The sequence below is a fragment of the Xenopus tropicalis genome, chromosome 9 (genome assembly GCF_000004195.4).
Source record: "Xenopus tropicalis strain Nigerian chromosome 9, UCB_Xtro_10.0, whole genome shotgun sequence".
Lineage (NCBI taxonomy): Eukaryota > Metazoa > Chordata > Amphibia > Anura > Pipidae > Xenopus > Xenopus tropicalis.
The window spans coordinates 7,672,993-7,953,835 of NC_030685.2; the positions used below are offsets into that span (position 1 = coordinate 7,672,993).

General features: G+C 45.5%; 12 protein-coding genes and 2 long non-coding RNA genes across 18 annotated transcripts; 8 read left to right on the plus strand and 6 right to left on the minus strand.

Moving 5' to 3' along the window:
• The first annotated feature begins 11,322 nt into the window (after positions 1-11,322).
• LOC100495222 (transmembrane protease serine 9-like) lies at positions 11,323-40,254 on the plus strand. The gene is made up of 11 exons (XM_031893376.1): positions 11,323-11,684; positions 14,629-14,839; positions 15,953-16,224; positions 18,395-18,564; positions 21,567-21,830; positions 33,606-33,794; positions 35,108-35,171; positions 35,935-36,145; positions 37,410-37,681; positions 37,834-38,003; positions 38,502-40,254. Exons 1-11 carry the CDS (start codon positions 11,642-11,644, stop codon positions 38,901-38,903), a joined length of 2,268 nt encoding a protein of 755 aa, XP_031749236.1. The 5' UTR covers positions 11,323-11,641; the 3' UTR covers positions 38,904-40,254.
• On the plus strand, positions 11,697-14,555 carry LOC116407684. Its single transcript, XR_004220499.1, has 2 exons — positions 11,697-14,048; positions 14,226-14,555. It is a non-coding gene; the product is annotated as an uncharacterized LOC116407684 (long non-coding RNA).
• A 5,893-nt stretch (positions 40,255-46,147) lies between the features above and the next one.
• Positions 46,148-58,268, plus strand: LOC100495541 (transmembrane protease serine 9). Its single transcript, XM_031893377.1, is given in 9 exon segments — positions 46,148-46,282; positions 46,284-46,466; positions 47,602-47,873; positions 48,072-48,241; positions 48,973-49,279; positions 54,256-54,460; positions 55,288-55,556; positions 56,387-56,547; positions 57,856-58,268. Coding segments are annotated over 9 exon segments (1,977 nt in total). The 5' UTR covers positions 46,148-46,205; the 3' UTR covers positions 58,189-58,268.
• Positions 58,269-61,187: 2,919 nt separating this feature from the next.
• prss36 (serine protease 36) lies at positions 61,188-73,286 on the plus strand. The gene is made up of 9 exons (NM_001005710.1): positions 61,188-61,282; positions 66,744-66,951; positions 67,538-67,809; positions 67,967-68,136; positions 68,486-68,879; positions 69,298-69,505; positions 70,776-71,047; positions 71,375-71,544; positions 72,680-73,286. Exons 1-9 carry the CDS (start codon positions 61,249-61,251, stop codon positions 73,109-73,111), a joined length of 2,160 nt encoding a protein of 719 aa, NP_001005710.1. The 5' UTR covers positions 61,188-61,248; the 3' UTR covers positions 73,112-73,286.
• A 3,744-nt stretch (positions 73,287-77,030) lies between these two features.
• Positions 77,031-84,332, plus strand: LOC116407647 (serine protease 27-like). Its single transcript, XM_031893378.1, has 5 exons — positions 77,031-77,064; positions 81,564-81,771; positions 82,840-83,111; positions 83,598-83,767; positions 84,249-84,332. Exons 1-5 carry the CDS (start codon positions 77,031-77,033, stop codon positions 84,330-84,332), a joined length of 768 nt encoding a protein of 255 aa, XP_031749238.1.
• A 102-nt stretch (positions 84,333-84,434) lies between these two features.
• Positions 84,435-88,075, plus strand: LOC116407648 (prostasin-like). Its single transcript, XM_031893379.1, has 4 exons — positions 84,435-84,544; positions 85,916-86,187; positions 87,026-87,130; positions 87,654-88,075. Exons 1-4 carry the CDS (start codon positions 84,435-84,437, stop codon positions 88,022-88,024), a joined length of 858 nt encoding a protein of 285 aa, XP_031749239.1. The 3' UTR covers positions 88,025-88,075.
• Positions 88,076-96,132: 8,057 nt separating this feature from the next.
• LOC548809 (uncharacterized) lies at positions 96,133-113,426 on the plus strand. The gene is given in 6 exon segments (NM_001016055.3): positions 96,133-96,357; positions 103,873-104,043; positions 107,995-108,205; positions 108,600-108,871; positions 112,231-112,400; positions 113,073-113,426. Coding segments are annotated over 5 exon segments (1,005 nt in total). The 5' UTR covers positions 96,133-96,357; positions 103,873-103,949; the 3' UTR covers positions 113,331-113,426.
• Positions 113,427-135,984: 22,558 nt separating this feature from the next.
• LOC595077 (uncharacterized) lies at positions 135,985-169,627 on the minus strand. Of its 2 annotated transcripts, XM_031892711.1 has the most exons (14): positions 169,527-169,627; positions 168,912-168,938; positions 168,406-168,568; positions 164,719-164,987; positions 163,610-163,779; positions 162,820-163,289; positions 150,287-150,303; positions 143,964-144,017; positions 143,688-143,714; positions 143,442-143,459; positions 143,070-143,232; positions 139,712-139,983; positions 139,164-139,333; positions 137,441-137,833 (listed from the first exon to the last, which is right to left on the minus strand). In XM_031892711.1, the coding sequence occupies exons 1-14, from the start codon at positions 169,570-169,572 to the stop codon at positions 137,441-137,443; spliced, it is 2,259 nt and encodes a 752-aa protein (XP_031748571.1). In that variant the 5' UTR covers positions 169,573-169,627.
• A 15,150-nt stretch (positions 169,628-184,777) lies between these two features.
• On the plus strand, positions 184,778-192,173 carry prss29 (protease, serine, 29). Its single transcript, NM_001001228.1, is given in 5 exon segments — positions 184,778-184,854; positions 186,697-186,859; positions 188,012-188,277; positions 189,610-189,779; positions 191,052-192,173. Coding segments are annotated over 5 exon segments (993 nt in total). The 5' UTR covers positions 184,778-184,808; the 3' UTR covers positions 191,400-192,173.
• Positions 192,174-196,836: 4,663 nt separating this feature from the next.
• LOC108648874 lies at positions 196,837-202,936 on the minus strand. The gene is made up of 4 exons (XR_004220472.1): positions 202,838-202,936; positions 199,068-199,137; positions 198,399-198,497; positions 196,837-197,108 (listed from the first exon to the last, which is right to left on the minus strand). It is a non-coding gene; the product is annotated as an uncharacterized LOC108648874 (long non-coding RNA).
• A 9,143-nt stretch (positions 202,937-212,079) lies between these two features.
• LOC116407649 (xenoxin-1-like) lies at positions 212,080-216,456 on the minus strand. Its single transcript, XM_031893380.1, has 4 exons — positions 216,355-216,456; positions 214,065-214,144; positions 212,393-212,494; positions 212,080-212,186 (listed from the first exon to the last, which is right to left on the minus strand). Exons 2-4 carry the CDS (start codon positions 214,108-214,110, stop codon positions 212,080-212,082), a joined length of 255 nt encoding a protein of 84 aa, XP_031749240.1. The 5' UTR covers positions 214,111-214,144; positions 216,355-216,456.
• Positions 216,457-219,332: 2,876 nt separating this feature from the next.
• LOC101732696 (xenoxin-1) lies at positions 219,333-241,697 on the minus strand. Of its 3 annotated transcripts, none has more exons than XM_031893726.1 (4): positions 241,603-241,663; positions 220,929-221,008; positions 219,790-219,888; positions 219,333-219,596 (listed from the first exon to the last, which is right to left on the minus strand). In XM_031893726.1, exons 2-4 carry the CDS (start codon positions 220,972-220,974, stop codon positions 219,490-219,492), a joined length of 252 nt encoding a protein of 83 aa, XP_031749586.1. In that variant the 5' UTR covers positions 220,975-221,008; positions 241,603-241,663; the 3' UTR covers positions 219,333-219,489. The 3 variants fall into 3 exon arrangements, with proteins under 3 accessions (XP_031749586.1, XP_031749585.1, XP_031749584.1); XM_031893725.1 differs by lacking the exon at positions 241,603-241,663 and adding an exon at positions 222,148-222,279; XM_031893724.1 differs by lacking the exons at positions 219,333-219,596; positions 219,790-219,888; positions 220,929-221,008 and adding exons at positions 234,398-234,667; positions 236,787-236,885; positions 238,343-238,421 and having other exon boundaries at positions 241,603-241,697.
• LOC116407754 (xenoxin-1-like) lies at positions 225,369-229,081 on the minus strand. 2 transcript variants are annotated; one of them, XM_031893727.1, is made up of 4 exons: positions 228,975-229,081; positions 227,687-227,766; positions 225,740-225,838; positions 225,369-225,620 (listed from the first exon to the last, which is right to left on the minus strand). In XM_031893727.1, the coding sequence occupies exons 2-4, from the start codon at positions 227,730-227,732 to the stop codon at positions 225,514-225,516; spliced, it is 252 nt and encodes an 83-aa protein (XP_031749587.1). In that variant the 5' UTR covers positions 227,733-227,766; positions 228,975-229,081; the 3' UTR covers positions 225,369-225,513. The 2 variants fall into 2 exon arrangements, with proteins under 2 accessions (XP_031749587.1, XP_031749588.1); XM_031893728.1 differs by having other exon boundaries at positions 227,687-227,795; positions 228,975-229,072.
• Positions 241,698-268,612: 26,915 nt separating the features above from the next.
• On the minus strand, positions 268,613-273,582 carry LOC116407719 (xenoxin-1-like). The gene is made up of 4 exons (XM_031893607.1): positions 273,504-273,582; positions 271,521-271,601; positions 269,017-269,115; positions 268,613-268,862 (listed from the first exon to the last, which is right to left on the minus strand). Exons 2-4 carry the CDS (start codon positions 271,561-271,563, stop codon positions 268,756-268,758), a joined length of 249 nt encoding a protein of 82 aa, XP_031749467.1. The 5' UTR covers positions 271,564-271,601; positions 273,504-273,582; the 3' UTR covers positions 268,613-268,755.
• Positions 273,583-280,843: the final 7,261 nt, after the last annotated feature.

A 280,843-nucleotide genomic window follows, 5' to 3' on the forward strand; every position in this document is an offset into this window, starting at 1 on the left:
GAAATGGATGGGGAGTAGGTTTTGCCTGGTTTTGACCCGGACAGCCCAAGCGAAAGCCGGGCTGTCCAATTTGGAAACCCAGGCACGATTCTCTAAGACTGACGCAGCGACTGGTCAATCACTGACAGGGGCGGGCCAAGCCGACCGGGCGCCCTAGGCAACCCGGTCGGCCAACTCCGCCCACCTCCCCCCCCCCGAATGGCGCATGCGTGCCAAAGAACAGGAGGCGGTGCGGGGGGGGGGCGGGGTGATTAGATTGGTCATTGCCTCCGCCGCTAATGACAAGCAGCAGAGGCACTGATCACTGACGTTGGGTAGGGGGCCCTGTGGGGGGGGTTAGGGGATGTGGCCGGCAAGGGCACACCCCTGTGGCGGGAGCCCCGGTGGACCCTTCACCCCCCAAGTCCGACCCTGGCACTGCCCCTGTGATGTCGTGGTCAGTCGATGGGATGTCGTGCCCCGCCTCCCTGCCCAGAGTTCCCAGGCGGGAGAGGTGGCAACCCGAATGGAGAGTTTCAAAAGGAACAGCCAACCCACTTAAAGAAGCCCAGTCAGGAAACATCAAGTCAATACAGAAAGGACCTACCCTAGGGAAACTGCAGCAATAACTTACAATGAATGTAAAAAATTGAGAAAAACTTCAAACTGACAGTCAGGAAACATGAAGCCAATACAGAAAGGGCCAACCCTAGGGAAACTGCAGCAATAACTTACAGTGAATGTAAAAAAATCGAGACAAACTGACAGTCAGGAAACATAAAGTCAATACAGGACACAGATAGTATCACTAAAGCAATTACACTGGTTACACAATACAATGAATGTAAAAAATCAAGTAAAACATCAAACTGACAGTCAGGAAACAAAGCGACAGTTCCCTTGTCAGCCAATAAATATCCGTGGCCCCAGGCTGCACTTGCCAATGCTTTGTAAATACATTTCCCTGTGTGACAATAATATGAAAATACTGACAGGGGACAGTTTGCCTGGAACCTTTATCCTTTCTGTTCAGTTCTGCAGGCAAATTCCCTATTGGCTATTTACTAAAGAGCAAAACTGCCTCGGCCAATCAGATGGACCTGCTTTTATATTCATATCATGTAGGGCCCCTACCAGTAGTCATTGGACCCTCTCCCCAGGGGGCCCAATTATTATCCCAGTGGCTGTCTGGGCCCTCTGGGTGGTGGGTAATAATGAGTGAATGTCCCGTTTCACTTCGCCGAAAAATTTGCAAAATGGCGAAAATCTCTCGAAATGCAACTTTTTTTTGACGCAGCCTTGACATCACTCTGTGAATTTTTGTTGCACCAAATTTTTTTTCAATCGTTTCATGGAACAATTTGCCAATGGCGAAATGTGGTATCCACGCCTGGGGCCCTGTAAACTAGGGCCCCAATGACAAGAAAACGCTCCAGCATACACACTCTACCGTTGGTCCAGGGTTGGACTGGGCCCCGTCCTAGTGGGCCCCGGCGGCCCAGACCCGACTATTGCCGGCGCTCCCGCTGCCCGACGCGTTAAATTTATGCGTGCTTGGGGAGGACGTCGGGTGGGGGACCCTGCAGGCCCCCTGGGACGGGAGCCCCAGTGGGCCCTAGAACCCCCAGTCTGGCCCTACCTTGGTCCACCCACTCCTGGCAGGCCCCACCCCTCCGTGACCTTTGAATCCCATCTTTACATCCCTGACTGCAGTACCACCTGTACCCCCTTGGTGGCAGCACTGGTATCACAGTACATTACTGAAATTGTTCACCAACAACACCGGTCCCTGCCCCAATAGGCCCTATAATCTAAGCTCCCACTTACATGGTCAGTTTCATAAAAATAAAACAATTACATTGCCTGTTTGGGGGGCAGTAGGTGGTGGAAGGGGTAATTTACCCCTTTAGTCTTTTCTAGGAGGAGGTTGGCTGGGATGCATTAGAGTTCAGCTGAAGGCTATTTTTATGGGTTTGACTTGCTCTGTAGGTAGAAGCCATAACTGAACTCCCCATTTGGGGGATGGAATAAAAACTAATGGGTACCCTCAACCCTATTCTGACTAATATTGGCGAAAGCCCCCTAGGGGCAGATAGTCAATACTACATCGCCTAGAGATATGCACTTACACCAACAGGGTTTGGGTGCCACTTAGGCTGGTTGAACATTCACCCAGTTTGTGCAGAGGTTTCTAGTTGTACTATATACTCTAGTACAGGGATCCCCAACCAGTAGTTCAGGGGTAACACATCGCTCCCCAACCCCTTGGATGTTGTTCCCAGTGGCCTCAAAGCTGGGGTATATTTTTGAATTACTTTCTTTGAGTTTAGGTTGCATAAAAACCCAGTGTTCTGCCAATTAGAACCCTCCTGTAGGCTCCCAGTTCCCATAGGGGCTACCAAATAGCCAATCATAGCTCTTATGTGGCACCCCCTTTTTTTAATGCTTGTGTTGCTCCCCAACACTTTTCCCATTTGAATGTGACGCTTTTTAAAGGTTGGGGACCCCCTGGTCTAGTACATGGGATAGGATCGCTGGCAATGGATCTATTGGTTCCATTTACTTAAGGTAAATTCTGCCTGCATGGTTGGACTGCGGGGTGCAGGGCCCACTGGGGCTTCTTCCTTAGGGGCCCATGGGACCTCGCCATGGTATTTACACCCCACGCAAGGGCCACCACCCATCCAACCCCCTCCCTACCTTTAGCAGAGGGAGGAAGACCGGCCAAGTGGGGATTGGGTCTGGGCCACCAGTACCCCAAATAGGGCAGCCATCAAGGGGGCACAGGGGGGACAGTCGTCCTGGACCCAGGCAATCTTCATTTTTAAAGGGCCCAGCCATGCTACAGTTTTCTGATGTCAGTACTCACGGGGTGCAACTTTATAAAAGGGCCTGTCTCGCGGAGGAGCCCGAAGTCTTAAGGGGGCAATTTGGGGACTGTGTATGGGGGCACTGTCTTTGGGGAGCACTGTGTATGGGGGGGGGCCTTGGCGAGCATAGCGTTAGGAGGGCACTGTGTTAGGGGGGCCCTGATACTTTTTATGTCTGTGTGTCCTTTGTATGGATGGGAGGAGCCATTGGGGGGAGGGGCCCTGTTGGAGGGGGGTCCAGGAAATTTTGTTGTGAGGGGCCCCGTGATTTCTGATCACGGCCCTGACCTTAAAGGCCCAGTCCGACCCTGGCTGTATGTTGAGACTGCTCAGTAAGGGGAGGCAGGTAGGTGGCGCTTTATCTCTGTATGGGCAATGAGCCCTACAATATATAATGGCCATCTATGTTGCTTTTGTTTTTGAAGTGGAGATAATACAGTAAATCCCCACCTTGCGTAGGGTAGGGGTGACATTACACGTGGACTCAATGAATCTGCAATAAAATCAGAAATTAAACCAACAGACCTGGACTGAGAGACTGGTTATTCAGGCCGGTTTGCCTGACACGGGAAGTGACTATGTACCGGTGTATCTGATTCGACGTCAGCAGTCACCTGAATGTGTGTCACACAGTAAGATATGGGATATGTGTGCGAGGGCGGGGTCGGCTCTGCCTGGTTAAATCAAGTCCATTTATTTTCCTGCAGGTAGAGCTAATGTCATTCTGTGCTGTATAAACCCTGCTGCACGGCTCAACCAAACGTTACTCAGCTGTTGCTGGACTACAAATCCCAGAATAATGTAACATATAATGAAGGGTGAGGCATGCTGGGAGCTGTAGTCCAGCAACATCAGGGTTGTATTCTTAAAGCAATATTGCACAATAAAACTTTCCCAGCTCTCTAGGGCCCGCATTGGCAGCATTGAAATGCAAAAGAATCCTCCAATGAGAATCCCAGCTGATCTGTATAAATCCGGCTCCCTGTTCTCTGTTCCTGCAATTGGAGTTGGGAGCATTAAGCACAGTTTCCCAGCACTGAACAAGTCTGTCCCTTTATCCCCATGTCTGATTCCTGTGCCATATAATGACGGGAAAATGACATCATTATCTCTATATGTAAGGTACCAGCAAGGGGCCTGACACAGTGCTGGGAATCAGCATTCTCATTGGTCAGTTCTTTTACATTTATAATGAGGTTTTTCATCAGTAGAATTCTCATTGGTGAATTTTCCTGCATCTATAATTATGTTTTCCAGCAACTTCTATAGCAAAACTAGGGGGCTCCTACAGTGAAAAACACCCCAGGAGGGCCATGAAATTCCTCATTCTGTGCTACCAACAATGTGTTTCTGCCCCTGGACACAACTGCCACCTCCTCATAGTACAGAAGGGAGTAGAATAAAAGTCATGTGATCACCAGGAATTTACATAGCATCTCCAGTCAATCAAAAACATTTCTCCAACTAACTAGATATTACACAGAGGTTATAAGCCCATAAAGCTTCATGTTTTTATTATATTGCCCTATAAAGTTTTTATTTTAATAGCATTTTACAGTATATTTTGTCAAGTGCTCAGTCTATTTCCCAGAACAAATACACATTTCCGTAATCTTATTGGCTGAACAGCTCAATGCAGTGCCAGGAAATTACAGAGAACAGGGAGCCAGATTTATACAGATCAGCTGGGATTCTCATTGGAGGATTCTTTTGCATTTCAATGCTGCCAATGCGGGCCCTAGAGAGCTGGGAAAGTTTTATTGTGCAATATTGCTTTAAGAATACAACCCTGATGTTGCTGGACTACAGCTCCCAGCATGCCTCACCCTTCATTATATGTTACATTATTCTGGAATTTTGTTTGACCTATATAAATGTACTCAGCCTGCAGTCATGTTCAGGTATTAGACCCCTTAATCCAGAAAGTTCAGAATTACAGAAAGTCCATCTCCCATAGACTCCATTGTAATCAAATCATTTCCTTTTTCCCTGTAATAATAAAACAGTACCTGTACTTGATCCCAACTAAGATATAATTACCCCTTATTGGGGCAGAACAGCCCTATTGGGTTTATTTCATGGTTAAATGATTCCCTTTTCTCTGTAATAATAAAACAGTACCTGTACTTGATCCCAACTAAGATATAATTACCCCTTATTGGGGCAGAACAGCCCTATTGGGTTTATTTCATGGTTAAATGATTCCCTTTTCTCTGTAATAATAAAACAGTACCTGTACTTGATCCGAACTAAGATATAATTACCCCTTATTGGGGGCAGAACAGCCCTATTGGGTTTATTTAATGGTTAAATGATTCCCTTTTCTCTGTAATAATAAAACAGTACCTGTACTTGATCCCAACTAAGATATAATTACCCCTTATTGGGGGCAGAACAGCCCTATTGGGTTTATTTCATGGTTAAATGATTCCCTTTTCTCTGTAATAATAAAACAGTACCTGTACTTGATCCCAACTAAGATATAATTACCCCTTATTGGGGGCAGAACAGCCCTATTGGGTTTATTTCATGGTTAAATGATTCCCTTTTCTCTGTAATAATAAAACAGTACCTGTACTTGATCCCAACTAAGATATAATTACCCCTTATTGGGGGCAGAACAGCCCTATTGGGTTTATTTCATGGTTAAATGATTCCCTTTTCTCTGTAATAATAAAACAGTACCTGTACTTGATCCCAACTAAGATATAATTACCCCTTATTGGGGGCAGAACAGCCCTATTGGGTTTATTTAATGGTTAAATGATTCCCTTTTCTCTGTAATAATAAAACAGTACCTGTACTTGATCCCAACTAAGATATAATTACCCCTTATTGGGGCAGAACAGTCCTATTGGGTTTATTTAATGGTTAAATGATTCCCTTTTCTCTGTAATAATAAAACAGTACCTGTACTTGATCCCAACTAAGATATAATTACCCCTTATTGGGGGCAGAACAGCCCTATTGGGTTTATTTAATGGTTAAATGATTCCCTTTTCTCTGTAATAATAAAACAGTACCTGTACTTGATCCCAACTAAGATATAATTACCCCTTATTGGGGGCAGAACAGCCCTATTGGGTTTATTTAATGGTTAAATGATTCCCTTTTCTCTGTAATAATAAAACAGTACCTGTACTTGATCCCAACTAAGATATAATTACCCCTTATTGGGGGCAGAACAGCCCTATTGGGTTTATTTCGTGGTTAAATGATTCCCTTTTCTCTGTAATAATAAAACAGTACCTGTACTTGATCCCAACTAAGATATAATTACCCCTTATTGGGGGCAGAACAGCCCTATTGGGTTTATTTAATGGTTAAATGATTCCCTTTTCTCTGTAATAATAAAACAGTACCTGTACTTGATCCCAACTAAGATATAATTACCCCTTATTGGGGGCAGAACAGCCCTATTGGGTTTAATTACTGTTTATATCATTTTTTTTAGTAGACTTAAGGTTGGAGATCCGAATTACGGAAAGACTCCTTATCCGGAAAACCCCAGGTCCCAAGCATTCTAAATAAGGGGTCCCATACCTGTATATTTATATGGTAATTAAATGCCTCAGTGATTCTAAAACCCACATCAGTTACAGTCGGAGGCTGTGTTATTGTTTCTGCACATTTACACGTAAATATTCCTGTTTATGTTTTTTGGGTGTCGTCACTTTCACCCCAGGGTGCCCGTCCCCACATCGCTTTGTATTGTGATTCATAACAAAGGAACTGGGTCGGCAGGTACCAGCCTTGTACATTGTGTGTTTCCTTTTGTACTGGAGCAAGAAGACACTGCGCTGGGTACAGTCTGTCCTTTATGGCAGCAAAACCAGTTTAGAACATTACATTCTACTGGTTAGAGAATGATTATAATAACAGTATAATAATAATAATAATAGTATACAGAATGCTCTGTACCTGGGGTGTTCTGGATAAGGGGTTTTCCCTGATTTGGATCTCCATGCCTTAAGTTTATTAAAAATCTTAATTAAACCCAATAGGGCTGTTCTGCCCCAATAAGGGGTAATTATATCTTAGTTGGGATCAAGTACAGGTACTGTTTTATTATTACAGAGAAAAGGGAATCATTTAACCATGAAATAAACCCAATAGGGCTGTTCTGCCCCAATAAGGGGTAATTATATCTTAGTTGGGATCAAGTACAGGTACTGTTTTATTATTACAGAGAAAAGGGAATCATTTAACCATTAAATAAACCCAATAGGGCTGTTCTGCCCCCAATAAGGGGTAATTATATCTTAGTTGGGATCAAGTACAGGTACTGTTTTATTATTACAGAGAAAAGGGGATCATTTAACCATTAAATAAACCCAATAGGGCTGTTCTGCCCCCAATAAGGGGTAATTATATCTTAGTTGGGATCAAGTACAGGTACTGTTTTATTATTACAGAGAAAAGGGAATCATTTAACCATGAAATAAACCCAATAGGGCTGTTCTGCCCCAATAAGGGGTAATTATATCTTAGTTGGGATCAAGTACAGGTACTGTTTTATTATTACAGAGAAAAGGGAATCATTTAACCATTAAATAAACCCAATAGGGCTGTTCTGCCCCAATAAGGGGTAATTATATCTTAGTTGGGATCAAGTACAGGTACTGTTTTATTATTACAGAGAAAGGGGAATCATTTAACCATGAAATAAACCCAATAGGGCTGTTCTGCCCCAATAAGGGGTAATTATATCTTAGTTGGGATCAAGTACAGGTACTGTTTTATTTAGGTGCTTTTGAAAGTGCTGCTTCATTTATAATTTGCTGCTGATAATTTCCCGGTTACTCATCCTCCGGCGCAAGGTATTTATTGAGCGAAACGCGTGCTGATGAGTTCCTAAGTCATTTCTCTTACAGTCTATTGTTAAGAAACTCTCTGGCAAATGAGCCATTAGCAGAATGAATAGAGACACTTATTAGTCATCAATGCTCCTCACGTTCATTATAATGTAATCTTTTACCAATATAATCATTTGTCATCATGTTTGGAACTTAACCTTTGTTTGTAATAAGTGTTTATAAAAGCCTTTATGACTTCACTGACTTCCTCTGTATCAGAGGTTATATGTGATCATGACTGTTTGCCTTTGGAAATCCTTCCTGTTATTTCTTTTGTTGGAGCCAATGGAATATATGGAAGTGGGGTATGGAGTCGGTGTTGGTTCATCAGCAGGTAAAGGGCCCAGTTTGGACAGATCTTGGGAGGTCTGACAGTGGGGCAGTATGCCAAGGTGCATGACCAAATCTAGGATCCCCAACCTTTCTTACTTGTGAGCCAAAGTCAAATGTAAAAAGACTTAGAGAGCAACACAAGCACCATAAAAGTTCATGGAGGAGTCAAATAAGGGCTGTGATTGGCTATTAGGCAGCCTCTATGCACCCTATCAGCTTATAGGGGCTTTATTTGGTAGGAAATCTTGTTTTTATTCAACTTAAACTTGCCCCCAAGTCAGGAATTCAACAACAACTCCCTGGTTTGGGGGCACTGAGAGCAACATCCAAGGGGTTGGGGAGCAACATGTTGCCCTGAGCCACTGGTTGGGGATCACTGGTCTAGACCATACTATTTCCAAGTCAGATTGTTTCATGGATCTCAAAGGTTTTCTTCTGTTGCTCAGTAGATTTCTAGTTTTGCTATAGAAGTTGTCAAAAAATATAATTATAGATTTACCACTGAGAATTCTACTGCCAAAAAACTCATTATAAATGCAAGAGAATTGACCAATGAGAATGCTGATTCCCACCACTGTGTCAGGCCCCTTGCTGGTACCTTACATATAGAAATAATTATGTCATTTTCCCCGTCATTATATGGCACAGGAATCAGACATGGGGATAAAGGGACAGACTTGTTCAGTGCTGGGAAACTGTGCTTAATGCTCCCAACTCCAAGGGAGGAAGGAAGGAAGGAAGGTTAGTTGGTTGGTTGGTTACATCAGACAAAAGGTTATTCTTGTGAGATTGCACAAAGCTATTCCTGGAGGACCCACTCAGTTTACTGAAAACCATACTGCAACTTGCATTGACAGCTTCATGTCTTGTCTCTAAGTGTTGTCCTGTACATACACAATAAGTTCATTATCATACATATATATAAAACTACCTCCCATTTACAGACCCCCCAGATGATACTCTAGTCATTAGGGTGTTTCCATTGCTAAATCTCCATCTGAATCCCTGAGGGGCTTTGGGGCTATTCAGGCCAGTTGATTTTCAAATCCACACCTAGACTTGTTGAAACCAGTCCATTGTTCTTAAGAGGCCCATTCATATGAGATTTTATCTTGAGACTTTGGACTTTGGTCTGTTTTGCAATTTATTTCAGCCATATTTGGACCTGAGATTATTGAGAACCTTCCACAGGACTCAATCATGAAGATTCCCCTTCAGGATAATTTATATAGACCTGAGATTTTTGAGAACCTTCCACAGGGCTCTATCATGAAGATTCCCCTTCGGGATAATTTATATAGACCTGAGATTATTGAGAACCTTCCACAGGACTCTATCATGAAGATTCCCCTTCAGGATTATTTATATAGACCTGAGATTATTGAGAACCTTCCACAGGACTCTATCATGAAGATTCCCCATTAGGATAATTTATATAGACCTGAGATTATTGAGAACCTTCCACAGGACTCTATCATGAAGATTCCCCTTCAGGACAATATCCACCTACCCTACTTTTAGCTAAACTGGACTCCTAAAACACATTATTACATTACTTTCTGGGCTTATGTTGAAGAAGGTCTAAAGGCTTATCTTAATGTAGGCGTCTAGTATGGCAATTTGAGAATATATTAATAGTAACAAGTGCTGACTCAGTAGGCTGAGCTAAGGATAAACAAACTGGTACTGTAGGGATATTAATAGGAAATAATTACATAAAGAGTCCGTAAGGTTCATCATTTGAAATGGATTCATGAAGAAGGAAATACATGGTCATTATATCTTGCTCACAAACACAAAGCGTTGGGTAAGTCTAAGAGAAATTTCCCGTTCAGTCATGGAAACAGTCCGGGAACTTGTTTAATTCCCCTGCAGGTCGGGACACGCTGTACCAAAGGAGCGTGCAACTGCTCAGAGACTGCAGCGAGACTGCTTGCTAAATTGTATTGGGTAAAATGGAAACTTCAAGTTTCTCTTAGTCTAGGAGGCTTCTCCGTCTACTGTGCACTGCTGCCCGGGGGTATTTGTAAATGGCCCCTAGAGGATTTCAGTCCTGGCGAGTTACACCTAAAAACTGAAACAAAATGAGGTGGGACATGGATGATATAACGTAGGGCCCTCAATGCCACCACAGGTTGGAGCTATCAAGCCATATCTACCAATACTTTATGTTCCCTACACACAGAGAAAGAATAAAAAGTTGCACAGTGCTGGTATGACATAGCCCCCACTAGTGATGAGCGAATCTGTCCCGAAAAATTCCCGAATCTTTCAAAAGATTTGCGAAACGGCGCAAAATTCACGAAATGTCGAAAATGTTGCCAGGAAAAAGAATTGTCGCCCACAAATGTTTTTTTGATGCAAGGCTATTCTTTTTATGCCCGCGGCTATTCTTGCGACAATTTTTGGACGCGCGACTATTCTTTTGACGCGCTACTATTTTTGGACTCGCTGCAAATTTTTCTGCGACTAATTTTTTCATCCGTTTTGCGAAACAGCGTAAAATTCGCGAAACGGCTAAAATGCTGCGCAAAAAAAAATTGTCGCCCGCAGCTATTCTTGTGACAATTTTTGGATGCGCGACTATTCTTTTGACGCCCGCGACTATTCTTTTGACGCCCGCGACTATTCTTGCAACAATTTTTGGATGCACAGCGAATTTTTCCGCGTTGCATTTTTTCATCCATTTTGCAAAACGGCATAAAATTTGCGAAACGGCGAAAATGTTGCGCAGGAAAAAAAATGACTATTCTTTTGACACTCGCAACTATTCTTGAGACAATTTTTGGATGCGCGACTATTCTTTTGACGGCCGCCACTATTCTTGCAACAATTTTTGGTGCACAGCAAATTTTTCCGTGTTGCATTTTTTTCATCCATTTCGCGAAACTGCATAAAATTAGCGAAACGGCGAAAATGTCACGAAGGAAAAAAAATGTCGGCTGCGACTATTCTTTTGGCACCCGCAGCTATACTTGCGACAATTTTTGGAGGCACGACTATTCTTTAGACGCACGACTATTCTTGCGACAATTTTTGGACACGCGGCAAATTTTTTCATCCCCCACTATCTCTGACCATAAATGGAAAAACATGGGGTGGGGAAACATCATACTACATCGGAGAGCCCCACTTTATATTAATTGCTGACTTGCCAAGTTGCTAAATCTTGTATTTTACATTCTCTGAGTCACAGTATCCGCCCCCCTTTTTTCTCCAAAAATACTTTTCCTGGCTCAGCCCACGCAATTGGTTGACCTGATTCCTTTTAACTCCAAAAACAAAACTAACACGAGGTTAAGGTTTCTATGAGTCTTCTACGTTGTCCCATTGTTTTGTTCCTGTGGGCCAATGAGGGAGACGTTGGAAGAGACACAGGAAAGGAATGCCCCGAGGGAAATGAGGCAGCAGGAACAGGCTGGACCACATTCCCAGGGGAAGCTGTAAGCTGATAGTTCCATCCTATAACAAGCCACATCAAGCCCAGCACTGGGGACCAGAACATACAGCTGCTCTGCACAGCAGCACATTGAGAGCTCTGCTGCTTCTGCACCAGGAACCCAACTGGTTTAGAAGGAACTTCAAAAGTCATAGAAGAACAAAATGAGACAAGGGCTTCTTTATGTGATGGGTCTACTGCTCTTGGGTAAGTCATACGTATTATATATTATTTTTTCAGAACATACATTGCATTTGGGTAACCAGTTTCTGTTGTTACTATGCTACAGCTCCCAGTATCCCCTAAGAGCAGTCACATGGGTTGGGATTCTGGGAGTTGTAGTTTAGTAGCACTACAATTCTAGTAATTGTGGTTATTTGATCAGCATTGGATCTTCTGCCTGTTCTTATGGTTTCAATTATATTGAATTTAGTGTTGAATTTGATTGGTCCTTATTAGCCTCAGCTACCTTGTTACTAATATGTATGCTACTGTATTTCTATGGTATGATGAAGGCACGGCTATGACAGCTAAGGCTATTATGTACTCAGGAACCATAAGATCGAGGAGATATTTGGGGTGATTAATCTCCGGCAGCCATGTTGCTAATGAATCATATCATTATTTATTATGTAACTGAATTATGTAACGGCTTCGGCCAGCCGGGGGAATGTACTGGTATTTACGAATTGATAGGCATCAAATCCATATGGATTTCTTAATTTAAACTTTTACTAATAAGCAAGTGAATTCATCTGAAACAGGAACCATACTGGGAATCTAAGTGCCACCCATGGTTTGTAGGAGGCGATACCCAGGCAAGCTCAGACAAGACCAAACGCTCACCTAAATATCAGTGCGACGCACAGCTGGGAGGGGCATATGTAATGCCTACACACTTCCACTTATGGAAATGTAATCATCTTCTGGGATATTGCCCAACCACGGCTATTTGTCTTAGTCCCACCGGTTTGGTTGACCATCATAGTTACGTTGTTGAGGTTCATAATCTTTTGAAGTCCTGTAGACTAATAGTAAATAAAGCATCAGAGAGTTTATGGTAGTATCAGGGGCGTAACGATAGGAGACCCCTCTGTCACGGGAGGTCCTAGGGAACAGGGGGCCCAGACCATGGGCTTTTGCTTGCTCTTGGGCAAGTGGGTGGAGGGAGGCCCAGATAGGGGCTACTGTGCAAACCTGGCCCCTCCAAATATTTTTTTGCAAGGGGGGACCGGCACATCATTCTTTCACCACTATATAGCATCCCATTATGTATTAATCATTTGCAACTATTGGCCAGCCTTTCTCCCAGCTATGTCTTCCTTCTCTGGACTACAGTGGCACCATATGATTGTAGACATAGACCAGGACTAAAAAATCCCTAGATAATCCAAAATGACTTGAGTTCTATTCCCATCTGGTCCTGATGTCCCTCTCTTCCCATAGGATTATACCCCCAAATCAGTGAAATTTGCTCTCCCCATGATGCCAAATTACACAATGGCTAAAAACACAATGACTGAAACCCTCACGTGTCTAATTTTAATGACTAAGGATTTGCAAATGAAAGTAGGCACCTGATTGGCTGCTGGAAATTACAGCTCCAGTAGGCTGATGTGGTCCTTGTCTGACGCATTAGCTCCTATGACAATATTTATACCTACAAATAAGTATCATGCTGCAACCTGTGGCAATGTTTGGTAGAACATCAGTTGTGTGCATTCCATCTGACGGTGAGTTCCAGGCTATTTACTATGGCGTAACTCACATACAATATAAAAGCTTAACAAAGCAGTTTTAATTAGTTATTAGCTCCTGCTTTATAAGGAATGCCACTCCGATACATCACTATCACTAAAAGATGGTACATATGTATAGATAGGTAGATACAATGATTATGGCCAGAATTACGATTGAGCACGTGGCTAGTTGATTAATACGCCCTGCGCTAGTACAGCTGGGTGCCTATGGGCATGTCTTGTTTATATTTTTGATATTTTTGATATTGGTTCATCTCTACTTTGGATTTAAGCTGGTTAGTAGATCTGGTCATTTAGCAAAGTGAGGCAAATCTGTCGCCATCTTATCCCTTGCCCACACATGTGATCACCTTGGGGACTGTTGGGTGAGGAGTTGAAAAGCTCCTAACCCAACAGCATTTTTTCATCTTTCCTGATCAATGTAGGACCAAACCCTGATCAGATATCAATCATGGAGGTCAATGTGTTGGGCCAATAAATGGACCATTAAGCTGCTATGATCATTCCATAATGAAATAATAGGAGACAGGAATTCAGTATTTGATTGGTTTTCTGAATATGGTTGTGTTGGCCAACCTAGTTTTTATCCCTGCTTTAAAGAGAGGTTGCAATAAGATGTTGACTCAAGTCAAGAGTGGCCATGTTGGTAGGCAATATTAGCCCATGAAGGAACAGTGTAGGCTTGAACTAAAGGTGGCCATGTTGGTAGGCAATATTAGCCCATGAATGGACAGTGTAGGCTTGAACTAAAGGTGGCCATGTTGGTAGGCAATATTAGCCCATGAATGGACAGTGTAGGCTTGAACTAAAGGTGGCCATGCTGGTAGGCAATATTAGCCCATGAATGGATAGTTTTGGCTTAAACTAAAGGTGGCCATGTTGGTAGGCAATATTAGCTCATGAATGGACAGTGTAGGCTTGAACTAAAGGTGGCCATGTTGGTAGGCAATATTAGCCCATGAATGGACAGTGTAGGCTTGAACTAAAGGTGGCCATGTTGGTAGGCAATATTAGCCTTGGGATGGTCACTGTAGGCTTACTGTAAGTCAGTAGGCCAGCTGCACTGCAGGTATTCCACTGATATGGCCCTTGGGGCATATACCTGTGTAACTCAGTATCTAGTAGAATTAAGTCTAAAACAACTGGACGTAACTCAGTCTGTTAGCCATGACAATTTTTTTTAAAATATATTCTTTATTTGCATCAACATGTGACCATCAAGCATATTCCTGGTAACATCAGGACGACATAATGAGAATTCTTATGTACACAGACCTATCTTCTCTTGTTCTAGGCTATTGTCTAGTAGATGACCACATCTTTTCTCCTGTGTGTGTTGCCAACCAGTCTGTGTTACCCCCAACAGCCTTTTTTCCTTATTGTCTCCCCAGTTTCACCCAACACATCCCAGCCCAGCATCATCACAGCTGCCCCTCCTCTATGCGGGAATCCAGTGTTTTCCAGTAGGATTGTTGGAGGAACCGACACTAGGCAAGGAGCATGGCCTTGGCAGATCAGCTTAGAGTTTAATGGCAGCCATATTTGTGGAGGGTCCATAGTCTCTGACCAGTGGATTCTGACAGCGGCCCACTGCATTGAACAGTAAGTGTATATTCTGATCTGCATTCTTCCAAAGGAAGGTCATTTACCAACACGGGGCAAGTTTGTCTGTGGGCAGTAACCCCTGGTAACCAATCAAATTGCTTCATTCATTGTCCTACCTGCACCTGACTCAATAATGTCAATCATATATTGGTTGCTATGGGTTACTGCCCATGGGCAAATTTGCCCAGTGGTGTTTTTTTTATCCTCTCTATGTTGCTGGACCCCAAGAATGTCATTCTAAGCAACTTCCTAATATATATACAATACATTTGCTGCCATTTTTGTTGATTTGATCGCTATTGAAAGCAGTTAATTGTCTGGCTGTAGCGATGAGCGATTTTTTTCACCAGGCAGGAATTCGAAGCAAAATTCCGAATTTCGCTGCAAAAAAATTGCAGTCATATCAAAAAAAGATGTGGTCATGGCAAAAAAAAGGCACCGTCACATAAAAAGGACGTGACCACGTAAAAAAAAGACGTGGCCACTTTAAAAAAGGCGTGGTCACATTAAAAATAGTTGCGTGGTACTGCATTTTGCTAATTTTTTGCCATTTTGCCTTTTTTTTTTTACAGTTTCGCAAAGTGAAATGGGACAGATTCGCTCATCACTATCGGGCTGTTTTCAGAAAATTCTTGGCTGCCAGGATCAGCAATTCTTTATTTGAAAGGCTAATGGTGATGAGCGAATCAGTCCCATTTCGCTAGGTCGGAAAATTGATGAAACGCTGAAAAATTTAGCGAAATGGTGGAAAATTTGCAAAATAGAAAAATGACGGCCATGAAAAAATTGTGACGTGGTTGCCATGCCAATGACCAATGGCAAAACTCAGAAATTCACCACGAATACATACCCGATGAAAACATTTTGCTCATCGCTAATAGTGACCTGTCACTTTAAATAAGCCCATAAAAACTCAACGGCCTTCTATGGGGAAATAAAGAAGTGAATTAGGATTCACTTTGATGCAGAAAACGTATTTCCCGATTTAATTCTCTATTTCCCCTTATACTTGGATGGTGTTTTCATATGATAAATGATCAGTTCTTCTCATCAAACTGGACTTTTTTCCATTGTTCCATTGCCTGATACAGAACCTACTTTCTCTTCCAGCCCCGACATGCCATCTGGTTATGGAGTCCGTCTTGGCGCGTACCAACTGTATGTGAAGAACCCACATGAGATCACAATCAAGGTTACCGCCATCTACGTGAACTCCCAGTTTGATGGCCCCGGCGCGAGTGGAGATATTGCTTTATTGAAGCTGTCTAGCCCCATTAAATATACCGAATACATTCTCCCAATATGCATGCCGACTGCTACGGCCACATTCCCCCCTGGGACTCAATGCTGGGTAACAGGATGGGGAGAGATTGGCTCTGGGGGTAAGTGTTGAAGTGCTAATGACCAACGATTCAAGAACAATGAATGACTATATATCTATAGAGCCACGGTTCTCAACCTGTGGGTTGGGACCCCTTTGGGGGCCCCAGGGGTCGCCTAAGACCATTGGAAAACACATATTTCCGATGGTCTTAGGAATAATTTTATGGTTGGGGTCACCACAACATGAGGAACTGTATTAAAGGGTCGCGGCATTAGGAAGGTTGAGAACCGCTGACATTGAGCATGGGGTGATAAAGTAGGGCTAAGGTTTGAAGTCAGACAGCCTGATATATGAGGTAGTAGAGCCTCTGAAGGTTTAAACGTGAAGGAAAGGCACTATGGTATTTTACTGCCAATAGATTAGCCACATTAGTACAAGCTAGAACCATATATTTATCCTGCAGAAAGCTTTACCATATCTGAGTAAACAGCCCTAGAAGTTCCCTGTGTTTGCTTAAGATAGCAGCTGCCATTTTAGCCCGGTCTTAGTAGCTTCCTGCTGCAGCTCTGGCTGCTGGTAGCTCAGATTACACAGAGTTGGGAGGGGGAGTGAATTCTGATGGGAGGGGGAGAAGGGAAAGAGGAGCAAACTGAGCAGACTCCTGTCTATGCCCTGAAGGAAGGAAGTCCAAGAAAGTGGATTGATAAAGTAGTAAGACCAGGGGTGGGCACACTTTTTGCGGTCGCGATCGACCGGACCGATGTGGAAGTGTGGTGTGACTCCGTACGTACACAACACAGCATACGTACGCATTCACGCAGCACTTCCGCATCCCCGGCTTGATCGCCAGAAATCCATGGGGGATCTGGTGGACCGCGATCAACATATTGCCCACCCCTGAGTTATACGCTAAGCCAGGGATCTCCAACCTTTTTTACTCGCGCAATACACCCAGAAGTAAAAAGTGTTGGGGAGCCACACAAGCATGAAAAGGGTTCCTTGGGGATGCCAAATACAGACTATGATTGGCTATTTGGTATCCCCATGGGGACTGCTGGCCTGCAGGAGGCTCTGGAGTAAAACTGTTTCTCTATGCTTCCAAAACTTGTCTCCAAGCCAGAAATGGGCACGTACTTGGGAGCAACTTCAAAGGGGTTGGTGAGCCACTAGTTGAGGATCCCTGCCCTAAGCAGTAGGGTACACAAGTAGCTGATATCTGGGGAGTTGAAATAATATGGTCATACAAAGCTTTGTAGAAAACTTTAGGTAGTTAAGTTATTAAATAGTCCCGACATGGGGGAAGATTTATCAAAGATCAAATTCAGGTAATATTTTCCATTCTTCCTTTAGGCAGAATTTTATTTTCACATTGTTGAAGCATTTTCATTTCTCATTAGTAATAAGCAATCTTGCAGCAATTTGCTTCGCATAAAAGTTGCGGAAAATTTTGTGAAACATTCGCCATAATGCATTGGGATGGTCAAATTACATTGTGGTTGAGGCGTTTATACATTGCCCTACGTTGTTAGCCAAGCTCCTTTCTATTATGCTACATCTGTACTTTATGGGAAAAAAGGCTCCAAAGTTGCCAATTTCTTCCAAATATGGGGGAGACTTCTCTATGATGCCACCAGTCCTTATATAGGGCCAGACTGGGGGGTGAAGTTGCCCCTGCCAGCTGCGTCCCCTAACCCCCCTGCAGGGGCCCCCCTAACCCCCGACAGGGTCTCCTACCCCACCCTAGTGGGCCCCAGTGGCCCAGACCCGACCCTTGTCGGCTCTCCCCCTGCCCAACACATTAAACTTACGCTCGCTCAGGGGAGGAACGGTTGGGCAGGGGGAGCACCTACAAGGGTCGGGTCTGGGCCACCGGGGCCCACTAGGGCTGGGGCCCACCAGGATTTTTTCCGTTGTCCCGGCGCCCCATCCGACCCTGTCCTTATATAGACAGGGGGAGGGCTAAGCGGGCTTAGATACCATTAGTTGATGTGGAAGGTAAGGTAGATAATACTGCAATGACATCTGATTTTTTTTTTTCTTTAGGGGCTCTTGGTATCTTGATATTTTGGTATCAAATATATGGTGCCAGAGTTAGAGAGGCATTAGATGGGGGAGTAGAATCAGGGAGTGAATGGCCCTTGGTCACATTCAGGCAGGTGTCCCCATGGCTGTATCTAGAGGCTTTCATAAGTATTTACAAACTAATCATCAACTTTGTTCCTCCCCAGTTTCACTGCAATATCCAGCAACTCTTCAGAAGGTGATGGTGCCACTCATCGGCAGGGATGTATGTGACAAGATGTACCATATCAACTCCATCATCAGTAACAGTGAAGTTCTGATCCAAAATGACCAGATCTGTGCCGGCTACCAAGTTGGACAAAAAGATGGTTGTCAAGTGAGTGTTGTATCTTCTGAAGGCCATTCCTGGTCCCAGTGTGTATCTCATCTACATATGTCATAGCTTTTTTTGCCTTACAAACGTCATGTCTTCTTCTTACAAAGCCCATATTATATTCTCCACTATCTTTATTACTAGACTCCTCCCATAATTCCCATAGGCCTGTCTCACTCCCCTGTGGCTCATTATCCTTAGCAGGTTGCACGAGTGGTGCTAATCATTTCTGTGATGGGAACAGTTAATGTAATGTAATGGCAAGTACTGACAAAGTCAATAGGATGAGAAGAAACGCACCTATTCATGGAAGCATTTACACTATGGGGGTCATTTACTAACTGTCAGATGTTTTTCTTTTCTTATTCTGATTCGGATTAGCGATAAAACTTGCAGAAAAATGATGTTGAGACTTTTACAAGATTTAGGGGCACATTCATCAATGTACGATTGAGTCCGAATACAAAAAGTTCATATTTTTTCGACGTTTTAGAACTGTGCGTATTTTCTGCAATTTTTCTATTAATTTGTACGACTTTTTCCTACTTTGCGACAATTTGTGCAACAAAATCGTTTTTGTTGAAACGAGTAAGAACGTTTTGATTCATTCAAGCTTCGGAGGCTTCCAAAATCATGCACTGAAGGTTCAAAAGTCAGAAAGGTTTTCCCGCCGTTCACAAATGATCGTTTCAATACTAAAATTTTGGAACTTTTGGATCGTAAATAAGTAATTTTCGTATTCAAACGAAAAGAATTTTCGTTAAATTTACGATCATCAGAAATGATCGAATTTCGTGATTCGGATTCGTACTTGGTGAATTGGCCCCTTACTTTGCGTCCACACGGCTATAAATCCGAACCCAACAATTCACCAGCTAAAATTTCCCGAAATCATGTAGAGATTTTGGATTTTTCCCAAAAAATTAGCAATTTCTGCAACTTTTCTGCTTCTGTGGGGATTTTTTCATTTCAGATTTTTTAATAAATGCCGGACATTCGTGGAAACACGTTTATTCGAATTTTAAAATGAGTAAATCTAGTAAATCTGCCCCATGAGTGCGCATTTGTTTCTTTTCATGCTATGGACTTACCAGTAGATGGCAATGGGTGAATGGAACAATATTAGTTAACTCTACGGAGATTTGGAATTTTTTTTATCTCTGTGGAAACAGAATTCACCAATTAGTTGGTTGCTAGGAGGACTTGTAATGCTCTTCAGGGAAAAGAATTCTCTTCTTTCTTAGACAATAATACAGTATAAAGCTAAAAGCACCAATATCCCCACGTTAGTGCCTTTGCAGCTGCCCAACATATCTTTACTTTGCCTTTATTTTTCTGTTTCCAAAAGAACAATGTAGGAAATATATTGTATCTGTTATTTCTAGAAAAATGTCTCTTATTATAGGCAACGTTGAACAGTGCAGCTAAGGATCAATCTGCTTTATACTTACCCTCTCTACAAGGGCTATTTCCCCTTATGGGCGGGGAATATGTTTAATCACATGCTCCAACCCATCTTATAAGAACCTTATTCTTATTTATTAGCCTGAGACACTGGCAGCTATAAGTGGAGGTCTCTATTAGTGATGAGCAAAATTTTGGGGTTCACAGCGAAATTCCCCATTTCACCTTTGGCAGATTTTTTGCGCAAAACAGTACCTGTACTTGATCCCAACTAAGATATAATTACCCCTTATTGGGGCAGAACAGCCCTATTGGGTTTATTTAATGGTTAAATGATTCCCTTTTCTCTGTAATAATAAAACAGTATCTGTACTTGATCCCAACTAAGATATAATTACCCCTTATTGGGGGCAGAACAGCCCTATTGGGTTTATTTCATGGTTAAATGATTCCCTTTTCTCTGTAATAATAAAACAGTACCTGTACTTGATCCCAACTAAGATATAATTACCCCTTATTGGGGGCAGAACAGTCCTATTGGGTTTATTTCATGGTTAAATGATTCCCTTTTCTCTGTAATAATAAAACAGTACCTGTACTTGATCCCAACTAAGATATAATTACCCCTTATTGGGGGCAGAACAGTCCTATTGGGTTTATTTCATGGTTAAATGATTCCCTTTTCTCTGTAATAATAAAACAGTACCTGTACTTGATCCCAACTAAGATATAATTACCCCTTATTGGGGGCAGAACAGTCCTATTGGGTTTATTTCATGGTTAAATGATTCCCTTTTCTCTGTAATAATAAAACAGTACCTGTACTTGATCCCAACTAAGATATAATTACCCCTTATTGGGGGCAGAACAGTCCTATTGGGTTTATTTCATGGTTAAATGATTCCCTTTTCTCTGTAATAATAAAACAGTACCTGTACTTGATCCCAACTAAGATATAATTACCCCTTATTGGGGGCAGAACAGCCCTATTGGGTTTATTTAATGGTTAAATGATTCCCTTTTCTCTGTAATAATAAAACAGTATCTGTACTTGATCCCAACTAAGATATAATTACCCCTTATTGGGGGCAGAACAGCCCTATTGGGTTTATTTCATGGTTAAATGATTCCCTTTTCTCTGTAATAATAAAACAGTACCTGTACTTGATCCCAACTAAGATATAATTACCCCTTATTGGGGGCAGAACAGTCCTATTGGGTTTATTTCATGGTTAAATGATTCCCTTTTCTCTGTAATAATAAAACAGTATCTGTACTTGATCCCAACTAAGATATAATTACCCCTTATTGGGGGCAGAACAGCCCTATTGGGTTTATTTAATGGTTAAATGATTCCCTTTTCTCTGTAATAATAAAACAGTACCTGTACTTCATCCCAACTAAGATATAATTACCCCTTATTGGGGGCAGAACAGTCCTATTGGGTTTATTTCATGGTTAAATGATTCCCTTTTCTCTGTAATAATAAAACAGTACCTGTACTTGATCCCAACTAAGATATAATTACCCCTTATTGGGGGCAGAACAGCCCTATTGGGTTTATTTCATGGTTACTTACATTCTCTTTGTTTCCATTACAGGGAGACTCCGGGGGGCCACTAGTCTGTCAGATACAAGGGATCTGGTATCAGGCCGGTATTGTGAGTTGGGGAGAAGGATGTGCCGCTAAAAACCGACCCGGTGTTTATACTTTTGTACCAGCTTATGAATCGTGGATCTCGGCGCGTAGTGATATCCGTTTTACATCTTTCTCATCATCAACATCATCATCATCACCATCATCGTCATCCGTTCTAAAGGCATCCGCCATCTTGCTTGGAGTTTGTTTGCTTTTGAATGTCTGGTGAAACATCCCGTCTGGGACAACTATGCGTTGGACTATTTTGGATACAAAAATATGAATTTCTCAGCAATCCTCCCTCTGAGATGTATAGACTTGGATATGTCTATATACATGTGAAAACAAAAGATGATTTTAGGTCTTAATGATCAGCAAAACTCAGGCAGATCCCTATGTTTGGATTTCTTTTCGATAATGGTGTAATGAAGAGTAAAATCTGGCATATACAGGTATGGGACTTTTTATCCAGAATGCTTGGGCCTAGGGGTTTTTCAGATAAGGGATCTTTCCATATCTTAGTTGGGATCAAGTACAGGTACTGTTTTATTATTATAGAGAAAAGGGAATCATTTAACCATTAAATAAACCCAATAGGGCTGTTCTGCCCCCAATAAGGGGTAATTATATCTTAGTTGGGATCAAGTACAGGTACTGTTTTATTATTACAGAGAAAAGGGAATCATTTAACCATTAAATAAACCCAATAGGGCTGTTCTTCCCCCAATAAGGGGTAATTATATCTTAGTTGGGATCAAGTACAGGTACTGTTTTATTATTACAGAGAAAAGGGAATCATTTAACCATGAAATAAACCCAATAGGGCTGTTCTGCCCCCAATAAGGGGTAATTATATCTTAGTTGGGATCAAGTACAGGTACTGTTTTATTATTACAGAGAAAAGGGAATCATTTAACCATTAAATAAACCCAATAGGACTGTTCTGCCCCCAATAAGGGGTAATTATATCTTAGTTGGGATCAAGTACAGGTACTGTTTTATTATTACAGAGAAAAGGGAATCATTTAACCATTAAATAAACCCAATAGAGCTGTTCTGCCCCAATAAGGGGTAATTATATCTTAGTTTGGATCAAGTACAGGTACTGTTTTATTATTACAGATAAAAGGGAATCATTTAACCATGAAATAAACCCAATAGGGCTGTTCTGCCCCCAATAAGGGGTAATTATATCTTAGTTGGGATCAAGTACAGGTACTGTTTTATTATTACAGAGAAAAGGGAATCATTTAACCATGAAATAAACCCAATAGGGCTGTTCTGCCCCCAATAAGGGGTAATTATATCTTAGTTGGGATCAAGTACAGGTACTGTTTTATTATTACAGAGAAAAGGGAATCATTTAACCATGAAATAAACCCAATAGGGCTGTTCTGCCCCCAATAAGGGGTAATTATATCTTAGTTGGGATCAAGTACAGGTACTGTTTTATTATTACAGAGAAAAGGGAATCATTTAACCATTAAATATACCCAATAGGGCTGTTCTGCCCCTAATAAGGGGTAATTATATCTTAGTTTGGATCAAGAATTATTCCCTGAAATTGGAGTCTATGGGAGACAGGCTATCCTTAATTCTGAGCTGTTTGGATAATGGTTTCCGGATAAGGGATCCCATACCTGTACTGGTAGTTACATCGATATACCAAGAGTTCCAGTATCAATTAGTGATGAGCAAAGTTTTTCGCCAGGCATGGATTGGCAGTGAAATTCTGTATTTCGACATTGGTGGATTTTTTCACGAAGCAAGCACAAATATTTGCCATGGAAAAAATTTTCAGAGTGAGGAAAAAGTTGTCGTCGTGCCAGAAAAAGTTGCACCTGTCAAAAAACCTTTTGGCAATTTTTTCCGTTTCACAAATTTTTCTGCAGTTTCATGAATTTTTGTCGAAGCAAATTTATTTTTTTTATGGGCAGTATATTATAAATACTTTATATTTTTTAATAATGTCTGTAGTTGTTTTATAATGCGCCATGGTTTCCCACAATGCTGTGCATTTGTGGCATAAATAATAACAATGTGTGCAAACATGGGGAAAAATGTCATTCGAGGGCAGCAGTTGTCTGAGTTGGTAGGATTCTGGCTGAAGTGCAACATCCGTAAGAGCCGGCACAGCATTTAGCACAATATAATGTAAAGAAAATCATTGAATATTTATCAAGCTGAAAAATTGAATTTTGTGATCACAAAATGAATTTGGTCGGCACAAAATCAAAATAGTGAGCAAAAAAAACAATAATGATTTTAGCAGAGATTCAGTATTAATTCCGTATTAATTATGGCAGCAAAACATTTTTATATTAAAAATGTATATTCAGAGACTGCATTTTTGTTCAAAACTGTTTATTTCGAATTTATAGTTTTTCTACAATTGTTTTTATGAAATGTGTTTTGTTTTTAAAAAATTTTTTTGGTACAAAATGCAGTGCATGAATTTTATCTTTAGGAAATATATTTAACGCATAGAAAGTAGTGATGAGCGAATTTTCTTGCCAGGCATGGATTTGCAGCGAATTTCAGCATTTCAACATTGGCGAATTGTTTAGCGGAAATCCTCTGCAAAAAAAATTTTTGTGCATCAAAAAAAGTCACGGTCGCATCAAAATAGGCACGGTTGCATCAAAAATAGCCGTGGTCGCGTCAACATGGGACTGGTTGCGTCAAAAAAAGACATGGTCACGTCAAAATGGGAGTGGTCACGTCTATTTTTCACGTGACCACTCCCATTTTGACGTGACCATGTCTATTTTTGATGCGACCACTCCTATTTTGACACGACCACGTTCATTTTTGACGCAACTGTGCCTATTTTGAAGCGTGAAAAAAAGACACACACGACAAAAAAAATATTTGACAAAAGTGTTTCATGTATTTCATTGTTTTGCAAATTTCCTACTGTTCCACAAATTTTTCGCCAAAGTGAAACGGGACAGATTCGCTCATCACTAATACTGGGTGAGTTTTTTTTGTGGTGAACTCCAATCTCATATTTTGATAAATCTGCCCCTTAATATTACATAATAAGTTGTAAATGATGAATTCTCATTCCCACCAGCCACTGGCAAAAAAAATTAGGGATGCACCGAACCCTGTTTTTCAGATTCGGCCGAACCCCCGAATCGATCGTAAGGGATTCAGCCAAATAACGAACTGAATCAGAATCCTAATTGATAAAATAAAATTCAAGAATTGTTTAAGCTGGAACATATCATTTTATTATTACTAAATGAATTAAGTGAGCACAAAATTTTCTGAAAACAAATAGTGTTTGTGTTCAGGGAATGTAGTTTTATGTTTAAAACATTTTTTTTTTGTTTACAGTTTTTATTTTGTGCTTGTGAAATGGATTTTGTCATCAAAATAATATTTTGCAAGCAGAGAATTCGGAGCATGGGTTTTGCTTTTAAGAAATGCATTTGATGTTACAAAATGTGGTGCAAATGTCACTAATGCCAACGGCAAAAGACATTTTGAAGCATGAAAATGAATTAATGGTTAATTGAGCCTGAAAACACCATTTTGTGATGACAAAATTCATTTTTGTTAAAGAAAGATTTTTTTCATATATTTTTTGTGTTTATAGAATGCAGTTTTTTACTTGTTTAATGCAGCAAATGCATTTGGTTTACATGCATTTTACTTTACAAAATGTGGCATAAATGGTGCCTTTTGTTGCAAGCATTACTTCTACAAAATTCCTGACAGAAGAACTTTCAAATGATCTACTTGACTATAGGTGGCCATACACGCTAAGATCCGCTCATTTGGTGAGGTCGGCAAGCGAGTGGATCTTATCCTGATATCCCCACTAGTGATGAGCAAATCTGTCTCGTTTCGCCTTAAAGTTCGCATTTGTCGCACAATTTTTTGTCATCTGCGTCTATATTTTGTCGCCCGCATCTATTTTTGTGGCCCACGTATATTTTTTTTTGCCCGCGTTTTTTTACGCGACCACGACTGATTTGACGCGACCACAGGCCTTTTTTCTGCGACGGCACCCAATTTGCCGCGACGGGGACCTTTTTTGACGCAACAGCGCCCAATTTGACGCGAACGCATCCTTTTTTTGACGCAACAAGAAAATTTGCAAAATGGCGAAAAATTCACGAAACTCAGTTTTTGCACAATTTTTTCGCCCTTGTATATTTTTGTCGCCCATGTTTTTTTAACCCGACAGTGCCCCTTTTTCCGCAATGGCGCTCAATTTGACGTGATGGCGCCCAGTTTGCCATGACGGCGCCCAATTTGACGCAACCGTGCCCGATTTGACACGACAGCACCCAATTTGACGAGGCGGCCCCAAATTTGACATGCAACAACAACAAAAAAAAACAATTTGGCGCAACTAATTTTTCCGCTGCAAATTTTCCCGGAAGTTTTGCAAAACAATTCGTCAATGGAGAAATGTGGAAATTCGCTGCAAATCCATGCCTGCCGAAAAAATTTGCTCATCACTAATCCCCACCTATGGGCGGGTGATATTGGGCTCCGTGTATGGCCACCTGACAACTGACTGTCCAATTCTAACCCGGACAACCCAGTTTTCGGAAGGGCTGCCCTGGTCAAAACCTCTTGCCCGGTATCCCTAGGAAAACCGGGCAGGATTCAGTAACATTGACGTGGCGATCGGCGATTCATAGCCCCGCCCCTTGATGGCACAGCCACGCCTCCTCCCCGCCCCCCCAACCTCATCCCCGCCTTATCTGCTTGTGCTTTTACCCATGTCGGGTCTACAGCTGTGGTGTATCATCACTGTGTGTGTGAGATATTGTGCTACACAATGTGACTTTATTTATACATTTCGTAAAAAATGACTGAATATTTTTGATACATTTACGTGTGACGATGTTTGTAAAATATATTTTTTTGTTATATTTGTTTAGGTAAATATTTGTGTTTAACAAGCTGTACAGTATTAATCCTTTTGTGTAATAACAAAAGACACTTTTTGTAGTCTTTTGTCAATAATACCCGTTTCTTTAGGGATCAATCAGTCCTTTTTTAGAACATAAAGGATAAGTAAACCTTTAAAAAAAAATGTAAAATTACTCAGGGCAGTTTCCAATTCACTTTTGCAATTTACATAAATTATTATTTTTTTCTGTTTCGGAGCTATTTACATTTTTATTAACTGACAAATTAATTAATTTTGTAACAACAGCGCCACCTGCTGGTTAGTTCTTGTAATTGTATAGTCTGAGAGATATCCCTTCAGAAGGAAAACAGAGAAGGGTTCTGATGTTGCTCAGGGATTAGATCAGAAGCTGTTTTTTTCCCTGCAGTCTTGTTGTTGTTGTTTTTTTATTAGGTGGTAAAATGTGAATATTTCAGAAATAAACAACCACTAATAAAAAATTGCAATTGTGTTTATCCACAAATTATGGCACGATCACAACTCGAAAATGAATAGATCATAGACATAAATTAAGTTCTCAGGTATGTCCGGAGCGGACCATTATCACCCTAACGGCAGGGGGTTAGTTATGGTCTCTGTTACTGGCATAGTACGCCAGCTTGCAGTATATTAAAGAGCCACTAGATGTCCCCATACAGTGTCATCTCACCAATATAAAAAGATATTCTTAAAGCCTCCGTTTCAAATCAAAGTAACCCAATAACAGGGTTGCCAGGTCGGCGGGTTTTCCGCCATATTGGGCTACTAGTTTAACGCCCAGGTGGGTTTCCAAAGTACAAACCCGCCAAGGTACAGATTTGGGCTATTTTTTTGGAGCCTTGGCGGGTTTGTAGTTTGGAAACTAGTCCAAGTTTTTTTTCCCTCTGACATGCCTATCCCAGTGCATGCTGGGTACTGTAGTTTGTATCTTACAAACAATATAAAACTACAATACCCAGCATGCAATGATAGACAGAAGACCCCTTTTCTATTCCTTTTTGCTGAACCTGAAGCATGGACTGGGCACAGAGGGAATTATCAGCCATCCCAGTAACAGGAGAGGGGGCACAGGGCTCGGGTAGTGATTATACGCTTTAAAAAGGTAGGTTTTCCCATATATACTTTTTAGAATTTTTTTTCATTGCGCATATTGGGCTTATTTTACAGCTTGTAAATGGGGGCCAGCCAAAAAAAACTATTGCTCTGTGAGGCTCCAGTTTTATTGTTATTGTTACTTTTTATTACTTATTTTTCTATTCAGTCCCTCTCCTATTCGTATAACAATCATTCAAATCACTCCCTGGTTGCTAAGGTAATTTGGACCCTGGCAACCAGATACCTGCTGAAACTCCAAGCTGGAGAGCTGCTGAAAAAAAGTTAAATAATTAAACTAAAAGTAATAAAAAATGAAGATCAATTGTACAACATCTCGGAATACAGAGAAAAGGGAATAATTTAACCATGAAATAAACCCAATATGGCTGTTCTGCCCCCAATAAGGGGTAATTATATCTTAGTTGGGATCAAGTACAGGTACTGTTTTATTATTACAGAGAAAAGGGAATCATTTAACCATTAAATAAACCCAATAGGGCTGTTCTGCCCCCAATAAGGGGTAATTATATCTTAGTTGGGATCAAGTACAGCTACTGTTTTATTATTACAGAGAAAAGGGAATCATTTAACCATGAAATAAACCCAATAGGGCTGTTCTGCCCCCAATAAGGGGTAATTATATCTTAGTTGGGATCAAGTACAGGTACTGTTTTATTATTACAGAGAAAAGGGAATCATTTAACCATGAAATAAACCCAATAGGGCTGTTCTGCCCCCAATAAGGGGTAATTATATCTTAGTTGGGATCAAGTACAGGTACTGTTTTATTATTACAGAGAAAAGGGAATCATTTAACCATGAAATAAACCCAATAGGGCTGTTCTGCCCCCAATAAGGGGTAATTATATCTTAGTTGGGATCAAGTACAGGTACTGTTTTATTATTACAGAGAAAAGGGAATCATTTAACCATGAAATAAACCCAATAGGGCTGTTCTGCCCCAATAAGGGGTAATTATATCTTAGTTGGGATCAAGTACAGGTACTGTTTTATTATTACAGAGAAAAGGGAATCATTTAACCATTAAATAAACCCAATAGGGCTGTTCTGCCCCCAATAAGGGGTAATTATATCTTAGTTGGGATCAAGTACAGGTACTGTTTTATTATTACAGAGAAAAGGAAATCATTTAACCATTAAATAAACCCAATAGGGCTGTTCTGCCCCCAATAAGGGGTAATTATATCTTAGTTGGGATCAAGTACAGGTACTGTTTTATTATTACAGAGAAAAGGGAATCATTTAACCATGAAATAAACCCAATAGGGCTGTTCTGCCCCAATAAGAGGTAACTATATCTTAGTTGGGATCAAGTACAGGTACTGTTTTATTATTACAGAAAAAAGGGAATCATTTAACCATGAAATAAACCCAATAGGGCTGTTCTGCCCCCAATAAGGGGTAATTATATCTTAGTTGGGATCAAGTACAGGTACTGTTTTATTATTACAGAGAAAAGGGAATTATTTAACCATTAAATAAACCCAATAGGGCTGTTCTGCCCCAATAAGGGGTAATTATATCTTAGTTGGGATCAAGTACAGGTACTGTTTTATTATTACAGAGAAAAGGGAATCATTTAACCATGAAATAAACCCAATAGGGCTGTTCTGCCCCAATAAGGGGTAATTATATCTTAGTTGGGATCAAGTACAGGGACTGTTTTATTATTACAGAGAAAAGGGAATCATTTAACCATGAAATAAACCCAATAGGGCTGTTCTGCCCCCAATAAGGGGTAATTATATCTTAGTTGGGATCAAGTACAGGTACTGTTTTATTATTACAGAGAATGTAATTATTTAAGTGATACACAGGGTAAAAGTGAATGTTGATGAGAGTAAAAGACAGGGTCAAGGGGAACACTTTACTGCTTCAGAAATAAAAGTGGAAATTCCATTGTTAGTAGACCAAATGATTGCATAAGAACCTCCGGAACAAAGCATAGCGTGCTAAAGAGCATTATGCAACCATCTTCATGTATTTTTTTAGCAGCTTTTGACAAACATTAGATGTCAATGGGAGGAGATCAGCACACAGATATGGCCTTTCTAAAGGTTTATTTGAGCATTAAAGTAGTTGCCTGCCCTTGCAGACGTGCTTCAGATTTGCCTACATAGATAACATCATAAAGGCGATTTTCTGGCACCATTTACAATATAATGTGGCTCATAAATCTCGAAATAAAAAAGTAAGAGACTTAAAGAAGAGATTTCAAAATCTTGAAATGCAAGAGAGGGGGAGTCCATGACTGGGAAGCCTACTGGGGTCTATGGGGCAGTCCCACCGATTAGAAAATCCCACCAGATGAGAAATATATCAGCGTGTTGATGTTTTCCCAGAAGGTCCTACTTTGGCCCAGCATATTGGTGGCCACATCAGGTAAAGAGAAGTTCTTCAGAACAAGGACGCTGATTTAATAATGGAGAATATAAAGTAGTTATGGAAGTTACAATAGGCCTGGCTTCTGACAGTTGTTTATTTCACTCCATAACATTCTTAAGATGGCCATAAACAGACCGCCAAAACCTGCGGATGGGCCAAATCAGCAGCTCATTGCCCCATATGTGGGGACCTCCAACGTATTCTTCCCGACCAATATCTGGTTTAAAATGTAGACGTCACTTGGGCAGGTTTGATTTTCCAATCAAATTGAGGACTGGATCTGCTTATTTATTTCAATTTATACCCAACTTTAGCTTGGGACGCCCAATCAGGTCTCATGTTGCATGGAGATTCTACCCTACAACCAACCTCATGTGGACACCAATTTTATATACGCCTACTGAGAAAGCAGCCAATCAAAATGGTAAAAAGGAGAGGCAGGAACCAGGATATTTGCATTTCTCACTTATTTGCAATATTTGCTTCAGGAGCACATCCTCCATTGTCCAATCAGGGAAGTAGACCCCCATAGCCCGGACCACAGGATCTGCTTCCTCTATAGTTAAGAGAATCCCCCTCCTTGGCCTGCACTCCTACTTGGGCCCAAGTGGTGGGGAGTGGGGACGTGAGGGGACAGCGGGGCCCCTCAGAATATTTTCTCGCTGGGGGGCCCAACGGCTTATTGTTAAGCCACCGTATCATATGTTTGCTTTTAAACCCAGTAAATGCTCCTTTCTGATTGGATACTTCAGATTCCCAACTTAGTGCTTAGTAAAGTAACAATACATTTCCTCAATTTCTCAACTTGCCCTAGGGGCTTGGTTTCTATTTATAAATGAGATATGAGATATGAGTAGCAATTTCCTTCCTTGACTCACTGACTGACTATTGTATTTACTGTACATACAGAGAGCAGGTTGGTTGGTTTCGCAAAACTTCCGTGAAAATTTGCAGCGGAAAAAAACATCGGGGGAAATTTTTGTTGTTGTGAGTCAAATTGGGTGCGGTCGTATCAAAAAAGTGTGGGTGACAAAAAAATTGACTTAGGTGACAAAAAAAATTGCACGACAAATGCGCTTTGCTGATTTTTTGGCGTTCGCAAATTTTATGGTGGAGCGAAATGGGACAGATTCGCTCATCGCTAGTTACATATCTGTTCCGCCTATTGTAGCAACCTGCAATGAGGACCCCTGGGGTAGGTCCATGGTTCCCCTGTGTCAGTAGGGGGGGCACTTCCTCACGTTTCATTAGTACAAACCAGACAATACAATATATGTGTGTGTGCAAGGAGCGAGTTTAGTATTAGTTTTAGTATCTTTAAAGAGTAGCGTCAATATGAGCATCAGTTTTGTCCATTTTTGCTGAACCCAAGTCAGTAGATGAACCCTAAGGGCAGTCAGAAGCATTTGTGTAGAAACTAAAGCAAAAGAGAGATTTAATTAAGAATATCCAGAAGGAATAATGCTGGGCTCCCCAACTTTCAGTCAAATGTAAAAAAGACTTGGGGAACAACACAAGCACCATAAAAGTTCATGGAGGAGCCAAATAAGGGCTGTGATTGGCTATTAGGGGCCTCTATGCACCCTATCAGCTTACAGGGGGCTTTATTTGGTAGGAAATCTTGTTTTTATTCAACCAAAACTTGCCCCCAAGTCTGGAATTCAAACATAACTCCCTGGTTTGGGGGCACTGAGAGCAACACCCAAGGGGTTGGGGAGCAACATGTTACCCCCGAGCCACTGGTTGGGGATCACAGGAATAATGGGTGTAGAGAGGGACTTAAATGTCACATTGTCAATTTGCCCCGCAGTTCCATTAAAGCTGCATCAACCCTTACAGTTCAAAGAGGCAACTATTAACTCAGTAGGATCTCTCCAGTTAACACCACACCTACTTAATAATAGGTGTCCACCCTCTTTAGCCTGGGGAGAGCTTAACTACCTTCTAGGTGGAGCTCAAAACGGCCCATTGTATCTTCTCTTAGGGGGACATTTATTGGCATTTGATTTTTTTTTCACAATTGATTTTTTTTTCCCACCAAAATCCGAACCCCCCCCCGCCCGATTTATTATGTGACAAACTGCGACAAATCCAAAAGAAAAACAAATGTCATCTATAAGTCGGGATCATGTAGAAGTCAATGGCAATTGTCCTTTTTTGCAACTGGAAGATCTTTCTTTGCGTCGTTGTTTTAGAGGTTTTTGGGGATTTTTTGACACTTGCATTTGTGCGACAATATGATTTTTTGTGCTTTTTCAATTCGGATCTTTTATTTATTTTATTTATTAACATTCTGATTTTCGTGGTTTTAGACTTATTTTGAAACTACGACTAAACTCAATTCTCTAGTCATCTGTTAAAGGGGATATAAACCCTGCTGCACAGCGCGGCTCAACCAAACGTTACTCAGCTGTTGCTGGACTACAAATCCCAGAATAATGTAACATATAATGAAGGGTGAGGCATGCTGGGAGCTGTAGTCCAGCAACATCAGGGCTGTATTCTTAAAGCAACATTGCACAATAAAACTTTCCCAGCTCTCTAGGGCCCGCATTGGCAGCATTGAAATGCAAAAGAATCCTCCAATGAGAATCCCAGCTGATCTGTATAAATCTGGCTCCCTGTTCTCTGTTCCTGCAATTGGAGTTGGGAGCATTAAGCACAGTTTCCCAGCACTGAACAAGTCTGTCCCTTTATCCCCATGTCTGATTCCTGTGCCATATAATGACGGGAAAATGACATCATTATCTCTATATGTAAGGTACCAGCAAGGGGCCTGACACAGTGCTGGGAATCAGCATTCTCATTGGACAATTCTTTTGCATTTATAATGAGGTTTCCCACTGGTGATTTTTCTCGCATCTATAATTATGGTTTCTGGCAACTTCTATAGCAAAACTAGGGGGCACAGTGGGACAAGATACGAATTAAAAAAAGCACAAATGAAAAAAGACCCAGAAAAATCCAAAACCACAACTTTTTCATACTGTCGCACTAATGTAAATGTCATAAAAAGCTTGAAAACCACGAAGCAAAGAAAAAAAATCTTCAGTTTGTAAACGGGACATCTGCAATGACTTCTACCATATCTTGATGCCACATGTTTTCTTTTGGGTTTGTCGCATAATAAATTGTAGAAAATAAAAACGCACACACACACACAAAATCGTATTTTGGCAAAAAAAAAAAAATTCCCCCTGAATACATGACATTCATGTTTTTTTTTTAGAAATTAGATTATTTTTATTATTACTTTTTATTTTTAATAAATCTCTCATCTATTCATATTCCAGTCTCTCATTCACACCCCTGCCCGGTTGCTATGGTAAACAAGACCCTAGCAACCAGATAGCTGCTGAAATTCCAAACTCGTGAGCTGCTGAGCAAAAAAAAAAAAAGCTAAATAACAAAAAAAAAAACTACAAAAATTAAAAAAAGAAAACCAATCACAGTCTCAGAATAGCAATGTCTATATCAGGGGTGCCCAGGCTTTTCCCCCCCGACTTTTGGCCCCTCCCCGTGTAAGTACGCGAAGCAGCGTAGGTACGCATACCCTATAAAAGCATAGCACTCTGGTCTACGCAGTCCACCAGAAGTCCACCAGAAGTCCACCAGAAGTCCACAGTGGGTCGACTGGTGGACCATGATCCCCGTTTCGGCCATAGCACTCTAGTCAATGCGGTCCACCAGAAGTCCACCGTGGGTCGACTGGTGGACCATGATGCCCGTTTCGGCCATAGCACTCTGGTCAACACGGTCCACCAGAAGTCCACAGTGAGTCGACTGGTGGACCATGACCCCCGTTTCGGCCCCCCTGGTCTATATCATATATAAAGTTAATTTCAAAGGGGAACAACCCGTTTAGGTCCCTATACAATAAGTGGCTGGATCTGTGTCATAGACCGACTCAGTGGGATGGGACTCCCTAGACCAGTGATCCCCAACCAGTGGCTCGTGAGCAACATGTTGCTCCCTAACCCCTTGGATGTTGCTCCCAGTGGCCTCAAAGCAGGTGCTTATTTTTGAATTCCTGACTTGGGGGCAAGTTTTGGTTGCACAAAAACCCAATATAATGCCAAACAGAGCCTCCTGTAGGCTGACGGTCCACATAGGGGCAATTAAATAGCCAATTATAGCTCTTATTGGCACCATCAGGAACCATTTTTATGCTTGTGTTGCTCCCCAACACTTTTTCCATTTGAATGTTGCTCACGGGTTAAAAAGGTTGGGGATCCCTGCCCTAGTCATTCCAACCATATGGACACCACTAGGAAGCCATTCACAATTGCATTAACCCCGCAATGGGCTGCACAATAGGAAGATGAAGTAGGTTAAAACAAACAGAAATTCGGTGTGTCTGTCTGACTGGGGTCATTGGGTGCTTCTAACTGCTCGACACAAACAGGTTTGTTCACATTCCCAAAGCAGAGGAAGGGGTATATCCACTCACACACATATATATATACTGTATATTCCAACCCGGCTTGCAATGTGAACACACAAAGGAATAAAGCCGGCACATTGGATTAGGAGGAAACAACGTTGTTGCAGCAACATTGGATTATCATTTAGCAAACCCCTACTATGGCATTCTGGGAGTATCCGGGGGTCTTCTTATTTCTTCTAGGTAAGTCTCTCTATAGCCATAACATACTGAGAAGCTCTACTTGTTTTAACTTGTACAATAGAATGAAAGCCCACCTTGACTATCATGGCTCCAATGGCAGCCTGTTATGGGGGTCATGATTGTTGGCCATGGTGGATGGACGTTTGACCCTTTATACCCGGAGAGAGCATTTTTTTAATAAGTATAGAAAGAAATATTGCAAAGGGGCCAATAAGCAGAGTAGTATATATCATTGTCATGATAGTTCCCCTTTAATGCATTTAGGTTGCAGGTATCAGGGAGAGGAATGACCCAATGTCAATACTGGGGGGGGGGGCATAACATGACCGCCATTGTAAATTGTGCAGGGTCCTTTTTAAACAGGGGGCCAGTTCACAGCCCCTCAGACTGTTGGGGGGCCCCCACTGCGACCTCACCCCTGGCTACTACCTGCCTGCCTCACCTTCATCCTTGGCCCCAGAACGTCATTAACGTCACCCAGTGGGACATGGTGGTGTGGCCAAGTACCACGCTGAGGCAGACAAGTAGTTGCCAGGGGTGAGAATGCATTGGGGGCCAGGTAAATGACCATGGGGGGGGGAGTGTATCCGGCCCACGGGCCATAGTATGAGGACTCCTGGTCTAGTGTATGTAAAGTGTCTTCATAGTAAAGACACCATAAAGTCAATGTGTTTTTTTCATTTAATTAAAGCGATTGTAAACCCAACCCCAACGCTTGTCCCTCTGTGCCCCCCCAATTTCGCTATAGAATTCACCAATGAGAATTCTACTGATAAAAAACTTAACTATAGATGCAAGAGAAGTGACCAATGAGAATGCTGATTCCCAGCACTGTGTCAGGCCCCTTGCTGGTACCTTACATATAGAGATAATGATGTCATTTTCCCGTCACTTCTCTTGCATCTGTAATTAAGTTTTGAATCAGTAGAATTCTCATTGGGGAATTTTCTTGAATAGGGCCCTATGTCTCTTTCAGACTTTGCATTCCAACCCAACCCAACCGTATAACAGGCATTGGGAGACCTAGAAGAGTTTGTTTATTGGCATCTTTTTGTTTATTTATATGGGTGGGAGCTGCCTTATTGTTCTTTGTCATTGCAGCCAGTAAAATTATAACCCTAATAAAGCTGTGGCCAATAAAACATAATAAAAAATATGGCAGATTATTTGCAAGAAAAAAAAAGGAGTTAATCGTAGGGGCCACAGATTTGGGTTAGAGTTTGGGTTGCTGATTGTATTAATGGAGGAATGATCATTAACTCTTTCACTCTTCTCTCTCTCCCTCAGTTACTTCAGCTCCCATTCTGTCAGCAGCCACAGTCTACTCTGCTCCAGCCTGTGGGTCTCCTGTGGTCTCAAGTAGGATAGTTGGAGGCACTGCTGCCATGAATGGCGCGTGGCCCTGGCAGGCCAGTCTGCAGTACCAATACTCACACATATGTGGGGGTTCAGTCATCTCTAATAAGTGGATTATGACAGCTGCTCATTGCTTTGAAAAGTAAGTCATTTATTAAGTGGGGTAATGTTTTGTGGGTAGCAAACTGGGTGTGGTGCACTAAGGAGATTGTTTGTGGATACTTAACCCTTGTCACAGGGGGTAGTTAAATAATAAAGAGCCTAGATAATGTAGGTTACACAGTTTCAGGGTTCTGCACGGCCAATCACCCCCAAAACATACACAAGTTACTCTTCAGGCTGAGTCTCCTTAGCTCAGATATATAAAAACATTGGGGTAACAGTCACCCTGCTATAGTTCCAGGGGTACCCAGGGCACAAATAAGCACTCACCCCAAATCCCCCCCTAACTGGCCTTCAGGCTGGGCCCCCTTAGCCCATAACAAGGTTACAGATATATAGAAACATTGGGGTAACAGTCACCCTGCTATAGTTCCAGGGGTACCCAGGGTACAAATAAGCACTCACCCCAAATCCCCCCCTAACTGGCCTTCAGGCTGGGCCCCCTTAGCCCATAACAAGGTTACAGATATATTGAAACATTGGGGTAACAGTCACCCTGCTATAGTTCCAGGGGTACCCAGGGCACAAATAAGCACTCACCCCAAATCCCCCCTAACTGACCTTCAGGCTGGTCCCCCTTAGCCCATAACAAGGTTACAGATATATAGAAACATTGGGGTAACAGTCACCCCGCTATAGTTCCAGGGGTACCCAGGGCACAAATAAGCACTCACCCCAAATCCCCCCCTAACTGGCCTTCAGGCTGGCCCCCCTTAGCCCATAACAAGGTTACAGATATATAGAAACATTGGGGTAACAGTCACCCTGCTATAGTTCCAGGGGTACCCAGGGCACAAATAAGCACTCACCCCAAATCTCCCCCTAACTGGCCTTCAGGCTGGACCCCCTTAGCCCATAACAAGGTTACAGATATATAGAAACATTGGGGTAACAGTCACCCTGCTATAGTTCCAGGGGTACCCAGGGCACAAATAAGCACTCACCCCAAATCCCCCCCTAACTGGCCTTCAGGCTGGGCCCCCTTAGCCCATAACAAGGTTACAGATATATAGAAACATTGGGGTAACAGTCACCCTGCTATAATTCCAGGGGTACCCAGGGCACAAATAAGCACTCACCCCAAATCCCCCCCTAACTGGCCTTCAGGCTGGGCCCCCTTAGCCCATAACAAGGTTACAGATATATAGAAACATTGGGGTAACAGTCACCCTGCTATAGTTCCAGGGGTACCCAGGGCAAGGGTAGTAATTCACTCTGTGCTGCTTTGTTATTTGCCCCCCCAGCTCGCTGACCACATCCCTGTATCGGGTTCGCCTGGGCGCCTACCAGTTGTCTCTCTCAAGCCCCAATGAGTTCATATCCAGTGTGAAGAGTATCACTGTGAACTCCCAGTACAACAGCCAAACTAACTTTGGAGACATCGCTCTAGTGGAACTATCAAGCACCATTACCTACACCACGTTCATCCTCCCTGTCTGTGTGCCTTCATCTTCTGCCAATTTCACTGCCGGCATGGAATGCTGGGTAACCGGATGGGGCAATATTGGCTGGGGAGGTGAGGATCTGTTTAGACACAAATGCAATTTATTGTATGTAATATAATGTAATGTTATGGGAGGAGCTGTAGGAACATTGATCTTCTCATGCCATTCAAAATCATTTCCATGTCCTACAGTCAAAGTGTTGACTTGTCCTTTATCATTGCAGCAAAACTTCCGTATCCCCAAACTCTCCAGCAGGTGATGACCCCTCTCATTAGCAGGGACTCATGTGAGCAGATGTACCATACCAGCACTGGGGTCAGTTCCAGTGTTACCATAGTTCGAGTAGACCAGATCTGTGCTGGGTATGCTGCTGGACAGAAGGACTCTTGCCAGGTATGTAGGTCAACCAACCTTGTATTGTGCAAGCTATGGAACACAGGTAAAGCCCCTCCAAACATGGAGTCCCTAGTCTGAGCTCTTGTGTTTGCTCCTTGTTGGGTCAGTTGATTTCCTTTGGAAGTTCTTAGTTACTATAGAGATACTGCAACTGCTACAAAGTCTTTGACTGGTGTTGGAGTGGAGTTAGGATGTCTATTTTCCATGAGATAACCAAACATGGGACCTAGTGTTGGACTGGCCCACCAGGATAACTCCCGGTGGGCCCAGGTGTCTGTGGGCCCTCCTGCTCCTGACCATTTGGCCTATTTCATGGTTATTCTGAATGGGAAGAAAGAGGAGAAATAGATGGATAGGAGAGATGCTAGCATATCAATAAAAGAGACTAGGAGAATAAAGAGGTTGGGTGAGGAAAGGAGGAAAAATAGTTTGGAGTGGGTCCCTGAGTTCCCAGTCTGACACTGATGGAACCTAATCCTTTTCACTCTCTTCCAGGGAGACTCCGGGGGACCACTGGTCTGTAATGTACAAGGAGTCTGGTATCAAGTTGGCATTGTGAGTTGGGGAGAAGGTTGTGCCCTTGCAAACAGTCCTGGAGTTTATACCCTGGTGCCCAATTATCGGTCATGGCTCTCATCATATAACGCAACAACTGATGTTTTAACCAGGGCGAATACTGCGGCCAGCACAGTTGGTGCCGTCACAACAGCCACCGTAGCCTCCACAGATGGTGCGACCACCATACTTAATGCAGCTTCAATTAATATTCAAGAGCATAAAGTGACTGCAGTTAATACAGATACTGTAAATGAATCCTCCTCCTCTGCTTTAAGTATACCCGTACTATTACTTGGTGCCTGTGTTCTTCTGTGTAGGTGGATCCCAACTGGCCATTGACCACCGAAGGCGTCCTTGTCTTTCTTGTATATGGTCACATTCAGTATGGTGCTCACCCTATATAAAACATGGAAGCTGCTCTAGGTTTTCAGTTTTGTGTATGGGGTAAGATATAGGCATGAAGCACACAGCCATAAGGGAGAAATGCCATGAATGGCAGGGAAGACTGGACACAATGAGGTATAAGAAGTAACTCAAGGAGACCTTGTAAGGTTCTTAAGGAGTGATGGAGAAACATGGACAAAAATAACCCTAAAGAACTGAACTGGACTAGTTGTGTTATATTATTGTTATAATTATAGTATTTGACCTCTGGCTCAAGATAATCCTGTGACGACATTGGGAAAAAACAATCTTGGTTCCTTTAGTGCCTCTGTTCATGCACTTTACAAGGTGATACCCTTCTATTAAGTTCCAGGAAGCATATCAAAACAGATCCTGGGTTAAACGTCATCGATGTATCTGCTCAGTGCAGGCTGGTTTGAAAGATACTGTAGATGGCAGTGGTTCTCAACCTTCCTAATGCCGTGACTCTTTAATACAGTTCCTCATGTTGTGGTGACTCCCAACCATAAAATTATTCCTAAGACCAACGGAAATATGTGTTTTCCGACGGTCTTAGGTGACCCCTGTTAAAAGGGTAGTTCGACCCCCAAAGGGGTCCCGACCCACAGGTTGAGAACCTAAAATAAATATTGTTGTCTACAGAAGATAACAATGAAATCTACATGTAATGGAATAAGCCCTAAACAAATGTTCTCAAACTGTGGAGCTTGATCCCCTAAGAGGTCCATGAAATGGGTGGTTAAATGACCTTAGACCTCAGGCTGACCACCACTTCTTATTACATTTGAGAGTGAACTATTATTTTTTATCCAACATAATCCAAGATGACCATCAGTGAACCAGATATCAGCAACCTTGGTGCGGTCTTGTTTTGCTGATCGAGTTGGAAAAAGCTGGCTTCAACCCAAAAAGTCTAAAAAGCTCCAGGGTTAGTGGTTTAGTGTTGGGTCAGGATTACCTTTTTTATAATAAGAAGCTGCCTAGTTAATTTGAGTTGAAAAAATGCACTTGTCCATCAAGTAAAATGGATTGACTTTGGCTGGGACAATTCTCATTGACTTCTATAGAAACTCGAGGGAGGAAGGATTCTAATGGGTGCTACTGCTCAACAGCACTGAGCACTAACACCCCAGGAACCAGTAAAAGAGACTCTTGTGCTAATATGGACATGGGGGGAACGACTGACTGTAAGATAAATGGGGTTGAATTAGAAACGAACATGAAATTTTGGCAAACCAAAAATCTATTTATGTTGTTGTTTGTGAAATAAATGTATTTATAAAAACTGCCTGAGTCTGTATAAATGAATAGGTTTAGTATTAATGGGACACTAAACCCAACCGTAAAGCTGCCCCACTGCGCCCCCTAGTTCTCTATTGAAGTTGATGAAAAACGTAATTACACATGGAAACCAATTCACCAATGAGAATTCTACTGACCCAAAACTTAATTATAGATGCAAGAGAAGTGACCAATGAGAATGCTGATTCCCAGCACTGTGTCAGGCCCCTTGCTGGTACCTTACATATAGAGATAATGATGTCATTTTCCCGTCATTATATGGCACAGGAATCAGACATGGGGATAAAGGGACAGACTTGTTCAGTGCTGGGAAACTGTGCTTAATGCTCCCAACTCCAATTGCAGGAACAGAGAACAGGGAGCCAGATTTATACAGATCAGCTGGGATTCTCATTGGAGGATTCTTTTGCATTTCAATGCTGCCAATGCGGGCCCTAGAGAGCTGGGAAAGTTTTATTGGGCAATATTGCTTTAAGAATACAGCCCTGATGTTGCTGGACTACAGCTCCCAGCATGCCTCACCCTTCATTATATGATACATTATTCTGGGATTTGTAGTCCAGCAACAGCTGAGTAACGATTGGTTGAGCCGCGCTGTGCAGCAGGGTTTAGTGTCCCTTTAAAAACCCAGGAAAGACATTCTGACCCAATATATAATACATAAAGCATTTAATGCAGAATGTCATGTTTTCTCTTTGAGGACCCGTCCCTCCATCATTACCAGGCGGAGTCACTAAAGAATGTAGAACAGATTTAGCTCCTTAATCCCTGAGCCCAATTATAAAGCTTTGAGGTTTTGTAAGTGTTTCTAATAACGATATCTTCCCACGGTCGGTATTATCTGTAGCGTTATTATGGACTCCTCCTTCCCAAAAGCTCCTCATAAAGGTAAATTTCCAGTCTCTTCTTCTGCAACAGACTATCGACTAGATCATATCTGAATGCAAAAGTCACTAAGGTTCTATGGCGGGAATAGAAACATTTATAGCTCTTATCTCGGTAAGGAAAAGTTTGCTAGAAGTATTTTAGCTAATAAAATCATAAGGAAGGGTTCTATAGAAACTCAAGTTACAGCAACAATCATCGGTGGAAAATAGAATAGACTATAAGGAAAAGAATAAAATAAAACAACTTCCTTGCTGAAAATAAGGGTAAAAGTGTTTCGGGCGGATCTCGAGGAAGGGAAGAAAAGTAAGCGAAAGCTCTCGCGATTCATTAGGTCTTATGGGTCTTATTGTTGAGTGAATAAAGGATATTCTTGTACCTGAGAGATGTTTCTCTATATTCATTTGGCTACTGGGGCACCAATAGATAAATCATAGATGGTTGGATAGATAGAAAGATAAACAGATAGACGGAAGAAAGACAGATAGATAGATAGATAATATATTATAGATAGATAGATAGAAAGATAATAGATTATAGATAGATAGATAGATAGATAGATAGATAGATAATTGATAGACAGACAGAGAGGCAGACAGACAGACAGAGAGGCAGACAGACAGACAGACAGACAGAGAGGCAGGCAGGCAGACAGGCAGTCAGAGAGACAGATAGACAGGTAGACAGACAGATAGACAGGCAGGCAGACATAGAGAGAGGCAGGCAGGAGGACAGACAGATAGACAGACAGGCAGTCAGACAGAGGGGCAGGTAGACAGAAAGAGAGGCAGGCAGACAGATAGAGAGGCAGGCAGGAGGACAGACAAATAGACAGACAGGCAGTCAGACAGAGAGGCAGGCAGTCAGACAGAGGGGCAGAAAGACGGAGAGGCAGGCAGGCAGACAGACAGAGAAGCAGGCAGACAGACAGGCAGGCAGGCAGTCAGATAGAGAGGCAGGCAGTCAGACAGAGGGGCAGAAAGACGGATAGGCAGGCAGGCAGACAGACAGAGAAGCAGGCAGACAGACTAAGAGGCAGGCAGACAGTCAGACAGAGAGGCAGGCAGGCAGACAGATTGACAGGCAGGCAGGCAGTCAGACAGAGAGGCAGGCAGACAGACTAAGAGGCAGGCAGACAGACTAAGAGGCAGGCAGACAGACAGACAGATAGACTGGCAGGCAGTCAGACAGAGAGGCAGGCAGGCAGTCAGAAAGAAAGGCAGACAGACAGATAGACAGGCAGGCAGTCAGACAGAGATGCAGGCAGGCAGGCAGTCAGAAAGAGAGGCAGACAGACAGATAAGCCTACACACCTATATCTGGCATAGATTGTCTATAATAAACAAAGGGACAAAAAAAATCCTTTGTGACCGGGCCGAGATGCGCCATTGTGCCTCAGCCTCCATAGAGCCCCATGGGAAACGGCTGAACTTGACATTTCCAGCGTCCGTCATGCGAGAGAAAATGAACAACTTTAACTGACAAGCGAAATGTTGCCTTTTACATTCAAATGCCTTTGTATCATTTGTATAGTTTATCGGCAGATCGTCTGCATGGACTGGTTCTGTTACATTCCCATAATAGCGGAATAAATAGTGCCTGTCTCACAATAGGGACATCAAGGTGTCTCATCTCATGTGTAGGAGCTGGTGGAACAGTCTCTCCAGAGATGCCCAGCGAAGCCTCCATACGCTCCATCTCTCCATCAGCTGAAACACAATGACATACGAGGGGCTGGCCGGGGCCCTCCTGCTTCTGCAAGGTAAGGAACCTCATATTGGGAAAAACCTAATTACACATGGAAACCAATTCACCAATGAGAATTCTACTGACCCAAAACTTAATTATAGATGCAAGAGAAGTGACCAATGAGAATGCTGATTCCCAGCACTGTGTCAGGCCCCTTGCTGGTACCTTACATATAGAGATAATGATGTCATTTTCCCGTCATTATATGGCACAGGAATCAGACATGGGGATAAAGGGACAGACTTGTTCAGAAGATGTGAAATGTTATAGATGGTTTTCTTAGAGTGGGCAACCAACAAATGTATTTGTAGCTGTAATATTGGTGTGTAGGCGCCATCTCAGTGCATTGTGCCTGAGTCTGAGCTTTCAGCCAGCGCTACACATTAGAACTGCTTTCAGCTAACCTATTGTTTCTCCTACTCCCATGTAACTGGAGGAGTCCCAAGCCGGACTTGGATTTCTTACTATTGAGTGCTATTCTGATACCTACTGGGAGCTGCTATCTTGCTCCCTTCCCATTGTTCTGCTGATCGGCTGCTGGGGGTGAGGGGGGGGGATATCACTCCAACTTGCAGCGCAGCAGTAAAGTGTGCCTGAGTCTGAGCTTTCAGCCAGCGCTACACATTAGAACTGCTTTCAGCTAACCTATTGTTTCTCCTACTCCCATGTAACTGGAGGAGTCCCAAGCCGGACTTGGATTTCTTACTATTGAGTGCTATTCTGATACCTACTGGGAGCTGCTATCTTGCTCCCTTCCCATTGTTCTGCTGATCGGCTGCTGGGGGTGAGGGGGGGGATATCACTCCAACTTGCAGCGCAGCAGTAAAGTGTGCCTGAGTCTGAGCTTTCAGAAGGAGCCAGCGCTACACATTAGAACTGCTTTCAGCCAACCTATTGTTTCTCCTACTCCCATGTAACTGGGGGAGTCCCAAGCCGGACTTGGATTTCTTACTATTGAGTGCTATTCTGATACCTACTGGGAGCTGCTATCTTGCTCCCTTCCCATTGTTCTGCTGATCGGCTGCTGGGGGTGAGGGGGGGGGATATCACTCCAACTTGCAGCGCAGCAGTAAAGTGAGACTGAAGTTTATCAGAGCACAGGTCAAATGGCTGTGGCACCCTGGGAAATGAAGAATATAGCTAGCCCCATGGGAAAAACAGATTACAATGCAGGATTCTGCCGGAGAAGCTCTATTAACTGATGGGTTTACACTGAATACCTCTTCATGACAACTTTGACAGAAAAAATACACTTCCTCTTGTTTTGTTCAAACAGATTTTTGTCTCTATTTGTTCAAACAGATTTTTGTCTCTGTGCTATATATAAGCCCGTACCACCCATTCACTGTAATGTTCTGCTTGACTTGCTTTACCGAACAGACGACTAGGGATCTTAAAGGGATACTGTCGTGATTTTTATTTCTAAATGACACTGTTTAGTAGGGATGCACCCAACCCCCTTTTTTGGGTTTGGCCGAACCCCAGAACCCACCCCTAAATAGTTAAGATTGGGAAGGGTAAACATTTGAGTACATACAGAGTAACACAGTGCTGTCCAACTGGCGGCCCGCGACCCCCCTCTGTGTGGCCCCCCACCTGTCTGGCTGCTTTGATGGCTTACTCTTGTGTAAGCTCTAAATGGTATCAGTACTGTGATTAACTGCCCCCCTGCATGGTTCTCACCTCAGATTCAGGCTGTAATCAGGCTGTATTGTTTAAATATGTAATCCCTTGTGTTGTTCACACCTTTTAATCTCTGCATTGTTCCCCCCTGTAGTGTTCACACCTCAGGCTCAGGCTGTAATCACCCCCATTGTTCCCCTGTTCACACCTCAGGAGCAGTAGAAACCCACAAATAATCCCTGCACACTACAAAAAGAACATATACTGAGGTGGTACTTCGATTAAAAAGTTTTTTAATATATAGTTATTGTGCAGACTGTAGGAGCAGTGCCAGCATTGTGTCACTGTAGGCTGCCTGTGTGTGCCATACACACAGGCATCATAGGGCAAGCAGAGTATGGCACACACAAGCAGGGTAGGGAAGGCAGAGTATGGCACACACAGGCCAAGTATGGCACAAACCAGTCAAGAATGGCACACACAGTGAAAGCATGGCACACAGGCAGGGTAGGGAAGGCAGAGTATGGCACACACAGGCAGGGTAGGGAAGGTAGAGTATGGCACACACAGACAGGGTAGGGCAGGCAGAGTATGGCACACACAGGCAGGGTAGTGAAGGCAGAGTATGGCACACACAGGCAGGGTAGTGAAGGCAGAGTATGGCACACACAGGCAGGGTAGGGCAGGCAGAGTATGGCAGGTTTTTGCTGTACTACAACCATTAATATGGGTATGGTCATGTGATAACATGGGTGTGGTTTCAAGTGGGTGCGGTTTCAAAAAGGGGAGTGGTCAAAACTGGCTTCCATTATCGGCCCTCCACCACGTAGGTCGGAAAAATTCCGGCCCTTGGTACAACAGAAGTTGGACAGCACTGGAGTAACATATAAAGCAACCAATAACCGATACAAGAGGTGAAGAGAGCCCTGCCCAAAAGAGCTTACAATCTACAGGGAGAAAGGGTTGAGACACAAGGTGTGGGAATACATAACAGAATCGGTGCATCCCTACTGTTTACATAGCAAATAATTCACTCTGCCATTTAAAGGGAAACTAAACCCTGCTGCACAGCGCGGCTCAACCAAACGTTACTCAGCTGTTGCTGAACTACAAATCCCAGAATAATGTAACATATAATGAAGGGTGAGGCATGCTGGGAGCTGTAGTCTAGCAACATCAGGGCTGTATTCTTAAAGCAATATTGCACAATAAAACTTTCCCAGCTCTCTAGGGCCCGCATTGGCAGCATTGAAATGCAAAAGAATCCTCCAATGAGAATCCCAGCTGATCTGTATAAATCTGGCTCCCTGTTCTCTGTTCCTGCAATTGGAGTTGGGAGCATTAAGCACAGTTTCCCAGCACTGAACAAGTCTGTCCCTTTATCCCCATGTCTGATTCCTGTGCCATATAATGACGGGAAAATGACATCATTATCTCTATATGTAAGGTACCAGCAAGGGGCCTGACACAGTGCTGGGAATCAGCATTCTCATTGGTCACTTCTCTTGCATCTATAATTAAGTTTTGGGTCAGTAGAATTCTCATTGGTGAATTGGTTTCCATGTGTAATTACGTTTTTCATCAACTTCTATAGAGAACTAGGGGGCGCAGTGGGACAGCTTTACGGTTGGGTTAAAAGACCAATCCCACAGGCCGTATAGTCTTCCTGTTATATCGATGACATTTTTGGTGCTGAGCTTTGTAACGCTGACCTTTCTCCTCCTTAGCTTCTCTCCTCACCTCAGTCTTTGCCGACACAACTGCCGCCCCACTGGTTTGCGGTTCCCCGTTGCTCCCAAATAGGATAGTTGGAGGTTCTGCTGCCACCGAGGGGGCATGGCCTTGGCAGGTCAGTCTGCGCTATAAAGGGATACACATCTGCGGGGGGTCTGTGATTGGCACTCATTGGATTCTGACTGCCGCCCACTGCTTCTTAATGTAAGTATCAGTTCAGACTGAACCAATTCTCTTATTTTACTACACAGACCACAAAGGTTCAGAACAGCCCTATTGGGTTTATTTCATGGTTAAATGATTCCCTTTTCTCTGTAATAATAAAACAGTACCTGTACTTGATCCCAACTAAGATATAATTACCCCTTATTGGGGCAGAACAGCCCTATTGGGTTTATTTCATGGTTAAATGATTCCCTTTTCTCTGTAATAATAAAACAGTACCTGTACTTGATCCCAACTAAGATATAATTACCCCTTATTGGGGCAGAACAGCCCTATTGGGTTTATTTAATGGTTAAATGATTCCCTTTTCTCTGTAATAATAAAACAGTACCTGCACTTGATCCCAACTAAGATATAATTACCCCTTATTGGGGCAGAACAGCCCTATTGGGTTTATTTAATGGTTAAATGATTCCCTTTTCTCTGTAATAATAAAACAGTACCTGTACTTGATCCCAACTAAGATATAATTACCCCTTATTGGGGCAGAACAGCCCTATTGGGTTTATTTAATGGTTAAATGATTCCCTTTTCTCTGTAATAATAAAACAGTACCTGTACTTGATCCCAACTAAGATATAATTACCCCTTATTGGGGGCAGAACAGCCCTATTGGGTTTATTTCATGGTTAAATGATTCCCTTTTCTCTGTAATAATAAAACAGTACCTGTACTTGATCCCAACAAAGATATAATTTCCCCTTATTGGGGCAGAACAGCCCTATTGGGTTTATTTAATGGTTAAATGATTCCCTTTTCTCTATAATAATAAAACAGTACCTGTACTTGATCCCAACTAAGATATAATTACCACTTATTGGGGGCAGAACAGCCCTATTGGGTTTATTTAATGGTTAAATGATTCCCTTTGCTCTGTAATAATAAAACAGTACCTGTACTTGATCCCAACTAAGATATAATTACCCCTTATTGGGGCAGAACAGCCCTATTGGGTTTATTTCATGGTTAAATGATTCCCTTTTCTCTGTAATAATAAAACAGTACCTGTACTTGATCCCAACTAAGATATAATTACCCCTTATTGGGGCAGAACAGCCCTATTGGGTTTATATTGAATGAGCATGTTCATTTTTCCTTGTTATTCTCCTACCAGTTCCCAGTCCCCATCAGACTTTGAGGTTCGGCTGGGCGCCTACCAGTTGTCTCTGACAAGCCCCAATGAGATCACATACAAGGTGGACAGAATTATTGTGAACTCCCAGTTTGACAGCTCATCTCATTATGGAGACATTGCCTTAATCAGACCGACAAGTCCCATCACCTACACCCCGTACATCCTACCTGTCTGCTTGCCTTCAACATCTAACAGCTTTCCTGAAGGCATGGAATGCTGGGTAACTGGATGGGGCACAACTGCGTTTCAAGGTGAGGGTCTTTTTAAGCCAGTTAGGGAACCTCTCATTTAATACAAACTAGGTAAAGATATCTTTTATTCCCAACTATCAGCTTATGCCTCCTTAGAGACACTTGTCCTGCCTCATCTTGGTAGCTTGTAGAAGGAGTAGTGTTCATTTACTACACTAAGTATCTGCCTGGTAATGACATATCTTTGTCTCTTTTCAGTGAACCTACCATATCCCCAGACCTTGCAGCAAGTGATGACCCCACTTATTAGTAGGACAAGTTGTGACCAGATGTACCACATCGGAACGAATGTGCCTTCTAGTACTGCCATAATCCCATCAGATCAGATCTGTGCCGGCTATGCAGCAGGGCAGAAGGACTCCTGTCAGGTAGGTCTGATATCTTCTATTCCACCAATACATTTCTAAATTCTGAAACCCAAGCCAAGCGAGCGGATCTTCTCCCAATATCCCCCACCTACGGGTGGACGATATCGGAAGAATCCAGGCTAATTTGATCCTTTGGCCCTGGGGCCAAACAATCGAATTATAATGACCGGTATAGGCAAAGTCGGTATGGGGACCGCATTAACGAGCTGATGAGTTCCCCGATACAACTAGATTTTTTAACCTGCCCAATCGAGATCTGTCCGATTTCAGGCCAGATGTCGGTCGGGCAGGCCCGTCGGTAGTGCCCATACACGGGCCGATGAGCTGCCGAATCTGTCTAAGGGACCAATATCGGCAGCTACTATCGGCCCGTGTATGGGGACCTTAATTCTCCAGTTTTATCTTGGTTCCTGGAATAGATGTTCTAGAATAGATGGGTGGGTCCAGAGGGGGCCATATCACTAGTGAAGAAGAGCCGAGGCTACGGTTTAATAACCAGGCTCTTAAAGTTACCCGGAATGGCTTTTTGGCCCCCCTGATAACTCTGAAGGAGCTTCCGTTTGAGGCAAGTTTCCCTTATGGTAGCAGCACCCCTAGATACAAACCTTTCTGCCCAGTAACTAAGGGAAGCCATTTTGTAGGCAGTTAACTGGATGACTAGCTTGTATCCTTCTCTAACCGTATAATGTGCAATAACAGCCATTGCTGATTTTTGCCTTTTTGTTTTGCAGGGAGACTCCGGGGGACCCCTTGTCTGTAAATTACAAGGAATCTGGTATCAGATTGGCTTTGTGACTTGGGGAGATGGATGTGCCATTGCCAACCGACCTGGCGTTTATACTCTGGTGCCGGCCTACCAATCATGGCTCTCCTCATACAATGCAACAGAAAATACAGTCAATGTAGACAGTGTACCCACAACAGCACCCCCCACTCTAATATCAAATGTATCCTCCTTATTTTCCTTAAGTAAATCAGCCCCCCTGCCCGGTGCCTGTTCCTTACTCTGCATCTGGCTCATTGCCATGGCTAAGGACTAAGCTACATCTAGAAAATACAAAATCATGTGATGGCGGCATATCCTGAAGTACATGTACTGGGGTTCAAAATAGGCCCAGGCAAGCTGATATTTAATATATATTTAATATATATTGTTGAGTAAAGGCAAATATTTATTATATACTAAAGTTGATAGTGATCCGATGAATACGTTATATATTCCTTTTTATTATAGTGTTTCATTGTTTAGTTCATTTCAAATAATAAAATGATGGAATTCTATCCCATTCCTCATTGCGAAACTGCTTCAACTTGGATGTTGTTGGGCTTCCATGCCTGCATCAGGGTTTTTCACAATATTTTTATGGGTCAGGACTTGGACTCATTCCAAAACATTCACTTTGTTCTGCTTTAACCATTATATGGTAGATGGACTTGTGTGATTAGGGTCATTGTCTTGGTGCTTAACCAACTTTCTTTAGAGATTCAGTTGGATACCTGGACATTTTCCAGCAGAATTTACTGGAACAATTCATAGTTTCATCAGTGATGGTAGGCTGTCCTGGTCCAGAGGCAGCAAAACAAGTCCAAACCATAATACCGCCACAGATGGGATAAGGTCTCATCGTTCTTCCAGTAGAGTTCTCCACATGGCCTTTAGAAAACTGTAGTTGGACAGCAATGTTCAATGTTCTCCTAATGTTCTCCTGATGGTGGACTCATGAACACTGACATTTCACAATGCAACAGAAGCCTGGGGTTCTTCGAGATCTTAGGAAGTATTACACATCTTGATCTTGGTGCAATCTTTGTTGCTCAACCGTTCCTTGGGGAGGGAAACTATGGTGTTGAAGGCCAGTGAACTCTACTGGCCACACCTTCCTAACAATACAGAAATATACAATGCAACAATACAGATGTATCAGTATCTTAATACCAGTGATGTAAATGATGTGACGAGCATAATATCTTACACAGAACATGGAATTGTCCTCCAGAATTCTTGTAAGTTCTCTCCACCATAGACTGAGCAGCAATATCCTCTAGCTGTGAGCTGCGTAGCCCATAGGAAATGCCCCAATTGACTCTCATTTGCAACTAGTCCAGAGCTATCAAGTTCCAGGGCTCACTGTTACAATGCCATTAAAGCAATTTCCATTCTTCTTCCACACAGCCTTATGGACCCATACCAGAACTGACCCCCCTGGCAGGCTGACAAGGGCCCACCTCCCAGTTGTGGCAAACATTACCCCCTGGCAGTCTAGCTATGTACCTAAAACACTCTCCAAAGGAAGACCAACCTAGTGTACCCACTGCTCTCAAAACCATAAGTGGCAACAAACTGAATAATTACCCACCTCCCAATCTAAGGAGGGCAACTGGGGACCTTGAATTTTGCAGGTCACTAAAATGGTGACCCACTGTACCTTGTTTATGTACTTAACCCAGCTTTAACCCTGACCTTTAGCAAAAAATACCCTATGCCTGGGGTGAGGTTGGGCCTGGGTCATACAGCCCCTCCTCCAAGCTAGCGCCTATTAGCAGCGCACATTTCTCATCAACAATGTATGGCACACACAGGCAGCATAGGGCAGGCAGAGTATGGCACACACAGGCAGCATAGGGCAAGCAGAGTATGGCACACACAGGCAGCATAGGGCAAGCAGAGTATGGCACACACAGGCAGCATAGGGCAAGCAGAGTATGGCACACACAGCCAGGGTAGGGCAGACAGGGTATGGAACACACAGGCAGCATAGGGCAGGCAGAGTATGGCACACACAGGAAGTATAGGGCAGGCAGAGTATGGCACACACAGGCAGCATAGGGCAGGCAGAGTATGGCACACACAGGAAGCATAGGGCAGGCAGAGTATGGCACACACAGGCAGCATAGGGCAGGCAGAGTATGGCATACACGGGCAGCATAGGGCAGGCAGAGTATGGCACACACAGGCAGCATAGGGCAGGCAGAGTATGGCACACACAGGCAGCATATGGCAGGCAGAGTATGGCACACACAGGAAGCATAGGGCAGGCAGAGTATGCACACACAGGCAGTATAGGGCAGGCAGAGTATGGCACACACAGGCAGCATAGGGCAAGCAGAGTATGGCACACACAGCCAGGGTAGGGCAGACAGAGTATGGCACACACAGGCAGCATAGGGAAGGCAGAGTATGGCACACACAGGAAGCATAGGGCAGGCAGAGTATGGCACACACAGGCAGCATAGGGCAGGCAGAGTATGGCACACACAGGCAGCATAGGGCAGGCAGAGTATGGCATACACGGGCAGCATAGGGTAGGCAGAGTATGGCACACACAGGCAGCATAGGGCAGGCAGAGTATGGCACACACAGGCAGCATAGGGCAGGCAGAGTATGGCATACACGGGCAGCATAGGGAAGGCAGAGTATGGCACACACAGGCAGGGTAGGGCAGGCAGAGTATGGCACACACAGGCAGTATAGGGCAGGCAGAGTATGGCACACACAGGCAGCATAGGGCAGGCAGAGTATGGCACACACAGGCAGCATATGGCAGGCAGAGTATGGCACACACAGGAAGCATAGGGCAGGCAGAGTATGGCACACACAGGCAGTATAGGGCAGGCAGAGTATGGCACACATAGGCAGCATAGGGCAGGCAGAGTATGGCACACACAGGCAGGGTAGGGCAGGCAGAGTATGGCACACACAGGCAGCATAGGGCAGGCAGAGTATGGCACACACAGGCAGCATAGGGCAGGCAGAGTATGGCACACACGGGAAGCATAGGCAGGCTTGAGGGTCCAATTCACAGACCACAAAAGTCTAAGGGCTTTCAGTGGGATTTTGGGCAAGTCATGAATGTGTTTGAGAGTAATGGGCATGGCCAGGGTGGATTGAAGGAGTAGTTATCCTGCATTCTAGGTGAATATTATTTTTATTTCCGTTTAGTCCCTATTTTGCTTATTTGGCAGCGTCCACCACAGATTTAAAGGGGATGTACACCCTGCTCCATAGCACGGCTCAACCAAACGTTACTCAGCTGTTGCTGGACTACAAATCCCAGAATAATGTAACATATAATGAAGGGTGAGGCATGCTGGGAGCTGTAGTCCAGCAACATCAGGGCTGTATTCTTAAAGCAATATTGCACAATAAAACTTTCCCAGCTCTCTAGGGCCCGCATTGGCAGCATTGAAATGCAAAAGAATCCTCCAATGAGAATCCCAGCTGATCTGTATAAATCTGGCTCCCTGTTCTCTGTTCCTGCAATTGGAGTTGGGAGCATTAAGCACAGTTTCCCAGCACTGAACAAGTCTGTCCCTTTATCCCCATGTCTGATTCCTGTGCCATATAATGACGGGGAAATGACATAATTATCTCTATATGTAAGGTACCAGCAAGGGGCCTGACACAGTGCTGGGAATCAACATTCTCATTGGTCACTTCTCTTGCATCTATAATTAAGTTTTGGGTCAGTAGAATTCTCATTGGTGAATTGGTTTCCATGTGTAATTACGTTTTTCATCAACTTCAATAGAGAACTAGGGGGCGCAGTGGGACAGCTTTACGGTTGGGTTTAGTGTCCCTTTAAAGATGAGCCCCAGGATATCCCAGTAGAGGGGCAGATAAGCAACACGGAGACCAGTAGACTTGACCTTTCCTGTGTCTGTTACACAAGAGCAATGGAGCGACGTTACGCACCGGGGAGAAACCATTGCGCACGCTGTATAGTGTATCTCCAGGCACCAGAACAACCTACAGTTCCGACAGGTTTTTTCGCATTCTCATAAAGCACAAAGGCTGCTGCGTATCTATGATTTGGGCAGATCTGGACGCACTCGGTGACACAGCGAGACACAAAGAGATGTTATAGGTGCAGTTGGTAGAACGGTTTTGCCCAGAGGTGCAGAGCTCGCCATCATGCACACAATCTGTCCCACCATCGGCATCAACAGAAAGTCCTAACGCAGACAGGACGATGATATACGTGGCTTTAACTGAGGCCCTTCTGCTCCTGCTCGGTAAGTAGCTACATAACGTGTTGGGGTTGTGTGTCTAAAGTTACATTCTTTTCCAAAACCCATCAGTTAATAGAGCTTCTCCGGCAGAATCCTGCATTGTAATCTGTAAGAAGATTTTTTTTATATTTAATTTTGACATTTCACATGGGGCGAGCCATATTCTTCATTTCCCAGGGTGCCACAGCCAAATTTGACTCGTTGCTGGACTACAAATCCCAGAATAATGTAACATATAATGAAGGGTGAGGCATGCTGGGAGCTGTAGTCCAGCAACATCAGGGCTGTATTCTTAAAGCAATATTGCACAATAAAACTTTCCCAGCTCTCTAGGGCCCGCATTGGCAGCATTGAAATGCAAAAGAATCCTCCAATGAGAATCCCAGCTGATCTGTATAAATCTGGCTCCCTGTTCTCTGTTCCTGCAATTGGAGTTGGGAGCATTAAGCACAGTTTCCCAGCACTGAACAAGTCTGTCCCTTTATCCCCATGTCTGATTCCTGTGCCATATAATGATGGGAAAATGACATCATTATCTCTATATGTAAGGTACCAGCAAGGGGCCTGACACAGTGCTGGGAATCAGCATTCTCATTGGTCACTTCTCTTGCATCTATAATTAAGTTTTGGGTCAGTAGAATTCTCATTGGTGAATTGGTTTCCATGTGTAATTATGTTTTTCATCAACTTCTATAGAGAACTAGGGGGCGCAGTGGGGCAGCTTTACGGTTGAGTTTACTGTCTCTTTAAAAATACAACCCTGATGTTGCTGGACTACAGCTCCCAGCATGCCTCACCCTTCATTATATGTTACATTATTCTGGGATTTGTAGTCTGGAAACAGCTGAGTAACGTTTGGTTGAGCCGCGCTGTGCAGCAGGGTTTACAACTCTCCGTGGAGTAATAATAAAAATCTGAAAGACTAATTCCTCAGACAGTAGGTTCTCCCTGTGAAATGGATAATATTTTTGGTGATTAGTAATTCTAACACTTTTCTCCTTCAGCTTCTGTCTCCCCCTCAGTCTCTGACACAACTTCTACCCTGTCTTGCGGTTCCCCATTGGTCTCCAACAGGATAGTGGGCGGTACTGATGCCACAGATGGGGCGTGGCCCTGGCAGGTCAGTCTGGACTATCACGGGTCACACATCTGTGGGGGGTCCTTGATCGCCACCCAGTGGATCATGACAGCCGCCCACTGCTTTGAATAGTAAGTAACTCAATGTCAGTAGAACTTTATTGTTTTCTGTGCAATTGAAGACTCAACAACATAATTATAGATGCAAGAAAATCCACCAATGAGAATTCTACTGACCAAAAATCTCATTATAAATGCAAAATAATCTGCCAATGAGACTGCTGATTCCCAGCACTGTGTCAGGCCCCTTGCTGGTACCTTACATATAGAGATAATGATGTCATTTTCCCGTCATTATATGGCACAGGAATCAGACATGGGGATAAAGGGACAGACTTGTTCAGTGCTGGGAAACTGTGCTTAGATAATTGTTCTAAACTTTAGACCGAACCATTTAGAATTTGGATTTGGGGGCATATCAGCTGATTCTACTTAAATGGATTTGCCTTACAGACCAGGAGCACATACAGTAGTTAGATGATCAACCATTGTGGATGTAGTGCTATTGGCTGTGTAAGGCAGGGAGTCTGATAGAGGCATTACGATGATCATTATAGAAACTGACAACACTCCTTTAGATTGACCAATCACCAATCACATGTCATAACCCCACCCCTGATGTCATCGACCACACCCCTGACATCTCCCGCCCCAATGATGTCACCAATCCCACTTCCCACCTGGGTTTTCTACACTCCGGAGGTGGCAACCCTAGTCATGATATGTGTAAGTGTAGCTTGAGGAGCTTGTGGGACCTCATGGTCTTCCTTTATGTCTCTGTCAAGGCAGGTTTGTTGCTCCTTGTACAAGGAGAGGTTTGTAAATGGTATATCCCCTTGGATCCCAGCATCATGCGGCATCTTGTGGGATAAAAACATAATACATTATTCTCTCGCCAGTTCCAAGTCTCCATCAGACTATAAAATCCGCTTGGGCGCCTACCAGCTGTCTCTGATTAGTCCACATGAGATCACATCCACCGTTGACAGTATCATTGTGAACTCACCGAACAGCAGCTCAACCAACACAGATATTGCCTTAATCAGACTAACGAGCCCCATCACTTACACCAAGTACATCTTGCCTATCTGCCTACCTTCAACATCTGACGGCTTCACCGAAGGCATGGAATGCTGGGTAACTGGATGGGGCACAATTGCTTCTCAAGGTGAGGGTCTATTACGTATTATGTAGTGTCTCATTTGATTATAAACTATGTAAAAGTATTGTCCCCTTTAATTTCTTCTCATTCGTCCAAAAATCTGGGAGAGGCCTAGAAGAAGGAGATGGTCTAACAGATGAGCTATGATCAGGCTCAGTTTAGTCTTACCCAACTTGAGGCAGAATGAATCTCTGAATTTTCCCAGCCAAAGTAGCGTGTGATTGGGGAACAAGGATCCCCAACCTTTTTTTACACACAAGCATGAAAAAAGTCCTTTGGGGATGCCAAATAAGGACTATGATTGGCTATTTGGTGGCCCTATGTGGACCGTTGACCTAAAGGAGGCTCAGCTTGGAGTAAAATTTTCTCCAAGCCAGAAATTTAATAATGGGATCCTACTTTGGGGCCACTAGGAGCAACATCAAATGGGGCGGTGAGTAATATGTTGCCCCCAAGCCACTGGTTGGGGATCACCGGTCCAGCTAAGTCTTACTTTCATCTAGAGCAGTGGTTCTCAACCTTCCTAATACCGCGAGCCTTTAATACAGTTCCTCATGTTGTGGTGACCCCCAACCATAAAATTATTCATATGACCATCGGAAATATGTGTTTTCCACAGGTCTTAGGCGACCCCTGTGAAAGGGTCATTCGACCCCCAAAGGGGTCCCGACCCACAGGTTGAGAACCACTGCTCTAAACAGTGAGACCACTAGAGTCTAAATCTAAAAAACATCACATTGGTACAGGGAACAGCCGTGCTGAACAACACTCAGCTCATATTTACAGAATGTTTCTTGTGTTTCTGAATTTCATTTGACTATTTTGCCCGTTTTCAGTGAACCTACCTTATCCAATGACCCTGCAGCAAGTGATGACTCCACTTATTAGCAGGGCAACATGTAACCAAATGTACAACACTGATTCCCTGTTGAGTGTGGTGGTTCCATTAGACCAGATCTGTGCTGGATATGCAGCAGGGCAGAAGGACTCCTGTCAGGTAGGTCTGATATCTTCTGCTCTACTAACATTCCACCATTTCACATCGAAAGTCTCCCCAAGCAGTAAGACCCTGACCCATTCACTTTTCCAAATTTAGCCTCATTATGACTCCAGTTGGATGGTATGGTTTGAGACTCAATGACTCTTTAAAGGTATTGTAAACCCAGCCATGATGCTGTCCCACTGCGCCCCCTAGTGTTGCTATAGAAAAGCCATAATTATAGATGCAAGAAAATTCACCAATGAGAATTCTACTGACAAAAAACTTCATTATAAATGCAATTGGGGCAGAACAGCCCTATTGAGTTTATTTCATGGTTAAATGATTCCCTTTTCTCTGTAATAATAAAACAGTACCTGTACTTGATCCCAACTAAGATATAATTACCCCTTATTGGGGCAGAACAGCCCTATTGGGTTTATTTCATGGTTAAATGATTCCCTTTTCTCTGTAATAATAAAACAGTACCTGTACTTGATCCCAACTAAGATATAATTACCCCTTATTGGGGGCAGAACAGCCCTATTGGGTTTATTTCATGGTTAAATGATTCCCTTTTCTCTGTAATAATAAAACAGTACCTGTACTTGATCCCAACTAAGATATAATTACCCCTTATTGGGGGCAGAACAGCCCTATTGGGTTTATTTAATGGTTAAATGATTCCCTTTTCTCTGTAATAATAAAACAGTACCTGTACTTGATCCCAACTAAGATATAATTACCCCTTATTGGGGCAGAACAGCCCTATTGGGTTTATTTAATGGTTAAATGATTCCCCTTTCTCTGTAATAATAAAACAGTACCTGTACTTGATCCCAACTAAGATATAATTACCCCTTATTGGGGGCAGAACAGTCCTATTGGGTTTATTTCATGGTTAAATGATTCCCTTTTCCCTGTAATAATAAAACAGTACCTGTACTTGATCCCAACTAAGATATAATTACCCCTTATTGGGGGCAGAACAGCCCTATTGGGTTTATTTAATGGTTAAATGATTCCCTTTTCTCTGTAATAATAAAACAGTACCTGTACTTGATCCCAACTAAGATATAATTACCCCTTATTGGGGGCAGAACAGCCCTATTGGGTTTATTTCATGGTTAAATGATTCCCTTTTCTCTGTAATAATAAAACAGTACCTGTACTTGATCCCAACTAAGATATAATTACCCCTTATTCACTTGCCTTATCATCAGATGGACTTGCCCATCCTGCAGGGCAATGTTGGAAGGTTCTGTAAGAGGTATAAACCATATCAGGGCCAGGAATGTACCATCTTAAAAACCTTTATTTTTGCAGGGAGACTCCGGAGGACCCCTTGTCTGTCAATTACAGGGCATTTGGTATCAGATTGGCATTGTGAGTTGGGGAGAAGGATGTGCCGTACGCAACCGACCCGGCGTTTATACCCTGGTACCTGCTTACTACTCATGGGTCATTGCAGAAGAAAATACAAATAATGTAGTTAGTGTGGGCACAACCAATAGTCTACCCACAACGACCGCCGCTGGCACCACCACCACACAGGGAAATATTAGGTCCTCCTCATCTTCCTTAGATAAATCAGCCCACCTGATTGGTGCCTTTACCCTTGTGTTCATCTGGCTCATTGCAGGGGCTGAGGGCCAATGAAAGTTTGGGATTTCTTATCATTGTAGCCACTCCTACATGGAACATAAGGAATATCTCAAGTCTAGATTCAAGATGGCGGCACTTCTTCTGTTTTCTGGAGCACATATTTGTATCCAGTCTTACAGACATGATTGTGCTTTCTGTGTAATTTAATAAACTGGTTTATTTACCTTGATCTCCACAGCAAGAGTTATTCTTACACTGAATTTCTTTAAACATAGAAAGACGTCAACTGAGTTTTCTTGTAGTACCCCATGGAATTAATTTAGTCATTGATCTGAATGTATCTATAGTACCATATCCTAATATATCTCTATAATCACCATCTCTCCCTACTATACCTGCTATCCCACAGCCCCAGTCCCTTCCCAGAGGCTATTATCCCCCCACTGCTACTATAGGCACCATCTCTCCCTACTATACCTGCTATCCCACAGCCCCAGTCCCTTCCCAGAGGTTATTATCCCCCCACTGCTACTATAGGCACCATCTCACCCTACTATACCTGCTATCCCACAGCCCCAGTCCCTTCCCAGAGGCTATTATCCCCCCACTGCTACTATAGGCACCATCTCTCCCTACTATACCTGCTATCCCACAGCCCCAGTCCCTTCCCAGAGGCTATTATCCCACTGCTACTATAGGCACCATCTCTCCCTACTATACCTGCTATCCCACAGCCCCAGTCCCTTCCCAGAGGTTATTATCCCCCCACTGCTACTATAGGCACCATCTCTCCCTACTATACCTGCTATCCCACAGCCCCAGTCCCTTCCCAGAGGCTATTATCCCCCCACTGCTACTATAGACACCATCTCTCCCTACTATACCTGCTATCCCACAGCCCCAGTCCCTTCCCAGAGGCTATTATCCCCCCACTGCTACTATAGGCACCATCTCTCCCTACTATACCTGCTATCCCACAGCCCCAGTCCCTTCCCAGAGGGCTATTATCCCACTGCTACTATAGGCACCATCTCTCCTACTATACCTGCTATCCCACAGCCCCAGTCCCTTCCCAGAGGCTATTATCCCACTGCTACTATAGCCACCATCGCTCCCTACTATACCTGCTATCCCACAGCCCCAGTCCCTTCCCAGAGGCTATTATCCCCCCACTGCTACTATAGGCACCATCTCTCCCTACTATACCTGCTATCCCACAGCCCCAGTCCCTTCCCAGAGGCTATTATCCCACTGCTACTATAGGCACCATCGCTCCCTACTATACCTGCTATCCCACAGCCCCAGTCCCTTCCCAGAGGCTATTATCCCCCCACTGCTACTATAGGCACCATCTCTCCCTACTATACCTGCTATCCCACAGCCCCAGTCCCTTCCCAGAGGCTATTATCCCCCCACTGCTACTATAGGCACCATCTCTCCCTACTATACCTGCTATCCCACAGCCCCAGTCCCTTCCCAGAGGCTATTATCCCCCCACTGCTACTATAGGCACCATCTCTCCCTACTATACCTGCTATCCCACAGCCCCAGTCCCTTCCCAGAGGCTATTATCCCCCCACTGCTACTATAGGCACCATCTCTCCCTACTATACCTGCTATCCCACAGCCCCAGTCCCTTCCCAGAGGCTATTATCCCCCCACTGCTACTATAGGCACCATCTCTCCCTACTATACCTGCTATCCCACAGCCCCAGTCCCTTCCCAGAGGCTATTATCCCCCCACTGCTACTATAGGCACCATCTCTCCCTACTATACCTGCTATCCCACAGCCCCAGTCCCTTCCCAGAGGCTATTATCCCCCCACTGCTACTATAGGCACCATCTCTCCCTACTATACCTGCTATCCCACAGCCCCAGTCCCTTCCCAGAGGCTATTATCCCCCCACTGCTACTATAGGCACCATCTCTCCCTACTATACCTGCTATCCCACAGCCCCAGTCCCTTCCCAGAGGCTATTATCCCCCCACTGCTACTATAGGCACCATCTCTCCCTACTATACCTGCTATCCCACAGCCCCAGTCCCTTCCCAGAGGCTATTATCCCCCACTGCTACTATAGGCACCATCTCTCCCTACTATACCTGCTATCCCACAGCCCCAGTCCCTTCCCAGAGGCTATTATCCCCCACTGCTACTATAGGCACCATCTCTCCCTACTATACCTGCTATCCCACAGCCCCAGTCCCTTCCCAGAGGCTATTATCACCCCACTGCTACTATAGGCACCATCTCTCCCTACTATACCTGCTAACCCACAGCCCCAGTCCCTTCCCAGAGGCTATTATCCCCCACTGCTACTATAGGCACCATCTCTCCCTACTATACCTGCTATCCCACAGCCCCAGTCCTTCCCAGAGGCTATTATCCCCCCACTGCTACTATAGGCACCATCTCTCCCTACTATACCTGCTATCCCACAGCCCCAGTCCCTTCCCAGAGGCTATTATCCCCCCACTGCTACTATAGGCACCATCTCTCCCTACTATACCTGCTATCCCACAGCCACAGTCCCTTCCCAGAGGCTATTATCCCCCCCCCCACTGCTACTATAGGCACCATCTCTCCCTACTATACCTGCTATCCCACAGCCACAGTCCCTTCCCAGAGGCTATTATCCCCCCCCCCACTGCTACTATAGGCACCATCTCTCCCTACTATACCTGCTATCCCACAGTCCCTTCCCAGAGGCTATTATCCCCCCACTGCTACTATAGGCACCATCTCTCCCTACTATACTATGACAATTCCGATGCCAGTCATTGAAAAGCTGTGGAATAACCCTACTGTGCCACACATACCATAGTGTAAGGCTCAGATACCTTTGTACACACTGGAAGGTTTATAGCCAAAGTAGAAGAACAATTTGCACGCACAGGTTTTCTTTTATTTCCATTCCTATATAAAACAGAAAGGGTCATTGGCATCTTTACGATTTGTTTATATCTGGATATAACCTGTTACACAATAGGACACAACAAGGTGCCTGATATATATGGGAGTGAGTGAGATATTAAATCCATAAAGGCTGAGCGCCCATGTGTTGCTCCATCTCTCCTACTGACATTAGTGACACAGGAAGACAGTGACAAACATGGAGCTCACTGAGACCTTTCTGCTCCTGCTGGGTAAGTAGGAATATACTGGGCCCGGATTATGTGTTTAAAGGTCCATGTTGGGGACAATAGTTCAGTTTTGATGACACGGACTCAGCGCTGAGTAGCGACGGCTATTAGTGATGGTCAGACCAACCCGAAATCTTTGGGACCCGCACAGAGATAATGATGTCATTTTCCCGTCATTATATGGCACAGGAATCAGACATGGGGATAAAGGGACAGACTTGTTCAGTGCTGGGAAACTGTGCTTAAACTAGTTGTAAACTCTGCTGAAATGCACTTCTCAACCAAACTTTACAAATCCCAGAATAATGTAACATATAATGAAGGGTGAGGCATGCTGGGAGCTGTAGTCCAGCAACATCAGGGTTGTATTCTTAAAGCAATATTGCACAATAAAACTTTCCCAGCTCTCTAGGGCCCGCATTGGCAGCATTGAAATGCAAAAGAATCCTCCAATGAGAATCCCAGCTGATCTGTATAAATCTGGCTCCCTGTTCTCTGTTCCTGCAAGAATTATCAATAAGACTGGAAATAACTCAAACCAGTTTAAGTGTAACCGGTTAAACCAGCTGATCGTGTTATTCCACCTGAATACACCAAGTGCAGTATCTCGGTCCGCGGGGCAGATTTGATCGTGACTTTTTCCATTTTTATTCCTATCAATGCGATTTTGTGCCAAGATTTATATCATCATATTTTTAATTGGCCTTCATTATTTATTTCTTATAGATTTTACATTATTTTCTTTCATTTTATACATCTTTCCGACTTGGGGGGTCGCTGACCCCGGCAGCCAAACCCTATTGCTCTGTGAGACTCCAGTATTATTGTTATTGTTACTTTTCATCACTTATTTCTCTTTTCTGCTCCGCTCCTATTCATATACCAGTCTCTCATTCAAAGCAATGCCCGGTTGCTAAGGTCATTTGGACCCTAGCAACCTGCTAAAACTCCAAACAGAAAAGCTGCTGAACAAAAATTGAAATAGCTAAAATACTGCAAATAATAAAAAACGAAGACCAATTGCAAATTGTCTCAGAATATTACTCTCTACAATGGTTTGAATAGGAATAAATTGGTTCTTATTAGTTAGACAGGCAATAGACAGCCCCCAACAAGACCAGGAAGAACAGTTACTATGCCTGGGAAGAACCTGCCACTCACTGCCCATGTATGGAGCACTTCTGCCCCGGGGTATCCAGGTTGAGGTGTAATTAGGTTTTTCGTCAACTTTTATAGCAAAACAGGGTGGGGGGGCAGTGGGACAGCATCATGGCTGGGTTTACTTCCCCTTTAAACAAGAACGGCAGTGAGCAAAGTGCAACAAACATGATTTACTAACCCAGCTTGAGAATTTACAAGTCTATAAAAGATATGTTGGTGAGTCCCTATTCAGAGAGAATGGGTCTCAGTACCCTTTAGCCCCCATTGTTTAGGTGTGAAATGCTGGTGAAAATACGTGGAAAAGCAGATAAATCTAAGGGTGAAGACACACTGGGCTACTAGTAGCAGCTACTTGTCACGGCTACTAAACATCAGAAAATCTCCTGCCATAGACAATACTGAGAATTGCCTCTGCTAAACACACGTAGAGACAGTTATCAGTAAATGATCAGCATTGTCTGTTTTAGTAGCCGTGACAAGTAGCTGCTACTAGTAGCTCCGTGTGTCTTCACCCTTAGGGCTACTAGTAGCAGCTACTGTACTTGTCACGGCTACTAAACACCAGAAAATCCCCTGCCATAGACAAAACTGAGAATTGCCTCTGCTAAACACACGTAGGGACAGTTATCAGTAAATGATCAGCATTGTCTATATTAGTAGCCACGACAAGTAGCTGCTACTAGTAGCTCCGTGTGTCTTTGCCCTTAGGGCTACTAGTCATGGCTACAAAAATAGACAATACTGAAATACTGCAGCTGAAATCTGCCCTATGGCCACCTAAGGGCTCTGGTACACGGGGAGATTAGTCGCCCGCGGCAAAACTCCCTGCTCGCGGGCGACTAATCTCCCCGAGTTGCCTTCCCTCTGCCATCCCACCGGCGAACATGTAAGTCGCCGGCGGGATGGCAGACGCGGCAGCGCAATTTCGGGAAATCGCCGAAAAAGCCTCGCGAGTCTTTTTCGGCGATTTGCGCGAAATTGCGCTGCCGCGTCTGCCATCCCGCCGGCGACTTACATGTTCGCCGGTGGGATGGCAGAGGGAAGGCAACTCGGGGAGATTAGTCGCCCGCGAGCAGGGAGTTTTGCCGCGGGCGACTAATCTCCCCGTGTACCAGAGCCCTAAGGGTGAAGACACACTAAGCTACTTGTAGCAGCTACCTTCAGCAGTAAACTTCAGAAAATACCCTGCCATAGACAATACTCTGTAGAGACAATTATCAGTAAATGATCAGCATTGTCTATTTTAGTAGCCACAACAAGTAGCTGCTACTAGAAGCTCTGTGTGTCTTCACACTTAAGGGCGTGACACACGGGGAGATTAGTTGCGCCGTAACAAATCTCCGTTGTCGTGGGCGACTAATCTCCCCGCAATGCCATCCCACCGGCTAGAATGTAAATTGCTGGTGGGAGGGCATATGCGGTGCCGAAGTTGCCTTGAGAGGGAACTTCGGCAAATCGTGGCGTATGCCCTCCCACATTCTAGCCAGTGGTATTTGTCACGGCGCAACTTATCTCCCCGTGTGTCACAGCCCTTAAAGGAGAACTAAACCCTAAAATAGAAAATCATTAGAAATGCTGTATTTTGTATACTGACCATAGATATAAACATTCTGAACTTACTGCACAAGCCCAGAGGTTGAGAAGCCTAATTAAAGTAATGATTTATGCTTTCAAAGTTGTCCACAGGGGGCTGCCATCTTGTTACTTTGTTATACCATCTTCTGTAAGATCTGGCTCCTGCACATGCTCAGTTTGCTCTGGGAGGCTAAGCTTAGGGAACGTAGTAAATTATCAAAACAACAGCACAAAGCCAGTGGCTGCATTAATATGCAAAAGAATCCTCCAATGAGAATCCCAGCTGATCTGTATAAATCTGGCTCCCTGTTCTCTGTTCCTGCAATTGGAGTTGGGAGCATTAAGCACAGTTTCCCAGCACTGAACAAGTCTGTCCCTTTATCCCCATGTCTGATTCCTGTGCCATATAATGACGGGAAAATGACATCATTATCTCTATATGTAAGATAATATCAAAATGGCTGATATAGTGCTGGGAATCTAATCAGCATTCTCATTGGTCAATGCTCTTGTGTATATATTTTTTCCTTCAACCTCCATAGAGAACTAGGTGGAACCTACAAATGATCCCATTGGCACAGAGACACAGGTGCATCATGGGTACAGGTACATATAAACTAGCGCTGCCCTATTATACACATTTTATTACAGGATATCAATAAAAACAAGCTTTAGCTCAGTATTTAGACATAACTTGTTTACAACAGACTCCCAAATATTCCCATATCCCCACCCCCCAAAATATCAGCTCAGAAGATAATTGTGGCTTTTTCTAATCAAAACACATTCTGAATTCTATCCTTCTACAAATGACTCTCTCTAACACTTGCATTACACTGACCAAAGCAAAGGGTTGCTGAGCAGCCTGGGGGTTCCATACACAGCCTGTTTATAATAGTGAGAGCCCAAACTCTGAGCTCAGTGTCAGTCACTTTGCATCCTGGGAAGGAACATAGTGTTTGTGCAGAGGTTCCCCTGTACATATCATGTTGTTCTGCCTATACACCTACTGGCACAGTTTGGCCTCTCCCCGTGTGTAATGCACACAAACCCCCATGCAACTGCTTCATAAACACTTTGAGGGAAGTTATTGGTCTGTTGTGTGGTTGTATACAAAAACAAAAAAATTAGAATAAAGGAAAACAAAAGCAAGCAAGCCCCAGTGCTAAAGCCAGTAATATTCTGTACCTTAGCCATGGGGGGGAGTGTAAGGTGCATATACAGTCACTGTATTACATACAGACAAACCTTTCCAATGGGAAAGTTTATTCCCAGAGGGGCTGTTGGGTAATAGCAAAGTGACTGAAACTTTTGTCACAGCTTCTGCCTCTGTTTCCAACCTTTGTAACTTATATTTGTTACACAGCTCAGTATTTGGAATCATTACAAGGTGGAAAGAAAAGCCACACTAAGGATTCAGCTAAAGTCTCGCCCCAAGCTCAAAGGGCCTTTAGTTTTTAAGAGAGCGGCCAGACAGGACTGTGATTGGTTGGCTAGTATGCATGTTTAATAGTGACCAGACCAAGCAGGCAGGGAAAGAAGAATATTGTGAGTCGATCCCTAAGCTCAGGTCAGTGACATCAGCCAAGAGCAGACTGAGCATGTGCAGTAGTTGGGCAAGGCAAAAGATGGAGAGCTACTGTGGACATCTTCAGGGGCATGAATCTTTATTTCTATAGAGCTTTGGGGATATTGGGCTGATGCAAGGGCCCAAAACACATAGATAATCATTTCTAGCCATATTCATTTTTAGGCTTTAGTTGTCCTTTAATGTGTTATAGCAGAGGCAATTCTCAGTATTGCCTATGGCAGGGTATTTTCTGGAGTTTAGTAGCCATGAAAAGTAGCTGCTACTAAGTAGCTCTGTGTGTTTTATCACTAAAGGTGCCCCGTCCACCCATGTATGGGCACCCCCGACAGGCCTATCTGACCAATATCTGGCCTAAAAATTATCCAGATCTCAATCGGGCAGGTTTGAATTTCTGGTAGATCAGGGGCCGCATCGGCTCATCAATGGGGTCATCAGACCAGAAGCGCCTCTGCCCTAGGGCCAAAACGATCGAATTAGCCCGATATCGCCCACCTTAGGCTGGAGAAGGTCTCACCAAACAAGCAGATCTTACAGTGTACAACCACCTTTAGGGTGACACTGGGAGTGGGCAGTTGCTGCACCCTGAGGCAACTTTTGAAGATGTCACCGATGATGTCAGCCCCATTGTTTACAAACAAGGAAATAATCTTCTGATCAGAACCCACTTTCCAACCACATTCACCTGCAACGACCTGGGGAGAGAAGAGGAAATCTGCCCCATTGCTTCCCGCTCTACTGGAGAAATGAATCACCGTGACTAACAAGCCCGTGTTATACTGGTCGGATTAGCAGCGAATCAGAGTTCTCTCTATAAGCAGAGAATTTGCTGTTTGTATATTTTCCCATCTGGCCGTGCTCATAGAGCTGGGAAAGTTTTATTGTGCAATATTGCTTTAAAAATACAGCCCTGATGTTGCTGGACTACAGCTCCCAGCATGCCTCACCCTTCATTATATGTTACATTATTCTGGGATTTGTAGTCCAGCAACAGCTGAGTAACGTTTGGTTGAGCCGCGCTGTGCCGCAGGGTTTATATAAATATATATCAGACTAAGTGGTTAGACAGCAGGTTCTGTTGGGCCTATGGATGATATTTTTGCTGCTAAACTCTGTAACCCCGACGTTTCTCTCCCCCAGCCTTTGTCTCCCCCACAATTGTAAGTACAACTCCTGCGCCTCCGTCTTGTGGTTCCCCATTGGTCTCAAGTAGGATAGTGGGCGGGACTGATGCCAGAGAGGGGGCGTGGCCCTGGCAGGTCAGTCTGCGCTACAGAGGGTCCCACATCTGCGGGGGGTCCGTGATTGGCACTCAGTGGATTCTGACTGCCGCCCACTGCTTTGGAAAGTAAGAAATGTATTATTATTTCTCATATTATTATGTTGGGTTGAAAAACCTTATTCTTCCACTTCTTATTCTTAGCGCCCCCATTTTCTAAACGCTACTCCTCCTACAGTTTTAGGGGTACAACACCCAAACTCTCCACACTTCTTCGCCCTATAGCGGAGCAGGTTGCTAGTGATTTTCCAAGCGATCCCGCCCCCCCCCCCATGCGACATTTGTTGGGTGACCCCAATGTGGGAGGAGCCAACAACAGCCAATCAGATGTCACCCATTGACTTTAATGGGGAAATTGAAACTGCTGCCAATCTTACAGCTTTGAGGCTGCACTTCCCAAACCTGAATCACATAGTCATGGGGTCAGCCTGAATGAAAATATTGTATTTGTTGGATGCCCAAAAGCCAATCAGCCAATCAGTGGGTGGAGCCACCAACAGCCAATCTGTTTCCGCCCATTAGAAAAAGTGGGTGGAGACAACAACGATCAATGCATGGAAAATGGCTTTGTGCCTCATCATGTAGCATGTGGTTGGCTTCCTGGGACTGGATAGTGCTTCGTTGAATGATCCATGCTGAATGTTTTATTTTACAGTTCCCAGTCCCCATCAGACTATGAAGTTCGGCTGGGCGCCTACCGGTTGGCTGAGACAAGTCCCAATGAGATCACAGCCAAGGTGGATAGAATTATCATGCACCCCCAGTACGATGAATTAACTTATTTTGGAGATATTGCCTTAATCAGACTAACGAGCCCCATCGATTACACCGCGTACATCCTACCTGTCTGCCTGCCTTCAGCATCTAACAGCTTTACTGACGGAATGGAATGCTGGGTAACTGGATGGGGCAAAACTGCCTTTAATGGTGAGTGTCTAAGCCATCAAGTGACCTCCCATTTTATAACCAACCACTTTCTTCCCCCAGTGTCATTGTTGGTCATTGGCAATAAGTAGTCCTTGATTTATTATATCAGTTCTGAACTGTAAACTCTCTGAAAATGAGATTTCTTGTATCTCTTCAGTGAATCTACCATTTCCTGGCACCCTGCAAGAAGTGATGACCCCACTCATTAACAGGACAAGATGTGACCAAATGTACCACATTGACTCCCCGGTCAGTGCCAGTAGTGAGATAATTCCGTCAGACCAGATCTGTTCTGGATATTCCGATGGGGGAAAAGACTCCTGTAAGGTAGGTCTGATGTCTTCTGCTCCACCATTTCTCATCAAGGGGATGAAAACCCAGCCATGATGCTGCCCCACTGCGCTCCCTAGTGTTGCTATAGAACTTGCCAAAAAGCAAAATTATAGATGCAGTCGCTGGCTGTGGAGATTTGGGGAAAGGTTTTATTGTGCAATATTGCTTTAAGAATACAACCCTGATGTTGCTGGACTACAGCTCCCAGCATGCCTCACCCTTCATTATATGTTACATTATTCTGGGATTTGTAGTCCAGCAACAGCTGAGTAACGTTTGGTTGAGCCGCGCTGTGCAGCAGGGTAGCTAAACACTACAACAAATCCTCCTTTCTGTCTTGCAGGGAGACTCAGGGGGGGCCCTTGTCTGTAAAATACAGAGAGTCTGGTATCAAATCGGCATTGTGAGTTGGGGAGATGGATGTGCCATTGCCAACCGACCTGGAGTTTATACCCTGGTGCCGGCCTACCAATCATGGCTCTCCTCATACAATGCAACAGAAAATACAATCAACGTAGACAATTCGGGCACCACAACAGCAGCAACCACCACACGGAGGGCAACCGTGACAACTGCATCTTCCGCATCATCTTCTGCATCATCATCTCCCGCATCATCATCTCCCGCATCATCTCCCGCATCATCTCCCGCATCATCATCTCCCACATCATCATCTCCCGCATCATCATCTCCCACATCATCATCTCCCGCATCATCTCCCGCGTCATCTTCCTCAAGTAAATCTGCCTTCCTGCCCGGTGCTTCCTGCTCTGTATCAGGCTCATAGCGATGGCTAAGGACTAAGCTACATCTAGTAAATACTGTAACAGCTGGGGCTTCTTATGATTGCAGCCATTCTGTTACTACCAGAAACATAAGATAAAAAAAAAGTTTTATTGTGCAATATTGCTTTAAGAATACAGCCCTGATGTTGCTGGACTACAGCTCCCAGCATGCCTCACCCTTCATTATATGTTACATTATTCTGGGATCTGTAGTCCAGCAACAGCTGAGTAACGTTTGGTTGAGCCGCGCTGTGCCGCAGGGTTTATATAAATATATATCAGACTAAGTGGTTAGACAGCAGGTTCTGTTGGGCCTATGGATGATATTTTTGCTGCTAAACTCTGTAACCCCGACGTTTCTCTCCCCCAGCCTTTGTCTCCCCCACAATTCTAAGTACAACTCCTGCGCCTCCGGCTTGTGGTTCCCCATTGGTCTCAAGTAGAATAGTGGGCGGTACTGATGCCAGAGAGGGGGCGTGGCCCTGGCAGGTCAGTCTGCGCTATAGAGGGTCCCACATCTGCGGGGGGTCCGTGATTGGCACTCAGTGGATTCTGACTGCCGCCCACTGCTTTGAAAAGTAAGTGTCCCTTTTTCTCAATGGAATTTTAAAGGGAGGGTTCACCTTTAAGTTAACTTTTAGTAGCTTATAAAATGGCTCATTCTATGCAACTTTTCCGTTGGTCTTTATAATTTGTTTGTTATAGTTTTTCAATTATCTGCTGTCTTCTTCTACCTATATCCAGCTTTAAATTGGGGGTCACTGACCCCGGCAGCCAGAAATCTCTTGTTACGCGAGGCAACAGTTTTATTGTTAATTCTCATAAATTATTTTTGTATTCAGCCCCTCTCCTATTCCTATAACAGTCTCGCATTCAAACCACTCCCTGGTTGCTAAGGTAATTTGGACCCTAGCAACCATATAGCTGCTAAAACTCCAAACAGAAGAGCTGCTGGACAAAAAACGGAAATAACTAAAAAACTACAAATAACAGAAAATGAAGACCAATTGCAAACTGTCTCAGCATTGTGGGTTAGGCAGTCCTTTTGGGGTGTTGCACTAATCATTCGCTGGAAAAGGGCTTTGAGCATCATCTTTTATATGTAGGGACACTAAACCCAACCGTAAAGCTGTCCCACTGCACCCCTAGTTCTCTATAGAAGTTGATGAAAAACGTAATTACACATGGAAACCAATTCCCCAATGAGAATTCTACTGACCCAAAACTTAATTATAAATGCAAGAGAAGTGACCAATGAGAATGCTGATTCCCAGCACTGTGTCAGGCCCCTTGCTGGTACCTTACATATAGAGATAATGATGGCATTTTCCCGTCATTATATGGCACAGGAATCAGACATGGGGATAAAGGGACAGACTTGTTCAGTGCTGGGAAACTGTGCTTAATGCTCCCAACTCCAATTGCAGGAACAGAGAACAGGGAGCCGGATTTATACAGATCAGCTGGGATTCTCATTGGAGGATTCTTTTGCATTTCAATGCTGCCAATGCGGGTCCTAGAGAGCTGGGAAAGTTTTATTGTGCAATATTGCTTTAAGAATACAGCCCTGATGTTGCTGGACTACAGCTCCCAGCATGCCTCACCCTTCATTATATGTTACATTATTCTGGGATTTGTAGTCCAGCAACAGCTGAGTAACGTTTGGTTGAGCCGCGCTGTGCAGCAGGGTTTAGTGACCCCTCAAGAATAAATGTTCTTCTTTTCTTCTACGTCAATGAAACAGGACAATGTGGCACCTTGTGGAATAACATAAATTACATTATTTGGTTTCCTTGGACAGGATAGTGCTTCATTGAATGATCCATGCTGAATGTTTTCTTTCTACAGTTCCCAGTTCCCATCAGACTATGAGGTTCGGCTGGGCACCTACCGGTTGGCTCAGACAAGCCCCAATGAGATCACATACACGGTGGATAGAATTATTGTGAACTCCCAGTTTGACAGTTCAACTCTATTTGGCGACATTGCCTTAATCAGACTAACGAGCCCCATCACCTACACCAAGTACATCCTACCTGTCTGCCTGCCTTCAACATCTAACAGCTTTACTGACGGCATGGAATGCTGGGTAACTGGATGGGGAACAATTTCCTTATATGGTGAGTGTCTAAGCCAATAAGTGACCTATTTTGTGACAAAGTTTTGTTTAAATTATCTTCTTTCCCCAGTGTCATTCAAATGCAGGACAATTCACCAATGAGAATTCTACTGATCTAAAACTTAATTATAGATGCAAGAGAAGTGACCAATGAGAATGCTGATTCCCAGCACTGTGTCAGGCCCCTTGCTGGTACCTTACATATAGAGATAATGATGGCATTTTCCCGTCATTATATGGCACAGGAATCAGACATGGGGATAAAGGGACAGACTTGTTCAGTGCTGGGAAACTGTGCTTCATGCTTAGATTTCTCGTTTCTCTTCAGTGAATCTACCATATCCTAAGACCCTACAAGAAGTGATGACCCCACTCATTAACAGGACAAGATGTGACCAAATGTACCACATTGACTCCCCGGTCAGTGCCAGTAGTGAGATAATTCCGTCAGACCAGATTTGTTCTGGATATTCTGCTGGGGGAAAAGACTCCTGTAAGGTAGGTCTGATGTCTTCTGCTCCAATATTTCACATCAACAATCTTAAAGGGGTTGTAAACCCAGCCATGATTCTGACAAAAAACATAATTAAAGATTATTTTATAGATTGTTTTGGGCCCTTGTACCAGTCCAAAGCCACCAAAGCTCTATAGAAATAAAGCCCCATGCCCCTGAAGGTGCCCACAGTAGCTCTCCATCTTTTGCCCAACTACTGCACATGCTCAGTTTGCTCTTGGCTGATGTCAGTGACCTGAGCTTAGGGATCGACTCACAATATTCTTCTTTCCCCTGCCTGCTTGGTCTGGTCACTATTAAACATGCATACTAGCCAACCAATCACAGTCCTGTCTGACTACTCCCTAAAAAACTCAAGTCCTACTCTGGCACTTTAAACTTGGGGAGAGACTTTGGCTGAATCCTTATTGTGTGACTTTTCTTTCCACCTTGTTACAAAGGATAGAAACATTGATAGAACCTAGAGACACTGAATTCAGCACAATTATTTTAAACCATAAAAATAGGTTAATTCTATCACTTATATACCCTATACCCCTCCCACATATGGGGACAAACATAACAAAATACACAACTTATTGTATACAAATCAAAGTCAATTGAGATTCCTGCACTGACCGGTTATTATATAGAGAACACAAGTTATGGCTAAAGTTTCAGTCACTTTGTTATATAAAACAGTCCCTCTGGGAATAAATTGTCACATTGTCCCCCATGTCCAATGTACAGAGCATTATTGGCTTTAGTTGTGGGAATATGAACAAATAACCTCTCATTGGGGTTTGCATTGGGGTTTGCCTACTAAAAAAAAAAAAATCACCTAAACATAAAATAAACCCTATAGGATTGTTTTCCCTTATTTTATTAAAAGAAAGTCTATGGGAGATGGCCTCCCTGTAATTCAGAACTTTCTGGATAATGGGTTTCCCCATAACTGTCAGTTTTGCGTCACATGATGCTGTATTGTTTGAGGAACATCTCAAGGCCCTTCCAACTGGATGTCTACCTTGTAGCCTTCACTTGCCTTATAATCAGATGGAATTGCCCATCCTGCAGAGCAGAGGTCTAAAACTTATCAGGGCCAGGAATGTACCATCTTAAAAACCTTTATTTTTGCAGGGAGACTCCGGAGGACCCCTCGTCTGTAAATTACAGGGCATTTGGTATCAGATTGGCATTGTGAGTTGGGGAGAAGGATGTGCCATAGCCAAACGACCCGGTGTTTATACCCTGGTACCTGCTTACTACTCATGGGTCATTGCAGAAGAAAATACAGTTAATGTAGATAGTATTGGCACAACCAATAGTCTACCCACAACAACCACCACTGGCACCACCACATCCACCACCACCACCACTGGCACCACCACCACTGGCACCACCACATCCACCACCACCACCACTGGCACCACCACCACCACCACTGGCACCACCACCACCACACAGGGGTACAATAGGTCCTCCCCATCTTCCTTAAATAAATCAGTCCACCTGATTGGTGCCTGTTCCTTTTTATTAATCTGGCTCATTGTGGTGGCTGAGGGCCAATGAAAGTTTGGGATTTCTTATCGTCGTAGCCACTCCTACCTGGAACATAAAGAATATCTCAAGTCTAGATCCAAGATGGCGGCACCTCCGCTGTTTTCTGGAGCACATATTTGTATCCAGTCTTATAGACATGATTGTGCTTTCTGTGTAATTTAATAAACTGATTTATTTACCTTGATCTCCACAGCAAGAGTTATTCTTACACTGAATTTCTTTAAACATAGAAAAACTATGTCATTGATAGTCATTGATCTGAATCTGAATGTATCTATAGTACCATATCCTAATATATCTATATAGGCACCATCGCTCCCTACTATACCTGCTATCCCACAGCCGCAGTCCCTTCCCAGAGGCTATTATCCCCCCACTGCTACTATAGGCACCATCTCTCCCTACTATACCTGCTATCCCACAGCCCCAGTCCCTTCCCAGAGGCTATTATCCCCCAACTGCTACTATAGGCACCATCTCTCCCTACTATACCTGTTATCCCACAGCCCCAGTCCCTTCCCAGAGGCTATTATCCCCCCACTGCTACTATAGGCACCATCTCTCCCTACTATACCTGCTATCCCACAGCCCCAGTCCCTTCCCAGAGGCTATTATCCCACTGCTACTATAGGCACCATCTCTCCCTACTATACCTGCTATCCCACAGCCCCAGTCCCTTCCCAGAGGCTATTATCCCCCCACTGCTACTATAGGCACCATCTCTCCCTACTATACCTGCTATCCCACAGCCACAGTCCCTTCCCAGAGGCTATTATCCCCCCACTGCTACTATAGACACCATCTCTCCCTACTATACCTGCTATCCCACAGCCCCAGTCCCTTCCCAGAGGCTATTATCCCCCCACTGCTACTATAGGCACCATCTCTCCCTACTATACCTGCTATCCCACAGCCCCAGTCCCTTCCCAGAGGCTATTATCCCCCCACTGCTACTATAGGCACCATCTCTCCCTACTATACCTGCTATCCCACAGCCCCAGTCCCTTCCCAGAGGCTATTATCCCCCCACTGCTACTATAGGCACCATCTCTCCCTACTATACCTGCTATCCCACAGCCCCAGTCCCTTCCCAGAGGCTATTATCCCCCACTGCTACTATAGGCACCATCTCTCCCTACTATACCTGCTATCCCACAGCCCCAGTCCCTTCCCAGAGGCTATTATCCCCCCACTGCTACTATAGGCACCAACTCTCCCTACTATACCTGCTATCCCACAGCCCCAGTTCCTTCCCAGAGGCTATTATCCCCCACTGCTACTATAGGCACCATCTCTCCCTACTATACCTGCTATCCCACAGCCCCAGTCCCCTCCCAGAGGCTATTATCCCCCCACTGCTACTATAAGCACCATCTCTCCCTACTATACCTGCTATCCCACAGCCCCAGTCCCTTCCCAGAGGCTATTATCCCCCCACTGCTACTATAGGCACCATCTCTCCCTACTATACCTGCTATCCCACAGCCCCAGTCCCTTCCCAGAGGCTATTATCCCCCCACTGCTACTATAGGCACCATCTTTCCCTACTATACCTGCTATAACACAGCCCCAGTCCCTTCCCAGAGGCTATTATCCCCCCTCTGCTACTATAGGCACCATCTCTCCCTACTATACCTGCTATCCCACAGCCCCAGTCCCTTCCCAGAGGCTATTATCCCCCCCACTGCTACTATAGGCACCATCTCTCCCTACTATACCTGCTATCCCACAGCCCCAGTCCCTTCCCAGAGGCTATTATCCCCCCACTGCTACTATAGGCACCATCTCTCCCTACTATACCTGCTATCCCACAGCCCCAGTCCCTTCCCAGAGGCTATTATCCCCCCACTGCTACTATAGGCACCATCTCTCCCTACTATACCTGCTATCCCACAGCCCCAGTCCCTTCCCAGAGGCTATTATCCCCCCACTGCTACTATAGGCACCATCTCTCCCTACTATACCTGCTATCCCACAGCCCCAGTCCCTTCCCAGAGGCTATTATCCCCCCACTGCTACTATAGGCACCATCTCTCCCTACTATAGCTGCTATCCCACAGCCCCAGTCCCTTCCCAGAGGCTATTATCCCCCCACTGCTACTATAGGCACCATCTCTCCCTACTATAGCTGCTATCCCACAGCCCCAGTCCCTTCCCAGAGGCTATTATCCCCCCCACTGCTACTATAGGCACCATCTCTCCCTACTATAGCTGCTATCCCACAGCCCCAGTCCCTTCCCGGAGGCTATTATCCCCCCACTGCTACTATAGGCACCATCTCTCCCTACTATACCTGCTATCCCACAGCCCCAGTCCCTTCCCAGAGGCTATTATCCCCCACTGCTACTATAGGCACCATCTCTCCCTACTATAGCTGCTATCCCACAGCCCCAGTTCCTTCCCAGAGGCTATTATCCCCCACTGCTACTATAGGCACCATCTCTCCCTACTATACCTGCTATCCCACAGCCCCAGTCCCTTCCCAGAGGCTATTATCCCCCCACTGCTACTATAGGCACCATCTCTCCCTACTATACCTGCTATCCCACAGCACCAGTCCCTTCCCAGAGGCTATTATCCCCCCACTGCTACTATAGGCACCATCTCTCCCTACTATACCTGCTATCCCACAGCCCCAGTCCCTTCCCAGAGGCTATTATCCCCCCACTGCTACTATAGGCACCATCTCTCCCTACTATACCTGCTATCCCACAGCCCCAGTCCCTTCCCAGAGGCTATTATCCCACTGCTACTATAGGCACCATCTCTCCCTACTGTACCTGCTATCCCACAGCCCCAGTCCCTTCCCAGAGGCTATTATCCCACTGCTACTATAGGCACCATCTCTCCCTACTATATCTGCTATCCCACAGCCCCAGTCCCTTCCCAGAGGCTATTATCCCCCCACTGCTACTATAGGCACCATCTCTCCCTACTATACCTGCTATCCCACAGCCCCAGTCCCTTCCCAGAGGCTATTATCCCCCCACTGCTACTATAGGCACCATCTCTCCCTACTATACCTGCTATCCCACAGCCCCAGTCCCTTCCCAGAGGCTATTATCCCCCCCACTGCTACTATAGGCACCATCTCTCCCTACTATACCTGCTATCCCACAGCCCCAGTCCCTTCCCAGAGGCTATTATCCCACTGCTACTATAGGCACCATCTCTCCCTACTATACCTGCTATCCCACAGCCCCAGTCCCTTCCCAGAGGCTATTATCCCCCCACTGCTACTATAGGCACCATCTCTCCCTACTATACCTGCTATCCCACAGCCCCAGTCCCTTCCCAGAGGCTATTATCCCACTGCTACTATAGGCACCATCTCTCCCTACTGTACCTGCTATCCCACAGCCCCAGTCCCTTCCCAGAGGCTATTATCCCACTGCTACTATAGGCACCATCTCTCCCTACTATACCTGCTATCCCACAGCCCCAGTCCCTTCCCAGAGGCTATTATCCCCCCACTGCTACTATAGGCACCATCTCTCCCTACTATACCTGCTATCCCACAGCCCCAGTCCCTTCCCAGAGGCTATTATCCCCCCACTGCTACTATAGGCACCATCTCTCCCTACTATACTATGGCAATTCCGACCCTACTGTGCCACACATACCATAGTGTAAGGCTCAGATACCTTTGTACACACTGTAAGGTTTATAGCCACGGTAGAATAAAAATCTGCACAGACAGGTTTTCTTTTATTTCCATTCCGATATAAATCAAAAAGGGCTATTGGCATCTTTACGATTTGATTATATCTGGATGCAACCTGTCACACAATAGGACACAACAAGGTCCCCAATATATATATATATATAAAGGGGAGTGAGTGAGATATTAAATCCATAAAGGCTGAGCGCCCATGTGTTGCTCCATCTCTCCTACTGACATTAGTGACACAGGAAGACAGTGACAAACATGGAGCTCACTGAGACCTTTCTGCTCCTGCTGGGTAAGTAGGAATATACTGGGCCCGGATTATGTGTTTAAAGGTCCATGTTGGGGACAATAGTTCAGTTTTGACAACACGGACTCGGGCAGAGATAATTATATCATTTTTCCCTTCATTATATGGCACAGGAATCAGACACTTAACCTGGTTTGAGTTATTTCCAGTCTTATTGATAATTCTTGGGACTGAGCCAGGATCTAGTGTTAAAATATTCATTTGCCCCCCTTCTATATGCATTAAGCATAGAACCCCTTGCTTGGAGGGTTAACCTCCAAAACACAAACGACAAAATTTCTCTCATTGCAGACGATGTCTTGCTGACACTGACAAATCCACTGATCTCTCTTCCAAACCTACATAAGATATTGGACACTTATAGCAAGCTTTCCAACTACAAAGTCAGCAAGACACAAGCATTACCATTAAATATCTTGCAACATCAATTGCAACACTTACAGACTTCCTTCCACTACAAGTGGCAAACAGCATTGATCTCTTACCTGGGGACACATATTACGCCAACATACACACACCTATTTAGTCATAACTTTACCCCCTTAATACAACAGGTTAAATCTCTACTGCAGAAATGGTCCAAATACTCTCTATCCTGGTTTGGCAGAATTTCCGCTATAAAAATGACTATTTTACCGAAATTCCTATATCTTTTTGAGACCCTTCCCATACCGGTTCCCTCCAAAACTCTCAAACTCTTACAAACTCTTATGTCATGACTTTCTATGGGGCCATCGTAGACACTGAATCCCTAAAAACACTTTGAGTCCCATCATTTAGCAGATACTACGAAGCTGCCCACGTTAGACAATTGTTGGCATGGACAAAAAGACTATCCAGTGCAATATGGGGACACATTGAGAATGCCCAACTGAAAACAGGTCACCTAAACCATTTCCTCTGGGCAATCCCCCACTGTACAATGGAAAAGGCTACTCTTCTATCCTCGCCACAGTCAAATGTAAAAAGACTTGGGGAGCAACACAAGCACCATAAAAGTTCATGGAGGAGCCAAATAAGGGCTGTGATTGGCTATTAGGCAGCCTCTATGCACCCTATCAGCTTACAGGGGCTTTATTTGGTAGGAAATCTTGTTTTTATTCAACCAAAACTTGCCCCCAAGTCAGGAATTCAAAAATAACTCCCTGGTTTGGGGGCACTGAGAGCAACATCCAAGGGGTTGGGGAGCAACATGTCCCTGAGCCACTGGTTGGGGATCACTGCTCTTATGCAACCCAGATTTCAGCCTGGGATGCACTCTAACTTCATTAGTAAATGGTTAGACTCTGGAATTCAGAACCTAGCTGATTTACTAAACCCCTTTACCAAAGAGGTCAGAACATATGAAGAACTTAAGTAAAAATCTAATCAGAATGCTTTAAAACTCCACGAATATCTTCAATTGCGACAGTCTGCCAAACCCTACAGTGACAAGGCTAAATTAACTACTCTCACCTCATTTGAGTCAATTGCTAAAAAGGGCCTCCTATCTCCCTCAACCCCTATCGGGGGGAAGATTGGTCCCTTTTTTGGGGAAATGCAAAAAGAATAATAACCTGCTCAAGACAGAAAGAACACATTTATAAGATTCTTATGCTTTGGTACCATACCCCAGCCAAACTGCATAGTTTGTTCCCCACCCATTCTCCATTATGTTGGAGGAATTGTGGGGAGATTGGTACCCTCCCGCATATTTTCTGGTCCTGCCCAATGATATCTCCACTATGGTCAGAAATCTCTGGACTAGTGATGGGCGAAATGTTTCGCCAGGCATGGATTCGCAAAACGGATGAAAAAATTTGCCATGGAAAAATTCGCCGGACGTCCAAAAATTGTCGCCGGCGTCAAAAAAGAATAGTCGCAGGCGTCAAAAGAATAGCTGCACGACGAAATAATAGCCGCGGGTGCCGAAATAATAGCCGCGGGCGACAAAATAATAGCTGCACGACAAAATAATAGCCACGGGCGACAAAATAATAGCCGCGGGCGACAAAATAATAGCCACGGGCGACAAAATAATAGCTGCACGACAAAATAATAGCCACGGGCGCCGAAATAATAGCCGCGGGCGACAAAATAATAGCTGCACGACAAAATAATAGCCACGGGCGACAAAATAATAGCCGCAGGCGACAAAATAATAGCTGCACGACAAAATAATAGCCACAGGCGCCGAAATAATAGCCGCGGGCGACAAAATAATAGCTGCACGACAAAATAATAGCCACGGGTGACAACATAATAGCCGCAGGCGACAATTTTTTTTTGTCGCACAACATTTTCGCTGTTTCGCGAATTTTTCGCCGTTTTGCGGATCTTTTGAAAGATTTGCGACTTTTTCGGCGAAGCGAAACGGAACAGATTCGCTCATCACTACTCTGGACTACTGAGCCAGGTATTACGGAACCCTGCACCGATTCTGCTAGGTAAACCATTCCCAAAAACCAGCAAACCATATCAAACATTAATCAGTCATGTTTCAACAGCTACCCCGGATTTCAATAGCTGCAAGCTGGAAAACTCCAGCCCCCCCTATTTTAGCTGAAATTCATTTAATTACTGTTTAATGTACAATCAACATTGTTAAGACTAATAAAATATACAAATATTCATTTGTGTTATGTCAGGTTTTGACAATTGACAGTAGTTAAATAATATGGGTTAAAAAAAAGACCAACGTTCACCAAGTCCAACCCTTTAAAATGAACCCTACACACACCAACCTATCCATACACTCACATAGACTAATTGTTCATTTTAGTATCACAATATCCGTAGATCTTATGCTTTTTCAAGAAAACATCCATCCTTATATATCCATTACATATAGAGATAATGATGTCATTTCCCCGTCATTATATGGCACAGGAATCAGACATGGGGATAAAGGGACAGACTTGTTCAGTGCTGGGAAACTGTGCTTAATGCTCCCAACTCCAATTGCAGGAACAGAGAACAGGGAGCCAGATTTATACAGATCAGCTGGGATTCTCATTGGAGGATTCTTTTGCATTTCAATGCTGCCAATGCGGGCCCTAGAGAGCTGGGAAAGTTTTATTGGGCAATATTGCTTTAAGAATACAACCCTGATGTTGCTGGACTACAGCTCCCAGCATGCATCACCCTTCATTATATGTTACATTATTCTGGGATTTGTAGTCCAGCAACAACTGAGTAACGTTTGGTTGAGCCGCGCTGTGCAGCAGGGTTTATATCCCCTTTAAAGCGTTGGTATTATTTAACTACTGTCCAAGTGTCAAAACCTGACATAACACAAATGAATATTTGAACCCCTTACACTAGATCCATGCTCAGTACCAAGAATTATCAATAAGGCTGATAATAAGTCAAACCAGTTTAAGTGTAACCGGTTAAACCAGCTGATCATGTTTTTCCACCTGAATACACCAAATACCGAAACTCGGTCGGCGGAGCAGATTTGATCGCGATTTTTATTTCTATGAGTGTGATTTTGTGCCAAGACTTATCATAGATAAAAGGAAGCTGATAAGTTTTTTTTTTTATAATATTTTTCTTAAAGGGGCGGTTCACCTTCACGGTAACTTGTATGTTGTAGAATGGCCAATTTTAATTCTAATTTTAATCCCTTTAATTTAATCCCTTCTTTATTTATTTCTTATAGATTTTACATTATTTTCTTTCATCTTCTACATTTTTCTGACTTCTAAATGGGGGTCGCTGACCCCGGCAGCCAAGAAACTTTTGCTCTGTGAGGCTCCAGTTTTATTGTTATTGTTACTTTTCATGACTTGTTTCTCTATTCTGCTCCGCTCTTAATAATATACCAGCCTCTCATTCAAAGCACTCCCTGGTTGCTAAGGTAATTTGGACCCTAGCAACCTGATAGCTGCTAAAACGCCAAACAGAAAAGCTGTTAAACAAAAAGTGAAATAACTAAAAAAAAACTACAAATAATACAAAATGAAGACCAATTGCAAATTGTCTCAGAATATCACTCTATATATTTTTTTGTGTGAATAGGAATAAATCGGTTCTTATTAGTTAGACAGGCAATAGACAGCCCCAACAAGACCAGGAAGAACAGTTACTATGCCTGGGAAGAACCTGCCACTCACTGCCCATGTATGGAGCACTTCTGCCCCCGGGGTATCCAGGTTGAGGTGCAATTAAGTTTTTCGCCAACTTCTATAGCAAAACAGGGTGGGGGGGGGGCAGTGGGACAGCATCATGAAAATTTTGTTGTAAGGGGCCCTGTGATTTCTGATGGCGGCCCTGATGAAGACACACAGAGCTACTAGTAGCAGCTACTTGTCACGACTACAAAAATAAATGTCTCTAAGGGTGGCCATACACTGTGTGAGTAACGTTTGGTTGAGCCGCGCTGTGCCGCAGGGTTTATATAAATATATATCAGACTAAGTGGTTAGACAGCAGGTTCTGTTGGGCCTATGGATGATATTTTTGCTGCTAAACTCTGTAACCCCGACGTTTCTCTCCCCCAGCCTTTGTCTCCTCCACAATTGTAAGTACAACTCCTGCGCCTCCGTCTTGTGGTTCCCCATTGGTCTCAAGTAGAATAGTGGGCGGTACTGATGCCAGAGAGGGGGCGTGGCCCTGGCAGGTCAGTCTGCGCTACAGAGGGTTCCACATCTGTGGGGGGTCCGTGATTGGCACTCAGTGGATTCTGACTGCCGCCCACTGCTTTGGAAAGTAAGAAATGTATTATTATTTCTCATATTATTATGTTGGGTTAAAAAACCTTATTCTTCTGCTTCTTCTTAGCGCCCCCATTTTCTAAATGCTACTCCTCCAACAGTTTTAGGGGTACAACACCCAAACTCTCCACACTTCTTCACCCTATAGCAGAGCAGGTTGCTTGTGCTTTCCTAAGCCATCTTGCCCCCCCCCCCGGGCAACATTTGTTGGGTGACACAATGTGGGAGGAGCCAACAACAGCCAATCAAATTTCACCCATTTTAAACTGCTGCCAATCTTACAGATTTGAGGCTGCACTCCTCAAACTTGACTCACATAGTCATGGGGTCAGCCTGAATGAAAATATTGTATTTTTTGGATGCCCAAAAGCCAATCAGCTCCCGCCCATTAAATTTCACTGGTTTATATTTAAACTGATGCCATTAATTGAGTATTAATTTCAAGTTTGTTAATGGAGAAGGAAAGGTAAAAACTCAGTAAGCTTTATCAGAAAGGTCTATGTCAATACAGCCATAAGCACTCACAGAAACGCAGCACTGAGTCCTCTATCAAAAGAAACAGGATTTCTTGTCTCCTTCCTTGTTTCTCTAATTCCGGAGCCAGAGTCTGTGCAGCTCTCTCCTCTCTCCCCTCTCCTGCTCCTCCCTCCCTCCCTCAAGAATGCTACGAACTCCCTCCCCTAGGGAGGGGTCTTGGTCTCGGTGCGGGAGCGAGGCATTATGGGAACTTTCTTTACACAGCTCAGCAATTTTTTTTCCTATGAGGATTCTGATCATCTGAACGGGAGAAATATGGGGAGACTTAAGGGCACTATTGAGAGAACTGAAGGTATGCCTGCAGCGTGGGATTAACTCTTTATTAGCCTTTCCTTCTCCTTTGCAAAGTTAGTCACTGGGTATTTGTGGTTCAAAGTTAGAAAAAGTGGGTGGAGCCACCATCAATGACATAAGAGAATGGGGCAGCTTGTGGAGTAACATAAATTATAAATGATATATTAGTTGGCTTCCTTGGACAGGATAGTGCTTCATTGAATGATCCATGCTGAATGTTTTCTTTCTACAGGTCCCAGTCCCCATCAAACTATAAAGTTCGGCTGGGCGCCTACCGGTTGGCTCAGACAAGCCCCAATGAGATCACATACACGGTGGATAGAATTATTGTGAACCCCCAGTATAACAGCTCAACTCTATTTGGCGACATTGCCTTAATCAGACTAACGAGCCCCATCACCTACACCAAGTACATCCTACCTGTCTGCCTGCCTTCAACATCTAACAGCTTTACTGACGGCATGGAATGCTGGGTAACTGGATGGGGAACAATTTCCTTATATGGTGAGTGTCTAAGCCAATAAGTGACCTCCTATTTTGTGACAAACCACCAGTATCTTCCCTCAGCGTAAGATGCAAGGCAATTTACCAATGAGAATTCTACTGATAACAACCTCATTATAAATGCAAGAGCAGTAACCAATGAGAATGCTGATTCCCAGCACTGTGTCAGGCCCCTTGCTGGTACCTTACATATAGAGATAATGATGTCATTTTCCCGTCATTATATGGCACAGGAATCAGACATGGGGATAAAGGGACAGACTTGTTCAGTGGTGGAAACTTAATTATAGATGCAAGAGAAGTGACCAATGAGAATGCTGATTCCCAGCACTGTGTCAGGCCCCTTGCTGGTACCTTACATATAGAGATAATGATGTCATTTTCCCGTCATTATATGGCACAGGAATCAGACATGGGGATAAAGGGACAGACTTGTTCAGTGCTGGGAAACTGTGCTTCATGCTTAGATTTCTTGTTTCTCTTCAGTGAATCTACCATATCCTAAGACCCTACAAGAAGTGATGACCCCACTCATTAACAGGACAAGATGTGACCAAATGTACCACATTGACTCCCCGGTCAGTGCCAGTAGTGAGATAATTCCGTCAGACCAGATTTGTTCTGGATATTCCGATGGGGGAAAAGACTCCTGTAAGGTAGGTCTGATGTCTTCTGCTCCATCATTTCATCAGCATTCTTAAAGGGGTTGTAAACCCAACTATAACACTGTCCCACTGCGCCTCCTAGTTTTGCTATAGAAGTTGCCAAAAAACATAATTATAGATGGAAGAAAATTCACCAATGAGAATTCTATAGACAAAAAACTTCATTATAAATGCAAGAGAAGTGACCAATGAGAATGCTGATTCCCAGCACTGTGTCAGGCCCCTTGCTGGTACCTTACATATAGAGATAATTATGTCATTTTCCCCTCATTATATGGCACAGGAATCAGACATGGGGATAAAGGGACAGACTTGTTCAGTGCTGGGAAACTGTGCTTAATGCTCCCAACTCCAATTGCAGTGCAGTGGGGTTGACATTCCCTTTAACCCTGTGGAAGACCTGAGTATGGCAACTCCTGGGTTTCAAATGTCTGATATTGTATTTTATTTCTGTTTCTGTTTCTATGACCAGAAATTCCTCCTCTGGCAGCAGATCTCTGCAATAAATGCCCCTTTCTGTCTTCCAGGGAGACTCGGGGGGGGCCCTTGTCTGTAAAATACAGGGAGTCTGGTATCAAATCGGCATTGTGAGTTGGGGAGTTGGATGTGCCCTTCCCAACCGACCCGGCGTTTATACCCTGGTGCCGGCCTACCAGTCATGGCTCTCCTCATACAATGCAACAGAAAATACAATCAACGTAGACAATCCAGGCACCACAACAGCAGCAACCACCCAGGGGGCAACCGCATCTTCTGGATCTTCCTCAAGTAAATCTGCCTTCCTGCCCGGTGCTTCCTGCTCTGTATCAGGCTCATAGCGATGGCTAAGGACTAAGCTACATCTAGTAAATACTGTAACAGCTGGGGCTTCTTATGATTGCAGCCATTCTGTTACTACCAGAAACATAAGATTAAAAAAAAAGTTTTATTGTGCAATATTGCTTTAAGAATACAGCCCTGATGTTGCTGGACTACAGCTCCCAGCATGCCTCACCCTTCATTATATGTTACATTATTCTGGGATTTGTAGTCCAGCAACAGCTGAGTAACGTTTGGTTGAGCCGCGCTGTGCAGCAGGGTTTATATAAATATATATCAGACTAAGTGGTTAGGCAGCAGGTTCTGTTGGGCCTATGGATGATATTTTTGCTGCTAAACTCTGTAACCCCGACGTTTCTCTCCCCCAGCCTTTGTCTCCCCCACAATTCTAAGTACAACTCCTGCGCCACCGGCTTGTGGTTCCCCATTGGTCTCAAGTAGGATAGTGGGCGGTACTGATGCCAGAGAGGGGGCGTGGCCCTGGCAGGTCAGTCTGCGCTACAGAGGGTCCCACATCTGCGGGGGGTCTGTGATTGGCACTCAGTGGATTCTGACTGCCGCCCACTGCTTTCGACGGTAAGTGTCTCTTTTCCTCAATGGAGTTTTAAAGGGAGGGTTTACCTTCAAGTTAATTTTTAGTAGCTTATATAACGGCTCATTCTATGCAACTTTTCTGTTGGTCTTTATAATTTGTTTGTTATAGTTTTTCAGTTATTTGCTGTCTTCTTCTACCTATGTCCAGCTTTAAATTGGGGGTCACTGACCCCGGCATCCAGAAAACTATTGTTACGCGAGGCTACAGTTTTATTGTTAATTCTCATAAATTATTTTTGTATTCAGGCCTCTCCTATTCATTCAAACCACTCCTTGGTTGCTAAGGTAATTTGGACCCTAGCAACCATATAGCTGCTAAAACTCTAAACAGGAGAGCAACAAAAACTAAAATAACTAAAAAAAACTACAAATAATACAAAATGAAGACCAATTGCAAACTGTCTCAGAATGTGACTCTCTATATCATGCTAAAAAGTAACTTAGCTGTAAGAAATGTATTATTATTTCTAATATTATTTCCTATTTATCGTGTTGTATCCCCATACAAGTATATTGGACACAGAGCATTGTGGGTTAGGCAGAATTTTTTAAATGTAGGGATAAAGAAGCTCCTATAGCTGAAGAATAAATGTTCTTCTTTTCTTCTACATCAGTGAAACAGGACAATGTGGCACCTTGTGGAATAACATAAATTACATTATTTGGTTTCCTTGTACTGGATTGGGCTTCATTGGATGATCCACACTGAACTTTATTTTTCTACAGTTCCCAGTCCCCATCAGACTTTGAGGTTCGGCTGGGCGCCTACCGGTTGGCTGAGACAAGCCCCAATGAGATCACATACACGGTGGATAGAATCATTGTGAACCCCCAGTTTGACAGTTCACCTCATTATGGAGACATTGCCTTAATCAGACTAACGAGCCCCATCACCTACACCCCGTACATCCTACCTGTCTGCCTGCCTTCAACATCTAACTGCTTTCCTGACGGCATGGAATGCTGGGTAACTGGATGGGGCACAATTTCCTTATATGGTGAGTGTGTAAGCCAATAAGTGACCTCCTATTTTGTGACAAACCACTTTAAAGGAGACATATCCTATAAAAATTAAGAATGTACCAGGGAATTATACTCCTCTAGATATAGAAGGATTGTGCTTAAAGTTGTGTTTCAGACTGATTTATTGAGAGATTCCCCCCAAACCCCACTAGCCCCGCCCATCTGTGCCACTTCCTGCTGGCTGAATTCTCTGGATGAGCTGGGGAGCCGGCAGCCCTCCGTACCCTGCACTGTAGGATAGGAACCAATCAGCAGCTAGGATGACCTGATAGGGAACTGAAGCCCGCCTGTGCTTGTGTGACTGCAGGGCTGTGATTGGCTACTCCCCCTCCTACTGTGCTTCTGGCAGGGACCGTTAGGACACGCCCACCCCTCATTTGAAACCCAGACAGGGACCTGAGAGGATCTATAGGGAGCTCCAATAAAGGGGCCATTGTTACAGATAGGGTTAATGTTTAGCCCAAAGGGAAACCAGCACCGGATATTATTCATAATTGCCTACAGGGTTAGGGTTTTCCCATTTATCCAATATGTCTCCTTTAAAGTATCTTCTTCCCCCGGTGTCATTCAGATGCAAGACAATTTACCAATGAAAATTCTACTGATAACAACCTCATTATAGATGCAAGAGAAGTGACCAATGAGAATGCTGATTCCCTGTGTCAGGCCCCTTGCTGGTACCTTACATATAGAGATAATGATGGCATTTTCCCGTCATTATATGGCACAGGAATCAGACATGGGGATAAAGGGACAGACTTGTTCAGTGCTGGGAAACTGTGCTTCATGCTTAGATTTCTCGTTTCTCTTCAGTGAATCTACCATATCCTAAGACCCTGCAAGAAGTGATGACCCCACTCATTAACAGGACAAGATGTGACCAAATGTACCACATTGACTCCCCGGTCAGTGCCAGTAGTGAGATAATTCCGTCAGACCAGATCTGTTCTGGATATTCCGATGGGGGAAAAGACTCCTGTAAGGTAGGTCTGATGTCTTCTGCTCCAATATTTCATCAGCATTCTTAAAGGGGATGTAAACCCAACTATAACACTGCCCCACTGCGCCCCCTAGTTTTGCTATAGAAGTTGCCAAAAAACATAATTATAGATGGAAGAAAATTCACCAATGAGAATTCTATAGACAAAAAACTTAATTATAGATGCAAGAGAAGTGACCAATGAGAATGCTGATTCCCAGCACTGTGTCAGGCCCCTTGCTGGTACCTTACATATAGAGATAATGATGTCATTTTCCCGTCATTATATGGCACAGGAATCAGACATGGGGATAAAGGGACAGACTTGTTCAGTGCTGGGAAACTGTGCTTAATGCTCCCAACTCCAATTAAACTCCCTCAAACCCTGTGGAAGACCTGAGTAGAGAAACTCCTGAGTTTCAAATTTCGGTTATTGTATTTTATTTCTGTTTCTATGACCAGGAATTCCTCATCTGGCAGCAGCTCTCTGCAATAAATGCCCCTTTTTGTCTTCCAGGGAGACTCAGGGGGGGCCCCTTGTCTGTAAATTACGGGGAGTCTGGTATCAAATTGGCATTGTGAGTTGGGGAATTGGATGTGCTTATAAAAACCAACCTGGAGTTTATACCCTGGTGCCGGCCTACAAGTCATGGCTCTCCTCATACAATGCAACGGAAAATACAATCAACGTAGACGAACACTGCTCCACAACCGCCGCCACCACCACACAGAGGACAACCATATCTTCCTCTGCTTACTTGAGTAAATCTGCCTTCCTGCCAAGTGCCTGCTTCCTGCTCTGCATCTGGCTCATAGCGATGGCTAAGGACTAAACTACATCTAGTAGAGGCTATTATCCCCACTGGCACCATCTCTCCCTACTATACCTTCTATCCCACAGCCCCAGTCCCTTTCCAGAGGCTATTATCCCCCCACTGCTACTATAGCCACCATCTCTCCCTACTATACCTGCTATCCCACAGCCCCAGTCCCTTCCCAGAGGCTATTATCCCCCCACTGCTACTATAGGCACCATCTCTCCCTACTATACCTGCTATCCCACAGCCCCAGTCCCTTCCCAGAGGCTATTATCCCCCCACTGCTACTATAGGCACCATCTCTCCCTACTATACCTGCTATCCCACAGCCCCAGTCCCTTCCAGAGGCTATTATCCCCCCACTGCTACTATAGGCACCATCTCTCCCTACTATACCTGCTATCCCACAGCCCCAGTCCCTTCCCAGAGGCTATTATCCCCCCACTGCTACTATAGGCACCATCTCTCCCTACTATACCTGCTATCCCACAGCCCCAGTCCCTTCCCAGAGGCTATTATCCCCCCACTGCTACTATAGGCACCATCTCTCCCTACTATACCTGCTATCCCACAGCCCCAGTCCCTTCCCAGAGGCTATTATCCCCCCACTGCTACTATAGGCACCATCTCTCCCTACTATACCTGTTATCCCACAACCCCAGTCCCTTCCCAGAGGCTATTATCCCCCCACTGCTACTATAGGCACCATCTCTCCCTACTATACCTGCTATCCCACAGCCCCAGTCCCTTCCCAGAGGCTATTATCCCCCCACTGCTACTATAGGCACCATCTCTCCCTACTATACCTGCTGTCCCACAGCCCCAGTCCCTTCCCAGAGGCTATTATCCCACTGCTACTATAGGCACCATCTCTCCCTACTATACCTGCTATCCCACAGCCCCAGTCCCTTCCCAGAGGCTATTATCCCCCCACTGCTACTATAGGCACCATCTCTCCCTACTATACCTGCTATCCCACAGCCCCAGTCCCTTCCCAGAGGCTATTATCCCCCCACTGCTACTATAGGCACCATCTCTCCCTACTATACCTGCTATCCCACAGCCCCAGTCCCTTCCCAGAGGCTATTATCCCCCCACTGCTACTATAGGCACCATCTCTCCCTACTATACCTGCTATCCCACAGCCCCAGTCCCTTCCCAGAGGCTATTATCCCCCCACTGCTACTATAGGCACCATCTCTCCCTACTATACCTGCTATCCCACAGCCCCAGTCCCTTCCCAGAGGCTATTATCCCCCACTGCTACTATAGGCACCATCTCTCCCTACTATACCTGCTATCCCACAGCCCCTGTCCCTTCCCAGAGGCTATTATCCCCCCACTGCTACTATAGGCACCATCTCTCCCTACTATACCTGCTATACCCCAGCCCCAGTCCCTTCCCAGAGGCTATTATCCCCCCACTGCTACTATAGGCACCATCTCTCCCTACTATACCTGCTATCCCACAGCCCCAGTCCCTTCCCAGAGGCTATTATCCCCCCACTGCTACTATAGGCACCATCTCTCCCTACTATACCTGCTATCCCACAGCCCCAGTCCCTTCCCAGAGGCTATTATCCCCCCACTGCTACTATAGGCACCATCTCTCCCTACTATACCTGCTATACCCCAGCCCCAGTCCCTTCCCAGAGGCTATTATCCCCCCCACTGCTACTATAGGCACCATCTCTCCCTACTATACCTGCTATCCACAGCCCCAGTCCCTTCCCAGCGGCTATTATCCCCCCACTGCTACTATAGGCACCATCTCTCCCTACTATACCTGCTATCCCACAGCCCCAGTCCCTTCCCAGAGGCTATTATCCCCCCACTGCTACTATAGGCACCATCTCTCCCTACTATACCTGCTATCCCACAGCCCCAGTCCCTTCCCAGAGGCTATTATCCCCCCCACTGCTACTATAGGCACCATCTCTCCCTACTATACCTGCTATCCCACAGCCCCAGTCCCCTTCCCAGAGGCTATTATCCCCCCCACTGCTACTATAGGCACCATCTCTCCCTACTATACCTGCTATCCCACAGCCCCAGTCCCTTCCCAGAGGCTATTATCCCCCACTGCTACTATAGGCACCATCTCTCCCTACTATACCTGCTATCCACAGCCCCAGTCCCTTCCCAGAGGCTATTATCCCCCCACTGCTACTATAGGCACCATCTCTCCCTACTATACCTGCTATCCCACAGCCCCAGTCCCTTCCCAGAGGCTATTATCCCCCCACTGCTACTATAGGCACCATCTCTCCCTACTCATACCTGCTATCCCACAGCCCCAGTCCCTTCCCAGAGGCTATTATCCCCCACTGCTACTATAGGCACCATCTCTCCCTACTATACCTGCTATCCCACAGCCCCAGTCCCTTCCCAGAGGCTATTATCCCCCCACTGCTACTATAGGCACCATCTCTCCCTACTATACCTGCTATCCCACAGCCCCAGTCCCTTCCCAGAGGCTATTATCCCCCACTGCTACTATAGGCACCATCTCTCCTACTATACCTGCTATCCCACAGCCCCTGTCCCTTCCCAGAGGCTATTATCCCCCCACTGCTACTATAGGCACCATCTCTCCCTACTATACCTGCTATCCCACAGCCCCAGTCCCTTCCCAGAGGCTATTATCCCCCCACTGCTACTATAGGCACCATCTCTCCCTACTATACCTGCTATCCCACAGCCCCAGTCCTTCCCAGAGGCTATTATCCCCACACTGCTACTATAGGCACCATCTCTCCCTACTATACCTGCTATCCCACAGCCCCAGTCCCTTCCCAGAGGCTATTATCCCCCCACTGCTACTATAGGCACCATCTCTCCCTACTATACCTGCTATCCCACAGCCACAGTCCCTTCCCAGAGGCTATTATCCCACTGCTACTATAGGCACCATCTCTCCCTACTATACCTGCTATCCCACAGCCACAGTCCCTTCCCAGAGGCTATTATCCCACTGCTACTATAGGCACCATCTCTCCCTACTATACCTGCTATCCCACAGCCCCAGTCCCTTCCCAGAGGCTATTATCCCCCCACTGCTACTATAGGCACCATCTCTCCCTACTATACCTGCTATCCCACAGCCCCAGTCCCTTCCCAGAGGCTATTATCCCCCACTGCTACTATAGGCACCATCTCTCCCTACTATACCTGCTATCCCACAGCCCCAATCCCTTCCCAGAGGCTATTATCCCCCCACTGCTACTATAGGCACCATCTCTCCCTACTATACCTGCTATCCCACAGCCCCAGTCCCTTCCCAGAGGCTATTATCCCCCCACTGCTACTATAGGTACTATCTCTCCCTACTATACCTGCTATCCCACAGCCCCAGTCAAATCCCAGAGGCTATTATCCCCCCACTGCTACTATAGGCACCATCTCTCCCTACTATACCTGCTATCCCACAGCCCCAGTCCCTTCCCAGAGGCTATTATCCCCACACTGCTACTATAGGCACCATCTCTCCCTACTATACCTGCTATCCCACAGCCCCAGTCCCTTCCCAGAGGCTATTATCCCCCCACTGCTACTATAGGCACCATCTCTCCCTACTATACCTGCTATCCCACAGCCCCAGTCCCTTCCCAGAGGCTATTATCCCCCCACTGCTACTATAGGCACCATCTCTCCCTACTATACCTGCTATCCCACAGCCCCAGTCCCTTCCCAGAGGCTATTATCCCCCCACTGCTACTATAGGCACCATCTCTCCCTACTATACCTGCTATCCCACAGCCCCAGTCCCTTCCCAGAGGCTATTATCCCCACTGCTACTATAGGCACCATCTCTCCCTACTATACCTGCTATCCCACAGCCCCAATCCCTTCCCAGAGGCTATTATCCCCCCACTGCTACTATAGGCACCATCTCTCCCTACTATACCTGCTATCCCACAGCCCCAGTCCCTTCCCAGAGGCTATTATCCCCCCACTGCTACTATAGGTACTATCTCTCCCTACTATACCTGCTATCCCACAGCCCCAGTCAAATCCCAGAGGCTATTATCCCCCCACTGCTACTATAGGCACCATCTCTCCCTACTATACCTGCTATCCCACAGCCACAGTCCCTTCCCAGAGGCTATTATCCCCCCACTGCTACTATAGGCACCATCTCTCCCTACTATACCTGCTATCCCACAGCCCCAGTCCCTTCCCAGAGGCTATTATCCCCCCACTGCTACTATAGGCACCATCTCTCCCTACTATACCTGCTATCCCACAGCCCCAGTCCCTTCCCAGAGGCTATTATCCCCCCACTGCTACTATAGGCACCATCTCTCCCTACTATACCTGCTATCCCACAGCCCCAGTCCCTTCCCAGAGGCTATTATCCCCCCACTGCTACTATAGGCACCATCTCTCCCTACTATACCTGCTATCCCACAGCCCCAATCCCTTCCCAGAGGCTATTATCCCCCCACTGCTACTATAGGCACCATCTCTCCCTACTATACCTGCTATCCCACAGCCCCAGTCCCTTCCCAGAGGCTATTATCCCCCCACTGCTACTATAGGTACTATCTCTCCCTACTATACCTGCTATCCCACAGCCCCAGTCAAATCCCAGAGGCTATTATCCCCCCACTGCTACTATAGGCACCATCTCTCCCTACTATACCTGCTATCCCACAGCCCCAGTCCCTTCCCAGAGGCTATTATCCCCCCACTGCTACTATAGGCACCATCTCTCCCTACTATACCTGCTATCCCACAGCCCCAGTCCCTTCCCAGAGGCTATTATCCCCCCACTGCTACTATAGGCACCATCTCTCCCTACTATACCTGCTATCCCACAGCCACAGTCCCTTCCCAGAGGCTATTATCCCCCCACTGCTACTATAGGCACCATCTCTCCCTACTATACCTGCTATCCCACAGCCCCAGTCCCTTCCCAGAGGCTATTATCCCACTGCTACTATAGGCACCATCTCTCCCTACTATACCTGCTATCCCACAGCCCAGTCCCTTCCCAGAGGCTATTATCCCCCCACTGCTACTATAGGCACCATCTCTCCCTACTATACCTGCTATCCCACAGCCCCAGTCCCTTCCCAGAGGCTATTATCCCACTGCTACTATAGGCACCATCTCTCCCTACTATACCTGCTATCCCACAGCCCCAGTCCCTTCCCAGAGGCTATTATCCCACTGCTACTATAGGCACCATCTCTCCCTACTATACCTGCTATCCCACAGCCCCAGTCCCTTCCCAGAGGCTATTATCTCCCCACTGCTACTATAGGCACCATCTCTCCCTACTATACCTGCTATCCCACAGCCCCAGTCCCTTCCCAGAGGCTATTATCCCCCCACTGCTACTATAGGCACCATCTCTCCCTACTATACCTGCTATCCCACAGCCCCAGTCCCTTCCCAGAGGCTATTATCCCCCCACTGCTACTATAGGCACCATCTCTCCCTACTATACCTGCTATCCCACAGCCCCCAGTCCCTTCCCAGAGGCTATTATCCCCCCACTGCTACTATAGGCACCATCTCTCCCTACTATACCTGCTATCCCACAGCCCCAGTCCCTTCCCAGAGGCTATTATCCCCCACTGCTACTATAGGCACCATCTCTCCCTACTATACCTGCTATCCCACAGCCCCAGTCCCTTCCCAGAGGCTATTATCCCCCCACTGCTACTATAGGCACCATCTCTCCCTACTATACCTGCTATCCCACAGCCCCAGTCCCTTCCCAGAGGCTATTATCCCCCACTGCTACTATAGGCACCATCTCTCCCTACTATACCTGCTATCCCACAGCCCCAGTCCCTTCCCAGAGGCTATTATCCCCCCACTGCTACTATAGGCACCATCTCTCCCTACTATACCTGCTATCCCACAGCCCCAGTCCCTTCCCAGAGGCTATTATCCCCCACTGCTACTATAGGCACCATCTCTCCCTACTATACCTGCTATCCCACAGCCCCAGTCCCTTCCCAGAGGCTATTATCCCCCCACTGCTACTATAGGCACCATCTCTCCCTACTATACCTGCTATCCCACAGCCCCAGTCCCTTCCCAGAGGCTATTATCCCCCCACTGCTACTATAGGCACCATCTCTCCCTACTATACCTGCTGTCCCACAGCCCCAGTCCCTTCCCAGAGGCTATTATCCCACTGCTACTATAGGCACCATCTCTCCCTACTATACCTACTATCCCACAGCCCCAGTCCCTTCCCAGAGGCTATTATCCCCCCACTGCTACTATAGGCACCATCTCTCCCTACTATACCTGCTGTCCCACAGCCCCAGTCCCTTCCCAGAGGCTATTATCCCACTGCTACTATAGGCACCATCTCTCCCTACTATACCTGCTATCCCACAGCCCCAGTCCCTTCCCAGAGGCTATTATCCCCCCACTGCTACTATAGGCACCATCTCTCCCTACTATACCTGCTGTCCCACAGCCCCAGTCCCTTCCCAGAGGCTATTATCCCACTGCTACTATAGGCACCATCTCTCCCTACTATACCTGCTATCCCACAGCCCCAGTCCCTTCCCAGAGGCTATTATCCCCCCACTGCTACTATAGGCACCATCTCTCCCTACTATACCTGCTATCCCACAGCCCCAGTCCCTTCCCAGAGGCTATAATCCCCCACTGCTACTATAGGCACCATCTCTCCCTACTATACCTGCTATCCCACAGCCCCAGTCCCTTCCCAGAGGCTATTATCCCCCACTGCTACTATAGGCACCATCTCTCCCTACTATACCTGCTATCCCACAGCCCCAGTCCCTTCCCAGAGGCTATTATCCCCCCACTGCTACTATAGGCACCATCTCTCCCTACTATACCTGCTATCCCACAGCCCCAGTCCCTTCCCAGAGGCTATTATCCCCCCACTGCTACTATAGGCACCATCTCTCCCTACTATACCTGCTGTCCCACAGCCCCAGTCCCTTCCCAGAGGCTATTATCCCACTGCTACTATAGGCACCATCTCTCCCTACTATACCTACTATCCCACAGCCCCAGTCCCTTCCCAGAGGCTATTATCCCCCCACTGCTACTATAGGCACCATCTCTCCCTACTATACCTGCTGTCCCACAGCCCCAGTCCCTTCCCAGAGGCTATTATCCCACTGCTACTATAGGCACCATCTCTCCCTACTATACCTGCTATCCCACAGCCCCAGTCCCTTCCCAGAGGCTATTATCCCCCCACTGCTACTATAGGCACCATCTCTCCCTACTATACCTGCTGTCCCACAGCCCCAGTCCCTTCCCAGAGGCTATTATCCCACTGCTACTATAGGCACCATCTCTCCCTACTATACCTGCTATCCCACAGCCCCAGTCCCTTCCCAGAGGCTATTATCCCCCCACTGCTACTATAGGCACCATCTCTCCCTACTATACCTGCTATCCCACAGCCCCAGTCCCTTCCCAGAGGCTATTATCCCCCCACTGTTACTATAGGCACCATCTCTCCCTACTATACCTGCTATCGCTTATATTTTTTATCAGATTCTCTCCTATTGATCTTCCAGTCTGTCCACTAAACAGTCTGTCCACTAAACAACTAAGCAGTTGCAGCTACAAACTAATTAAAGAATGAGATAAAAAGAATGATTGCATTTATTGCCCCAAACATAACTAGCATATTTACTGTCTTTGTATTAGCTTTTATAAACCATGAGATTTTAATTAATATAAAGAAACAATTAACAGACAATACTTTAAAATAAATGATTGCTACAAAGTCTCTGTTCCTTTCTTAACTGTATGAGGCCTTTATCTCTCTCCCTCTTATTGTTTTCTAACCAGACACCAGTGGGGTAACATAACAATCAGTGTCTCCAGGTCTAGTAACCCCTAGCAACCAACTGCTTCCAAACAGCAGTAATTGCTGGCATCTGAATATCCCTGGTAATTACACTAATACCTGAAGGAAGGGGGGGGGGGTGTTGTTAGTCAGGGGGGCCTCTAGCAGTTTTGTAGACAGCAGCTTAGTTATGGACTTATAAACATATTAACTGTTCTTCTGTATCCTGTATAATTGGGTAATAGGGTTATCAGGTGACTCTAATCCACCTGGATTTCCTAATTCTACCTCCATTCCATTCGCAGCCTGGGGGAAAGGGATTTGGCCCTGGGTGGCCCCCTGCTGACCAATCACAAGCTCTGCAATCAGTCCTTGCACACCTGTACCTGCTGAGTAACACGAGGGCCACGCCTATACCTGTCCCTATCCCTTCCTTACCCAGGGCCGTGACTTTTATTAATTTATTTTAGCCTCTCTTTTATGGATTTTTCACACCAAAACAGGATTCGGGGATAATCCTTTCAACCTGGGATTTGTGCAGGTAACACCATTGGCTATATTTGTCTCATTATCTTGGTATCCACTTGGGGTGGGGTTTTACTTCTGTGGGTCTGTAGTTTGTATTGGTTAATGGCTGTTAATTCTTAAATGTGCAAATGTTGTCTAGTTGTATATTTAGCCTATAGCATCATATCAGCAGCAGTCCTGCCCTGCTTTATGGCTGAGATTCTAGCTATCTGTATAACAGAGCATTCTGTCACAGTGGCACAGATCCTATCTGATCCCCCCATTGTAAGCAGCAGTCCTGCCCTGCTTTATGGCTGAGATTCTAGCTATCTGTATAACAGAGCATTCTGTCACAGTGGCACAGATCCTATCTGATCCCCCCATTGTAAGCAGCAGTCCTGCCCTGCTTTATGGCTGAGATTCTAGCTATCTGTATAACAGAGCATTCTGTCACAGTGGCACAGACCCTATCTGATCCCCCCCATTGTAAGCAGCAGTCCTGCCCTGCTTTATGGCTGAGATTCTAGCTATCTGTATAACAGAGCATTCTGTCACAGTGGCACAGATCCTATCTGACCCCCCCCCCCCCCATTGTAAGCAGCAGTCCTGCCCTGCTTTATGGCTGAGATTCTAGCTATCTGTATAACAGAGCATTCTGTCACAGTGGCACAGATCCTATCTGATCCCCCCCATTGTAAGCAGCAGTCCTGCCCTGCTTTATGGCTGAGATTCTAGCTATCTGTATAACAGAGCATTCTGTCACAGTGGCACAGATCCTATCTGATCCCCCCATTGTAAGCAGCAGTCCTGCCCTGCTTTATGGCTGAGATTCTAGCTATCTGTATAACAGAGCATTCTGTCACAGTGGCACAGATCCTATCTTATCCCCCCCATTGTAAGCAGCAGTCCTGCCCTGCTTTATGGCTGAGATTCTAGCTATCTGTATAACAGAGCATTCTGTCACAGTGGCACAGATCCTATCTGATCCCCCCCATTGTAAGCAGCAGTCCTGCCCTGCTTTATGGCTGAGATTCTAGCTATCTGTATAACAGAGCATTCTGTCACAGTGGCACAGATCCTATCTGATCCCCCCATTGTAAGCAGCAGTCCTGCCCTGCTTTATGGCTGAGATTCTAGCTATCTGTATAACAGAGCATTCTGTCACAGTGGCACAGATCCTATCTGATCCCCCCATTGTAAGCAGCAGTCCTGCCCTGCTTTATGGCTGAGATTCTAGCTATCTGTATAACAGAGCATTCTGTCACAGTGGCACAGATCCTATCTGATCCCCCCATTGTAAGCAGCAGTCCTGCCCTGCTTTATGGCTGAGATTCTAGCTATCTGTATAACAGAGCATTCTGTCACAGTGGCACAGATCCTATCTGATCCCCCCATTGTAAGCAGCAGTCCTGCCCTGCTTTATGGCTGAGATTCTAGCTATCTGTATAACAGAGCATTCTGTCACAGTGGCACAGATCCTATCTGATCCCCCCATTGTAAGCAGCAGTCCTGCCCTGCTTTATGGCTGAGATTCTAGCTATCTGTATAACAGAGCATTCTGTCACAGTGGCACAGATCCTATCTGATCCCCCCATTGTAAGCAGCAGTCCTGCCCTGCTTTATGGCTGAGATTCTAGCTTTCATCCAGTTTCCCTGTCTTTATCAGATTGGGTGGAGCCCGTATGAATCTTTTGTCAAGAAAATAATATCCTGTTGAATGATTTTCTCTAAGTCAGTCACATGAGTGAGGGTGAGTTTCGTATGAAAGCCCTTATTGGTGATGACTGTGTAAGTAGCGCAGTTCCATAGGGCACTGAGTTCAAAGCCATTTGCGTAAAGAAACTGGTTTCGCTTGGTTATCGGTTTTTCCTGACTTAGTTTATATAAATATATTGCTGTGTATCCATAGGGGCTGCTATTCAAACTGATAAAAGGAGAAAAGACCCAGGTTACATAGCAGATAATTGATAAGCTGCATAGATTTCCATTGTATTCTATACATCTGCTATGTAACCTGTGCCTTTTCTCCTTTTTCCACCTTGAAAGGCTGACCCCATGGCTACACAGCGGGGTATTTATATAAACTATAGTAGGGTTTCTGTAGCAAACACCCCAGCTGTACCAGTGCAGGAATGGCTGCCACCGGGGCTACACAGCGGGGTATTTATATAAACTATAGTAGGGTTACTGTAGCAAACACCCCAGCTGTACCAGTGCAGGAACGGCTGCCCCCGGGGCTACACAGCGGGGTATTTATATAAACTATAATAGGGTTTCTGTAGCAAACACCCCAGCTGTACCAGTGCAGGAACGGCTGCCACCGGGGCTACACAGCGGGGTATTTATATAAACTATAGTAGGGTTACTGTAGCAAACACCCCAGCTGTACCAGTGCAGGAATGTCTGCCCCCGGGGCTACACAGCGGGGTATTTATATAAACTATAATAGGGTTTCTGTAGCAAACACCCCAGCTGTACCGGTGCAGGAATGGCTGCCCCCGGGGCTACACAGCGGGGTATTTATATAAACTATAGTAGGGTTTCTGTAGCAAATACCCCAGCTGTACCAGTGCAGGAACGGCTGCCCCCGGGGCTACACAGCGGGGTATTTATATAAACTATAATAGGGTTTCTGTAGCAAATACCCCAGCTGTACCAGTGCAGGAATGGCTGCCCCCGGGGCTACACAGCGGGGTATTTATATAAACTATAGTAGGGTTTCTGTAGCAAACACCCCAGCTGTACCAGTGCAGGAATGGCTGCCCCCGGGGCTACACAGCGGGGTATTTATATAAACTATAGTAGGGTTTCTGTAGCAAACACCCCAGCTGTACCAGTGCAGGAATGGCTGCCCCGGGGCTACACAGGGGGGTATTTATATAAACTATAGTAGGGTTTCTGTAGCAAACACCCCAGCTGTACCAGTGCAGGAATGGCTGCCCCCGGGGCTACACAGCGGGGTATTTATATAAACTATAGTAGGGTTTCTGTAGCAAATACCCCAGCTGTACCAGTGCAGGAACAGCTGCCCCCGGGGCTACACAGCGGGGTATTTATATAAACTATAATAGGGTTTCTGTAGCAAACACCCCAGCTGTACCAGTGCAGGAATGGCTGCCCCGGGGCTACACAGGGGGGTATTTATATAAACTATAGTAGGGTTTCTGTAGCAAACACCCCAGCTGTACCAGTGCAGGAATGGCTGCCCCCGGGGCTACACAGCGGGGTATTTATATAAACTATAGTAGGGTTTCTGTAGCAAACACCCCAGCTGTACCAGTGCAGGAATGGCTGCCCCCGGGGCTACACAGCGGGGTATTTATATAAACTATAGTAGGGTTTCTGTAGCAAACACCCCAGCTGTACCAGTGCAGGAATGGCTGCCCCCGGGGCTACACAGCGGGGTATTTATATAAACTATAGTAGGGTTTCTGTAGCAAACACCCCAGCTGTACCAGTGCAGGAATGGCTGCCCCCGGGACTACACAGCGGGGTATTTATATAAACTATAGTAGGGTTTCTGTAGCAAACACCCCAGCTGTACCAGTGCAGGAATGGCTGCCCCCGGGGCTACACAGCGGGGTATTTATATAAACTATAGTAGGGTTTCTGTAGCAAACACCCCAGCTGTACCAGTGCAGGAATGGTTGCCCCCGGGGCTACACAGCGGGGTATTTATATAAACTATAGTAGGGTTTCTGTAGCAAACACCCCAGCTGTACCAGTGCAGGAATGGCTGCCCCCGGGGCTACACAGCAGGGTATTTATATAAACTATAGTAGGGTTTCTGTAGCAAACACCCCAGCTGTACCGGTGCAGGAATGGCTGCCCCCGGGGCTACACAGTGGGGTATTTATATAAACTATAGTAGGGTTTCTGTAGCAAACACCCCAGCTGTACCAGTGCAGGAACGGCTGCCCCCGGGGCTACACAGCGGGGTATTTATATAAACTATAGTAGGGTTTCTGTAGCAAACACCCCAGCTGTACCGGTGCAGGAACGGCTGCCCCCGGGGCTACACAGCGGGGTATTTACCTGTATATAAACTATTGTAGGGTTTCTGTAGCAAACACCCCAGCTGTACCAGTGCAGGAATGGTTGCCCCCGGGGCTACACAGCGGGGTATTTATATAAACTATAGTAGGGTTTCTGTAGCAAACACCCCAGCTGTACCAGTGCAGGAATGGCTGCCCCCGGGGCTACACAGCGGGGTATTTATATAAACTATAGTAGGGTTTCTGTAGCAAACACCAAGTGAGGCTTGGCACGTTCTTGCTTTCCTAGAGCAGAGCTCTTCAACCGTTCTCACGTAGTGGGATTGTTTCTTATGATCCATGTTCTAGGGCCAGATTATACTAAAATTATACTATATGCCTACTGTACAATGAAACCGCCATGTTGTCCAGCTATCCTGCAGGCTGGAAGGGTTCCTCCCAAATAGTTTTTTTATGGTCCCTGCCAAGTTATAGCACCCAGAGACATTATTATTTTGATATAATCTGGCCCACAGGCATGTAACATATCAGAAAACTGACCGTACAACTGACCAACAAGTCTATATCTAGGGGAACAATTGGGGGTATGGACATTAATACTGAAACCTGCCATACAACATTCATTTACCTTTGGTTGAGGGCCTTGTTTATAGCCATGCCTCATCGGGAAATTCCCTGCTTCACCCACTGGTTCACTCTACATACAAAATATCCAATCAGACTTGTTCTTCAGAGTTTCAACACTTTCGCCACTTCACGCCTGAAGGAACCATTGTTGCCTTAGGTTCATGTCAAAACATTACGGAATACTGTACATTACATTTTTTTTTTTTTTTTCAAAATACACTCCTAGGCGCAAAGCTACAGAGGGAAGGGGGAGTGGATGGGTGAGGGAGAAAATGGGAGATAAGGATGGTGGGAGTTCACTGGCCTGAAGCTTTATTGGAGAAGGAGAGGGGGTGTTCAGTCATCTTCTTCCTCAACAGGAAGTCATCTCCTTCCTCAAGGCTGAAGATCAGGCTGCGGCATTCTTGGGTAGTCATCCATTGCTTCCTCAGAATGAGGCAAGTCCTGGAAAACCACAAAATGTCATTAACAAAGTTCCAGGGCTTGAAACAAATGAGCAATCCCAAAAGCTCTTTCCTTATGAACTATGGGCAATGCCAGTAGCTACACAGGTTGTGGCCATGCATAGAGGGTTCTTAGGCCAAGTCCACTTTTGATAGCCATCCATGAAATATCCTTGTGCTTGTTAGTTAGCCTAAATGTGCCCATAAAGACTGCAGTGGCAGATGGGAGCCCTGGAATAGACTCCAACAAACACTTGGCTTTGGCCAACTCGTGCGTCGTCTTTTATACATGTATACTATTATACGTGGAATTGGCACTGTATTTACCCTGCTGTGGCTTCTGGGGTATTATACATGGAATTGGCACAGTATTTATCCGCTGTGGCTTCTGGGGTATTATACATGGAATTGGCACTGTATTTATCCTGCTGTGGGTTCTGGGGTATTATACATGGAATTGGCACTGTATTTATCCTGCTGTGGGTTCTAGGGTATTATACATGGAATTGGCACTGTATTTATCCTGCTGTGGGTTCTGGGGTATTATACATGGAATTGGCATTGTATTTATCCTGCTGTGGCTTCTGGGGTATTATACATGGAATTGGCATTGTATTTATCCTGCTGTGGGTTCTGGGGTATTTATCCTGCTGTGTGTTCTGGGGCATTATACATGGAATTGGCACTGTATTTATCCTGCTGTGGGTTCTGGGGTATTATACATGGAATTGGCACTGTATTTATCCTGCTGTGGCTTCTGGGGTATTATACATGGAATTGGCACTGTATTTATCCTGCTGTGGCTTCTGGGGTATTATACATGGATTTGACACTGTATTTATCCTGCTGTGGGTTCTGGGGTATTATACATGGAATTGGCATTGTATTTATCCTGCTGTGGGTTCTGGGGTATTTATCCTGCTGTGTGTTCTGGGGCATTATACATGGAATTGGCACTGTATTTATCCTGCTGTTTGTTCTGGGGTATTATACATGGAATTGGCACTGTATTTATCCTGCTGTGGGTTCGGGGGTATTATACATGGAATTGGCACTGTATTTATCCTGCTGTGGGTTCGGGGGTATTATACATGGAATTGGCACTGTATTTATCCTGCTGTGGGTTCTGGGATATTATACATGGGATTGGCACTGTATTTATCCTGCTGTTTGTTCTGGGGTATTATACATGGAATTGGCACTGTATTTATCCTGCTGTGGGTTCGGGGGTATTATACATGGAATTGGCACTGTATTTATCCTGCTGTGGGTTCGGGGGTATTATACATGGAATTGGCACTGTATTTATCCTGCTGTTTGTTCTGGGGTATTATACATGGAATTGGCACTGTATTTATCCTGCTGTGGGTTCTGGGGTATTATACATGGAATTGGCACTGTATTTATCCTGCTGTGGGTTCTGGGATATTATACATGGAATTGGCACTGTATTTATCCTGCTGTTTGTTCTGGGGTATTATACATGGAATTGGCACTGTATTTATCCTGCTGTGGGTTCGGGGGTATTATACATGGAATTGGCACTGTATTTATCCTGCTGTGGGTTCGGGGGTATTATACATGGAATTGGCACTGTATTTATCCTGCTGTGGGTTCGGGGGTATTATACATGGAATTGGCACTGTATTTATCCTGCTGTGGGTTCTGGGATATTATACATGGAATTGGCACTGTATTTATCCTGCTGTGGGTTCTGGGGTATTATACATGGAATTGGCACTGTATTTATCCTGCTGTGGGTTCTGGGATATTATACATGGAATTGGCACTGTATTTATCCCGCTGAGGGTTCTGGGGTATTATACATGGAATTGGCACTGTATTTATCCTGCTGTGGGTTCTGGGGTATTATACATGGAATTGGCACTGTATTTATCTACTGTGGGTTCTGGGGTATTATACATGGAATTGGCACTGTATTTATCTACTGTGGCTTCTGGGGTATTATACATGGAATTGGCACTGTATTTATCCTGCTGTTTGTTCTGGGGTATTGACCTTTCCTGGAATAATAATTTGGAATCCATGTAGAAAATGCACAAAACAATCGCCCTGTGCCTAATGTACAAACAGTGTAGTCTGTTCACTGGAAATGACACAACAAAAGTTACTAATTGGCAGGTACAAATATACATGGTTCATAATTAGGAAATCCTCACATCGCTACATTGATAGTCATAGTGTCACGTGACCATAGTTTACAACAAACAGAGAATTATCTCTTATTAATTAATTATCTCTGGACTGCAAAGTCAGACAGTGCCAGCGAGACCGGCCAAGAGGATTGGTTTCCATTGCCTGCTCGGATGTACACTACACAACATACACAGACCATTGTGTTCCCTGTGACAAGTAATTACCTGCTACGGGCAAGGCATATTCCTTCCAAACAGGTTTGGTGAGGTTCCCACGTGCGAGAAATGGGACTGACTATTTTTAGGTATTTGTTTTACCCTTATCCAGTGAGTGACGCATACGGCACAACAAAGTGAACTCATACCTGGGAGGGACATATATTCTTCGAAAAGATGTTGGCCAAGATGAGATGGCGCTCCATTGTACCCGTCTCTTTAACAGCAGCTCACACCGTGGCCGAAACAATGGAGTTTGCAGGCATCATCCTGCTTCTGTTAGGTAAGTACCTATATAAGTAGGAGCTGTGGGTTATGTGAGTAAGAACACTGTATATTCTTCTGAGGCTTAGTTTGGGGCAGGACCCCGGTTCATAAAATCCCTAATGTGTCCAGCAAAGGAGCTAGCTAGGTCTGAATGGAATTACTAATTCTCTATAATGAACCCATTCAACTTGGCTACAAAGATGGTTCCTATTGCATGGACTCCTGAGTCCTATAGGTGCCCATACACCCACCGATATTATTGTAGGAAACAAGTTGTTGACGAGGTGACCGATATAGCAAAAGCCTTGGATATTGGTCGTCTTGTCAGTTGGGCAGGTCTTATCCAAACATTGCCTATACGCTAAATTGTCAGACGGGTAGGATTCCTATTGTTTCTGGCGATTCAGCTCTTCACATTAGTGGAACAGACATGATCAGTGGAGACCAATGATCACAAGAAAGATCATTATTGTAATGTGTGGCCACCTTAAGAGTGAAGACACACAGAGCTTACTAGTAGCAGCTACTAAAAAAGACAATGCTGATCATTTACTGATAATGGTCTCTATGTGTGTTTTGGCAGAGGCAATTCTCACTATGGTAGGATATTTTCTGGCTTTTAATAGCCTTCAAAAAGTAGCTGCTACTAGTAGCCCAGTGTATCTTCACTGACTGGGCTACTAGTAGACTTGTACAGTCTGCTTTGTTCTTGGTTTTTCCTGTTGGACCTCAGGCTGTCGGGCAACAAAAGTGGATTAATGGACACTCGTGGCAGTTTGTTTTTGGCCCCATTCACCTTCTGGGTTTCGGCTTCTCTTAATCCAGGGATAAGTTCTTCTAAATGTGGAGATCCTAGGATTGTTGCCTGTCTGGTTTTGAGAAGAAGAGATCAGGTTTGCCTTTTGCTGTTTGTTTCTGTCCAGGTTTCGTGTGTCCACAAAATGTATATTTACATCAGGGTTGCTCTATTTGTGTGGGTTCTCCAATCGTACGTCTAGACCCAATATTGGTTCTGAATATATTAGAGTAAGATGGACCTATTGTGTGGCTCCAGGAGGAAGCTTAGGAGTCCGATGCAGAATAATGCTTTTATCTACTGAAACAGTGTAGCTTTATTATGTGTTCTATTAGGGTGCACTTTATCATCAGTGCTTTGAAAATGAATACTAGAAGTCCTTTCTACATATTAAGGGTGCCCCTATGGGACAAATTTATGAAGGCGGCATAAAAAGCAGCACAGAAACACAATTTTCTGCTTCAGATATAACGCTGCTACTCGCAGAGCTAGGAAACGTGTAGGAACCTGCGTATGTGGAATTCTATAGGAAACTTGCATGGCTTGCTCAAGTCGCTTCTGTTTCTATTGTTCTTATATACTGATTGAGATGTAGAATTTTGGCATAAAGCAAGCGGTTCCATAATAAAGTGCTCCCCATGCCCGACCGTTCCTCCCCTGACGCGTTAAACTTACGAGCTCTCAGGGGAGGACGTCAGGTGGGGGGACCCTGCGGGGGGTTAGGGGGGCGGGGGCACCTGCAGAGCCCCTGGGGCAGAAGCCCCGGTGGGCCTTGCACCCCCAAGTCCGACCCTGGAACAGGTATAAGCAGTTTCAATGTATATACAGGAATGGAACCTGTTATCCAGAATGCCCAGGACCTGGGGTTTACTGGATGAGGGATCTATAGAAATTTACTTGAAAAAAATTTAATTATGTAATTAAAATGAGAGATGGCCTTCCTGTACTTCTGGAGCTTTCTGGATAAATGGTTTCTGATCAATGGATCCAATCCCTGTGTTTTCAGAAAATGTCTTAAGGTGGCCATACATGTTGCGATCTGCTCATTTGAGGAGGTCAAAGTGGATCTTCTCCTGATATGCCTACCTAAGGAGGGCGACATCAGCCTAAACTGATTATTTGGCCCTAGGGCCAATGATCCAATTAAAATGGTGGGTATAGATGACGTTGGCCCGAATCAATGAGGCCATGTGGTCCCCAATCTGACCCAATAGAGATCTGCCCAAATGTAGGTCAAATATTGGTTGGGTAGGCCCATCAGGGGTGCCCATACACAGATAAGCTCCAGAATTGGTCTGGATGAACCAAATCGACAGCTGAATCTGCCCTTGTCTGGCCAGTTTAGCAACCTAAGTAAGGTTATACTGGGCCAAAGAGGAGGCAAATGACAAGTTCCTAGAAGATAACAATCTTGTATCTCCTGATTTTAAAAGACTATACACTGATCCTAAAAGCCAATGTGGATTTACTCTGAGGAATTAGCCAGGAATTGAGATGATCTGCCAATCTCAGCAGCTTTGGCCTTCTTACATCTCAAAATGGGGATGGGGGGTGGAGCTAAACCTTTATGCGTTGCTGTTCACAGATTTAAGCATTGTTGTGAGGTTATCTTCATATAAATGTTAAACCACTTGCAGAATAGTTAGTATAACTGTTACTAACAACAATGTTGTAGCTCGGCCCAGATGACCCCCACAGTCTTGTTGAAGAAGAAGCCCTACAATTATCAGGCAGTGATGGAGCTTAGTCATCCTAGCCGATGCACAGAACTTTAGAGAAAATCTTTTTGTACTGCCTGGTTTCCTTCATACAGTTATGGCTTTAGGCTCTTTTGCAACCTATTGTAAAGGTAATGTGACTTGAGTTTGTCTAAAGTGTTATAAGTGATGTAGGAACTCTACTGATCATGGGTGTTGGCCGGTCTCTTTTAGTATTGTTTATAAAGGTGTAATTATGGTAGGAGGTCGTCTTTCATAAGTGATCTGGACCTTTCTTTATTGTAGCGATGTTTTGTTCAGGGTCAGTATCTAAGGTAACATCCAGGGCGGTTATGTTTTCACTCAACTGCTCAACAAATCACTAAGGTTCACTCTTTGCCCTAGTCCAAATGAACGGGAGATCAATAGCAATTAACAAAGGACTTGACACTCCGCCCATGTCAACTTATGTTTGACTAATTGCTGGGTTTTAAAGTCATTATGGAGCTAACAAACAAAGACCTCAAGGTTAATCTCCCTTCCTGGCAAGTCCCATTGAGCTAGAGTAAATCCATATTGGCTTGTAGGATCAGCGTTAGGTCCCCTTAATCTCGTTATCTCTTGATTTTGTTGTTTTGTAGTAATTTGTCATTATCTCTACTTTGGTTCCAATATAACCTGAAAATATAGAGCAGGTAATACCTTTTATTGGATAAGTAGGGGCCAGTTTTTGGGACTTCTTAGGACCCTGCTACCATGGAGGAAATGGCAATGGCAATGGTTGTCCACGATAAATCTTGGCTTTATGTAGGGGCATATTTGTTATAATGTGTAAGCCAACATCACTGGTGATGTTGCCCATAGCAACCAGTCAGATGTTTGCTTTTGTATTCTAAAGGTGCCCATACACATGAAGATCCGCTCGCTTGGTGAGGTCACCTACGGGTGGGCTATATCGGGAAACATGTAGGCAAATTAGATCATTTGGCCCTGGCCCTCAAATTATAATGGCGGCAATGGGGCAACCAGTTTGGGGACCGCATCAATGAGCCGATGTGGTCCCCGATCCGACTAAATATTTTAAACTGCCCGATCGATATCTGGCCAATTTCAAGACCGATATCGGTCGGGCATGCCCCTCGTTCCTGCCCCTACACGGGCCAATAAGCTGCCGAAACGGTCCAAGGGACCGATATTGGCAGCTATAATTTGTAGGTGACTGTTCAAATCTAACTACTGATTGATCGCTATGGGCAACATCATCGGTGATGTTGGCTTGGACGCTATATTAAATATAGTGTAATAATATGCCCCTTGTACAGCGCATAACCACAGAGGCTAAGAGGATCATAATACCTGGGTTTCAAATATTCATAGGAGGCCTAGCTCTGTGCCTGAGCCTGTGAAAGTAGTTGTAGGCCCTAGTCAACTGTGAGTAGTTGTGCTGTAACTCTCTTAAATCTTTCTCCCTCAGTTTCTGCATCCCCCACAGTCTCTCAGAATACAACGGCCAGCCCTCGAATATGTGGTTCTCCCTTGGTTTCAAGTAGGATCGTAGGAGGTACCGATGCTACCAATGGGGCGTGGCCCTGGCAGATCAGTCTACGCTACAAAGGGTCACATATCTGTGGGGGGTCTGTGATCTCCAACCAGTGGATCATGACAGCCGCCCACTGCTTTGAATAGTAAGTGTCTCTAGCTAAATGTCAGTAGAACCTTTCCTAGGGCAAACAAGGAACATCTAGGAATAATCCTAACATTTAGCAAGCAATGAAACCACAGAAATAAGAGCCACAACCACAATCCGTTTCATTGAATGGGTTCTTCTTGCAGACCTGGATGGTTTGCTAGTTGCCGATTGTTGTGTAGCCCACATAAAGGCAGTGATTTCCACTTTTGTTGGGCTTCCCTATCTATATTTTCACTAGATGCTCCTGAAGGACCACCCTAAAGTGGAATTCTGTGTGAAAGTTTGTTTGCTCTCCTAGATGTTCCTCTATATTTACTACACTCAGAGTCAAAGGTGATGGCAACCTTTACCATTCCATATAAGTTCTGATTTGTTTATTTTCCCACCAGCTCTAGGACTCCATCTGACTATCAGGTTCTTCTTGGTGCATACCAGCTATCGGTCGCATCAGCTAGTGAGCTCCTTTCCAGTGTAGCCCGTGTTATTGTGAACCCATCGTTCACTATCCCAGGGGGCCCAGGAGACATCGCTCTACTGAAGCTTACAAGTCCCGTTGCCTATACCGAGTACATCCTTCCAGTCTGCGTGCCTTCATCCGCTAGTGGCTTTTACGAAGGCATGCAATGCTGGGTAACCGGATGGGGCAACATTGGCTCTGCAGGTGAGTGATTTTCCTGTTATACTAAGGGGCACATTTACTAACCCACGAATCCAAATCCGAATTGGAAAAATTCCGATTGGAAAACAAACATTTTGCGACTTTTTCATATTTTTTGCGATTTTTTTTTTTTTTTTTTTTTTTTTTTTTTTTGTCGCCTTTACAACTTTTCGGAAATTGTCGCGACTTTTTCGTAACCATTACGACTTGTGCGAAAAAACGCAAGTTTTTCGTAGCCATTACGATTCGCTCGTATTTTGTCGCGACTTTTTCGTATTGAGCGGCAGGCAAAACTTTCAGACTTAGCATGATTTTGGAAGCCTCCCATAGGACTCAATGGCACCCTGCAGCTCCAACCCAGCCCAAGGAAAGTCTCCCATAGGGCTCAATGGCACTCTGCAGCTCCAACCCGGCCCAAGGAAAGTCTCCCATAGGACTCAATGGCACCCTGCAGCTCCAACCCAGCCCAAGGAAAGTCTCCCATAGGGCTCAATGGCACTCTGCAGCTCCAACCCGGCCCAAGGAAAGCCTCCCATAGGGCTCAATGGCACTCTGCAGCTCCAACCCGGCCCAAGGAAAGCCTCCCATAGGGCTCAATGGCACTCTGCAGCTCCAACCCGGCCCAAGGAAAGCCTCCCATAGGGCTCAATGGCACTCTGCAGCTCCAACCCGGCCCAAGGAAAGCCTCCCATAGGGCTCAATGGCACTCTGCAGCTCCAACCCGGCCCAAGGAAAGTCTCCCATAGGGCTCAATGGCACTCTGCAGCTCCAACCCGGCCCAAGGAAAGTCTCCCATAGGGCTCAGTGGCACTCTGCAGCTCCAACCCGGCCCAAGGAAAGTCTCCCATAGGGCTCAATGGCACTCTGCAGCTCCAACCCGGCCCAAGGAAAGCCTCCCATAGGGCTCAATGGCACTCTGCAGCTCCAACCCAGCCCAAGGAAAGTCTCCCATAGGGATCAATGGCACTCTGCAGTTCCAACCCGGCCCAAGGAAAGTCTCCCATAGGGCTCAATGGCACTCTGCAGCTCCAACCCGGCCCAAGGAAAGTCTCCCATAGGACTCAATGGCACCCTGCAGCTCCAACCTGGCCCAAGGAAAGTCACTATACTGAAGCTTGAATGAATCCGAATCTTTCGTACTCGGCGCGAAAGCTACGAAAAAATCGCAACATTTTGCGCAACTTTCGGAATGGCTACAAAAAAGTCACGACAATTTTCCAAAAAAAATCGCAAAATACCGATCATTACGAAAAAAACGCAATCGGACACATTCGGCCCGTTCGTGGGTTAGTAAATGTGCCCCTAAGTCTAAGTAAAATGGAAGCTTCCCTTAGTCTGTAAGTAAGGTGGCCCATGAATCTCTTGGTAAGAGCCTACTGGCCACCACTTATGCCCCTATAGATCAACTCATTTGCAGAACCAGAAGTTTGGGGCAAGTGGAAGATGAGTTTATAAGACATCCGTCCTGGGCTCTTGACACAGTGCTGGGAATCGGCATTCTCATTGGTCAATTCTTTTGCATTTATAATGAAGTAGAATTCTCATTGGTCAATTTTCTCGCATCTATAATTACATTTTTTGGCAACTTCTGTAGAAAACTAGGGGGCGCAATGGGACGGCGTTCCAGTTGGGTTTACAACTCCTTTATGCTTTTTGCATGCAAGTCATTGAGTAACAAGGCTATTAATCTCTTCCTAAGAAACCAAAGCTGTGTGTTCTAATGTTTCCTCATTTCCTGTTGACCCATTTTAGTCACCATGTTCTCAACCATACGAATACATCATTATATAACTTCAAATGGTGTTTTTCATTCGCCACAAAGCATTCCCACAACAAAATATCACAGAGAAATAAAAATACCAAGCCAACCCAGCTGTATCATAGATCATTTGGTGGCTACTGAGCAAATTGAATGGAAATTTAGACATTGCTTATTAATCATAGGGAGACAACAAGCTCTGAAACAAATTTCTCTGACTTTGCATATGCAAATGTAGCACATCTGGGTGGAATGTAGTGATTTTTATAAAGGTTTCCCTGTTCTTAGCATGGAGTGTTGCCTATACAGGTTCTGCCACTCTCCGTATGTGTATTGGACTTTGTATTAATCCACCCTTATCAAAAGAGGGATTGTTACTTTGGGTGTGTTAGAAACTTTTCCATTTGTGTTTACTAAAGTGTTGTTTGATTAGCTGTTAATGGGATTTAAGATGTTTAATGACAAGTACCTAGTCACTAGGCTTTCATTGCTTTTCTTCAACATGTATGTTTGCTGTAGAGGGGTGTGGCCTCATGGAATACAGCAGCAAATCATATTTCACTTCCTGTGACTGACACGAGCCTAGGGGTTGGGGATTTTAGAGGGTGAGGGAGGATGAAGGAAAAAAATAGATAAAACTTGATCTAGATTTTATCATTGAAATACTATAGACCTGTTTGTCATCAAAGTCACTGTTTGAGAGGTGTTGTATCCTAGGCTCCCATTGTCCCCTTTCCATTCTTGGAGACTTTAACATCTCATTTGATAATCCTAGTGCTCCTTCTTGCCTCCATAAATGTTTCTTCAATTCACTTCTTTAACTTTCCACTGATCTGGTTCCTACAATGATTTCCAAGAAGACTCAATGTAGACTTCATGCTGCAAGATTTGCTTTTTCCATCATACTTGCAGTATATCCTAACCCTCTGGGGCTTTCTTCGCTACACATCAGTCATGTCTCTCCACCACTCATCATGGCTTCTAGTTGGCCACTGATGCTATTGTTCCACTTGCATTAATAACCCCCTACAATATGTTGTAGCCCCTACACTGAAAAAAGACCTTCTGTGGTCATTCTAACCTAATGTCTTCAAAGACCTTCTGTGGTCATTCTAACCTAATGTCTTCAAAGACCTTCTGTGGTCATTGAAGAAGTTAGGTTAGAAGATATTTGTTGCTTTACCCTCGTTGTTTTAGCAATAGACTAGAACTTCTTAGTGTCCCATTTTTCAGGATTCTCTTGGAGTTGTGTAACTTAAGGGACCCCAGGTCAGGTAACTCCTGGTATTGCATGATCACATGTAGGTGTGTAACTACATCTAGGTAAGTGAGGAAGAAAGGGGGTTGAAGATAGCCTGTACCTAGATCCACTCCACCAGTAAAGTTAGTGCCATGAAGTTATGATGTCCTCTTTATATGTATAATTACTTATTCTGTTTCTCTGGTTCTCGTTCGGTATCTGTTCACCTTGCCCTCTGTCTGGGAGGGGTACATCTGTGGTTACTACAGGCTTTGCTATCCATAAAAGTAGGGTACAGTATATCTATAACTACATTCTGTATGATCCCAATACATCACACTATCTTCTCTGGTTTCTTCACAGTGACTCTTCCATACCCACAGACGCTCCAACAGGTGATGACGCCTCTGATTAGTTGGAGCACCTGTAACCAGATGTATCATGTTCAAAGTGGGATCAGTTCCAATATTGCAATCGTTCCGAAGGACCAGATCTGTGCTGGATATGCCGCTGGGCAGAAGGACTCCTGCCAGGTATGTCAGATGCCTCCTTAATCCATAATTCTTTTTAAAAACCTCTCTCTCTTGTAAAGCAATGATAATCCAACTCGCAGGTTTCTCAGTCCCTACACAGGCTCGTGTATTAAACCTCATATGATCCACAGGGTGTTCAGCTGACTCTGATGTACTATGTGTAGCACCCAGTCGTTCATGCATGGACCTAGAGATAAGTAAAATCACTATAGCCCACTACATCGAACTATACTCTACTAGGCATGACCTGTAGTCATTTAGGCCATGCTAATGGAATTTTTAACCCCTTCCGATCCTAATCAGCATCCTGCTGGGTGGGTTCAGGGGTTCGGCCGAACCCAAAAAAGTGGGTTCTGTGCATCCCTAATTCTACTGACCCAAAACTTATTATATTATAGATGCAAGAGAAGTGACCAATGAGAATGCTGATTCCCAGCACTGTGTCAGGCCCCTTGCTGGTACCTTACATATAGAGATAATTATGTCATTTTCCCTTCATTATATGGCACAGGAATTATTAACCCTTTCTAATCCTAATCCGCATCCTGTTGGGTGGGTTCGGGGGTTCGGCCGAACCCAAAAAAGTGGGTTCAGTGCATCCCTAATAGAGAGAGAGATTGAAAGAAGAGACAAACCATGTTGAGTTCATTAACTGGGTTGTTGTTTTCGTAGGGAGACTCCGGGGGACCCCTCGTTTGTCAGCTCCAAGGAGTCTGGTATCAAATCGGCATTGTGAGTTGGGGAGACGGATGCGCTCAGGCAAGCCGACCCGGCGTCTATACCCTGGTGCCCAATTTCAAGTCGTGGCTCTCCTCCTACAACGCCACCACAGACAACCCAGACACGTCAAGTTATGCACAAAAGTCCCACTCGCCGGCCATACATATACACACCCTTCTCATTGCCACGTGTCTTCTCCTCTACAGCTGATTCACGGTGGAGACAAAGGACTCAAACTAGACGTATTCAATTTTTATGCCATTTTTAATCTTTTTCTAATTAATAAACATAATGTGAACCAATGAATATCGAGTATTGCACACGCCGTTAGTGAGAGCAGTAACATGGAACTCGGCAATAAAAGTGGATCAGTGTTAAAGGGGAACTAAAGCTTAAATAGGTCACATTGGACCCCTTGTTACCTGTAGACGTTGATGGAAAAACGTTATTGCAGAAGAATTCCACTCTCTCCAATGGTAACCATCTCAGATTCAAGATGGAGGAACCATGCCCACGTTCTATTGTTTCATTGTGCCAAAGGCTACTGATGCAGCGGGTTGGTTCACGGTCCCAGGAATGTCGTAGGGGGGATGTATAAGGATAACGTGACCCCGTGAATTTTCTGTTGTATGAGGTAGAACTGACCGGACAGGGAAGTCCATGGGAATGCAACCCCATTACTTTACTCCCCATTGTGAAATTGCTTCATTGGACTGACTGGGGGTCATTTATAAACACTGAGCAAGTTTGTACCTGGTCAGTAACCCATAGCAACCAATCAGAAATGTGCTTCCATTCTTCTACCTGCACCAGGCTGGACCAATCTAATCATAGACTGGTTGCCATGGGTTACTGCCCAGGTGCAAGTTTGCCCAGGGTTTATACATGAGCCCCACTGTCTCTCCAGCATAATATTAACAGAAAAACAACGGATGAAAGGATTTTTCTCCTTTGCTTGGTAAGTGCAGTGGCCATGTAAGCCCTGAGGGTTACGGACTTGAACAAAGTAAAGAAGAAACAACGTAAAAGGTCTCCGACGACAAAAATTGTGTAACGTCGACAGATTCATATTTGTGAAATTTTTATTTTGTTTCTACTTCAAATAAACTAAATTTTAAATGTAAACGTTGGCTTATTTATTACAAAAAGACGAATAAAACCGTGGAATTGAGTACATAGTTAACATATTGCTCAGGGCTCCCATTGGCTTCTACATGAACCCAAGCTTCCAGATCCTAGAGGTTTTCACTTTTTTTGCTTAATAAGTCACATTTAAAAAAAAAAATCCACACCTTAGAGACCTACTTATCAGCTGATCTGTTGAATCCAGGTATTTAGATCATCCTTATGTGTCAACCAACAGTCTGTTGTAGGCACTAAAAGTTGGCCGAAACAAAGCTACATGCGTGCCGGCCCATAAGTTTAAGTATCAACTTGTGACCCCGTTAAAATGCAGTTGTCAATTATTTTGAGAAATTGCTCCATAGTCCCCTTGGGCAAAATACTAGGGAAGGGGAGGGCCATGAGTGGCTATTGGGGAGTTACACAACTACAAGTTACATAGGGTTGAAGAAAAGACCAGAGTCCATCAAGTTCAACCCTTTCTATGTAAACACACCTATACTGACCCAAGTGTATGGTGCCTCATCATTTCTGGACCCTTTATTTACTAATATATAGTAGGTTAGTGAGGGTTATCAAATGTCCTACTTGTAGAACCTGCCTAATGGTTTAAAATTTAGTGGTTGAGCACAACTTTCCCTTTTTTGCTATAGTTTATACAGGAGCAGTGGCCACCTCCATTTTGTAGCTCCCAGCTACAGTCAGGTGATCCCAATGGCCCAATAAAAGGGCAACCATGTGGGGGTTTTAACCTTGAAAGCAAGTAAGTTGCAGGTAAAACTCAGTCCCTTTGCTAAATGTATAATGAAGCGCTAGAATTTTTAATGAATTGCATAAGTCAGTGTAGGACAGGCTAGACCGGGGGTGAGTGAGTGTAGGACAGGCTAGACCGGGGGTGAGTGAGTGTAGGACAGGCCAGGCCGGGGGTGAGTGAGTGTAGGACAGGCCAGGCCGGGGGTGAGTGAGTGTAGGACAGGCCAGGCCGGGGGTGAGTGAGTGTAGGACAGGCCAGGCCGGGGGTGAGTGAGTGTAGGACTGGCCAGGCCGGGGGTGAGTGTAGGACTGGCCAGACTGGGGGTGAGTGATTGTAAGACTTGCCAGAAGAGATGATAATGGGGGAGGGCAGAGGGGCTTTTGTTGCTGTCTATATGTAGTATCCTAGAGGGTCAAGTGGGTTCCCAGGTGCAACTCTTCCTTCTTGGGCTTCAGCTTGCCCCAATAAGAGCAACTTTCATCACCATCATGCAGTGACTGCTGGGAATTCCGCCAGTGTGACATTGGTGCCATAGTTATAATTAGCCCTTAGAACATCTCCAAGCAGGACAAACTGTGGAGAGCAGACAATTGTTGGCGACCAGCTATAGACAACAAACAGCAAACACGAGACTCCCCAAACAGGTCTGTCCTCTGTTGTAAAGGAACCATGTCAGATCCTCGGCCCGGGGAAGAACCCGAGAGGAACATAACAGGCTTTCTGGTCTTTGTAAGTAAGTGACTAGTGAGTAAAGGGAAAGTCCACTTCAAAATGAGATTCTAAACAGTGAGACTTCATGGCATTCTGCAATTGTTTTGTTTGTTCTGTCTTTGTAAACCGTTTGCCTTTTGTTAATGAGAAGCCCCAGGGCTGGGCCAAGGTATTTTGTCACCCTAGGCAAGGGCTTCAATCAGCGCCCCCCCCCCCCCATTACAATTTCACACCTTACCATTATATGGTTTCAATTTTTTTTTTAACTCTTTTTTTTTTTTTTCCAGCATTTTAGATAATTTCATTGGTAGCAATACAATGAATGGTTTCATTTTTTTTAATAAAGAAAACTTACAACACATTTATGAAAGAAACTTTTAATTTATATAAATATGTAATGTTAACAAACAAAAATAAGGTACACTAAAAAATGTCAGAAAAACCAAAACACCTTTTTTCAGTAGGATAATTCTATCCTGTTAAACAATTTTTCAAATAAATAAATGTAAATAAATAACAATAAACAAGTGCAAATAAAGGGTTTAGTTAACATCAATGCTGGAATGTCTACAAAATTTAACTTTTAAGACAACACCTATAAAAAGAGTGCAATATAACATATTAAGCTAGCTCAAAATAGGCATGCTGAAAGTGAAAGCTGCAGATATTTCAGCAAATCCTTCTGCCACTATTTATACACTGAATTACATAGTAACATAGTAACATAGTAAGTTGGGTTGAAAAAAGACATACGTCCATCAAGTTCAACCATAGTGCCTATATATAACCTGCCTAACTACTAGTTGATCCAGAGGAAGGCAAAAAACCCCATCTGAAGCCTCTCTAATTTGCCGCAGAGGGGAGAAAATTCCTTCCTGACTCCAAGATGGCAATCGGACCAGTCCCTGGATCAACTAGTACTAAGAGCTATCTCCCATAACCCTGTATTCCCTCACTTGTACTGAGAGCTATCTCCCATACCCCTGTATTCCCTCACTTGTACTGAGAGCTATCCCCCATACCCCTGTATTCCCTCACTTGTACTGAGAGCTATCCCCCATACCCCTGTATTCCCTCACTTGTACTGAGAGCTATCTCCCATACCCCTGTATTCCCTCACTTGTACTGAGAGCTATCTCCCCTACCCCTGTATTCCCTCACTTGTACTGAGAGCTATCCCCCCTACCCCTGTATTCCCTCACTTGTACTGAGAGCTATCTCCCCTACCCCTGTATTCCCTCACTTGTACTGAGAGCTATCTCCCCTACCCCTGTATTCCCTCACTTGTACTGAGAGCTATCCCCCCTACCCCTGTATTCCCTCACTTGTACTGAGAGCTATCCCCCCTACCCCTGTATTCCCTCACTTGTACTGAGAGCTATCCCCCCTACCCCTGTATTCCCTCACTTGTACTGAGAGCTATCTCCCCTACCCCTGTATTCCCTCACTTGTACTGAGAGCTATCTCCCCTACCCCTGTATTCCCTCACTTGTACTGAGAGCTATCCCCCCTACCCCTGTATTCCCTCACTTGTACTGAGAGCTATCCCCCATACCCCTGTATTCCCTCACTTGTACTGAGAGCTATCTCCCCTACCCCTGTATTCCCTCACTTGTACTGAGAGCTATCTCCCATAACCCTGTATTCCCTCACTTGTACTGAGAGCTATCCCCCCTACCCCTGTATTCCCTCACTTGTACTGAGAGCTATCTCCCCTACCCCTGTATTCCCTCACTTGTACTGAGAGCTATCTCCCCTACCCCTGTATTCCCTCACTTGTACTGAGAGCTATCTCCCCTACCCCTGTATTCCCTCACTTGTACTGAGAGCTATCTCCCATAACCCTGTATTCCCTCACTTGTACTGAGAGCTATCCCCCCTACCCCTGTATTCCCTCACTTGTACTGAGAGCTATCTCCCCTACCCCTGTATTCCCTCACTTGTACTGAGAGCTATCCCCCTACCCCTGTATTCCCTCACTTGTACTGAGAGCTATCCCCCTACCCCTGTATTCCCTCACTTGTACTGAGAGCTATCTCCCCTACCCCTGTATTCCCTCACTTGTACTAAGAGCTATCTCCCCTACCCCTGTATTCCCTCACTTGTACTGAGAGCTATCTCCCCTACCCCTGTATTCCCTCACTTGTACTAAGAGCTATCTCCCATAACCCTGTATTCCCTCACTTGTACTGAGAGCTATCCCCCCTACCCCTGTATTCCCTCACTTGTACTGAGAGCTATCTCCCCTACCCCTGTATTCCCTCACTTGTACTGAGAGCTATCTCCCCTACCCCTGTATTCCCTCACTTGTACTGAGAGCTATCTCCCTTACCCCTGTATTCCCTCACTTGTACTGAGAGCTATCTCCCCTACCCCTGTATTCCCTCACTTGTACTGAGAGCTATCCCCCATACCCCTGTATTCCCTCACTTGTACTGAGAGCTATCTCCCCTACCCCTGTATTCCCTCACTTGTACTGAGAGCTATCTCCCATACCCCTGTATTCCCTCACTTGTACTGAGAGCTATCTCCCCTACCCCTGTATTCCCTCACTTGTACTGAGAGCTATCTCCCATAACCCTGTATTCCCTCACTTGTACTGAGAGCTATCTCCCCTACCCCTGTATTCCCTCACTTGTACTGAGAGCTATCTCCCATACCCCTGTATTCCCTCACTTGTACTGAGAGCTATCTCCCCTACCCCTGTATTCCCTCACTTGTACTGAGAGCTATCCCCCATACCCCTGTATTCCCTCACTTGTACTGAGAGCTATCTCCCCTACCCCTGTATTCCCTCACTTGTACTGAGAGCTATCTCCCATACCCCTGTATTCCCTCACTTGTACTGAGAGCTATCTCCCCTACCCCTGTATTCCCTCACTTGTACTGAGAGCTATCCCCCCTACCCCTGTATTCCCTCACTTGTACTGAGAGCTATCCCCCCTACCCCTGTATTCCCTCACTTGTACTGAGAGCTATCCCCCTTACCCCTGTATTCCCTCACTTGTACTGAGAGCTATCTCCCCTACCCCTGTATTCCCTCACTTGCTAAGAAGCCATCCAGCCCCTTCTTAAAGCTATATAATGTATCAGCCAGTACAACTGATTCGGGGAGGGAATCCCACAACTTCACAGCTCTCACAGTAACAAATCCTTTTTCGAATACCTAAATGGAACCTCCCTTCTTCTAAACGGAGTGGGTGCCCTCGTGTCCGTTGGAAGGACCTACTGGTAAATAAAACATTAGAGAGGTTATTATATGATCCCCTTTATATATTTATACATAGTTATCATGTCACCTCTTAAGCGCCTCTTCTCCAGTGTAAACAGACCCAACTTGGCCAGCCTTTCCCCATAACTGAGACTTTCCATACCCTTTACCAGCTTAGTTGCCCTTCTCTGGACCCTCTCTAACTCAGTAATGTGCAAATATGAAAAATGGTCATGTCGCTGTGGCAAAAACACAAAGACATTTAACCTACAGTTGTAAACACATTCAACATTCAAGTAAAAAAGGTAATAAGTACAGTAGAACATAAAGAACTTAAAGTGCAATTTTTCTTGCTTTCATGGCAGCAAAATGATCTATAACATCATCGAAGTCTATTTTCCTTGCCATCTCATGCTCAATTGAAAGGATGCTGAGGTTTGAAAGCCTCTCTTGTCCCATAGATGAACGTAAATCATTTTTAATAAGTTTCAGCTTACTAAAACTTCTTTCGCATGATGCTACAGTTACAGGCAAAGTCAGGAATATGCGAAATGCAGTATCGATGTTTGGATAACAATCTGCAAGTGAATAGTCCTGTATAGTGATGAGCGAAAATGTCGTGCGACAAAAAAAATCGTCGCCCGCGGCTATTATTTTGTCGCGCGGCTATTGTTTCGTCTCCCGCGGCTATTGTTTTGTCGCGCGGCTATTATTTTGTCGCCCGCGGCTCTTGTTTCGTCGCGCGGCTCTTGTTTCGTCGCCCGCGGCTATTGTTTTGTCGCGCGGCTCTTGTTTCGTCGCCCGCGGCTATTATTTCGTCGCGCGTGGCTCTTGTTTCGCCGCCCGTGGCTATTGTTTTGTCGCGCGGCTATTATTTCGTCGCCCGCTGCTATTATTTAGTCGCACAGCTATTGTTTCGTCACCCGCGGCTATTATTTTGTCGCGCGTGGCTCTTGTTTCGCCGCCCGCGGCTATTGTTTTGTCGCGCGGCTATTATTTCGTTGCCCGCTGCTATTATTTCGTCGCACGGCTATTGTTTAGTCGCGTGCGGCTCTTGTTTCGTCGCGCGGCTCTTGTTTCGTCGCGCGGCTCTTGTTTCGTCGCGCGGCTCTTGTTTCGTCGCCCGCGGCTATTATTTTGTCGCGCGGCTATTATTTTGTCGCGCGGCTATTATTTCGTCGCCCGCGGCTCTTGTTTCGTCGCCCGCGGCTCTTGTTTCGTCGCGCGGCTCTTGTTTCGTCGCCCGCGGCTATTGTTTTGTCGCGCGGCTCTTGTTTCGCCGCCCGCGGCTATTATTTCGTCGCCCGCGGCTATTATTTCGTCGCCCGCGGCTCTTGTTTCGTCGCGCGGCTCTTGTTTCGTCGCCCGCGGCTATTGTTTTGTCGCGCGGCTCTTGTTTCGTCGCCCGCGGCTATTATTTCGTCGCGCGTGGCTCTTGTTTCGCCGCCCGCGGCTATTGTTTTGTCGCGCGGCTATTATTTCGTTGCCCGCTGCTATTATTTAGTCGCACAGCTATTGTTTCGTCACCCGCGGCTATTATTTTGTCGCGCGTGGCTCTTGTTTCGCCGCCCGCGGCTATTGTTTTGTCGCGCGGCTATTATTTCGTCGCCCGCTGCTATTATTTCGTCGCACGGCTATTGTTTAGTCGCGTGCGGCTCTTGTTTCGTCGCGCGGCTCTTGTTTTGTCGCCCGCGGCTATTATTTTGTCGCGCGCTATTGTTTCGTCGCCCGCGGCTATTATTTTGTCGCCCGCGACTATTCTTTTTTGACGCCGGCGACAATTTTTGGACGTGCGGCGAATTTTTCCGCGGCGAAATTTTTCATCCGTTTCGCGAAACAATCCGCCAATGCCGAATGCCATGAATCCATGCCTGGCGAAACTTTTCGCCCATCACTAGTCCTGTATCATCTGACACAGGTCTAAAGGTGTTGCAGACTTTGCATCTGGCAATATAGCTTCCACTTGATGTCTAAAGCTCTCAATCTCTGAGCACAATTCAGAAGCATCCAAATCCTTGTTGTATTTTAAAGCAAGATCAGATGCAGCTTTCTGTAATTGGGACAACTCAAATGTCACAAGGGCAGGGCAAGAAAGAAACTCAAAATCCACTGAGGTGTCCATTAGTGTTTTTGATTTCCATGTTAAATCAGATATCAGAACATCAAAAATTTGATTGAGGCTGATTCTAAAGTTATCGCCAGCAGAAAGGCTTGCTCCTTCATCAGCCGATTCATAGGATGCTCTGGCTTTCACTTTTCTTTTCCTCTTTTGGGGAAATGTTGCAGGAATTTCAAGTTTTTCACAGACATCTCTGGCGTAAAAGTATATTTCGTCAACACTGATAACTCGCATTTCTTGGAATGTACTTCTCAGGCCGTTGATCATTTTTGAAGCATCAAGGATAGATATGCTTTTGGCTTGCAGGGCTTGGTTAACTCTGTCAACTTGGCTTAAAATTTTATTCCATACAAATGAAGTACAGAGAAAATGAAAGTCGACTTGCAAGAGAAGAGATTGTGCTGTAGACACAGAATCAGAGTTCGAAGAATTTTCTCTAATATCTGATAATGCTTCACAAACATTAATGATCTCATTAAATAATGCTTTCACAGCATTTGCCCTTGATGCCCATCGGGTGTCTGTGTGCCCTTTGAGAGTTGTTTTCAATGTTTTTTTCAGTATTTCCCACCGAGTGGTAGATGAGGAGAAAAATGTAAAAAGCCGCTGAACTGTACCAAAAAATGTTTTCATTTCAACATTTACAGAGGCTGCATGTACACCCGCCAGGTTAAGACTATGTGATGCACAAGGAACAAATTTTGCATACTCCGTTATACTTTCCAGCCATGTTTGCTGCATTATCATAGCCTTGGCCTCTTGCATCCTTGATTTCAATGCCATCAGCAAGTAACTTGTTCAAAATTTCTGAAGCTAAACCACTCCCAGATTTTTCTTTGGTGTGGATGAAGTCTATAAAACTTTCTTCAATTGTCACCTTGCCTTCAACCACACTGACATAACGTATGATTTCACTCATTTGCTCTTGATGGGCTACATCTGGTGTACAGTCAAAAAGCAATGAGTAGTATTTTGCTTCTTTTATTCTACCAATAATCTCACTGCAAACTCTCTTCCCCAGGATGCTGATAAACTCATTTTGAATCTTATGGGAGAGGTAATTAGTGGAGCCTTTTTGATGAGAATCAATCTTTTCTTTCAGTGCTATGTTATGGTGGCCTATTACTTCTATAATATCAAGAAATATGCCAGCTTGTGGGCTACCAATAACATCTGTTGAGCCTCTTAATGCCAGGTTGTTCCTTGCACAAAATAAGATGGCATCTAAAATACATTTTAAAACATTGCGCCACTTCTGTTTTTCAGTCATGATCATTTTTTCTAGTTCACTATCAATGAACTTTCCTTCCTTCATTCTTTTTTCCATGAGTTTCCACTTTGAATGATTTTCACGATGATCAGCAGAATTCTCATGAACCGGAATGCGTGGGTTCAAATTCTTCCAGTCAGAAAACCCCTTTTTAGGGTTTATCAGTGAAAAAGAGTGTTTTCCAAACAAAATACATAGAAAACAAAACAGTGCATTTGATGTTTTGGAGTATATTAACCATGTTCTTTCTATCTTTCTACCACAGGGTATTTGCTTTGTGAACCACTTAGGGTTAAAGCTGCGCTCCTCATGGGTTTGGGACTTTCCAAAATCCCCATCTTTTCCTTGATCAGGGCCCTGCTCTACAAGATATCTTCTGATTTTATCAGTTATTTCTGGCCATGAGGGTGGATCATTTAGATTTATCTCTATTTTAGCACTGTCTTCAGCAGGAGTATCTTGTGATACTGTGTCACCCTGTATCAAACCTTTACTGGCAGTAGGTGAGCTGGTGGCAGGCAGTTTAGCAATAGTTTCCTCACTGTCTGATTCTGCACAGCTTTCACTTTTCTCTTCTTCTAGGATTAGTCCTAAATCTTGGTCCGGTTCAAAACAGATTTCTGGAGCTGTTTCCACGATGCTGGTGCCCTGACCACTTAAAGCAATGCCACTGGTGCTTGTTTCTGATGTTGAGGGTGTTTCTGCTTCTGTGCTTTTGCTTGGTTTTAGCCATTTTTGAAAGTGCTGTGACAGTTTACTTGCTTCATCCTCCCTAATCTTTCTTCTTTTTCTGAACTCTGCACCAGATGGTTTTTTGGATGACATTCCTTACAAGATACTAGTCAAAAAAAAAATATTTATTTTTTAATTCAGGGTGCTCAAAAAAACCCTGGCCAATTAGATAATGCGTTAAGCACAATTATTTATAACTAATTTTCCCAGTGCTTTAAAGGACCATTATTGAAATAAAGTAAAACAACTATGCTGGTAAAGGGAATTGAAGGAGGGGGGGGCGGGGAGACTGGCCAAGTTGTGACTGGTTACACTGGAGAAGAGGCAGTTGACGGGGCATAAGATCACTATTTAAATATATAAGGAGGGGCAGTAACGAAATAGAGAAAGTACAGAGAAGAGCGACTAAGCTGATAAAGGGAATGGGCTCAGTTATGGGGAAAGGCTGGCCCAGTTGGGATTGGTTACACTGGGGAAGGGGCAGTTAAGGGGGGTCACTATATATAAATATATAAGGGGGGGCAGTAATGAAATAGAGAAAGTACAGGGAAGAGCGACTAAGCTGATAAAGGGAATGGGCTCAGTTATGGGGAAAGGCTGGCCCAGTTGGGATTGGTTACACTGGGGGGGGGCAGTTAAGGGGGGGTCACTATATATAAATATATAAGGGGGGGCAGTAATGAAATAGAGAAAGTACAGGGAAGAGCGACTAAGCTGATAAAGGGAATGAGCTCAGTTATGGGGAAAGCCTGGCCCAGTTGGGATTGGTTACACTGGGGGGGGGGCAGTTAAGGGGGGGTCACTATATATAAATTTATAAGGGGGGGCAGTAATGAAATAGAGAAAGTACAGGGAAGAGCGACTAAGCTGATAAAGGGAATGGGCTCAGTTATGGGGAAAGGCTGGCCCAGTTGGGATTGGTTACACTGGGGAAGGGGCAGTTAAGGGGGGGTCACTATATATAAATATATAAGGGGGGGCAGTAATGAAATAGAGAAAGTACAGAGAAGAGCGACTAAGCTGATAAAGGGAATGGGCTCAGTTATGGGGAAAGGCTGGCCCAGTTGGGATTGGTTACACTGGGGAAGGGGCAGTTAAGGGGGGGGTCACTATATATAAATATATAAGGGGGGGCAGTAATGAAATAGAGAAAGTACAGGGAAGAGCGACTAAGCTGATAAAGGGAATGGGCTCAGTTATGGGGAAAGGCTGGCCCAGTTGGGATTGGTTACACTGGGGGGGGCAGTTAAGGGGGGTCACTATATATAAATATATAAGGGGGGGCAGTAATGAAATAGAGAAAGTACAGGGAAGAGCGACTAAGCTGATAAAGGGAATGGGCTCAGTTATGGGGAAAGGCTGGCCCAGTTGGGATTGGTTACACTGGGGAAGGGGCAGTTAAGGGGGGGTCACTATATATAAATATATAAGGGGGGCAGTAATGAAATAGAGAAAGTACAGGGAAGAGCGACTAAGCTGATAAAGGGAATGGGCTCAGTTATGGGGAAAGGCTGGCCCAGTTGGGATTGGTTACACTGGGGAAGGGGCAGTTAAGGGGGGGGTCACTATATATAAATATATAAGGGGGGGCAGTAATGAAATAGAGAAAGTACAGGGAAGAGCGACTAAGCTGATAAAGGGAATGGGCTCAGTTATGGGGAAAGGCTGGCCCAGTTGGGATTGGTTACACTGGGGGGGGGGGGCAGTTAAGGGGGGGTCACTATATATAAATATATAAGGGGGGGCAGTAATGAAATAGAGAAAGTACAGGGAAGAGCGACTAAGCTGATAAAGGGAATGGGCTCAGTTATGGGGAAAGGCTGGCCCAGTTGGGATTGGTTACACTGGGGAAGGGGCAGTTAAGGGGGGGTCACTATATATAAATATATAAGGGGGGGCAGTAATGAAATAGAGAAAGTACAGGGAAGAGCGACTAAGCTGATAAAGGGAATGGGCTCAGTTATGGGGAAAGGCTGGCCCAGTTGGGATTGGTTACACTGGGGGGGGGGGGCAGTTAAGGGGGGGTCACTATATATAAATATATAAGGGGGGGCAGTAATGAAATAGAGAAAGTACAGGGAAGAGCGACTAAGCTGATAAAGGGAATGGGCTCAGTTATGGGGAAAGGCTGGCCCAGTTGGGATTGGTTAATATAAGGGGGCCATATAATAAACTCCCTGTTGCTTTATTGACCAGTAGGCACTAAGTAAGCAGACACAAAAAAGGGTTGTTACAGTGAAGCTGCAAAGCAGTGAAATTCGATCCTCACTAAAAAACCAATGTTATTAATATTAACACTTTCAGCCCAGGGACTAAAGCTATTGCCTTTTTGGGGTCAGTAAAAATTACCCCAGCCCTCCCCATCTCATGCAAACTGGAGGCAGATTCAGATGTTTTGCTTCCTCTCAATCACACAGTAGTTTGGTATTATTCAATGAAGCAACTAACTTTAACATAAATACTGTTTTTGGCTTTTTTCAACCTCAGCTACTATGTACATTATAAATATGGATAGCAGTATACCCATTCAAACAATATACTATGATATTATGAGTATATATATATATTCTCATAGTATACACATAACATAACACACATATAAAGGGGTCAGAAGACAGCAGAACACTAAGTCTAAATGTTACTTTAACATATTTAAGTCTATCACGCAAAACACTACTTGGTTGCTAGGTTAAAGGAACAGTAACACCAAAAAATGAAAGTGTATAAAAGTAACTAAAATATAATGTGCTGCTGCCCTGCACTGGTAAAAGTTGTGTGTTTAGTTCAGAAAGTCTACTATAATTTATATAAATAAGCTGCTATGTAGCCATGGGGGCAGCCATTCAAAGGAGAAAAGGCACAGGCACATAGCAGATAACAGATAAAACACTATTGTATTCTACATAACTTATCTGTTATCTGCTATGTAACCTGTGCCTTTTCTCCTTTTTTCCAGCTTGAATGGCTGCCCCCGGGGCTACACAGCAGCTTATTATATAAACTATAGTAGTGTTACTGTAGCAAACACCCCAGCTGTACCAGTGCAGGAATGGCTGCCCCCGGGGCTACACAGCGGGGTATTTATATAAACTATAGTAGGGTTTCTGTAGCAAACACCCCAGCTGTACCAATGCAGGAATGGCTGCCCCCGGGGCTACACAGTGGGGTATTTATATAAACTATAGTAGGGTTTCTGTAGCAAACACCCCAGCTGTACCAGTGCAGGAATGGCTGCCCCCGGGGCTACACAGCGGGGTATTTATATAAACTATAGTAGGGTTTCTGTAGCAAACACCCCAGCTGTACCAGTGCAGGAATGGCTGCCCCCGGGGCTACACAGCGGGGTATTTATATAAACTATAGTAGGGTTTCTGTAGCAAACACCCCAGCTGTACCAGTGCAGGAATGGCTGCCCCCGGGGCTACACAGCGGGGTATTTATATAAACTATAGTAGGGTTTCTGTAGCAAACACCCCAGCTGTACCAGTGCAGGAATGGCTGCCCCCGGGGCTACACAGCGGGGTATTTATATAAACTATAGTAGGGTTTCTGTAGCAAACACCCCAGCTGTACCGGTGCAGGAACGGCTGCCCCCGGGGCTACACAGCGGGGTATTTATATAAACTATAGTAGGGTTTCTGTAGCAAACACCCCAGCTGTACCAGTGCAGGAATGGCTGCCCCCGGGGCTACACAGCGGGGTATTTATATAAACTATAGTAGGGTTTCTGTAGCAAACACCCCAGCTGTACCAGTGCAGGAACGGCTGCCCCCGGGGCTACACAGCGGGGTATTTATATAAACTATAGTAGGGTTTCTGTAGCAAACACCCCAGCTGTACCAGTGCAGGAATGGCTGCCCCCGGGGCTACACAGCGGGGTATTTATATAAACTATAGTAGGGTTTCTGTAGCAAACACCCCAGCTGTACCGGTGCAGGAATGGCTGCCCCCGGGGCTACACAGCGGGGTATTTATATAAACTATAGTAGGGTTTCTGTAGCAAACACCCCAGCTGTACCGGTGCAGGAACGGCTGCCCCCGGGGCTACACAGTGGGGTATTTATATAAACTATAGTAGGGTTTCTGTAGCAAACACCCCAGCTGTACCAGTGCAGGAATGGCTGCCCCCGGGGCTACGCAGCGGGGTATTTATATAAACTATAGTAGGGTTTCTGTAGCAAACACCCCAGCTGTACCAGTGCAGGAATGGCTGCCCCCGGGGCTACGCAGCGGGGTATTTATATAAACTATAGTAGGGTTTCTGTAGCAAACACCCCAGCTGTACCAGTGCAGGAATGGCTGCCCCCGGGGCTACACAGCGGGGTATTTATATAAACTATAGTAGGGTTTCTGTAGCAAACACCCCAGCTGTACCAGTGCAGGAACGGCTGCCCCTGGGGCTACACAGCGGGGTATTTATATAAACTATAGTAGGGTTTCTGTAGCAAACACCCCAGCTGTACCAGTGCAGGAATGGCTGCCCCCGGGGCTACACAGCGGGGTATTTATATAAACTATAGTAGGGTTTCTGTAGCAAACACCCCAGCTGTACCAGTGCAGGAACGGCTGCCCCTGGGGCTACACAGCGGGGTATTTATATAAACTATAGTAGGGTTACTGTAGCAAACACACCAGTTTTACCAGTGCAGGAATGGCTGCCCCCGGGGCTACACAGCGGGGTATTTATATAAACTATAGTAGTGTTACTGTAGCAAACACACCAGTTTTACCAGTGCAGGAATGGCTGCCCCTGGGGCTACACAGCGGGGTATTTATATAAACTATAGTAGGGTTTCTGTAGCAAACACCCCAGCTGTACCGGTGCAGGAATGGCTGCCCCCGGGGCTACACAGCAGCTTATTATATAAATTATAGTAGGGTTACTGTAGCAAACACACCAGTTTTACCAGTGCAGGAATGGCTGCCCCCGGGGCTACACAGCAGCTTATTATATAAATTATAGTAGGGTTACTGTAGCAAACACACCAGTTTTACCAGTGCAGGAATGGCTGCCCCCGGGGCTACACAGCGGGGTATTTATATAAACTATAGTAGGGTTTCTGTAGCAAACACCCCAGCTGTACCAGTGCAGGAATGGCTGCCCCCGGGGCTACACAGTGGGGTATTTATATAAACTATAGTAGGGTTTCTGTAGCAAACACCCCAGCTGTACCAGTGCAGGAATGGCTGCCCCCGGGGCTACACAGCGGGGTATTTATATAAACTATAGTAGGGTTTCTGTAGCAAACACCCCAGCTGTACCAGTACAGGAACGGCTGCCCCCGGGGCTACACAGCGGGGTATTTATATAAACTATAGTAGGGTTTCTGTAGCAAACACCCCAGCTGTACCAGTGCAGGAATGGCTGCCCCCGGGGCTACACAGCGGGGTATTTATATAAACTATAGTAGGGTTTCTGTAGCAAACACCCCAGCTGTACCAGTACAGGAACGGCTGCCCCCGGGGCTACACAGCGGGGTATTTATATAAACTATAGTAGGGTTTCTGTAGCAAACACCCCAGCTGTACCAGTGCAGGAATGGCTGCCCCCGGGGCTACACAGCGGGGTATTTATATAAACTATAGTAGGGTTTCTGTAGCAAACACCCCAGCTGTACCAGTGCAGGAATGGCTGCCCCCGGGGCTACACAGTGGGGTATTTATATAAACTATAGTAGGGTTTCTGTAGCAAACACCCCAGCTGTACCAGTGCAGGAATGGCTGCCCCCGGGGTTACACAGCGGGGTATTTATATAAACTATAGTAGGGTTTCTGTAGCAAACACCCCAGCTGTACCAGTGCAGGAATGGCTGCCCCCGGGGCTACACAGCGGGGTATTTATATAAACTATAGTAGGGTTTCTGTAGCAAACACCCCAGCTGTACCAGTACAGGAACGGCTGCCCCCGGGGCTACACAGCGGGGTATTTATATAAACTATAGTAGGGTTTCTGTAGCAAACACCCCAGCTGTACCAGTGCAGGAATGGCTGCCCCCGGGGCTACACAGTGGGGTATTTATATAAACTATAGTAGGGTTTCTGTAGCAAACACCCCAGCTGTACCAGTACAGGAACGGCTGCCCCCGGGGCTACACAGCGGGGTATTTATATAAACTATAGTAGGGTTTCTGTAGCAAACACCCCAGCTGTACCAGTGCAGGAACGGCTGCCCCCGGGGCTACACAGCGGGGTATTTATATAAACTATAGTAGGGTTTCTGTAGCAAACACCCCAGCTGTACCAGTGCAGGAATGGCTGCCCCCGGGGCTACACAGCGGGGTATTTATATAAACTATAGTAGGGTTTCTGTAGCAAACACACCAGTTTTACCAGTGCAGGAATGGCTGCCCCCGGGGCTACACAGCAGCTTATTATATAAACTATAGTAGTGTTACTGTAGCAAACACACCAGTTTTACCAGTGCAGGAATGGCTGCCCCCGGGGCTACACAGCAGCTTATTATATAAACTATAGTAGTGTTACTGTAGCAAACACACCAGTTTTACCAGTGCAGGGCAACAGTGTATTATATTTTTATTACTTTAAAGCTCTTTCATTTTTTTGTGTTACTAATCCTTTAAAGTGGTCCCTAGCACCCATATAGCTGCTGGAAATGTTTGGAGAGCTGCTAAACAAAAATCTACATAATTGAAAAAATCGCAAAGAAAATCAAGACCAACTGCAAATTGTCACTATCTACATCACAGAATGGTAGACACAACACAGAGAAGGACAGGCATAAAAATGATACCCAGAGCCACGAGGCATCATCAACATTATAAAGGCACAAACATCATATTGATAAGCAACAAAACAGTGAGATCTGAAGCCCAGCCCCAGGACAAATAGTCAGTGTCACACGAATGGCCTGATGATTTACAGTTAAGGCACGCTAAATTCTTATTAACAGCCCATTTAGTGAAAAAATATTTAGCTCCATACATTAAAAACATCAAAAAGCTTCTTATTAAATCTTGGCAAATCTGGCATTTATTTCTGCATTTTAAAGTATATTTTTTAATTTTTTATAATAAATCACACAAAACAGTCACAGGCAGCACATCAGCCCAAACTTAAAACCAAATAATCACAGCACACATGAAACACCACCCCACCCCTAGTCACAGCATGCATAACCCTTATCAGTGCTAAAACAAAAGCCCCTACCCCCTAGTCACAGCACCCATAACCCTAATCAGTTCCAGCAAAGCAGCCAACCCCTCATATTGCCCCCATCTGTACTGTGCCAGCAGCCCAGCCAACCCCTCATATTGCCCCCATCTGTACTGTGCCAGCAGCCCAGCCAACCCCTCATATTGCCCCCATCTGTACTGTGCCAGCAGCCCAGCCAACCCCTCATATTGCCCCCATCTGTACTGTGCCAGCAGCCCAGCCAACCCCTCATATTGCCCCCATCTGTACTGTGCCAGCAGCCCAGCCAACCCCTCATATTGCCCCCATCTGTACTGTGCCAGCAGCCCAGCCAACCCCTCATATTGCCCCCATCTGTACTGTGCCAGCAGCCCAGCCAACCCCTCATATTGCCCCCCATCTGTACTGTGCCAGCAGCCCAGCCAACCCCTCATATTGCCCCCATCTGTACTGTGCCAGCAGCCCAGCCAACCCCTCATATTGCCCCCATCTGTACTGTGCCAGCAGCCCAGCCAACCCCTCATATTGCCCCCCATCTGTACTGTGCCAGCAGCCCAGCCAACCCCTCATATTGCCCCCATCTGTACTGTGCCAGCAGCCCAGCCAACCCCTCATATTGCCCCCATCTGTACTGTGCCAGCAGCCCAGCCAACCCCTCATATTGCCCCCCATCTGTACTGTGCCAGCAGCCCAGCCAACCCCTCATATTGCCCCCCATCTGTACTGTGCCAGCAGCCCAGCCAACCCCTCATATTGCCCCCATCTGTACTGTGCCAGCAGCCCAGCCAACCCCTCATATTGCCCCCATCTGTACTGTGCCAGCAGCCCAGCCAACCCCTCATATTGCCCCCATCTGTACTGTGCCAGCAGCCCAGCCAACCCCTCATATTGCCCCCCATCTGTACTGTGCCAGCAGCCCAGCCAACCCCTCATATTGCCCCCATCTGTACTGTGCCAGCAGCCCAGCCAACCCCTCATATTGCCCCCATCTGTACTGTGCCAGCAGCCCAGCCAACCCCTCATATTGCCCCCATCTGTACTGTGCCAGCAGCCCAGCCAACCCCTCATATTGCCCCCATCTGTACTGTGCCAGCAGCCCAGCCAACCCCTCATATTGCCCCCCATCTGTACTGTGCCAGCAGCCCAGCCAACCCCTCATATTGCCCCCATCTGTACTGTGCCAGCAGCCCAGCCAACCCCTCATATTGCCCCCATCTGTACTGTGCCAGCAGCAAAGCCCCCCTTATATTGCGCCCCCAGCAAGGCCCCAGCATCTGTACCTGTGTCAGCAGCAGCAGTGCCTCGAAATCCCAGTCCCAGTCAGCCAAGGCCAGCAGTCCTGCTCACAGCACAACCGACGGCCGCCGCACCCAAGCGCCTTCTGGCGCCTTGTGTTTCAATGACACGCATGCGTAGGGGGGGCGTGCCCAATACGCATGCGTGTCATACAGGCGCACGGAGATAAGCGCCGCGCCAGTATAGGGAAGGGAGGGAAGGATAACAGAAGGGCGCTCGGTTCCTGGCTGGGAGGGACCTTAAAGAAAAGGTAATTATGCCAGAGGGGGGTTTGGGCGGCGGGTTAATAATGGCCAAGGTGGTAATAAATACTGTTACAAAAAAAAAATTTTTTTTTTTTTTCCCCCTTTAATATGCGCCCCCAAGTGATTGCGCCCTAGGCAGGCGCCTACTCTGCCTACCCCTAGTTCCGGCCCTGAGAAGCCCCATTGGAACTCTATGGGAGACCCGGCCCTCCAGCGCAAATTAATATGCAAAATAATCCTCCAATGAAAATCCCAGTTGATCAACTGATAGGTGCTCTTTAATTACATATGGAAAACAATTCAATGAAAATTCCATTGACCAAAATCTTAATTATAGATGCGAAGAGAACTAACCAATGAGAATGCTGATTCCCAGTACTTTGGCAGCTATCTTGCTGTTATCTTACATAAAGAGATTATTTTGGTATCATTATATGGCACAGGAATCAGACATGGGGATAAAGGGACAGACTTGTTCAGTGCTGGGAAACTGTGCTTAATGCTCCCAACTCCAATTGCAGGAACAGAGAACAGGGAGCCAGATTTATACAGATCAGCTGGGATTCTCATTGGAGGATTATGTTGCATATTAATTGGCCCTGGGGGGCTGGGTCTCACACACAGGCACATAATGAGCAAACTGGGGCACTAAGTACCATTTTCATGTTAGTGACACAACATGGCCGCCCACACTGAGAGCCCCTCCTGTTGCTGGGGACATAGTGCCCGTTAGGAGCATTTTTTACACAAAATGGTATTGTTTCCCCCAACCAGAGTGTGGGCTCTATTAACCTGCACTTCCAGTGAGGTAAACAATTCTATCCACTAATAGGTGCTCTTCAAGATGATTGAAGATGCTCAGATTTGGTTGGTCAGTTTAGCTAATTTTGACCATACTGCCCAACCAATGGGCATCTACAGTATGGGTAATCGGTGGGAGGACCATCAGACCAGAAATCTTGTGATCTTGGCGGAACAAGAATTAATGGTCCTGATAAAGAAGTTCTGTGGGCAGGGTCGGACTGGGCCGCCGGGACACCGGGAAAAATCCCGGTGGGCCCCGGCCCTAGTGGGCCCCAGCGGCCCAGTCCGACCTTTGCCGGCGCTCTCCTTACTGACTGTTCCTCCCCGACGCGTTCAATTTATACGCGCTCGGGGAGGACGTCAGGCGGGGGCCCTGCGGGGGGTTTAGGGGGGCCCTGCGGGGGGGTTAGGGGACGCGGCTGGGGCACCTGCAGGGCCCCTGGGGCGGGAGCCCCGGTGGGCCCTGCACCTCCCAGTGCGACCCTGTCTGTGGGTCAGTCAAAAGTGAGGTGGGGTAGTAGGCCCAACAGAACAAAAAAAAGGTGGTCCTACGTTCTTGTGGCCCCTTATACAATATTTATATGTTCTGCCTGTTATAACCATCTATAGGCATCTATTTATATTTCGCCACCTTTGCACTTCTTGCCAGATGTCAATTACAAACCCTGGGCGCTACCTCATTACTTGTAGAAAGTTTGCCTTCCCATGTCTCTTTGGGTACTGCCACCCCAAGCATATTAATTACAGTGAGAGGCAATGGGCACAGACACCACAGGTACATTAAACAGTATTTAGAGTTATGTTCTGGCAGGAAGGTAAAAGGTTACCGATAATGTGCATTCCTGAAACACTAAACACTTACCCTGCAGCATGGAAAAAAGACAAATATATGGGGACAGGGTAGGGTGATAACTGGGACAGTAAACTGGGACCGGGTAGGGTGCTTACTAGAACAGGGCAAGGTGTTAGGGTGATGTGTCAGTTTCAGGAATGCAGTCAGAGTGGAACCAGCCCATACCTATTTCCTTCTCCTCCTCCATCACTTTCCATTCTCTTCCCCCTTTGTTTATTTTCTCTCTTACTTCTCCTGTCCTGTTTGTACTGCCCACATGTCCTTCTTTTCCTGCTCTCCCAAACAGTGGGGTAACTAGTCTACACTGCCCCCCCCTCAAAAAAATTTACAGAGGGGCCCAGTGCACAGCAATCCATACTTGGCCCCTTCCATTAGGTACTGCTGCCCAAGGCACTGCTGTATAGCCCCGCTCCCTACTTGCTTCCAAGATCCATACGCCCACTGCTGGCAGAAGCTCACCCCAAACCCCTTCCCATTTACTGCAAGAGAATCATCCCCACTGCCTGTTCCTGGCTGCCACTTGCCCCTTCTTTTCTCTTCTACCTACCCCTAGTTCTGGCCCTTGAGCTGGTTTCTGGACTTTTTGTGATTCAGGCCTATGTTTGAGGTCCAGCATTTGGTCAGGGCCCCTGTTGCCCATAATAAGGTGACAGATATATGAAGCACCAGTAAGTCATGGTTCCACTAATATATAAGGTAGCAAATAAGTGTTAACCCTGAATGTCACCATAAATGACTCAATCAAATGGCCTTTAGCCTGGATCTCCTCACTGCTCTGAGCTCTAGTTAGTGGCCAGGTCCAAAGTTAAAAAAAACTGGAATAGAGGTTAAAAATACTATTCATCGCCACCTACTGGCCAACAGGTGAACTACATTACACAGTCCAACCAAGGAGCTAAGCCCAACCCTTTCCTGTTTTAATATTTATGTCCATCAGTCCTTGTCTTTGCTTTAATACTTGACATATAATGAAACATCATTGTTGTAGGAATCAATGATCTTATGCAAAAGCTGAGGAACAATATTTACATTGAAAGAAAGTATTTTTAGGCTTCTACTCTATGCCCCTGGCCCAGTAAAGCAGATCAGATAACGATTAGGACCCCTCCAAGATGCCCTCAGAAGTACATTGTATTGCCTACTGCGATGTAACAGTCCCAAACCTCTCCAAACACTTTTTTTTTTAATTACAGACTTTCAGTAGAACTTAGGGAGCTTCATCAGGCTTGGTAGCGATAAACAGGTCAAACAGGCCGGGTGGGCCCTCCTTCCCCCTTAGCATTTTGCTTCTCCATGTCTTTGACTTCAGTGATATCAGTAATGGTTTGCCCTGTAGCCTCAGGCATTTCTGAGATATCGCTGATGTGGGGGGTATTGTCCTCCAGTTACCTTTATCCATCTGCAACTACATCCCTTGGAGATACATGGAATATTCTCTGTCAATGCCAGATAGGTTGATGTAAGGTGGACCGTCACGTTGGTGGTCAAAATATACCATGTCCTACAACCCTAAGCTATAACTGATCTACACCTCCCAGTCCTATCAGCTCTGAATACTGCATGTCCCATGATGCATGGTGAGAGCCAGTGCTATTGGGTCATGTGATTAGTATAAAACACCACTTATAAAGGGACACTAAACCCAACTGTAAAGCTGCCCCACTGCGCCCCCTAGTTCTCTATAGAAGTTGATGAAAAACGTAATTACACATGGAAACCAATTCCCCAATGAGAATTCTACTGACCCAAAACTTAATTATAGATGCAAGAGAAGTGACCAATGAGAATGCTGATTCCCAGCACTGTGTCAGGCCCCTTGCTGGTACCTTACATATAGAGATAATGATGTCATTTTCCCGTCATTATATGGCACAGGAATCAGACATGGGGATAAAGGGACAGACTTGTTCAGTGCTGGGAAACTGTGCTTAATGCTCCCAACTCCAATTGCAGGAACAGAGAACAGGGAGCCGGATTTATACAGATCAGCTGGGATTCTCATTGGAGGATTCTTTTGCATTTCAATGCTGCCAATGCGGGCCCTAGAGAGCTGGGAAAGTTTTATTGTGCAATATTGCTTTAAGAATACAGCCCTGATGTTGCTGGACTACAGCTCCCAGCATGCCTCACCCTTCATTATATGTTACATTATTCTGGGATTTGTAGTCCAGCAACAGCTGAGTAATGTTTGGTTGAGCCGCGCTGTGCAGCAGGGTTTAGTTCCCCTTTAAAGACATTATATGCAATTTTTAATGCAAAAATTGGCCTCAAAAATGTATTGGGGTTATCAGGTAACTATGGATATAATAATAGTATTCATGATTCAGCTCTCAGTCCAGATCATCTCCGTGGGGGTCCCATTCGGCTGCACAGGGCAGGTCTCCATTATAATTATAGGCAAAGGGTTTCAGTGAAACTTCATGGAATGAGTTTACAGTGACCCTGCCTGACCCTTGGCTTCTTTCTATAGCCCCAGCCATAAAGCAAGACCACACTGCCGTTTTAGATAGAGAGGAAACAGAGGCAGTCACATGAGTATCAAGTATCACCCATTTAAATCGGTACTGAAAATGGCAAAAAGAACAAGAAAGTTTCTCAAATAAATGCATTTTTTTATTACAACAATAAAGGAAAAATACACATGCAAGCAGCAGAAATTAAAGGGGAAATATACCCTACCTAGAAGTATTTTCCCCATGAACACTCTTATGGCCCTGTATATTTAATTGGCCGGGTCCCCCTTCCCCCTTGGCCAATACAGTGAGTCCTTTGTAGTTATTTTTTAATGCTGTCCTATGACGGGCCCTTAATAAAGCCTCAAGAAGGGCTGAAGCCTTGATATTGCTGCTTTAAAAAAAAAAAAAAGACATTATTATCATATTATTACATTATTATTAGGGCGGGATCAGTAAAGGTGCAGATGAAGCTGACAATCTCTATTCTGCCACTAGGGGCAGCGCTGAGCTGAAACAAATATCAATGGGTAAATACCCCAGCTGTGGCTTTCTGCAGCCCAACCTTGGAAGGGGTGGGAAGGGAGAGGAAAGGGAAGGAGATAAGAACAAGGAATGATGGGAAAAGGCAGCAAAGAAATAGAAGGTGAGAAGAAGGTTGTAAAATGGCCAATGTATGCCACTTTTTTGAACATTGCACCTTGGTCCTTTCATAAATGAACCCTTGGATTTCAAGCACTTAGATAGTTCTAAGGTGAGTCGAGAACCAATCTGGAACTATACATAAAGCAGGAAAGTTTCATGGCTAAATAAAGAGGCCTGGGGGCAATACACACCTAGGTGGAGCATTCACCAAAATAATATAATTTGTATTGAAAATATCTTCTATCTATTCTTTCCACTAAGACACTAAGATCTAGAGCTTCTAGTTTTTAATTCTAAAGAAACAGTGAACGATCGTTTTAGTTTCATCTCACTATTAACCTTTTTCTCCTCCTGGAATCAGATCCTGAGCTCTGTATAAACGAACTCTTTCCATGACTTCTGTCTGTATCTCAGGGGATTAAACGTGGGGCTTAAAGATAAAATGGAAGTGCTTTCGATCTCACTGTTCTGCTCTGGATGCAACAAATAACTATAAACAGAATGTATTTTCAACACACACACTATTGATTGGGCTCATGTGAAACCCAGATATATGTTCTAGGTATTATCGTTCTTATCTGATGTAATGGTGAAATGCATATTATTAGCTAATAATAAGTGAAAACTGAAATAGACAGGAAAGAAGGTTCTATCTGTATGAGAAGATAAGTTATAAGAAGGTAAGAGTAGAACAGTAAGTAAACTGGTGGTAAGAGTTGCATTTCATAGGAAGACCACCTTCATGGAAACTCAATGGGATCTTGCCTTGGTTAGTTGACTCTGGGCCCTTTCAACTCATAAAGAAATACATTTTAGGGGGGATACCATCTCAAAACTGTCACTTATGGAATATTCCCCGTGTTCTGTGTGGACCTGACCAATATACCTTCTTCCTTCAGTCCTTTTCAAGTGGTAGGTTATGTTCATATTGGAAGAACTTATCAACCTGAGACTTACCAGAGGTGACCAAGACACAAATACACAAGACCAAGTGCTATGGTGAGATGGGACCATTTTTGATTATGAGCCCCACTATCTAAAGTCTTAATGAGTTCGAAACTTGCCCCACTGTTGTTGGTTGTTGAATTTAAACCATTAGTATCAAGGAACCCAATACTGCTGTTCAGGGACTGTTCAAGGAGCCTTATCGTATCGACAACAGTGCTTGATCCTGCTTCGCTGATTTTAATTGAAGGAATGTACTGTTTGATCCAAGAGTCATAATACTGGACTTTGGTATAGACCCCCGGTGCGTTGGCTTCAGCACATCCAATACCCCAGCTGATGATGCCATACTGCCACCACGTGTTGTTGACATTGCATACAAGAGGCCCACCAGAGTCTCCCTAGAAATACAAATAAAGTCAATGTCAGGAAGAAGAACCTTAACTAGGTTACATGTGTATCTCAATATAAAACCCAATGGATGGCCAACTTTGCATTCTGGACCACTGCACAGATACAGTACAGCCTAATAATTTAAAGCCATATACAAACCTTATAGACTATCAGAAGGCTTTTTATTCATAATATTGCACTAAGAATGGCTTTTTGGCTCCATTCAGCCCATCTCACACTAACCTGGATAGGGTTTTTTTGTGGGGTAGGAAGGAAAATAATTTACTTGGGGAAGCTACGAATAGAAGGCTTTTCATGGGAGAACTTATAAGTATATATGTATAGGTATTTAGCAGCTGACCCCTGTTTGGGGGGGAGGTTAAGCCTTCCTAAATGTTCACTGCTCCGTGCCTATGTACTGCCCCTTGTTGCCTGAATACATCAGCCACTTCTCAAATTGTACTTGGCTAAAATGGGGCTCATAGTCTTTCCAGCCAAACCTGGTCCTTCCCCTCCTTTTACAATTAGTGTTAATGGCATTCTAATTAACCCTGTTGATTTGGGGTGATCTTAGACCAGGGATCCCCAACCTTTGTTACTTGTGAGCCACAGTCAAATGTAAAAACTTGGAGAGCAACACAAGCACCATAAAAGTTCATGGAGGTGCCAAATAAGGGCTAAGATTGGCTATTAGGCAGTCTCTATGCACCCTATCAGCTTACAGGGGCTTTATTTGGTAGGAAATCTTGTTTTTATTCAACCAAAACTTGCCCCTAAGTCAGGAATTCAAAAATAACTACCTAGTTTGGGGGCACTGAGAGCAACACCCAAGGGGTGAGCTACTTGTTGGGGATCACTGTCTTAGACTCTACTCTATCCTTTTCTAACCATATTAATACCACTGACAAACCCTGATGACTTTTTTTTCATGCCAAGATCTGTTCCTTTGACATTCTATCAAGAATCTTCTAAAGCATTCATCCCAAGAATCTTCTAAAGCATTCATGCCAAAAATCTTCCAAAGCATTCATCCCAAGAATCTTCTAAAGCATTCATCCCAAGAATCTCCTAAAGCATTCATCCCAAGAATCTTCTAAAGCCTTCATACAGTCTGGACCTGGACCTCCACCTTTGTTGGTTCACAGCTCTACCATAACGCTTGTATCGCTCAATGAACCAAAGAAGCCACAGTGGCCACTGGACAGAATGCTTGTGATGAGTGATTTGAGAGTTCCAGCAGAGCTGCTTTCCAACAAAGGTAAAGGGCAGAATAGGCAAATAGCAGAACAGTTGGACCTAGGGGGGTGAATAAAGGGAAAATATTTTGTCTCAGAATACCTGACAGGCATCTATCTGTCCTTCCTTGTATCCAGCACAGAACATGTCGTCCATGATAAAAGGAACACTAGGTTTGTATCCGAAGGTGGTTTCATACATTGGCTCACAGCTATTCCAGTCAATTAGCTTCACCGAAGCCTTCTGTAGGGTTTTCGGGTTACTTAGATCCTCTTCAGGATAAATCATAAAAAAGGAGTCAGATAAGTGGATTATGAAGCCATATGATTAAGGCAAGGAAAAATAATAACTCTAGAGTACTTATTCTACATCATGTCCAGTTTTCTCCCAATTAATCTTTATCTGCCCCTCAAATGTGGTACCTATATTTCCAGTATTACAACAATGAAATGAAGGAGGGAAAGAAGAAGAGACGGAAGACTGGGGGGTTGAAGGTAATGAAAAAGGAAGGAAAAAGAGGAGGGGAGGAAAAGGAAGGAAGCACAGAACCAAAGAATAAAAGGTAAGCAAGGATGGAGGGGTGAAAAAATGAAGGAAGAAATGAAAGAAACTCAGGATAAAGGATTGATCTCAACACTCAATCAACTTACGGCCTTCTTTGATATCTCCCCATCCGGTCACCCAGCATTTGGTCCCTGCAGGAAGTTCAGAAGCCGGGGGCGGGAGGCAGACTGGGAGGATGTAAGGGGTGAAGGTGACGGGTTTCTCCAGTTCAATCAGAGCAATGTCCCCGCTAGATCCCTCGTATTGGTAAGCCTTGTTTATGATGATTCTTTTCACCCCACTAGATACCGTATTCGGGTTTTTAAGGTTAGACAGTTGATAAACTCCAAGGTAAACAATGTATTGAGAGACCTTTTGCCTAGAAAGGAAACAATAGCATTGGTCATAGTAGTGAAATATAATAACAGAATAAATTAATTATAATACCATTTTATCTTCAGGACCGAAAGAACCTTTTCCCAAGCAAAAATAATGGGAAAAAACCCTGAATTTGGTTGTAATAAGATGAACCATGAATTGATTCCAAGCACCTCAGCCGACACATGGAGTGTATTTTTGTGTGAATTTGGACGGTTTTTGTACTTTTAGGAGAAAATTGGGGAGCTCTAAGGGAACCCATACAAGTATGGGGACAACATTGAGACTCCATGGAGACTCCAACATTGAGACTCCATGGAGACTCCAACATTGAGACTCCATGGAGACTCCAACATTGAGACTCCATGGAGACTCCAACATTGAGACTCCATGGAGACTCCAACATTGAGACTCCATGGAGACTCCAACATTGAGACTCCATGGAGACTCCAACATTGAGACTCCATAGAGACTCCAACATTGAGACTCCATGGAGAACCAAACCTAAACCTCAGCACTATGATGCTGCCACTGCGCTGTAGTTGACGAATAGGTGGTAATTATTTCTGCCTATGTGTGGTCAGCTTATATAAAGATGCCGAGTAAGTTCTCTTTAGCAGATACATGATCATATGAAACACATTCTTTGGAATTTCCTACAAGGTTTTTATGCAAACTTGTGCAAATTCTTTGTGGATGGGTTGAGAGTCCAGGCTATTGTAAAGCAAACTCTAACGAGAAGCCCAGTAGAACAATAACAAGTTTGGCCAGTAGTGGGGGGGGGGTCTATTATTTTGCATTGTCAAACAGGGCAAGATATGATGTGAGACTGATAGAAAGAGTGAGCAGCGAGAATGGGAAAGAAACTAGCAATGATGGTGCAGAGAGATTAGGGTCACCAGGAGAACTAATAGGTGAAAAAAAACCAAATTTGGTTGTAATAAGATGAACCATGAATTGATTCCAGGCACCTCAGCCGACACATGGAGGGTATTTTTTGTGCATTTGGACTGTTTTTGTAGTTTTAGGTCAAAACTTGGGTGCTATAAGGGAACCCATAGAAGTATGGGGACAACATTGAGACTCCATGGAGATAGTAAAGTGGTCAGAACCAAACCTAAACCTCAGCACTAAGATGGGGCCACTTCACGGTAGTTGTAGTTGACCAATAGGGGTAATTATTTCTGCCTATATGTGGTCAGCTTAAATAAAGATGCCGAGTAAGTTCACTTTAGCAGATACATGATCATATGAAACACATTCTCTGGAATTTCCTGCAAGGTTTTTATGCAAACTTGTGCAAATTCTCTGTGGATGGGTTGAGAGTCCAGGCTATTGTAAAGCAAACTCTAACGAGAAACCCAGTAGAACAATTATGAGTTTGACCTGTAGTGGGGGGGGGGGGGGGGATAGTATTTTGCATTGTCAAACAGGGCAAGATATGATGTGAGACTGATAGAAAGAGTGAGCAGCGAGAATGGGAAGGAAACTAGCAATGATGGTGCAGAGAGATTAGGGTCACCAGGAAAACTAATGGGGAAAAAACGGAATTTGGTTGTAATAAGATAAACCATGAATTGATTCCAGGCATTTGGACTGTTTTTGTACTTTTAGGAGAAAACTGGGGTGCTCTAAGGGAACCCATAGAAGTATGGGGACAACATTGAGACTCCATGGAGATAGTAAAGTGGTCAGAACCAAACCTGAACCTAAGGGAACCCACACAAATGTGGGGACAACATTGAGACTCCATGGAGATAGTAAAGTGGTCAGAACCAAACCTGAACCTCAGCACTAAGATGGGGCCACTTCACTATAGTTGACCAATAGGAGTAATTATTTCTGCCAGTGTGGTCAGCTTAAATAAAGATGCCGAGTAAGTTCTCTTTAGCAGATACATGATTATATGAAACACATTCTCTGGAATTTCCTAGAAAGAGACAAAGTTTTTATGATGGGTTGAGAGTCCAGGCTATTGTAAAGCAAACTCTAACGAGAAACCCAGTAGAGAGATGAATAGAAAAGGAACATTATCAAATGAAAAAGATAAGAAAAAAAAAACTCCACGTAACTGTAATGAACCTTAGCCCTTGCAAAGATTCTCCAGATGAAAGTGTTTTTTAAGTGGTTCTTTAGAACAATAACGAGTTTGGCCAGTAGTGGGGTGGGCGGGGGGGGGGGCTCTAGTATTTTGCATTATCATACAGGGAAAGACATGATGTGAGACTGATAGAAAGAGCAGCGAGAATGGGAAGGAAACTAGCAATGAGGGTGCAGAGAGAGTAGGGCCATCAGGAGAAGTAGGGCCGGCATATAATATTACAGAGCAGGGAACTCTATGTAGAACTGTGTCATATTCATTGCAAAGGTAACTGAATAGGGAACAGAACAGCATATGAGAAGGGATGACACTGAATATCCTAGAGCAGAGGACAATACACAGAAGATATTCAGACAGAACCATTATAGAATGGGTGTAGGTGGCATAATGCATAGTAGAGACAGAGTACATGATGTAAGTAGATAAAGAAGAAGAGTGTCGTATTATTGCCCACAATGGAGAGTGGGAATTTTGCACCGTCAGGGAACATTATGGTGTAGGATGCCAATAAGAGAATGTAGGGTGCAGTGCTGACTGAGTACAGAGGGATTAGGGTGCAGAGGAGACTGCGACTGGGTCAGAGACGGCCATGGAACAATATGTAGGTACAGAGCATTCAAAGAGTATTGGGTGGAGTAGAGTTAGCCTGAAGCTGAGGGACCATGGTAGAGACAATACAGACCTGTATAGGACTAGGGTCAAGGTGCAGATTGTGTGAGCAGTGGGTGCACTGGCTATTGCAATGACCGAGACAGTAGTATGTGTGGGAGGGGGGCAAATTAGAGAGAAGAGAGGCAGGAACCTGGCACTACATATATAGGATGGGTGCAGAGCAAATTATGTGCTGCCACTTACACTTACTGAAGGGGTACGGGCCATGAATAGGATGCAGAGAGTGAGATATACAAAGGAGAGGTAGGTACCCGGGCATAGTTGCATTATGGTCCCACTGTGCAGCAGATAATCAATGAGTATTGCAGACTTACGAATCAAAGCAGTGAGCGGCAGTCAGAACCCAGCTGTCGGTGATAAGGCTTCCTCCGCAGACAGTTTGACCTTTGTAGCTCAGGCTGATCTGCCAGGGCCATTCCCCCTTCATACTGTTCGTTCCCCCTACTATCCGATCGGATACTATTGGCACGCCGCAGACTGGGGAGAGAGCACAGGGGGTGAGACATTTTATTCTTTCTAATGGACTATACCCAAGAATGCCCGGCTATGGCTGCATCCATGTCCCTTGAGCCTAGCACTATATTCACACTGTAGAGCAAAGTCCCCCCCATAGGTTCATTCATCCACCAATTTAATCATTCATTTATCTATTGATTGGTTGTTAACAGATGAAACATTGATCCTACCTGATACATCATTTGTACCTGCAAAAAGAAAACAAAAATATTATACACAGATATACATAGATTCCCACCATAACCAGCATCCATGCATTTAACCATCCATGAACTAAGTTCATTCATTCCGCAACCAATCATGTATCATTGATTATCTATCCCACCATTCACTTTTCCATCCATACATCTTTCCACCATTTATTTATCCATCCATGTGTATGAATCCATACAGTCACACTGTACGATAGAACTTACTTGGTAGAGATGCTGCTCCAACAGACCCTGAGGAAAGACAAGACCAAGTTATGGAACAATAAGAACAGGTTTGGCTTATCTCTAGAGGAACATCCTAGTCAGTCACCAATAAATGCTCTTATCTCAATCAGGAATACAAAGTAATTTACAATGTGCCAGTGGGACACATGACCATAAAGCCTACGTTGGTGGCCAATAATAATAAAACAATTACAATAACATGAGGAAGAAGCAAGTACAAATCGCTGCCGTTGGCTGCAATGGCTTCGCCCTTACCTCGCTGGAGGAGGAAAATCAGCATAAGGCTTAGGAATCTCAACATGTTGCCTCCTTTTCATTCCAATTACTCTACGGGCTAACAGACTTCTGTGTAGAACCCCCCAGCCAGGCTGCCTTTATATAGAGCATCAGAGCTGCCCAACTGGTTCCTACTTGTTCCCACCTAATCTGGGCTGGTTTTATGTCTCAGGAACTGGAGACTGGCGTCTCTAATCTTTTAATTTTATGTCATTTCAGCCTCCAAGGGCAACTCTGGCTTGGCCACTTTTGGGCCACTCCGTGCTGAGCAAGCCAAGAGGGAACTTCCAGGGCGTGAAATTATGAATCTAACGTTAAGGCACTTTTAGAGCTCCCTCCTTAGAATGAATGCTTCAGATGGGGTTTTTGAGGCTTCAGTGGGGGTTTTTGCCTTCCTCTGGATAAACTAGCCGTTAGGCAGGTTATATATAGGCATTATGGTTGAACTTGATGGACGTAAGTCTTTTTTCAACCTAACTTACTATGTTACTATGTTACTATGAATGGGTCCAGTGAATAATGGCAGCAAAGCGGCCGTAGCAAACAGTTTCTGGGCAGAACAACTGGACTGAATTCCATTAGGCCAATGATATTGTTGGTCACCATTGACCATTGTAATCATCCAGTGCATAAGAATGGGGAGTCGGAACTCTATGGTTACCCAGTCACGATATTTCATGCTTCATGTCATCAAAACAATAAAATGAGGCCCCACACACCGGTCTACTGGTTTATACTTTTTCACCAGGCACGGCAGTGAATTTCCACATTTTGGCATTGGCGAATTGTTGTGCAAAATTTCCCTGAAATTTTGAGGGGGGTATCACTCCAACTTGCAGCGCAGCAGTAAAGTGTGCCTGAATCTGAGCTTTCAGAAGGAGCCGGCGCTACTCATTAGAACTGCTTTCAGCTAACCTACTGTTTCTCCTACTCCCATGTAACTGGAGGAGTCCCAAGCCGGACTTGGATTTCTTACTATTGAGTGCTATTCTGATACCTACTGGGAGCTGCTATCTTGCTCCCTTCCCATTGTTCTGCTGATCTGCTGCTGGGGGTGAGGGGGGGGGATATCACTCCAACTTGCAGCGCAGCAGTAAAGTGTGAGTGAGTCTGAGCTTTCAGCCAGCGATACACATTAGAACTGCTTTCAGCTAACCTATTGTTTCTCCTACTCCCATGTAACTGGAGGAGTCCCAAGCCGGACTTGGATTTCTTATATTGAGTGCTATTCTGATACCTACTGGGAGCTGCTATCTTGCTCCCTTCCCATTGTTATGTTGATTGGCTGCTGGGGGGGGGGATATCACTCCAACTTGCAGCACAGCAGTAAAGTGTGCCTGAGTCTGAGCTTTCAGAAGGACCAGCGCTACACATTAGAACTGCTTTCAGCTAACCTATTGTTTCTCCTACTCCCATGTAACTGGAGGAGTCCCAAGCCGGACTTGGATTTCTTACTATTGAGTGCTATTCTGATACCTACTGGGAGCTGCTATCTTGCTCCCTTCCCATTGTTCTGCTGATTGGCTGCTGGGGGGGAGGGGGGGATATCATTCCAACTTGCAGCGCAGCAGTAAAGTGTGCCTGAGTCTGAGTTTTCAGAAGGAGCCAGCGCTACACATTAGAACTGCTTTCAGCTAACCTATTGTTTCTCCTACTCCCATGTAACTGGAGGAGTCCCAAGCCGGACTTGGATTTCTTACTATTGAGTGCTATTCTGATACCTACTGGGAGCTGCTATCTTGCTCCCTTCCCATTATTCTGCTGATCGGCTGCTGGGGGTGAGGGGGGGGGATATCACTCCAACTTGCAGCGCAGCAGTAAAGTGTGCCTGAATGTTCAGCCGAACCCAAAAAACTGGGTTCGGTGCATCCCTACTGCATATTGTCCATTATGATCAGATCAGATGGAGATGCAAATTACGGATAGATCCATTATCCGGAATACCCCAGGTCCCGAGCATTCTGGATAACAGGTCCTATACCTGTAAATAATATTCCCTTGTTATTGGGATCCCGGTACAGTAATTATTGCCTCCCTGCTAAAGGGAGAGTTGTCCCATCTGGTTCTGCAAGAGGCTGGCAGACTGGTTTTACTGACTGAGCACACTTCTTTATCTGCCACCCTGTCATTTGGGGCCCTCGGGCAGTTGTCCATGCTATGACATCATGTAATGATACGGAGATGCTTATCTTCAAACGGCAGGAAGCTCCCAGGGAGAATTTAGCTAAATTGTTCCAACACCAGTCGTTATGATTGTGTTGTTTTTCACATTTTTGACTAGCGGGGATATAAACCCAAAGCTAAAATTGTAGAATGTTAAACTAAATAGAATTAAAGACTCATGAAGAAAAACACAAACTGACTTCTGCTACATTGGTTTCAAGAATCAGAACCAGAGAATTGAGCCGCCGGACACCATTTTACTCTATGAGGTGTTAGATCTCAGAGCTCTAACACCTCTTTGAATCATTAATCCCCAATGCAAGTGGATGAAGACAGAAAAACTGTTAAATATGAATGCGTTTTGTTGTATTTATGAACTCTTGTGCTCTTGTACTTTCAGATGGGCAGGGTCGGACTGGGCCGCCGGGACACCGGGAAAAATCCCAGTGGGCCCCAGCTCTAGTGGGCCATGGTGGCCCAGACCCTTGCCGGCACTCCCCCTGCCTGACCGCTCCTCCCCTGACGCGTTAAATTTACACGCTCGGGGGAGGATGTTGGGTAAGGGGCCCTGCGGGGGGGTTATGGGACGCGGCCCCTGGTGGGCCCTTCAACCTCCAGTCCGACCCTGAAGATGGGCACCATAAGCAAATGGTTGTACTTGGTGTTCCATGGTCGTTCCCTCAACCTCCCATTGCTCCATGTCTCACTTGAGGGTCAGAGGTTGGATGGGTACAGGTTTCTGGGTTTTGGGTCATTGGGTTGGGTGTCAAAGTAGAATTAACTTCCTCACATGTCACCTCCCCTGCTCCCAGACCATGACGTTTCCAGGTTTATAACGAGTTTATACTGATGTCACTTCTTGTCTGTGGGGATATTGATATAAAGATATCATCTGAAGGGGATATTACTTTCAAGTTGCAGATAAAGCAGTTGTGGGTCGGATCAAAGAGTTGCCAGGAGCAGGTTGGAAACATGTTGATTGCTGTGGTGGATAATTCTCATTATAGACAATCAGGCCTCTATTTTAGCCAACTGTTGGATATTGACCTCCATGCAAGGCGAGGTTCTTCCAGTATTTGCACCTGATGCCCGTTTGGGTATGTTAACAGAGAGTTGAGCTCCCCAATACTGCTATTTCTATTTAAGTCAACGGGAGGTGGTGGGGATACCTTCCTATCATTAGGTGCAACAAATTTCTTTTACTAATAGTCAGACCCACTTTGGTCCCTATGGAAGCTTCTAATTCCGACTGAACTGACCCTTCGCGCTATTCAATATGGTGTCACTTCTCCGTTCCTCATGAGCAAATGCAGAGCAGTAACGTGGGGTTTGTGGCCACCATGTTTGGCTCCTTGACTTATTCTACCTGGTTCTTGGGTGGTGTTTGACAGCCAAGACAATGGACATTTGAAGCCATTCTGGCCCTGGTATCAACTCCAGATGCTCCGAGTTGACACAGAGCCAGGGAGAAGGTGTAAAGCAGCTAGACTCTGCAATACTTTGCCTTTAATGGTTAAGTATGTCAAGAGTGGGGCTATATTGAGGTGTGGGGGGGTCTAGTTTGGGTGGGAGCTTGTCTTTATAAAGAGGTGTCATTTTTTTTTTATCTATAATTAAGTTTTCAGTCAATAGAATTCTCATTGGTGAATTGGTTTCCATGTGTAATTATGTCTTTCATCAACTTCTATAGAGAACTAGGGGGTGCAGTGGGGCAGCTTTACAGTTGGGTTTAGTGACTCTTTGAGGTGGCCATACACAGGTAGATTTAAACTGCCGATTAACCCCCTTCAGACTGATTCGGCAGCTTATCTGCTTGTGTATGAGGGCTACTGATGGCCCTGCCCAACTGATATCTGTCTCAAAATCGGATCGAGGACCCTAGGGCCAACGATTGGATTAGCCCAATATCCCTCACCTCAGGCAGGCATATGGCGGAAAGATCCACTCATGTGGTAACCTTGCCAAATGAATGGATCTTATCATGCATGGCCAGTTGTAGGAGATTGCTTCTGATTTGGGGTGCACTTGATTCCGGTTGCTCTTGGCTTAAGGTGGCCATACACGTGAAGATGTGGCCAAACGAGTGGATCTTCTCCCGATATCCCCACCTACGGGTGGGCGATATCAGGGAAAATTTAGCCTAATTAGGGCCAAACGATCTAATTATATTGGCGGCAATGGAGCAGTCAGTTCGGGGACCTCATCAACGAGCTCATGTGGTCCCTGATCCGACTAAATCTTTTAACCTGCCTGATGGATATCTGGCCAATTTCAGGCCAGATATCGGTCGGGCATGCCCCTCGTTCCTGCCCCTACACAGCTGCCGAATTGGTCCAAAGGAACGATATCGGCAGCTACAATCGGCCCGTGTATGGGGACCTTTAGCTTCAGATACACCTGATCATCAGAGAAGCCAAGGATCTCAGGCGTTTGTTGAGTCTGGAAACCAATATAACAAAGGTTGTTTACTTTCTATTGTCTCCTGATTAAAGCAACTGATGGGGCATCATGGGGCAGTTATTCCCAGTCAGCACATCCACCACAGAATGCATTGACCCCTGCAGCCATTTTTTGCCATTGCACAGCCATATGCAGATAACGTTGACTTGGATATAAAAGTCTTTAAAATTGCCCCACCCTCTGCTTTGTTCATTACATATACATAATTAGACCTAAGTGGATTTTGATTGGTCTCATCACGGTAGCTATTTCAAAGGGGCATAATTATCAAGAGGTGAACAGAGAGTTCTCCACAGTTCAGAACGTAATGGCTCTGATCTCTTATGAAGGGTTTTTTAGACCTGTTGTATATGGGGCGTTTGCTCTATCCTGGCATATTTTAGATGAAAGAAAAGCACCGGAACTATCACTGCCTTCTCCTGTTCACTGCAAGCAACCAATTACAGGCTGAAATTAGTCGCTTAACGTTTCCAATCCAAACAATTCGAGGAGTACTATCGTTTTTGACCACAAATAAGCACTTACCCCAAATCCCCCCCTAACTGGCCTTCAGGCTGAGCCCCCTTAGCCCATAACAAGGTTACAGATATATAGAAACATTGGGGTAACAGTCACCCCGCTATAGTTCCAGGGGTACTCAGGGCACAAATAAGCACTCACCCCAAATCCCCCCCTAACTGGCCTTCGGGCTGGGCCCCCTTAGCCCATAACAAGGTTACAGATATATAGAAACATTGGGGTAACAGTCACCCTGCTATAGTTCCAGGGGTACCCAGGGCACAAATAAGCACTCACCCCAAATCCCCCCCTAACTGGCCTTCAGGCTGGGCCCCCTTAGCCCATAACAAGGTTACAGATATATAGAAACATTGGGGTAACAGTCACCCCGCTATAGTTCCAGGGGTACCCAGGGCACAAATAAGCACTCACCCCAAATCCCCCCTAACTGGCCTTCAGGCTGGGCCCCCTTAGCCCATAACAAGGTTACAGATATATAGAAACATTGGGGTAACAGTCACCCCGCTATAGTTCCAGGGGTACCCAGGGCACAAATAAGCACTCACCCCAAATCCCCCCCTAACTGGCCTTCAGGCTGGGCCCCCTTAGCCCATAACAAGGTTACAGATATATATAGAAACATTGGGGTAACAGTCACCCTAGTTCTAAAGGCATTGAAGTGGAGGGAAGCAGGTCTGCCCATCAATAACTCTAATGAGGAGTCACCTACACAAGCAATTTAACAGCAGAGCAGAGAGCCCTGAGTGCTTATTTGCCACTACTTCATCAAAACAAAAAGCTATAAATTAGGAAAAAAACAGTAAAAAAGCAATTGTGCAGTAGCGGAAGATTACAAGTGTTTCCTAAAGCCATAACAGTTAAGTAGAATGACCTTTGGACACTAGTCATATCCTTAGGCCTGGAGAAGATGGTTAGGACTTAGATAACGAGACTATTCCAGTACTTCTGGTCTGAGCAATAATGAACCCCAGAGTCACTTGCCTATATTGTGCACTTAGCGTAAGAACCAAGAGCTTAACGAAGAATTGGGCTTCTGGACCAGCCCAAGGACCTCATAGCCCTTTAGCTGTAAAGCTCTGTGTCTCCAGAATTGCCTCCAATATCTCCCCATCTTCTTGTCTGCTGATTCCCCGCATATGCTCTGTGCTGCTGTCTCTTACCTGAGCTTAGGGACCGACTGCAGATACAAGATATAAAAGTCACAATACAAGGCTGATTAGTAATTAATTCAGGTTTCCCTTACAGTTTCTGCCCAGAGCCCACTGAGCATGTGCAGTGCCACTGACCCTCCTAGCACCATATTATGTCCAATCATTAAGTCAGATACATGTCTCTGCATGTTTTCGTTCATTCAGGTCAGGGTATACAATATCTAGTAGTGGTAAGTCTAAAGCAACTGGGCTTGAAAACGTTTTACCTCTCAGTCGAGTGTTTTCTTCAGTTCAAGTTGAGTTTAACCTTTGGGGTGGGGAAAACGGTTTCTTCTTCAAGATCACTTGACAAACCCAATTGCTTCTGAATAGATCATCTGAGAATAGATCATCTGGGGGTTGACAACAGCCCAGTACCCGAGGCTACCATAAAAGCTCAGTAGGTTTACATCTACTTTACTGAATCTCCCATAATGCTTTTATGTTATATTTGGCATTATGCCAAGTGATTAGTGAACTGCTCATGCCAATTAAATACAGATGCCATGCAAAATGGCAGCATGGTGGTGTAGTGGTTCCAAGGTCCCAGGTTTGGTTCCCAGGTTTGGTTCCAGGTTTGGTTCCAAGTTTGGTTCCAGGTTTGGTTCCAGTTAAGGCTACAATGGTACAAGGACTGATGTACAGTATGCCTTATTGCCACAGGTCTCAGTGTTCATTGGATGAAGGCATCATGCAAAAATTGGCCAATGAAGACTACTTTGTGTGCTCCATGCCTTGCTGTAAATGACCCTATTTGTTTCTCTAGACCAAGGATCCCCACCTTTTTTTACTCGTGGGCCACACTCTGGACCCAACCCTTGTAGGCACTACCCCTGCCCGACCGCTCCTCCCCTGACATGTTAAATTTATGTGCTCGGGGGAGGACGTTGGGTGGGGGGGCCCTGCGGCAGGGGGTTTAGGGGACGTGGCATGTGGGGGCACCTGTAGGGCCCCTGGGGCGGGAGCCCCAGTGGGCCCTTCACCCCCCTGTCTGACCATGCTGAAGGCTCTGTATAATACCAATGCCTGTGTTAAAACACTTTGCCCAACCTCTTCTGTCTCTCAGGGAACACTGGGCAGGGCTGCCCCCTCTTCCCTCTCCTATTTGCCATTTTGATCCAACCTCTAGCAACTATCAACAGTTTGGTGAATGGAGGTATCATTATCTGCCATGGTGGTATTTCCCACAAAAGAACCCTTGCTTTCATTAACATTGAAACTGCAGCAAACAGACTCCTTTGGATACACTGGAATTCAAATACATAAGAAACCTGAATAAATTCACAGAACCCGCCCCCTTGCTTTTTAATAATTAGAGGTTGAAAGTTGTGGAAACTCCGGAGGTATCTGAAGAATGAAATCCTAACTAGTCTTTGTTTGGCCAGGCTGGTCTCTTTGCTGGATATCTCAACTGATTCTAACGGCCAATGACATGGGCTTATACACTTGTCAAACTCTTTGTTCCTCTTGATGTTATTGAAAAAATAAGAAGGTATAAGAAAATATTTAATCCAGATTTTACATGGAAATGGTTGGTCGTATTTATATTTATTTAGGCCTCACTGGCTTCCAACCTATTTCCAGATATAGGACATCACATAAGAAGCCAAGATACTTGGGATCAGGGCCGGAACGAGGGGTAGGCAGAAGGGGCACGCGCCTAGGGTGCAATGGTGGAGGGGCGCCAAGCAGGTACCTCTTCTATTTACCCTGAGTTCCAGCCCTGAGCCCAGCTCACCTGTGAGCCCGGCTCGTCACTGCTTGGTCCTGCTCCTCCCTCAACCTGGCTGTCAACCATTCCTCCTGTGATGCCAATGGACAGGGGTGGAGAGGTTGAGGTGACAAGAGTTGGGTTCTGCCATTTGCCCAATCAGCCCAAGGCCCACCAGTGCTTGGGATTTTGTTGAGTCTGGAAATATAATGAAGGCTGTTTACATTCTATTGAACTTGGTTAGAGAACTAATGGGGCATTATGGGGCAATTATTACTGACCCTCATATCTACTGACCCCTCTTCAGCCATTTCACCAATGCACAACCATAAGCAGAAATCGCCTTCAGAATGTTGATATGTCTTATAATGAATTTCTATATAGGATCTTCTGGATCGACTGGACTCCCACTGGACTCCAATACCATGGTAGCTGCTCATTGCAATGACATTTCCAGCTTCCTGGTGCACAGACCATTTTTTCTAGTGCAATTTCTTTGATAAAATGAGAAATAACTACATAAAGAAAAGGGCAGCTGTAAAAGGTGAAGATGTTCTCATCAACATAAAGGTTGGTTCTACATTACATATGTTTTCATGGTTTAACATTTGGTCTGGGCATCCATTACTATGGATGCATCCATACAGGTCCATATATAGACAACGTTGTTATGTCAGTCATTCTCCGATAGCTGTAAGAATGCTGGGGGCATCAAATAAAAGCCTGATGAGCAGAATGACTTCTGGACACTTGGTCATTTCCTAAAGTACATAGAAGGTGGCAACGGCTTAGATGAAAGAGATGATTCCAGTACGTCTGGTCTGAATGAGTAATAAACAACAGTGTAAACCTAGCCTGTAGCGTGACCTTTAGGAGAACTTCTTTATGAAGTCTGACCTTATTGCCAAGAGCCACGTGGCTCTAATGACACGCTAACAATAACAATGCCGCAAATACTAAAACAGATGTAGTCCCTATACACTAGCCTTTGGGTTCTAATACAACTATGTGCAGGGTCATTTGAGAGTAAACAAAGGTCCAGGGCCAGATGGTATTCACCTCTACAAAAGCCCACCACATTTTATAGCCTAGTATGTGCCTGAGAATAGAAAATTAGGTAACATAAATAAATCCATGGCGTATTTATCCTTTAGTCTAAAGGTGGCCATAATCGCTAAGAACCGCTCCAAAATGCCTTTCCACCGACAACAATAGGAGTTGCCGGTGGAAAGCCCTTTGCATCGCTTCCGTTTTCTAAAGTCATGCAGCGTTGCCTACAGGAGGAAACTTCTTGTGATTTCCAAAGACCGAAGAGCTACAAAGGGCTTTCCACCAGCGATTCCTATGGTTGCCAGTGGAAAGGCATTTTGGAGCGGTTAAGGTAGCCATACACTGGAAGATTTGCTTCTTTGGGCAAGGTCACCAAGTAAGCAGATCTTCTCTTGATATGCCCACCTAAAGGGCCAAGGTCACCAAGTAAGCAGATCTTCTCCTGATATGCCCACCTAAAGGGCCTGATATGCCCACCTAAAGGGCCAAGGTCACCAAGTAAGCAGATCTTCTCCTGATATGCCCACCTAAAGGGCCTGATATGCCCACCTAAAGGGCCAAGGTCACCAAGTAAGCAGATCTTCTCCTGATATGCCCACCTAAAGGGCCTGATATGCCCACCTAAAGGGCCTGATATGCCCACCGTAAGGGCATTTTGGAGCGGTTAAGGTAGCCATACACTGGAAGATTTGCTTCTTTGGCAAGGTCACCAAGTAAGCAGATCTTCTCTTGGTATGTCCACCTAAAGGGCCAATGATCGAATTAAAATGACGGGCATAGGTGCCATCGGATTGGGGGCTGCATCAACGAGCCAATGTAGTCCTCAATCTGATGGAAAATTAAACCTGCTTGATTGAGATCTGGACAATTTTAAGCCTGATCTTGGTTGTGTAGTCCTGTCGGGGGTGCCCATACACTGGCAGATAAGCTGCCGAATCGGACTAAAGGATCCGGAGAGGCAGCTAAAATCCGCCTATGTATGGCCACCTTTAGTCACCTCCTCCGTGGGACATCAACCTAACACCAGTAATCCCTGGGACACAAGCAAAGTCTTTTGAGCCCCTTTCAGCTGTAGTTATGCGAGTAAGGGATTACGCTTACCCTTTAGACACTTTATTAAGACAGACAAGGAAATATACATGTATGTATAAGTTGTTGCAGAAACTGAACCATTAGCTGCCATGGCAGCTGCCTGACACTGTGCATACGACATGTACATATTCTGAATGTAATGTCCCATTGATGTTAATGTTATCACACACACAGGTAAGGTGAGACAGTATCGCCGTGTGACACTTGACACGAGCCTCAGTCTTTCCCAGTGCTCCATTCTGCTCCGGGGCACTTGTTAAAGAAGAATAAGAATGAACTGACTCTACTGGTATCCGTTCCCTTACATTCATTAGTATGCCCAATACACATATAATGCAGATCCCTATAGAAATGGGCCCAGTTTCTCTGATAAAATGCACCGTTTCATTTGCACTCAGGGTCATTTCTGGGTGATGCAGCCCCCACTGACATGACGGAAACATGTTTTCAATGAAAGTTTCCTCCAAGAGACCTTCCCTTTCATGAATGCTCATTGTCTCCAGGTCTCTGCAGGCAGAGGAATAGCCCCGAGAGGCTATTATGTTATATACAGTGTCTAGTAGCCATAAGACCCAATGAACTGGACCTGCAGGACTGAAGCCATTTGATTCAGGGGTGAAAAAACGTCATTAGAGATAAATTATCAGATTCACACAATCCTTACTCCGTTTCAGGAAATTTTGTTGGGTTTGAGGTTAAATTGTCATTATCCTAGTGATTTTTCTGGAGTAAATGAACATTCAACTCTAATTTAACTCCAAATTTGTCTCAGTGCCACTTTTGTGAACTCCCTCCCATGGAGTTAGATGATGTCTCTGCTCTTGTAGGAAACCTTGACTTTCATTAGATGACCATTTACTCATGATCTGCTGTAATGCCGCCATGGCAGTAGATCCCACAGATGCTCAGAGGGATGGATGAGGGTCTGGAAAGATAAATTATTACAGCATGGAACCTTTTTTTCCAGCTCCAAGGGATCTACAAGTGAATTGGGGGATGGGGATAATCATGAGTCACAACTAGGGTTGCCACCTTACTGCCACCTTTCTGGTGGGTTCTTACTGGCCTTCAGGGATAGGTGGGGGGCATTGACTTCATAGGAGTGAACTGGTGACCTAACAGGGTGGATCAGGGTGGGAAAAGAAGGGTCTGAAGCTTTACATGGTGAGAGTAGGGATGGAAGGTTTAAAAGACAAGGAAAGGGAGAAAAGGATGAGTAATTACACATTTATCACAGAGTGCATTACAATTTGATGTGTAATACTGGTCCTGGTTAGAGCCGGTGAGTTACTAGCAGGGCTGGAGAACCCTAGTCACAACTGGAGGGCCAATAAACTTTCACCCATTGTTGGGTGAAAGATTGCCAAGCAAATCCAGTAGCAGTAGACTTATCTCATCTGCCCACTCATGCACCTTCTCTATGCTGTGTTGTTATTAATCAGCACCACATACTAAACCAGTGTTTCCATCTTCTCCATGTGTGATTTGTTTGCTCAGTGTTTAGAGGGGCCCTTAATGACGCTGCTATGGAGCCAATAACTTCTAATTACCCCCATTGTAAAACAGTTTTAGAAAAATAAAGCCTCCTAGGCATAGGAGATTCCGCTCACATTCTCCAAAATCCCCAGTTACCATATTGCATTATGGCAAGGGACATAACATGAGCTTCCCCCCATATGTTTATTGGCCCCCCAGTTGTGACTAGGGTTCTCCAGCCTTGCTAGTAAATCACCGGCTCTAACCAGAACCGGTATTACACATTTAATTGTAATGTACTCCGTGATAAATGTGTAATTACTCATGCTTTTCTGCCTTTCCTTGTCTTTTAAGCCTTCCATCCCTACTCTCACCATGTAAAGCAGTGGTTCTCGACTTTCCTAATGCCGTGACCCTTTAATACAGTTCCTCATGTTGTGGTGACCCCCAACCATAAAATTATTCCTTAGACCATCGGAAATATGTGTTTTCCAAAGGTCTTAGGTGACCCCTGTGAAAGGGTCGTTCGACCCCCAAAGGGGCCCCGACCCACAGGTTGAGAACCGCTGCTCTAGAGCTAGCAATCACTAGAACAGAATAGGCCAGGATTGTCCAAAGCTAGAGATTTTTAAAACAATGACTTGAGACTTGGGCACTTATCCATTAAGGGTGAAGACACATGGAGCTACTTAGTAGCAGCTACTTGAATAAAAATTTCTGATTTCCTTCAGTGCAACCCAACACTTTAGTGAAATCCCGCAGGTCGTTATGGAGATAATGATCCACTCCGGGTATTCTTCGAGCCCTTATTTCATGTTACCATTGGCTGAGGGGTATTTTGTTACACGTGGGCGACTTGTGAGTCTTTTTCGTCGATTTGCGCGAAATCGCGCCGCCGCGTCTGCCATCCCGCTGGCGACTTACATGTTCACCGGTGGGATGGCAGGGGTAGGCAACTCGGGGAGATTAGTCGCCCGCGAACAGGGAGTTTTGCAGAGGGCGACTAATCTCCCCGTGTGCCAGAGCCCTTACCAGCGGGCGACTAATCTCCCCGTGTGCCAGAGCCCTTACCAGCGGGCGACTAATCTCCCCGTGTGCCAGAGCCCTTACCAGCGGGCGACTAATCTCCCCGTGTACCAGAGCCCTAAAACTGTCCTGTATGTCTCTCCCATATATTTGCTTCAAAAATGCAGAAAGGAGGATATTTCTGCCAAACACACAGCCAGGATGTGTATAGTCCAGTTATTAAAGCTAAAACTGTTACAGGTCTAGTTGCGACTGTTGATCAACGGTGTGCTGAGGTGTGCAGGGTTCAGTAGAGGGAACATTAGCGCTTTCCTTGGCTCTGCAGTACCTTCTTCTCACCAGCAGAGGGAATTTCATCTTGTCCTGTGAACTCTTTTGTTCTTGTAAGGCTGCATTTCCTTTCTCTGGCCACTAGAGGGACCTTTAGCAACTTCCTATGTAAATATGTTCCTTAAAGGAACAGTAACACAAAGAAAATTCCTCCCTAAATCCTTTTATTTATATGTATAGCATTATAAAACATCATGATTATGTTTGTGTGTGTGTGTATGTTCTCAAATTGTCCTTACTTCTGGTTCAAGTTCTAGCTGGCAAAGTGCCTACAGAGAGTAGGACCTTCTTCAAAATCAAAATCTTCCAGTTAACTAAATAAAAACCTCAGCTGGCTAACTTTATATACACTGATGCCACTTCTGTTACCAGGGTCACTGCAGAACGGTGCCTGCTGGCTTGGGGGCAATCCAGGGTAGACAAATATGGCACAGACGCCTTGAGTCCCAAAGGAAAACCACCAAACCTGCCCAAAATGTGTCTCTTTATACCACTGATCCCCAAGCAGTGGCCATTAATGGGTATCCCCCTGAGGGTGCCCATAGCCGGTGTCCTACATCGTGTCGGCCCCTGCTTACAACCCCTCCTTCCATGGGATCACACACATACGCATCCTATGTTCCTGCGTCTGGAACCCAGAAGACAGGGTGCCCATAGCCGGTGTCCTACATCGTGCCCGCCCCTGCTTCCAAACCCTCCTCCCATGGTATCACACACATACGCATCCAATGTTCCTGCGTCTGGAACCCAGAAGACAGGGTGCCCATAGCCGGTGTCCTACATCGTGCCCACTCCTGCTTCCAAACCCTCCTCCCATGGTATCACACACATACGCATCCTATGTTCCTGCGTCTGGAACCCAGAAGACAGGGTGCCCATAGCCGGTGTTCTACATCGTGCCCGCCCCTGCTTCCAAACCCTCCTCCCATGGTATCACACACATACGCATCCTATGTTCCTGCATCTGGAACCCAGAAGACAGGGTGCCCATAGCCGGTGTCCTACATCGTGCCCACCCCTGCTTCCAAACCCTCCTCCCATGGTATAACACACATACGCATCCTATGTTCCTGCGTCTGGAACCCAGAAGACAGGGTGCCCATAGCCGGTGTCCTACATCGTGCCCGCCCCTGCTTCCAAACCCTCCTCCCATGGTATCACACACATACGCATCCTATGTTCCTGCATCTGGAACCCAGAAGACAGGGCGTGTAGATTCAATATCTCCTGGGTGCCTGGTCCCTAGTGCTCCGGATATAAGTAACCTTCAAGTGCCTTAGTTTGTGCTGCCCTAGGCCTGGGCCTTTGTGTCCATGCCACAAATCTGGGCATGCCAGTGGCTTGGGGGCAACTTGTTGCCCACCACCCTCTATGATATTGTCCCAGTAGGCCAAAGTAGGTGCCCATATTTACATTTCTGGCTTGGAGCCAAGTTTTGGAAGCCCATACACAGGCAAGTTTTGGCTAGCAGGCCTCTTGGGACTACCAAATAGCCAATCACAGCCCTTATTTGGCATCTTCAAAGAACCTTTGTCATGCTTATGTGGCTCACCAACACTTTTTACATCTGGGTGTGGAAAGGGCTGGGGTTCCCTTATACATTCAGCTAATGACACCGGACAGAGCCATTTATTATACCCCCCTTCTCTAGGTGATTGGTCAATTGGCCGGCTGTTTTTGTGGCCAAAGATTCAGGCCTTCATTCCCAAAGAAACCAGAAGAAGAGAGCAGAAGGGAATATGAATGACTGGAGAAGAGTGAGCTGAAAAGAGAAGGGGGTCCTATTGAGTTGGGGCCCTAGCACCCTTCTCTTAAGGCTTTGCAACTGTTGTGGTGGACATTTGGTCCACTTCTCAGTCAGTTCCCAGGGAGGCTAATAGTGGGGACTGGTAGAAACAAAATATTTAAGGGCAATGGCATTTATTAGGGCAAATGCCAGCTTTTTACTCCATGGGTGGCCCTCAAATGCTCTTGCCCTGAATGGAAGAGGACCCCTAGGTATCCATGGAGTCCTGAGAAGCAAGCAAATTGGCTTGGGGTTTTTCTTTCCATTAAAGCTTGTTCAGATCTCGGAAGCCTTCACTCTGCCCCCCCCTTGGCCATAGACCTCCCTTCCTGTCTGTACCTGATTATCAGGAGATTATATTACCCCCAGGAGGCCATTGTGGCCCATACAATGATACATGGCTGAAACCCTCCTTGTCTGACCACAACAACAACATCAGTCCCCGGTGTCATTGCATTTCTATAGAGTCACGTGAGCTGAATGAAACTACTCCAAGGCTGAAACTTTCAGAGCAAGAGACTAATACGCACATATTAAAGGGCAACTCCACCCCTTTTTTTGGTTACATCATGAAAGATAATGTGCTTCTAAGCAGCTTTCCAATCAAAATGTCAGTGGCTTTACAGTTATTTGTAAGTGTAATTACTATTGCCATGAAGAAGCCTTGGAAGGATCTGGGCTGAAGGGAGTTAGCCTCCGCTACATTATTTCAATGAAATAATGAGGTGAACTTCCCCTTTAAACAATATACAATACACAGATTATTTCTTTCTATTTTTTTTTAATATAATTGTATCATTATCCCTTGGTCCTGAATCAGTGAATGGTAATATTAAAAACAAATAACTTTACATAAAGGGCTGTGTCACACTATAGGGTTTATTTATTATGAGGCAGACAGGGTGCAAAGTGCAAAAAAAAGGGGGAGCAGTCCACTTTGCTTTTTGCACTTTGCACCCTTCTTTGCACATAGGAAAACTGGGGCAGGTGACTGTGCTCCCCAGTGGATTGCATAGACCTGGGAATGCCCCATGAATACAGGGCTGTCTGTGCTCAGCGGGGTTGTATTCATGAATGGTGGGTGGGGGAAGCAAGTAGGTGCCCCCCTTCTGACCCCCATGCCATCCCTATTTGTCATTCAGACACTTTAGGGACAGGGTCGGACTGGGCCGCCAGGCCCCGGGAAAAATACCGGTGGGCCCCGGCTCTAGTGGGCCCCGGCGGCCCAGACCCAACCCTTGCCAGCACTCCCCTTTACCGCTCCTCCCCTGATGAGTTAAATTTATGTGCTCGGGGGAGGACATTGGGTGGGGGGCCCTGCGAGGTGGGTTAGGGGGCCCCTGCGGGGGGGGTTTAGGGGATGCCGCCAGCGGGGGTACCTGCAGGGCCCCTGGGGCGGGAGCCCTGGTGGGCCCTTCACCCCTGAGTCCGACCCTGTTTAGGGAGCTCTGGCAGGCTCGAGTTAAAACTGACCCTTTACTAACTGCCTGCCCTAAGGTAAGTGGGGTGCTTATGTGCCCTTCCACAGGAGAGATTATTGGAAATAAGGAGTTGAGAGTGGAAGTGCCTGTTCCTGGCTAAAGGTGGTCGCACATTGCCAGGACCAAGCTAGATAGATATAGTATACCTTGCCCCAAGGTCGGACTGGGGGGTGAAGGGCCCACTGGGGCTCCTGTCCCAGGGGCCCTGCAGGTGCCCCTAGCCAGGCGCATCCCCTAACACCCCCCCCGCAGGGGCCCCCCTAACCCCCCCACAGGGCCCTTCCTAACCCTCCTCGCAGGCCCCCCCTCACAGGGCTCCCCTAACCCCCCTCACAGGGCCCCCCACCCGACGTCCTCCTCCGAGCGTGTAAATTTGACGCGTCAGGGGAGGAGCGGTCAGGAGGGGGAGCACCTGCAAGGGTCGGGTCTGGGCCGCCGGGGCCCACCGGGATTTTTCCCGGTGTCCCGGTGGCCCAGTCCGACCCTGCCTTGCCCACACTTCCTTATCACCAGGTTATACTTATCCAACCAGCAGGTTGTATTTAACCAATGGCTTCTCTTTATAGCCAATTGCAACAAAAGACTCCATGTTTTCCATTAACAGACCTGGAATAGCCATTAACTGCTTACAATACCCCTATGTGTACATGTGTGTGTTTGCCTAGAGCAGTGATCCCCAACCAGTGGCTCAGGGACAACATGTTGCTCCCCAACCCCTTGGATGTTGCTCTCAGTGCCCCCAAACCAGGGAGTTATTTTTGAATTCCTGACTTGGGGGCAAGTTTTGGTTGAATAAAAACAAGATTTCCTACCAAATAAAGCCCCTGTAAGCTGATAGGGTGCATAGAGGCCCCTAATAGCCAATCATAGCCCTTATTTGGCTCCTCCATGAACTTTTATGGTGCTTGTGTTGCTCTCCAAGTCTTTTTACATTTGACTGTGGCTCATGAGTTAGAAAGTTTGGGGACCCCTGGCCCAGAGGTTACTTGATCAGCCTGGGATCACATCCTACAGACCCTGGTTTGATTCCTTGTCACCCTGGTTTCTTTTTTGAGGATGACCCCTGGTGGCGAAGTTGGGTCGGGAAATGTCTCTATTTATTGCCCATTGTCTTTGAATGTCTCTGTCTACAGCCTACAATCCTTCATTTTATGATGAACATCCCCTCTTCATGGAATGTAAGTCAATACAATAAATAAACAAACAGAATAGATACAACATGTACAAAATGTAATTAATAGACTTTTATTTATAATGCTCATTTGAATTCAGAAATAAATAAAGATATCTGCATTGTTGGTCTCTCAGGACCTGAACACACATACTGCATGTGTATAGTCCAATTATTAAGGCTAAAAATGTTGCAGGTCTAGTTGCGACTGTTGCAACAAAAGCATTGGGCTTCTGTATATGTGTTTACTTTTCAAGGCTTCCTTTTCACTCGAATGCCCAGCCAATACTGATATCCAATTCATCTCTTTTCCCCCTTTTCTCTCCCCAGGGGCCATTCTATCTGTGCACAAAGCCAATGACAGAGGGAGAAGACACACGGAGCAACTAGTAGCAGCTACTTGTCAAGGCTACTAAAATAGACAATGCTGATCATTTACTGATAATTGTCTCTGAATGTTTTAGCAGAGGCTATTCCCAGTATTGTCTGTGGCAGGGTATTTTAGTAGCTGTGACAAGTAGCTGCTACTAAGTAGCTCCATGTGTCTTCACCCTTAATGGATAAGCGCCCAAGTCTCAAGTCATTGTTTTAAAAATCTCTCTAGCTGTGGACAATCATGGCCTTCTCTGATCTAGTGATTGCTAGCTCTTGAAAAATTAAATAAGGTAATGAAGTTGTAAAAAGCTAAACTATACATTATTTCAGTGTATATAGTTCAGCTGATTGTTGGCTGTCCACTAGATAGCACCAACCACTAAGGTTGAACCTGTAGGAGGAAAGTCCTTCTCAGAAGTGTATCAGTCAGGCACCGGGTCAAACCCAGACTATGTGGGCTTTGCTAGGTTAGGCAGAGACTGAAGGAGATTATTAATAAGCTTACTCACAAGGACAGCTTGAGTCCCAACGAGGAGTAAGAATTTGAGGTAGAGCCCCTGGGCGATGGTGCGCCAGATAGAAGACTGTTAGCATCATGGTGTAGGTTAGGAGAACCTACAGAAATTGTAGAGAGACAACTCGAGTGTGGACAATCATGGCCTACTCTGATCTAGTGATTGCTAGCTCTAGAGCTACCTGAACAATGGGGAAATGTCAAATGAAAATGGATAAGGTACCATATAAGCAACATGAAAGATACGATTTATAGTAGGAGGTTGTAAAAGCCATCAAAGATGAACATTTGTTCTACATAATCAGACTCAATTCAGGAATTACAACGAGCATCAAACCCATGTTTCAGCATATGTTATCTCCTGGTCTAGGAACCCATAGAAACCAGCCAGATGCTTACTTATAAACTGGTAACCAATAAATACTATCTGCTGATTGGTTGCTAGGGGTTACTAGACCTGATGGTGGACCTATTTAACAGTTATAACTCACACAGAGAGTCCAATAAATAAATTAAGAAGAGTTAGTGCTATGGTGAGCAAAGAGCATGTATGTGCTTGGGCCTCGTTATCTATTGTCTTAGTGTCGTTTACCCCGAACACGGTGGAGATGGAAGTGGGGATCAGGCTAAAAGTCTCATTGGTTGTTGTGCTGTTGCTTATGGACACGGCTTCAGTTTCAAAAACTGTTGTACTGTTAGTCTTGTCTATTTCAGTGCTGTTGAGTGATTGGGCTTCAGTTTGGGACATTGTTGTAGTGGCAACACTGCTTGATCCATTGCTTGGTCCTCCTTCGCTGAACGTAAGGAAAGGCACCTTGGTTTTCAACCAGTCCTGGTAATATTGAACTTTGGTATAGACACCAGGTTTGTTGGGTTCTGCACAGCCATATCCCCAGCTCACAATGCCGAACTGAAGCCAGACGTTGTTGACATTGCACACAAGGGGTCCACCGGAGTCTCCCTACAAAGACACAAATGGGACATGTGTTATAACACAACATTGACAGATGCAAGTTAATTTGTGCAACTTTTATTGAATAGGGTGCAAAATAACCAGATTTCAAGTTCCATTTAGGTTTGGCCAACTGGGATGGAAATCACAGGACAAAGTTTATTTAGAAGCTAGATGGATATGGCGTTGTGATATGGGGTTCTGTGGTACCTTCTGTGCAGGTAAGGCTTGTTTAATTTATACAGAATGTTCTTCCAATGGTGGGAGGTGGAGGAGAAAGGGGCACTGAACAATAAAAAGAAAAGAAGGTCCCTCTAGTCCTACTGTACCTGGCAGGCATCGATCTGTCCCTCTTGGTAACCAGCACACACCATGTCCTCCTGAATGAAGGTGCCACCGGTGCTGTAGCCGAAGCTGGACTCGTACATGTCCTCACAGCTTGAACTGCTTATGATACCAACTTCTGCCATCTGAAGGGTTTTAGGGTTGCTTAAAGGGACTGCAAGTAAAAACAAAATTAAATAAGGTAATGAAGTTGTAAAAAGGTGAAATATACTTTATTTCAGTCTATATAGTTTAGCTGTATGTTAGCTGTCCACTAGATGGCACCAACCACTAAGGTTGACCTGTAGGAGGAAAGTCCTTTGCAGAAGTGTATCAGTCAGGCACCAGGTCAGAACCAGACTAGGTAGGAAATCTGGGCTTTGCTAGGTTAGGCAGAGACTGAAGGAGATTATTAATAAGCTCACTGCAGAAGTGATATTTAGATAGGGTAGATAGCAAGGACAGCTTGAGTCCCAACGAGGAGTAAGAATTTGAGGTAGAGCCCCTGGGCGATTGTGCGCCAGATAGAAGACTGTTAGCATCATGGTGTAGGTTAGGAGAACAAATAGCAATTGCAGAGAGACAACTCAAGTGAAGCTTGGGCACTGCAAGGAGACAGGGGTCATGGAGGCTTCAGTGAGAAGTGATGGAGAGATGGAGCATGCTAAATTGTTTGTGCAACTATTACTTTGCTGGTCAGTTGGGTCCAATCTGCCCCTGAGAAGCCTGCAATAAAGTCTAATGGGGTTCAAACCATTTATTGTATAATACCTACTTCTTATAGCAAAGGCCTATGTTGGTCCCAGGCTGGAAGTGTGTCCTTCACTGGCACCAAATTTGCAAAGTAATTATACAAAGGAGATAAATCTCAGAACAACCAGCATTGACACCATAATTCCTCGTCCAAACTGATGTACATACTATACTATATGGCACTAATGTATGGTAAATCCTAGATAAATCCTAGATGGCAATAGAGAACTGATCTAGATTAGAGCTGTCCACCTTTTGCCACAAATATATAAGCATTTCATCAGCCAGGACCCCCACTGCTCTGCACTTTGGCCCCTCAACATTCTGCTTTCACCCCACATGTCCTTAAGAACCAACTTACTTCCTTCTTGGGTATCTCCCCATCCAGTCACCCAGCACATAGTCCCTGCTGCCAACTGAACCTCCTGGGAAGGAAGGCAGACAGGCAGGATGTAAGGGGTAAAGGTGACGGGCGTCTCCAGTTCCATTAGAGCAATGTCCCCACTGGATCCTTCGTATAGGAAATTTGGGTTCTTTATGATTTTTTTGACTCCTCTAGAAACTGTAGAATTGTCCAGGGCAGACAGCTGATAAGCACCGAGATAGACTGTATAGTATGAGACCTTCAACCTACGGACAAGAAAAAATACCATAGATGAAAGGGATCTCTTGTGCCTGATAACAGTATGCTATCATTAGGTGGATACATTTCAAATACTATTTTATTGCTATGAAAAAGTCAAAACACAAGCAACAGTTCCCCATGGGACAAAAGAAAAAGCCAGTGGAGCCACTACTCAGGCTTGTTGTGGGGAAATTAATAGTCTCCATTCTGCATGGCCAGACATAGTGAAGCTCTGCCAATTGGCTAGATGAGCAATTGGCTAAATGTCAGATGTTTCATATGCAACCCAGTGACTTGAGTGTTTCTAGCAGAGCTACATCCTATTGGTATATGGGTTTGCTTGCTGCCCAACTGCTACTCATGTAGCCTTATCTAATAGGAACAATGAAGCTTTTTGTCAATGTCTCTTGTCAGACAGAAGCCCGTTGGACCAGCATATCAGTAAATCAGTAGCTTAGTATGAACAGAGAAACCCTCCTTTGGTCAAGGAGAACATAGAACATGTAGAGTAGAAGCAAAATGCATAGTAAGAAGTTTGTAAGCAGAACATAATTAAATGCATAGTGTTATGTGAGTATGGGAGAGAGCATTAGGTTATTAGGGTGAAAAATAATATTCAGGGGTGAGCACAAATAATAGGCAACTAGAGTCTAAATAAGTAAGACAGTAGGGTGCAAAGCAGTAGAAGTAGGTGTGTATAGTGTAGGGCTTTTGAGAAAATATGGCATGGAAGAAATTGGGTCTAGGGGAGGTTGGTTTGGAATAGTAGGTGAGTGGGATTTAGATCAATAGATGAGGGTGGTAGGATGTAGAACACTAGAGGCATCATTGAACCATTGCCCAATACCTAACAAAGGCCTTGGGTAAGTGACTGCAAAGTTGTAAGGAAGTATGATGCAGAGCAGTGCAGTAGTTAGATGCTGAATATTAAATAAGGAGGATGCAGAAGAGTAGGTGAGTAGGGTAAAGAGGCAGTAGAGCACAGAGAATGAGTAAGGTGCAAACTAGCACCGTGCTGAGTGGTAAAAGAACAGGAAGTAGATCATGAGTAGATCTCACATGAGATGTGTAGGGCATAACATGCAGAGCACTGACAAGGTAAGTGTAGGGCAGAAAATGTAGAGTACACAGAATGATAGGTATGTAGTGATAGGCAAATCTGCCCAATTTTGCTTTGGTGAAAAATTAGCGAAATGGTGGAAGTTCGAGAAATGCTTTGAAGTCAATTGGCAGAGCAGGGAATGAGTAGGGTGCAGAATAGTTAATAAGTAGGGTGCAGAGCAGGGAATGAGTTGGGTGCAGAGCAGGGAATAAGTAGAATGAAGAGCAGTTAATGAATAGGGTGCAGGGAAATGAATAAGTAGGGTGCAGAGCAGGGAATGAGTAGTGTGCAGTGCATGGAATGAGTAGGGTGCAGAACAGGGAATGAGTAGTGTGCAGTGCATGGAATGAGTAGGGTGCAGAACAGGGAATGAGTAGTGTGCAGAGCATGGAATGAGTAGGGTGCAGAATAGTGAATAAGTAGGGTGCAGAGCAGGGAATGAGTAGTGTGCAGAGCAGGGAATGAGTAGGGTGCAGAATAGTGAATAAGTAGGGTGCAGAGCAGGGAATGAGTAGTGTGCAGTGCATGGAATGAGTAGGGTGCAGAACAGGGAATGAGTAGGGTGCAGAATAGTGAATAAGTAGGGTGCAGAGCAGGGAATGAGTAGTGTGCAGTGCATGGAATGAGTAGGGTGCAGAACAGGGAATGAGTAGGGTGCAGAATAGTGAATAAGTAGGGTGCAGAGCAGGGAATGAGTAGTGTGCAGTGCATGGAATGAGTAGGGTGCAGAACAGGGAATGAGTAGGGTGCAGAATAGTGAATAAGTAGGGTGCAGAGCAGGGAATGAGTAGTGTGCAGTGCATGGAATGAGTAGGGTGCAGAACAGGGAATGAGTAGGGTGCAGAATAGTGAATAAGTAGTGTGCAGAGCAGGGAATGAGTAGTGTGCAGTGCATGGAATGAGTAGGGTGCAGAACAGGGAATGAGTAGGGTGCAGAATAGTGAATAAGTAGGGTGCAGAGCAGGGAATGAGTAGTGTGCAGTGCATGGAATGAGTAGGGTGCAGAACAGGGAATGAGTAGGGTGCAGAATAGTGAATAAGTAGGGTGCAGAGCAGGGAATGAGTAGGGTGCAGTGCATGGAATGAGTAGGGTGCAGAACAGGGAATGAGTAGGGTGCAGAATAGTGAATAAGTAGGGTGCAGAGCAGGGAATGAGTAGTGTGCAGTGCATGGAATGAGTAGGGTGCAGAACAGGGAATGAGTAGGGTGCAGAATAGTGAATAAGTAGGGTGCAGAGCAGGGAATGAGTAGTGTGCAGTGCATGGAATGAGTAGGGTGCAGAACAGGGAATGAGTAGGGAGCAGAATAGTGAATAAGTAGTGTGCAGAGCAGGGAATGAGTAGTGTGCAGAATAGTGAATAAGTAGGGTGCAGAACAGGGAATGAGTAGGGTGCAGAATAGTGAATAAGTAGGGTGCAGAGCAGGGAATGAGTAGTGTGCAGAATAGTGAATAAGTAGTGTGCAGAACAGGGAATGAGTAGGGTGCAGAATAGTGAATAAGTAGGGTGCAGAGCAGGGAATGAGTAGTGTGCAGTGCATGGAATGAGTAGGGTGCAGAACAGGGAATGAGTAGGGAGCAGAATAGTGAATAAGTAGTGTGCAGAGCAGGGAATGAGTAGTGTGCAGTGCATGGAATGAGTAGGGTGCAGAACAGGAAATGAGTAGGGTGCAGAATAGTGAATAAGTAGGGTGCAGAGCAGGGAATGAGTAGTGTGCAGTGCATGGAATGAGTAGGGTGCAGAACAGGGAATGAGTAGGGTGCAGAATAGTGAATAAGTAGGGTGCAGAGCAGGGAATGAGTAGGGTGCAGTGCATGGAATGAGTAGGGTGCAGAACAGGGAATGAGTAGGGTGCAGAATAGTGAATAAGTAGGGTGCAGAGCAGGGAATGAGTAGTGTGCAGTGCATGGAATGAGTAGGGTGCAGAACAGGGAATGAGTAGGGTGCAGAATAGTGAATAAGTAGGGTGCAGAGCAGGGAATGAGTAGGGTGCAGAGCAGTTAATGAGTAGAATGCAGAGCAGTTAATAAATAGGGTGCAGGGAAATGAATAAGTAGGGTGCAGAGCAGGGAATGAGTAGTGTGCAGTGCATGGAATGAGTAGGGTGCAGAACAGGGAATGAGTAGGGTGCAGAATAGTGAATAAGTAGGGTGCAGAGCAGGGAATGAGTAGGGTGCAGAGCAGTTAATGAGTAGAATGCAGAGCAGTTAATAAATAGGGTGCAGGGAAATGAATAAGTAGGGTGCAGAGCAGGGAATGAGTAGTGCAGAAGAGTAAAGTCTGCTGAGCAGTCACTGGAGTGGATATAGAATGACTACTTACGAATCAAAGCAATGAGCAGCAGCCATCACCCAGCTGTCGGTAATAAGGCTTCCTCCGCAGATAAACTCATTTTTATAGTTCAGGCTTATCTGCCAGGGCCACTCCCCCTTTTTACTGTTCATCCCCCCAACAATGCGATCCGATACTACTGGTACCCCGCAGGCTGGAGGGGAAGAGAGTGAGAAGGTTAGAGATCCTGTGAAGGCACAGCAATGATACAATAACTTGTAGGGATATGAATAGAGACCAGACCCACTTCCTGGGGACTCAAGCTGTTCATAGAGCTAAGTGCACTCACTTGTACTCATCCATTGCACACCTCATTACTCCCTATGAGTCCTACTTTGAGTTAAGGAATGAGTTAAGGTTTAGTTACAAGAGGTTGTAGACACCAAGCACACTTTCATTAGGTTAGTAACAGAGGAATCTAGACATTAAATGGCTGCTAGTATCTGGAGTGTAAGTTTCAGGGTTTTATCATATCAAATGAAATGGTCTCTTCTTACCTGATGTCGTCTCTACTACTGTAACAACTGTAAGAGAAGAAAGGGCAGGGGAAGATAGTGATAACACATGGTTATTATATACATAATGCTATTATCTGCATCCTAATGTATACGCTACTCCCTCCAACTTCTGCTTGGCTTTGCATTGGAGGACCTTCGGCAAAAGCCACCATCACCATAGAGCCAGCGATGCCTCTTTTGCCCAGGGTCCCTTAACCTCTAGATGTGAACAGAACCATATATTATTCATCTTTTTATTGGATGTTGGGGTCACTGTTCCCCCAAACACAACTCAAAACATATAGGCTACTGCCTCCAACTTCTGGTTGACTTTGCATTGGAGGACCTTCTGCAAAAGCCACCATCACCATATAGCCAGCGATGTCTCTTTTGCCCAGGGTTCCTTAACTTCTTGATGTGAACAGAACCATATATTAGTCATTTTTTTATTGGATGTTGGGGTCCCTGTTCCCCTCAACCAGAGAGGTAAAACACACAACTCAAAACATACAATAACGCCAAATGGTTTGGTAGACTTAACCTTAACCAGAGATGGGCTGCCAAGCCCTACCTCCCCCACACAGAATACTAAACAAATCGACAGTCAGTTCCTACCTTGGTGGTGGATGAAGATCAGTGCAAAGCTTAGGTATCGTAGCATTTTGCCTCCTTGTCATTGAATTTATTTGGAGAAATTGAAGACTCCTCTCTGAAGCACATCCTAGTAGGAGAAGACTTATATAGAGCAGCAGAGTTGTCCAACTGGTTCCTGTTTGTTACCATCTTATCATGACCTGATGTAAGTTCCTGGGATACTGGGTCCTATATCTATGATCTTCTGAGCACAGCAAGATGATCAGCTTAGGCGGTATAATTAGTAAATCAATTGGACATGTTTCCAGTATCTAGTGAAGGTTGTTGCTTAGCCAATTAGCATCATGAAGTCATCTCTAGAGGCTGGCAAGCCTTCCATATACCCTATAGTTGTCTTTAGTCAGAGCCTGGGGCAGAACTGATTATATTCCCTGTAGGAAGAATTCTCCCACCTATGACCTCAGCTTTTGTTAAATTGGGCAACAGAGATATAAAGTGCTATTGATGCATCTACTCCCACCACCTTGTCCACTAGTTGCCATACCGTTCTACAGACCTCATCAGTTGATGTTTTGAAGTTCTAAGATGTTGAATACAGTAAAGGAAAACTATACCCACAGAATAAATACGTAACCGACAGACAGTTTATATCATATTAAGTGACCTATTAAAGAATCTCCCCAAACTGGAATATATATATCAGTAAATATTGCCCTTTTACAGCCTTTCCCTTGAGCCGCCATTTAGTGATGGGCTGTGTGCTCCCTCAGAGATCAGCTGACAGGAAGTGATGCAGCTCTAACTGTAACAGGAAGTAGTGTGGGAGCAAAAGGCAGAACTCTGCCCATTCATTGGCTGATGGGGCCTAGCATGTATGTGTGCCTTGGCTTGTTTGTGTGCACTGTGACTCCTATGATCCCAGGGGGCGGCCCTTAGTACTTAAAATGGCAGTTTCCTATTTAGGATTACCCAGTGGCACATACTATTAGCTCAACGGTTGCCCCAGTGGGCTTCATCATAAGGCACCCAGTATACCAGCTGCAAATGCTGCTTTAAATCAGTCATTTGAAATTGGAACAGCCCGGAAGCAACTCTCACTCAATTTGCTTCAAAACACAAGCCGAATTACGGGGAAAAAACACTGCATTATGGGTAAAAAATATGGCAAATCAGACAAGAGAAGTAATTTACAAATATATCTGCAAGTGTGGTAGCACTAAAATGGATGCAAATGTAACTATAATTAAACATAACTGCGTCTGAACACTCCCCTAGCTGCAGCAGGTGGTATTGCATCTGTCCTGCCTCTTCCAATGAATAAACTGTAGCAAACAAGGGCAAGTTGTGCTCACCACTTAATTTGTAACCAAAACAGGGATTGTTTGTCCATATATTGCAATATATTCAAGCTGCCCAACTGTGTCACAGTCACCCCCGGTCTGGCCAGTCCTACACTCACTCACCCCCGGTCTGGCCTGTCCTACACTCACTCACCCCCGGTCTGGCCTGTCCTACACTCACTCACCCCCGGTCTGGCCTGTCCTACACTCACTCACCCCCGGCCTGGCCTGTCCTACACTCACTCACCCCCGGTCTGGCCTGTCCTACACTCACTCACCCCCGATCTGGCCTGTCCTACACTCACTCACCCCCGGTCTGGCCTGTCCTACACTCACTCACCCCCGGTCTGGCCAGTCCTACACTCACTCACCCCCGGTCTGGCCTGTCCTACACTCACTCACCCCCGGTCTGGCCTGTCCTACACTCACTCACCCCCGATCTGGCCTGTCCTACACTCACTCACCCCCGGTCTGGCCTGTCCTACACTCACTCACCCCCGGTCTGGCCTGTCCTACACTCACTCACCCCCGGCCTGGCCTGTCCTACACTCACTCACCCCCGGTCTGGCCTGTCCTACACTCACTCACCCCCGGTCTGGCCTGTCCTACACTCACTCACCCCCGGTCTGGCCTGTCCTACACTCACTCACCCCCGGCCTGGCCTGTCCTACACTCACTCACCCCGGTCTGGCCTGTCCTACACTCACTCACCCCGGTCTGGCCTGTCCTACACTCACTCACCCCGGCCTGGCCTGTCCTACACTCACTCACCCCCGGTCTGGCCTGTCCTACACTCACTCACCCCCGGTCTGGCCTGTCCTACACTCACTCACCCCCGGTCTGGCCTGTCCTACACTCACTCACCCCCGGCCTGGCCTGTCCTACACTCACTCACCCCCGGTCTGGCCTGTCCTACACTCACTCACCCCCGATCTGGCCTGTCCTACACTCACTCACCCCCGGTCTGGCCTGTCCTACACTCACTCACCCCCGGTCTGGCCAGTCCTACACTCACTCACCCCCGGTCTGGCCTGTCCTACACTCACTCACCCCCGGTCTGGCCTGTCCTACACTCACTCACCCCGATCTGGCCTGTCCTACACTCACTCACCCCCGGTCTGGCCTGTCCTACACTCACTCACCCCGGTCTGGCCTGTCCTACACTCACTCACCCCGGTCTGGCCTGTCCTACACTCACTCACCCCCGGTCTGGCCTGTCCTACACTCACTCACCCCGGACTGGCCTGTTCTACACTCACTCACCCCGGTCTGGCCTGTCCTAAACTCACTCACCCCCGGTCTGGCCAGTCCTACACTCACCCCCAGTCTGGCCTGTCCTACACTCACTCACCCCCGGTCTGGCCTGTCCTACACTCACTCACCCCCGGTCTGGCGTGTCCTACACTCACTCACCCCCGGTCTGGCCAGTCCTACACTCACTCACCCCCGGTCTGGCCTGTCCTACACTCACTCACCCCCGGTCTGGCCTGTCCTACACTCACTCACCCCCGGTCTGGCCAGTCCTACACTCACTCACCCCCGGTCTGGCCTGTCCTACACTCACTCACCCCCGGTCTGGCCTGTCCTACACTCACTCACCCCCGGTCTGGCCTGTCCTACACTCACTCATCCCCGGCCTGGCCAGTCCTACACTCACTCACCCCCGGTCTGGCCAGTCCTACACTCACTCACCCCCGGTCTGGCCAGTCCTACACTCACTCACCCCCGGTCTGGCCTGTCCTAAACTCACTCACTCCCGGACTGGCCAGTCCTACACTCACTCACCCCCGGTCTGGCCTGTCCTACACTCACTCACCCCCGGTCTGGCCTGTCCTACACTCACTGGATACCAAGGCCTTGTATATGCAGTGAGCCTCCAAACCTCTACAGTATAGTATGTAGACCTGAACAAGGAAAAAATCTAAATGCATGGGGTGATGGAGATGGTTGGATAGAGAGTGTGATGGTAATGACGGCTGTGGGAGTTTGGGGTGACAATGAAGGATACCAAGGCCTCATATATGCAGTGGGCCCCCAAACCTCTAGTAATGTTACTTAGGACTGAAATAGGGTTACATTGTCATTTTTTATCCTAAATACACATCTCTCATGGCTATTGGGCTGCCCTTAGTTACATCTGGAGAGCAGATGATACATGGGGAGGAGGAGAATAGCCCTCTCTCTGCGGATTCATTGAGTAACGAGGCTTTGAGTTAATCCATTAGCCTCGGCCGTTAGCTGGAGCTACAGAAGTTATTAAGCCAGAACAATTGAAGTCAGTTGAGCGGTGACAGAGAGACCTGAAGATACTGACACGGGTCCAGCTGAGCCAGAGGGATCCAATCACCATTACAAGAAAAACAAAGCCCCCCGGGGGCAGGAGATGGGTCCGAGGCTGGGAAGGGCCACACAGGCTTTGTTTATAAACAACTTTCCCTGGTGTAATGACATCATAGGGGGATTATTACGAATAGGCGTGAAGCTTCCAACAAGGCGTGCCAACCCCATCACCCAAAGCCTTTAGCCTCCACACAATGGAACCTCTAATGGGCCAGTAATTGGCCAAAGGGCTGGAAGGGCTGGAAGCCCCATTCTCTTGTTATTCCTTTACAAACTGGTCATTTCTAGTTTCATTTCTAATAGAGTCGAGATGCCCCCGGCCATGACGGGTTCCCAAAAAGTATCAAAACAGCAAAAATTAAATCCAAAGGTCGTCAACTATGGTCAACGTTTTTTCTACAATCTTCTCCAATTTTTTGTGATAAGACTGATCATGGTCCTGCCGTGCCATTGGCTGCAAGGAGTAAGGATTCAGATGAGTGTGAGCTTTACTTCCCCTTTAGAAACCAACTCCAATCAGGCGAACGCATTCCGATCAGCTGACACTGCCTTGATAAAGCTTTCAAAAAATATTTAACTTTTAGTCTGTTATAGAATGGCCCATAGCAACTTTCTTTTTGATAGTTTTTGAATTATTTTCCTTCTTCTTCCAACTCTTTGATGTTTTTAAAAGGGGGTCACTGACCCCGGCAGCCAAAATATTATTGCTCTCTGAGGCTCCAGTTTTATTGTTATTGTTACTTTTTGTTCCTTTCTTTTCTGTTCAGACCCTCTCCTATTCATATACCAGTCTCTCATCCAAACCGCTCCCTGATTGCTAAGGTAACTTGAACCCTAGCAACCAAATAACTGCTGAAACTCCAAACTCCAAAATGAAATAACTAAAAAACTGCAAATAGTAAAAAATGAAGACCAATTGCAAACTGTCTACACTCACTCATCCCCGGTCTGGCCTGTCCTACACTCACTCACCCCCGGCCTGGCCAGTCCTACACTCACTCACCCCCAGCCTGGCCTGTCCTACACTCACTCACCCCCGGTCTGGCGTGTCCTACACTCACTCACCCCCGTCTGGCCTGTCCTACACTCACTCACCCCCGGTCTGGCCTGTCCTACACTCACTCACCCCCGCTCTGGCCTGTCCTACACTCACTCACCCCCGGTCTGGCCTGTCCTACACTCACTCACCCCCGGTCTGGCCTGTCCTACACTCACTCACCCCCGGTCTGGCCTGTCCTACACTCACTCACCCCCGGTCTGGCCTGTCCTACACTCACTCACCCCGGTCTGGCCTGTCCTACACTCACTCACCCCCGGCCTGGCCTGTCCTACACTCACTCACCCCCGGTCTGGCCTGTCCTACACTCACTCACCCCCGGTCTGGCCTGTCCTACACTCACTCACCCCCGGTCTGGCCTGTCCTACACTCACTCACCCCCAATCTGGCCAGTCCTACACTCACTCACCCCCGGTCTGGCCTGTTCTACACTCACTCACCCCCAGTCTGGCCTATCCTACACTCACTCACCCCCGGTCTGGCCTGTCCTACACTCAGGACAGGCCAGACCGGGGGTGAGTGAGTGTAGGACAGGCCAGACCGGGGGTGAGTGAGTGTAGGACTGGCCAGGCCGGGGGTGAGTGAGTGTAGGACAGGCCAAACCGGGGGTGAGTGAGTGTAGGACAGGCCAGACCGGGGGTGAGTGAGTGTAGGACAGGCCAGGCCGGGGGTGAGTGAGTGTAGGACAGGCCAGACCGGGGGTGAGTGAGTGTAGGACTGGCCAGGCCGGGGGTGAGTGAGTGTAGGACAGGCCAGACCAGGGGTGAGTGAGTGTAGGACAGGCCAGACCGGGGGTGAGTGAGTGTAGGACAGACCAGACCGGGGGTGAGTGAGTGTAGGACAGGCCAGACCGGGGGTGAGTGAGTGTAGGACAGGCTGGGGCGTGAGTGAGTGTAGGACAGGCCAGACCGGGGGGTGAGTGAGTGTAGGACAGGCCGGGGGTGAGTGAGTGTAGGACAGGCCAGACCGGGGGGTGAGTGAGTGTAGGACAGGCCGGGGGTGAGTGAGTGTAGGACAGGCCAGACCAGGGGGTGAGTGAGTGTAGGACAGGCCGGGGATGAGTGAGTGTAGGACTGGCCAGACCGGGGGTGAGTGAGTGTAGGACAGGCCAGACCGGGGTGAGTGAGTGTAGGACAGGCCAGACCGGGGGTGAGTGAGTATAGGACTGGCCAGACCGGGGGTGAGTGAGTGTAGGACAGGCCAGACCGGGGGGTGAGTGAGTGTAGGACAGGCCAGACCGAGGGTGAGTGAGTATAGGACAGGCCAGACCAGGAGTGAGTGAGTGTAGGACAGGCCAGACCGGGGGTGAGTGAGTATAGGACCAGCCAGACCGGGGGTGAGTGAGTGTAGGACAGGCCAGGCCGGGGGTGAGTGAGTGTAGGACAGGCCAGGCCGGGGGTGAGTGAGTGTAGGACAGGCCAGACCGGGGGTGAGTGAGTGTAGGACAGGCCAGACCGGGGGTGAGTGAGTGTAGGACAGGCCAGACCGGGGGTGAGTGAGTGTAGGACAGGCCAGACCGGGGGTGAGTGAGTGTAGGACAGGCCAGGCCGGGGGTGAGTGAGTGTAGGACAGGCCAGACCGGGGTGAGTGAGTGTAGGACAGGCCAGAGCGGGGGTGAGTGAGTGTAGGACAGGCCAGACCGGGGGTGAGTGAGTGTAGGACAGGCCAGACCGGGGGTGAGTGAGTGTAGGACAGGCCAGACCGGGGGTGAGTGAGTGTAGGACAGGCCAGGCCGGGGGTGAGTGAGTGTAGGACAGGCCAGGCCGGGGGTGAGTGAGTGTAGGACAGGCCAGGCCGGGGGTGAGTGAGTGTAGGACAGGCCGTGGGTGACTGGGACACAGTTGGCCAGCTTGAATATATTACAATATAAGGACAAACAATCCCTGTATAAAGGGGAGGGCATTGCTTGGCAACTTAATGCACAGAATGGCTTAATGCCCTATATATACTGATAATGGGGGAGTGCTGTCTTCTGCTGAATAGCAAGCAAGTGCTTCTGTTGACGGAGAAAGCCCTAGGCTACCACCCTAAATGTGGTGGTGATTCCAGGGATCCCACAGTGGGTTGCGTCAATAGGCAGAGCCCAGTTGTGCCAAAAGAATTAAACAATAACATCATTTTATTTCAAAGTACTGGAAATGATGCAGTATCAACTATACTGCACTCTATGGAGCTGAACAAAGAAAAAATCTAAATGCATGGGGTGATGGAGATGGTTGGATAGAGAGTGTGATGGTAATGACGGCTGTGGGAGTTTGGGGTGACAATGAAGGATACCAAACCTCTAGTAATGTTACTTAGGACTGAAATAGGGTTACATTGTCATTTTTTATCCTAAATACACATCTCTCATGGCTATTGAGCTGCCCTTAGTTACATCTGGAGAGCAGGTGATACATGGGGAGGAGGAGAATAGCCCTCTCTCTGCGGATTCATTGAGTAACGAGGGCTTTGAGTTAATCCATTAGCCTCGGCCGTTACCTGGAGCTACAGTAGCTATTAAGCCGGAACAATTGAAGTCAGTTGAGCGGTGACAGAGAGACCTGAAGATACTGACACGGGTCCAGCTGAGCCAGAGGAATCCAATCACCATTACAAGAAAAACAAAGCCCCCCGGGGGCAGGAGATGGGTCCGAGGCTGGGAAGGGCCACACAGGCTTTGTTTATAAACAACTTTCCCTGGTGTAATGACATCATAGGGGGATTATTACGAATAGGCGTGAAGCCTCCAACAAGGCGTGCCAACCCCATCACCCAAAGCCTTTAGCCTCCGCACAATGGAACCTCTAATGGGCCAGTAATTGGCCAAAGGGCTGGAAGCCCCATTCTCTTGTTATTCCTTTACAAACTGGTCATTTCTAGTTTCATTTCTAATAGAGTCGAGATGCCCCCGGCCATGACGGGTTCCCAAAAAGTATCAAAACAGCAAAAATTAAATCCAAAGGTCGTCAACTATGGTCAACTTTTTTTTCTACAGTCTTCTCCAATTTTTTGTGATAAGACTGATCATGGTCCTGCCGTGCCATTGGCTGCAAGGAGTAAGGATTCAGATGAGTGTGAGCTTTACTTCCCCTTTAGAAACCAACTCCAATCAGGCGAACGCATTCCGATCAGCTGACACTGCCTTGAGAAAGCTTCCAAAAAATATGATGATTTATTTGTTATAGTTTTTGAATTATTTGCCTTCTTCTTCTTCCAATTCTTTGATGTTTTTTAAATGGGGGTCACTGACCCCGGCAGCCAAAATATTATTGCTCTCTGAGGCTCCAGTTTTATTGTTATTGTTACTTTTTGTTACTTTCTTTTCTGTTCAGCCCTTCTCCTATTCAAATACCAGTCTCTCATCCAAACTGCTCCCTGGTTGCTAAGGTAACTTGGACCCTAGCAACCAAATAACTGCTGAAACTCCAAAATGAAATAACTAAAAAACTGCAAATAATAAAAAACGAAGACCAATTGCAAAATGTCTCAGAATATGACTCTCTACAACATACTAACAGTTTTTTTGATCAATGGGTGGAAGTTAGAACTCACCATTTGAAAAATACTCTTCTACAAATCCCATAGGAATGAATAGAACGTGGGCGAGTTTTTATGTATTAAGGATAATTAAGGAATTCATTTTATATCATTCAAATAAGGAGGTCCTATAGAATCCAATATATTTTTATATTATCCGTTGCCCCCACCCATAGTCCAGATGGTGAAGGTTGGGGAAGGGGAACCTTCATATTCTGTTTTCGGTGTAGAGTTAATGTAATGCCCATTAGGGGTAAAGGCTAAAGAATCTCCATGTCAGTAGCATGAAAATGTGTGCATTAATCCTGTTTAATGTGTGTATTAGAGTAACAGGCAGAGAGAATGGATTTCAATGGCTCATTATATCACTGGTCACAACAACAATAATGGAAAAAGCAGGAACAGCCCCCTAAGTTTGCTCATAGCCTGTACAGAGAGATCCCATAAAACTATGGCACATAGGGATTCCCCTGTACTAAGCACAATTCAGCAGGAACAGCCCCCTAAGTTTGCTCATAGCCTGTACAGAGAGATCCCATAAAACTATGGCACATAGGGATTCCCCTGTACTAAGCACAATTCAGCAGGAACAGCCCCCTAAGTTTGCTCATAGCCTGTACAGAGAGATCCCATAAAACTATGGCACATAGGGATTCCCCTGTACTAAGCACAATTCAGCAGGAACAGCCCCTTAAGTTTGCTCATAGCCTGTACAGAGAGATACCATAAAACTATGGCACATAGGGATTCCCCTGTACTAAGCACAATTCAGCAGGAACAGCCCCCTAAGTTTTGCTCATAGCCTGTACAGAGAGATCCCATAAAACTATGGCACATAGGGATTCCCCTGTACTAAGCACAATTCAGCAGGAACAGCCCCTTAAGTTTGCTCATAGCCTGTACAGAGAGATACCATAAAACTATGGCACATAGGGATTCCCCTGTACTAAGCACAATTCAGCAGGAACAGCCCCCTAAGTTTGCTCATAGCCTGTACAGAGAGATACCATAAAACTATGGCACATAGGGATTCCCCTGTACTAAGCACAATTCAGCAGGAACAGCCCCCTAAGTTTGCTCATAGCCTGTACAGAGAGATACCATAAAACTATGGCACATAGGGATTCCCCTGTACTAAGCACAATTCAGCAGGAACAGCCCCCTAAGTTTGCTCATAGCCTGTACAGAGAGATCCCATAAAACTATGGCACATAGGGATTCCCCTGTACTAAGCACAATTCAGCAGGAACAGCCCCCTAAGTTTGCTCATAGCCTGTACAGAGAGATACCATAAAACTATGGCACATAGGGATTCCCCTGTACTAAGCACAATTCAGCAGGAACAGCCCCCTAAGTTTGCTCATAGCCTGTACAGAGAGATACCATAAAACTATGGCACATAGGGATTCCCCTGTACTAAGCACAATTCAGCAGGAACAGCCCCTGGTTTGGGGGCACTGAGAGCAACACCCAAGGGGTTGGGGAGCAACATGTTGCCCCCGAGTCACTGGTTGGGGATCACTGGGCTACAATATATAGGCTACAATACTGCTTTCCTTGCTTTTAGCCATTATGCTACCTGCTGGGCTTCAGTTGGGTCAAGACTGGACGTTCCAAGGTGTTCCCTCATATCCTACATCTTCTCAATGATTTCATTGTGGAAAAGCAACATAATTCCAACTATGGAGACTATAAATTCTAAGCAATATTACATGCATTTTGCATTGCTATAGCCACAGAGGTCTGGTTCCTAAGAGGTTAAGGGCCTTTTTACCTGGAGTAATTAGCAAATCCTATAATAATGGTTCCTATTAGGTTGTGCGCTGCCTCTGGTGTTTGTATTCCTGCCCATGATTGAACTGCCTTCACCCCTGTCTCTCCTCATATTTATGCTGACAATTAAATAGAACAGAAAATTCCAATTTTTCACTGAAGGCTATTAGTAATTACAGCGTGCCGGAACGTAATGCGATTGGCTGGACAGACGGAACCGGAACGCTAAGGTTATAATCTGGAACTGGAGAAACAGCTTTTTCTGGAGTGGTTAATGTTCTTCAGGGTCCCTATGGGGAAAAGCCTTAGTCCTTAGACTGCAAGCTCCACTGGGGTAGGGACTGATATAAATAACATATGTAATACAGGTATGGGATCCCTTATCCAGAAATCCGTTATCCAGAAAGTTCCAAATCAAGGTCATCTCCCATCGATTTTTTTATTTTAGACTGGATTTGGATTTTTTTCAAAAAAGTTGCAGAGAAAAAACAACTACAGTATGTGGCTCAACGGCTAAAAATCCAAATTCGACAATTCACCAGTAGTGATGAGCGAATCTGTCCCATTTCGCTTCGCCGAAAAACTGGCGAATCTTTCTAAAGTTTTGCGCAACGGCGAAAAATTGGCGAAACAGTGAAAACGTCGCACGTCCAAAAAAATTGTTGCCCACGACTATTCTTTTGTCGCACGACTGTTGTTTTGTCGCGCGGCTATTGTTTTGTCGCCCACAGTATTCTTTTGTCACCCGCGGCTATTGTTTTTGTCGCGCGGCTATTGTTTTGTCGCCCGCGGGTATTCTTTTGTCACCCGCGGCTATTCTTTTGTCGCGCAGCTATTCTTTTATCGGCCGCGACAATTTTTGGACGCGCAGCAAATTTTTCCACGGCGGATTTTTTCATCCGTTTCGTGAAACAATCCGCCAATAGTGAAATGTGGAAATTCGCCGCAAATCCATGCCTGGAGAAACATTTCGCCCATCACTATGCACCAAATTAAACTTGCTGAACTCATGAGAAGCCAATGGCAGAGGTTCCTTCCCTTTCCCTGAACTTCTTTCTTTTGTCTCCAAACTTTAGAGATTTTACTGGATTTTGTCCGAAAACTCAACTTTTTCAAATTGTTGCAGCAACAATTTGATCAATTCTGGATTTTCGCAGCAACAATCAGAAAAAGTCGAGTTTTTAACGACTTTTCTTGCAGCGTCCTTTCCTTGCAAATTTTTTTAGTAAATATTGGACATTCAGGAAAAAATGTCTTAATTCTTGTAGCTGCCAATGTTTGCAATCAACCCCAAGCTATCCCCAATCAACCCCAAGCTATGCGCAATCAACCCCAAGCTATCCCCAATCAACCCCAAGCTATCCCCAGTCGACCCCAAGCTATTCCCAGTCGACCCCAAGCTATCCCCAATCAACCCCAAGCTATCCCCAGTCGACCCCAAGCTATCCCCAGTCGACCCCAAGCTATCCCCAGTCGACCCCAAGCTATCCCCAGTCGACCCCAAGCTATCCCCAGTCGACCCCAAGCTATCCCCAGTCGACCCCAAGCTATCCCCAATCAACCCCAAGCTATTCCCCAATCAACCCCAAGTTATCTCCAATCAACCCAAGCTATCCCCAATCAACCCCAAGCTATCCCCAGTCGACCCCAAGCTATCCCCAATCAACCCCAAGCTATCCCCAATCAACCCCAAGTTATCTCCAATCAACCCAAGCTATCCCCAATCAACCCCAAGCTATCCCCAATCAACCCCAAGCTATCCCCAATCAACCCCAAGCTATCCCCAATCAACCACAAGCTATCCCCAATCAACCCCAAGCTATCCCCAATCAACCCAAAGCTATCCCCAATCAACCCCAAGCTATCCCCAATCAGCCTCAAGCTATCCCCAGTCAACCCCAAGCTATACCCAATCAACCCCAAGCTATCCCCAGTCGACCCCAAGCTATCCCCAATCAACCCCAAGTTATCTCCAATCAACCCCAAGCTATCCACAATCAACCCAAGCTCTCCCCAGTCAACCCCGATCACCCCAATCAACCCCAAGCTATCCCTAGTCAACCTAATAATAATAATAATAATAATAACCTCAAGCTATCTCCAATCAACCCCAATAAACCCCAAGCTATCCCCAGTAAACCCCAAGCTATCCCTAGTCAACCTCAAGCTATCCCCAATCAACCCCAATTAACCCCAAGCTATCCCTAGTCAACCCCAAGCTATCCCCAGTTAACCCCAAGCTATCCCCAATCAACACCAAGCTATCCCCAGTCAACCCCAAGCTATCCCCAGTTAACCCCAAGCTATCCCCAATCAACCCCAAGCTATCCCCAGTCAACCCCAAGCTATCCCCAGTTAACCCCAAGCTATCCCCAATCAACCCCAAGCTATTCCCAGTCAACCCCAATAAACCCCAAGCTTTCCCCATTAATCATCAACCATTCTCAGCCAGTGTTTTCATATGAGCACAACAAAAAGAAGATACTGGGCAGAAATGGGAAATGGATACAAACAATTGGAAAAATAGAACTAAAAAATTAGACCACAGAGAAGAGCAAAAGAACAAAAGTGGATGATTACTGGAGAGAGTTTTGGGCACCAGTGCCAGGCAGCATCTAAAAGGCTAATAAAACCCTGGGATGCAGAAGTATGAGGTGCCCATCTACACAATGGACATAGAAGATGCTGAGAGGGATCAGAGGCAGGCTAATGTATGACTTAGCTGGAGGTTGAGGTTGGGTTACAATGAGAAAAAATACCTAAAATGAACTTGTTTAACCTGGAATAAATGGTGCTTTAGAGATGAACTAATTAATATGTTAAGGTTTATCAGAGGTCAGCACAAAGCTTTGACTAATAAGCACCTCATACCCAGGTCTGACCTGGAGTCAGGGTGTAAATATCATCTGGAGAAACCAGTTCAGAATCAAATGCTTGACTGTAAGGATAATTAGCCGTCAGACTTTTGACTTCTTTGATGAAAATAATGGCATTAACTGAATAAAAACTTTATATATATATATATATCCAGCTGTAATTAAGATGAATAAATGATAAGTAGAAGCAGAGAGAGAAAATGAAGCTATGAGAGGTTCATTGGGGCGATTGCTGTCCGGTTGAGGGCAACAGTTGGGGGAACTGCATAAAGACTGAGAACTATAAACAGGAAATTACATCAACTAGTTGTGGTTCTGTCCCATAATGCTTCCCATGGAAATGACAACTTCTCAGCTTCTAACTTGTGTGTGTCTTGGATGAAGTGAGCTCCTAAGATTGACATTGGCAGTTGATGCTCAAATGAAGCTGAAGAGTTAAATGGAGAGAGTAATAGGAGATGCTGCCATTTTGGAAATATAGGGGTTTCCAACCAAATTTCTACGAGCAAAGGCTTACGAATAACCCAGGAGTCATGAACCCTTCCATCAAACTAACAGTTTATCCTCCTTCAGGGCACCACCACTGGTAAATAGTGATGAGCGAATCTGTCTCGTTTCATATTGTTTGACACTGCGACTATTTATTTTGACACCGCGACTATTTATTTTGACACCGCGACTATTTATTTTGACTCCGCGACTATTTATTTTGACGCCGCAACTATTCTTTGACGCTGCAACTATTTATTTTGACGTGCAACTATTTATTTTGATGCCGCAACTATTATTTTGATGCCGCTACTACTTATTTTAACTCCGAGTCTATTCTTTGACGCTGCGACTATTTATTTTGACGTGCAACTATTATTTTGACGCCGCAACTATTTATTTTGACGCCGCTACTATTTATTTTGACGCCGCTACTATATATTTTAACTCCGCGTCTATTCTTTGACGCTGCGACTATTTATTTTGATGCTGCAACTATTTATTTTGACGTGCAACTATTACTTTGACGCCGCTACTATTTATTTTGACGCCGCTACTATTTATTTTAACTCTGAGTCTATTCTTTGACGCCGCAACTATTTATTTTGATGCGCGACTATTATTTTGACGCCGCTACAATTTATTTTGATGCCACAACTATTTATTTTGACTCGCGACTATTATTTTGACGCCGCTACTATTTATTTTAACTCTGCGTCTATTCTTTGATGCCGCGACTATTTCTTTTGACACCGCGACAATTCTTTTGACGCCCGTGACAATTTTTGGATGCGCGACAAATTTTTCCACGGCTAATTTTTTCATCCGTTTCGCGAAACAATCCACCAATGGCAAAGCACGTAAATTTGCCGCAAATCCATGCCTGGCGAAACATTTCGCCCATCACTACTGGTAAACACTTGTACCATGGGCATTATAACAGCACTCTAACATAATGGCTTCTGAGGGGGCAGGAATATAGTGTTCCAGTGGGGATCCAGAACAACACCTGGTTTTAATATGTGCAAATTCAGAACTAATCATCAACCTTCTCAAATTTTGGGGTTCAAAGGAACACAAGATGTTGCTGTGGTGCTTATTGACTTCTGGTTATATTGGTGGTTCTCATACAGGGTCAGACTGGGCCGCCGGGACACCGGGAAAAATCCCGGTGGGCCCCGGCTCTAGTGGGCCCCGGCAGCCCAGACCCGACCCTTACCTGTGCTCCCCCTGCCCAACCGTTCCGCCCCTGACGCGTTAAATTACACACGTTCAGGGGAGGATTTCAGGTGGGGGGCCCTGCGAGGGGGGTCAGGGGGGCCCATGCGAGGGGAGGGGGAAGGATGGAATTAGGGGACAAGGCCAGTGGGGGCACCCCCCAGTCCGACCCTGTTCTCATATCTCTTTCACTGCTGCTTGTCCTTCTTAGACTGACGCCATAAAAGCATTGTGATCACCAATGGTCCATTAGGTAAAACTACAGAGATGGAAAAGCCCACCTCTCAGTTTCCTTCAGTCAGGAAGGGAAGCCATCTTGATTGTCCCACTTTCTCACAAAACCAAGGCAACACAAAAAGTTTTATTTTTTAATAAACTCTTGGAATGACAGAAGCAGAAGAACACACAGTTGCAGAAAAAGCGACCTGTGTTTGCCCAGTCAATAATCCATCACTGTTCAAATCTTTAGAAAAGTACACCTGATAATTTCCATTTCTTTTATGACATCATTCTCTGACCCGCAGCTGCAGGGCACGGCAATAAAGTACCCTCGGGGCACTGACCCATGTCAACAAGCAGGAACCAGTTGAGCAGCTCTGATTCTCTATATATAAGTCAGGCCTTCAAGGTTTATTTTCTGTACAAGGAAGTCAACCAGTCCACAGAGTGAATCCAATGACAAAAAGACAATATGCTGAGACTGCTGTGTGTTGTGCTGAGCATCCTCCACCACCAAGGTAAGGATTTACACCATTCAAATGCTGTCTCTTTGGCAGGTTTCTCTCTGTAGTCTCATGTGACTGTCACATAGTGGTGCAGAGATTATCTCTGATACCTTCAACTCAATCTAGAGCAGTGGTTCTCAACCTTCCTAATGCCCTTTAATATAGTTCCTCATGTTGTGGTGACCCCCCAACCATAAAGTTATTCCTAAGCCCATCGGAAATATGTGACCCCTGTGAAACGGGCATTCGACCCCCAAAGGGGTCCCGACCCACAGGTTGAGAACCAGGTTGAGCAAGGAGTTTGCATGTTCTCTTCATGCATATGTGGATTTTCCTAGACTCCACAAATTTGCAGGAAGGTCCATTGGTTTAGGATAAAATGAACCCCTTTGTGTTGTGTAAATATGACAAGGAACTTAGATTGTAAGCTCTGCTGGGATAGAGAATGATGAACAATCTTGAGAAATGCCTACCTGTAATATGTGGGCCCTATACAGCTAATAATAACTGGTCTTCCTACCTTCAGCTTGACCAATACGCAAGTCAAGTTGGAGGCATCACAAAGCAGTTATTGGTTCTTGCAACTGAAAATCCTGCTGTGATTCGGTCATGTATTCAGAGGTCTTCTCCAACTTCACCTGGAGAAGGTAGATCAGTTTTGCATGTTCCTTGTGTATCCCATTGCTTTCCCTTGTGTAGGAAAGGTTATTGTCTCTAAAGTCTAAGGGCAATGACTCATGGAGAGATTCGTAGCCAGTGTTGAAAAATTGTTGCCATTAGGGATGCACCGAAACCACTTTTTTGGGTTTGGTCGAACCCCCGAACCCACCCAGCAGGATTCGGCTTAATCCCGAACTGAATCCTAGTTAGAATATGCTGATTAGGATCAGAAGGGGTTAAAAATCACAGCGCGGGACGGAAAAAAATTTTCACTTCCCATTTAACCCTTTCCGAATTCTAATTAGCATATGCTAATTTATGCTAATTCGTATTCAGTTCGGCCAGGACCGCAGATCTGTGGTCCCAGCCGAAACCGAATCCTTAAAAAAACGCCTGGATTCAGTCGAATCCGGGATTCGGTGCATCCCTACTTGCCATAGACTAACATTGGGATCGCCACGAGTAAAACAAATCTCCCCATGTGTCATTGCCCTAAAGCAGGGATCCCCAACCTTTCTTACTCGGGAGCCACAGTCAAATGTAAAAAGACTTGGGGAGCAACACAAGCACCATAAAAGTTCATGGAGGAGCCAAATAAGGGCTGTGATTGGCTATTAGGGGCCTCTATGCACTCTATCAGCTTACAGGGGCTTTATTTGGTAGGAAATCTTGTTTTTATTCAACCAAAACTTGCCCCCAAGTCAGGAATTCAAAAATAACTCCCTGGTTTGGGGGCACTGAGAGCAACATCCAAGGGGTTGGGGAACAACATGTTACCCCCGAGCCACTGGTTGGGGATCAATGCCCTAAAGCAACTGGACTTTTCTTGAAAACTTTTCCCCACTCATCCAAGTGGCTTCAGAGTGATAGGAAATTCCCCCAGGATTTAACATCCAATCACAATGGTTCCATTGAACTTATTCAAGTAGGTATTGGCTGAGACTCACAGGTGTGAAAGTGTCAACAATGGTTCCATGATTCTCACTGAAGCAGATATAAATTTCATTTTAATGTGCATGACTGGAAAGGTAAATTGGATTAACTTTCAGGGTTTGACTGCAGAGAATTTCCCTACCATTCAGTTGGACTGAAGAAGCCACTTTAATAAGTGGTGAACATACAAGGCCATCATTATATTGTATAACTGCTGAGCTGGAATGGGATGTCTCACCTCCTGCCTCTCTCTCTCCCCAGCCTATGGTGGGCCAGTTATGTCAAAACGGATAGTCGGGGGGACGGACAGTGAGGAAGGGGAATGGCCCTGGCAGATCAGCCTGGAGTTCGAGGGTGGTTTCCTCTGCGGGGGATCCCTTCTCACAGATAGCTGGGTGCTGACTGCGGCTCACTGCTTTGATTCGTAAGTCTGATTTGTAAGTCTGTGTTCATTCCACAATGGTACCATACGGCAACACCGGCACCTAACTGCTCAAACCTTATAGTATTGTAAACCTTATTCTGCCCCTTCCTACTCTAACCCCCAGATCCTCCCTATTCAGTAAGTTCTAGTTATCTACTTCTGCTTGCTCTTTGATTTTGCATTGTTGAAGCCTGCCCCAAACTGAAGTCTTACTGGCTTCTATGTCTTACTCTCAGCCTCTACCGTAACCTTCCCATAGACCCCTCTATACCCTACTGCACAGTAATTACATTGCTCTAAACCCTTCTTACATGCCACACTACATACCATCTGCCATACCTTGCTCTGCACCCTACTAACTATCCTACTAACTAACCTGCTAACTAACTATACTACCAGAAACAGGGGGAGCTCCCAGCATGGGCGGCCATGTTGTGACACTTACAAATGATACTTAGTGACCCAGTTTGCTCATTATGTGAATGAACTGCCCCCAAACTGGGGCACTAAGTACCATTTGCATGTTAGTGACACAACATGGCCGCCCACACTGGGAGCCCCTCCTGTTGCTGGGGACATAGTGCCCGTTAGTAGTGTTTTACACACAAAACGGTATTGTTTCCCCCCAACCAGAGTGTGGGCTCTATTAACCTGCACTTCCACTGGGGTAAATAGTATTTAACCGATAGGTGCCCTTTATGGGGGGAGTAGAGAGGTCATCATATTAACTACATATTGAGTAGTAGTACTCAATCTAAATCTTGTATCAAATAATAATCCTACTTCATCTCATTATTGAATACAACGGGGGGCAGTGAGGACTATGGGCCATGTTTACTGAGATTGGAAATAAATATCACCAGTGATGTTGTCCATAACAACCAATCAGATCTTTGCTTTTAGTTTCTAACTTGAAGGTGATTGTTCAAATCTAATTACTGATTGGTTGCTATTAGCAACATCACTGGTGATATTTATCTCCAATCTTAGTAAACATGCCCCTATATTGCATTGAGACAAATAGAACTCCAAACACATTATCTGTTACTATACCCTTGTGTGTCTTAGAAATAACGAGTGTTGGTATAGTTGGAACTTATTTCTATTCCCTTCCATTCTAACTCTTGTTAAGACCCACTGTTTACCTTCTAGGATGAATGTCTCCAAATATACGGCCTATCTTGGGGTCTACCAACTCTCTGACCTTGACAACGCAGTATTGAGGGGAGTCAAAAATATCACGGTGCACCCTGATTATATGTACGAGGGATCGAGTGGAGATATCGCACTTATCGAACTGGAAGAACCCATCGTCTTTACCCCTTCCATCCAGCCAGTCTGCCTTCCTTCCCAGGACGTTCCGTTACCTATGGGGACTATGTGCTGGGTGACTGGATGGGGGAACATTAAAGAAAACAGTAAGTAGATGATGTCATTTCCTACTAGGGATTTCTGGATATTTCTTATCTTTGTTTCCATGCACAGCCTGGCTAGTTACAGTATCTGGTTCCCCATCCAACATCATTAAGGAAAGCTGACATTAGGGCAATGGCACATAGAGTCATTTAATTAACACTAATCAACAAAAATGCTACTAGCAATGAGCCAATCTGTTCCATTTTGTTTCATTGAAAAATTGGCAAAACTGCTGAAAAATTGGCAAAACAGCGAAAAAATTGTGAAATCCGGCTACTGCACAACTTTTTTGATGCACCCATAACTTTTTTTGATGCAACCGTGACTTTCTTCAATTAATAACAATAATAATAATAATAACAATAACATTGTTATGATTATTATTATTAGTAGTAGTATTATTAGTATTATTAGTAGTAGCAGTAGTATTATTAGTATTAATCATACTATTAATAATAATAATGTGAATAATACTAATAATAACAATAACATTATTATGATGGTTAATAATAATAATAATAATAATAATAATAATAATAATAATAATAATAATAATAATAGCAATAATAACAATAGCAATAACAATAATAATACTAATTAATTATTAATAATTTATAATGATTAATTTTTATTAATATCATTAATCATAATAATAATTCTGCAAATACAATTTGTAAAATGTGGAATTTCCCAGTGAGTAGTGATGAGCGAATCTGTCCTGTCTCTTTTAAAAGATTTGCAAAACGGCGAAAAATTTGCGGAACAGCAAAAACGTTGCACATCAAAAAAAGACGTGTGTCATTTTTTTACGCGAGCAACAATTTTTTGACGTGGCTGCCATTTTTTTTGACACGGGCGACAATTTTTTGACGCGCGGCGAATTTTGTCACCCGTTTCACAAATTGCGGAAATTTGCCACTGAATGTGACCGAATGAGTAGATTCACAGGGCCACAGAATAAAAAAGTAAAAACAAAAATCTTCTTTATTAAAGTTGAATTAAAAAGATAGACATAAAGGGGGCACATTTACTAAGCAATTTTGGGAAACGTCGATTTTTTGGGGGGGGATTTACAAATGGGTTTTCGAAAATTTTCCCCAAAAAGTTTTAGTTTTTAAGAAAATAACTCCCATCATTTGTGATTTATTAGTGTTTAGGCCTCTCTTCTTCCTATTGTTGATGGTTTTCTGAGTTGATTTGCAATGGGTACTGAGGTCACCTTCATTGTCAAACTCAGAAAATATTCATAAAAATATGATGATATTTTACCACTATGGAAATACTTCATATTCTACTTGCAGTACAGTTATCAGGACCATTCTATCTTCCTACAGCGCCGTTAGAAGATCCTCAGACCCTGCAGAAAGCCGAGGTTGGTTTAATTAACCGTACCAGTTGTGAGGCCATGTATCAATCCAGCTTGGGATACAGACCCAGTATTCACCTAATCCAGGATGATATGATCTGTGCCGGATACAAGCAGGGCAAAATAGATGCCTGCCAGGTATGAACATCCCCCAGGTCTACGGTTGTATTTCATAGAATCCATAATATCTCTGTAGAAGGAAAAAGCAAGTTTGGTATAGAGCAGGGGTCCCCAACTGCCGGGCCGTGGACCAGTTCCGGGCCGTGGATGGCATGGCAGTGGGTTGCAGCGCACCCCCCCCCAAGCGTGTTGCATGTATTACGCGCCGTGCCCCCCTCCCCTCTGCCTCCGGTCCGTGGAAAATTTTTTTTGCTTCCTACTGGGCCGTGGTGCTAAAAAGGTTGGGGACCCCTGGTATAGAGCACAGAAATCGAAACTTTTATGGTTAAGATTTGGGTACATACAGTATCTAGTAGAATTAAGTCTAAAACAACTGGACTTCTTCAGTACGAAGCCACTTGGATGAGTGGTGAAACGTTTTCAAGAAAAAATTCAGAAAAGTCCAATTGTTTTAGACTCAATTCTACTAGATACTGTATATCATGACTTGGATGAATGAGAATCTTCATAGACAAAACACGAGACACCATAAAATCAGCTGGAACAATCCAAAATGAAGCCCAGTTTTCCATTTAAACTATGCAGTAACGTCATCAAATTTCAAAACAATCTGATGAAAGTCTAGTGATGGTGATGGTTTCCATTCCAAATGTTTCTTAGGATGGAGATATCAATACATAGGCTACATAAAGGACATAGATTCCACAGAGTACACCCTATAGGCACAATAAGGAAGGTTCTAAGAATCTGAAGAATATATTGGGTAGATAAGGATTGGTCTAGAATTCCATACTTGAGAAAGAAGCCACTCAGATGAGCGGTGAAAAGTTTTCAAGAAAAAACTCAGAAAAGTCCAGTTGTTTTAGACTTAATTCTACTAGATACTGTATATCATGGCCTGGATGAATGAGAATCTTCATAGGCTAAACAAGTGACACCATAAAATCAACTGGAACAATCCAAAATGAAGGCCAGTTTTCCATTTAAACTATGCAGTAACGTCATTAAATTTCAAAACAATCTGATGAAAGTCTAGCGATGGTGATGGTTTCCATTCCAAATGTTTCTTAGGATGGAGATATCAATACATAGGCTACATAAAGGACATAGATTCCACAGAGTACACCCTATAGGCACAACAAGGCAGGTTCCAAGAATCTGAAGAACATATTGTGTTAGATAATGATTGTTCCAGGATTCCATACTTGAAGATCCAGATAGAATGTATGCTAGATAATTTGTCCATTAGTAAATGATGTATTCATAGTTGACCTTACTTTGTCTTCACAGGGAGACTCAGGGGGACCACTTGTGTGCAACACCAGCAACACATGGCTACAGTTTGGCATTGTAAGCTGGGGTCTCGGATGTGCTGAGCCTAATCAGCCTGGTGTCTACACCAATGTCCAGTACTATCTAACCTGGATACAAGAGCTAGTGCCTTCAGTTATGTTCTGTGATGGAGAACCAAGCATTGCTACCACTACATTCACAGACCTCTCACAGTCCGTTAGTATAAGCTCTGACTTAGATGGGGCCTTTAGGGAAAACCTAAAAAACAGAGCTCATACTCAGTCGTGGTCCCTGGTAACCATAGCACTTTCTCTCATTTGTCTGTGTAATGGGCTTCTTTTGTAGGAAGAAAGAAGGAACCGATTCGCTGTGTTCTGACACAAGAGCTGTTATATTAGGAGGCTATGGTGGTCATTTGTTGGGGGTTAGTGGACTATTTAAAGGGATAGTAAACCCTGCTGCACAGCGCGGCTCAATCAAACTTTACTCAGCTGTTGCTGGACTACAAATCCCAGAATAATGTAACATATAATGAAGGGTGAGGCATGCTGGGAGCTGTAGTCCAGCAACATCAGGGTTGGATTCTTAAAGCAATATTGCCCAATAAAACTTTCCCAGCTCTCTAGGGCCCGCATTGGCAGCATTGAAATGCAAAAGAATCCTCCAATGAGAATCCCAGCTGATCTGTATAAATCTGGCTCCCTGTTCTCTGTTCCTGCAATTGGAGTTGGGAGCATTAAGCACAGTTTCCCAGCACTGAACAAGTCTGTCCCTTTATCCCCATGTCTGATTCCTGTGCCATATAATGACGGGAAAATGCCATCATTATCTCTATATGTAAGGTACCAGCAAGGGGCCTGACACAGTGCTGGCAATCAGCATTCTCATTGGTCACTTCTCTTGCATCTATAATTAAGTTTTGGGTCAGTAGAATTCTCATTGGTGAATTGGTTTCCATGTATAATTAGTCTAGGGGTGTTTTCTGTGGCAAAACCTAGCGATAAATTTCGCTCATCCCTAACGAGCTCATCATGTTACCCATTAACCTTGTACCCATTATTGTATATATTGTATATAGTGTGTACATGACTGTAAATAAAGTAGTAGTATTCTATGAAAGCAAATGCGTTTCTCCTGATTTGGTTCCTCCAACCACAAAAGGCCGCCATTTTCTCCAGCCAATCAAATTATCACAAAAACAAAGCACATACCTGGGGGTTTTCACCGCTGCTGAACTTCTTTCTGCCGTCCATTTACTCCAAAATCACACATTTGCCCATTGACAAATTGGGGGTCATTTATAAAGTTTGCGCAGCCCATACTTTTTTCGTAAATGGTTGTTTTGCCCCAAACGCTTCCATTTTGCACTAAATTGAAATCAGTTTAGCGAATATTTTTTCCGCCACCGCCATATTTGAAAAGCTTTGGCAGACAACCGCACTGCAAAACAAGCGCCTATGGGTGCTCAAATGTGGGGAGATTCAATATTCCGTCCCTGGAAATACTGATATATTTATATAATATACAGTTTAATCATTTCCCTATGGGACCAAACTGTAAATTATATCCTTATAAACGGTGCTTAGTGATGTCATTTCTGTCACATGACTATATGATATTATAATAAATAAAGTATTATCATTGTAATATATGAGGATATTAGTCATAATATAAGTCACCTCGGAGTTCCATGACCTGTATAAAAGCCAAGGTTGAAGGCCATGGTCATGGAACTCCTCGGTGACTTATAATATCCCTATATGTTACAATAGGGGGCACTTTATTCACTATATATTATAAGGAACTCCTCGGGGGCTTATAATATCCCTATATGTTACAATAGGGGGCACTTTATTCACTATATATTATAAGGAACTCCTCAGGGACTTATAATATCCCTATATGTTACAATAGGGGGCACTTTATTCACTATATATTATAAGGAACTCCTCGGGGGCTTATAATATCCCTATATGTTACAATAGGGGGCACTTTATTCACTATATATTATAAGAAACTCCTCGGGGGCTTATAATATCCCTATATGTTACAATAGGGGGCACTTTATTCACTATATATTATAAGGAACTCCTCGGGGGCTTATAATATCCCTATATGTTACAATAGGGGGCACTTTATTCACTATATATTATAAGGAACTCCTCGGGGGCTTATAATATCCCTATATGTTACAATAGGGGGCACTTTATTCACTATATATTATAAGGAACTCCTCAGGGACTTATAATATCCCTATATGTTACAATAGGGGGTACTTTATTCACTATATATTATAAGGAACTCCTCGGGGGCTTATAATATCCCTATATGTTACAATAGGGGGCACTTTATTCACTATATATTATAAGGAACTCCTCTGTGACTTATAATATCCCTATATGTTACAATAGGAGGCACTTTATTCACTATATATTATAAGGAACTCCTCGGGGACTTATAATATCCCTATATGTTACAATAGGGGGCACTTTATTTACTATATATTATAAGGAACTCCTCGGGGGCTTATAATATCCCTATATGTTACAATAGGGGGCACTTTATTCACTATATATTATAAGGAACTCCTCTGTGACTTATAATATCCCTATATGTTACAATAGGGGGCACTTTATTCACTATATATTATAAGGAACTCCTCGGGGGCTTATAATATCCCTATATGTTACAATAGGGGGCACTTTATTCACTATATATTATAAGGAACTCCTCGGGGGCTTATAATATCCCTATATGTTACAATAGGGGGTACTTTATTCACTATATATTATAAGGAACTCCTCGGGGGCTTATAATATCCCTATATGTTACAATAGGGGGCACTTTATTCACTATATATTATAAGGAACTCCTCTGTGACTTATAATATCCCTATATGTTACAATAGGGGGTACTTTATTCACTATATATTATAAGGAACTCCTCGGGGGCTTATAATATCCCTATATGTTACAATAGGGGGCACTTTATTCACTATATATTATAAGGAACTCCTCTGTGACTTATAATATCCCTATATGTTACAATAGGGGGTACTTTATTCACTATATATTATAAGGAACTCCTCTGTGACTTATAATATCCCTATATGTTACAATAGGGGGCACTTTATTCACTATTTACTATATAAGATATATACAGTTTAAGACATTTTGTACCTATAGGTGTTCAAATGTGGGGAAATTCAATATTCCATCTATTCACTTGGTGATGTGGTTAAACTTCCCCGCAAACACAGCTAGTAATATTTTTGAAGACAAAATGCCAGGGAATGTACTATAGAATCTACACTCTAGAGGCAGATTTAACAAAACTCAAATTTTTCTCAATTTAATTTTTTTGAAACTTGGAATAAACTCGTTTCAACGAATATCAGACATTTCTCAATAAATCTGAACTGAAAAAGCACGTGGGGGAATAAGTCATGGAAAAGTGCGTCAAAAATCTGAAAACCTCTAGAGATTTGGACAGGGATATCTGCTATTAACTTCTACAGGTTTTAGGTGGAGTATTTTCTGTCTCATAATAAATCTCAGAAAATCTCCCCGGGTTTAAGTGCAAAAAAATCAGAATCATGGGAAAAAAAATCCAAACAAAAGTAAATGCCCCCCATAGAGTCCTGATGAAGTCAGAGTCTACAAATTGACTTGAGAAGGTCAATTTACTTAAGGGACAATGTATAATTATATATTTTAGTTCTACATATCTACGAGGTTATGGGTGGGACTTCTCAGAGTAAAGGTGGCCATACACGGGCCAATTGTAGCTGCCGATATTGGTCCCTTAGACAGATTTGGAGCTTATCGGCCCGTGTAGGGGCACCAACGACTGCCCTGTCCGACCGATATCTGGCCTGAAATTGGACAGATATCGATCGGGCAGGTTAAAAAATGTAGTCAGATTGGGGACCACATTGGCTCGTTGATGTGGTCCCTGAACCGACTGCGCCCATTACCGTCGTTCTAATTTGATTGTTTGGCCCCAGGGCAAACAACCGAATGAGCCTAAATTCCCCCGATATCACCCACCCGTAGGTGGGGATATTGGGAGAAGATCTGCTCGCTTGGCGATCTTAATGGGTATGGCCACCTTTACACTAAATGAGAAACACATTTGTATCTACATTGTCAGTACCATATTGTTTTATATCATTTATTAAAGCGATGGTTTTACACTACGAGAAAGTGCCCCTTTGTATTTTGCTTAATAAATCTCAAAAATGTACGTTTCGGAAACGTGAATTTAGAATGTTGATAAATTTGATAAATCGAATGTTTTTTTTTTTTTTTTAATATGTATTAAAAAAAATCATTAGATTTATCAAATTTATCAACATTCAACATAAGGGCTGGTGAGTTCATGCAGAAGTCAAAGGGAATTATATAGGCCAATTCAAGCTGTTTTTCAATTCAGGTTTTCAAGATAAATTTGAAATTCGGCAGACACCTTGAAAATTTTGGGTAGAATGAGATTTTGCTGCAATTCAGTTACTACTTCAAGTTTTTATTGGACACAATTTTCCAGATGTAGTTTTAAATAAATAAGGCAGTGGCATAACTAGATTTTACTGGGCTCCACAGCAAATTTAATTTAGAACCCCAAAAAATTGGTAAGTTGACCTACTCTACCAAGATACATTGAATCTGCCCATTAATTAGGGCCATACTGGCCTCTCTACTCTCCTGAGCCCACATGCAACTGCAGGATCTGTTTCCTCTTTAGTTTAGGAGAAATAAGGGCACATTCAATATTTCCTAGCTTTCTAGTTTTTTTTTAAATAAAAAAAACACTATTTTTGATAAATTCTATTTTTGATAAATCTACCTTCCTGGATCAAAGAAAAAAAATCTATTTTTGATAAATTCTATTTTTTGATAAATCTACCTTCCTGAATCAAAAACAAACAACCAAAAAAAACCTCTATCTTTGATAAATTCTAATTTTGATAAACCTATCTTCCGAAATCAAAAACAAACAAAAACCCCCCTCTATTTCTGATAAATTGTAATTTTGCTAAGCCTATCTTCCGAAATCAAAAACAAACATACAAAAAAACCCTCTATTTTTGCTAAACCTATCTTCCTGGATCAAAGAAAAAAACCTCTTTTTAATAAATTCTACTTTTGATAAATCTATCTTCCTGTGGCAAATACACTAGGGGAATAATACTATTTCTACTCAAATTACAATTGGAAAGTGTTATTAAAGGAGAAGGGAAAGCATTTTGGCATTTTACTGCCAATAGATTAGCCACATTAGTACAAGCTAGAACGCTATATTTAGTCTGCAGAAAGCATTACCAGCCCTAGAAGCTCCCTCCATTAGTTTAAGATAGCAGTTGCCATTTTAGCTTGGTCTCAGTATATCTAGTATAAATAAATCTAAAGCAACTGGACTTGTTTCAATGAAGACGTTTCACTACTCATCCGAGCAGCTTCTTCAGTATGATTACCAAACAGGTCCAGTTGCTTTAGATTTATTTATACTAGATATACCATGACCTGGATGAATGAAAATCTTCATAGACCTATTGGTCTCAGTAGCTTTCGTGCTGCAGCTCTAGCTGCTGGTAGCTCAGATTACATAGAGTTGGGAGGGGGAGCAAGAGATGATGGGAGGGGGAGGAAGAGAAGGGAGGGGGAGGAGGGAGGTTGAGAAGGGAGAGGGAGAGAGGAGCAAACTCAGCAGATTTGTGCCCGTGTACTGATTTAATTAAAATGATTATTTTCAGTACTTCTTACAACCCGATACACAAATATCCTGCAGTTCAGAGAGTTCTTTATTAAACAGATATCAGAGACAAAGTAGCGTGCCAATACCTATAGGAAATAAGAGAGAAAGAAAAAGAGGATATATGAGTACGTTGGGTCATGAGGGTTTTTTTTTGTGAAGTCACATGGAAATCCTGCGAGTAGAAAGATCCATTTCATGCATTGCACAAGTCTTTGTCACAGCAGGAAATCTTCTCCGCCGGCAGGCACAACCCTCTAAAACAAGTGCATTGCCCACTAGTGGCGCACATCTTTATTACATCTGTTCAAGAGAAAAAAATGATAGAATATTTGAAAATGCAGTTTATCATCATAGGGCTGTAACTAAACATATTTCTCAGATTCAGGTCAATCCATCCATAGCCCAGCCTCCAGGGCCTAAACCTCTCTCTCATTTCCCTCGGGTCAAACCATATGACCCCCAACCTTGTCTATCCTCTTGAAGAAGTGGAAGCAATCAGCATGGACATTGATTGGGTTCTCTTCTTCAGCCACAACCCACTCTGCTCCTGTTCTCTCCTTAACTTTCATAGTACCCTCAACAGGGTCAGACTGAGGGTGCAGGGCCCACTGGGACTTCTGGCTCAGGGGCCCCTGCACCCCCAAAGACCTCCACCACCTTCACAACCCCTCCTGCTGGGCCCCCCAAAACCCTTGCAGGAGTGCCTTGGGAGGTTCAGGTCTGGGCCACCAGGGCCCACCAAGTTTCTTCCCGGTGCCCCGGCGGCTCAGTCTGATGCTGACCCCCAATGCCTGGTTAGGGCCCTTATTCTACCTACATCCCGTTATATTATTCTGTTGTGCTGTGCTCTTCATGTGACAAATTTGAAATAATTTATATAGTGTAAGTGAAGTTTATTTTGCTTAGCTAACATGATAGAAATATAGGTTTACCAAATAGGTTTACATCCTCCTTTCACTCCTCCCCCTTCTAGAACCTTCTGGAACCTTTCCAATTCCCTGGTTCCCTCTTCTGGCCAAACTTTGTAATTACATGAATAACTCACAAATCTTGATACTACTTAAAATGTTCAGCTCCTGAGGAAGCGTATCGGATATACGCGAAACGCATTGAGCAATTTATGAGCCTGTTGTTTTCTACATTCTGTAAGTAGCCTGATTTTAGCAGGATTTATTTAATTAATGATTTTACACTATCTGCGGTTTTTTTTTTCTCTCTGTTTGCTTTAACTGAGGACCCGGTTACGTCTCAAGTTCTACACAAATAGTTAATTTGGCTTGAACACATCGCCATCTGGTGAGCATTTAGCACGACTACACGTGTGGACATAACAATTTAATATTACCTACATTTGGAGTTATTGTTTATAGACGTTATGCACTATTAGTTTGTGGTTTTTGTTTTATCTCTCTATGATCTATATGCGCTCCTGCTGTACATCTCCAAAAGTACTTAAAATGTATACCTTGCAACTTAGGTTCTACAATGAAATGACACAAAGAAGAGAGAAGGGTAGCGTGTCCCCCCCCCCCATAAAAACACAGACCAAGAAAATTCCTATAATGAGTGGAGTGAGGCAATGGCACTTACATGTTTTGGTTTGTACTGTTAAACATTTGTTTTCAAGGGGTTTACAGGTTGCTGTACCCTTCCCCGAAGAATTTTGAGTCACGCACTTTAATGCATTTCCTAAACACAATAAGAGAGATGAGGGTAATAGGCAAGATTCATGGTATATGGGAGTAGGGTTGGCATCTTTGGACAAAGAAGAATGCATGAAGATGGTGCTCTGCATCGGCGACGTCATAACGCCAAACATTGACCTCATCATGTGATGACGTTTCTGGCCCCGTGATGACAATGAGGAATAGGACATTCTATAACATACGAAAAGCCAGTGTCCAAAATCAGAAAACCTCTAAAAATCTGAGCAAGGAAAGCTCTTCCAGGGAAGGGGCATCTTCCATTGACTTCTACGTAGACTCAACAGGTCGTAAGTGGAGTATTTTCGGTTTCATCCCAGTTTTGTTGCATATTAAATCTCGGAAAAAGGCGCAACTTTCAGAACACTGGCCCCGTTTGATAGACTTTCTGTCTTTTACATTCAGAAATATCTCTATATTTTTGGTTATTTGTTGCACTTAGCAGTGTGCAAAACTGACATTGGTTGTACCTTCATTTTCCGATTGCGGGTCCTTCAGAGATATTATTGGAAAAGGAGGGAAAATTAAATTGGATTTAACGATTTAAATTACTTACCGAGAGTGACAGCGACGAGAAGGAGGAAGATGATGCGCATTGTGCTCTGTAGGTTTATTATTAGGTTGCACTGTTTAGGAAGAAAAAAAATAATGGGAAGCTGTGTTTCTTATAGAGAGAGACACAAGGGGAGAGAGCTGTGTTTCTTATAGAGAGAGACACAAGGGGAGAGAGCTGTGTATCTTATAGAGAGAGACACGAGGGGAGAGAGAGCTGTGTATCTTATAGAGAGAGACACAAGGGGAGAGAGAGCTGTGTATCTTATAGAGAGAGACACAAGGGGAGAGAGAGCTGTGTATCTTATAGAGAGAGACACGAGGGGAGAGAGAGCTGTGTTTCTTATAGAGAGAGACACAAGGGGAGAGAGCTGTGTTTCTTATAGAGAGAGACACAAGGGGAGAGAGCTGTGTTTCTTATAGAGAGAGACACAAGGGGAGAGAGCTGTGTTTCTTATAGAGAGAGACACGAGGGGAGAGAGAGCTGTGTTTCTTATAGAGAGAGACACAAGGGGAGAGAGCTGTGTTTCTTATAGAGAGAGACACAAGGGGAGAGAGCTGTGTTTCTTATAGAGAGAGACACGAGGGGAGAGAGAGCTGTGTTTCTTATAGAGAGAGACACAAGGGGAGAGAGCTGTGTTTCTTATAGAGAGAGACACAAGGGGAGAGAGAGCTGTGTTTCTTATAGAGAGAGACACAAGGGGAGAGAGCTGTGTTTCTTATAGAGAGAGACACGAGGGGAGAGAGAGCTGTGTATCTTATAGAAAGAGACTCAAGGGGAGAGAGAGCTGTGTATCTTATAGAGAGAGACACGAGGGGAGAGAGCTGTGTATCTTATAGAGAGAGACACAAGGGGAGAGAGCTGTGTTTCTTATAGAGAGAGACACGAGGGGAGAGAGAGCTGTGTATCTTATAGAGAGAGACACGAAGGGAGAAAGAGCTGTGTATCTTATAGAGAGAGACACGAGGGGAGAGAGAGCTGTGTATCTTATAGAGAGAGACACGAGGGGAGAAAGAGCTGTGTATCTTATAGAGAGAGACACGAGGGGAGAGAGAGCTGTGTATCTTATAGAGAGAGACACGAAGGGAGAAAGAGCTGTGTATCTTATAGAGAGAGACACGAGGGGAGAGAGAGCTGTGTTTCTTATAGAGAGAGACACAAGGGGAGAGAGCTGTGTTTCTTATAGAGAGAGACACGAGGGGAGAGAGAGCTGTGTATCTTATAGAAAGAGACTCAAGGGGAGAGAGAGCTGTGTATCTTATAGAGAGAGACACGAGGGGAGAGAGCTGTGTATCTTATAGAGAGAGACACAAGGGGAGAGAGCTGTGTTTCTTATAGAGAGAGACACGAGGGGAGAGAGAGCTGTGTATCTTATAGAGAGAGACACGAAGGGAGAAAGAGCTGTGTATCTTATAGAGAGAGACACGAGGGGAGAGAGAGCTGTGTATCTTATAGAGAGAGACACGAGGGGAGAAAGAGCTGTGTATCTTATAGAGAGAGACACGAGGGGAGAGAGAGCTGTGTATCTTATAGAGAGAGACACGAAGGGAGAAAGAGCTGTGTATCTTATAGAGAGAGACACGAGGGGAGAGAGAGCTGTGTTTCTTATAGAGAGAGACACAAGGGGAGAGAGCTGTGTTTCTTATAGAGAGAGACACAAGGGGAGAGAGAGCTGTGTATCTTATAGAGAGAGACACAAGGGGAGAGAGAGCTGTGTATCTTATAGAGAGAGACACGAGGGGAGAGAGCTGTGTTTCTTATAGAGAGAGACACAAGGGGAGAGAGAGCTGTGTATCTTATAGAGAGAGACACGAGGGGAGAGAGCTGTGTATCTTATAGAGAGAGACACAAGGGGAGAGAGAGCTGTGTATCTTATAGAGAGAGACTCAAGGGGAGAGAGAGCTGTGTATCTTATAGAGAGAGACTCAAGGGGAGAGAGAGCTGTGTATCTTATAGAAAGAGACTCAAGGGGAGAGAGAGCTGTGTATCTTATAGAGAGAGACACAAGGGGAGAGAGAGCTGTGTATCTTATAGAGAGAGACACGAGGAGAGAGAGAGCTGTGTATCTTATAGAGAGAGATACGAGGGGAGAGAGAGCTGTGTATCTTATAGAGAGAGACACGAGGAGAGAGAGAGCTGTGTATCTTATAGAGAGAGATACGAGGGGAGAGAGCTGTGTATCTTATAGAGAGAGACACGAGGGGAGAGAGCTGTGTATCTTATAGAGAGAGACACGAAGGGAGAAAGAGCTGTGTATCTTATAGAGAGAGACACGAGGGGAGAGAGAGCTGTGTATCTTATAGAGAGAGACACGAGGGGAGAGAGAGCTGTGTATCTTATAGAGAGAGACACGAAGGGAGAGAGAGCTGTGTATCTTATAGAGAGAGACACGAGGGGAGAGAGAGCTGTGTATCTTATAGAGAGAGACACGAGGGGAGAAAGAGCTGTGTATCTTATAGAGAGAGACACGAGGGGAGAGAGAGCTGTGTATCTTATAGAGAGAGACACGAGGGGAGAGAGAGCTGTGTATCTTATAGAGAGAGACACGAGGGGAGAGAGAGCTGTGTATCTTATAGAGAGAGACACGAGGGGAGAGAGAGCTGTGTATCTTATAGAGAGAGACACGAGGGGAGAGAGAGCTGTGTATCTTATAGAGAGAGACACGAGGGGAGAGAGAGCTGTGTATCTTATAGAGAGAGACACGAAGGGAGAGAGAGCTGTGTATCTTATAGAGAGAGACACGAGGGGAGAGAGAGCTGTGTATCTTATAGAGAGAGACACAAGGGGAGAGAGAGCTGTGTATCTTATAGAGAGAGACACGAGGGGAGAGAGAGCTGTGTATCTTATAGAGAGAGACACAAGGGGAGAGAGAGCTGTGTATCTTATAGAGAGAGACACGAGGGGAGAGAGAGCTGTGTATCTTATAGAGAGAGACACGAGGGGAGAGAGAGCTGTGTATCTTATAGAGAGAGACACGAGGGGAGAAAGAGCTGTGTATCTTATAGAGAGAGACACGAGGGGAGAGAGCTGTGTATCTTATAGAGAGAGACATAAGGGGAGAGAGAGCTGTGAATCTTATAGAGAGAGACACAAGGGGAGAGAGAGCTGTGTATCTTATAGAGAGAGACACGAGGGGAGAGAGAGCTGTGTATCTTATAGAGAGAGACACGAGGGGAGAGAGAGCTGTGTATCTTATAGATAGAGACACGAGGGGAGAGAGCTGTGTATCTTATAGAGAGAGATACGAGGGGAGAGAGAGCTGTGTATCTTATAGATAGAGACACAAGGAGAGAGCTGTGTATCTTATAGAGAGAGACACGAGGGGAGAAAGAGCTGTGTATCTTATAGAGAGAGACACGAGGGGAGAGAGAGCTGTGTATCTTATAGAGAGAGACACGAGGGGAGAGAGAGCTGTGTATCTTATAGAGAGAGACACGAGGGGAGAGAGCTGTGTATCTTATAGAGAGAGATACGAGGGGAGAGAGAGCTGTGTATCTTATAGAGAGAGACACGAGGGGAGAAAGAGCTGTGTATCTTATAGAGAGAGACACGAGGGGAGAGAGAGCTGTGTATCTTATAGAGAGAGACACGAGGGGAGAGAGAGCTGTGTATCTTATAGAGAGAGACACAAGGAGAGAGAAAGTTGTGTAAATATACAAGGGGAGAAAAGGGGCACATTATATAGAGAGAGAGTGCAGGGATAGATATACTGTAGTAGTGTATGTTACAGAGAGAGGCAAGAGGACAGATAACCAGGTCTTGGAAAATCTCACCTGTCTGAGACTGTACACTAACCAACCACTCAGCTTCTTGTACAGCTCCGAAATATCCGTGTATCTAATATACAGACAGTTCTGCCCAACTGATTACAATATTGTAATAATCTCGCTTAGTGGCAAGTCACACGGCTATTGACACAGTATCAGGCGTTCTACCGGTAGGCTTTGTGATCTACAAACGCCATTGAGTCTCAGCGAGAGATGTAAACACTATACAATGTGACAGAGTACTTTGAGCTGTATCATTTGACCTGTAAAGGTTTTGGTATTTATTTTAGTGGTTCATTAATAGTATGTAGATAGTTATAGTGCCTACTGGGGCCTGAAGCTCTGGGAGAAGCCCCCTCTCTAGTGTGGCCTGGAGTCTATGGGAAGGGAGTGAGCTTCCATCTGCCGCAGATGGGCTAAATCCCATGGTTCTTTCTCTTTGGACTACAGTCTATGCAATAGGTGGATTTTGCTGGACAGTTGCAGAAAGAAGTCTCAGTAGGAGGCCTCAGTAAGGAGGAGAAAGGTGTTGGACATCTTGAAGATGTGGAAGCTATTAGCGTGGACATTGATTGGGTTCTCTTCTACAGCCACAACCCACTCTGCTCCTGTTCTCTCTGTAACTTTCATAGTACCCCCAACAGGGTCGGACTGGCCCCCACGACCTTCACAACCCCCCCCTGCTGGGCCCCCAAAAACCCTCACAGGATTGCAGGAGTGCCTTGGGAGGTTCAGGTCTGGGCCACCAGGGCCCACTAGAGCCAGGGCCCACCAAGTTTCTTCCCGGTGCCCCGGCGGCTCAGTCTGATGCTGACCCCCAATGCCTGGTTAGGGCCCTTATTCTACCTACATCCTGTTATATTATTCTGTGCTGGGCTCTTCATGTGACAAATTTGAAATAATTTATAGAGTGTAAGTGAAGTTTATTCTGCTTAACTAACATGATAGAAAAGGGTTTGTTATTATTTCCAAACAGTTGTAGAAAGAAGGCTCAGTAGGAGGAGTAAGTAGGAGTAAGGTGTTGGACACCTTTGTGTAGGTTAGAAAGAGGGATCTCCTTATTGAGGGCATGTAACAAATGGCATACATTGTAGAATTTTCTAGAATTTTCAGATAGACAGGGTTAGTTCTATGCCTGTATGGCAGGGATACCCAACTTTTTTTTACCACTGATTTAAAACTCATATTAACTCACATGGCAGGGCTGCTTTTAGATATGCATTAATGCACCTTCTAGGTACCGTGTCCATTTGCCAATAGCCAATCAAAAGCCTGATTTGGAATCCCCAAGGTTTCATGATTGTGCAGATCACTGACACAGGGTGCTTAGTATTAATGTGTGGGACGGCTCAATACCCGCAGGTAAGGTGGTTTCGGCAGGGTCGGACTGGGGGGTTCAGAGCCCCCCAAGGTGCATCCTCCGGCCATGTCCCCCGCCAGGGCCCCAGCCGCTGCGCACCCCTAACCCCCCCATAGGGGCCCCTGTCCGACGTCCTCCCCTGAATGCACGTATGTGAAACGCGACATTGGAGGCCAGAGAAAGCAGCAATAGGGTCGGGTCTGGGCCGCTGGGGCCCACCGGGTATTTTCCTGGTGTCCCGTCAGCCCAGTCTGACCCTGGTTTCGGGCCAACCTCTCCACACCACTTCTCGGGTGGGTTTGGGTTGAGCTCTCTGACTGCTCTCCCCGCCTGTGATTTTACACTTCTGGCTTCCGGATTTCTGGGGGCGTGCCCATGTCGCCCCTTTAGTGACATCATTGGAGGGGAGGGTCTATAAATAAAGGGGAGTAACCGGGTTGGATAGGGTGCGGGTTGTGTCCATTTAGCACCTTCACCTGGAGATAAATGCAGGATCATATACAGTACACTGATACAAAAAATTAATTATTGCAATATTTAAAGTCCACAAAACCTGACAGTTTGGAAAGTAATTAATTTATAAGGCCTAAGAGCAAGGCAAGTCATTAATTTTCACAAAACCTTAATCTCGGCAAATAATACAGCCATATATTTGCTTGTAGTGTATGAAATATACAGAAAAAATATATATGGCCATGTGTAACACAATAATTTATGCTTTTTTTTGTTATGCATTCACCAAATATGTTTGGTTTGCTAAAGGTTGAAAGAATAATAGGAAAGGAAACCTTTGGGCTGTACCAACATGCTTCCCAGGACTTGTAATGAAAACTTTCTAAAGTTACTGTTTATAAGGACCAAACCATGTTATAAGTGATTTCTGACAGAAAGTAAACTTCATTGTTTAACCCTTTTAGTGCTGTAGGACGTAGATTCTACGTCCTGGGTAGCAAAGGACCAAAGTGCCACAGGACGTAGAATCTACGTCCTACAGCACTATCAGGTTTACAAGCGCTGCGCTCGCTTTTAAAGCAGCGCAGCGCTTGTAAACCCTTCACAACCCCCTAGGCAACGAGCAAAGAAAGTCATACTCACCGATCCGGTCCCACGATCGCGTCGCCAGCCAATGACAGCAGTGGACACGCGATGATGACGTGTCCACTGCTGTCCCTTTAAATATCGCCGCCTACTGTCGGCTCCTCATTCCTGCTGCGCACTTCGGACCTGATGGAGCTCCCCTGCTGCCTTCCTGCTGCCTTCCTGCCAGATTGGTCACCCCTGATCGCCTGCCTGCCTTGGGTAAGCTGAACTACAACTCTCTACCACTGTTTATTTTGCTTATTTCTATCTCAACTGTCTAAAATTTTTTTTTTTTTTTCAATTTTTTCTTCTATCTTTGTCATTATTACACTTTTGCACACATACACACTTATTTACAACTTTCCCAAGCACACACATACACTTACACACACACTTACACACACACTGCTTTTGCAGTGACATTGGTAGATCCAGGGCTCTGACCACCGATTTCATTGCAATTATTGTTCTTTGATTGCTTTTAGTGGTTTTATTCCATTTTAACTTCATTTGATTTCAGTTGTTCTAGAAAGGTCCAGAGGTGCTAAGATTGTTCTGGTAGTTTCTATTGCCAAGGGTTAGGCTGATGCCACATATGGCGTAGGGCTGATTTTTTCAGCAAGTGGAAAAACGCTTGCCGAAAATTCCGCCCTACGCCTGCTACTTGTTCCTGCACCCGAATGAATGGGATACGCTCGGGTGCAGGCACGTGTAGCCGATATACGCATGAAAACGCGAGACTTTGCATTCTCACGCGTTTTCATGCGTATATCGGCTACATGTGCCTGCACCCGAGCGTATTCCATTCATTCGGGTGCAGGCAAAAAAAAAGGGGTGCATAGAGTGCAGCCCCAATATTATGCATTTTCAGGTTTGGCGGCCATGTACTTATGTGCAACCAGACATAGGTATCGTTTTATTCAGGGGAACTTGCAGATTGATGGTTAGTAAGATTTTGGTAGTTGCCATGGAAATTTTGGAGAGAAATCTAGGTTTGTATCTGGTTTTTCCTTGATTTCTGACCAAAGTGCTGATTTCTGCAAGGGACTGCGGCCACAATTTTTCATGTAGAAAGAGAAGAGTGGTGTCTCTGAATAGCTGAAGGTGTGCACTTTTCGTAAATATATAGTTTGCGGGGGTTATTTCACAGGTATGGGGGTGTTTAGACTATATAACTGCAGGTAGAGCACATAGAGCACAGCCCCCCCTTATGCATTGCCCCTGTTTGGGGGCATTTGGTGGCCACGTCTTTATGTGCACCCATACATATGGGGTATCGTTTTATTCAGGGGAACTTGCAAATTGAGGTTTAGTAAGTTTTTGGTAGTTGCCATGGAGATTTTGGGGAGAAATCTAGGTTTTTTATCTGGTTCTTCCTTGATTTCTGACCAAAATCTAGGTTTGTATCTGGTTTTTCCTTGATTTCTGACCAAAGCGCTGACTTCTGCAAGGGACTGCAGCCACAATTTTCCATGTAGAAAGAGAAGAGTGGTGTCTCTGAATAGCTGAAGGTGTGCACTTTTCGTAAATATATAGATTATGGGGGTTATTTCACAGGTAGGGGGGGTTAACACTGAAAAACTGCAGGTAGTGCACATAGAGCGCAGCCCCCAAAATTTCAACTGAAATTGCCCTTATGCATTGCCCCTGTTTTGGGGCATTTGGTGGCTACGTCTTTATGTGCACCCATACATATGGGGTATCGTTTTATTCAGGGGAACTTGCAGATTGATTGTTAGTAAGATTTTGGTAGTTGCCATGGAGATTTTGGGGAGAAATCTAGGTTTGTATCTGGTTTTTCCTTGATTTCTGACCAAAGCGCTGACTTCTGCAAGGGACTGCGGCCACAATTTTCCATGTAGAAAGAGAAGAGTGGTGTCTCTGAATAGCTGAAGGTGTGCACTTTTTGTAAATATATAGATTGTGGGGGTTATCTCACAGGTAGGGGGGGTTAACACTGAAAAACTGCAGGTAGTGCACATAGAGCGCAGCCCCCAAAGTTTCAACTGAAATTGCCCTTATGCATTGCCCCTGTTTTGGGGCATTTGGTGGCCACATCTTTATGTGCACCCATACATATGGGGTATCGTTTTATTCAGGGGAACTTGCAGATTGATGGTTAGTAAGATTTTGGTAGTTGCCATGGGGATTTTGGGGAGAAATCTAGGTTTGTATCTGGTTTTTCCTTGATTTCTGACCAAAGCGCTGACTTCTGCAAGGGACTGCGGCCACAATTTTCCATGTAGAAAGAGAAGAGTGGTGTCTCTGAATAGCTGAAGGTGTGCACTTTTCGTAAATATATAGATTGTGGGGGTTATTTCACAGGTAGGGGGGGTTAACACTGAAAAACTGCAGGAAGTGCACATAGAGCGCAGCCCCCACATTTTTAGCTGTAATTGCCTTTATGCATTGCCCCTGCTTTGGAGTGTTTGGTGCCCATGTCTTTATGTGCACCTATACATATGGGGCATCATTTTATTCAGGAGAAGTTTGTCTTTCAAATTTGCCTTTGTTAGAAAATTTTTATGAGATTTTTTTTTGTCAAATCCACATTTGATCATGCGTCCAAGTTTACGTTTTAGAAAAAAAAAAAAATGTCAAAAAAAGCTCCAAATTGCACAATGCACTGACAAAAAGTATTTGGCTTTTGAGAGAAAACTACATTGCACCTAGAAACCTGAAGGTCTGTAGTTTCTAAAGATACCAAACATGAGGGGATATTTTAGATTTACATATAAGTTATGCTGCATTAACTGTTACAAGCGCTTTTCCGCTTTGTTCTGGTGTGATATTGTACTAAGTATTGCTTTAGTTTGGGGGTTACTTCTGGACAGGAACTGTGGGGTACCACCACATATTTGGTATCGTTGGACTTGGGAGTATCAGGGCTTTTACAAAAGACAAAAAAAATTGTGTAAAATTAACTTTTCTATGGAAAAAAACCTCAAAATATACAGAAATTTTTCATAATTTTTTTTTTTTTACATATTTCACCCAAAATACACATCATATCTCCAGAAAAGTTATAACATTTGGTATGTATGTCGAAGCCCAATTAGTGACGAAAAAAACGATATATAATTTCCCTAGTTTCATGGAGGTTTTCCTACCAAAAAACATTGTTAAAGTGAATGAGTACAAAATGCTTAAAAAACGTCTGGCACTGGGGGGAACCGAAATGACGAATTCGGCTGGCATTCGGGTTAATATCACAGACGAAATCAGTGGAGGAAATTTACCAGACTGTATCTCTGTAATGGTCTCTCCCAAAACCCCCTATTTAATTCTGATGAATGGTTTGGTCCCTCCCCAGTGCATTAAGAACTATGGGAGAGGCAAAAGCTCTGTCACTGTTCTGAGAGAAAGTATAACATTCTGCTGTAAGAGTACCAAATTGGGCTACTAATTTAAAGCCCTGATACAGTTTTGGGCTATTTTTTTGGAGCCTTGGCGGGTTTGTAGTTTGGAAACTAGCCAAAGTTTTTTTTCCCCCTAGTGTGCCTGTTCCACTGCATGCTGGGTAATGTAGTTTGTTTGTAGCAATTAGCCTACAGCTAGGATTAATATAAAACTACAATACCCAGCATGCAATTGGACTGTATAGAAAGAGGCTCCATTTTGTATTCCTTTTTGCTCTTTCAGGCTCAACCTGTATGTTCTACAACCAGCTCCCTGCTCTGTAGGGTATGTGATTGTATTACAGGTACAGGACCCGTTATCCAGAATGCTCGGGACCAAGGGTATTCCGGATAAGGGGTCTTTCCATAATTTGGATCTCAATACCTTAAGTCTATTAAAGTATCAATAAAACATTAATTAAACCCTATGGGATTGTTCTGCATCCAATAAGGATTAGAGAGAAAAAGGAAATCAGTTTTAAAATTCTGAATTATTTGGTTAAAATGGAGTCTATGGGAGACGAGCATTCCGTAATTCGGAGCTTTCTGGATAAGGGGTCCAATACATGTATTACTTTCTATTGTGATGTGGGGACAGTTCTGCAGTTGGTCCTTAAGCTATAACTCTCAGGATATCTTGGGGCTGCTGGGAGTTGTAGTTCAACGCACCCATATGTATATCATGCCTCGGTTTAATGCAACATTCTGAGTCTATTTCTCTAGTGACTTAGTGGCACAGAGGGAATTATCAGCCATCCCAGTAACAGGAGAGGGGGCACAGGGCATGGATAGGGATTATACGCTTTAAAAAGACAGGTTTCCCATATATACTTTTATTTTTTTCATTGCGCATATTGGGCTATGTTTGGGGTCTCTTCAAAGTGGCTTTTGGCTAGTTTTGGGCTGGTTTTAGAATCTGGCAACCCTGCCTGTAGGGTACATGGTGCATCCCAAGATGGCCGCCGTATGAGGAATCTGCACAGTCTGAGGTGCACTCTGTTGAGTGTTTCTCCTCACAGTTCAAGGGGATTATTTGTCATTTATTGATGTTTTCATGTATTTTATGAATATATATATATACAGAAAAAGACAGAGCACACCCTAATAATAATCAACTGCCCCGGGTGCTTGCAAAAAACATGTATAAAGCAAGACAGTGAGCCGCACACACAGGGACTTAGTTAGAAGACAAAACATTTTTTTATTAATAAAAAAAAAATCCAACGTTTTGAGCACCAACTGTGCTCTTCCTCAAGGACAAACCAAAATATATATATATAGTATATATACTATACTATATATATATATATATATATATATATATATGTATATACACTATACTATATAAATATACTATACTATTTTTACAGTATATATATGTAGGGGTTTACCAAAAATGGGCCCTTGGGACAGGAACCCCTAGGACAGGCCACAGGGTGGTGCTGGTAAATAGGGACACTGGGATAACTGGGTTGTTAAACAGTTAACAGGGTGTATACCTGCAGTTCGGGTTATGGCCACAGGGTGGTGCATAGGCCCATATAAGGGGATGCAGCCAGGTGCTGTGAGTCAGACAGTTTGGGGACTGCTCCAGTAAGGAGTACCCCAGGTACAGCTTAGTGTTAGAAGTTCTATAATAGATCGCTCTAGGAGTAATATGTAGGACACCAGGAGTTTAGCATGGGCGGACATTGCCCCTCCAGGAGTGGAAGTGAGGTTAAGACCTCCCGGCAGTACATCAGCCGGAGTGCAGGGCCACAAGTGGCTAGGTAGGTGGACAAGGTCACTGCTAGTCCAGGAGGCTGGATCTGAGGGGGCTTAGGCGAGAGTACCGGGGTGGGCTGCCTGTGGTGATGCTGCCTAGCGTGAGTACCGGGAAGGACCCCAAGAGGGGGTGCCTTTTGGCGTGAGTACCGGGGAGATCACCTAGAAGGGGACACTTGGCGCGAGTACCGTGAGTTGCCCAACAGGAAAAGGCTGTCAATGAGTAGTAAGGAGATAAAGCCCTGCATGCTGTTTGATTTGTATATGCCACTCCTGGAGAGGTCCTGCCCTAATAAACTGATCAATCTTCTACATCAGTGATCCCCAACCAGTGGCTCAGGGGCAACATGTTGCTCCCCAACCCCTTGGGTGTTGCTCTCAGTGCCCCCAAACCAGGGAGTTATTTTTGAATTCCTGACTTGGGGGCAAGTTTTGGTTGAATAAAAACAAGATTTCCTACCAAATAAAGCCCCTGTAAGCTGATAGGGTGCATAGAGGCTGCCTAATAGCCAATCACAGCCCTTATTTGGCTCCTCCATAAACTTTTATGGTGCTTGTGTTGCTCCCCAAGTCTTTTTACATTTAACTGTGGCTCATGAGTAAGAAAGGTTGGGGATCCCTGTTCTACATCATATTGAGTGTGTATCTGACTGTTTCCTGCACAAGGATCACCTACCTGCCGGTAAGCAACTACCCCAGGGAGGGGCAAGGTACTGAGGCTGTGTGTGGATCCCAGACAGAGGTACTAGAGACTGTTAAGTTCCCAGGGGGTGGATTATAGTTCCACAACACCATCCCTGGGTGGAGGCACGCCTTTAAGGGAGAAATCCCTGTTAACCCCCATAGTAAGCGGGGGCTCAGGACTCCTGTAGCGCCAAAGCAAAGTAATCAGCAGGTAGCAGCACAGAATAACCAAAAGTGGGCTACATATATATACAGTATATAAAGGAGCAATGTAGGCCATCACTCACGGGTCTTTAAGAAATTATTTATATATATAGGTACAAACAGTTCATAAGCTGCACACCAAAAGTCAAAACCGATACCTGGGTGCCAGGACAGTGTAGCAATGTGTAGAGAAACTATGTTTCTCTCTCTCTCTCTATATATATATATATATACCGTATACTGAAAAGGTTATAGAAATCCTGTAATATGTTTCCAGGGATAACTGCCTGTTGTAATGTAGGTGGGCAGATGGCCTGGCTGTGTACATGACAGTGGCAAGTGTATTTCCCTGCTGGTTTACAGGTATGTTATATGCATTTTTATACATTTTGTTTTATGTAAATCTTGTATGTTATGCTAACCCCAGTGTATTAAGACCTAGGGGCAAACTATTGACCTGGGAAATAATTTGATGGGGGGGGGGGGGGCGCTGCGGCACGTGCACTGAAGTCCAGAAACCTGAGGAAACCCACGGGGCAGCCATTGTATATATTGAGCAACTATGTAAAACATCGAGACCCAAATATCTTTCAACTGAGTTGTTTATTCAATGCACATTAGGGAATAAAAGAGCATCACGGTGTCTATAGAAGGACAAAGAAAGAAAAAGAGGAGAGAAGTCGAACATGTAGGGGAGATCAATGTTTGGGAAAACCAAGTGACACGGAAACCCTGGCACCGCACTTGGAAGATTCATCTCACTTATTGCACAAGTCCGTGTCGCAGCACGTAACCTTCTCCGAAGGCAGAGCCGTGAACTTAGTTGTTACACACTCGGAACTCTTGGCACAATACTTTAAGACGCCTATATAACATAAAAAAACAAATCAGTAAATTCATTGCAAAATGCATTTTTTTTATTTGACTGGAACAATATTATATAGGAACTTTACACACTGAACCCAGCAGGGCTGTGTCCCCCCTATATTCACGTACGTTTCCAAATGTCTCCTCACTGTATAAACATAGAGAACTAATGAAAATAGTGAAGGCTGAGAAAGTGCCGCTTACCACTGTTTTTCGTTATAAACGTTAAACATTTTGTTTCAGCCTTTGAACATTCCTGTTCCTGCTTCATATTCTTGGCTTGTCTGATACAGCGCAGAGCATTTCCTGAGAAGAGAAAGAGAGATGAGCGGAAAAGGCAGAGGGAAGATTCAGAGGCAAAACGAGCCGTACTGTATTGATAGAATGTTCCAAATAAAACACAGATTCTTATAAATAAGGACCTTGAGTAACTATAATAAGGATATTACACAATTTCTGGTTACTTGCCCATGAGTGGGCAATATAATCATTGACAAAGATATCATTGCTATGGTTGTGACTAGGGTTGCTACCTGTGCCGTTTTCACCCGGACAGCCTGGTTTTCACAAGGGCTGTCCGGGTGAAAATGGTCAGGATGAATCCAGACAGGACTTTTTTTTTTTTTTTAACAGGTTTTTATTTGTAGCTTTTGAAACAGGGTAGGGGATGAGGAGGAATATTTACATCAGGTCAGGTACAGTACATGTTCAGCACAGTTATAAATAATAACATTCAATAGATTAGTATAGTTATCAGTATCAATGCGTAAAGATCGGTCGCGCGAAAGATTGTACAATCTGCCACTAACCGTTCAGGACTGAAACGGCAGATAAGGAGGTAGAAACAATAGGATTTCTACCTCCTTCTGCCAATTCAGCCTGATGGCAGATTTTGCTCAGGAGCCTTCTATGGCGCCCGTTCAAAATCTTCTAACCTGGCCGATCGGCGAGTCGACCGATATCAGCAGCTTCCTGCGATATCGGTCGACTCACCGACTTGCCATACACGCACCGAATATCGTACGAAACGAGATTTCTTACAATATTATCGGTGCGTGTATGGCCAGCTTAGCATTGGTAGTTCAGTCTAATGTTTCCATTCAGTGGGGAGATAGGAGTTTCTCTAGTTCGTTGCTAATGACCAGTTCTCCCATATTTTCTCATATTTACGGGGGCAGCCTCTCGACAGAATTGTATTAGCGGAAGTCTAGAGCTGATTGAGGCTAACCATTGCCCTAGTGTTGGGGGGGGGGGGTTAGGGGACATACAGTTATTGACTATGGTTTTCCTGGCCATAAATAGGAGGGTTCTCCTGAGATCTCTTTGATGATTGAGTTCTACTACCTCGCCAACCACACCTAGGAGGCAAATTTCCGGCGTAAACATTTTGGGAAAACCTGCTTCAGACAGCACTTTTAAGTGAATGTGGCATTGGAGAATAAATTACAGTATATGACCCCTTTATATATTTATACATAGTTATCATATCACCCCTCAAGCCAGACCCAACTTGGCCAGTCTTCATAACTGAGACTTTCCATACCGTTTACCAGCTTATTGCTCTTCTTTGGACCCTCTCTAATTTGATAATATGCAGTTTGAACACTGGAGACCAGAACAGCATATTCTAGATGGGGCCTTACCGGCGCTCTGTCCAGCTTCTTACTTACCTCATCGTAAAAAGCAATTAAATTGGTCTGACATGACCTGCCCTTCATAAATCCATGCTGATTACTGCTCATTAATGATGGATTTGCATGGTTTATATTATTATCCATGGTTTATATTATTTTTTCCACCTAACAGTACATAATAATACCATTGAAAGTACTCTTTTAGTTCTCTGCCAATATCCCAATAATGATGAAGAACTTACCAACAGTAATGACAAAGAGAAAGAGGAAGATGACAACGAAACGCATTGTGGGCGACAAAGCTTTAACCAATCACAGATTTCTGTTAAGGAAGACAAAAATTGAGGGCAAACTTCTGATAAAGAGAAACTAAACTGAGGGCTTTAATTACTACTGTGGGCAAAGTGAAGAAATAGACACGGTTCACCTTGTTTATCCCCCACAAAACAATATTGTTTCCCAGAATTCAGGCATAATGGAGGCTGCCACTAACAGGTACAGAACCTTATGGGAACCGCTAGGTGCAAGCTATACAGTAATCTAAGATTTGCATCAATTTGTAATGGAATGCATGTTCCATTCAGGTTAAAACAATTAAGATTTAAAAGGGCCATGGACTTATCGTTACATGAGAATTCAGGGCAGGACTGGTTTGTGTCCAGGGTCACCTGGTCAACGGTAGATACTGAGAACCCCCTATGACTTAGTGTTCTGCTACTCAATCACAGTACAGGCTCTAAAGCCCTGAACGTTGTGGAATTGGAAAAAAGGATAGAAAGCTGAGAGAGAGCTGTGTATCTTATAGAAAGAGACATGAGGGGAGAGAGAGCTGTGTATCTTATAGAGAGAGACACGAGGGGAGAGAGAGCTGTGTATCTTATAGAGAGAGACACGAGGGGGGAGAGAGCTGTGTATCTTATAGAGAGAGACACAAGGGGAGAGAGAGCTGTGTATCTTATAGAGAGAGACACAAGGGGAGAGAGAGCTGTGTATCTTATAGAAAGAGACATGAGGGGAGAGAGAGCTGTGTATCTTATAGAAAGAGACATGAGGGGAGAGAGAGCTGTGTATCTTATAGAGAGAGACACGAGGGGAGAGAGAGCTGTGTATCTTATAGAGAGAGACATGAGGGGAGAGAGAGCTGTGTATCTTATAGAAAGAGACATGAGGGGAGAGAGAGCTGTGTTTCTTATAGAGAGAGACACGAGGGGAGAGAGAGCTGTGTATCTTATAGAGACAGACACGAGGGGAGAGAGAGCTGTGTATCTTATAGAAAGAGACATGAGGGGAGAGAGAGCTGTGTTTCTTATAGAGAGAGACACGAGGGGAGAGAGAGCTGTGTATCTTATAGAGAGAGACACGAGGGGAGAGAGAGTTGTGTATCTTATAGAGAGAGACACGAGGGGAGAGAGAGCTGTGTATCTTATAGAGAGAGACACGAGGGGAGAGAGAGTTGTGTATCTTATAGAGAGAGACACGAGGGGAGAGAGAGTTGTGTATCTTATAGAGAGAGACACGAGGGGAGAGAGAGCTGTGTTTCTTATAGAGAGAGACACGAGGGGAGAGAGAGCTGTGTATCTTATAGAGAGAGACACGAGGGGAGAGAGAGTTGTGTATCTTATAGAGAGAGACACGAGGGGAGAGAGAGCTGTGTATCTTATAGAGAGAGACACGAGGGGAGAGAGAGTTGTGTATCTTATAGAGAGAGACACGAGGGGAGAGAGAGTTGTGTATCTTATAGAGAGAGACACGAGGGGAGAGAGAGCTGTGTATCTTGTAGAGCAGAGATCCCCAACCAGTGGCTCAGGGACAACATGTTGCTCCCCAACCCCTTGGATGTTGCTCTCAGTGCCCCAAACCAGGGAGTTATTTTTGAATTCCTGGCTTGGGGGCAAGTTTTGGTTGAATAAAAACAAGATTTCCTACCAAATAAAGCCCCTGTAAGCTGATAGGGTGCATAGAGGCTGCCTAATAGCCAATCACAGCCCTTATTTGGCACCTCCATGAACTTTTATGGTGCTTGTGTTGCTCTCCAAGTCTTTTTACATTTGACTGTGGCTCACAAGTAAGAAAGGTTGGGGATCCCTGTTGTAGAGAGAGAGAGAGAGAGACACAAGGGGAGAGAGCAGTGTATCTTGTAGAGAGAGAGACACAAGGGGAGAGAGAGCTGTGTATCTTATAGAGAGAGACACGAGGGGAGAGAGAGCTGTGTATCTTATAGAGAGAGACACGAGGGGAGAGAGAGCTGTGTATCTTATAGAGAGAGAGACACAAGGGGAGAGAGCAGTGTATCTTGTAGAGAGAGAGACACAAGGGGAGAGAGCTGTGTATCTTGTAGAGAGAGAGAGAGAGAGACACAAGGGGAGAGAGATCTGTAGAGGGAGACACAAGAAGACAGGGAGTATCTTATAGAGAGAGACACAACAGGGAGATAACAGTGCATCATATAGAGAGAAATTCAAAGAGAGAAAGAGATGTGTATGTTATAGAAAGAGACAAGGAGTAAGAGAGATGGAGACACTAATGACTTACCTGCTGAAGATGGTACTGTGAGTAGACACCAAGCTTCTTGCCTTCCTAAATCTCTATCTCTTCAATATTTATATCATTAACTATAAATGAAACCTGCTTAAAGTCATAAGATGTTAATGCTCTAACACATTATCAGGCGTTCTACCAACAGACGCTTTTGATAAATAAACACTGCAAGTGAGACAGAAACTCTTGCTTCAAACTAGATATATTAGTTAAAAAAATAGTATAGCATTAAGTGTTACAAATATATAAAATATAGCCACGTAAGCTTAGTATTGAACCTTAAAAAGTGTTGCTGCTGTTCTTTTAGTGTTTTAATAATAGTGTGCAGGCGTTAATAAGTGAACTGTTAAAAGTACAACCCAGTATCTCTGTGAAAAACCCCAGTGCGGCCCACTATGGGATCCCATAGCCACTGGAGACCAGAACTGAACAGCATATTCTAGATGGGGCCTTACCAGCGCTCTGTAAAGGGGAAGAATAACCCCTCTTTGCTTGCTACAGCCAGGATTATTATCTACACAGACTCCAAGGTCCTTCTCCATTATGGATTTGCCTAGTGCAGTGTCGGACTGGGCCCTCAGGGACCCACCAGAAAACCTTAGACCCTAGGGCCACTCTTCAAACTATTGTCCCCACCCAACATCTATATTCTCCTAGTCTCTTTTATTTACATGCTAGCATCTATTCTTCCATCGATTTCTCCTCTTTGTTTCCATTCAGAAATTGGGAATGACCATGAAGCAGCCCTAATGGTCAGGCAGGAGGGCCCACTGACACCTGGGCCCACTGGGAGTTTTCCTGGTATCCTGGTGGGCCAGTCCGACACTGGCCTAGTGTAGTCCCATTAGGGCAGTGGCACATGGGGAGATTAGTCGGCCCGCGATAAATCTTTGTTACCGCGGGCAACTAATCTCCCACCGGCAAGAATGTAAATCGCCGGTGGGATGGCATATGCGTCGCTTCAATTTCCCGAAGTCGCCCGAAGTTTCCTTGAGAGCAAAAGCTTTGTGTATGTCATCCCATTCTTGCCGGTGGGATGGCATGTCAAGGAGATTAGTCACCCGCGGTAATGAAGATTTATTGCATCTCCATGTGTGCCACGGCCCTTAAGGGTATAAGTGGGTGCATATGTACCCTCTGTACCCGATCCTGTAGCCAGTTTTCTATCCATGTGCAAACGGCTTCACTAAGACCAATAGACCTTAGCTTAGAAAGCAGTCGTTTGTGGGGAACGGTATCAAATGCTTTGGCAAAATCCAAATAGATTATATCTACTGCATCCCCACTGTCCAGCTTCTTACTTACCTCATCATAAAAAGCAATTAAATTGGTCTGACATGACCTGTCCTTCATAAAGCCATGCTGATTACTGCTCATAATGCCATTCTCCACTACATAATTTTGAATGTGATCCCTTAATGAGCCTTCAAATAACTTGCCCACCACGGATGTCAAACTTACAGGCCTATAATTGCCAGGCTGAGATCTTACTTCCTTTTTAAATATAGGAATGAATCAGCTTTCCTTCCATTCATAGGTACCATACCAGATGAAGGTGAGTCTTAGAATATCAGAAACAGAGGCCTGGCTAAAACCAAAATGAGCTCTCTCAGTACTCGAAGGTGTATTCCATCTGGCCCTGGTACCTTGTTCAGATTAATTTGAAGTAAACTTTTTTGTACCATGTCCTGGTCAGACACTGACTAGGTTGGACTGAGCCAACAGTGCAGCTATTGTGTGGGTCTTGGAACTCTGGCTCCTCTATAGTATACACCAGTTATCTCCAACCCATGGCTTGTGAGCAACATGTTGCTCCCCAACCCCTTGGATGTTGCTCTCAGTGCCCCAAACCAGGTAGTTATTTTTGAATTTCTGTCTTGGTGGCAAGTTTACTACCAAATAAAGCCCCCTGATAGGGTGCATAGAGGCTGCCTAATAGCCAATCACAGCCCTTATTTGGCTCCTCCATGAACTTTTATGGTGCTTGTGTTGCTCCCCAAGTCTTTTTACATTTCACTGTGGCTCACAAGTACGAAGGTTGGGGACCCCTGGTATACACTGAAGAAAACTGATTTAGCACATTCGCCTTTTCTGTACCAGTTATAACCATGTTGTTACCATAATTTATTGGACCAACACTCTCAACCCAAGAGTTATGTATTCCATAGTCTATAGTTTAAGTTAAATTATATATTTCATCAGTGTTAATCGATTGTTAGGAATATGTTTCTTAATATGTCGTCCGAGTGGCTTCTCAAGTTCAGCGTGTTACGTGGCAGGGAATATGTACATATGTACTATACAATAAGTAAATTCTCACTCACATGCTCTAAAACAGCAAAAAAGAGAAGACATATTTGTGAAATGCTATCTATTCTAGGCTGTTGAGACAACTGTGTTCCAGTAACTAAATAACAGAGGTCTATTTAGTAGGGTGTATTCCTCAAGGAATGAAAAGGGACCTTCATTTTGTAAAGGAATCCACAATTCTACTAACATGTATTGGAGTTCTCATCTTGTGTTCTCTCATGTGTCCACCTTTTGAGTAAAATGAACCTGTTTTATAAGTGGGAAAGTGACAGTCATACTTGGTAGCTCTTCGGGCTAGATCTTCACCATTCAAAGATGTTTCTTTAGTTCAAGTGAGTGGCAGGGAATGACTACATTGGTTTGACCACTGTTTCTGTGAGACTGCTCTGGAGAGAAGAAACAATTACAGCGTTCTCACTTCTAGATCAAGACACTAGAGTTCCACTAACCAACCAAAGAGCTCTATTCACTTCTTGGAAAAGTGTCAAGTTGCCTTTGATAAAAATGCCCCAATGGTTTAATTAAAAAAAAGCCATTTGTTGAGAGTGTAATTAAGCAATATGCACTGAAGTCCGGAAACCTGAGGAAGCCCACGGATCCTATAAGTGGGGCAGCTATTGTATTTTCTTAGCAACTATGTGAAACATTGAGACACAAATGCCTTGCAGTTAAGGGTTGTTTATTGAATGGACATTAAGGGACAATAGAGCATCTGAGTGTTTATAGAAGTCAAGAGAGAAGTCAGACATGTATTTGGGGTCAATGTTTGGGAAAACCAAGTCACACGGAAATCCTGGCACCGCACTTGGAAGATTCATCTCAGGCATTGCACATGTCCGTGTCGCAGCACGTAACCTTCTCCGCAGGCAGAGCCATCACCTTAGTGGTTGTGCACTCTGAACTTTTGGCACAATACTTTAAGACATCTATTGAAAATGTAAATAATAATCAGTAATATAATTGCAAAGTGTATTTAACAGAAACAACATCGTATAGGAACTATAAACATCGAATCCATCAGGGTGGTGTCCCCCCTATATTCACTATGCCAAGTGTCTCCTCACTGTATAAACATAGAGAATTGATCAAAATAGTGAATACTGAGAAAGTGCCACGTACCGTTTTTCATTACATGTGTTAAACATTTGGTTTCAAGCTTTGAACATTCCTGTGGCGCCTTCATTTTCTTGGCTTGTCTCATACAGCGCAGAGCATTGCCTGAGAAGAGAAAGAGATGAGGGGAATAGACAGGGGGAAGGTGGGAAGGAGAAGCCAAGAAGGTGTTGGTTCAGAGGTATAGCTAGTACGTTCAATCGAAAAGAACAGATTCTTACAAATTAGGACCTTGGGTTACTGTGATAAGGATGCAGTATCTAGTAGAATTAAGTCTAAAACAACTGGTTCTTGTTATAAATAAAAGTGGACCCAGTACAGAACCCTGAGGGACCCCACTAAGAACCTTACTCCAAGTAGAGAATGTGCCATTAACAACCACCCTCTGTACCCGATCCTGTAGCCATTTTCCTATCCATGTGCAAGCTACTAAGCCATGATTTTGCAAAATCCAAATCAATCTAATCTACTTCACCCCCCACTATCCCCCTTTTTACTAACCTCATTGCTAAAAATAATCAGATTTGTCTGACATGACCTGTCCTTCATAACTCCATGCTGATTACTGCTCATAATGGCATTCTCTAGAACATGATTTTGGATATGACCCCTTAATAAGCCTTCAAATAACTTGCCCACCACAGTTGTCAAACTTACTGGTCTATAATTGCCAGGCTGAGATCGTAATCCCCTTTTTTTACATTACATCCAATCCATAGGTACCATAATAGGTGAAAGTGAGTCTGAGAAAATCAGAAATTCAGGTCTGGCTCAAACTGAACTAAGCTCTCTCAGTACCCGAGGGTGTAATCCATCTGGTCCTTTATGTACCATGTCCTGCCCCAGACACTGAATAGAATGTGCTAATTTTGCTAGGTTGCTCTTCCCAAACGTACTCTACCAGTGTACTGATGATTAAAGAATGAGATTAGATCAGAGGTCTATAAGGTCTATAAGCGGTACATTGTTTTAAGGAAGATAATAGGATTTGTAATAGAATATTGTATAGTTTGACTATTGTGTTAATTCTTAAATATCCATGGTGCTTGTTGTATGTTCCACAACAGTGAGATGAGACCCACTGATTTCAGGCACAAGCCAACTCTATTACTTTGCCAATATCCCAATAATGATGAAGAACTTACCAACAGTAATGACAAAGAGAAAGAGGAAGACGATGGTGAAACGCATTGTGGGCGACAAAGCTTTAACCAATCACAGATTCCTGTTAAAGAAGAGAAACATTGAGATCAAGCTTCTGATAAAGAAAAACTGAACAGTGGGCTTTACTTACTATCGAAGAAATGGAGTTCACCTTATTTATCCCCCACAAAACAATATTGTTTCCCAGAATTCAAGCATAATGGTGGCTGCCACTAACAGGTACAGAACCTTATGGGAACCGCTAACCAGAGTGAGAAATTGGCACCTACTAGTAATGGAATGTATGTTCCATCCAGGCTAAAATAGTCAATATATGAAGGTCCATGGACTTATCGTTACATGAGCATTCAGGGCAGGACTGGTTTGGCAGGGTCACCTGGTCAGGGGCAGATACCGGGACCCCCCTATGACTTATGAGAAAGAGAGAGAGAGACACAAGGGGAGAGAGCTGTGTATCCTACAGAGAGATATGTGTATCTTATAGAGAGAGAGAGAGACACAAGGGGAGAGAGCTGTGTATCCTACAGAGAGAGATGTGTATCTTATAGAGAGAGAGAGAGACACAAGGGGAGAGAGCTGTGTATCCTACAGAGAGAGATGTGTATCTTATTGAGAGAGAGAGACACACAAGGGGAAAGAGCTGTGTATCCTACAGAGAGAAATTCGGAGAGAGAGCCGTGTATCTTATAGAGAGAGACACAAGGGGAGAGAGACGTGTATCTTATAGAGAGAGACACAAGGGGAGAGAGAGCTGTGTATCTTATAGAGAGAGACACAAGGGGAGAGAGCTGTGTATCTTATAGAGAGAGACACGAGGGGAGAGAGACGTGTATCTTATAGAGAGAGACACAAGGGGAGAGAGCTGTGTATCTTATAGAGAGAGACACAAGGGGAGAGAGACGTGTATCTTATAGAGAGAGACACAAGGGGAGAGAGCTGTGTATCCTACAGAGAGAAATTCGGAGAGAGAGCTGTGTATCTTATAGAGAGAGAGAGACACAAGGGGAGAGAGCTGTGTATCCTACAGAGAGAAATTCGGAGAGAGAGCCGTGTATCTTATAGAGAGAGACACAAGGGGAGAGAGCTGTGTATCCTACAGAGAGAAATTCGGAGAGAGAGACGTGTATCTTATAGAGAGAGACACAAGGGGAGAGAGAGCTGTGTATCCTACAGAGAGAAATTCGAGAGAGAGAGACTTACCTGCTGAAGATGGTACTGTGAGTAGACACCGAGCTTCTTGTCTTCCTAAATCTCTATCTCTTCAATATTTATATGATTAAACTATAAATGAAACCTGCTTAAAGTCATAAGATGTTAATGTTCTAACACATTATCAGGCGTTCTACCAACAGACGCTTTCGCTAAGTAAACACTGTGCAGGGAGACAGAGACGCCTGCCTCATACTAGATATATTAGTTACTAAAACAGTGAATTAATTATAAAAAATATATGGAATTGTAACCCTATCTTGGCTAGAAATGGCCTGTCATGCTTGATTTTAGATAGAGCATCAGTTACATTTGATTCCAACAAATAAGAATGGGTCTTTGCTATGTGAAATGATCCCATAGAGCAGAAATGGATCAGGAAGAAGAATAAGCCCTCATTCCCTCATCAGTACTTTGTCAAGGAGAACCTAGGGAAGAGCTACTCCCTTCTACCAATCCTGGTTGGAGCACAGGCTGCGCTTACTAGCTAAATCTATCTGACTCACATTCCTAGTAAGTGCTATAGCCGTTGTCAAACTGTCATCGACTAAAGCCTTGTTGGCACGGTCCATGCTCCTCAGCTTCACCAGAGGGTATATCCCTCTAGGGCAGAACACTTACTGGGCCTTGCTGATCCCAGGAACCCTGCTGTACATCCGGCTTGGTCAGCAACTGAAGGCCATAGAGGAAGGGCCACCCCTAACCAAACACTATATTAAAGTATGGCAGGAAGTGGTCATAAGCCTATGGGCCAATGATAGAAATGTGCTAATTAGCACAAATTAGATACATTGCTGTCATTGTCCTTTTTTTTCCATGTGTTGTACCTCTTTCCCTTGATAGACTGTAAGCTCTACAGTTCAGGGTCCTCTCTACCTCCTGTATCTGTCTATATTTGCATGTTTCATGTATAAACCTGGTAGGGGTGTGAAACAGTTAATCTTTTTCTGTCGGTCAGGATTAGGGTTGCCACTTTTTATTTGTAAAAATCTTCTAGTGATGACATTTGGTCGACCCACACCTAATCCTAAATCACCTCTCCCAACCAGAACCCAACCTGACCTGGCAATGGACCTTTATTTATAGACCCACTCCTGACCGTTTCTGATGTCACAAAGTGGGTGGGGCAGGCACACATCTATAAATAGAGGCTTCCAAACACAGAATTCAACCAGTGCAAGGTTGGGGGCAGGAAGGGCAGAGGAAGAGCTCAGCCCGTCCTACCAATATTGCGTTGGCCAAATCTGCTCAACCCGTGGGTTTCAGGCTGGCTTATACATCGCTACAGACATCAGATAGGGGAGTAGGAAGTGATGTCACACAGGGACGGGGGCTGTGCAGGAAAATTAGTGGACTCGGCAGGGAATCTGGCAGAGAAGAGAGTCAGGGAAGGGATTTATAGGGTATTACAAACTTACTGGCAATTACATTGCAGGTAAATTTGTAATTCTGGCCCGGGCCCTAGCTGCTGATTTATTGGCTGAGCCAGTCAGATAGTGGCTGGGTGGCAACCCTACACAGGATGTAAAATAGGAGTGACCCTTGCCCTGTGGGAAGGAGGAGTTTTTCCTTGGTGCCCCTGCTCCCTAGCTGATAAAAAGAGGTGGGATGACCATGTGCTTGGGTTTTGGTGCTCTGCCTGAGAAGCAGGAAGGAACGCTGAGAATTCAGAGGCCGGGCTGGGCCTCACTTTCTGGATTAAGCTGGGGTACCAGGATTCCATGAATGAGGAATAGTTACTGATAGTCACACCCTGTTATAATGCACCCCAGGTGTGTAAGGCTGGCAGGGGCCACAAAATGTAGGTCACACCCTACAGTGCACCCCTTTAAAGACATCTCTACCTATCTCCAGTTACTCACATTAGTGTTTCAGCCTACATATATGATACCTGGAGTTAAGAGGTCAAGCAGCTGCAATCACTAGGAAAGGATTGTGTTCTACAGTGTACAGTGTCTTCCGGGCGCCCCAAGGCCACCCCCTGTTGGGGGGAAACCTGAGATAAAATCATTGTGCAGTTCTACACAAAGATTTTATCTCAAGTTCCCCCCAATGGGGACGACCTCGATGCGCCCGGAAGACAAATCTGGCGCTGGGTACATGGCAGGGAATATGTACATATGTACTATATCAGCGATATCAACCTGTGGGTCCCCCCTTTGGGGGTCGAACCACCCATTCACAGGGGTCGCCTAAGACCATCGGAAAAAACACATATTTCTGATGGGCTTAGGAATAATTTTATGGTTGGGGGTCACCAAAACATGAGGAACTGTATTAAAGGGTCGCGGCATTAGGAAGGTTGAGAACCACTGTTCTAGACAATATGTAAATACTATTCTGGGCTGTTGAGACATCAGTGTTCCAGTGACAAATAACAGAGGTCTATTCAGTGGGGCGTATTCATCAGGAACCTTCACTTTGTAAAGGAATCCACAATTCTACTAACATGTATAGGCGTTCCCTTCTTCTTAGAAATTATGTGTTCACATTTTGAGCAATATTCTCAAGTTTTACAAGTGGGACAGTGAAAACCTTGCTTGGTAGCTCTTCAGGCTTGCTCTTCACCATTCTGTTTCTTTAGATCAAGTGAGTGGGAGGAAAGGATCCCCAACCAGTAGCTCAGGGGCAACATGTTGCTCCCCAACCCCTTGGATGTTGCTCTCAGTGCCCCCAAACCAGGGAGTTATTTTTGAATTCCTGACTTGGGGGCATGTTTTGGTTGAGTAATTTAGATTTACTCCCAAATAAGCTGATAGTGTGCATAGAAGCTGCCTAATAGCCAATCACAGCCCTTATTTGGCTCCTCCATGAACTTTTATGGTGCTTGTGTTGCTCCCCAAGTCTTTTTACATTTGAGTAAGAATGGTTGGGGATCCCTGGAATACATTGATTCGACCACTCTTTTTGTGAGACTGCTCAGGAGACAATTATAGAGTTCTCACTTGGAGATCCAGATCAAGGCAGTAGAGCTCCACTGACCAAACAAAAGAGCTTTACTAACTGGAACACATAAAAAGATAATTTTCCAGGGAAGAAATCCACAGCTCTAATCACTACTTGGAAAATTGTCAAGTTGCCTCTGATAAATATGCCCAAATATTATAATAAAACAAAAAGAAAAGCTTATGGAGAATGTAATTAAACGAAGTGCACTGAAGTCCAGAAACCTGAGGAAGGTCACAGATCCTTTAAAAACATTGAGACACAAATATCTTGCAAAGTTGTTTATTGAATGGACATTAAGGGACTAAAGAGTATCTATAGAGGAGGACAATGAAAGAAAAAGATGTAGGTGGGGTCAATGTTTAAGAAAAACCAAGTGGAAATCCTGGCACTGCACTTGGAAGATTCATCTCAGGCGTTGCACATGTCCTTGTCGCAGCACGTAACCTTCTCCGCAGGCAGAGCCAACACCTTAGTGGATGTGCACTCTGAACTTTTGGCACAATACTTTAAGACATCTATTGAAAAAATGTTAAAATATTAATAAAGTAGGGTGGTGTCCCCCCTATATTCACGTACGTTTCCAAGTGTCTTCCCACCCTATAAATATAGAGAATTGATGAAAAGTGGCGCTTACCATTTTTCATTACATGTGTTAAACAATTGGTTTCAGCCTTTGAACATTCCTGCGGGGCGCTCATTTTCTTGGCTTGTCTCATACAGCGCAGAGCATTTCCTGAGAAGAGAAATAGATGAGAGGAAGAGGCAAAGGGAAGGTTCAGAGGTAAAACCAGCCGTATTGTATAGATAGAATGTTACGCGTAATTTAGGACCTTGGGTGACTATGATAAGGATATTACACATTTACTGGTTACTTGCCCATGAGTGGGCAATTTAATCGTTTACAAAGATATCATTGTGATGGTTGTGACTAGGGTTGCCACGGGTTGTGGTTGGTGGTTGAGCGGTTTTCACCCGGACACCCTGGATTTCGTAAGGTCTGTCCAGATGGAGACCACCTCTCTGGATTTCCAAATTAGATAATCCAGACAGGACGTTTAAGCGAATGGCATGACAACCAGGCAATTACTAATCATCACATCAACCTCTCAAGTCTCCTGATGTCATAGCCACACTTCTGAAATATCACCTGCCCCCAATGTCATTGGCACCGCCCCCAAAAGTCATTCACCCACCTCCTGCCTAGACTTCTGAGCCACAAAAGGCAGCAACCCTAGTTTTCACAGGAATAAAAATGTTGCGAAGAACTGTGAAAAATTGAGGAATCTTTAAAATATATAATTTGTTGTAATTGCTAAGATGGATAATGAAGAGTACCTCTGTTGCTAAGCAACAGCCCAGAAAGTAACCCCTTGTTTTTCTCTACATTTTTGGCAGTTTGGACTAATCCTTGGACTACTGTATCACCCCCCAAAAAGTGCAGTTGTTCTTTATTGAGCAGAAGTATTAAAAGGAACATATTACTTGACCATTAGGACCGAAATCCAGTAGAGACGAAAGGTCTAATACAATTTGCCGGTTTTTGGTCCCCAGCTCTAGTCCTGTTTTTATGTTCCCCATAAAGAAGAGAATGAATGTCTGTACCAATCTGCAACCAGTACTATGATCCAGGTAGGAAACTCACAGAGCTGAAATGTTATCTCCATTACCCATTAAAACAGGGCAAGTTAAAAAGCACTAAAAGTGTTTATCATGGACTCGTGGCTACTTCTGACTGTGCCAGTACCCCTTTGGCTTATACATAGGGTCGTCAGAACCTTGGCCAGCCTGACTGATCTGATATCTGATTCATTCTCAGGTGAGAACTGTATCGGCTTTGAATGGACTACCTAGTCAATGGTTCAGCTGGATCTTTTACCAGTTGAGCTGCAAAATCAAGCAATCAAGGTCAGTTTATTCATAATAACACAGTAAGATAGTTTGAAAAAAAGACAAATGTCCATCAAGTTCAATCTTTTATGTCTATATATAACCTAGTTGATCCAGAGAAAGGCAAAAAAGAACCTTCTGAAGCCTCTCCAACTCTCCTAACCCCAAGATGGCAATCGGACCAGTCCCCGGAAAAACTTGCACTATGAGTTATCTTTCATAACTCTGTATTCCCTCACTTGTTTAAAAGCCATCCAGCCAGTACGACTGATTCAGGGAGAGAATTCCTCAACTTCACATCTCTCAATGTAAAAAACCCTTTCTCCTAATTGAAATGGCTGCCCTCAAGTCTGCTGGAAGGACCTACTGGCAAATAAAGCATTAGAGAGATGATTATGTTATCCCTTTATATTTTTATGCATAGTCATCACATCATCCTTTAAGTGCCTCTTCTTCAGTGTTAACAGACCCAACTGGGCCAGTCTTTCCCCATAACTGAGACTTTCCATACCCTTTACCAGCTTAGTTGCCCTTCTCCGGACCCTCTCTTATTCAATAATGTCCCATTTGTGGCCTTTTGGTAGAATAAGTCAGTTGTTTTCTGAACTTCACCACTTTATGAAATGGGACCTACTGATTTCAGGCACAAGCCAACTCTTTTACTTGATAATAAGATAAGATAATAAGAACTTACCAACAGAAATGACAAAGAGAAGAAAGAAGATGATGGCGAAACGCATTTTGTGCAACAGAGCTTTAACCAATCACAGATTCCTGTTAGGGGATAGAAAAATTCAGGGCTTCTGATAAAGAGAAACAGAACACAGGGCATTACTTACTATTGGGGCAAAGTGAAGAAATGGACACAGTTCACCTTGTTTACCCCCCTCAAAACAATATTATTTGCCAGAATTCAGACATAATGGAGGCTGCCACTAACAGGTACAGAGCTATACAGTAACGAGAGTGTGAAATTGGCACCAATTAGTAGTGATGAGCGAATTTGACCCGTTTCACTTCGCCATAAAATTCACGAAACAGCGAAAAATCTGCGAAATGCATTTGTCGCCCGCATCTTTTTACTGTCGCCCCCCCCCATGAATTAGTATTCTGCTACTCAATCACAGTACAGACTCTGAAGCCCAAATGTTGTGGAATTGGAAAATAGGGTAGAAAGCTGAGAGAGAGCTGTGTATCTTATAGAGAGAGAGAGAGAGAGAGAAGGGGCGAGAGTGTGATATATCTAATAGAGAGAGAGACAGGAGGGTAGAGAGAGCTGTGTATCTTATAGAGAGAGAGAGAGAAGGGGCGAGAGTGTGATATATCTAATAGAGAGAGAGACAGGAGGGTAGAGAGAGCTGTGTATCTTATAGAGAGAGAGAGAGAAGGGGCGAGAGTGTGATATATCTAATAGAGAGAGAGACAGGAGGGTAGAGAGAGCTGTGTATCTTATAGAGAGAGAGAGAGAAGGGGCGAGAGTGTGATATATCTAATAGAGAGAGAGACAGGAGGGTAGAGAGAGCTGTGTATCTTATAGAGAGAGAGAGAGAAGGGGCGAGAGTGTGATATATCTAATAGAGAGAGAGACAGGAGGGTAGAGAGAGCTGTGTATCTTATAGAGAGAGAGAGAGAAGGGGCGAGAGTGTGATATATCTAATAGAGAGAGAGACAGGAGGGTAGAGAGAGCTGTGTATCTTATAGAGAGAGAGAGAGAAGGGGCGAGAGTGTGATATATCTAATAGAGAGAGAGACAGGAGGGTAGAGAGAGCTGTGTATCTTATAGAGAGAGAGAGAGAAGGGGCGAGAGTGTGATATATCTAATAGAGAGAGAGACAGGAGGGTAGAGAGAGCTGTGTATCTTATAGAGAGAGACACAAGTGGAAGATAACTGTGTATCATATAGAGAGAAATTGAAAGAGAGAGAAACGAGTATGTTATAGAGAGAGACAAGGAGTAAAGAGATAGGGACGCTAATGACTTACCTGCTGTAGATGGTACTGTGAGTAGACACCAAGCTTTTTGTCTTCCTAAATCTTTATCTCTCTAATATTTATCTGGTTATGCTAGAAATGAAACCTGCTTACAGTCACAAGATGCGAGTGCGCTGACACATTATCAGGCGTTCTACCAACAGACGCTCTCGCTAAGTAAACACTGTGCAGGGAGACAGAGACGCCTGCCTCATACTAGATGTATTAGTAACTAAAATAGTGTTTGAAGCCCACCCAAGGGTATATATAGCTTGGTATACTAGCAATATGACTGCGGCAATGTGACAATAAACTTATATTTAAAGAAACCTGTTGGGCTACACTCTCCCCCCACCATAAATCTTCTGTCCTCACAAGCAAACAATGAGACCACAAACCCATACTCTATACATTACTTATCATGCTTGAGCAACAATTACACTATGGTACATTGAGGACATTCCACCAATTTTCATTACTCAAAATAATACTGAGTTGGGATGCCACCATTTTAGTCAACGATTGAGGGAGTTTGGGTGTAGTAGTGATGCTAAAACAGTCTCATCAGTGCTATAACCTAAGTTAGTCTTCGACATGGTCTTTTCCCCCCAAGGTGCTCTGCTAGGCAAACTTGGTTCAGTACAGAGTGATGTCCAGTTTCATCATTTTGATATCTCAGAAGGTATATCATTAGGTTCTAGCATAGGTTCAGATACATATAGATTAAACTGAGGAGCATCTGCCTTTAGGTTGCTGGGGGGGAGGGTTGAAGTCATTAGAGCAGCGTTTTTCAACCGCTGTTCCGCGGCACACTAGTGTGCCGCGAGATGTTGCCTGGTGTGCCGTAGGCAGGGCACCAATGTACTAGGGGGGCTGGCTCTTGGCACCAATGTACTAGGGGGGCACTGCTGCTGGGCACCAATGTACTAGGGGGGCACTGCTGCTGGGCACCAATGTACTAGGGGGCACTGCTGCTGGGCACCAGTGTACTAGGGGGGCACTGCTCTTGGCACCAATGTACTAGGGGGGCACTGCTGCTGGGCACCAATGTACTAGGGGGCACTGCTCTTGGCACCAATGTACTAGGGGGCACTGCTTGCTGGGCACCAATGTACTAGGGGGGCACTGCTGCTGGGCACCAAGTGTACTAGGGGGGCACTGCTGCTGGGCACCAATGCACTAGGGGGGCACTGCTGCTGGGCACCAAGTGTACTAGGGGGGCACTGCTCTTGGCACCAATGTACTAGGGGGGCACTGCTGCTGGGCACCAATGTACTAGGGGGGCACTGCTGCTGGGCACCAGTGTACTAGGGGGGCACTGCTGCTGGGCACCAATGCACTAGGGGGGCACTGCTGCTGGGCACCAGTGTACTAGGGGGGCACTGCTCTTGGCACCAATGTACTAGGGGGGCACTGCTGCTGGGCACCAATGTACTAGGGGGGCACTGCTCTTGGCACCAATGTACTAGGGGGGCACTGCTGCTGGGCACCAGTGTACTAGGGGGGCACTGCTCTTGGCACCAATGTACTAGGGGGGCACTGCTGCTGGGCACCAATGTACTAGGGGGCACTGCTCTTGGCACCAATGTACTAGGGGGGCACTGCTGCTGGGCACCAGTGTACTAGGGGGGCACTGCTCTTGGCACCAATGTACTAGGGGGGCACTGCTCTTGGCACCAATGTACTAGGGGGGCACTGCTGCTGGGCACCAGTGTACTAGGGGGGCACTGCTCTTGGCACCAATGTACTAGGGGGGCACTGCTGCTGGGCACCAATGTACTAGGGGGGCACTACTCTTGGCACCAATGTACTAGGGGGGCACTGCTGCTGGGCACCAGTGTACTAGGGGGGCACTGCTCTTGGCACCAATGTACTAGGGGGGCACTGCTGCTGGGCACCAATGTACTAGGGGGGCACTGCTGCTGGGCACCAGTGTACTAGGGGGGCACTGCTGCTGGGCACCAATGTACTAGGGGGGCACTGCTGCTGGGCACCAATGTACTAGGGGGGCACTGCTCTTGGCACCAATGTACTAGGGGGGCACTGCTGCTGGGCACAGAGTTAAATTTTTTAACATTTTCTAATGGTGGTGTGCCTCGTGATTTTTTTCATGAAACAAGTGTGCCTTTGCCCAAAAAAGGTTGAAAAACACTGCATTAGAGATTCCTCTTGGCTGTCCATCTGTGAAGAGGTAATGAAAATCCCAGTCTTCATCCTCACTTTCCAAATCGTTAAGTTCCACTTTACTCTCAACTCTTAGTTGAGGTGGATTTTGACCCTACAGTCTTATTGGCTTTGGGGGCTGAGGTTCCTTTAGACCTTTGTCAGGTCTTTGGTTGGGATTCTCAGTTTCAGCTGAAGGCATTAGATGGTTCCTATGCCAGGATTTAACAGGGCCTTCAGAGTGGATCTGGTATACAGGCAAATTTAGTAGCTGGGTGCATATGACATACCGTTGGGATCCCCATCTACCAGCCAGTTTGTGTTTTCTGTACCCAAAAACTTGAATGAAGAACTTCCTGAATGAGGAATAGTTACTGCCAGACCCTGTTATAGTATACCCCTGGGATGCAAGGCAGGCGGGGGTCAAGCAGTTGAAATAAGGGATGCACCGAATCCAGTTTTTTTGGGTTTGGCTGAAGCCATGGTAAGGGATTTGGCTGAATACCCAACCAAATCCTAATTCCACTTCCGTGTTCATGCAGTGACATTTAACCCTTACAAATCCTAATTAGCATATACTAATTAGAATTCGGATTCAGTTCGCGTTTTTTTTCCACCTGTATGTAGGGGACCAGAGAACCCTGTCCCCTGTTTCTCAGTCTGTGATCTAGCTACAGACTGGGGAGGGATCCGATTGGCTGGCTGCCCCAGTGCACGTCTGGGAGAGGTGTGCCTAAGGTTTGGAGCCAAAAATCTAGGGGCGGGCCCAGCAGCTTATAAAGGGAGCCCCTGCTGTTGTTTGCCAGTGCAGAGAGAGAGAGCCAGAGTGAGCAGCCAGTATAAAGTGTGGTGTGTTCATACTTGAAAGAATAAAAGTCTGCTGGGCTGCCAGGGAGTATAAAGTCCTCTGTGGAATCTCTGTGTGTGTCCCCTGGAGTGAACAGGTATTGCCCAGTTACTTGCTACGTGGGAGCAGCCACCTTTTCAAAGGGGAAGGTACTCTGGGGCAGGTAGCGCTACCTGGGGGGACTAAAACTGATTTAAGGGTTGGGGTCTATCCGGATCCAAGTTGGGGCTGGACAAGTGCAGAGAGTGTGCCTGCCATGGATAGCCCACACAAGTTCCTCAGGGCAGGATTATCAGTCATCCCTAAAGCTGTTTTACTTTCTATTTCAAAAGTTATATAAAGTTTAATACTACTGCAAACCATGTGGAAATCCCCTTGAGGTGTGTTCCTCAGTGTCCACTAGGTGGAGGCACTGCTATTGTGATACTAATATCTACAGTTAGTATTACTGGTTGTATATATATAGTTTATGTATGTGAGTGTATAGATTGGTAGGTGTGGGTTGTGGGTGCTGGGTTTACTCGGATGGGTTGAACTTGATGGACAATGGTCTTTTTTCAACCCTATGTAACTATGTAACTATGTAACTGCGCTGTTTCCCAGCTCCCAGTATCTATATTTCACTGAGAACCCAAATCTCCTGTATATACAGCCCAATATTAAAGGAGACATATCCTATAAAAATTATGAATGTGCCAGGGAATTATACTCCTCTAGAGATAGAAGGATTGTGCTTAAAAATGTTGTGTTTCGAACTGATTTTTTGAGAAATTCCCCCAGACCCCCACTAGCCCCGCCCATCTGTTCCACTTCCTGCTGGCTGAATCCTCTGGATGAGCTGGGGAGCCGGCGGCCCTCCGTACCCTGCACTGTAGGATAGGAACCAATCAGCAGCTTGGCTGACCTGATAGGGAACTGAAGCCTGTCTGTGCTTGTGTGACTGCAGGGCTGTGATTGGCTCTCCCCCTCCTACTGTGCTTCTGGCAGGGACCGTTAGGACACGCCCACCCCTCATTTGAAACCCAGACAGGGACCTGAGAGGATCTATAGGGTGCTCCAATAAAGGGGCCATTGTTACAGATAGGGTTAATGTTTAGCCCAAAGGGAAACCAGCACCGGATATTATTCATAATTGCCTACAGGGTTAGGGGTTTTCCCATTTATCCAATATGTCTCCTTTAAGTCAATGTGCCAAGAAAGGGTTACATGTACATGGCAGTTTCTCACATAAGATTGTAAGCTCTTTTGGGCAGGGTCCACTTCCCCTCTTGTATCGGTTATTGATTGCTTTATATGTTACTCCTTGTAGATTGTAAGCTCTTTTGGGCAGGGCTCTATTCACCTCTTGTATCGGTTACTGATTGCTTTATATGTTACTCCTTGTAGAGTGTAAGCTCTTTTGGGCAGGGCTCTCTTCCCCTCCTGTATCGGTTACTGATTGCTTTATATGTTACTCCTTGTAGAGTGTAAGCTCTTTTGGGCAGGGCTCTCTTCCCCTCTTGTATCGGTTATTGATTGCTTTATATGTTACTCCTTGTAGAGTGTAAGCTCTTTTGGGCAGGGCTCCCTTCCCCTCCTGTATCAGTTACTGATTGCTTTATATGTTACTCCTTGTAGAGTGTAAGCTCTTTTGGGCAGGGCTCCCTTCCCCTCCTGTATCGGTTACTGATTGCTTTATATGTTACTCCTTGTAGATTGTAAGCTCTTTTGGGCAGGGCTCTCTTCCCCTCCTGTATCGGTTACTGATTGCTTTATATGTTACTCCTTGTAGAGTGTAAGCTCTTTTGGGCAGGGCTCTCTTCCCCTCTTGTATCGGTTACTGATTGCTTTATATGTTACTCCTTGTAGAGTGTAAGCTCTTTTGGGCAGGGCTCTCTTCCCCTCCTGTATCGGTTACTGATTGCTTTATATGTTACTCCTTGTAGAGTGTAAGCTCTTTTGGGCAGGGCTCCCTTCCCCTCCTGTATCGGTTATTGATTGCTTTATATGTTACTCCTTGTAGAGTGTAAGCTCTTTGGGGCAGGGCTCTCTTCCCCTCCTGTATCGGTTACTGATTGCTTTATATGTTACTCCTTGTAGAGTGTAAGCTCTTTTGGGCAGGGCTCCCTTCCCCTCCTGTATCGGTTACTGATTGCTTTATATGTTACTCCTTGTAGATTGTAAGCTCTTTTGGGCAGGGCTCCCTTCCCCTCCTGTATCGGTTACTGATTGCTTTATATATTACTCATTGTAGAGTGTAAGCTCTTTTGGGCAGGGCTCCCTTCCCCTCCTGTATCGGTTACTGATTGCTTTATATGTTACTCTGTATGTTCCATGTATAAACCCACTTATTGTACAGCGCTGCGGGATATGTTGGCGCTTTATAAATAAATGTTAATAATAATAATAATAATATTATTTACAGTCAACACCCAACACAAATATCTTGCAGTTCAGAGTTGTTTATTGAATGGACATTAAGGGACAAATGAGCATCACAGTGTCTATAGAAAAGGGAGAAAGAAAGAGGAGAGAAGAGTTGGCGTCATTGTTTACATGGGAAAACCGAGTCACACACAGATCCTGGCGCCGCGGCGGAAGGATTCCCCTCACTGGTTGCACATGTCTTTCTCGCAGCACGTCACCTTCTCCGTGGGCAGAGCCAGGAACGACGTGCTTTTGCACTCTGAACTCTTGGCGCAGTACTTGTGGACTTCTACGGGAGATAAAAAAAAATCGGTTAAATAGTTTCCGAAAGCAGAAATCATTTGTAGTGATGAGCGATATTTATTTGGCAGGCATGGCTTCACAGCGAATTGTTTCGCGAAACTTCCGCGAAAATAAGCTGCGGGAAAATTCGGCGCGCTGATTTTTTTTTTGCGCGTCCAATTGGGCGCGGTCGTGTCAAAAAAGGCAGCAGTTGCGTCAAAAAAAGGCCACAGTCGCGTCAAAAAAGGCCACAGTTGCATCAAAAAAGGCCACAGTCGCGTCAAAAAAGGCCACAGTTGCATCAAAAAAGGCCACAGTCGCGTCAAAAAAGGCAGCAGTCACATCAAAAAAGGCCACAGTCGCGTCAAAAAAGGCAGCAGTCACATCAAAAAAGGCCACAGTTGCATCAAAAAAGGCCACAGTTGCATCAAAAAAGGCAGCAGTCACATCAAAAAAGGCCACAGTCGCGTCAAAAAAGGCAGCAGTCGCATAAAAATTAGCTGCAGGAAAATTCATTGGGCTGATTTTTTTTTTTGTTGCGCGTCCAATTGGGCGCAGTCACATCAAAACAGGCCACAGTCGCATCAAAAAAGGCCACAGTCGCATCAAAAAAGGCCACAGTTGCATCAAAAAAGGCAGCAGTCGCATCAAAACAGGCCACAGTCGCATCAAAAAAGGCCACAGTCGCGTTAAAAAAGGCAGCAGTCGCATCAAAACAGGCCACAGTCACATCAAAAAAGGCCACAGTCGCATCAAAAAAGGCAGCAGTCGCATCAAAAAAGGCCACAGTCGCATCAAAAAAGGCAGCAGTCGCATCAAAAAAGGCCACAGTCGCGTTAAAAAAGGCAGCAGTCGCATCAAAAAAGGCCACAGTCGCATCAAAAAAGGCAGCAGTCGCATCAAAAAAGGCCACAGTCGCGTTAAAAAAGGCCACAGTCGCGTTAAAAAAGGCCACAGTCGCATCAAAAATGGCAGCAGTCGCATCAAAAAAGGCCACAGTCGCATCAAAAAAGGCAGCAGTCGCATCAAAAAAGGCCACAGTCGCATCAAAAAAGGCAGCAGTCGCATCAAAAAAGGCCACAGTCGCGTTAAAAAAGGCAGCAGTCGCATCAAAAAAGGCCACAGTCGCATCAAAAAAGGCAGCAGTCGCATCAAAAAAGGCCACAGTTGCATCAAAAAAGGCCACAGTCGCATCAAAAAAGGCAGCAGTTGCATCAAAAAAGGCAGCAGTTGCATCAAAAAAGGCCACAGTCGCGTTAAAAAAGGCAGCAGTCGCATCAAAAAAGGCCACAGTCGCGTTAAAAAAGGCAGCAGTCGCATCAAAAAAGGCCACAGTTGCGTTAAAAAAGGCAGCAGTCGCATCAAAAAAGGCCACAGTCGCATCAAAAAAGGCCACAGTCGCGTTAAAAAAGGCAGCAGTCGCATCAAAAAAGGCAGCAGTCGCATAAAAATTAGCTGCGGGAAAATTCGTTAGTGATTTTTTTTTTTTGTTGCGCATCCAATTGGGTGCGGTCACGTCAAAAAAGGCAGCAGTCGCATCAAAAAAGGGCGCAGCAAAATTGGGCACGGTCGCAACAAAATTGGATGTGGTCACGTCAAAAAAGCGCGGGTGACAAAAAAATAGACGGGAGCAACAAAACATAGACGCGGGCGTCAAAAAAGGCAGAGGCAACAAAAAAAAATCATGAATTTTATGGCAAAGCGAAACGGGACAGATTTGCTCAACACTAATCATTTTTTATTTCAGACATTATATAGGAACCCAGCAGGGCAGTGACTATGGATACTATTTACCCCTAGGGGCACATTCATTAAAGTACGATAGGTCGAATTCTTATTTTTTCTTTCATTTTTGTTAATTTGCGTGACTTTTTCGTACTTTGCGACAATTTGCGCGACAAAATAGTATTGTTGCAACAAGTACGAAAAATGTTGGAACTTTCAGATCGTAAGTACGAATTCTTCGTATTCAAACGAACGGAATTTTCGTGACTTTCGCCATCATCAGAAATGATCGGATTTCGTGGTTCGGATTTGTACTTTGATGAATGTGCCCCCCTACATTGCCAAGTGCTCCCCAACTATATAAACATAGAAAACGTATGAGCTGAGTAAGTGCCACTTACCGGTTTTCTTTATATGCGTTAAACATCTGTTCTCATCCTTCCCACAATCCTGTGGCGCCTTCAGCTTACCGTGTTGTCTCATACATTTCAGAGCGTTTCCTGCCGTGAGAGGAATAGGCAGAGGGAAGGTCAGTAGGGGAAGGTTCTGACTATAGCACAGGGGTGGGCCAAGCCGACCGGGCGCCCTAGGCAACCCGGTCGGCCAACTCCGCCCTCCTCCCCGCCCCCCCCGAACGGCGCATGTGCGCCAAAGCACAGGAGGAGGGGCAGGAGGGGGCGGTGCGATTAGATCGGTCATTGCCTCCACTGCTAATGTTAAGCGGCGGAGGCAATGACAAAGTAGCACTAGGGGTAGGCAGGAGAGGCTGCCTGGCGCCCCTCAATCATTGCGCCCTAGGCAGCTGCCTCTTCTGCCTACCCCTAGTTCCGGCCCTGCTATAGCATCTTACAGTGGTTCAACCTTCCTAATGCCGCGACCCTTTAATACAGTTCCTCATGTTGTGGTGACCCCCCAACCATAAAATTATTCCTAAGACCATCGGAAATATGTGTTTTCCATTGGTCTTAGGCGACCCCCGTGTAAGGTTCGACCCCGAAAGAGTTCCCGGCCCACAGGTTGCTGGTATAGAGAATGCTATTCTAAGGCAATTTACATTTGGTCTTCATTTTTTATTGTTTATAGTTTTTTTTAGTTATTTCACTTTTTGTTCAGCAGCTCTCTAGTTCGGAGTTTTAGCAGTTATCTGGTTGCTAGGGTCCCAATTACTTTAGCAACCAGGAAGTGGGTTTTAACCAGAGACTGGTATATAAATATTAGGGATGCACCGAACCCACTTTTTTGGGTTCGGCCGAACCCCTGAACCCAGGCCCGGATTTGTGGAAAGGCCACAAAGGCCCGGGCCTAGGGCGGCACACATTGGGGGGCGGAATGCCGCCCCGCCGCACCAAAATATTAAAGTTTTTTGTCGTATACGGAGCAATGGGGACCTCTCCCCCACTGCTCCGTATGCGACTGAAAAGACTGCACATGCGCGATTGCGAGTGTGCGCATGTGAGGGGGGGTGCGTGCGCCGGTTGCGCATGCGCACGCGAGGGGGGGGGGGGGCGACGGACAGGGGGCGGCCTCGGGCACCCGGCTTATAAATCTGGCCCTGAAGGCAAGTAATTAAAAAGAAACTATATGAAATAAATAATGAAGACCAATTGAAAAGTTTCTAAGGATTAGGGATAGGGGGATGGGGCATTCTATAACATAGGAAAAGTTAACATAAAGGTGAACCACCCCTTTACTGGACAGTTAAGGGGGTTGTTCCCCTTTGAGTTAACTTTTAGTATAACGTAGAGCATATATATATATATATTCTAAGACAATTTGCAATTGGTCTTCATTTTTTTTATTTTTTGTAGTATAAGGTTCCAGCTCTCCAAAATTCTGTATAACCCTGAATTTATTGGGTTTATTGAATAGACCTTTATGTATAGACTGACTATTGTTTTCTGTATTATTCATGGTTTTTGTTATTGGTTCCACTAAATGATGAAGATGAAGAACTTACCGAGAGTAATGACAGCGAGAAAGAGGAAGATGATGGCGAAACGCATTGTGGCGACAAAGCTTCAACCAATCACAGATTCCTATTAAGGGAGAGAAAAATTGAGGTCAAGATTCTGATAAAGAGAAACTGAACTACGGGCTTTAATTACTGTCACTGTACTGGCTCTGAGCAATGCACCGGCAGATAGTAAGGGGGCCCTGAAGGTTGTACAATTGGAAAATAGGATATAAAGCGGAGAGACAGCTGTGTGTCTTATAGAGAGAGACACGAGGGGAGAGAGAGCTGTGTATCTTATAGAGAGAGACACGAGGGGAGAGAGAGCTGTGTATCTTATAGAGAGAGACACGAGGGGAGAGAGAGCTGTGTATCTTATAGAGAGAGACACGAGGGGAGAGAGAGCTGTGTATCTTATAGAGAGAGACACGAGGGGAGAGAGAGCTGTGTATCTTATAGAGAGAGACACGAGGGGAGAGAGAGCTGTGTATCTTATAGAGAGAGACACGAGGGGAGAGAGAGCTGTGTATCTTATAGAGAGAGACACGAGGGGAGAGAGAGCTGTGTATCTTATAGAGAGAGACACAAAAGAAGAGAGAGCTGTGTATCTTATAGAGAGAGACACAAGGGGAGAGAGAGCTGTGTATGTTATAGAGAGAGACACAAGGGGAGAGAGAGCTGTGTATCTTATAGAGAGAGACACAAGGGGAGAGAGAGCTGTGTATCTTATAGAGAGAGACACAAAAGAAGAGAGAGCTGTGTATCTTATAGAGAGAGACACGAGGGGAGAGGGAGCTGTGTGTCTTATAGAGAGAGACACAAAAGAACAGAGAGCTGTGTATCTTATAGAGAGAGACACGAGGGGAGAGAGAGCTGTGTATCTTATAGAGAGAGACACGAGGGGAGAGAGCTGTGTATCTTATAGAGAGAGACACAAAAGAAGAGAGAGCTGTGTATCTTATAGAGAGAGACACAAGGGGAGAGAGAGCTGTGTATGTTATAGAGAGAGACACAAGGGGAGAGAGAGCTGTGTATGTTATAGAGAGAGACACAAGGGGAGAGAGAGCTGTGTATCTTATAGAGAGAGACACAAGGGGAGAGAGAGCTGTGTATCTTATAGAGAGAGACACAAGGGGAGAGAGAGCTGTGTATCTTATAGAGAGAGACACAAAAGAAGAGAGAGCTGTGTATCTTATAGAGAGAGACACGAGGGAAGAGGGAGCTGTGTGTCTTATAGAGAGAGACACAAAAGAACAGAGAGCTGTGTATCTTATAGAGAGAGACACGAGGGGAGAGAGCTGTGTATCTTATAGAGAGAGACACAAAAGAAGAGAGAGCTGTGTATCTTATAGAGAGAGACACAAGGGGAGAGAGAGCTGTGTATGTTATAGAGAGAGACACAAGGGGAGAGAGAGCTGTGTATCTTATAGAGAGAGACACAAGGGGAGAGAGAGCTGTGTATCTTATAGAGAGAGACACAAGGGGAGAGAGAGCTGTGTATCTTATAGAGAGAGACACAAAAGAAGAGAGAGCTGTGTATCTTATAGAGAGAGACACGAGGGGAGAGGGAGCTGTGTGTCTTATAGAGAGAGACACAAAAGAACAGAGAGCTGTGTATCTTATAGAGAGAGACACGAGGGGAGAGAGCTGTGTATCTTATAGAGAGAGACACAAAAGAAGAGAGAGCTGTGTATCTTATAGGGAGAGACACAAGGGGAGAGAGCTGTGTATCTTATAGAGAGAGACACAAGGGGAGAGAGAGCTGTGTATGTTATAGAGAGAGACACAAGGGGAGAGAGAGCTGTGTATCTTATAGAGAGAGACACAAGGGGAGAGAGAGCTGTGTATCTTATAGAGAGAGACACAAGGGGAGAGAGAGCTGTGTATCTTATAGAGAGAGACACGAGGGGAGAGAGAGCTGTGTATCTTATAGAGAGAGACACAAGGGGAGAGAGAGCTGTGTATCTTATAGAGAGAGACATAAGGGGAGAGAGAGCTGTGAATCTTATAGAGAGAGACACAAGGGGAGAGAGAGCTGTGTATCTTATAGAGAGAGACATAAGGGGAGAGAGAGCTGTGTATGTTATAGAGAGAGACACAAGGGAAGAGAGAGCTGTGTATCTTATAGAGAGAGACACAAGGGGAGAGAGAGCTGTGTATCTTATAGAGAGAGACATAAGGGGAGAGAGAGCTGTGAATCTTATAGAGAGAAACACAAGGGGAGAGAGAGCTGTGAATCTTATAGAGAGAGACACAAGGGGAGAGAGAGCTGTGTATCTTATAGAGAGAGACATAAGGGGAGAGAGAGCTGTGTATCTTATAGAGAGAGACATAAGGGGAGAGAGAGCTGTGTATCTTATAGAGAGAGACATAAGGGGAGAGAGAGCTGTGTCTGTTATAGAGAGAGACACAAGGGAAGAGAGAGCTGTGTATCTTATAGAGAGAGACACAAGGGGAGAGAGAGCTGTGTATCTTATAGAGAGAGACATAAGGGGAGAGAGAGCTGTGAATCTTATAGAGAGAGACACAAGGGGAGAGAGAGCTGTGTATCTTATAGAGAGAGACACAAGGGGAGAGAGAGCTGTGTGTCTTATAGAGAGAGACACGAGGGGAGAGAGAGCTGTGTATCTTATAGAGAGAGAGACACAAGGGGAGAGAGAGCTGTGTATGTTATAGAGAGAGACACAAGGGGAGAGAGAGCTGTGTATCTTATAGAGAGAGACACAAGGGGAGAGAGAGCTGTGTATCTTATAGAGAGAGACACAAGGGGAGAGAGAGCTGTGTGTCTTATAGAGAGAGACACGAGGGGAGAGAGAGCTGTGTATCTTATAGAGAGAGAGACACAAGGGGAGAGAGAGCTGTGTATGTTATAGAGAGAGACACAAGGGGAGAGAGAGCTGTGTATCTTATAGAGAGAGACACAAGGGGAGAGAGAGCTGTGTATCTTATAGAGAGAGACACGAGGGGAGAGAGAGCTGTGTATCTTATAGAGAGAGACACAAGGGGAGAGAGAGCTGTGTATCTTATAGAGAGAGACATAAGGGGAGAGAGAGCTGTGTATCTTATAGAGAGAGACACAAGGGGAGAGAGAGCTGTGTATCTTATAGAGAGAGACATAAGGGGAGAGAGAGCTGTGTATCTTATAGAGAGAGACACAAGGGGAGAGAGAGCTGTGTATCTTATAGAGAGAGACATAAGGGGAGAGAGAGATGTGTATCTTATAGAGAGAGACAAGGAATAAGAGAGAGGAGACACTAATGACTTACCTGCTGAAGATGGTACTGTGAGTAGACACCGAGCTTCTTGTCTTCCTAAACTTTCATCTCTCTTATATATATTTATTGATGCTGATTAAACCTGATAAGTAAAGTCACAAGATGTAAATTCTCGCAGTATCCGGCGTTCTACCAACAGACGCTCTCGCTAAGCAAACTCTGTGTGACAGACACCACTTCCTCCTACTTGTATTATTTAATAAAATGGCGGCGAATGAAATATAACAAAAAAATTTAAAATGTATCCCTGTATCGAACCTCGAAAGGTTTCACTACTGTACTTTTAGTGGGTTAATAATAGTGAGTAGGGGTTAAAGATTGGCCTCCAGAGACCCAAATACTCAGCCCTGAGAGACACCCACTGCCAGAGACCCAAATACTCAGCCCTGAGAGACACCCACTGCCAGAGACCCAAATACTCAGCCCTGAGAGACACCAACTGCCAGAGACCCAAATACTCAGCACTGAGAGACACCCACTGCCAGAGACCCAAATACTCAGCCCTGAGAGACACCCACTGCCAGAGACCCAAATACTCAGCACTGAGAGACACCCACTGCCAGAGACCCAAATACTCAGCCCTGAGAGACACCCACTGCCAGAGACCCAAATACTCAGCCCTGAGAGACACCCACTGCCAGAGACCCAAATACTCAGCACTGAGAGACACCCACTGCCAGAGACCCAAATACTCAGCCCTGAGAGACACCCACTGCCAGAGACCCAAATACTCAGCCCTGAGAGACACCCACTGCCAGAGACCCAAATACTCAGCACTGAGAGACACCCACTGCCAGAGACCCAAATACTCAGCCCTGAGAGACACCCACTGCCAGAGACCCAAATACTCAGCCCTGAGAGACACCCACTGCCAGAGACCCAAATACTCAGCACTGAGAGACACCCACTGCCAGAGACCCAAATACTCAGCCCTGAGAGACACCCACTGCCAGAGACCCAAATACTCAGCCCTGAGAGACACCCACTGCCAGAGACCCAAATACTCAGCCCTGAGAGACACCCACTGCCAGAGACCCAAATACCCGGCACTGAGAGACACCCAGTGCCAGAGACCCAAATACTCAGCCCTGAGAGACACCCACTGCCAGAGACCCAAATACTCAGCCCTGAGAGACACCCACTGCCAGAGACCCAAACACTCAGCACTGAGAGACACCCACTGCCAGAGACCCAAATACTCAGCCCTGAGACACACCCACTGCCAGAGACCCAAATACTCAGCCCTGAGAGACACCCACTGCCAGAGACCCAAATACCCGGCACTGAGAGACACCCACTGCCAGAGACCCAAATACTCAGCCCTGAGAGACACCCACTGCCAGAGACCCAAATACTCAGCACTGAGAGACACCCACTGCTAGAGACCCAAATACTCAGCACTGAGAGACACCCACTGCCAGAGACCCAAATACCCGGCACTGAGAGACACCCACTGCCAGAGACCCAAATACTCAGCCCTGAGAGACACCCACAGCCAGAGACCCAAATACTCAGCGCTGAGAGACACCCACTGCCAGAGACCCAAATACTCAGCCCTGAGAGACACCCACTGCCAGAGACCCAAATATTCAGCACCAAGAGACACCCACTGCCAGAGACCCAAATACTCAGCACTGAGAGACACCCACTGCCAGAGACCCAAATACTCAGCACTGAGAGACACCCACTGCCAGAGACCCAAATACTCAGCACTGAGAGACACCCACTGCCAGAGACCCAAATACTCAGCACTGAGAGACACCCACTGCCAGAGACCCAAATACTCAGCACTGAGAGACACCCACTGCCAGAGACCCAAATACTCAGCCCTGAGAGACACCCACTGCCAGAGACCCAAATACTCAGCACTGAGAGACACCCACTGCCAGAGACCCAAATACTCAGCACTGAGAGACACCCACTGCCAGAGACCCAAATACTCAGCACTGAGAGACACCCACTGCCAGAGACCCAAATACCCGGCACTGAGAGACACCCACTGCCAGAGACCCAAATACTCAGCACTGAGAGACACCCACTGCCAGAGACCCAAATACTCAGCACTGAGAGACACCCACTGCCAGAGACCCAAATACCCGGCACTGAGAGACACCCACTGCCAGAGACCCAAATACTCAGCCCTGAGAGACACCCACTGCCAGAGACCCAAATACTCAGCACTGAGAGACACCCACTGCCAGAGACCCAAATACTCAGCCCTGAGAGACACCCACTGCCAGAGACCCAAATACTCAGCACTGAGAGACACCCACTGCCAGAGACCCAAATACTCAGCACTGAGAGACACCCACTGCCAGAGACCCAAATACTCAGCACTGAGAGACACCCACTGCCAGAGACCCAAATACCCGGCACTGAGAGACACCCACTGCCAGAGACCCAAATACTCAGCACTGAGAGACACCCACTGCCAGAGACCCAAATACTCAGCACTGAGAGACACCCACTGCCAGAGACCCAAATACCCGGCACTGAGAGACACCCACTGCCAGAGACCCAAATACTCAGCACTGAGAGACACCACTGCCAGAGACCCAAATACTCAGCACTGAGAGACACCCACTGCCAGAGACCCAAATACCCGGCACTGAGAGACACCCACTGCCAGAGACCCAAATACTCAGCACTGAGAGACACCCACTGCCAGAGACCCAAATACTCAGCCCTGAGAGACACCCACTGCCAGAGACCCAAATACTCAGCCCTGAGAGACACCCACTGCCAGAGACCCAAATACTCAGCACTGAGAGACACCCACTGCCAGAGACCCAAATACTCAGCCCTGAGAGACACCCACTGCCAGAGACCCAAATACTCAGCACTGAGAGACACCCACTGCCAGAGACCCAAATACTCAGCCCTGAGAGACACCCACTGCCAGAGACCCAAATACTCAGCCCTGAGAGACACCCACTGCCAGAGACCCAAATACTCAGCCCTGAGAGACACCCACTGCCAGAGACCCAAATACCCGGCACTGAGAGACACCCAGTGCCAGAGACCCAAATACTCAGCCCTGAGAGACACCCACTGCCAGAGACCCAAATACTCAGCCCTGAGAGACACCCACTGCCAGAGACCCAAACACTCAGCACTGAGAGACACCCACTGCCAGAGACCCAAATACTCAGCCCTGAGACACACCAACTGCCAGAGACCCAAATACTCAGCCCTGAGAGACACCCACTGCCAGAGACCCAAATACTCAGCGCTGAGAGACACCCACTGCCAGAGACCCAAATACTCAGCCCTGAGAGACACCCACTGCCAGAGACCCAAATACTCAGCCCTGAGAGACACCCACTGCCAGAGACCCAAATACTCAGCACTGAGAGACACCCACTGCCAGAGACCCAAATACTCAGCGCTGAGAGACACCCACTGCCAGAGACCCAAATACTCAGCCCTGAGAGACACCCACTGCCAGAGACCCAAATATTCAGCACCAAGAGACACCCACTGCCAGAGACCCAAATACTCAGCACTGAGAGACACCCACTGCCAGAGACCCAAATACTCAGCCCTGAGAGACACCCACTGCCAGAGACCCAAATACTCAGCACTGAGAGACACCCACTGCCAGAGACCCAAATACTCAGCACTGAGAGACACCCACTGCCAGAGACCCAAATACTCAGCACTGAGAGACACCCACTGCCAGAGACCCAAATACCCGGCACTGAGAGACACCCACTGCCAGAGACCCAAATACTCAGCACTGAGAGACACCCACTGCCAGAGACCCAAATACTCAGCACTGAGAGACACCCACTGCCAGAGACCCAAATACCCGGCACTGAGAGACACCCACTGCCAGAGACCCAAATACTCAGCCCTGAGAGACACCCACTGCCAGAGACCCAAATACTCAGCACTGAGAGACACCCACTGCCAGAGACCCAAATACTCAGCCCTGAGAGACACCCACTGCCAGAGACCCAAATACTCAGCACTGAGAGACACCCACTGCCAGAGACCCAAATACTCAGCACTGAGAGACACCCACTGCCAGAGACCCAAATACTCAGCACTGAGAGACACCCACTGCCAGAGACCCAAATACCCGGCACTGAGAGACACCCACTGCCAGAGACCCAAATACTCAGCACTGAGAGACACCCACTGCCAGAGACCCAAATACTCAGCACTGAGAGACACCCACTGCCAGAGACCCAAATACCCGGCACTGAGAGACACCCACTGCCAGAGACCCAAATACTCAGCACTGAGAGACACCCACTGCAGAGACCCAAATACTCAGCACTGAGAGACACCCACTGCTAGAGACCCAAATACTCAGCACTGAGAGACACCCACTGCCAGAGACCCAAATACCCGGCACTGAGAGACACCCACTGCCAGAGACCCAAATACTCAGCACTGAGAGACACCCACTGCCAGAGACCCAAATACTCAGCCCTGAGAGACACCACTGCCAGAGACCCAAATACTCAGCCCTGAGAGACACCCACTGCCAGAGACCCAAATACTCAGCACTGAGAGACACCCACTGCCAGAGACCCAAATACTCAGCCCTGAGAGACACCCACTGCCAGAGACCCAAATACTCAGCACTGAGAGACACCCACTGCCAGAGACCCAAATACTCAGCCCTGAGAGACACCCACTGCCAGAGACCCAAATACTCAGCCCTGAGAGACATCCACTGCGAGAGACCCAAATACTCAGCCCTGAGAGACACCCACTGCCAGAGACCCAAATACTCAGCCCTGAGAGACACCACTGCCAGAGACCCAAATACCCGGCACTGAGAGACACCCACTGCCAGAGACCCAAATACTCAGCCCTGAGAGACACCCACTGCCAGAGACCCAAATACTCAGCACTGAGAGACACCCACTGCCAGAGACCCAAATACTCAGCCCTGAGAGACACCCACTGCCGGAGACCCAAATACTCAGCCCTGAGAGACACCCACTGCCAGAGACCCAAATACTCAGCCCTGAGAGACACCCACTGCCAGAGACCCAAATACCCGGCACTGAGAGACACCCACTGCCAGAGACCCAAATACTCAGCACTGAGAGACACCCACTGCCAGAGACCCAAATACTCAGCCCTGAGAGACACCCACTGCCAGAGACCCAAATACTCAGCACTGAGAGACACCCACTGCCAGAGACCCAAATACTCAGCCCTGAGAGACACCCACTGCCAGAGACCCAAATACTCAGCACTGAGAGACACCCACTGCCAGAGACCCAAATACTCAGCACTGAGAGACACCCACTGCCAGAGACCCAAATACTCAGCCCTTAGAGACACCCACTGCCAGAGACCCAAATACTCAGCACTGAGAGACACCCACTGCCAGAGACCCAAATACTCAGCACTGAGAGACACCCACTGCCAGAGACCCAAATACTCAGCACTGAGAGACACCCACTGCCAGAGACCCAAATACTCAGCCCTGAGAGACACCCACTGCCAGAGACCCAAATACTCACCCCTTAGAGACACCCACGGCCAGAGACCCAAATACTCAGCACTGAGAGACACCCACTGCCAGAGACCCAAATACCTGGCACTGAGAGACACCCACTGCCAGAGACCCAAATACTCAGCCCTGAGAGACACCCCACTGCCAGAGACCCAAATACTCAGCACTGAGAGACACCCACTGCCTAGAGACCCAAATACTCAGCACTGAGAGACACCCACAGCCAGAGACCCAAATACTCAGCCGCTGAGAGACACCCACTGCCAGAGACCCAAATACTCAGCCCTGAGAGACACCCACTGCCAGAGACCCAAATATTCAGCACCAAGAGACACCCACTGCCAGAGGACCCAAATACTCAGCCCTGAGAGACACCCACGGCCAGAGACCCAAATACTCAGCACTGAGAGACACCCACTGCCAGAGACCCAAATACCCGGCACTGAGAGACACCCACTGCCAGAGACCCAAATACTCAGCCCTGAGAGACACCCACTGCCAGAGACCCAAATACTCAGCACTGAGAGACACCCACTGCTAGAGACCCAAATACTCAGCACTGAGAGACCACCCACAGCCAGAGACCCAAATACTCAGCGCTGAGAGACACCCACTGCCAGAGACCCAAATACTCAGCCCTGAGAGACACCCACTGCCAGAGACCCAAATATTCAGCACCAAGAGACACCCACTGCCAGAGACCCAAATACTCAGCACTGAGAGACACCCACTGCCAGAGACCCAAATACTCAGCCCTGAGAGACACCCACTGCCAGAGACCCAAATACCCGGCACTGAGAGACACCCACTGCCAGAGACCCAAATACTCAGCCCTGAGAGACACCCACTGCCAGAGACCCAAATACTCAGCACTGAGAGACACCCACTGCCAGAGACCCAAATACCCGGCACTGAGAGACACCCACTGCCAGAGACCCAAATACTCAGCCCTGAGAGACACCCACTGCCAGAGACCCAAATACTCAGCACTGAGAGACACCCACTGCCAGAGACCCAAATACTCAGCGCTTAGAGACACCCACTGCCAGAGACCCAAATACTCACCACTGAGAGACACCCACTGCCAGAGACCCAAATACTCAGCCCTGAGAGACACCCACTGCCAGAGACCCAAATACCCGGCACTGAGAGACACCCACTGCCAGAGACCCAAATACTCAGCCCTGAGAGACACCCACTGCCAGAGACCCAAATACTCAGCACTGAGAGACACCCTACTGCCAGAAACCCAAATACTCAGCACTGAGAGGACCACCCACTGCCAGAGACCCAAATACCGGCACTGAGAGACACCCACTGCCAGAGACCCAAATACTCAGCCCTGAGAGACACCCACTGCCAGAGACCCAAATACTCAGCACTGAGAGACATCCACTGCTAGAGACTCAAATACTCAGCACTGAGAGACACCCACTGCCAGAGACCCAAATACTCAGCCCTGAGAGACACCCACTGCCAGAGACCCAAATACTCAGCCTGAGAGACACCCACTGCCAGAGACCCAAATACTCAGCCCTGAGAGACACCCACTGCCAGAGACCCAAATACTCAGCCCTGAGAGACACCCACTGCCAGAGACCCAAATACTCAGCACTGAGAGACACCCACTGCCAGAGACCCAAATACTCAGCCTGAGAGACACCCACTGCCAGAGACCCAAATACTCAGCCCTGAGAGACACCCACTGCCAGAGACCCAAATACTCAGCACTGAGAGACACCCACTGCCAGAGACCCAAATACTCAGCACTGAGAGACACCCACTGCCAGAGACCCAAATACTCAGCACTGAGAGACACCCACTGCCAGAGACCCAAATACTCAGGCACTGAGAGACACCCACTGCCAGAGACCCAAATACTCAGCACTGAGAGACACCCACTGCCAGAGACCCAAATACTCAGCACTGAGAGACACCCACTGCCAGAGACCCAAATACTCAGCACTGAGAGACACCCACTGCCAGAGACCCAAATACTCAGCCCTGAGAGACACCCACTGCCAGAGACCCAAATACTCAGCACTGAGAGACACCCACTGCCAGAGACCCAAATACTCAGCACTGAGAGACACCCACTGCCAGAGACCCAAATACTCGGCACTGAGAGACACCCACTGCCAGAGACCCAAATACTCAGCCCTGAGAGACACCCACTGCCAGAGACCCAAATACTCAGCCCTGAGAGACACCCACTGCCAGAGACCCAAATACTCAGCACTGAGAGACACCCACTGCCAGAGACCCAAATACTCAGCCCTGAGAGACACCCACTGCCAGAGACCCAAATACTCAGCACTGAGAGACACCCACTGCCAGAGACCCAAATACTCAGCACTGAGAGACACCCACTGCCAGAGACCCAAATACTCAGCACTGAGAGACACCCACTGCCAGAGACCCAAATACTCAGCACTGAGAGACACCCACTGCCAGAGACCCAAATACCCGGGCACTGAGAGACACCCACTGCCAGAGACCCAAATACCCGGCCCTGAGAGACCACCCACTTGCCAGAGACCCAAATTACTCAGCCCTGAGAGACACCCACTGCCAGAGACCCAAATACTCAGCCCTGAGAGACACCCACTGCCAGAGACCCAAATACCCGGCCCTGAGAGACACCCACTGCCAGAGACCCAAATACTCAGCACTGAGAGACACCCACTGCCAGAGACCCAAATACCCGGCCCTGAGAGACACCCACTGCCAGAGACCCAAATACTCAGCCCTGAGAGACACCCACTGCCAGAGACCCAAATACTCAGCACTGAGAGACACCCACTGCCAGAGACCCAAATACTCAGCCCTGAGAGACACCCACTGCCAGAGACCCAAATTACTCGGCACTGAGAGACACCCACTGCCAGAGACCCAAATACTCAGCCCTGAGAGACACCCACTGCCAGAGACCCAAATACTCAGCCCTGAGAGACACCCACTGCCAGAGACCCAAATACCCGGCACTGAGAGACACCCACTGCCAGAGACCCAAATACTCAGCCCTGAGAGACACCCACTGCCAGAGACCCAAATACTCAGCCCTGAGAGACACCCACTGCCAGAGACCCAATACTCGGCCCTGAGAGACACCCACTGCCAGAGACCCAAATACTCAGCCCTGAGAGACACCCACTGCAGAGACCCAAATACCCGGCACTGAGAGACACCCACTGCCAGAGACCCAAATACCCGGCCCTGAGAGACACCCACTGCCAGAGACCCAAATACTCAGCCCTGAGAGACACCCACTGCCAGAGACCCAAATTACCCGGCACTGAGAGACACCCACTGCCAGAGACCCAAATACTCAGCACTGAGAGACACCCACTGCCAGAGACCAAATACTCAGCCCTGAGAGACACCCACTGCCAGAGACCCAAATACTCAGCACGAGAGACACCCACTGCCAGAGACCCAAATACTCAGCACTGAGAGACACCCACTGCCAGAGGACCCAAATACTCAGCCCTGAGAGACACCCACTGCCAGAGACCCAAATACTCAGCACTGAGAGACACCCACTGCCAGAGACCCAAATACTCAGCCCTGAGAGACACCCACTGCCAGAGACCCAAATACTCAGCACTGAGAGACACCCACTGCCAGAGACCCAAATACTCAGCCACTGAGAGACACCCACTGCCAGAGACCCAAATACTCAGCCCTGAGAGACACCCACTGCCAGAGACCCAAATACTCAGCACTGAGAGACACCCACTGCCAGAGACCCAAATACTCAGCACTGAGAGACACCCACTGCCAGAGACCCAAATACTCAGCACTGAGAGACACCCACTGCCAGAGACCCAAATACTCAGCACTGAGAGACACCCACTGCCAGAGACCCAAATACTCAGCACTGAGAGACACCCACTGCCAGAGACCCAAATACTCAGCACTGAGAGACACCCACTGCCAGAGACCCAAATACTCAGCACTGAGAGGACACCCACTGCCAGAGACCCAAATACTCAGCCCTGAGAGACACCCACTGCCAGAGACCCAAATACTCAGCCCTGAGAGACACCCACTGCCCAGAGACCCAAATACTCAGCACTGAGAGACACCCACTGCCAGAGACCCAAATACTCAGCACTGAGAGACACCCACTGCCAGAGACCCAAATACTCAGCACTGAGAGACACCCACTGCCAGAGACCCAAATACTCAGCCCTGAGAGACACCCACTCCAGAGACCCAAATACTCAGCCCTGAGAGACACCCACTGCCAGAGACCCAAATACTCAGCACTGAGAGACACCCACTGCCAGAGACCCAAATACTCAGCCACTGAGAGACACCCACTGCCAGAGACCCAAATACTCAGCACTGAGAGACACCCACTGAGAGACCCAATACTCAGCCTGAGGGACACCACTGCCAGAGACCAATACTCAGCACTGAGAGACACCCACTGCCAGAGACCCAATATAGCCTCAGGCACTGCACCCTGAGAGACACCCACTGCCAGAGACCCAAATACTCAGCCTGAGAGACACCCACTGCCAGAGACCCAAATACCGCACTGAAGAACCCATGCCAGAGACCCAAATACTCAGCCCTGAGAGACACCCACTGCCAGAGACCCAAATACTCAGCACTGAGAGACACCCACTGCCAGAGACCCAAATACTCAGCCCTGAGAGACACCCACTGCCAGAGACCCAAATACTCAGCCTGAGAGACACCCACTGCCAGAGACCCAAATACTCAGCACTGAGAGACACCACTGCAGAGGACCCAAATACTCAGCCCTGAGAGACACCACTTGCCAGAGACCCAAATACTCAGCCCTGAGAGACACCCACTGCCAGAGACCCAAATACTCAGCACTGAGAGACACCCACTGCCAGAGACCCAAATACTCAGCACTGAGAGACACCCACTGCCAGAGACCCAAATACTCAGCACTGAGAGACACCCACTGCCAGAGACCCAAATACTCAGCACTGAGAGACACCCACTGCCAGAGACCCAAATACTCAGCACTGAGAGACACCCACTGCCAGAGACCCAAATACTCAGCCCTGAGAGACACCCACTGCCAGAGACCCAAATACTCAGCACTGAGAGACACCCACTGCCAGAGACCCAAATACCCGGCCCTGAGAGACACCCACTGCCAGAGACCCAAATACTCAGCCCTGAGAGACACCCCACTGCCAGAGACCCAAATACTCAGCACTGAGAGACACCCACTGCCAGAGATCCAAATACCCGGCACTGAGAGACACCCACTGCCAGAGACCCAAATACCCGGCCCTGAGAGACACCCACTGCCAGGACCCAAATACTCAGCCCTGAGAGACACCCACTGCCAGAGACCCAAATACTCAGCCCTGAGAGACACCCACTGCTAGAGACCCAAATACTCAGCACTGAGAGACACCCACTGCCAGAGACCCAAATACTCAGCACTGAGAGACACCCACTGCCAGAGACCCAAATACTCAGCACTGAGAGACCACCCACTGCCAGAGACCCAAATACTCAGCACTGAGAGACACCCCACTGCCAGAGACCCAAATACTCAGCACTGAGAGACACCCACTGCCAGAGACCCAAATACCCGCCCTGAGAGACACCCACTGCCAGAGACCCAAATACCCGGCACTGAGAGACACCACTGCCAGAGACCCAATACCGTGAGAGACCCATGCAAGACCCAACTAGCCCTGAGAGACAACCCACTGCCAGAGACCCAAATACTCAGCCCTGAGAGACACCCACTGCCAGAGACCCAAATACTCAGCCCTGAGAGACACCCACTGCCAGAGACCCAAATACTCAGCCCTGAGAGACACCCACTGCCAGAGACCCAAATACTCAGCACTGAGAGACCACCCACTGCCAGAGACCCAAATACTCAAGCACTGAGAGACACCCACTGCCAGAGACCCAAATACTCAGCACTGAGAGACACCCACTGCCAGAGACCCAAATACTCAGCACTGAGACACCCACTGCCAGGAGACCCAAATACTCAGCACTGAGAGACACCCACTGCCAGAGACCCAAATACTCAGCACTGAGAGACACCCACTGCCAGAGACCCAAATACTCGAGCACTGGAGAACGGACACCCACTGCCAGAGACCCAAATACTCAGCACTGAGAGACACCCACTGCCAGAGACCCAAATACCCGGCCCTGAGAGACACCCACTGCCAGAGACCCAAATACTCAGCCCTGAGAGACACCCACTGCCAGAGACCCAAATACTCAGCCCTGAGAGACACCCACTGCCAGAGACCCAAATACTCAGCCCTGAGAGACACCCACTGCCAGAGACCCCAAATACTCAGCACTGAGAGACACCCACTGCCAGAGACCCAAATACTCAGCACTGAGAGACACCCACTGCCAGAGACCCAAATACTCAGCACTGAGAGACACCCACTGCCAGAGACCCAACCCAGAATACCCTCAGCCAACCCTGAGAGACACCCACTGCCAGAGACCCAAATACTCAGCATTGAGAGACACCCACTGCTAGAGACCCAAATACTCAGCACTTGAAGAGACACCCACTGCAGAGACCCAAATACTCAGCCCTGAGAGACACCCCACTGCCAGAGACCCAAATACTCAGCCCTGAGAGACACCCACTGCCAGAGACCCAAATACTCAGCCCTGAGAGACACCACTGCAGAGACCCAATACTCGCACTGAGAGACACCACTGCCAGAGACCCAAATACTCAGCACTGAGAGACACCCACTGCCAGAGACCCAAATACTCAGCCCTGAGAGACACCCACTGCCAGAGACCCAAATACTCAGCACTGAGAGACACCCACTGCCAGAGACCCAAATACTCAGCCCTGAGAGACACCCACTGCCAGAGACCAAATACTCAGCATTGAGAGACACCCACTGCCTAGAGACCCAAATACTCAGCACTGAGAGACACCCACTGCCAGAGACCCAATACTCAGCCCTGAGAGACACCCACTGCCAGAGACCCAATACTCAGCCCTGAGAGCACCCACTGCCAGAGACCCAAATACTCAGCCCTGAGAGACACCCACTGCCAGAGACCCAAATACTCAGCACTGAGAGACACCCACTGCCAGAGACCCAAATACTCAGCCCTGAGAGACACCCACTGCCAGAGACCCAAATACTCAGCACTGAGAGACCCACTGGCCAACTGCCTGAGGCCCACTGCCAGGACCCAAATACTCGGCCCTGAGAGACACCCACTGCCAGAGACCCAAATACTCAGCCCTGAGAGACACCCACTGCCAGAGACCCAAATACTCAGCACTGAGAGACACCCACTGCCAGAGACCCAAATACTCGGCACTGAGAGACACCCACTGCCAGAGACCAAATACTCAGCCCTGAGAGACACCCACTGCCAGAGACCCAAATACTCAGCCCTGAGAGACACCCACTGCCAGAGACCCAAATACTCAGCCCTGAGAGACACCCACTGCCAGAGGACCCAAATACTCAGCACTGAGAGACACCCACTGCCAGAGACCCAAATACTCAGCACTGAGAGACACCCACTGCCAGAGACCCAAATACTCAGCACTGAGAGACACCCACTGCCAGAGACCCAAATACTCAGCACTGAGAGACACCCACTGCCAGAGACCCAAATACTCAGCACTGAGAGACACCCACTGCCAGAGACCCAAATACTCAGCCCTGAGAGACACCCACTGCCAGAGACCCAAATACTCAGCCACTGAGAGACACCCACTGCCAGAGACCCAAATACTCAGCCCTGAGAGACACCCACTGCCAGAGACCCAAATACTCAGCCACTGAGAGACACCCACTGCCAGAGACCCAAATACTCAGCACTGAGAGACACCCACTGCCAGAGACCCAAATACTCAGCACTGAGAGACACCCACTGCCAGAGACCCAAATACTCAGCACTGAGAGACACCCACTGCCAGAGACCCAAATACTCAGCACTGAGAGACACCCACTGCCAGAGACCCAAATACTCAGCCCTGAGAGACACCCACTGCCAGAGACCCAAATACTCAGCCCTGAGAGACACCCACTGCCAGAGACCCAAATACTCAGCACTGAGAGACACCCACTGCCAGAGACCCAAATACTCAGCCCTGAGAGACACCCACTGCCAGAGACCCAAATACTCAGCACTGAGAGACACCCACTGCCAGAGACCCAAATACTCAGCACTGAGAGACACCTACTGCCAGAGACCCAAATACTCAGCCCTGAGAGACACCCACTGCCAGAGACCCAAATACTCAGCCCTGAGAGACACCCACTGCCAGAGACCCAAATACTCAGCACTGAGAGACACCCACTGCCAGAGACCCAAATACTCAGCCCTGAGAGACACCCACTGCCAGAGACCCAAATACTCAGCACTGAGAGACACCCACTGCCAGAGACCCAAATACCCGGCCTGAGAGACACCCACTGCCAGAGACCCAAATACTCAGCCCTGAGAGACACCCACTGCCAGAGACCCAAATACTCAGCCCTGAGAGACACCCACTGCCAGAGACCCAAATACTCAGCACTGAGAGACACCCACTGCCAGAGACCCAAATACTCAGCCCTGAGAGACACCCACTGCCAGAGACCCAAATACCCGGCCCTGAGAGACACCCACTGCCAGAGACCCAAATACCCGGCACTGAGAGACACCCACTGCCAGAGACCCAAATACCCGGCACTGAGAGACACCCACTGCCAGAGACCCAAATACCCGGCCCTGAGAGACACCCACTGCCAGAGACCCAAATACTCAGCCCTGAGAGACACCCACTTCCAGAGACCCAAATACTCAACACTGAGAGACACCCACTGCCAGAGACCCAAATACTCAGCCCTGAGAGACACCCACTGCCAGAGACCCAAATACTCAGCCCTGAGAGACACCCACTGCCAGAGACCCAAATACTCAGCCCTGAGAGACACCCACTGCCAGAGACCCAAATACCCGGCCCTGAGAGACACCCACTGCCAGAGACCCAAATACCCGGCACTGAGAGACACCCACTGCCAGAGACCCAAATACCCGGCCCTGAGAGACACCCACTGCCAGACACCCAAATACTCAGCCCTGAGAGACACCCACTGCCAGAGACCCAAATACCCGGCACTGAGAGACACCCACTGCCAGAGACCCAAATACTCAGCACTGAGAGACACCCACTGCCAGAGACCCAAATACTCAGCCCTGAGAGACACCCACTGCCAGAGACCCAAATACTCAGCACTGAGAGACACCCACTGCCAGAGACCCAAATACCCGGCCCTGAGAGACACCCACTGCCAGAGACCCAAATACTCAGCACTGAGAGACACCCACTGCCAGAGACCCAAATACCCGGCCCTGAGAGACACCCACTGCCAGAGACCCAAATACCCGGCACTGAGAGACACCCACTGCCAGAGACCCAAATACCCGGCACTGAGAGACACCCACTGCCAGAGACCCAAATACCCGGCCCTGAGAGACACCCACTGCCAGAGACCCAAATACTCAGCCCTGAGAGACACCCACTGCCAGAGACCCAAATACTCAACACTGAGAGACACCCACTGCCAGAGACCCAAATACTCAGCCCTGAGAGACACCCACTGCCAGAGACCCAAATACTCAGCCCTGAGAGACACCCACTGCCAGAGACCCAAATACTCAGCCCTGAGAGACACCCACTGCCAGAGACCCAAATACCCGGCCCTGAGAGACACCCACTGCCAGAGACCCAAATACCCGGCACTGAGAGACACCCACTGCCAGAGACCCAAATACTCAGCCCTGAGAGACACCCACTGCCAGAGACCCAAATACCCGGCACTGAGAGACACCCACTGCCAGAGACCCAAATACTCAGCACTGAGAGACACCCACTGCCAGAGACCCAAATACTCAGCCCTGAGAGACACCCACTGCCAGAGACCCAAATACTCAGCACCAAGAGACACCCACTGCCAGAGACCCAAATACTCAGCACTGAGAGACACCCACTGCCAGAGACCCAAATACTCAGCCCTGAGAGACACCCACTGCCAGAGACCCAAATACTCAGCACTGAGAGACACCCACTGCCAGAGACCCAAATACTCAGCCCTGAGAGACACCCACTGCCAGAGACCCAAATACTCAGCACTGAGAGACACCCACTGCCAGAGACCCAAATACCCAGCACTGAGAGACACCCACTGCCAGAGACCCAAATACTCAGCCCTGAGAGACACCCACTGCCAGAGACCCAAATACTCAGCACTGAGAGACACCCACTGCTAGAGACCCAAATACTCAGCACTGAGAGACACCCACTGCCAGAGACCCAAATACTCAGCCCTGAGAGACACCCACTGCCAGAGACCCAAATACTCAGCCCTGAGAGACACCCACTGCCAGAGACCCAAATACTCAGCACTGAGAGACACCCACTGCCAGAGACCCAAATACTCAGCCCTGAGAGACACCCACTGCCAGAGACCCAAATACTCAGCACTGAGAGACACCCACTGCCAGAGACCCAAATACTCAGCCCTGAGAGACACCCACTGCCAGAGACCCAAATACTCAGCCCTGAGAGACACCCACTGCCAGAGACCCAAATACCCGGCACTGAGAGACACCCACTGCCAGAGACCCAAATACTCAGCCCTGAGAGACACCCACTGCCAGAGACCCAAATACTCAGCACTGAGAGACACCCACTGCTAGAGACCCAAATACTCAGCACTGAGAGACACCCACTGCCAGAGACCCAAATACTCAGCCCTGAGAGACACCCACTGCCAGAGACCCAAATACTCAGCACTGAGAGACACCCACTGCCAGAGACCCAAATACTCAGCACTGAGAGACACCCACTGCCAGAGACCCAAATACTCAGCACTGAGAGACACCCACTGCCAGAGACCCAAATACTCAGCCCTGAGAGACACCCACTGCCAGAGACCCAAATACTCAGCACTGAGAGACACCCACTGCCAGAGACCCAAATACCCGGCCCTGAGAGACACCCACTGCCAGAGACCCAAATACTCAGCCCTGAGAGACACCCACTGCCAGAGACCCAAATACTCAGCACTGAGAGACACCCACTGCCAGAGACCCAAATACCCGGCACTGAGAGACACCCACTGCCAGAGACCCAAATACTCAGCCCTGAGAGACACCCACTGCCAGAGACCCAAATACTCAGCATTGAGAGACACCCACTGCTAGAGACCCAAATACTCAGCACTGAGAGACACCCACTGCCAGAGACCCAAATACTCAGCCCTGAGAGACACCCACTGCCAGAGACCCAAATACTCAGCCCTGAGAGACACCCACTGCCAGAGACCCAAATACTCAGCCCTGAGAGACACCCACTGCCAGAGACCCAAATACTCAGCACTGAGAGACACCCACTGCCAGAGACCCAAATACTCAGCCCTGAGAGACACCCACTGCCAGAGACCCAAATACTCAGCCCTGAGAGACACCCACTGCCAGAGACCCAAATACTCAGCACTGAGAGACACCCACTGCCAGAGACCCAAATACTCAGCCCTGAGAGACACCCACTGCCAGAGACCCAAATACTCAGCACTGAGAGACACCCACTGCCAGAGACCCAAATACTCAGCCCTGAGAGACACCCACTGCCAGAGACCCAAATACTCAGCCCTGAGAGACACCCACTGCCAGAGACCCAAATACTCAGCACTGAGAGACACCCACTGCCAGAGACCCAAATACTCAGCACTGAGAGACACCCACTGCCAGAGACCCAAATACTCAGCGCTGAGAGACACCCACTGCCAGAGACCCAAATACTCAGCCCTGAGAGACACCCACTGCCAGAGACCCAAATACTCAGCACTGAGAGACACCCACTGCCAGAGACCCAAATACTCAGCACTGAGAGACACCCACTGCCAGAGACCCAAATACTCAGCACTGAGAGACACCCACTGCCAGAGACCCAAATACTCAGCACTGAGAGACACCCACTGCCAGAGACCCAAATACTCAGCACTGAGAGACACCCACTGCCAGAGACCCAAATACTCAGCACTGAGAGACACCCACTGCCAGAGACCCAAATACTCAGCACTGAGAGACACCCACTGCCAGAGACCCAAATACCCGGCCCTGAGAGACACCCACTGCCAGAGACCCAAATACTCAGCCCTGAGAGACACCCACTGCCAGAGACCCAAATACTCAGCACTGAGAGACACCCACTGCCAGAGACCCAAATACTCAGCACTGAGAGACACCCACTGCCAGAGACCCAAATACTCAGCACTGAGAGACACCCACTGCCAGAGACCCAAATACTCAGCACTGAGAGACACCCACTGCCAGAGACCCAAATACTCAGCACTGAGAGACACCCACTGCCAGAGACCCAAATACTCAGCACTGAGAGACACCCACTGCCAGAGACCCAAATACTCAGCACTGAGAGACACCCACTGCCAGAGACCCAAATACTCAGCCCTGAGAGACACCCACTGCCAGAGACCCAAATACTCAGCCCTGAGAGACACCCACTGCCAGAGACCCAAATACTCAGCACTGAGAGACACCCACTGCCAGAGACCCAAATACTCAGCACTGAGAGACACCCACTGCCAGAGACCCAAATACTCAGCCCTGAGAGACACCCACTGCCAGAGACCCAAATACTCAGCACTGAGAGACACCCACTGCCAGAGACCCAAATACTCAGCCCTGAGAGACACCCACTGCCAGAGACCCAAATACTCAGCACTGAGAGACACCCACTGCCAGAGACCCAAATACTCAGCACTGAGAGACACCCACTGCCAGAGACCCAAATACCCGGCACTGAGAGACACCCACTGCCAGAGACCCAAATACTCAGCCCTGAGAGACACCCACTGCCAGAGACCCAAATACTCAGCATTGAGAGACACCCACTGCTAGAGACCCAAATACTCAGCACTGAGAGACACCCACTGCCAGAGACCCAAATACTCAGCCCTGAGAGACACCCACTGCCAGAGACCCAAATACTCAGCATTGAGAGACACCCACTGCTAGAGACCCAAATACTCAGCACTGAGAGACACCCACTGCCAGAGACCCAAATACTCAGCCCTGAGAGACACCCACTGCCAGAGACCCAAATACTCAGCCCTGAGAGACACCCACTGCCAGAGACCCAAATACTCAGCACTGAGAGACACCCACTGCCAGAGACCCAAATACTCAGCACTGAGAGACACCCACTGCCAGAGACCCAAATACTCAGCGCTGAGAGACACCCACTGCCAGAGACCCAAATACTCAGCCCTGAGAGACACCCACTGCCAGAGACCCAAATACTCAGCACTGAGAGACACCCACTGCCAGAGACCCAAATACTCAGCACTGAGAGACACCCACTGCCAGAGACCCAAATACTCAGCACTGAGAGACACCCACTGCCAGAGACCCAAATACTCAGCACTGAGAGACACCCACTGCCAGAGACCCAAATACTCAGCACTGAGAGACACCCACTGCCAGAGACCCAAATACTCAGCACTGAGAGACACCCACTGCCAGAGACCCAAATACTCAGCACTGAGAGACACCCACTGCCAGACACCCAAATACCCGGCCCTGAGAGACACCCACTGCCAGAGACCCAAATACTCAGCCCTGAGAGACACCCACTGCCAGAGACCCAAATACTCAGCACTGAGAGACACCCACTGCCAGAGACCCAAATACTCAGCACTGAGAGACACCCACTGCCAGAGACCCAAATACTCAGCACTGAGAGACACCCACTGCCAGAGACCCAAATACTCAGCACTGAGAGACACCCACTGCCAGAGACCCAAATACTCAGCACTGAGAGACACCCACTGCCAGAGACCCAAATACTCAGCACTGAGAGACACCCACTGCCAGAGACCCAAATACTCAGCACTGAGAGACACCCACTGCCAGAGACCCAAATACTCAGCCCTGAGAGACACCCACTGCCAGAGACCCAAATACTCAGCACTGAGAGACACCCACTGCCAGAGACCCAAATACTCAGCCCTGAGAGACACCCACTGCCAGAGACCCAAATACTCAGCACTGAGAGACACCCACTGCCAGAGACCCAAATACTCAGCACTGAGAGACACCCACTGCCAGAGACCCAAATACCCGGCACTGAGAGACACCCACTGCCAGAGACCCAAATACTCAGCCCTGAGAGACACCCACTGCCAGAGACCCAAATACTCAGCATTGAGAGACACCCACTGCCAGAGACCCAAATACTCAGCACTGAGAGACACCCACTGCCAGAGACCCAAATACTCAGCCCTGAGAGACACCCACTGCCAGAGACCCAAATACTCAGCCCTGAGAGACACCCACTGCCAGAGACCCAAATACTCAGCCCTGAGAGACACCCACTGCCAGAGACCCAAATACTCAGCACTGAGAGACACCCACTGCCAGAGACCCAAATACTCAGCACTGAGAGACACCCACTGCCAGAGACCCAAATACTCAGCCCTGAGAGACACCCACTGCCAGAGACCCAAATACTCAGCCTGAGAGACACCCACTGCCAGAGACCAAATACTCAGCCTGAGAGACACCCACTGCCAGAGACCCAAATACTCAGCCTGAGAGACACCCACTGCCAGAGACCCAAATACTCAGCCCTGAGAGACACCCACTGCCAGAGACCCAAATACTCAGCACTGAGAGACACCCACTGCCAGAGACCCAAATACTCAGCACTGAGAGACACCCACTGCCAGAGACCCAAATACTCAGCACTGAGAGACACCCACTGCCAGAGACCCAAATACTCAGCCCTGAGAGACACCCACTGCCAGAGACCCAAATACTCAGCACTGAGAGACACCCACTGCCAGAGACCCAAATACTCAGCACTGAGAGACACCCACTGCCAGAGACCCAAATACTCAGCCTGAGAGACACCCACTGCCAGAGACCCAAATACTCAGCCCTGAGAGACACCCACTGCCAGAGACCCAAATACTCAGCCCTGAGAGACACCCACTGCCAGAGACCCAAATACTCAGCCCTGAGAGACACCCACTGCCAGAGACCCAAATACTCAGCCCTGAGAGACACCCACTGCCAGAGACCAATACTCAGCCTAGACCCACTGCCAGAGACCCAAATACCCGGCACTGAGAGACACCCACTGCCAGAGACCCAAATACTCAGCACTGAGAGACACCCACTGCCAGAGACCCAAATACTCAGCACCAAGAGACACCCACTGCCAGAGACCCAAATACTCAGCCCTGAGAGACACCCACTGCCAGAGACCCAAATACTCAGCACTGAGAGACACCCACTGCCAGAGACCCAAATACTCAGCCCTGAGAGACACCCACTGCCAGAGACCCAAATACTCAGCACTGAGAGACACCCACTGCCAGAGACCCAAATACTCAGCACTGAGAGACACCCACTGCCAGAGACCCAAATACTCAGCCCTGAGAGACACCCACTGCCAGAGACCCAAATACTCAGCCCTGAGAGACACCCACTGCCAGAGACCCAAATACTCAGCACTGAGAGACACCCACTGCCAGAGACCCAAATACCCGGCACTGAGAGACACCCACTGCCAGAGACCCAAATACTCAGCACTGAGAGACACCCACTGCCAGAGACCCAAATACTCAGCCCTGAGAGACACCCACTGCCAGAGACCCAAGTACCCGGCATTGGCAAATACACTTCTAAAAATCTCTCTGATCTCACATTTTCATAAATCTGCCCCTATATGTATGGTCATTTTGTAATCGAAAATATAGGGCTTATTTATCAATTTTCAAGTTTGTGAATTCTAAATCACATAACACATCAAATGGTCGTCAAATAAAACTCACTTGAATAAAAAAATCTAAAATCTCGAATTTTTCAAGATAACGAGCTGTAAAAACTCGAAAAATTTGAGTTTAGGAATCTGGCCTGACTTTGACTCCCATTGACTTCTATAGAAACTCACAAGCTTTTACATGGCAAATTTTTACATGCAAGTTTTCGGGTTTTTTGCACTTAATAAATAACAGACAATCGAGTTTTCGAACCATAACTTAAATTCGAGTTTTTTAAGAGCAAAAATTTGAAAAAAAATCAAACTTGACCGTTGATAAATCACCCCCTATATGTGTGTTTTGTAACAAAATGTAGTTTGTGAATATATGGATAGATGCTAAACGTATTACTATAGTTGTAGTTGTGCTCAAAAATGAATTTGTATATGTATGTATGTTAATTTGTCCTTTAAATATCACGCTGACTAGTATGTACATAGAGAATATCCTGGGGCAAATAACTGATTACACATTGGCAAGTAATCCCACTCTTCCTACTCTTCCTCCTCTTCCTCTGTCTATTTACTTCTCATCATGGGACTTGTCAAAGGCACCATAACATCCTGATTGTGCACCATTAGTGCAAAGGAATACGGGTTGAGAATTTTTTTCACAATTCGTGGTTTTTGTGCTAAAACTCCAATTTTTCATGGAAAAATAACAATTTTTTTAAATTTCTTAAGCGTCAAAACCATGAAAACCACTAATACAAAACTTCGCCATGTAAAAGCTGTTGAGGTTGTGTAGACGCCAATGGGTAGTTGTCTGTTTCCATTTGGAAGATCTTTGTTTTGTTTTGTGGTATTCAAGGTTTTTTGGATTTTTGCGACGATCATGTTCATTAAAAAAAAAACACAAAAAGTTTGTGGTTTTCGCTGTGCTCTGTGGGTTTTTTTCGTGGTTTTGTTTAAAGCAGGGGTGTCAAACCCAATCACATAAGGGGGCCGAAATCTAAAACACAGGCTAAGTCGCGGGCCGAATTTTTTATTAATATACTTAGTAAGATACTAAGGGGTATATTTATCCCAATGTGTAAAAAGTGGAGTAAGACATTACCGGTGATGTTGCCCATAGCAGCCAATAGCTGCTTTGCTACTGTTGAAATCTAATTGCTGATTGGTTGCCCTGGGCAACATGACCGGTAATGTTTCACTCCACTTTTTACACAGCATGATAAATATACCCCTTAGTCTTAGTTACTATGTGAGGAAAATGGAAATTGATCAGGCTGGATGGTCAGACACACTCACCAAGGGCCACATAAAGCAGCCAGGGGGGGGCGGATATGGCCCCCGGGCCTTGTGTTTGAGACATTTATGGTTTAAAGGGCTGTTTTCATAGATCACTTGGCATTCTTGGTTTTAGAGAAAGTAAGTTTAATGAGAATGCTGACAAATGGACCTCAAAGAGATATGTAATATGTTTATAGAAAACATTTGAAAATAAGTAAAAAGTGATGAGCGAATCGGTCCTGTTTTGCTTCGTCTAAAAATTTCCAAAACAACTGAAAAATTTGTGAAATGGTGAAAAATCCATGAAATGTGTTTGTCACACAACTTTTTTGACACCTGTGCCTTTTTTTGTCGTCTGTGCCTTTTTTTGTCACCTGTGCCTTTTTTTGTCGCCTGTGCCTTTTTTTGTCACCTGTGCCTTTTTTTGTCACCTGTGCCTTTTTTTGTCGCCTGTGCCTTTTTTTGTCACCTGTGTCTTTTTTTGTCACCTGTGCCTTTTTTTGTCACCTGTGCCTTTTTTTGTCACCTGTGTCTTTTTTTGTCACCTGTGCCTTTTTTTGTCGCCTGAGCCTTTTTTTGTCACCTGTGTCTTTTTTTGTCACCTGTGCCTTTTTTTGTCACCTGTGTCTTTTTTTGTCACCTGTGCCTTTTTTTGTCACCTGTGTCTTTTTTTGTCACCTGTGCCTTTTTTTGTCACCTGTGCCTGTTTTTGTTGCCCGTGCCTGTTTTTGTCGCCAGTGCCTTTTTTTGTCGTCCGTGTCTTTTTTTGTCACCTGTGTCTTTTTTTGTCACCTGTGTCTTTTTTTGTCACCTGTGCCTTTTTTTGTCGCCTGAGCCTTTTTTTGTCACCTGTGCCTTTTTTTGTCGTCCGTGCCTTTTTTTGTCGTCCGTGTCTTTTTTTTGTCATGCGTGGCTATTTTGCCGCGATCGCACCTATTTTGCAGTGGCCGCACCAATTTTTCTATTTAGGATTACCCAATGGCACATACTACTAAAAGAGTATATTTATATGAAAATGGTTTATTTAGATGAAGCAGAGTTTTACATATGAGCTGTTTATGCAATATATTTGTATAGAGACCTACATTGCTTGGGGGTATAGTTTTCCATGAAGGCTTCCATTGCAGCCATTACAATCCAAGCAGAGTAAAGTACCCCTACTTGTAAACTCAGTAATGTTTTTAATTTCCTTCTATAATTTGTGTGTGCGGCTAACAAATTGCCCTGACACTTTGGCCAACAGATTGGCCAATATTCTCTTATCCCTTTTCATTAGTGATTGGAATTAAAATGGGCACCTTATGTGCTATTTACTTACATTTTGCCCTTCTTTTTTCCTGTGTTGGGTTAGAGGTATCCCCCTATCCATCCTGGATACCTGCTCTTGTATATTCATCAAATCAGTTTTTGGATGTTGCCCTTTTCATTCAGGCAAATGAGCTTCTGGGTAACCATTTTATTACACCAGGGGGATGAAAACTAATAGGCAACAGTTGCAGATCTGTTTGAGTTTTCCCTCCCTGAGCACAGAATACTCAACATTTTTTTATGACTCCCTAGGATTTGCCCAAATCTTTTTGATGGTAGATAATTAGTGCATCAGTGAATCTGTCCTGTTTTGCTTCCACGCGCCAAAATTTGACGTGCATCAAAAAAAATAACACTGACAATTTTTCTTTGACTTGAGCGATAAAGTTTTCCGCAGCAAATTTTTGCGCTTGTTTGGCGAAAAATTCTGCTAATGGCGAAATGCAGAAATCTGCTGGGAATCTATGCCAGGTGAAAAATTTCGTTCATCGGGGCATAATTAGCAAAGGGTGAACTCTTTTTCACATGCTGACCTCTGTTGTAGGCCAAGTGACCTGGAAGTGGTGGTTCTTACCCCGGAAATCCCTTTATCCCAGAAGGTGAAAAAGATTTTACTAAATACTCACAACAGCACCCTACCCAAGTGCTCAATGGTGCCCATGGACCGCCATCACAGCTGGCAAATCAGGGCTCTTCTACCCAAAAACGTTGGTGGAAACATTTTTGCCAATAGAGGGTACTAAGGCGGCCATTTCCTAATGCTCAAATCAGAAAATTCAGAAATTTTAGCCACTAAAATGTACTGTTTTTTGTGCAAGAATTCTAAAAAGTAGAATATTCAGTGTGAAAATTTACTTTTCTGCAACTTTTTATATATATATATTTTCTTTTTCACACAATTCTAAGTTTTAATGAAGAGTCCACAGATTTACAATGTTTGGTAAAATATTTTAGAACCAAAGGGAATACTTGCACTTGGGGAAAAATGTCATTTGCATTGAAATTCCAACAGGGGTATTACAGGAATGGGATCCTGTAATATGTGGAAACCTGTTATCCAGAAAGCGCTAAACTACAAGAAGCCCAAATTAGGCTTGTTTAATACAGTTACACCACAAATAATATTCCATTTAAATGAGAATAAAAGTCATAATCACTGTAGGGAGCAAATATGTTAGGCATCCCCTAGTGACTGTAATTGCTTGCCATTGTTTGCTGAAAAATACCCTGGCCTGGGGTACTACTATAGGACGGCCATGTCTCCATCTTCTTCCTCTTGCTCACAGAAGAAGAGGCAGTTGTGATGCTTCTACAATTGTACCTCTTGTTTCAGTGACCAGGAGAACCAGCCTAGGGTCTCAGGTAAGTGATTATATTCACTGGGTGGTGCCCAATATAATAAATAATAAAACAGTACCTGTACTTGATCCCAGCTAAGATATAATTACCCCTTATTGGGGCAGAACAGCCCTATTGGGTTTAATTAATGGTTAAATGATTCCCTTTTCTCTGTAATAATAAAACAGTACCTGTACTTGATCCCAACTAAGATATAATTACCCCTTATTGGGGCAGAACAGCCCTATTGGGTTTATTTCATGGTTAAATGATTCCCTTTTCTCTGTAATAATAAAACAGTACCTGTACTTGATCCCAACTAAGATATAATTACCCCTTATTGGGGGCAGAACAGCCCTATTGGGTTTATTTCATGGTTAAATGATTCCCTTTTCTCTGTAATAATAAAACAGTACCTGTACTTGATCCCAATTAAGATATAATTACCCCTTATTGGGGGCAGAACAGCCCTATTGGGTTTATTTCATGATTAAATGATTCCCTTTTCTCTGTAATAATAAAACAGTACCTGTACTTGATCCCAACTAAGATATAATTACCCCTTATTGGGGCAGAACAGCCCTATTGGGTTTATTTCATGGTTAAATTATTCCCTTTTCTCTGTAATAATAAAACAGTACCTGTACTTGATCCCAACTAAGAAATAATTACCCCTTATTGGGGGCAGAACAGCCCTATTGGGTTTATTTAATGGTTAAATGATTCCCTTTTCTCTGTAATAATAAAACAGTACCTGTACTTGATCCCAACTAAGATATAATTACCCCTTATTGGGGCAGAACAGCCCTATTGGGTTTATTTCATGGTTAAATGATTCCCTTTTCTCTGTAATAATAAAACAGTACCTGTACTTGATCCCAACTAAGATATAATTACCCCTTATTGGGGGAAGAACAGCCCTATTGGGTTTATTTCATGGTTAAATGATTCCCTTTTCTCTGTAATAATAAAACAGTACCTGTACTTGATCCCAACTAAGATATAATTACCCCTTATTGGGGCAGAACAGCCCTATTGGGTTTATTTCATGGTTAAATGATTCCCTTTTCTCTGTAATAATAAAACAGTACCTTGTAATAGATCCCAACTAAGATATAATTACCCCTTATTGGGGCAGAACAGCCCTATTGGGTTTATTTCATGGTTACATGATTCCCTTTTCTCTGTAATAATAAAACAGTACCTGTACTTGATCCCAACTAAGATATAATTACCCCTTATTGGGGCAGAACAGTCCTATTGGGTTTATTTAATGGTTAAATGATTCCCTTTTCTCTGTAATAATAAAACAGTACCTGTACTTGATCCCAACTAAGATATAATTACCCCTTATTGGGGCAGAACAGCCCTATTGGGTTTATTTCATGGTTAAATGATTCCCTTTTCTCTGTAATAATAAAACAGTACCTGTACTTGATCCCAACTAAGATATAATTACCCCTTATTGGGGGCAGAACAGCCCTATTGGGTTTATTTCATGGTTAAATGATTCCCTTTTCTCTGTAATAATAAAACAGTACCTGTACTTGATATGGAAAGACTCCATATCTAGAAAACCCTCTAGGTCCTGAGTATTCAGAATAACAGGTCCCATACCTGTACTTTTTACATCTTCTTTAAACCTACCCTTTTGCCAGTCTGTAATATTCCACCCATTCCCAAGCCATTTATAAACCCATCTTATGGAAAAATGTAATGATTGCCGGTGAGATGCCCGGTGTCCTGTGTATCGAGCTTGTTGTGATCAAACCGCTAAAACACAAATATTTCGCCACTCAGAGTTGTTTATTGAATGGTCAAAGTAGCATCACAGTAACTATAGGAGGACAGAAAGAATGGAGGCCAACTGGTTGGGTGGGATCATGCCTATCAAGTCACACAGAAATCCCAGCACCACCATGGGTTCATCTCATTGGTTGCACATGTCCTTGTTGCAACACGTAACCTTCTCCGCTGGCAGCGCCATCGCTGAAAAACGTTTGCAGTCGAAGTTCGAAGCACAAAACTTCTTCACTTCTGCTCAGGAAAAAGAATGTATAGAACAGTTACTATACACAGAAATAGTACAGCATTATATAGGCGCTATGTCCACCAAGTCCACCAGGGCGGTGTCTCGCCCCTGTATACAGATATGGAAGACCCATATACGTGCCGAATCAGTAGAACTTACTTGTTTTCATTTTGTAAGTTAAACAATTGACCTCGTCCCGTCCGCACTCCTCCGGCTTACTCTTAATATCAGTTTGAACCATACAGCGAAGGGCATTTCCTGAGAAGAGAAAGAGGTACAAGGGGAATTAGGCAACACGACTTACTGGTAATTCTCAAACAACGTATTTATTAGAGCTCCAACATGGATAACTACGTGCAGATTGCAAGAAGGAATTGTATCAAACCATAGAGGGCAAGCAGAAAACGAAGATTACAAAGCACATCTACTAACAGAGAGAATACAAATTAGGTGATGCAGCTCCCTCTAGTGGTATACTACAGTCCAACCCCCTGGCTAATGTAATTGTCCATCCACTAGGGGTATGCAGAAGAGGCGCCTAGGATGCCCAGTTAGCTTGGATCTCCCCTGCGTTGTGGCCATTTATAACCAGAAGTTTGACCACAAGGGACATTCTGGGTTGAGTTATCACAGTTCTCTATAGGAGCAGAGTCCCTCTCTGGGAGAGGGACTCTGCTCCTGCATTGTGGCCATTTATAACCAGAAGTTTGACCACAAGGGACGTTCTTGGTGGAATTATCTCAGTCCTCTATAGGAGGAGAGTCCCTCTCTGGTGAAATACTGGTTTCATTAGTTCCTCGGATACATAAGTCAGTTGTTTCACGTGGAAGTGAGTCACTTGGAACCACCTTGGACCAAACCATGCTGTGCATTAAGGTAGTTACTTGGTTGAACTGGTCAACATGACGGTTGCCCGTAATCTCAATGTACCTTGTATGATACAGGTCCAGTAACTCTAATTATTATTGCAGGAAACCACTTTGGAGTCTTAGAGGATAGGGCTGGATCCAAGCTCTGTTTCTGTTTCCTCTCTACATCCTCAGGTCTGGATTAAGATGGTCAAGATGTGTTTTAAGGTGCCACTCCATCAGAACCTCAGCAGGGAGGACATCTGTGGTTGGACATTGGGTAACATACTGAGCTAAAAGGAATCATGCAAGTCTTGTTGACCAGTCCCCATTAGTAATCCTGCCAAGAGCCTTCTTCACAGCTTCAGCTTCTTCATTCTCCTTAAGGTCATTATTGGTAATGGGCTTCAGAAGGAAAACCAGTCCCATTGTATGATACCATAACATCCAGTATTCCGTGTGTTCCAACCAGATGAAAGTATTGAAACTGTCACTGCCGATGTCTGAGATGACACTGGGATGACCTCTAACCATGTTGAGATAGAGTCTCCCACTACAAGAAAGTTCTTCCCCTGGAATGGTCCAGCAAAACCAATATGAAGTCTAGACCAAGGCTTTTTTGTAATCTCCCAAGGAAACAATGGTGCTGCAGGGAGGCTGTGATGAGGCATGTGGCATGTGAAACACAGTACAGACTTTTTTATGACTTTCCATGAGAATTGTCCTCTTCCTGATTGGAAGGTATGGTGGGCACACTGGCTTACGCCTATAGCAGCCACTTCAGGGGGCAGCCCCCTTCAGCTCTTTATAAGACTAATGGCCTCCCCAGTCTGCCAATAGAGTGCTGGTAGGGACCCTACTGTAACTACAAGCGACATGATAAGTAGAAAGCTGAAAATGCATTGCCGCATCCAATAACAGCGGGATAGAATTGCTACGTCACACTCTGATTTCAGGCCCAAGCAAAATCTTTGGTTTTAAAATACAGGTATAGGACCCGTTATGCAGAATGCTTGGGACCAAGGGTATTCCGGATAAGGGGTCTTTCCGTAATTTGGATCTCCATACCTTAAGTCTATTAAAAAATCAATAAAACATGAATTAAACCCAATAGGATTGTTTTGCATCCAATAAGGATTCATTATCTAACTTTGAATCAAATACAAAGCACTGTTTTATTTTTACAGAGAAAAAGGAAATCAATTTTGAAAATCTGAATTATTTGATTAAAATGGAGTCTATAGGAGACAGGCTTTCCGTAATTCGGAGCTTTCTGTATATTGGGTTTCTGGATAACGGATCCCATACCTGTACAAAACAGTGAGATATGCAGAAACATGTAATGATATAGTCAATTACAAATTCAAAATACTATACACTATAAACATACTATACCAAACAACGCGTTTTGCACCATTCGATGTTTTATTAGATGAGGTGGTTCATCATCATCTTCTCTGCTTCATTATTGGGAAGTAGAGGAGGTGATGAAGCACTGGTTTTGCCCAATTAGGTACTTCATCAGAGGAAGTGCTTCATTACCACCTCTGATGAAGAACCCAATGGTGCAAAATGCGTAAGGAGGGCGGAGCATGGGAACCATGTTGCACTTGGATGCACCTTTATGTCATCTGGCATAGGATGGTTGACTTCTTTTGAATTTGTCATTGACTATAACATGTTTGTGCATATCTCACTGCTATTTTGTTTAGTATTTTATGATCGTATATTCATATATATTTATCTATCGCTTATTGTTTAATGTTAAATCTATGGTTTTCTGCTGATATCCCAGTAATGAAGCAGAGGACTTACCCAGAGTAACAAAAAGAAGGAGGAAGATGATGGCGTAACGCATTGTGTGTCGCACCGTTTCAACCAATCACAGATTTCTGTCTGGGGAGAGAAAAAAATCAACACAAAACAGAAAAACTGGATTTTATTATGGATCAGGGGCCTTGTTTGCTATTGTGGCCAAATAGATACGAGAGACACGAGGGGAGAGAGAGCTGTGTATCTTATAGAGAGAGACACGAGGGGAGAGAGCTGTGTATCTTATAGAGAGAGACACGAGGGGAGAGAGAGCTGTGTATCTTATAGAGAGAGACACGAGGAGAGAGAGCTGTGTATCTTATAGAGAGAGACACAAGGGGAGAGAGAGCTGTGTATCTTATAGAGAGAGACACGAGGGGAGAGAGAGCTGTGTATCTTATAGAGAGAGACACGAGGGGAGAGAGAGCTGTGTATCTTATAGAGAGAGACACGAGGGGAGAGAGAGCTGTGTATCTTATAGAGAGAGACACAAGGGGAGAGAGCTGTGTATCTTATAGAGAGAGACACGAGGGGAGAGAGAGCTGTGTATCTTATAGAGAGAGACAAGGAGAGAGAGCTGTGTATCTTATAGAGAGAGACACAAGGGGAGAGAGCTGTGTATCTTATAGAGAGAGACACGAGGGGAGAGAGAGCTGTGTATGTTATAGAGAGAGACACGAGGGGAGAGAGAGCTGTGTATCTTATAGAGAGAGACACAAGGGGAGAGAGCTGTGTATCTTATAGAGAGAGACACAAGGGGAGAGAGAGCTGTGTATCTTATAGAGAGAGACACAAGGGGAGAGAGAGCTGTGTATCTTATAGAGAGAGACACGAGGAGAGAGAGAGCTGTGTATCTTATAGAGAGAGACACGAGGGGAGAGAGAGCTGTGTATCTTATAGAGAGAGACACGAGGAGAGAGAGAGCTGTGTATCTTATAGAGAGAGACACGAGGGGAGAGAGAGCTGTGTATCTTATAGAGAGAGACACGAGGGGAGAGAGAGCTGTGTATCTTATAGAGAGAGACACGAGGGGAGAGAGAGCTGTGTATCTTATAGAGAGAGACACGAGGGGAGAGAGAGCTGTGTATCTTATAGAGAGAGACACGAGGGGAGAGAGAGCTGTGTATCTTATAGAGAGAGACACGAGGGGAGAGAGCTGTGTATCTTATAGAGAGAGACACAAGGGGAGAGAGCTGTGTATCTTATAGAGAGAGACACGAGGGGAGAGAGCTGTGTATCTTATAGAGAGAGACACAAGGGGAGAGAGCTGTGTATCTTATAGAGAGAGACACGAGGAGAGAGAGCTGTGTATCTTATAGAGAGAGACACAAGGGGAGAGAGCTGTGTATCTTATAGAGAGAGACACGAGGAGAGAGAGAGCTGTGTATCTTATAGAGAGAGACACGAGGGGAGAGAGAGCTGTGTATCTTATAGAGAGAGACACAAGGGGAGAGAGCTGTGTATCTTATAGAGAGAGACACAAGGGGAGAGAGCTGTGTATCTTATAGAGAGAGACACGAGGAGAGAGAGAGCTGTGTATCTTATAGAGAGAGACACGAGGGGAGAGAGAGCTGTGTATCTTATAGAGAGAGACACAAGGGGAGAGAGAGCTGTGTATCTTATAGAGAGAGACACAAGGGGAGAGAGAGCTGTGTATCTTATAGAGAGAGACACGAGGGGAGAGAGAGCTGTGTATCTTATAGAGAGAGACACAAGGGGAGAGAGAGCTGTGTATCTTATAGAGAGAGACACGAGGGGAGAGAGAGCTGTGTATCTTATAGAGAGAGACACAAGGGGAGAGAGAGCTGTGTATGTTATAGAGAGACACGAGGGGAGAAAGAGCTGTGTATCTTTTAGAGAGAGACACGAGGGGAGAGAGAGCTGTGTATCTTATAGAGAGAGACACGAGGGGAGAGAGAGCTGTGTATCTTATAGAGAGAGACACGAGGGGAGAGAGATGTGTATCTTATAGCGAGAGACACTTACCTGTTAGTATGATGCTGTGAGTTGCTGGTGTGTCTCTCGCATTTCTATGTACCTTATATTTATATTGTTTCCCTATTAATTACAATATTGATACTAATTAAAGCAGAGGAAAGTCACAAGTCTGTTGACACAGAATCAAGTGCCATTCAGTCCCAGCATTCAGAGTCAGGAACGCTTGTGTGCTGAGCCCCGCCGAGTCCTACAGTGTGACTGGGCCCCCTGCTCCCCATCAGATTCATTCATTAACGATTACAGACTGTATGTTATTACTTTATAATATACAGTTGGGTTATTTCCCTATGGGAAATTGTAAATTATATCCTTATAATCGGAGCTTAGTGATGTCATCAGTTATAATCAGAGCTTAGTGATGTCATTTCTCATGACTCACTGAAACTTGTATATTATAATAAATAAGTTTCCCCCTGTTGTAAAATATTACATATTATATATATTAGAACTGACAGACCTGCAATGAGTGGGGCATATTTATGAAAAGGCCAGAAGAAAATCTGCCCCAGGAAAAAACCTGGAATTCCCCCGAGCTCTTTAATTAATTAACTTTAATTAATGTGTGCTCGGTGGAGGCGGGTCGGGCGGAGAGCTGCAGTGGGGGCCCCTGCGGGGGTTGTGGGAGCTGCAGCAGGGCCCCTGCAGGGGTTGTGGGAGCTGCAGGGGGGGCCCCTGCGGGGGTTGTGGGAGGTGCAGTGGGGGCCCCTGTGGGGGTTGTGGGAGGTGCAGCGGGGGCCCCTGCGGGGGTTGTGGGAGCTGCAGCGGGGGTTGTGGGAGGTGCAGTGGGGCCCCTGCAGGGGTTGTGGGAGCTACAGGGGGGCACCTGCAGGGTTGTGGAAGGTGCAGCGGGGCCCCTGCGGGTGTTGTGGGAGGTGCAGTGGGGGCCCCTGCGGGGGTTGTGGGAGGTGCAGTGGGGGCCCCTGCGGGGGTTGTGGGAGGTGCAGCGGGGGCCCCTGCGGGGGTTGTGGGAGCTGCAGCGGGGGTTGTGGGAGGTGCAGCGGGCCCCTGCGGGTGTTGTAGGAGGTGCAGTGGGGGCCCCTGCAGGGGTTGTGGGCAGGCCTGGATTTGTAGAGAGGCCTAAGGCCTAGGGCAGCACAAATTTAGGGGCGGCATGCAAGAAACCCAATTATGATGGAGATGGGATGTCTCTTCCACCAGTAGGCGGCCAATAGCAGAAATGTCATATCTTGGCCATTTTACTGGTTCACAACAAGATGTCATTTTATCTTTCTACATTTCTATCTTTCTGCCTCATTCTATTTGTTTTGGACTGTGAGTTTTCCACTTATTTATTCAGTCGTTCAGTCTGAGTTTATTTTGTACTTTCTGTTTCACACGCCACTTTTTTTGCACTTACAACAAAGCAATTAACTGGAGGCAATGAAAGAGAGCACCCATGATGCCTCTGTGATGCTCAGATTTATTTTAACTTTTAGTCACAAGGTTCTGTTGAGCTAAAGCCAAATGTTTTATGTGGACAAGAGAAATGAAACAAGGAATGTAGGATAATCGTGCAATACAAATCATTAGCAGTACTTGTGGTGCTACAGCGAGAGCAAGGAATAGGGAGTTGGGAGAGAGTGAGAGTTGAGATCCCAGGAAACTGAGAAAGAGAGAAAGTGAAGATACCAGGAAGTTGGGAAAGAGAGGAAGTAAAGATACCAGGAAGTTGGGAAAGAGAGGAAGTAAAGATACCAGGAAGTTGGGAAAGAGAGGAAGTAAAGATACCAGGAAGTTGGGAAAGAGAGGAAGTAAAGATACATACCCCCCAACTGTCCCGCTTTCTATAGCGCATCCCGCTGTCCCGGATAGTTCCCTGAATGTCCCACATTTCCGTAATAGATTACGGAAATGCGGGACATTCATAGAAGGATCCGCGACAGCAGGATGAGAGGGCTTAAGCTGAGAGCTCCGACTCCTTGCGCTGCTTCTCTTCTTATGCGGCTCCTTCTCCGGCGGTCCCTGGCCTTTTTATAAGGTTGCGCCCGTGCGTAATGACGTCACACGTACACATGGGGCGCAACCTTATAAAAGGGCCTGGGACCGCCGAAGGAGCCACATAAGGAGAGAAGCAGCACAAGGAGTCGGAGCGCGTATGGGGGGCTCTGTGTATGGGGGGGCTCTGTGTATAAAGGGTACTGTGTATGGGGGGCACTGTGTATGGGGGGGCTCTGTGTATAAAGGGTACTGTGTATGGGGGGCTCTGTGTTTGGGGGCACTGTGTTTGGGAGGCACTGTGTATGGGAGGCTCTTTGTATGGGGGGCACTGTGTATGGGGGGGCTCTGTGTATGGGGGGCTCTGTGTATGAAGGGCACTGTGTATGGGGGGGGCTCTGTGTATGAAGGGCACTGTGTATGGGGGGCACTGTGTATAAAGGGTACTGTGTATGGGGGCACTGTGTATGGGGGGCTCTGTGTATGGGGGGCTCTGTGTATGAAGGGCACTGTGTATGGAGGGCACTGTGTATAAAGGGTACTGTGTATGGGGGCACTGTGTATGGGGGGCTCTGTGTATGGGGGGCTCTGTGTATGAAGGGCACTGTGTATGGGGGGCTCTGCGTATGAAGGGCACTGTGTATGGGGGGCACTGTGTATAAAGGGTACTGTGTATGGGGGGATCTGTGTATGAGGGGTACTGTCTATGGGGGAAATTGGAGGCACTGTCTATGGGGTAAAGTGGGGGCACTTTCTATGGGGGGTACTGTCTATGGGGGACCTGGGGGGCACTGTGTATGGGGGGTACTGTCTCCCCTGCGTGGGGGGGCAAAACTGGTAGATAGTTAGAACTCACTTATAACTGACTGCCTTTTCTCTATATTTGTATTTTATATGTAGGAATTGCTATATTGTTTCCCTTAGATAGTACAGTATGAGGGTATAGCACATTTGCATCTGATCCCGCCATTTCAACTATATAAAAGGAGTATTTTTAGAAAAAAATGGGGTGTGTTATTTGGGGCGTGGCCACAAAAGTGGGCGTGGTCAAAAATTATCCCTCTTTTCGGTTTTCAAATGTTGGGAGGTATGAAGATACCAGGAAACTGAGAAAGAGAGGAAGTTAAGATCCCAGGAAGTTCAGAAAGAAAGTTGAGATTCCAGGAAATTGAGAAAGAGAGGAAGTTGAGATTCCAGGGAGTTGAGAAAGAGAGGAAGTTGAGATCCCAGGAAGTTGAGGAATAGAGGAAGTTGAGATGCCAGGAAGTTGAGGAATAGAGGAAGTTGAGATCCCAGGAAGTTGAGGAATAGAGGCAGTTGAGATCCCAGGAAGTTGAGGAATAGAGGAAGTTGAGATGCCAGGAAGTTGAGGAATAGAGGCAGTTGAGATCCCAGGAAGTTGAGGAATAGAGGAAGTTGAGATGCCAGGTGTCTCAGAATTCACTCGGGCAGGTAGTTAGGCTGATGGCTTATGGGTTGCACAGGTCACTGCGACAGCACGTGAGGGTGCCGATATTTTCAGCAAATTTCCTCATACTTTGACACTCATCATAAGTAGAGCAGCCCTTAAAAGTATCTGCACAGTAAAAGGAAATGATTAATAAATTACATTATACATGCATTAAAAAAAAAACACTTATTCTCTTAAAAATTTTGTGGCAACAGTGATTTTGTGATTTTTTAAGTTTACAGAATTCATTTTGTCAAGGAGAAATATTAATATTACCTCGAAATGCTCTGATTAATATTAACCCCATAATTCATTTTTGTGGGTAACAAAAAAATGTTTTTAATGGACATTTTGTATTAGTGAAACATAGAATTCAAGCTCTGTGTTATATTGTGTGTATATTTATACAAACAAATCATGTCACCACAAAATAAAATATCTGTGTGAACACAAAATCAATTCTATGGCCACAAAATGAATGTTGTCCGCATTAAAATAATTTCTGTCGTAGCGAACTGAATTCTCTGTTCACATAACATTTTTGTAGTCACTAAATTAGCTATATAAGCAAAATTAATTATGTAAACACTAAAACTGCAGTCAATTAGGTTATGTAGATAGATATATGATAGATAGATGGATAGATAGATAGATAGACAGACAGACAGACAGACAGACAGACAGATAGATAGATGATAGATAGATAGATAGATAGATAGATAGATAGATAGATAGATAGATAGATGATAGATAGACAGACAGACAGACAGACAGACAGATAGATAGATGATAGATAGATAGATAGATAGATAGATGATAGATAGATAGATAGATAGATAGATAGATAGATAGATAGATGATAGATAGATAGATAGATAGATAGATAGATAGACAGACAGACAGATAGATAGATAGATAGATAGATAGATAGATAGATGGATAGATAGATGGATAGATAGATAGATAGATAGATAGATAGATAGATAGATAGATAGATGATAGATAGATAGATAGATAGATGATAGATGATAGATAGATGGATAGATAGATGATAGATAGATAGATAGATAGATAGATAGATAGATAGATAGATGATAGATAGATAGATAGATAGATAGATAGATAGATGATAGATAGATAGATAGATAGATGATAGATGATAGATAGATAGATGATAGATAGATGGATAGATAGATAGATAGATAGATAGATAGATAGATAGATAGATGATAGATAGATGATAGATAGATAGATAGATAGATAGATAGATAGATAGATAGATAGATAGATGGATAGATAGATAGATAGATGATAGATAGATAGATAGATAGATAGATAGATAGATAGATGCGACAATAGTGTCTCTTACCTAATACTGTTACATATGATACACACGTGTCTAGTTCAGGTTTACAGTCTGTTTCAAAACTGCTTCCATGTTTGAAATAATTGCACCTAATGGCACTTCCTGCAATGGAGATTAAATGGAGAAGAAAAAGAAAAGAAAGTGAGTGAGTGAGTGTGTGAGTGAGTGTGGCAGTGAGTGTATGAGTGAGTGTGTGAGTGAGTGTGTGAGTGAGTGTGGCAGTGAGTGAGTGTGGCAGTGAGTGAGTGTGGCAGTGAGTGTATGAGTGAGTGTGTGAGTGAGTGTGGCAGTGAGTGTGGCAGTGAGTGTATGAGTGAGTGTGTGAGTGCGTGTGGCAGTGAGTGTATGAGTGAGTGTGTGAGTGAGTGTGGCAGTGAGTGTATGAGTGAGTGTGTGAGTGAGTGTGGCAGTGAGTGTATGAGTGAGTGTGTGAGTGAGTGTGGCAGTGAGTGAGTGTGGCAGTGAGTGAGTGTGGCAGTGAGTGTATGAGTGAGTGTGTGAGTGCGTGTGGCAGTGAGTGTATGAGTGAGTGTGTGAGTGAGTGTGGCAGTGAGTGAGTGTGGCAGTGAGTGTATGAGTGAGTGTGTGAGTGAGTGTGGCAGTGAGTGTATGAGTGAGTGTGTGAGTGAGTGTGTGAGTGAGTGAGTGTGTGAGTGAGTGTGTGAGTGAGTGTGGCAGTGAGTGAGTGTGGCAGTGAGTGTATGAGTGAGTGTGTGAGTGAGTGAGTGTGTGAGTGAGTGTGACAGTGAGTGAGTGTGGCAGTGAGTGAGTGTGTGAGTGTGGCAGTGAGTGAGTGTATGAGTGAGTGTATGAGTGAGTGTGTGAGTGAGTGTGTGAGTGAGTGAGTGTGTGAGTGAGTGTGTGAGTGTGTGAGTGAGTGTGTGAGTGTGTGTGTGTGAGTGTGTGTGAGTGAGTGTGTGTGTGAGTGTGTGTGTGAGTGAGTGAGTGTGTGAGTGAGTGTGTGTGAGCGAGTGTGTGAGTGAGTGTGTGTGTGAGTGAGTGTGTGTCTGTGAGTGAGTGAGTGTGTGAGTGTGTGAGTGAGTGTGTGAGTGAGTGTGTGAGTGAGTGAGTGTGTGAGTGAGTGAGTGAGTGAGTGTGTGAGTGAGTGTGTGAGTGTGTGAGTGAGTGTGTGAGTGAGTGTGTGTGTGAGTGAGTGTGTGTGTGAGTGAGTGTGTGTGTGAGTGAGTGAGTGTGTGAGTGAGTGTGTGAGTGAGTGTGTGAGTGAGTGTGTGAGTGAGTGTGTGAGTGAGTGTGTGAGTGAGTGAGTGTGTGAGTGTGTGAGTGTGTGTGTGAGTGTGTGAGTGAGTGTGTGAGTGAGTGAGTGTGTGAGTGAGTGTGTGAGTGAGTGTGTGAGTGAGTGAGTGAGTGAGTGAGTGAGGGGAGGGGGGGACCAACTGATGGGACTCACCATAGCTAAAGGTAAGTGCAACAATCAGGAGAAGAGCAGTCTGCATCTTGTACTCTCAAGACTCTCAGGGGAATTGTTCTGAAAGAGAGACAGCTGTGTTTCTTATAAAGATACACGAAGATATAAATATCTCTTTGTGACAGCACGAGAGAGACATGAGGGGAGAGAGACACGAGGGGAGAGAGACAGGAGGGGAGAGAGACAGGAGGGGAGAGAGACATGAGGGGAGAGAGACACGAGGGGAGAGAGACACGAGGGGAGAGAGACAGGAGGGGAGAGAGACAGGAGGGGAGAGAGACATGAGGGGAGAGAGACACGAGGGGAGAGAGACACGCGAGGGGAGAGACACGCGAGGGGAGAGACACGAGGGGAGAGAGACACAAGGGGAGAGACACGAGGGGAGAGACACGAGGGGAGAGAGACACGAGGGGAGAGAGACACGAGGGGAGAGAGACACAAGGGGAGAGACACGAGGGGAGAGAGACACGAGGGGAGAGAGACACGAGGGGAGAGAGACACGAGGGGAGAGAGACACGAGGGGAGAGAGACAGGAGGGGAGAGAGACACGCGGGGAGAGAGACACGAGGGGAGAGAGACACGAGGGGAGAGAGACACGCGGGGAGAGAGACACGAGGGGAGAGAGACACGAGGGGAGAGAGACAGGAGGGGAGAGAGACAGGAGGGGAGAGAGACATGAGGGGAGAGAGACACGAGGGGAGAGAGACACGCGAGGGGAGAGACACGCGAGGGGAGAGACACGAGGGGAGAGAGACACAAGGGGAGAGACACGAGGGGAGAGACACGAGGGGAGAGAGACACGAGGGGAGAGAGACACGAAGGGAGAGAGACACGAGGGGAGAGAGACACGAGGGGAGAGAGACACGAGGGGAGAGAGACACGAGGCGAGAGAGACACGAGGGGAGAGACACGAGGGGAGAGAGACACAAGGGGAGAGACACGAGGGGAGAGAGACACGAGGGGAGAGAGACACGAGGGGAGAGAGACACGAGGAGAGAGAGACACGAGGAGAGAGAGACACGAGGGGAGAGAGACACGAGTGGAGAGAGACACGAGGGGAGAGAGACACGAGTGGAGAGAGACACGAGGGGAGAGAGACACGCGGGGAGAGAGACACGAGGGGAGAGAGACACGAGGGGAGAGAGACACGA

Bases quoted from the DNA above. Each gene is read 5' to 3' on its own strand.
- LOC116407649 (XM_031893380.1), bottom strand. From the start codon at position 214,110: ATGCGTTTCGTTGTCATCTTCCTCTTTCTCTTTGTCATTACTGTTG. The intron at 212,495-214,064 runs GTAAGTTCTTCA...TTCTCTTCTCAG, and splicing joins TCTCTTTGTCATTACTGTTG to GAAATGCTCTGCGCTGTATC. The intron at 212,187-212,392 runs GTAAGCGGCACT...TATGTTATATAG, and splicing joins GTTTATAACGAAAAACAGTG to GCGTCTTAAAGTATTGTGCC.
- LOC116407648 (XM_031893379.1), top strand. From the start codon at position 84,435: ATGGCTCTCCTCATACAATGCAACAGAAAATACAATCAACGTAGACAA. The intron at 84,545-85,915 runs GTAAATCTGCCT...ATTTTTCTACAG, and splicing joins ATCTTCTGGATCTTCCTCAA to TTCCCAGTCCCCATCAGACT. The intron at 87,131-87,653 runs GTGAGATAATTC...TTCTATGACCAG, and splicing joins CTCCCCGGTCAGTGCCAGTA to GAATTCCTCATCTGGCAGCA.
- LOC595077 (XM_031892711.1), bottom strand. From the start codon at position 169,572: ATGCTACGATACCTAAGCTTTGCACTGATCTTCATCCACCACCAAG. The intron at 139,334-139,711 runs GTAAGTTGATTG...TTTATCCTGAAG, and splicing joins GGGAGATATCAAAGAAGGCC to AGGATCTAAGTAACCCGAAA. The intron at 137,834-139,163 runs GTATTCTGAGAC...TTGTATTTCTAG, and splicing joins GACAGATAGATGCCTGTCAG to GGAGACTCTGGTGGGCCTCT.
- LOC116407754 (XM_031893727.1), bottom strand. From the start codon at position 227,732: ATGCGTTTCGCCATCATCTTCTTTCTTCTCTTTGTCATTTCTGTTG. The intron at 225,839-227,686 runs GTAAGTTCTTAT...TTCTCTTCTCAG, and splicing joins TCTCTTTGTCATTTCTGTTG to GAAATGCTCTGCGCTGTATG. The intron at 225,621-225,739 runs GTAAGCGCCACT...TTTTTTCAATAG, and splicing joins AACACATGTAATGAAAAATG to ATGTCTTAAAGTATTGTGCC.
- LOC116407719 (XM_031893607.1), bottom strand. From the start codon at position 271,563: ATGCGTTACGCCATCATCTTCCTCCTTCTTTTTGTTACTCTGG. The intron at 269,116-271,520 runs GTAAGTCCTCTG...TTCTCTTCTCAG, and splicing joins CCTTCTTTTTGTTACTCTGG to GAAATGCCCTTCGCTGTATG. The intron at 268,863-269,016 runs GTAAGTTCTACT...TTTCCTGAGCAG, and splicing joins AACTTACAAAATGAAAACAA to AAGTGAAGAAGTTTTGTGCT.
- LOC101732696 (XM_031893726.1), bottom strand. From the start codon at position 220,974: ATGCGTTTCACCATCGTCTTCCTCTTTCTCTTTGTCATTACTGTTG. The intron at 219,889-220,928 runs GTAAGTTCTTCA...TTCTCTTCTCAG, and splicing joins TCTCTTTGTCATTACTGTTG to GCAATGCTCTGCGCTGTATG. The intron at 219,597-219,789 runs GTACGTGGCACT...CATTTTCAATAG, and splicing joins AACACATGTAATGAAAAACG to ATGTCTTAAAGTATTGTGCC.
- prss36 (NM_001005710.1), top strand. From the start codon at position 61,249: ATGGAGCTCACTGAGACCTTTCTGCTCCTGCTGG. The intron at 68,137-68,485 runs GTAGGTCTGATG...TCTGTCTTGCAG, and splicing joins GGGGAAAAGACTCCTGTAAG to GGAGACTCAGGGGGGGCCCT. The intron at 68,880-69,297 runs GTAAATCTGCCT...TCTCTCCCCCAG, and splicing joins TCCCGCGTCATCTTCCTCAA to CCTTTGTCTCCCCCACAATT.
- LOC100495222 (XM_031893376.1), top strand. From the start codon at position 11,642: ATGAGACAAGGGCTTCTTTATGTGATGGGTCTACTGCTCTTGG. The intron at 33,795-35,107 runs GTGAGTCGACTG...CCTTGGCCCCAG, and splicing joins CGGTCCACCAGAAGTCCACA to AACGTCATTAACGTCACCCA. The intron at 37,682-37,833 runs GTGAGGATCTGT...TTATCATTGCAG, and splicing joins GGGCAATATTGGCTGGGGAG to CAAAACTTCCGTATCCCCAA.
- LOC116407647 (XM_031893378.1), top strand. From the start codon at position 77,031: ATGGAGCTCACTGAGACCTTTCTGCTCCTGCTGG. The intron at 81,772-82,839 runs GTAAGAAATGTA...TTCTTTCTACAG, and splicing joins GCCGCCCACTGCTTTGGAAA to GTCCCAGTCCCCATCAAACT. The intron at 83,768-84,248 runs GTAGGTCTGATG...TTCTATGACCAG, and splicing joins GGGGAAAAGACTCCTGTAAG to AAATTCCTCCTCTGGCAGCA.